At 39.7% G+C, this 288,358-nt stretch overlaps 1 protein-coding gene across 1 annotated transcript; it reads left to right on the plus strand.

Moving 5' to 3' along the window:
• The first annotated feature begins 7,011 nt into the window (after positions 1-7,011).
• On the plus strand, positions 7,012-179,945 carry TBL1XR1 (TBL1X/Y related 1). Its single transcript, XM_068970370.1, has 16 exons — positions 7,012-7,108; positions 96,910-96,984; positions 144,566-144,668; positions 153,573-153,718; positions 156,051-156,273; positions 156,996-157,128; positions 157,482-157,623; positions 160,305-160,368; positions 160,461-160,558; positions 161,739-161,799; positions 170,111-170,232; positions 170,372-170,446; positions 174,297-174,424; positions 174,998-175,163; positions 177,877-177,978; positions 178,945-179,945. Exons 3-16 carry the CDS (start codon positions 144,611-144,613, stop codon positions 178,969-178,971), a joined length of 1,545 nt encoding a protein of 514 aa, XP_068826471.1. The 5' UTR covers positions 7,012-7,108; positions 96,910-96,984; positions 144,566-144,610; the 3' UTR covers positions 178,972-179,945.
• Positions 179,946-288,358: the final 108,413 nt, after the last annotated feature.

Raw genomic sequence — 288,358 nt, forward strand, 5'->3', positions numbered from 1 at the left:
TCCTCATGAGTCAGAGTCAAACTGAGATAACAATATTATTTACCTCTCCAGGTTTTTTGAGAAAATTAGGGGCAGCAAAGATAAAAGTGCTTGGTAACAAGCAACAAGCTTTAATAACTGGTAGCCATTAATATGATCTGTGGTTTCTTTTCAACAATGTCCTTGTCCAAATAGAGTGTCACCTTACATCCACCCAGTGATGAAATACGTTTAGGCTTCTGAGCCCATCAAGAGCAGGGGAGATATTTGGGGCCAGAGACAGTATAAGATAATAGAGAGCTCTTTATTGCCTACCCTTACTCTCTAGCCAGTTGTATGCAGATCTATGATTTCAAATATCTTTACCTAACTGATGAGTCCCAATATGATGTTTTTCAGCTCTGATCCCTCCTCTGAACACTGGACTTGGGTCTCTGGCTGTCTATCTGATGTTTTCATGGGGATGTCTGATCAGCACATCAAAGTGTAATGCAAAACTCTTGATTTTTCCCTCATAAACTTTCTCGTCTCCCAGCCTTTTCCATCTTGATAAATGGCCATTCCATTCTTCTACTTATTTGGTCTATAATCTCAGAATCATCTTTGACTCTTGTGTTTCTCTGTCATGCCACAAGTATATTCCCTGATGCTTGTTTAAAATGTACACAGAGGGCTTCCCTGATGGCTCAGTGGTAAAGAATCCGTCTGTCAATACAGGAGATGTGAGTTAAATCTCTGACTTGGGAAGATCCCACATGCTCTAGAGCAACTAAGTCTGTGTACCACAACTACTGAGCCTGTATTCTAGAGCCTGGGGGCTGCAATTACTGAGCCCATGTGCTGCAACTGCTGAAGCCTGTGAGCCCTAGAGTCTGTGCTCTGCCACAGGAGAAAGCACTGCAATGAGAAGCCTGCACACCGCAATGAAGAGTAGCCCCTGCTTGCCACAACTAGAGAAAGTGCATGCAGCACTGAAGACCCAGCACAGCCAAAAATAAAACAAATTAAATATAAATAAAATTATTTTTAAAATTAAATAGAATATACACAGAGTGATGACCTAGAGGGGTGGGAGGGAGGCTTAAAAGGGAGGGGTATATGTATATGTATACTTATAATTCATGGACAGAGGAGCCTGGTGGGCTACAGTCCACGGGGTCACAAAGAGTCGGACACGACTGAGCGACTTCACTCACATACTTATAATTGATTCACGTTGTTGTACAGTAGAAACCAACACACCATTGTAAAGCAATTATCCTCCAATTAAAAATAAATAAAATGTACACAGAGTTTAGTATCTTTTAACCAGGTCTTGCCACCATCCCCCACGTGCCACCCTCTCGTTGGGATTTCTACATTAGTCCCTAACCAGCCATCCCCTTTCCACTGTTGTACAGCTGCACTTGACACTGCCCATAATAAAAGGGAAGTTGGAGCAAGTCATTTCTCCACTCAAAACCTTCTGATGGCTTTCCATCTCATGAAAAGAAAAAGACCTTCACATCTGGTTCCTGACTCTCTCTCTGGCCACTGCTTGGCTCACTGGCATCACTTTTACCCCTAAAATACAGCTTTTGCCTCTGTTCTTCTGTATTTGCTTCCCTGGTGACTCAGAAGGTAAAGAATCTGCTTGCAGTGCCGGAGACCTGAGTTTATTCCCGGGGTTGGGAAGATCCCCTGAACAAGGGAACAGCTACACACTCCAGTATTCTGGCCTGGAGAATTCCATGTACAGATGAGCCTGGCAGGCTACAGTCCATGGGGTCACAAAGATTCGCATGACTGAGAGACTTTTACCTTCTCACCCTCTTGTATTTGATATCCCCTCCTCCTTCTTCTGCTTTTGCTCACTCACCCCCCAATTTTGTTTCCTGCTCACAGGTCACCTTAACTGAGCAGCCTCCTCTAAAAGCCCTATCTAAACTAATATATGCTCCCAATCATCTTCCCATCTTCTTTAAGTTTGGTACCTGTCATTTACGTGACTTACTAGCACTTAGGTATGGTCATATGCCCAAGTTCTGGCCAAGTGAGTCTGAGTGGAAGTGATAAGCACAACTGCCAGGACAAGTCTTGAAAGAGCCCAATGACTGGCATTTGAATGTGATGGCAGGAGCCAGAAAGGCTAAGTTAGGCAACCAGTAAGAAGATACGTGTTGAGCTAGTAGAACAAGCTGGGTCCTTTTTACATTACCAGTTCTGTAATGCTTACATTGGAATGGCCACGTTAGAGAATAAATTTTTATCTTGTTTAAACAATTTTTTATATTGTCTTTGTTATGGAAGTCAAACTATAGCCTAATATGTGTGCCATGCTGTTGGTGGTGTCTGAGCCTTTGTGACCCCATGGACTGTAACCTGTCAGGTTCCTCGGTCCATGGGATTCTCCAGGCAAGAATACTGGAGTGGGTTGCCATTCCTTCTTCAGGGATCTTCCTGACTTAGGGGTCGAACCTGCGACTCCTATGTCTCCTGCATTGGCAGAAGGGTTCTTCACCACTAGCGCCACCTGGGAAGAGAGTATTTTTTGAAATCTGTCCTTCCAACCCCCTCCTGACTGGACTGGACCATAAATTCCACGTGGGTATAGGGGGTGTGTTTGGTTTACTGTAAACAACTTCTTGAACAATGCATGATACACTAAACAGTCAATAAAAGTTTGTCGAATGAATAGCAAAACCATCAACATAACGTGAGGCTTTGATCACTGCCCAAGGAAGCACATGGCTGGTCAGTATAAGTAAGCGATGGGTACAGCAGTACGCTCTGTGTGTGGCTGGTTTTCTATTCTGACTAATCACAAAGGCAGGATACGACCTGCTATTTCCATTATCTGAGAGGCCTAAATACTTGTAAGATGGTTGTGTGTCGCTTTTGTAATTTAAATGAAGACTCCCAAGTAAAGTTCATTGTTGTAATGAAATCGGGTCACAGAGTCACAGAAAACTGACAAGGAAAGGTCACACGTCGTGTGCTAAGCACAGATGGAGAAAAGGAGCTTGTATGGTGAGATCCTGAGATGCATGTCTGAGATGTGCATTGCTGTGGATGGCAAACCCTGAACACTGGAAGAGCCACAAAGAATTGCACAAACTGAGTCAGAATGAAACAGAAATATATCACAGGGTGCCAGAGAGACGCTTGAGGGTAAATGCTGCAGACACAAAGCCACTGCGTTCCCGGGTGAGTAAAAATACGAAAAAGAGTTACAGTGCCAGGATCACATTTTTGGTATCAGATGTCTTTTTCATGTTATTAAGTTTGTTTTGAATATTTACATAGATCAGCTCACGTAAACAACTTAAAACATCACGGTGGCTTTAAAAATATAGTAATGATATCCTATAGTTCTGGGATTAAGCCACCTTAATTTTAAAATGTTCTATTTCCTTTGTGATGAAAGTTGCAAAGGTGTAGGCTATCTTGCCATTGCACACCCCCTGGGTGTAATATTACTGAAATAAAACAAGTCAAGATTTGTTTAGTCATTTTACAACAAACATGTAACTTCTGGTAACAGTTACTGGCCCCAGGTTTTTCTTTGTTGAGAGTTAGCTAGAAAGTTCAAGAGAACTTCTTAATAATGTGCCTGTTTGTTAATGGAGGAGCCTGGTAGGCTGCAGTCCATGGGGTCGGGAATAGTGGACAGGACTCAGCCACTTCACTCACTTTGCTTTAAAATTTCTTAGTAACAATAATTTCTCTTTTTTAGAAACATATTAACATTTATATTCAAAGCATAAGGACAGCTTTTAGATTAGGACAAAGTATTGGAAATTGGTAACAATAGTTACTTCTTTGTTGCTGCTGCTCTCTTGCCTAACTATTGCATTTTGGTGAGGCCTCTGATCTGGTATACTCTAAGTGTTGGAATGATTAGTGGGTGGAGGTAACAATACATGTGACCTTTGTATGGTGCCTCATTTATCTGAGTATTTCATGTTGAAGCCACAATGTTTATCATATCAGATAGGTTCTGGAATATAGAAGTCAAAGGGATTGTTGTTGTTTAGTTGCTAAATGGGGTGTACTGAGGGACTGTAGCCTGCCAGGCTCCTCTGTCTATGGGATTCTCCAGGCAACAATACTGGAGTGGGTTGCCATTTCCTCCTCCAGAGGATCTTCCGGACCCAGGGATTGAACCAGTGTCTCCTGCATTGCAGGCAGACTCCTTTACCATTGAGCCACCAGGGAAGCCCCTAAGCCTCCCTTAAAACCCCTTCACAGGGAGAACCAAGGCTTTTCCACATTGGGTGCTTTTATTTGTCCAAAGGTCACTTCAAGTCTGTCTTCAGTAAGCACAGGGGAGGAAGTTCACTTTACTGGAACAAGTTTATGGCACAGGTCCCCACCTTTGGTGACTATTCTCATGATATTCAAATGAAGTCATTTATGCACAGAAATGCTTTATAAACTTCAAGGATGCAAACAAATTATTATTATTATCAATGTGATAACAGTTTAGGAATTTCTGTTAGGAAAGATAGCAGCTTGGTGTAGGGTCTAAGAATTTCAGGCTGGAAGCCCTGGACCCTAGGGACCTGAGGCAGGGTGGGCCCTCCCTTGTGAAGGGAGGGAGTGATGTCATTTCAAGGGACGGTAAGTCTGGGATCCCTGGTTTGGAGATAACCCTGTCAAGAAACAGTGTGAGGAGTCCTCATTCACTAGATGGGCGGTTTGATTTTCCAGTAGCTACTGCCTGAACAGGACCCACGCACGGTGGCACAATGTGTAACTTCAAAACAAGCTAGGCCCATAGATGTGTTTCACTGGGTGGCTCAGATAATGAACCCTAGTTGTACTGAGATAGCTTACTAATTGAACAGAAGGTGATGCTTAGTTACATTTATATGTATTTCACTACAAATATTGACAAAAAAGTAAAATATTATATTTTCATTACTTCTGAAAAGAGCCTTTGCAAAAGGTGTTAGTTCTGCAGTAAGTCATTCTGAGCTTCAGAATCTTTCTGATGCAAAACCAGCTCTCTTTGTGCTGTTTCCCTGTACACTCAATACAGTGTTTTGGAAACCTGCAGTTATCTAAATTCCCATCGGATGACATTGTTTAATCTAACATTCCCTCTTTCATATATGAAAATAGCTCTAAGGACAAACCACAGAGAGGCTTTGAACACTTTCTGGTGGTTGGGAGGGAGTTTCCAATCTCACTCCCTCTCTTCTGATGGTTTTCCTACCCGCTCCCCAACCTCCCCCAGCCAACATTCAAAGGTCTGTAAAGGCCTCCAGCAGTTCCTTCAAGAACTCAACAGGGGCAAGAGCCTTTGACTTTGGCCAAAAAAGGGCACCTGTCTCATCACTGAGCTTATTAGGCCACCCAGAGTCCAGATGTGTAAAAGTTAGTCTTAATGAACTTTTTTTTGGTGTGAGAATTTAGGTCTCTGATACTGAGAGGAAACTACCATTGCTTTACAATATTGACTACCCCAATTTCCAAATATGAAAGCACAAAAGTAGGAAAGCAGAACCCCTTAACCTTTTAAAAAGGCTGCAAATTATTTTACTTTGAAGACAGCAGTACCTGAAAATATTAACAAAAAAGGTTTCTTTCAGGCCAAATCTTAAAGGAGTAAGCTGCTTTTTTAATACCTTAGGCTTATACAAAGGTCCTAGAAAACCCCAAGCTCTGCTTTTTGAGGACCTTACACCAAACACATTTGTTTCAAACCTGTGAAGTGCCACCCTTTTTAAAAACAACCCGCTGCCCTCACCAATATTGTTACATGATCACTCATCTAAGTTATAATCTATAAATCGCCTTGATGAGCTACACACATGCAAAAAGTAGACAAAGTGAATAAACTTCTACTGTCGATGCTGCCGTAGAGGTATGTATGTTTAGCAAACATTTAGTTCATTATTTTATTTTTGTAAAACGAGAACTGATCGACAAAACCTTTCAAACAGACCCACCAGACGATAAATACCACCATATGTTTAATTCACAGTACATTTGGGCATAAACACTTCAATTACAGCTTTGTGTTTAGTATCAAAACCCTTTTCTTGTGTGCGCGTGTTTTCTCCACAGAGCCGGTGCTCTGGATCACATTTTGAAAATCGCTTATTACAGATAAAGCCCCTTTCCAGGTAGGCTTCCGAGAAACATATGTATTTATGCACACAAAGGTGCGAGCAGCTCTTTTCCCAAACAAATGTCCATATGATGCCTGCGCCGCGCTCTCCGCACATGCTCACCGCGTGCGTGTGGCCCGCCGGCCGCGCCGCGCTGCCCGGGTGCGCGCGGGGCCAGGCCGCCCCCGACCACGCCGGAGCCCGGCCGGCCTCCCCGGGAAAGTTAACCGGCGCCTCCCCGCCCCCACCCGGCCCGGAGGCGCCCCGCACCCGGCGGCGCGCGGCGGTGGGGGCGGGGCGGCCGGGGGCCCGGCGGCGCCTGGGAGCGCCCGCGGGTCTTGCTTTCTTTTTAAACGCCTGCGCCGCACCCGCCCAGCCCCCAGCGCCGCCGCGGCGGGCGGGAGGCAGAGGAGCTGGGCCGGCGGAGGCCCCCCCCGCCGCGCCGCCGCCGCCGCCGCCGCCGCCGCCGCCGCCTCCTCCCCGCGTCCGCCGCGCCCCTCCCCCGCCGGCCCCTCCCCCGCGCGCCCGCCCGGCGCAGGCCGCTCGGGTTTGTTTTGCTGCGCGGCCGCCGCCGCCGCCGCCGCCGCCGCGGGCCTCGCGAGCTCATTTGTGCCTGGCTGGTCCCCATTCCTCTCTCCCCAGTGTTGAGTGTCTGAGCCGTTGGCTGCTCCGAACCGTTTGGCTCTTTCCCTTAGTAACAGCTTTTACCTTCTGCCTCAATTCCTCTCCCCGCTCGCGCCCTTCCCCCGCGCGCCGCCTCCCCCCGCCGCCGGCCGCGTGCGCCCCCGCCCCTCCCCCCGCGGCGGGAGCACCTCCGCTCGCCACCTGGGGACCCGCGCCGCGCTCCCCGCCCCCGCCCGCCCGGCGCCCATCCCCCGCGCCCTCCGCTCGCCGGGGTTATAATTGCCTCTCACCCCCCGGAGGGGTTATTTTGGGGGTGGTTGGAGGTGGCGGCGGCGGCGAGGAGGGGAATTTCCTTGTGCCTCCATTCCCGGGAGGGGGGGAGCGGCGTCGGAGGCCACCGTTTCCAGGTAAGCGCCAGGGGCCGGACCCCGGGGCTGGGGCGGCCGCGGGCCGGGGCGGGGGGCGCGGGCCGCGGTGGTCTGGGGGGCGCCAGGCCGCGGCGGTGGTGGGGGGGATGGGCGCAAGTGGAACATGCATTTTTCAACTTGGCCCTTCGGGGAGCTAGGGGTTTGATGGGGGAGGGGAGGGAGGGACGGCATTTAGGGTGCCCCATCCCCCCTTTTTGCTCTCCCAGGCTTCTTTGAAATGCTCACGTGCCTGCCCACCCCCTACCCTTTCCTGGTCCCGGGGGATCCTCACCCTGATTATGTTGTTGTCCCCGAAAATGTGCACGTCGGCCTGCTCCCCCTCTTCCACCCTTCGTGCATTTACACCCCCTTTTTGTGTGTGGTGTGTGTGTATGTGTCTGTGGGGGAGGCTTTCAGGAGAGAATTTGCAGCAAATTGAATCAAGGAGCCATCATGAGGCCGACTCCTTTATAGCCTATTTTTAGCAGGGGAGAGGGCTTCGGTGCACGTTTTTTGGCGAAACCTCGGGCAGCGATGGAAGTCCGCGCCCCTCGCCCGGCGCGGCCCAGGCCCCGGCGCGGCGACCCCGGCCGGCGTGCGGGGGGCGGCTGTTGGGGCGCACGTCCCGGGCGGGGGTGCAGGGGGGGAGGGGCGCGCGGCCGCAGGGCCGCACTCCGGGACGTGTTTATTTGTAACTTAGAGCTTTTTAGCGTCTTGAGGAGGCATTTGATAGAGCCTTTTTGAAGTTGGGTTCAGAAGTGTAGAATTGGCAAAGTTATTGCTAGCTTCCTGGTAAGTTTTGGGTGGCTCAGAGTCACATTATTTTCTGACAGTGTAAAGGCCACGTTGTGAGGGTGGTTTCTCGGTAACTTCCTCTTTGCAACCGATGTCATTTTTTGAACAGCAGCAGACTTTTATTTCAGTGAAATATTAATCTGAAATGGCAGCTCGAGGGAAGCCATGCGTGTGTGAGCGTGTTCAGTATTTTTGGAAGTTCCTAATTTGCTGAAATAGGCATCACTTTGCAGGGGCAACCGAGAATAAATTTGGGTTGTGAAAATGGTGTGTTTCATGTAAAATTTGAGTTGTAATGGCTTTTAAAAAACGCTCCCGTTCTTAGCTTGTCTAATGATATTCTCGAAAATAATGCGGTGATTACGAATGACTAAAGTGTTGGAACCAAGTTAAAAACTAGATTTTTCTGTGTCTGGAGTTTGCTTAAAACGGTGGACTGTGCGGGCACCAAGGTGAAGAGTTTTAGTGCCTATATGATTTATAGTTGACTGAGGGAAGTTGACTGTTGGCTTTCTGGTTTTCCAAGGAAGACCCTTCTGTTGATCTAAACAACTTGCTCATAAAATATGGTGGGTGAAATGTAGGTTATTTTTAGTGTGAATGGTTTAATTCTCTCTCCCCCATATAATTAGGTAATCATTTTCCTCCCCCCTTTTTTCCTAAAGACTCCTTTATCTGGTCGGATAATATGAGGCCCTGGTGGTGTTTTCATTTACTTAAAAAAAAAAGTGATAAATATCCTGATTACACGCTGAAGATACAGTGAGTGACTTTTTGGTTTTCCCAGTGTGGTTTATTTTCATTTTTGTTAGATCAGACTCATGCTGCATTGGTGTATTTTAGTAATCTTGACTTCCTGGGACTGTATGTTCTCACTCGTTTAATAAGTTTATAGTCTGGCGAAATAGGGCAGCTTTGTCTCCATGAAAAGTGTGTATGTTGGGTTGTATCATGGGAGTTCATGGCAAGCAAGCTTCGGAATTATCATTGAGCGCCGTTCTGGAAATAGTTAGCGTTTACCTGTGGAGGAGGGGCAGCAGAAAATATGCCTGAGAGTGGTTAGGCTTGTGATTTGTGTTTATACTTTTTGCTCTTAAGTCGAGGTTTTCCTGCTGCTTTGGAATATATATTTTTTCACCCCAGTTCTGCTGTCTTGCACCATGTAATATATGTAATCACAACCGTTAAATCCATAAACGACTATTTTTCCTTTTTTTTTTTGCCATTTGAGTTGTTAGAATCAGACCTAGAGGGCAAGGCACTAAACCGAATGGGGTATGAAAACAATATGTACAAGGAAAAAGTTTTTCTTACTGTTAAGGAACTTAATTATTTGTTAATGACATAAAAATTGTTGCAAGGTTCACCATTAGTTTTATAAGAGGTTTTTTTTATTCCAACGTGTACCAGCTTTGGTTGTTAATATGGGGAACACCCGTGGTAAATGGAATGACCCCTTGTGAAGGTTATAGTTTTTCATTGGTTGTTTCAAAGAAGTATTGAATATTTTAATAACTTTCTGGCACATGTTCAGAGATCTTTGTTAGGTCTGTTCTCAACATAAGATTTCTCATGATTACCATGAGAACATGCCCAGGAGGAGAGTAAGAATAAGAAGTAACTACTTCCTGTGTACTGGGAGCCTTTCAGGCTAATATGCAGAAAGGGCAGAATTACTATAAACATAGGGGTTACTGATAAGAGATGAGACTAATGGACCTTTTGAATGACAACCTGTTGAACAAATATATCTGTTCATATATAGCAATGAAATATAAGCACAACCTTGTCAAATGAGTAGCTGATAAAGGATTCATCTCCAATTTACTACAGCAGTTATTACTACATAGAATTTCTGACTTGACACATTTTGAGGAAGACATAATTTGTTGGATTTATTCATTTTCTGTGTTATTTGTAGAAAACGAATTGAGAAGAATGGGAATAGTTGTAAGTCAGGGGAGAGAGATGGCAGAAATATTGGCACTGTCTGGGACTTTATAGTTTTCTAGTACATGGAATTTGACTCATTTCAAATGACATAGTGTAAGTCGCTAACATGCAAAAAAAAAAAAAAAAAAGCAGCCAACATCGAGTTATTTATACACCCTCATAGTACAGAAAGGCTAGGACCCCAGGGCTGTGTAGCAAACAACTGGTAAGAGTGTGGTCTGGTTTGGAGACCACATGTTGGTATATCCTGTTCTATTGCCAAGAGATACTTGAATTAAAAAACCTATGTGAGAGAGACTATGCTGGAGAAGTTTACTGTTCACCACCTCCGGGTTTGGACTCCTTAAGAGTACAGTTAATAGCCCTATTATCAAGAGTCCAAGGAAAGGAAGTCTGCTTGGGCTGTGCTCTAGGAAAGGTGTGAGGTGCTTTGCTATGTCATTCATACCCCAGTCTAATCCTGACCTGGGTAGTATTTGTGGATGGTAAACCAGTGAGGTGAAGATAAGTTAATTCACTTGTTCAAGGCCACAAAAGGATCAAATGATGCACTAGTATTCAGACCTCTGTTTGAGCCCTAGTCCATTTTCTTTCTAGATGACTTTAGCTGGGCCTAAGCTTTGTCAGTCTTATCTGCAGATATCCTTTGCAAAACTACTGTTTTTAATGAAGTTTATAATTCTATAGTTGGGGTTGCTACCAACTGGGTCAAGTCGTTGTGTAGATAAATGAAATTCATAAGGCACACGTATCATTGGCTTAACTCTAGAACTGTTTATTAGAAAGATGTAATCTTCTTGTCCACTGCTGTGTTTCCGACTTTGACTCACTGCAGTGATGTAGCCTCTCCATATACTGCCAGCAGAAATAAGGAAATGTGATTCCATACTTAAGAAGGAAAAGCAGATCCTCAGAGCACATATTTCTGAAAACTTGTAAGAAAAATCATAAACGTCATTTTGTGCAGCTGACAGATTCTGTCAGGCGTTCTCAAGGTGAACTCCCCAGCGTCAGACTCAGGCTTCATCCCTTACGAATTTTATCACCTTGTGGGAACAATTCCACTGTGTCTTAGTTTGCTCCTCTGTGTAGTGGGACAGTCAACTTCATAGAGTTGAGCAGATTAAGAGAATTATATATGTGATAGAACTAGAGATTATCATTCTAAGTGGAGTAAGTCAAAGAGAAAGAAAAGTACTGTATGATATGAGTGAAATCTAAAATATGGTACAAATGAATTATCTACAAAACAGAAACAGACTTACAGACACGGAGAACAGACTAGCGGCTGCCAAGAGGGAGGGAGAAGGAAACGGATGGGCGGGGAGTTTGGGGTTGGTAGTTGCAAACTACAACGTTTAGAATGGATACACAATGAATTACTGTATAGCACAGGGAACTATAGCCAGTCTCATGGAATAAATCATAGTGGAAAAGAATGTATGTATAAAAATGTGTATGTATGTATAATTGAGATGCTTGCTGTACAGTAGAAATTAGCACAACAATGTAAATCAGCTATTGCTGAATTTAGTTGCTAAGTCATGTCTGACTCTTTTGCGACCCCATGAACTGTAACCCGCCAGGCTCCTCTGTCTGTGGGATTCCCCAGGCAAGAATACATGGAAGGAAATGAGTTGCCATTTCCTCCTCCAGGGGATCTTCCCTGTTTCTCCTGCATTGGGAGGCAGATTCCTTACCTCCGAGCCACCAGGACACTTTGATTAAAAAAAAAAAAAAAAAAAGTATGTGTAAGTTGCTGAGAGCAGTTGCTGACAAATAAGCATTATGGAAATGTAAGGTGTTGAGGATGATGATGGCTTTGGATTTGAAGTTTGCTTCTTTGCATTACATTTTATTTACTTGTTATTTAAGTAGGGGCATAATGTCATAGAAAGTATTTAGCAGTTTTATTTCCTGAATTCTTGGGCAAAATAGTTGACATATGCTTAGCGTAATTTATCTACTCCTGAAGTTGTGACTTAAGTAAGGCTTACTGGAAGCATTAGGCTGGGTTGTAACGCTAAGTGGAAGCGATACCAAGTTCATGGTTGGTGTAGGCAGTGGTGGGTCTTCTGTGTGTCTTTGTTGCTGTCCTTCTGTTGCTTGGACTTGGACTTTTAAATTCTGCTTGAACCATTTGAAACCTTTTCTAACTCTTTAAATAAAGAGAGATTTTATTTTTCGAGGATGGATCCGCAGTGTCTAGGATCTGCTTTTTAAATTGGAGTGATTACTTTAAGTAGGTTATAAATGTTTTCTTCAGTCTCAACCTTTTATCTGTGTTAGTGTTCTACATTTTCAGCTGCTATCAAGACAGTTCCGCTTGGAGGTTCTGTTCCTTTGAAGTATCCTTGAGTCTTATTTTCCCTTTGCATTTTTTGTCACTCTTAATTCAGCAGTAGTGTTAACTACTACTAGAATTCCATGTGTCAGGACCACAAAGGTGCTTTGGCAGGTACTTGTGACAGAGACAGAGTGACTGCTCTTTTAATTACCAACTGCTTGGAAACAAAGGCTCAGGTAGCAAGGAAGGGGTGCTGAGAGGGACTTCCGCCCAGTGTGTCTGACTTTCTAGGCCACGTTCTTAACCAGCAGTCTCTTTTCTTGGTGAAGGAAGGAAGGAATGAATGGGTTTAGGTTTCTGGGTTATTGCTTTTTTTTTCTGGCCGGGTGCTTTGGGCAGCCTTTCTTCTATCTTCTCTAACTGCCGACAGTGTAGTTCATTTAAATATTGGTTCATCATGTCAGTTCCCCTGCTGAAGAACCTGTAATGGCTTCCCTTTGCCAACTGGATATAGTTCATATGCTTCAAGTCTGGCCTTTAAGGCTCCATTCTAACCTGTGCAGCTTTATTTCCCACTCTTCGCCAACTGGGCTTCTTGCTTGCCTATCAAATAAACACTGCAGTTTTGTCATACTCACTACTCTGCCTTTGCGTGTGCTCTTCTTCCCTTCGTCCTTTTTATAGCCTAATTTCAGTCCCACTTTCATGAGGCTTTTTCTGGCCATCCTGACTCAGGCTATTTTTTCTCTGAGATTGGATTGGATTTAATGAATGTCGCAGACTCCGTAATTATTTATTGTTTTGTGAGAATGTGTCACATTGCCTCAACTACCATTAGATTTCTTGAAGGAAAAGACCATTTTCCTTAGCTGCTCAATCATGTGCTACTCTTTGTGACCCCATGGACTGTAGCCCACCAGACTCTTATGTCCATGGGTTTCTCCAGGCAAGAATACTGGAATGGGTTGCCATTTCCTTCTCCAATTTTCCTTAGAGTATGTAGCAAAATTCTTGACTTTTGTATTATACTATCTTCATGATAAAATGGATTGTTTCTATGAGGGCCCATGTTTAAATAAGAACAGTGACAGTCCTGTTTCACTCTTGGTACTGTGTCAAGCTTCTTTTTGAATTAAGCCTTCAAAGTTTAGTTATACTATAGTCACATAACCATTAATTTGAATTTTGATGTCGCCAGTGTTGACAAGGAAGGGGAGAAAAAGAACCTAGTCATTATTTAGAGTGAAATGAAAATGGATAATTTTATTCTCTTAATCCTGGGATAGTAGCCACAGTCCTGGTGAAAAACCTAGTCTAGTTGGGAATCATGTCACGCTAAATTGTCTTTATCTGATTATATTTGTGTTAGTTGTTATGAAACTTAAAGATTTTTGGATTTTATTTTTTTAATTGTCAGTTTTTTTTGCTTATTGTTTTCTCAGTAGTATGTCTAAATAAGGTTATGTTTTTAGCTCTCACTATATGTGACAGCCTCTGACCACACTGGAATCCCATTTGAGCTGTTACTATGAATGTGTTAACTATCTATCATACAGCGTCGATGGGTCTCCCAGAGGAACGTCATTGTAACCATCTCTCTACAATAGTTTTCCTCCTTTTTTTTGGCCAGGTGACATGTGGGACCTTAGTGTCCCAGCTAGCGATTGAACCTGTGCCACCTCGGTGAAAGTACAGAGTCTTAACCACTGGACCACCAGCGAGTTCCCTCTTCAGTAGTTTTTTGTGGTAAAGAGGTACCAGTCCACCTGGGTAATTTATTCTAAAGGCAACTATGTTGGTATTATGTCCTTTTGAAATTTTTAACATTTAGAGTTTTAAGATAGAAGGTTTCAGTGTCAAAATAAGTTAAATGTTACCCTGCTTTGTGAGAGCTTAGAGTCACAGCTCAGAAATAGTACAGTCAGACCATAAGGGTCATGCTGGAAGATCAGAAGTTCCATTTCAGTAAATGGAGAGTTCCAGAGGATTAAGGAAGATATTTATGTGAAATGATCAACTTGAGGAATAAATGAGGAAGACTAAGTATTGAATGTTTAAACTGGGGAGTTTGCCACCTGTTTCCCTCTTTATTGAACATTTCTTTCAGGAGGTAGAATTTAAAATACAGAAGAAAACACGGCAGTCAGGGGTCAGAGATGGTCAGTCCAGTGACTTCTTTATGTTATTTTTATGTGAAATTGTACTCAGGACTCTCATACTTTTTTTTTTTTTAAACAAAGGTGAGGTTTTCTGTTTTTAAGTAATTTAAAACAAAGAATTTTTATTTGTTAAGGACTAGATATCTGTGTCTTTATTTTGTCTGAGATCAAAGTTGGTACTGTTGCTTTCCTCTTTTTCCCTCCCTCCCTTCCTTCCTTCCCTTCCCCCTTCCTTCCTTCTGCATTGTATCCTGAGTGATAGGCATCATAACAAGGTGACCAGTGCCTTGGTTGGTAGTGGATGTTTGTGTTTTTGTTCTTAACTGCTTATGTACCTGAATGGTGGATTCAATATTAAGTGAATTTTTGGCCTTTTTTTTTTTTTTTGGCAAAACCACAGTCATGTGGGTAAGTCATTTAGCTTCCAGAAAGGTATAAGAGGATAAGATGAAATGCTTCCTAAAGTTTGCTCTTTCATTCTACTGATACTTATACAATCAATTCCTATATTAAAATTCTGAGATTTTTGTCATTTAATGTTGTGATTTTTTTTTTTTTGAGAGAGCTAAATTTTCTTAGTATATTGGAGGACTGAAAAATCTGTATCTTACAAAGAATAATAAATAGGAAGTACTTGACATTAGTGTAAGCAAACACCTTGCCAGAGTTTCACAGTTAATAGCATATTTCAGTGGTTACCTTCAACTGCTAATGGAGCACAACTTAAGGGTTAGGGAGAGGTGTTTTATGCTTTCCCCTTAATTTGAGCAGGCTAATTGGGTAGAGTGTGTACTAATTTTGTTCCATTTCTATTTTGCGATTGTCAAAGGTCATTAACTGGCAGTGTAAGGCAATTGGGTCATCTACTTTGGGTTTGTGAAATAAGGTAATGGGAGTAGATAATGAATGAATTTCCTTAATATTTTTTTCATTTTCTGTATGATTATTGTTTTATAGGATAAAATTTATCATATGTGTGTGAATTTTTAGATGCTGTTTGTAGCTGTATCAATGTTTTTTATCATCTTTTATTTTAAAATGTATAATGCGGTATTCTGCTGCTGCTGCTAAGTCGCTTCAGTCGTGTCTGACTCTGTGCGACCCCATAGACAGAAGCCCACCAGGCTCCCCCGCCCCTGGGATTCTCCAGGCAAGAACACTGGAGTGGGTTGCCATTTCCTTCTCCAGTGCATGAAAGTGAAAAGTGAAAGTGAAGTCGCTCAGTCGTGTCTGACTCTTAGTGACCCCATGGACTGCAGCCCACCAGGTTCCTCCGCCCATGGGATTTTCCAGGCAAGAGTACTGGAGTGGGGTGCCATTGCCTTCTCCATAATGCAGTATACTTGAAAATTTTTCACCCACTTAAGTGATGGATTTTCCCTAAATCACCTTTGTCTGTTTTCCTTAGTAAGCAAATATATATTTGGAGATCTTAAACTGGGGTTGGGAGTGAAGCTTGTTGCTGTATCAGGGAAATACCAATAACTTCCCTATTCTTGTGCAAAAACTAACAGACCCTTTTTACTTCTTTGACCTTGGGCTTCTATATGTCCTGCCAGCAGAGGTCACCAGTTTTAACACCTGGTGAGAGATGTTTTGTGTGTACTGTTTCTATACAGATTTTGTTCAGATTTGATGTTTAAATTCTAGTACTTTTAAGATCTTCTCAGAGATACATTTAAATGAAAAAACATGGAGGCAGAAAAGGTCTTGTACAGCTTTCTGCCATTTTAGCATAACAGGGGGAGGAATGGGAAGGACACCCAGGATGGAGTGTGCGTGTGTGCTTGTGTGTGTTGCATGTATGCTTGTGTGTTCCATGTGACTCCAGCAGGATACACAGGAGACCAGTGACAGGGTTTGGGGAGTGGGGTTGAGGTGGGGAGATCATGTGGCCAGATGTGGGAAAGGTTTATGTTCATCTGTAGAACTGCTTGAATTTTGCTATGTTAGTATAACCATTTCAAAAAAAGTAGCAGTTGTGAAAGAGCAAGACAGCCAGTTAAGAATTCTTAATCTTCCTAGCTCTTTCAGTTTGAGCTGTCAAAAGAAGACAGAAAACTGTTCATTTCTTCCATGCATTCCAGTCAGTTCTTAAAGAGCTGGAACTGTATATATTTTTGCAAAAACTTATTTTTATTTTTCAGATTTGTTGGCAGAATTAGTCACTGAATATGATTAAAACGTGTTATTTCTGTGTCATGACTGGGTCATAGTGGAATTGTTTAGTGATAGCAAACTGATGATTTTCGAGTCATGTCCATGGTTGATAATTTGAAATTAACTCAATGCAAAGAGATGTTGGCTACAGCAGTGTTGCCTGATTTCAAAAGTGTTGTTTTGTCAGGGCTTAGGAAATTGGGTGAAAGTGGAAGTTCTCATAGTTTAGTAGTTAATTTCAGTAATTATGATAGTCTGTGGTATAATGGGATTTGTGGAATTGTGGATTGTGATATTGCATGGATTCTAACATTACTTGTGAGTTTGGATAAATGTGTTATTGACTCTAAGGAGATAGATACATTAGATCTTGATGCTATTTTGGGTTGCAATTGGTGTCACTTGTAATTGTGTCAGTTGTAGTTGTTCATTGGTTGTTTACCAGTAGAGGGTCTTGCCTTGTTTTGTGCTCATAGTTTTCAACTTAAGCTAGAACAACCTCTGAGAAGATAGCATCTGTTCATGTGCATCACGTTCTGCTCTGTGACCTGATTCCACCCTTTCCTGAGGGCCGGGCCTCTGTCTTCAGCAGTGAGAGGCCTAGGTAGGCTCTGTGTCTGATCTTTGGCAGTAAACTCTTTCTGCAGGGTGTTACTGTGGCAAAAAGCTCAGGCTCTGGAGCTCAGCATCCCTGATTTGAATCCTGTCACTCCAGCTTATCGACCCTGGCTGGCCATAGTCTGTAGGGTCGCAGAGAGTCAGACAGGACCGAAGCGACTCAGCACAGCAAACAGCACCCCAGCTTATCAGTTGTATGGCTTTGGAAAGTTATGTAACCACTCCAGTTGGTTTCCACTCTGACAAATGGGAATTTTTCTCTGTAGAGCAGTTGTGAGGATTGAAATGTGAAGGCAGTTGTCATGGGGCCAGCATATAGGATGTTCTCCAATGCTAGCTACTGCTTGGTGCTTTTGTTAGCTGCAACAGCAACAGCTGAGGAAAGAGACAGGAAAGTGACACTCTCCTGTAAACTATCATGGCTTTCTGTGGCAGCTGCAGGGAAGGGGATGGTTACCATTTCCAGTTCAGAGAGCTGTGACTGGATTTGGCGACTGAGCTTTTGTTGCTCCCTCTAAAATGAGGATGTGTGTTGTGGAGCTTTGTTGTGTCTCTAATACATATGTTGTTTTACAGTGATGATGTGATGTTTTGCATTGAAATTGGTCACTTCTTGATAAGATGCATCAAGAGAAAACAAAGTTACTGCCTTTTAAAAACAGTAAAATCTTCCTGCTTTTTTGGGGTGGAATCACTCTTCTTTTTCTCCAGTTTGGGAGATCCAGCGTGCTCTGGCTCTCAGTGGACACTGCTTGGATGATCAGTCATTTCCAATACTCGTGTTACACAGTCTGCAAACTTGGAATTGGACTTTCACTAAGAAATACATGAGCATTTTACACCCATACACACCCTGTGTTGTGTGTATCGGTATAAAAATAAGTAAGTTTTCAGGAAATTGTGCTTGCTTTAATATGTGGTACGCACTTGTTTTCTACACTGATTTTAAACATGCTTTTATAAACTGGTAAGCTGATTTTATTTTACAAGTAATAATTTCATTATTCACTGGCTTTAGAATCAGTACTCAAAAATCAGAAGCAAAGTATTGCTCTGAATGGTAGGGCATAGATAATTACAGTTATTGGTGCTCACGTCTTTAGGTAGTATTCTGAGGCTCTGTTAGGATTCTGAAGTTCTGATGCCCCAATTTTTGTAACGTATACATGCAAATCGTAAGGAATTTTGGTTGCTAATAAATGTGAATATAAAAGGCTTTTTTAGGGGTAATCTGTGAACAGCTCTGGATTAAGAACCCTGGGTGTGTCTCATAAGAGCGTTAATTATTAACAAGGGAGTAACCATCATACCAAATTTCTTACATCTCATCAGGAAGGAAATATGGGTAATTGTTTTGTACTATTTAAAACTAACATATCTTAACATATTGACCAGCTAAAATTACACGGTTTGATTGAAGATTAAGCTTCCTTCTATGACATCCTTCAATTAACATCCTGGCCTGTGCCCACTGATCATCTGTTTCTGGCACACATCTCTATTTGACTGAGTGTTAATTGTTGATTAACACTCTCTCAACGAGCATGGCCTTCCTTGAAGACAGTTGCATTTCACTCATCTTTACCTCAGCATCTGTCCAATTCCTTGCACAGGGTAGACGTTGCATTCATGTTGATCTGAATCCATGAAGCTCTCTGAGTGAGGTACAGGTTTTCTAGTATAAACCCTGACATCTGAGACAGTGATTCAGATATGCAGAAGTAGAAAAGGGATCTATCCATTTTCACAAATACATTGACTTTTGGATTTGTGTTCTTTCTCTAAGACTTGTGAGGGTCTGCTTGATGATCTAACATCCTGTTTTTGGTGTCTTATAGAGACAGTGAATATGATCAAAACCTGGATTAAAAGAAACAAAGACCCTGACCTGACATTAGCAGTTACACTTAATTTTGGGATGTTTTGTGGACTTGTCCACATGTTCGTGGTACTCGTGTACTTTTTCTTGGTCTCCCCTCCACCCCTTATTGGAACTTTTACCTGATACTGATAATGCCTTTCTTGCTTGACCTCCTGGTATGTGTGTTCAGTCGATACATCTACTGATGTGTCCCCTTTGACCGTGGCCTTCCCTTAGGGCTTAACACACTCCATGCCCCTTGTCTCTTTAAACCAGGCATTGCAGTGCAGGTGACTCTGTGGCCCAAATTGGGTCTTAATTCTGACCTCTTCTTCTGATCTACAGCTATCTATATTCTAACATGAGGTTACCCTATACTTTTTTCCTGAATTTCTGTTACTGAGTGTAGGCTGGCAGTGGCATTACATTCTCATTTGATGATGAGACAGAGATGGAAGATTGAGGAGGATCAGAGATGGAAGAAATAGGAGTGGGTATGGTAATATTCAGTTGTCAGGGTGAAGTGGGGCAACATCCTCTGCCTTTAGCTACTGTTGAAAATGTCCAGGATAATCTGAGACACTGGGTGTTGTAGTGGAGTTTAGAGATAAGCCATCTTGGTAGATGTGTCTGTTATCATTTGAAGCCTTCCAAAGAGGAGGTTGCCCCCCTGCACACCTCCAGCTTTACTGAGGTATAAAAGATGATTCTTTTGTCAGAGGGAGATAGTTGCTCTCTGGAAACCAGGGAAGGTAAGATTTTCAGTTTTGCGACAACATTTCAGTGATGTTTTAAGAAACACTTGTACTTAATAAATTAAAGTTTAAAATTCATCAGCAGATTTAAAAAATTCCTAAGGTTAGTGCATTTAAAAGATGAACATTTTCACTTGTAATGTTGTTAAAACTGGCAGAGTACTATTAAATGGAATGAACACAGGATTCATCCTAGAATAAGCTTTTGCGTTTTTTTACACTTTGTTTACTTGTCTGCCTGAGAGTACTTTTGTTTAAGTAGATAACTTAATCTTTCGTATCTGTAGGCTCTTTGCTTCTTGTATTAGATATGTTTTCTCATTTCTTCTCTACTTGCTTTGTTCCCTTTTTGGGGTCATATACTCTTGTGAATAGCTGGCTGCCTTATTTTTATCTAGTCTCACTTGTCTTGCATTTTCTTCATGTATGTTTTGGTAATAGATAGTATTGGTTGGTTCATTTGGTTTGACAAATCAATGTAGAAGTGACTTGATAACTGAGAACTGGTAGTAACAGGAAGAGTGGCTGCTTTTTTTTTTGAAATTGTGCATAACAGCATATCTTTTGATAAATACTAAGGTAATTACATATGGTATAACTTACATGAATGCATATATAGTTTTATAGAATGCATGGCAGAGGCATTTGTACATACTATTGTGTAGATACTATATAAAATGCTCAAAAAGTGTCAGTTTCCTTCTTTTTTCTCTGTGGGTTTTCCATCATACTTAACATAAAATTGAAATATTTTTCCTTAGCCTGTGAAGGTTCCACCAGCACATGATTTGCCCTTTGGCCACCTCACAAATTGTATCCTGTTTCATGGCACCCTTCCCCTTGTTCACTGTGTCCAGCCACACCAGCTCCACGCCCACAGAACAAGCTTGTTCCTGTCTCAACACCTTAATTGCTTTACTCTCTGCCTCAGGCTTTGCCCTGAGATTGTCATGGCAAATTTTTTTTTTTTTTTAATGTCATTCAGATTTCAGTTCCAATGCCCTCACCTCTGAGAGACCTTAGAAAGGTCACAATGAAGTAGCTGCCCACTCCCTAGCCATTTTCAGTCACATAGCACTTATCTCTCTCTCTGATAGCCTTAATTGTTGATTTATCTTTTTAAGTGCATTGCTATAATTTAAACTCCCTGAGAACAGGGATGGGCTCTGTCTTGTCACACCAGGACCTAAAACAGGACCTGATAGTTCAGTAAATATTTGAGTGAATTGTTTTCTCAGGAATGTTTTTGTGACCAGCTGATAGACTTAAACTGGTTTGTCCTTACAATAGAATAGTGGAAATAATTCATTAAAAGGTCAGCATTTAGGGGAGGGTTGGAAGAGAGTTTACTACCTTGGAATCTCCATTTGGGGAAGTCCAAGGACATATGTGAGTGCTGTCTGCTTTTCTTGGAGAAACATACTTACAGTGTTTGAAACAGGAAAAGAAAAACACAGATGGGTAATTGATAAACCAGTTTGAATATGTGCTTGTGTTAATCATAAATGTTAGATTTTAGTAGGTTAATACTTCATTTTAAGATGTGTATTTCATACACGAAAAATGACAAGGGCTGGTTACCCCCATTTAGGCTTTGTACAGGTTCAGGAGATTTTGAAATTTACCGTTAGTTATATTTACCTGTGATATTCTTTCTTGAGAGTCATGGTCAGCTTCCCAAAGTTGGTATATGACTCAGACCTTTCTCGGTTCAGATTGCTGCTACTGCTGCTGCTAAGTCGCTTCAGTCGTGTCCAACTCTGTGCGACCCCATAGATGGCAGCCCACCAGGCTCCCCTGTCCCTGGGATTCTCCAGGCAGGGACGCTGGAGTGGGTTGCCATTTCCTTCTCCAATGCATGAAAGTGAAAAGTGAAAGTGAAGTCGCTCAGTCATGTCCAGCGTCCCCATGGACTGCAGCCTACCAGGCTCCTCTGTCCATGGGATTTTCCAGGCAAGAGTACTTGGAGTGGGGTGCCATTGCCTTCTCCTCAGTTCAGACTAGCTTAAGCCAAAAAGGGAGTAGAATCAAAATGGATCAGGTAACTCATTTGTAAGAAAGAGCATTGAGCCAGCTGGGCTTTAGGAGACAGCTAGAAGCACACCGATTTGAAAGCTACTGGTCATCTTTGCTGATACTCTTGTCTCTTGTTTGTTTGTGGATGAGCTTCCCTTTCTCACAGTAGCTTTGCTTTCTTACAGGGAGGAGAATACTTGCCAGTGCCAGTTTTCATTCTCTGTTTTCTCCTGCTGTAGAGGAGTGCCTACCTCCTTCTGGTTTTCACTTAAAACTCTTGCCTGCGTGAGTGCTCAGTCGTGGCCAACTCTTTGGGACCCCATGGACTGAAGCCGGCCAGTCTCCTCTGTCCACAGAACTCTCCAGGCAAGAATACTGGAGGGGGTTGCCATTTCCTCCTCCAGGGCATCTTCCCGACCCAGGGGTCGAACCTGTGTCTCCTGCACTGGCAGGTTCTTTACCACTAGTGCCACCTGGCAAGTGTGATTTGGGACGGTGTCCACCATGGCCACAGGCCTTATCAAAACTACGGCTGCTTCCAGTCCCTGGTGGGAATGGCGGGGCGGGTGGGGGAGCCCTGGGAATGGGGACTGAGTGAGATCGGGGGCGGCTGGGAAGACAGCCTCTCCCCTCCTTCTCTCGCTGCCTGCGTCACCGCCTCACAAAATGGGACTCCGCTTATGGTTGGGGGATGGTGCCTTTAATCCACCATAGATTGTCAGATAAAATTCCTTTAACAATTCGGGAAATTATATTTTATTCCTCGATATAGTGTGTGAAAGATGACGAGATGGGTTTCACGGGGTAAAGGGCCTGGCTCTGAATTGAAGGGAGAAAGTTGACCTGAAGTGACATTTCTTTTTTTCTTTTTTTGCTCTGGGGTTCCCAGTCTTTTCAAACTCAGATCCGTTTTTTAAATGAACAATTGAGGTCTTTCATGTGGGTTCTCTTCGTTTCTGAGACAGTACAGAATATGCCTGCAGTGCAGGAGACCTGGGTTGGGAAGATCCATCCCCTGGAGAAGGAAGTAGCAACCCACTCCTGTATTCTTTCCTGGAGAAGTCCATGGACGGAGGAGACTGGCAGGCTACAGTTCATGGGGTTGCAAAGAGTTGGACACGACTGCCCGACTAACACACGTGTGTGTGGTAGCAATTGTAATTTTATGAACTCAGTCTCTGGCTAATATGAGTATTCAAATGAATGTCTTCTCAAAATGAGTTACACAGCAAATAATTTGATGCTATTTATGTTTGTTTTGTTTTTAACATTGCTTCTGGTAAACAGCTAATAGAAGGCAGTATTTGAGATCAGCTATTAGAAAGTTATCAGGAAGTTAATTATACATATTTAGGGAATATTTTAATCCCTGAGGAAGATAACGACCTTCATCCTAACTAGGTAGTTAAATAATTTTAGCATGTAATATTAACAAGTTTTATATTCCAAACAATTACTGTTTTGAGCAGTGTTTCAGCATTCACTAAAATAAAATGGTTAGCTGTGTACAAAAAGCCTTCTGCCACCCAAGTGATAGTCTTTCTGGACAGCAGTTGCTTCATCTTCAAAACACTGAACCAGGTCTCTGAGGTTGCTTTTGGAGTTAATGCTCTTTGACCCTGAGATTGCACATATAATTTAAAAATTAAGTCTGTGTTCAGCCAAATTAAATGGAAAATATACTATACTGGTCTCTTCAGGTTAATCAATACCTGGGCTGTTTTTTGCTAAAGAAAATGCTTGCATTTCTTTGACACTGTCTTAATTTTGAAAAAGCCATAAAGAAAATATTTTTTAGATGTCTGAAAAGACACTTCTTTTATTTAATCCAATAATCTTTGAGTTCGGAAACATTTGTTACATCTGATTTCACTGTAGAGAAAACTGAAAGAGATAGCATCAGACACACTTTTGAGAATGATTTTTCTTTAATGTCCTTAATTGTATGATTGCTGACTGTCAATGGCAATAATTTTTCAGCAGGTTTTATTAGAAGTTGTACCGAAAGTGTATCTCTTAAGTACTATGAGAAAATGCTGTTCACATTTGTAATTTTTTAAATACTAAAATAAATTTCAAGTGTCGCTCATATTAACTACTGCAAATCTGTGTGTATTAAAATAATTTACAATAAAAATAGCTATGTGAGTGATATAACAAAAGGAGAGGATATATGTTAGGGCATAGAGACGCCAAACAAGTTGGTCTTTTCTGGCAAACAGTTTGGTTTATGTGTAGCATAAGCTTCGAAAGTTGGAGAGTGATGAGAACAGGCAGGATAGGTAAGTAGGGATCATGCCACGGAATGACTGCTCTGTTGTGATAAAGAATTTGGACATTCTTCTGTGGCAGTAAACTAGTGAGGAACGTTTAGCCTAACTGCAGGATTGTATTTTATCCCTGGATATAGTGCATGAAGAATGACATGATGGTTTCAGGGGGAAAGGCCTAACTCTGGACTGAAGGGAGAAACTTGATCTGATAGTGTTATTGGTGAGAACGAGACCACGTATTTCTGAGAGTCTTGCATACTCATCCACATTTCTGAATTCTGGAGGTAAAAAAAAAGGCAGTTGGAAATTCAGGAGCGAATGGAGCAACCAGATTTTCTTCTCTGTGGCATGCTACTGCTTTTCTTTTTGTGGAGAACAGGGGTATGAAAACTGTGGATCTGTGAGGATGGGGAACTAATTTGTTGTCCAAATGGCTAATGGATAAAATCAGGGACCAAGGAAAGGAGCGGGAGATTGCCCGTGTCATCATGAATCTTAACTGAGGGGTAACTGAATTAGGTATTTACTGGAGAATAGTCACCAAAAAAGTGAATTGATACAGTTTTACTAGTTTATGAAGATTCTAGTGGGTATAATTTTTTCTAGGTTAGTCACATTTTCATATATCTTCAAAGCTTTTAAAAAGTTTTTATTAGCATAAAAGTCATTAGAATCTCAGTTTGATAACTAGGAAATTAATCTAAATTGAGTACTATTTAACATTATGTAATTAAAATTGCATAAATTTTGCTTTTTAAAAAGCTTGTTATTTTGAAATAATTTTAGACAGTACAGAAGAGTACGGGGCTGAGGTTATGGATACTCAGGGATGACTACCACAGAGGTGATGTGCCTGTCTTGTATCAAGTGCACATGTCTGTATTTACATGGTATCAATTGTTACTGGTGTTATTAACCCTGATCACTTGATAAGGACTGCTATTATCCTTTTATCTATTGGTAGAATTGTTTAGGGGCTTCCCAGGTGGCACTAGTGGTAAAGAACCTGCTTGTCAGTGCAGGAGACATAAGAGACGTGAGTTCAATCCCTGGGTCGGAAAGATCCTCTGGAGGAAGGCGTGGCAACCCAGTTCAGTGTTCCTGCCTAGATAACCCCATGGACAGAGGAACCTGACGGTCTATGGTCCATAGGATCACAAAGAGTTGTACGTGACTGAAACGACTTGGCACACAAACAGAATTGTTTAGACTGGAACTATCCAGTCATGTACTGAGTACCACACATGTAACTTGACGTTTTCTAGTAATCACACTGAAAGAAGTGATAAGTGAAATTAATTGTTAAACAACATGTTTTATTAATCCTAATGTGACCACAGTATTATCATTTCAGCAAGTTTCTTCATTATGAAGTTACTGTTTTCCTGCTTTCCATACACCATTCATTAGAAGTAAGTCATTAACTTCAGCCCTCATTTGAATGTGAAGGACGTTAAGTTCCACCTGCTAGAGAGAAAAGTATCAAAGAACTTGTAGATAATTGTTGAAGTTACTATAGTAATCAAGAAATATTTCGGGAAGGTGCTCTAAGAATGTGTAGGTAGCCTTTTTCTTTAAAGTTTTGCCCAGTAATTTGAGCATTTGTCAGTGGGGCATTGTTTGCACCAGTGATTGCGGGGGGATTCTAATGGTGACTTTAGTTCTCTCATACCTTCTACATATAGTAATTGGATTTTTCTGTACAAATGTGTTCTTTTTCACTCATTTATTTTTTCAGTTGTTTATGTGCATGTGGATTCATGGATTTTTATTTTGGTCTTTGGGTTATAAATTAATATCATTAATATTAATAACTCCTTGTTTTGTTGCTCAGATTCAAGCTTTGGCCACTGGGAACTCATTTAGGCTGCTTTCTGCACCCTTTCAGCATGACCCATCCTTTGTTTTTTTAATCTCTTTCTAACCAGCAAGTTGTGCCAGGTTCATCTTGTATTTTTCCTTTCCTAGCCCTAGAAATCAGCCATGTCTCCAAGAAACTCTGGCTCCCTTTTATTGGAATCACAGCAAAATTTTATTCTAATTCAGAAAGTAATGTCTTTATGTGGATTTTACAAAGTGTCATTATTGGCTTGTGTCAGATTTTTCTTACGGTTTCTGAACCACATTTATTCACTCAGCAAACTTTTAAAAAATATTCGTATGCCAGCATTTTTAGTAGGGATCCAGGGTCAAATAAGACATGGTCATTGATGCCAAGGGGTCTAGATGTGAAAAAGCAGATCTTTTTTCCGCCTCCAACATACACTGAGGGCCTGTTATGTGCCAGGTACTGTACTACAAGTGAACAGGAAGTAATAAGAGCTGGAGAAGGATAGCGTCGGTTGTTTTTAGGAACACATGGGAGGGGTACTTAAGCCTGAATTGGGCCAGATGGAATGTGGAACAAGTCTTGAAAATGACTAGATCTTAAGTGTGAAATTGAGTGGAGAGGAGGGGTAAGGGAGAGGAGCTATTCCAGGAGGAGGAATAGCATTGTCAAGACCACTGGGGATGATGAAGAGTGAGGTAGGTCTAGAGATCCATATGTGGGTGGTGGTGTTGGGGGAGAAGGGGGAAGTGGTGGCAGGATACAGATCGTGAAATTCCTGGGGGCAAGCCAAGCTCTGAAGAGTTGAAGGACATTTTAAAGGAGTTGGAGGGTAATGTGATCAGATCATCCTGTTGGCACCTTGGCGGATGTGTTGGCTTTCTTGAGGCTCTTGCCATGACAGAGGTGTGAAGTGCAAGTCTCAACCGAGAACTGTGTCAGTAGTTCTCAGACTCCAGTGTGGGTCACCTGGAGAAGTCGTTAAAACATGTTCTAACGTCACTCAGCCCCACCCCCAGAGTTTCTACTGTCTGTCTGGGATGGGGCTCAGAATCTGCATTTCCTTGGACAAAGTAGTGCTGAATATTTTCTGTTCAGTTGTAACAACTTCAGTTCAAACTATTGATAATTCTTAAAGATTAAAAGCAACAAAATTTTAATCCAGACTCAGATACTTTTTGGGGGGAGTCTATGATCATTATATCTTTTACATGTTTATAGAAATATGTCTGTATGGTAAGTGAAGCTGATGACTACTTTGGAAATGGTTTTATTGGGTAATTTATTCAAAATGTTCGAAATTCGGAAGTGTTCTTTCTCTTCCTGTTTTCCCAACCCCCCTAGCTACCAATTACTTTCCTGGAACCAAACAGGGATATCAGTTTCCTCCCTATCCTTCCAGAGGAATACCATGCATAAAAAATCCAGTGCATGTGTAATTTCCGCAGTATTGTTTTGGACCCAAATGATAGCATGCTAGGTCCCTCTGCTGTATCTCACTTCTCTCACTGGTGTATTTTAGATCTCATATCAACACCCGAAGAGCTCGCCTTCCCCTTTTTAGTGGTGGTGAGGTGTTTTATTGCATGAAGATACCGTAACATGTTCAACTTGTTTGCCTAGTTGATGGATGTTTAGGTTGCTTCAGTCTGCTGCTGTTACAGACAGTGTTGCAGTGAATAACCTTGTTGTGTGTCGCCTGTATGTGCAGGGGCATTCGTGTGATGAACTACTTGAATTGGAACTGCTGACTCACAGGTTGTGTGAATGCGAGTACACACTCTGTCATGTCTGACTCTTTGCGACCCCACGGACTGTGGCCTGCTGGGCTCCTCTGTCCATGGGATTTTCCCAGCAGGAATACTGGAGTGGGTTGCCATTTCCTCCTCCCAGGGGATCTTCCCAACCCAGGGATTGAAGCCCCATCTCCTACTTGGCAAGCGGATTCTTTACCACTGAGCCACGGGAAGCAAGTGGTGTAGTCACTGCTAGACTGACTCCAGAAGCTGCCACAGTTCATACCACTGATCCCAATGTGAGTAACTGCTCACACTCTTGCCAGCGTAGTGTTAACCAAATGAAACAGTTTTGCTTTTTGCTTACATGATAGTAAAGATGGTATTTAATGTTTTTAAGTGAGTTTGAGCATCTTTTTATATATTTTGGTCATTTCTTTCAGTGAGCTATCATTGTATTTTGGACTCTCTCACCATTTTTTTGTTGTTGTTCTTTGTGGTATAACTTGTATAAGGTACAGTACACACATTTTAAACTCCGTGAACTTTCTTTTATTGAGGTGTAATTTCCTGTAAAATGAACAGATCTTAAGTGTACAGTTTTGATGAGTTCTGACATTTTTATGTGACCATATAACCAAGCCCTCCAAGATCTAGAGCGTTTCCACTGCCCAGAAGTAAGTTCCTTCAGGCTTCCTTTCCATCCCCTTTTCCTTTCTCCTTACCTCAGGCAGTCACTTTCTGATTTCTTACCATCAATTAGTTGTGTGTGTTAATTTTTAACATATTATAAACTCATGTAACTACCACAGTCAAGACAGAGAACATTTCTTGCCTTGCAGTGGGTTCTCCTGTTCTCCCCCTGCAGTCTTGCCACCAAAGGTAACCACTACAATGTCCCGGGTCAACTGTAGATACATTTAGTAAGCTTGTAAGTCATCACCCTGTTGTGTTAGTGTTTTGTTTTTTCTCATTGCTGTGTATGGGAATATCACCATTGTTAATTTTATTGTGGATTGACAGGTACTTGGGTTTTTTCAGCTTTGGTCTCTTTGAATAAAACTGCAGCGAATATTCATATATCTGTATTTTGGCAGATCTAAGAACTTACATCTTTATAGTATGTTAGAAATGGACTAAGGGCTATATGTTAGTTATAGGTATATGTCTATTTAACTTTAGTAGATGCTGCCAAACAGCTACCCAATATTTCCACAGTGTTTGAGAGTTTGGTTACCCGTATCTTGGTCCTTTTAGTTTCAGCCTTTCCAGTGGAATCTCATTATGATTATAATCTGAATTTCTGTGCGAAAATGATGTTGAGTATCTTCATGTGTTCATTGTTGACTTGTTTTTTAACTGGGTGATGGATCTTGGAATGATTTGTGGGAGTTATTTTTAATAGTGTATGTTTATAAGCCCATTGTGATATGAGTTTACAAATATGTTTTTTACTGGTTTGTAGTATGTCTTTTACTTTTGATTACCTGGCAGAAATCACAGTGAGTAAACTTTAAATAAGTAAAGCAGACTTTATTTTGATTAAAATTTTAATTGTTTCAAAATTGCCTCCTAGTTTTGTGGTATACTTTAGAAAGTCTTGCTTCATTCTGAAGTCACCATATTTTAACAAACTTAATGTGTTCCCAAATGTATGATATTTTGTTATTTTGTGTGTGGGGTCACAAAGAGTTGGGCACGACTGAGTGAGTGAGTGCACACACACGTTTTCCCGTACGATAGGGAAAATGTTATTAAACTGACATGATTTTTTTTACCTCTTAGAATCTTTACCTTATACTTTTAGTTTTGTATGTACTACTCTTCCAGATAAATGAGAGGAAAATAGACATGGAATATATTGGTTAAAGTATTTCCCCTAATTTTTCACTTTTAGAGTAGGACTTCCGAGGTGCCTTTTGACTTACTATTGTGTTTCTCTATTGTCTTTTGTACCAGAGAGAGTGTTGGTGGGGAGATGGGAGGAGCATTTCTTTAAAGAATTAAGAAAACATAACAAAACAAACACCTAAAAGCCACTGAGGCTTTGCTCTTAAGCTGACTTTGCAATTAAGTAGACCTGACTTCACTTTCACTTTTCACTTTCATGCGTTGGAGAAGGAAATGGCAACCCACTCCAGTGTTCTTGCCTGGAGAACCCCAGGGACGGGGGAGCCTGGTGGTCTGCCTGCTGTCTTTGGTATCGCACAGAGTCGGACACGACTGAAGCGACTTAGCATGCATGCATGCATTGGAGAAGGAAATGGCAACCCACTCCAGTATTCTTGCCTGGAGAATCCCAGGGACCGGGCAGCCTGGTGGGCTGCCATCTATGGGGTCGCACAGAGTCGGACACGACTGAAGCGACTTAGCAGCAGCAGCAGCAGCAACTTCCAGGTGTCCCAGTGATAAAGAACCCGCCTGCCAGTGTGGGAGACACAAGAGACTTGAGTTGGATCCCCGGGTCAGGAAGATCCCCTGGAGGAGGAAATGGCTCCTCCAGTATATTTGCCTGGAAATTTCCATGGACCGAGGAGTCAGGGGTGGGGTGATGGGGGTGGGGGGTGTATGGCTGCTGTCCATGGGGTTGCAGAGCTGGATGTGAATGAGCACATCATGCAGATCTAGTTTATTTTTTTTTATTCTAGCTTTATGAACCTTGGTAAACTTTTCGTATTCTCCAGCTTCTGTACCTCTTTATCTTAATTCTGATTTGTAGGGTGTAAAAGAGTGGCCAGCTAATGTTTCAGCTTCCCAAGTTGCTAACCTCCATTCTGCAAATGTTGATGCTGGTTGTGTAATCACAAACAAGGACAGGTATGGTGTGATGTTAGCTTGCCAACACTAACTGTAAAAAAAACAAAACAAAACTCTATTTTATCTTACATTTAATACACAGTATAAAATCAGAGAAGTGCATTTTTCTCTACATTGATCAGTTTGAATTATTTCCTTCAGTTAAAGAAATCATAATGTCCTGATTCAGTAATTTTTTGTATGTATACATGAATATATAAACGTAATTCAGAAAAGGCTTAAAAACAAACAGAAAAACGAAACAACAAGCAACAATAGCAACAACAAAACCACTCTCCTGTATATGTTGCTGAGCTATTTACTGCCTTCTGAATATTCACAGCCTTGGCCAGTGCTGCTTGGGAGAATCAGTCTGGTGCTGGTGGCCGTTTTACAGTGATTATCTTTTATGTACACGTAGTGCTGAGGTCAGAGTCTCCGACTTGCATTTTACTAATTGAAAATGGAATTAACTTAAGAGGTTCATAAAGTACATAAAAATGTGAGGTAGATGCAGGGAATAATCTGTTTGCCTACTATTTGCAGAAATCTCTCTTTAATAAGGGTTTTGGGTAAAAGAAAACTTAAAGGGCACATAGACCAGCTAAAATAACCACATGAAAAGTGAGAAAGGCAGGAATTGGCTTGGGTGTCTGAGATAGTAGATGGGCAGAACTATTAGAAAAACAACTATTAGAAATGGAAAATTACAGTGTTAAACATTTATCAGATTTTTAAAACCAATGTGTTTGTGTACATTTGTGTTTGTGTTGTGTAGATTTGTTTGTATATAAAATTGTTGTTTAACTGGTTTTGACTGATAAGTACTTTATAATTTTTTGCATTTCTAGAGTGTCATAGACTTTAGGTGTGTCTTATGATTTCGGACTCTTGAGTTTAAAATTACAAAACCCAGTAACTGAGAGCTTGATGAAAAAGCTTGATTGGAAAGTGTCTTGTGAAATTTGGTGTGAGGATATGTTGTGAAATCGGGAGCATAGTGAGGACTCAGTGGAGACTGTTCTGGACATTATATGGTTCCTCTTTCTTTCTGCAAACTAGGTACTTTTACTCACTTCGTCCACAGATCAGCAGAACAAAGCCTGCAGCAGCTCTTTAATTTATGTTATTTGACCAAGCTCCTAGAGAAAAGCACTCTTACTTATGTATCTTCGCATTCCTCTTTTCTCTCTTCTCTTAGATTTGCACATGATTCACTTAATCTGATTTTCTAGCTATGCTCTTAACCACTGCTTAATGTTAGTAAATGAAACTAGATCTAAACTATGAGATTAGGTACATGAACATGGTGATATCAGTGACCTTGATGCATTTATTATGCTTTTGAAAAAATTTGTTTAAATTGAAGTGGTAAAGAATCTGCCTGCCACTGCAGGAGATGCAAGAGACAACAGGTTCGAGCCCTAAGCTGGGAAGATCCCCTGGAGTAGGAAATGGCAACCCACTCCAGTGTTCTTGGCTGGAAAATTCCATAGACAGAGGAGCCTGATGGGTTACAGTCCCTGGGGTTGCAGAGTCGGATATGACTGAGTGAGCACACGCACACATGGTTGGTTTACAGTGTTGTGCTAATTTTTGCTTTATAGCAGAGTGACTTAGTTGAAAAATTTAAACTTGCTAAATTTAGCATGTTAAAGTATGTGAAATCTTACTGAAACTTTGAGTCCTTATAAAGATGTAGTGTCTAGCTTGTCTTGAAAATGTGTAGGGTCATGATCAATCTTTGTCAAAGCCCCATGCACTAGGTGGCTGCAGTAGTGTTATTTGCTTAGAGAGGCCTTTCTTGGTGTCATAGGAAGTAGTACTCTTTTTTTAGGCTTTACTACTGATTATAATTATACATTTCTTTGGGTGACTTTTTCCCCTCTATTCTTTTTCCGCTAGAATATTAAGGGCTTATATACCTTTAATACCTGGAAGGGTTATTATAAATGTTTATTTGAAGAAAGAAGAGAGACTGGATATAAACTCATGCTACTAAAAAATGTGATGAGAATTTTACGTCTTTGTGTTTTCAAGTAATTTTGATCAGACTTGTTATTTATATGTGTGTAAATATATATTGACTTTTATTTGGTTTTTCTCTTTAATAAATCATGCAATTCTCATAACAGTGTTGAAAGTGCTCTGTTTTAAAATAGAGGGTCCTTATTTCAAAGTGATGCTTTAAATTGTGCTGTAAGTGGTAATTTACTTACCATTTTGGAGAGAATCTTTTTAGCATTAGAGAATTGATATAATTTCAAGAAGCTTGTTCATTCAGTTTTGGAAGTGAGCTATTTACTTTCCTTAGCAGCAAGAATCAGGCCCAGCATTTTAAACCCATGATGGAAAAGGATTTCTTCTCTTCTCCCATTGAGAAAATTTATCTGGTGCCACATAAGTAAAAAACAAACAAAACAAAAAAAACTCTTGTCACTCCAGGAATTTAAAAGGAATTCTTCCTGTTATTTTTACATTTTAGAACTGGAGCTCTAAAACTCTAAAAGGGTATTTTTACATTGAGGCCTTTTGAATGCTGATGGTTTTTTAATTTTCTTTATAGCTTTAGTTTTGGAGGTGAGGAGAGATGTCATCTTAGTGCTAGCCTCAGTAGTTTAAACGTGGCCTATAGGATGGGTATACCTGTTTTTTGAGTTATATTGTGTGTGTGTAGAAGAATACTTGTTTTGTATTACTGCAGGCAGGTGACTAATTTTCTGGGTTTATATAACCTTAAGGTTGTTAGTGGTTGTCCAGTGGTGCCGCAGGTGATTGCCCAGTCACAGCCACACCCCGGTAGATTGGCTTCTGAGCTCCTCTGAATTACTGCTTCTGAACTCTCTTCTGTCTAGAAGCAGTACCGTACTAACATGCAGCATTTTCATTTCTTACTAGAAAATATCAAATTTAGGGTTGTTACCACTGCCATTTTTTGTAGCCTTGTCCTAAATTCCTGTGTTTGAACTGGAATTTGCAGCAGTGTTTTCTTTAAAAACAGTATTACAAGAGTGTTTATTACTTCTTCAGTGGTAAATATTACTTTCTCCTTAGCCATATAGATCGTTTTACTGAAAACTGCCACAGCGGGAACTTACAGTATATGAGAAAGATAGGTTGGAGTACGGAGGTTAAGAACCAACTAAAACGATGCTTACTAAAGATAGTATTTATGACTTAAAATAAACGAGGCGTACTTTAGATATAATAAAAGGTACCCATTTGAAGTGTTTAATTCAATGAATTTTGACAAGTAAATATACATGTATAACCACCCAGTTCAGGCCAAGGCTCATGTTCATTATAGAAAAAGTTGTCTTGTTCCCAACTGTGGTCAGTCCTGCTCTTCACCTGATCTACTATCTAACCCTGCAGATTACTTTTGTTTCTTTTTAAGTTTCATATAAATTCCATTCTTTTCTATGGTAGGCATAATAAAGGCCCCTCTCCCAAGATGTCCATACCCTAATCTGCAGAACCTGTGTATTTTTTACCCTATGTTCAGTTCAGTTGCTCAGTCATGTCTGACTCTTTGCGACCCCATGGACTACAGCACGCCAGGCTTCCCTGTCCATCACCAACTCCCAGAGCTTGCTCAAACTCATGTCCATAGAGTCGGTGATGCCATCCAGCCATCTCATCCTCTGTCATCCCCTCCTCCTGCCTTCAGTCTTTCCCAGAATCAGAGTCTTTTCCAATGAGTCAGTTCTTGCCATCAGGTGGCCAAAGTATTAGAGTTTCGCCTTTGGCATGAGTCCTTCCAGTGAATATTCAGGACCGATTTCCTTTAGGATTGACTGGTTGGATCTCCTTACAGTCCAAGGGACTCTCAAGAGTCTTCTCCAACATCACAGTTCAAAAGCATCAGTTCTTCGGCACTCAGCTTTCTTTAGAGTCCAACTCTCACATCCATACATGACCACAGGAAAAACCATAGCTTTGACTATATGACTTTGTTGGCAAAGTAATGTCTCTGCGTTTTAATATGCTGTCTAGGTTGGTTGTAGCTTTTCTTCCAGGGAGCAAGCGTCTTTTAATTTCATGGCTGCAGTCACCATCTGCAGTGATTTTACAGCCCAAGAAAATAAAGTCTCTGTTTCCACTCTTTCTCCATCTATTTGCCATGAAATGATGGGACCAGATACCATGATCTTAGTTTTCCGAATGTTTAGTTTTAAGCCAACTTTTTCACTCTTCTCTTTCACTTTCATCAAGAGGCTGTTTAGTTCTTTGCTTTCTGCCATAGGGTGGTGTCATCTGCCTATCTTAGGTTATTCATGTTTCTCCCGGCAGTCTTGATTCCAGCTTGTGCTTCTTCCAGCCCAGCGTTTCTCATGATGTACTCTGCATATAAGTTAAATAAGCAGGGTGACAATATACAGCCTTGATGTACTCCTTTCCTGATTTGGAACCTGTCTGTTGTTTTATGTCCAGTTCTAACCGTTGCTTCTTGACCTGCATACAGATTTTTCAGGAGGCAGGTAAGGTGGTCTGGTATTTCCACCTCTTTAAGAATATTCCACAGTTTGTTGTGATCCACACAGAGGCTTTGGCGTAGTAAATAAGGCAGAAATAGATGTTTTTCTGGAACTCTTGTTTTTTCTGTGATCCAAAAGATGTTGGCAATTTGATCTCTGGTTCCTGTGTCTTTTCTAAATCCAGTTTGAACATCTGGAAGTTCACGGTTCACATACTGTTGAAGCCTGGCTTGGAGAATTTTGAGCATTACTTTGCTAGCGTGTGAGATGAGTGCAATTGTGCAGTAGTTTGAACATTCTTTAGCATTGCCTTTCTTTGGGATTGGAATGAAAACTGACCTTTTCCAGTCCTGTGGCCACTGCTGAGTTTTCCAAATTTGCTGGCATATTGAATGCAGCACTTTCACAGCATCATCTTTTAGAATTTGAAATAGCTCAACTGGAATTCCATCACCTCCACTAGCTTTGTTTGTAGTGATGCTTCCTAAGGCCCACTTGACTTCTCATTCCAAGATGTCTGCTCTAGATGAGTGATCACACCATTGTGATTATCTGGGTCATGAAGATTTTTTTGTACATTTCTTCTGTGTATTCTTGCCACCTCTTCTTAATATCTTCAGCTTAGGTTCATAACATTTCTGTCCTTTATTGAGCCCATCTTTGCATGAAATATTCTCTTGGTGTATCTAATTTTCTTGAAGAGATCTCTAGTCTTTCCTGTTCTATTGTTTTCCTCTATTTCTTTGTACTGATCACTGAGGAAGACTTTCTTATCTCCTTGCTATTCTTTGGAACTCTGCATTCAGATGGGTATATCTTTCCTTTTCTCCTTTGCCTTTCACTTCTCTTCTTTTCTCAGCTATCTGTAAGGCCTCCTCAGACATCCATTTTGCATTTCTTTTTCTTGGGGATGGTCTTGATCACTGCCTCCTGTACAGTGTCATAAACCTCTGTCCATAGTTCCTCAGGCACTCTGTCTATCAGATCTAATACCTTGAATCCCTTATGTAGCAGAAGGGATTTTGCAGATGTAATTAAATTTTGGGCCTTGAGAAGGGGAGACTATCCTGGATTATACAGGTGAGCATAATCTAATTGCTCAAGTCCTTTAAAGTTTTAGTCTGAGAGGGGACTACTGAAGGACGGTCAGAGATGGAGAAGTGGAGGGGCTTGAGCCGACGGATGTGGGCTGCCTCTGGAAGCTGTAAAGGTCAAAGAGATGGATCTCCCCATAAGCTATTGTAGAGGAATGTGGCTCTGCTCTTAGGTCTTCATTTGAGTGCAGAGGCCTGTTTCAGACTTCTCACCTGCAGAACTGTAAGGTAAGGCATTTGTATTGTTTTAAGCTGCTGGATTCCACTCCAGTGTTCTTACCTGGAGAATCCCAGGAACAGGGGAGCCTGGTGGGCTGCTGTCTGTGGGGTTGCACAGAGTCGGACACGCCTGAAGCGACTCAGCAGCAGCAAGCTGCTAGATCAGGGTAGTTTGTTATAATAGCAGTAGAAAGTGATACACTTCTCTTCTGTGCCCTCCTTCCTGCCATTTTAAGATTCATTATGTTGTTATCTCTGTCAATAGTTAGCTCCTTTTCACTCTTAGTCCCATTCCGTTATATGGATGTATCACAATTTTTTATCCATTCACCTGTTGATGAAACGTTTATATTGTTTTCAGTTTGGAATTATTAGAAGTAAAGCTACTGTGAATGAATATTTGTCTTTGTATGGATGTAATGTTTTTACTCTTTTCCACATAAGAGTGGGATTGCTAGGTCAAGTGATATGTGTATGTTTAATTTTACAAGAATTACTAAACTGTTTTCTAAAGTAGTTATTTCAGTCCACATTCTTGCCAACAGGAAGTTTTAGCCTTTTTAATCTTAGCCATTCTAGTAAATATTTCATAGTATCTCCTTGTGTTTTTATTTCATTGATGACATTCATGTGTCTTTTGTGAACTCTTTAAATATTTTACTGATTGTTGGGGTGTATGTTTTCATATAATTGCTATGGTTTTCTTTATATACTGTGGATGTAAGTCCTTTGTCAGGAGTACGTAGAATACTTTTTCCGGTAATATGGCTTGCTGTATCATTCATTTCACGTTCTTTTTAAGAATCAAAGTTTTACATTTTGTTTGTTTGCATGGTCACTAGTCGTGTCTGACTTTTTGTGACCCTGTGGACTGCAGCCCGCCAGGCTCCTCTGCCCATGGGATTTCCCAGGCAAGAACACTGGAGTGGGTTGCCATTGCCTTCTCTATTTGGTCGTTTCAGTTCAGTTGCTCAGTCGTGTCCGACTCTTTGCGACCCCATGAATCGCAGCACGCCAGGCTTCCCTGTCCATCACCAGCTCCCGGAGTTGACTTAAACTCATGTCCATTGAGTCGGTGACGCCATCCAGCCATCTCATCCTCTGTTGTCCCCTTCTCCTCCCACCTTCAATCTTTAGATGATAAATTTTTTGTTTTATGATTGTACTTTTTATATCCTAAGAAATTTTACCCTATGGTGTCTTTTAAAAGTTTTAGAGTTTTACGTGTAGGTCTGGGATCAAGCATTACATTACTTTGATTTAAGTTTTGTGTGTAGTATGAGGTAAACTCATCCCTCTCCCCCCCGCCCCCATGTGAATACCCAGTTTTTTCAGTACCGTTTGTTGAAAAAGACTATCCTTTGCCAAAAACCATCTTTGGGGAGGGTTGAGTTCTTAAAATTTTCTATGTGCCTGATCATACTGTCTGTGAATACAGATAATTTATTCTTTCTGATTGTAATTTTTTTCATTTCTTACTTTATTTCAACTGGCTAGGACCTCCATTACATATTACAGTTGGTGATATAGGACATTCTTGCCTTGTTCTCAAATGTGAGGGCAAAGCATTCTGTCCTTCTTTATTGAGTATGATGTTAGCTACAAGTTTTTCATCGAAACTCTATCAGACTGAGTATGTTTTCTTCTGTTCATAGCTTACTGAGTATTTATTGTGAGTGGGTGTTGAATTTTGTCACAGGCTTTTGCTGCATCTACTGAGACAATCGTATATGTTTTCTCCTTTGTTATTTAGCACTTTAAGTGATAAGTCATCTTTGCTTGCACCCAGAGTCATGATGTACTGTTCTTTTTTTTATATTGTTGATTTTATTTCCTGATACTGTGTGAAGACTTTTTTTTATCTGTGTTCACAAGGGGCATTGATTTATAGTTTTTGTTTATTTGCTTCTTTCTCTCTATGTCTGGTTTTGGTAATGTTGGTGTACAGCTAATTCCAGAAAATAAATTGAGAAAAGTTTGCCTTCTCTGTTTTTTTGAAGACTGTGTAGGTTTGGTATTGTCTCTGAACGTTTCATACATTTCACCGGAAAAGTCACCTGGGCCATTATCCATTTCTAGAGCTTCCTCATTATCCAAAACAGATGCTGTACTCATTAAATAATACCTCCTCATTCCTCTCTTCTCTCAGCACCTGGTAACCTTTGTTCTAGTATTTATTTCTAAGAATTTGCCTATTCTAGGTATCTCATGTAATTTTGATCCTTTTGTGTGTGGCTTATTTCATAGCATATATCAGAATTTCACTTCTTAAAAAATTCTCCCTGGTTTTATTGAAATACATTTGACAGTGATGGCGTGTATGCTGAGTCGCTCCAGTTGTGTTCCAACTCTTTGCAATCCTATGGATTGTGGTCTGCCAGGCCCCTTTGTCCATGGGCTTCTCTAGGGAAGAATACCAGAGTGGGTTGTCATGCCCTCTTTCAGGGATCTTGCTCACCCAGGGATCAAACCCACATCTCTTTATGTCTCCTGTATTGGCAGGCAGGTTCTTTAACACCTCTGGAGAAGGGAATGGCAACCTACTCCCGTATTCTTGCCTGCAGAATTCCATGGACAGAGGAGCCTGGTGGGCTGTATAGTTCATGGGGGTCACAAAAAGTCAGACACTACTGAACAAATAACACTATAATTGAACATTGTAAATTTAAGGTGTATAACATAATGATTTGCTATATGTTGGATGGCATCACCAACTCGATGGACATGAGTTTGAGCAAGCTCCAGGAGTTGGTGACGGACAGGGCAGCCTGGTGTGCAGCAGTCCATGGGGTCACAGAGAGTTGGACACGACTGAGAGACTGAACTGGTAATGTATATATTGTGAAATGATTACTGCAATAAGTTTAGTTAACATTTATCTCCTCACACAGTTTATTTTCTTTCTTGTGATGAAAACTTTTTAAGATTATCTTCTTAGCAGCTTTCAAATATACACTGTAGTGTTATTGACTATAATCATCATGTTCTATCCCCAGAACTTAGTTTATCTTATAACTGGAAGCCTGTACCTTTGACTACCAGTGAAAAAGGAATTTATTTCTTTATGACTGAATAATATTCTTTTGTGTATGTTTATACTACGTTTTGTTTATCCATTCATTTATTGATGAACACTTGGGTGGTTTCCTCCTGTTGGTTAATGTGGATATATATATAATTCTCTGAATATTGGTATATAAATATCTGAGCCACTGATTTCAGTTCTTTTTGAGTAGATATCCAATTACTGGATCGAGGGGCAATTCTGTCTTTTGAGGAACTCCATCTTGTTTCCTCATTGGTTGTACCTTTTTTTTTCCCGGCTACACCATGCAGCATTTAGGAGCCTGGTTCCCCGGCCAGGGATGAACCCATGCCCCTGCACGGGAAGTGCTGGGTCTTAACCACTAGACCATCAGAAACTCCTGACTGTACCATTTTGTATTCTTAGTGTTCAAGAGATTCACCTTATCCAAACCCTTTCCAACATTTGGTATTTTCTGGCTTAAAAAAAAACAGCAAAAAACATTATTTTTAATTGTGGCATGGTCAATACAACCAAGATTTTTTACCATCTTAACCATTTTATGTATACCTTTCAGTTGTGTTAAGTACGCTGTTCAGTCTCAAGAACACTTCTCATCTTTTGAAACTAATTCTCTAGCCATTAAACAACTCACTAACCTCTCCTTGTCCCACTTCCAGTCCCCAACATCCACCTGTTTTTGTGGATTTGAGGAGTCTAGATACCTCATGAGTGGCATCATGTGGCATTTGTCTTTTTGAGACTGGCTTCTTTCATTTAGCAGAAAGTTCCCCAAGGTTAATATGCATAATAGTATGTGTCAGAATTTCCTTCCTTTTTGAGATGAAAAGTACTTCGTTGTATGTAGACCACAATTTGTTTATCCATTTGTCCCTTGACGGACACTTGTGTTGTTTCCCTCTTTTGGTTATTGTGAATTGTGCTGTTAGGAATATGGATGTGCAAATATGTCATAGAGACCTTCCTTTCAGAGGGTATATGCCTAGAAGTGGAAATATAGGGTCATATAGTAATTAAATTTTAATTTTTTGAGAAACTGCCATACTGTTTTCCATAGAAGCTGCACCATTTTACATACTCCCCAGCAGTGTACCAGGTTTTCAATTTTTCCATCTCCTTGCCAACACACATTTTCTGTGGGTGTGGCTTTTTAAAAATTAATAATCATACTAAAGTATATTATTGTTTTGATGTACAATTCCCTAGTGATCAGTGATGTTGAACATCTTTTCATAAGTTTGTTCATTTGTGTATCTTATTTGCCATAATGTCTGTTAAATCCTTTGCTTACTTTAAAATGAGATGTTAAAAATTATTGTTGAAAGGTAGGAGTTCCTTATATATTACAGATACTAACGTCATATCAGATATATAACTTGCAGGATTTTTTTACGTTCCTTAGGTTGCCTTTGAACTGTTGGCTGTATACTCTGATGCACAGACTTGTTTTCTGTTTACTTGGTAGTAGCCATCCTAATGGGCCTGAGGTGGTATTTCACTATGGTATTTGACTTGGAATAGCCAAATACCTAATGATATTGAGCATCTTTTCATGTGCTTATTGGCCATTTGTATATCCTCTTTGACAAAGCTTAAGCTTTTAACAAATAAGTGTTTTTGTTCGGTAGCTTCATTACTACTTCCATTTCCTTTTCTGTTATTTGTATTACATATTAGTTTTGAATAAAAATTTTTCAACATTGTTCTTTTCATTCTTCTGTGCCCCTCTGATTATTTTTCAAGCAGTGTTTTATAATATTCTTAGTAAGGTGTATGCTTGGTTGGTGAAGAATTTCTCTATTAAATCTTGACCTGCAGTTCAGTTCAGTCGCTCAGTCGTGTCCAATTCTTTACGACCCCATGAATCGCAGCACGCCAGGCCTCCCTGTCCATCACCAACTCCCGGAGTTCACTCAGATTCACGTCCATCGAGTCCGTGATGCCATCCAGCCATCTCATCCTCAGTCGTCCCCTTCTCCTCCTGCCCCCAATCCCTCCCAACATCAAAGTCTTTCCCAATGAGTCAACTCTTCGCATGAGGAGGCCAAAGTACTGGAGTTTCAGCTTTAGCATCATCATTCCTTCCAAAGAAATCCCAGGGCTGATCTCCTTCAGAATGGACTGGTTAGATCTCCTTGCAGTCCAAGGAGCCCTCAAGAGTCTTCTCCAACACCACAGTTCAAAAGCATCAATTCTTCGGCGCTCAGCTTTCTTCACAGTCCAACTGTCACATCCATACATGACCACAGGAAAAACCATAGCCTTGACTAGACCTTACCATTATTCAAATATGCAGTACTCGGCAGATCAGTTTACCTTCTCTGGGTTCATAGATGGTAATAAGTTACATATGCTGGTTGCAAACCAGTCTTCAGGCAGGGTAGAATGTGAGAACAGGAATAAGAATGTGAGAACAGGAATTGTGAAGAACAAGAGATAAACAGACTTGGAGGAAAGCTGTATGGAAACCAGAAAAAGAACAAGGGGAGATGAAAGCAATATTAGTTCATTTAGGAAGCAAAGTAAATTGAATATTAGACTCGGAGGAGGCTTTATGAATGAGGAATAGAGAGATCTATGTAGAAAAAGATAGAAATACATAGAACTTGGGGCCAGCATTGCCTGAGTAGGTGAGAGAAATAAATATGGAGTAGAGTGGGTCTCAAATTAGTTAATCCTTTGGCTCTGGAGAAACAAGAGCAAGGATAGTGGTTTGGGAGTGAAAAGTAAGGTTCATAATTCACAGTCAGTATAGCAACTGATTCCCTGATAGCTCAGTTGGTAAAGAATCAGCCTGCAATGCAGGAGACCCCTGTTCAGTCCCTGGGTCAGGAAGATCTGCTGGAGAAGGGATAGGCTACCCACACCAGTATTTTTGGGCTTCCCTTATGGCTCAGCTGGTAAAGAATTGGTCTGCAGTGTGGGAGACATGGGTTCAGTCCCTGGGTTGGGAAGGTCCCCTGGAGAAGGGTAAGGCTACCCACTCTAGTATTCTGGCCTGGAGAATTCCATGGGCTGTATAGTCCATGGGGTCGCAAAGAGTCGGACACCACTGAGCGACTTTCACTTTCACACAGCAATTGAAGAGAAAAGTGTGACTGCTGGGAGCATTTGGAAGAAGTTTTGTAACACAGGCCAATTGAGTAATCTAACAAAATTTTTAATTTGCTGTAATTGTATTTAATTTATTTGTGTAAGTCCCTCACAGTTATCCATTTGAGTCAACTTGAAACCAATTGTGTTTAGCGATATATAGGACAAGACAGTATTTAGGACTGTATCTAGAGGGAGAACTCCCTTTACTCTTGATGGGTGAAAAATTATCCTGAGATTTCACCATAGGTCAGGGAATTGAAAACACCACAGGTGTTCTAGAGTGCAGCTGGTGTTCTCACTCAGCCTGTTTACTTTTATTATGTAAAACATCACCACCTAACACAATCTAAGGTGAGTGTTTTTAAAATATTTCTTTTGATACATACCAATAGAGTTACGCCATATTAGGATGTTTATACATAAAATATACTTGTTATGTAGAGATGGTGAAATCTGAAAATGTATGTCTGTACTGAGTCATGGATCTGGTTTTTTTGACCAGCTTTGAATTTTATATGGGCTTCCCTGGTGGGGCAGACAGTGAAAAAAGAATCTGCCTGGTTTCCCACCAGGGTTGGGAAGATCCCCTGGAGGAGGAAATGGCAACCCACTCCAGTAGTCTTGTCTGGAGAATCCCAAGGTCAGAGGAGCCTGGTGGGCTGCAGTCCGTAGGTCGCAAAGAGTCGGACACAGTTGAGCAACTAGCCCTTGATTTTATATACCATGGTGACACTGGGCAAGTGACCCAACTTTCTCTTCACCAGAGCCACATTATTTGTAAAATAAAGGAGTTGAATGTCAGCTTTAATCAGCATATCTGATTCTGTGATCATTCTTTTTTTAATTTTAGTTTATTATTAGTTTTTCTGAGCTGTCTATGAAACAAGTACATTATATATAACCTTATTCACTAGAGAGAATACATTTGAAGTTCTGAACAACACGCTCATGTTCCAGACCTTTTTATCAGTGGTAGATTTGTATTCTGTATTACATGGTGAGGTGAAATCTCAGATTCTCACAAGTTGTTCCAATTTGCATCCTAATTTTTTTTTTCCCATTGTTAAAAAAATATTGTTTTTTTTTTTGGTCCTGATTTTTAAATGAAGGTAAAGTATAAAACTTTGAGTGTTTCTCATTTATGAGTAATTTCCTCTACTTCATTCTGAGCCTGTTTGGATTTTGTTGCAGGATCTTTAGATAACTTAGTCGCTTTCTGCATGGCACTTGAGTAAAGGCTTAGACATTACTTACTCCTCACGGTCACTTCATTTTGGGGGCTGGAGATAGAGCAAGGACTACTACCAGTGGATAGGACATTTTTTTCTTTTTTCTGCACGCGTGCTCAGTTGTGTCTGACTCTTTTCGACCCCACAGACTGTAGCTCGCCAGGCTCCTCTGTCCATGGCTTCTCCAGGCAAGAATACTGGAGTGGATTGCCATTTCCTTCTCCAGGGGATCTTCCCCACCTAGGAATCAAACCTGTGTCTTTCATTAGCAGGTGAATTCTTTACTGGTGAGTCACTGGAAAGCCCTTCTTTTTTCTAAAAGGTTATTATATGAAAGGGGAAAATTTTTTTGAATCAGAGTACTTCAAAGAGACAAATAATATTCTTTAGATGCTGAAAGCAGAAGAAAGGATCAGGAATGGGTCGATTTTCGCTTTTTACTGATCTGGTGACTTCTGGGCTCTGGATTTTGGATGCAGAGAAGGCATCTTATTGTGAGCATTTCTTAGCAATTTGTATGTTCCAGTCATCTACCTGTGAGTTTCCTGTTTGGGCTCATTTTGTTTAAGGAATTGAGTACTCTTTATCTTCTGAAAAATGTCAACCCTTTGACACCATACTTATTTGCTCCTTTCCTATAATCTTTGAATCCTATTCCCCCTCCTCCCCAACAAAAACCTTAATACCGTTTATTTTTTTAAAAGGCTTCCTTACTGCTGGCTCTTTCAGTTTCTAGAGAAAATGAATAGTCAGTTACATTTGGCTCTTGGTGACTTGGTGTTATCCTGAAAATAACTTTTGACACAATATTTTAATTTGATGTGTTTGCCCTTGCTGTAGAAGCAGGAGAGTGACTGAAGAAAATTGGACTTTGTGGCTCACTTTTAACTGTGGGCTAAATTGTGCAGTGTTTCATGTCTTCTGTTCTCAAAGTAGGTAAGCAAGGATGATAGAAATACACATATACCTATAGTTTACATTGGCATTTCCTCAGTTATTTTAGAAGAATTTTAGAGCAGAGGTCAACATACTGTTTCTGTAAAGAGCCAGGTAGTAAATATTTTAGGCAGCTACTCAAGTCTGCTTGTTGTAGTGGAAAGGCAGCCACAGACAATATGTAAATGAATGGGCATGGCTGTATTCCAATAAAATTTTATTTATGATAGACATTGGAATTTGAAGTTCATGTTATTTTTAATATAATTCCTCTCCTCCATTTAAAAATGTGAAAACTATTCTTAATTTATGGATTGTGAAAAAGAACGTTGGATTTGGCCCATTCACCATATATTGCCAACTCATGCTTTAGAAGAATGTTGATAAATTTGTTTAAATCTCTGCCCTGTCCTATTTAAGTAATCAATTGTAGAATTTATGTGATATAACAGAACAAAGTCTAAGCTTTCAAATCTGAGAAATCCAGTCTAAACCTTTAGTTTTCTTCTGTGTAAAATTGGAATGCTACACATGTTGTAAATCATAGTTCTTTATACTAAACAATAACTCACCCTGGCTATTGTAAGCAGAGTAGGGAATTATTAAAGAATATTTGGTAGCTCTTAGAGTCTTTGGGGAGTGCTAGAGATTGGACTTTAGTCCAAGCCTCAGGGAACATTTCCCAAAACCATACTGCAGGACTCGGTCTGAGGAAGCTAATGTTGCTGAGCTCTAAATGCCAGATACTCAAGTTGATTGCAGATGCTACTGCTGTTGTGCTTTGTCAGTGGCAGGAACTCTATATTGTAACCACTGGAAAGTGACTAACATTGCTGCCACCACCATCAAAAGCCATATGTGGGGTTTGAGCAAAGATGGAAATTCTCCTTGTTACTTAATTCCAAATCAAAGTCTTTTGGAGATTTACATAATACAGAATACTATGCTATGTCCATAATTAGAAAGGAGACTGGAGATTTTAAATTCTAATTTCTGCATTAGAGATGACATGAGCTAATTAGAAATTACATTAATACATTAGGCACTGGATCATAAAATTTGTAGAAATATCCACAAATTAAAGTCTGTTGAAACTTCTAGTGGTGATGAGTATGATGGATAGCCACAATAGTAGATACTTAACTATTAGTATATATACCTCTTTTTGTACTTAGGCTTCAAACAACTATAATAAGCTCTCACCTAAAAACTATAACGTATGAAAGGTTTCTGTTCTAAGTTAGTATGTGAATTGGTTTGTTAGAACCTAGAATATATTCTGTGTTCAAAATTAAAAGGTTATAAATAATGGACTTGTTGCCAGGGTAGTAAGCATAAGATTGTGTACACCAGCCAAGTGTCTATTTCACAGAGATAAGTTCCTTCATGGTGGAAAGATCCTGAGTGTTATCAGCTTGCTACCAGGTGGCTGTTTGTCCACAGTGAAATATGGTACAGTTTGGTATGGAAACGAGAGGGAGTCAGTTGATGCTTATGGCAGATTATATTATTCTAAGCAGTTGGCTTCCTTCTTTATTGCGTTTCTCTCTACAGGGTCCCTACCTATGGGAGGAGTACTTCTTTTTATCATTGACATCAAGCTTGGCCTTGGGATTTGACCAAAGTCAGTGGAAGATGGGAAGTGATATATGTCATGTCTAAGAAGCTTTGGAAGCCATTGCATGAATTGACCTTGGCTCATTTTTCTTTGTCACGAGGAAAGCAGGTGCCAGATACAGGCTTTTCCTTTTTCCAGGATTCCAGAATGAAGATGATACCTGTAATCAACCCAAAGTCAACATAACAAAAATGAGAAATATGTTTTTGTGCTAATAAACTGTGTGTGCCCATGTGCTCAGTTGTGACCCCATAGACTGTAGCCCACCAGGCTCCTCTGTCCATGAAATTATCCAGGCAAGATACTGGAGTGGGTTGCCATGCCCTTCTCCAAGGGATCGTCCTGACCCATAGATTGAATTGGCAGGTGGATTCTTTACCAACTGTACTACCTCATAAAACAGTAGTTCTCAGAGTGTTGTCTGTTGAACCTAAGACCCTTTAAGGATCAAAGCTATTTTAATAATAATACCAAGTTCCTTTTTTATTATGTTGACAGTTGCACTATGGTTCATAAGCAGTGGTGGGGAGAAAACTGATGGTGCCTTAGCAAAAATCAGTGCACTGGCTGGCTTCAAGCTGTGCTCTATCTATGTCACCATATATTTATAGTAAACAAAAAATTATACTTGAGGATTAAACTTACTAATTAAAAAAAATCTTGATCTTAAATATGCATCTTTCTATAAGCCTTTTTGAATGAAGCAGAAAGTATTGATGAAGCACTTCTGATGCTGAAGTATGTGTTTGTCACAGGGAAAAGCACTTGTGTGATTATTTGAATTATGAGGCAGACTAGCCTCTATGGAATATAATTTTCATTTGAAACAGTTATTTATGAGGGTTATTTTGACATGAATGTTTGACAGACGTTTTGTCAATTGAAGTGACCCTTTACTTCAAGGAAAGCAACTGGCAATATTTGTTGCCAGTGATAAAATTTGATTTCAAGTGTAAATTAATGTTTTAGAAAATTATCAGGCAGTGTGAGCTTGATAGCTTCCCAGTACTTAGGTTTTTTCTGATGAGCTTGCTAGTAATAGTAGTGAAGGCAGTTTTTTAAAATAATTAATACTGTATTATGAAATGCCAACATTTGGGAGCTATACCAAACTCAGTGGACCAATATTTATAACTGACTGATGAATGATGTTACAAAATTATACGTAAGCAAAAGACTGACTCATGTTGCCAGACTGATGGATTAATGTAGCAGTATGAAAGTTAACTGATAAGATTGATTCTATACTTAAATGCACTGCTTTTTAAAAAAAGTTTTCTTGAAGTATAGTTGATTTATAATGTTTTAGGTTCTTCAGTGAACCTTTAAGACACTATTGTTGAGCTTTGAGATAGAATCAAAGAATGATACTCAAAGCTAGTCAAAAAAGCCATTAAATATTCCCCCCTTTTCTAAATACATATCTGTGAGTTATTTTTCTCATATATTTCAACCAAAATGGTATTACAACAGATACGTTAATCTGATATTTTATTAAGTCAGATCTTAAAGATTTTATTTTTTATTTAAATTTTTATTTTTTATTTTCTTTGGCTGTGCCATGTGGCATGTGGTACCAGATTCCTCAACTAGGGATCAAACCCATGTCCCCTGTGTTGGATGCTTGGAATCTTAACCACTGGACCACCAGAAAAGCCCAAAGAGATTTTAAAAATATAACTCTTCTTAAAATTTTACTGTTTTGTTTTTTGGAAGATATAGTTTATTTTAAAATAAAAAAGTTTTATTTGTGCAAACATGTAGTTGGTTTATTATTTTAAAAATGGATGAACAAATCTTTGAAGTCTCACCCACAGAGCATCAAGAACTGCCTGGGACCCTTTCTCACTTGGGATGTGCTGTGACACGGGACCACTTTGTCTGGATGTTGGTCAAAGCCCAGCTTGGTGATAATACTCTCTGCTCTTTCTTTTCCTTTTCTTTTAATGTTAGTATATTGAAAGTAAACTAGATAATTCTCTAATAAATGTCTGTATTATTTATTTGTTAAAAAAAAAGGATAATTTAATTTCAAATGTAATTAATATTGTTAGAGCCCATGTAAGCAGAAATTCTTTGAGAGTCTTGATTTTTAAGGGTATAAAGGAATTATCAGCCCAAAATATTTTAAGAATTACTGCTGTAACTATTAAGATTTTCAGAATTGTTTGCTGCTAAATCATAACCTAGTGAGACATGGTACATTGGCAGGGTAGCTGAGTCAACTTTGTTGTGAAGTACAAGTTCATACAATTTCTTGAGGCTCTGTGTTATGACTGTGGCTGATTTTTGTGAGGTCACTGATTAGGCATTGAAGTTGCTGGTGAAAGATATTGACCGACTTCCAAGGAATGGATTATCTTGCCGCACGATTCCATATGATTATGGAATCTTCCCCTACGGTTGGGACTTTTTGGTGAGCCTTTGCATGGAACAGAAATATTTTAACACTTGGTCATTTCTGACAGTTCCATCCATATATCTCATCCTTAAAATCACTGTCCATACCTGTCTCTTTTGAGAACCTGACCTGGAAATCTAGCCAAATTATTGCTTCCTCACTGTGTTTCCCATTATTGACAATGTGGATTGTGAGATGTACTGCCCAGTGGGAGAACTTCCCTTTCTGACCTTCCTTAGCAGCTATTCCCGATGGGACGGTAGGGTGGAAAGAGTTTTTGGGTGATACCAGCATGTTGTGCAGAGTCACTGGTAATCCAGGGTCAGATGTTTTCTTTCTTGGCCAGAATGGAGGATCCCCTGTGTAGCGGTAGGCCTCGTGTGAGGAGAATGACTGCAGTGCTTCAGGAATAGGCACACTGAAAACGTGAGCCACTGCTCATGCTTCCCAGCCAGCCTGAATCCTGCGCGGTGTATATCATGACCCTCGATGGAGCACTTCTGTCGCATCAGCTTTACTTGGTGGACCCCATGATGACAATTCCTGACAGGCAGCTCAGGTTTTATAGTTACCTGTGGCTAGGTGTTCATTCTCCAAAGTACAAAAGGTACAAGAATTATTTTCAAGAGAGTCTTAGTTTAATAAAGTATGACTTGGCCCCAAAACTCAGGGTGGTTGCTGTGATTCTCCTAAAGGATTTGCCAGTATCTCCTTATGGCGTTCATCTGTTGACCCTTGGAGCACCATTGCCATCAGAAGGTCATTATGGTCAAATGGCAGAGCTACTTGTACTGCAACCTGGATTGACTCAGGCATTTTCTGTTGCTCTGGGATAAACTTAAAGCTGCTGAATTTCAGGTTATTCAGTAAATAGAGCGGCACACACAAACTAGTATATCGTGTTCTCAATATCCAGAGGCCCAGCAAGCTTTCCGCTTCTTTTTTTGTTACAGTGGGTATTGACTTGCTTTTTATTTTGAAGGGAATATCCTGAATTGCCACACTCCACTTGCTTCTAGAACTTCATACTGGTGTCAGGACCCTGTATTTTCTTGTGACTTATTTTCTGTCTTCTGGCATACTTGTCTTTTTAAGGCATCTAGAACACTGCTGTTTCTTTTTCAAAAGGTTCTTTTGGCTTGAGTTTATCAGTATAGTGAGCCAGTGTGATGTCGAATGGTGTGATGAGATAACTACAGTCTAAGAAAGTAGAAACTTAGCGAGGCAATATAGTGAATATGTACCGCTATCCAAGTGAAATTAAAGCAGATTGTAGAGACAGAGACACCATTTGCCAGAAGTGTAGCTTTATACCAGGTGCTGCTGCACGGAAGAGATTTGATTTGAATTACCGACTTTGTTTGTAGTCATTAAGGTTGAAACACTTCTTCTCTAAGAACTTCTGTATGTTCTGCATTAGCCAGACAGTTGTACAAAGTGAATATCTGCTAGGGGTTGCAGCCCTTATTGCTTTTGATTCTTGGATAATCCCCCAGAAATGGCATTTTTGATTGGTGGGAGAGCTCCAGGGGTCTCTCTCTGGCCTTTCCTGGTATAATACTACCTCACTACTCCACCTGTCCTGGCATCAGTGTGGGCTTTTTTCAGTGGGTAGTCAGCCTGAGACTACCCCTTTTCAGCTGTATGTTCAATTCCTGAAGAAATAACTATAAGATGGAAAGATTATTCCACTCTGATAAATGGCCTTGGGTCTAAACTTCATATATTATTTGGCTTCATTCTAACACAGATGTCACAGTGGTGCTATCTGGGTCCTCAGGATTATTTTAAGAGTTAGATTTCATAGTCCTGAAGAGGTTGGAGTATTTTCCTTTGCCAAGTGCGTGGTTATTTTGATAAGTGGCTGTTGATCCTTTGTGGAAAGCCACGACAAAAATCACAGTGCTGGTGATGCAATCATAGAGCCATTTTTGAAGGTTCAGTTCAGTTCAGCTGCTCATTCGTGTCCGACTCTCTGCAACCCCATGAATCGCAGCACGCCAGGCATCCCTGTCCATCACCAACTCCCAGAGTTCACTCAGACTCACGTCCGTCGAGTCCGTGATGCCATTCAGCCATCTCATCCTCTGTCGTCCCCTTCTCCTCCTGTCCCCAATCCCTCCCAGCATCAGAGTCTTTTCCAATGAGTCAAGTCTTCGCATGAGGTGACCAAGGTACTGGAGTTTCAGCTTCAGCATCATTCCCTCCAAAGAAATCCCAGGGCTGATCTCCTTCAGAATGGACTGGTTAAATCTCCTTGCAGAAGATCTCTCAAGAGTCTTCTCCAACACCACAGTTCAAAAGCATCAATTCTTCGGCGCTCAGCCTTCTTCACAGTCCAACTATCACATCCATACATGACCACAGGAAAAACCATAGCCTTGACTAGACGGACCTTTGTTGGCAAAGTAATGTCTCTGCTTTTGAATATGCTATCTAGGTTGGTCATAACTTTTCTTCCAAGGAGTAAGTGTCTTTTAATATCATGGCTGCAGTCACCATCTGCAGTGATTTTGGAGCCCCCAAAAATAAGCTCCGACACTGTTTCCACTGTTTCCCCATCTATTTCTGATGAAGTGATGGGACCAGATGCCATGATCTTTGTTTTCTGAATGTTGAGCTTTAGGCCAACTTTTTCACTCTCCTTTCATCAAAGCCACTTTCATCAAGAGGCTTTTTAGTTCCTCTTCACTTTCTGCCATAAGGGTGGTGTCATCTGCATATCTGAGGTTATTGATATTTCTCTTGCAATCTTGATTCCAGCTTGTGTTTCTTCCAGTCCAGCGTTTCTCATGATGTACTCTGCATTTAAGTTAAATAAGCAGGGTGACAATATACAGCCTTGACGTACTCCTTTTCCTATTTGGAACCAGTCTGTTCCATGTCCAGTTCTAACTGTTGCTTCCTGACCCACATACAGATTTCTCAAGAGGCAGGTTAGGTGGTATGGTATTCCCATCTCTTAAAGAATTTTCCACAGTTTATTGTGATCCACATAGTCAAAGGCTTTGGCATAGTCAATCAAGCAGAAATAGATGTTTTTCTGGAACTCTCTTGCTTTTTCCATGATCCAGCGGATGTTGGCAATTTGATCTCTGGTTCCTCTGCCTTTTCTAAAACCAGCTTGAACATCAGGAAGTTCACGGTTCATGTATTGCTGAAGCCTGGCTTGGAGAATTTTGAGCATTACTTCACTAGCATGTGAGATGAGTGCAATTGTGCGGTAGTTTTGCTTTTCCCTTATTTGAGGGGCTCTGAGTCTGGGAACTTTGAGAGTCTGTGGCCTATGTTCCCTTAGTCAGGCTTAACTATATGCCATACCTGGAGTTGTTTGAGTAGATTAGGGGTAAGCGAACTTTTTCTGTAGAGGGCTACATAGTAAATATCTAAGGCTTTTCTGTGGAAAAAATTACCGAGTAGAGCTATTGTGGTGCAGAAGAATCTATGGATAATACATAAGTGAATGGGTGTGTCCGTGTTCCCAGAAAACTTTACTTATAAAAGCATAATGGATCAGATTTGAACTATAGCTTGTTGTTTCTGGATCTCTGTTAAAAATGACACAGGATTATAATGGGATTTCCCAGTGTGATCTTGGGGACTTTTAAGGAAGGATTCTTGCAGGTAAATCAGTTTGATAACTAGTATGTTCCTGTTTCTTTAACCTTGCTTAGTACTAGATGTTATAAGTAGGCAGTTAACAAAATCATTTTATGCATTTTGGTTTTGAGATCTAGAGTAGGGGTTGGCAAGCTACACTGTACAGGTCAGATGTGGCCTGCACTTGGTTTTAGATGATCCATAGCTAAAAATATGTTTCACATTTTAAAGTAATTGGGAAAAAAGTCAAAAGAATGATACTGTTTCATGGCAAGTGAAAATTATATGAAATTCAGAATTTCATATATAAGGGTTTATTGGAGCACAGCCACATTAATTTATGTATAATTTTGGCTGCTCTCAGTTTGGTAGTTGTGACAGAGACCTTCCATGGCCTTTAGAAAATCACTATTTGGCACATTATTGAAAATGTTTGCTGATTGCTGCTCTAGAATTTGGAGAAAAATTCTTTTAAGTCATACTTAGAAGCTGCCTTATTTTTTGTCAGTGCTTTGAGTCAAGAATTTACACTGTGAATATGTCACTATCTTTTTTTGAGCTCTTACACACTGTTACAAGCAGTAGTCCTACTTGGCTGTCCTTGTTTGGCTACCTCATTCCTTTCATAGTTTTGTACTACTGCTACCACTCGATCCCCAAAGACTTACTCATCACAGACGACCACATTTGATAATTTAATTTTGTCATAGCCTGAATGAATTGTCAGAGATCGTCTTCAATAGCTGTGTTTACACTGCATTCAAACCAGCCAGTTTAGATACATTCTCAGATTCCCATTACCTTGAAGGTTTGCTCATGTACCTACCTCACAAAGTGATTGTAGGAATTTAATGCTATAAATGAAATGCAAAAAAGCAAAATGGCTGTCTGGGGAGGCCTTACAAATAGCTGTGAAAAGAAGAGAGGGGAAAAGCAAAGGAGAAAAGGAAAGATATAAGCATCTGAATGCAGAGTTCCAAAGAATAGCAAGAAGAGATAAGAAAGCCTTCTTCAGCAATCAATGCAAAGAGATAGAGGAAAAGAACAGAATGGGAAAGACTAGCGATCTCTTCAAGAAAATTAGAGATAGCAACGGAACATTTCATGCAAAGATGGGCTCGATAAAGGACAGAAATGTTCTGGACCTAACAGAAGCAGGAGATATTAAGAAGAGGTGGCAAGAATACACAGAAGAACGGTACAAAGAAGAGCTTCACGACTCAGATAATCATGATGATGTGATCACTAATCTAGAGCCAGACATCTTGGAAGGTGAAGTCAAGTGGGCCTTAGAAAGCATCACTACGATCAAAGCTAGTGGAGGTGATGGAATTCCAGTTGAGCTGTTTCAAATCCTGAAAGATGATGCTATGAAAGTGCTGCACTCAATATGCCAGCAAGTTTGGAAAACTCAGCAGTGGCCACAGGACTGAAAAAGGTCAGTTTTCATTCCAATCTCAAAGAAAGGCAATGCCAAAGAATGCTCAGACTACTGCACAGTTACACTCATCTCACATGCTAGTAAAGTAATGCTCAAAATTCTCCAAGCCAGACTTCAGCAATACATGAACTGTGAACTCCCTGATGTTCAAGCTGGTTTTAGAAAAGGCAGAGGAACCAGAGATCAAATTGCCAACATCCGCTGGATCATGGAAAAAGCAAGAGAGTTCCAGAAAAACATCTATTTCTGCTTGATTGACTATGCCAAAGCCTTTGACTATGTGGATCACAATAAATTGTGGAAAATTCTTTAAGAGATGGGAATACCATACCAGCTAACCTGCCTCTTGAGAAATCTGTATGCAGGTCAGGAAGCAACAGTTAGAACTGGACATGGAACAACAGACTGGTTCCAAATAGGAAAAGGAGTCCGTCAAGGCTGTATATTGTCACCCTGCTTATTTAGCTTCTATGCAGAGTACATCATGAGAAACGCTGGACTGGAAGAAACACAAGCTGGAATCAAGATTGCCTGGAGAAATATCAATAACCTCAGATATGCAGATGACACCACCCTTATGGCAGAAAGTGAAGAGGAGCTAAAAAGCCTCTTGATGAAAGTGAAAGAGGAGAGAGAAAAAGTTGGCTTAAAGCTCAACATTCAGAAAATGAAGATCATGGCATCTGGTCCCATCACTTCATGGGAAATAGATGGGGAAACAGTGGAAACAATGTCAGACTTTATTTTTGGGGGCTCCAAAATCACTGCAGATGGTGACTGCAGCCATGAAATTAAAAGACGCTTACTCCTTGGAAGAAAAGTTATGACCAACCTAGATAGTATATTGAAAAGCAGAGACATTACTTTGCCATCAAAGGTCCGTCTAGTCAAGGCTATGGTTTTTCCTGTGGTCATGTATGGATGTGATAGTTGGACTGTGAAGAAGGCTGAGCAATGAAGAATTGATGCTTTTGAACTGTGGTGTTTGAGAGAACTCTTTTAAGATTTTATTGAAGTTTTACGGTGTGCAGGGTACTGAGCTAAGCACTTTTTTGTCCGTGAGTTGTAAAGTACTTATTTAAGTGCCTGTTACGTAAGTATTCAATAAAGATTAGCTGATATTTATTTTTAATTAGAAATAAATTACCCCTTCATACACCATGTACTATAAAAAACTTCATTACCCATTAAAGTATTAAAAATCTCATTAAGTTTAAATTGGAGTGATTGACGTAACTTAATTTTTTGGCCTATAATATTGCTCCTTAAAAAAAAAAACTTGTAGATAAATACAGTCAGTTCTCATTATTCACGGTAGTTAGTTTATAAAGTTGCTGTGAACACTGAATTAGAAAATATTGAACTGTTGCTCGGAAATACAGAGTTTCATTCCTGTGAGCCTCTGGTCACAACAGATTTGTCAATGGATCAGTGATAACTTTGTTTTCTGTGCTTCTGTTTAAAGACACTTTATTGAATATATAGTTGATTCATTGACATGGCACTCATGGCTCAACAGCATTATAAATCCTGCATGAAATAAGCCCATCTACCACGTTTTCTCCATAAGACACATCCACCTTCTTGTGCTTAGGAACAATAGACAGCTTTTCAGCCCTATGCTGAGTAGCAAAATCACCAATGAAAAGCACCAAAATACAAAAATGTGGCAATAAATTGACCTCACAGGGGATATTTTTTTACAGAACAAGAGCAGAAATAGTAAGGAAGAGAGCTAAACACACCCTCTCTAGGTAACTCACTCTTTGATCTTCTACACCTGTCTAAAGATTGGAGAAATGCCATAAGTATTACTTTAGGGATTACATATAACTTTTAGCAAGTAGGTAGATTGCACAAATATGAAATCAATGAACAGTAAGGATTGACTGTGTCTTCCCAGATGCCACAATTTATCATTTATGTTTTAATTTTTTTTTTCATTTGCTTTGAGCCTTATTTTTAATTGGGTTAGGCAAAAAGTTGTTTTGGTTTGTAAATAGAAATAGAAGATGTATTATTAATTTTCACCAAGGACTTTATTGAACAGTGTAGTCACTGTTTTTGTTCTACTGCCTTCTGCCATTTTTAGGCAACTTCATAATTTCATCTCCCTAAAACTTTTTATCTCTTTGAGCAAAAAAACTAACAATCTTCTAGGGAACTGAATTTTTTTCCATTAAGAGAATTTTATGAAGACTGTAATAAATGGATATCTGAAGGTGCAATGTCTGGTGAATACAGCTGATGAATCAGAACTTCCTAGCCAGGCTGTAACAGTTTTTGCCTGGTTATCAGTGAAACATGTTCTTGGATTAACTTGATGGAAGATTATGCATGTTCTGGTGACTAATTTTGGATACTTTTCATCTAGTACTGCTTTCAGTTGTTCTAATTGGGAGCAATACTTGTTGGAATTAATCGTTTGATTTTCCAGAAGGAACTCATAGTAGACGATGCCCTTCCAATCCTGCTGTATACACAACATCACCTTCTTTGGATGGAGACTGGCCTTTGGTTGTTGGTAATTCAGGTTGCTTGCCCCATGATCTCTTCTGTTACACTGTAACTGTACAATATCCACTTTCTATCAACTGTCAAAATTTGTTTTAAAAGTGGAACGTTTTTGTTAGTTTCAGTAGAGAATCACCTGTGGAAATACATTCGATCAAGAAGGTTTTTCTTCTGCTTAATTTTTGTGGAACACAAACATCAAAGCAATTAACATAACTGAGTTGGGGTAATGATTTTCAACGCTTGATCTGGATATTTTGAGTATGTTGGCTGTCTTTCACCTGGTATAACATTGATTGATCTCAGTTTATGTCTTAGTTTGATGTCTCAGTTAATGTCTCAGTTTGATCGCTATCTACTTCAGCTGATCCACCTAACTGGAACATCATCCAGTGAGAAATCTCCAGCAGGAAACTTTGCACACTGCTTGGACACATTCTATCAGTCACAGCACCTTCTCTATATACTGCGCAAGCCTTTTTTCTTTGCATTTCAGTTGTGTTTTTACCTTTCTGGAAATAATAAAGCATAATATGTTGAAAATGTGGTATTTCTTACATTGTCAATATTAAAATGGCTACACAAAAATTGACCAGTTTTGATAAATATTGTTTTAAATGCATGCTGATATGACAACTGTCACAATACAATCTAACAAAATTGTTTCAAATGAAGTAAAAGACAACCAAGTGCTACTAGAGCAATCTTACAGAAAAAAACCAAGTGAACTTTTTGGTCACCCCAGTAATTGTGGTAAAATAATGTCTGGAGGAGGGCATGGCAGCCCACTTGAATATTCTCACCTGGAGAATCCCATGTACAGGGAGCCTGGCGGGCTGCAGTCCATTGGGTTGCTAAGAGTTGTACACGATTAAAGCGACCTAGCGCACATAATGAAATCAAGTGCAGTCAGTCTCCAGCACTCTTTTCATATTTATACCCATTAAAGAACAGCTCCCTATTTCCCCTGCTCTTCAGCCTCTGGCAGCCACCCTTCTGCTTTCTGTTTCGGTGAATTTGATTACACTGTGGCCACTGTATGGTGTTTTGTCTTACTGCGATTGGCTTCTGTAACTCAGCATAATGTCCTCAAGGTTCATCCGTATAGTAGTAGCATGTCTCAGAATTTTCTTCCTTTTTAAGGCTGAGTAATATTCCATTGTATGTATATAGACCACGTTTCGATTACCCTTTAATTTGTCACCAGACACTTGGGTTGCTTTCATCTTTTGGCTGTTGTGAACGTGGGTGTGCATATATCTCTTCAAGACCCTGCTTTTAGAAGTAAGTTTATCTTTGATATATCATGTATACATAAGAAAATGAGTGACCCAACTAAACAGATGTATATTATAAAGTGACAGGTAAAAGTTCTCAGTTTGACCTCGTTCCATTCACTAGAGACAGCTGAAGAGTTTGGTGTATAGCCTTTCAAATGTGTTTTTGTGCAGCTAAGGAGTATGATATATATACATACACACAGATAAATAAGTATATACATTGATCTATGTGTCATCTATATGTACATATATTATTGATATGTATCAATGTGAAAATATTTAATGACTCATTTACATACAGTTTAGTAGCAATTGGGATTACATGCATACTGTTCTGTTGACTTGATAGCCTAACTTTTTTACAAAGTAAAGATTGGAGTTTAAAACTGCTTAGTTCTGTGCCTTAGTTTCCTATAGAATGATTTTAGAAATGAAGAGTTACTAATTGTTTAACTTTTTTTATTATGTAGTATTTTTGAAGAGGAAGATACAATACTGTCTTATTAAATGTTTACTGTAAGAGGAGAATTATCTACTGCTAGGGATAAGTGGATCCTCTTTTATTTTCTTATTCATACATTATTTTGATATAATTCAGCTGCCACTGTTTCTTCCATATCAAATTGTGTTTTATTGGATTCCTTTCTGTTTTGGTGGTGTATCTTTTCTTTGTTTTTTTTTTTTTTGGTAAGTAAAATTTTAGTTTTTCAAAATTTGAAAACATCTTTATTTTGACTCTTGATGGGAAATCTGACTTGTGAGAGCAGTGCTTTCCAGCCTTTTTCATGCCGTAATATCTGTATAGAAAGTGATAATGTGCGCATGGTGAGTGAAGTTGTTTGCAACACAGGCATCTGGCTCTTCAGGTTATCTGGTAAACCATTAATTTGTAACACACATGTTGGTGAAGGTCTGTAGAAATCTGGTTTCAAAATATTTTTCCCTTTGAATTTGGAGGAAACTGCTCTGTTATCTTTTAGTATCCTGTATTTTTGATGAGAAAATGAATGTTAGAGTGATTCTGGTATCTGGAACCTTTCTCAGTGTTCTGAAATTTTTCCAGCATCATCCTGGATATTTATTTATTTATTTTTTTAACTTGATTTTTGTTGCATTGCATGTCTTTCAGTTTGATGACTGAATCTTTGCTTAGCTCTTGGAAAGTTAAATGTGTCCCCTTGTTTGGATTAATTTCCCTCCACTTTTGGATATCTTATGTAAGTGGATGTTGGGCCCTTTAGATTTCAATTCACATTTTCTATTTTCTTACAGTTAACCACCTATGTGTGTGTTTTCCTTTACTTTGGAAGTAAGGTAAATTTCCCTTCCCTTTAAGGGAAAAATCTCTTCAGCCTTATGGTAGAGATAACTAACTTGGTGTTTAGTTTTGCCTGTCCGTGTATTACTACACCTCCCCCACCACCCCACCCCCGCCCCCACCCCGCCCCCACCCCGCCCCGGCCCCGCCCCCGCCCCCCAACACACATGCGTTTTTCTCCTCCCTGTTCGTCTTGCTCCCCTTTTATTCTGTTAAGTGTTCCTTAGATGTTTGGGGAATCATGGTTGATGCTGGCAGTTGAAGTGTGTCTGCCTCAGTAAGTAGTTATTTCTCCACCAGGCCTTTGTGTTGAGTGGTAGTTATGGTGATAGATTCTTAGATGTGGACCAGCAGACCAGACCTCCAAGAGAGAGTGGCTGAGGAGTGGGTAGGGCAGTGTGCCTCTCGCCTGGATAACTGTGGAGTCTTTAAGTAGTGCAGTGGGGTAGTACTTTTTTAGATTTCACTCAGATAGTATTGAGATTGCTGCATTGCCCCGCTTTTCTTTGCCTTTTCCCTCTTTCCCCTTTTATTTCCCTCTTAGTGTTGGAAGCTTGATGGTCCTTCCATCTTTCTGCTCTGCTTTTCCCTCAGATCTGGCTACTCATAAGAACGCTGATCCAGGCAGAAGTGCCTGCTTTGTGGAGATCAGCCCCCTGGCTCTATCTTAAAGGCAGAAGCTGCCACTCCTTGCATCTCAGTTCACAAAGAGAGGGGGGAGGGGATCATCTGTCCAGAGTAGGGTAATGCAGTACCCTGATGAAGTCCCCTAATTGTTTCCTCCTTCTGGGAGTTGTGATTAATTTGATTATAACGTAGAATTTCTCTTTTGTCCTGGAAAAGACTTTAGTGTCTTACATGTGATTTCATCCTTTTTCCCTCTTTTATTGCAGTCTCGCCATTATAATTTCTATATACCCAGAATTCTTTAAAATTTATGATTGTCCAGTGACGTCTTTTCTTGATCTGCAACAGTGCTATCATTTAAATTTAATTTTTTTCCCCTGTCATTTCAGTGGGACCTTGGGCTGGAGGAGAGAGAGATACATCTGTTTCAGTCCACTGCCTCCTACTGTAATTAACCAATTTGTGACTAATTTTTAAAAGGTAGATCCGTCTTTAAAAAGAAAGTGTTAGTTGCCCAGTCCTGTCTGACTCTTGTGCGACCCCATGGACTGTAGCCCATCATGCTCCTCTGTCCATGGGATTTCCCAGGCAAGAATACTGGAGTGGGTTGCCATTTCCTTCTCCAGGGGATCTTCCTGATGTTCTTAAACACATTCTTAAACAACATCTCTCTCTCAGTGTTCCTTAGAAGATTTACTAAATCATCCGGCCCTGTCCCCCTGTAGTAGAGAATATTTTAATTTTCGATCTAAGTCGTAATGCTCATTGCTGTTCTGTTGTAGAAGAAAACACGCATAACCATAGTGACCCTGCTGGCCATCACCTTCTGAATGCCCCTCCCACCCTTTTTTGGTATGTAGGGTTATACATGTGAGTGAAGTCATTTTCAATTGTAAAGTCTGTATTGAATTTGTTAGGATATGGAGTTGGTTTTCTGGTGGTCAGGCATGTGGGTCTTAGCTCCCCAACCAGGGACTGAATCTGCATTCTCTGCATTGGAAGGCAGTCTTAACATTGGACTACTAGGGAATACACATATTTTTCAAAGAGACAGTATAATCTTGGAGAATATCCAGTCACTCATGAAGATGGTCAGAAAACTGATAAAATTGTGTTGATATCTCTAGTGACGCACAGCAAAAAGTAAGGAAGTATTTTTGAAAACGATTTAGTAAAAACTTGGGGGGAAGGAATAAGAGAATAGCTAGAACGTTTTTGTTCTTTGAGTCCTGTATGGGTGTTCAGTGTAGTTTTAGCATACACTCTGCTGGAGGGGGAAGAATATGGTACTTAAGTCCCAAATACTGCCTTTTCACTTAAAACTTTGTAAACCCCATCCCATCCCCCTCCTTCTCTTTGGTAGTGTCTTTGATATTGGGTGAAGGATTTTATTGCCCAAATGTTTTTAACATGAGACTTTTGGTGAAAAATTGAGACGTGTCAGTGCATACAACTGCAATAATGACCATGAGTATATCCACGGCTTTCAGAATCTTTTGGTCTGTGGTCCACAGTAAGACATACATTTAACATTGCTGCCTTGTATAGTATGTAACATTGGAATTAAGAGTTTTGTGAAACAGTGTTTGCCTTTGATGTGATACACTCATGTTATCTATTTCATTAACAAAAAGTGTGACCCATTAACTTTATTTTATGATCTACTAATTGGTTATAACCTGCAGTTTGAAAAACTTCCTGGTTTAAATCCTGGTCTCTGGGAAAAGTGGGAAGATGGAGGGGTTTGGATTCTGAAAGACTGAGGGAATTCTAGCTTAATAGTTTTGGGTAATTTCCTTTGAGCCTGTTTTTGCAGCTGTAACTGGAAATAATAATATTTTGTTACCTTGATTGTGAGAATTGGAAATAAATGAAAAGTGCCCAGCAGTGCTAGGAATGATGTAGATATTTAATAATTGGAAGGTTTATTATTATCTTGGTTATTTTTTATTATATGCCATCTGTCCTATTAAGTAGGCACTGAGATTCAAATGTTCTTGCTTTTAGGGAAGTAGATAACATTTTATTAATACAGAGGTGTAACTGTCCTACAGGATGAAAAGGATGTTACTAGAGCATATTAGAGGTATAGTAACTTAAACTCTGCATTGGGAAATTACAGGTGTGCCCTCTCTTTCCCCAAGGAACAGGGTCTCTCAAATTAGCTCCAGTTAAATTTGATGCATAAAAGAGGAAAGGAAAAACAAGAATCATTTTAAAGCTGCAAAGCCAAGCATTTCAGAAAATTGCAATTGTGCTTTGACCATAACGAATTGTTTCCATTTTCTAACTTCATGAATAATTGGACATCTTGAAGAATATGACAGTCGTGGGGACTGAATTCTCATGTTTCCCTTCAATAGCAGCAACACAGGGTTTTGTCTCCCACTAGATACCAGCTTTTCCTCTACTGTTCTTTATGATTTCTGCTGCAGTGTGATTTCTGCTGACCTGTGTCACACTTGATTTTTTGACTTCTGGCTATTTTAGTTGTAAGCAACAGAAGTTGAAGCAAAGAAAGAGGAATGATATGTGGTGGCTGAATGAAGCAAAAACAAAACAAAAAACCCTGAAGAGCAAGAGATCTGGGTCATAGGAATCAATGAGCTGGTTTGGCAGAAGTTGCTAATCTGCAATTATTTTCCTATATAGTTTTTCTCTCTTCACATTCAGATACGTAGAAGAGAATCTGATTTGCCTAGCTTCAGTTGTTTTCATTCTTTGGCCAGGGGAGGAGAAGATAATGCTGAATGAAAATCCAACCAGGACTCGGTGCAGTAGGAGCTGTATTGTGTTTTAAAAGCAAAATTAGATGTTGTTCCAGAAGGAGACTGGATGCTTACAGCCAAAAACAACAGATGTCCAATACTGTGTGTGTTTGTGTGTGTGTATGTGTGTGTTTGTGGAGGGGTATATATGTATATATATTTCAAACTCTAGAGAGAAGATGTGTCTGGTTCTTAATCATTATCCTGCATAAAGTATGTATACTGGGCATGCTGTGTGGTTTAAAAAAGTGAACAGAATTCTGGGGAAATATGTGACTCAACCTTAGGGTATTTTGAAACTATGTGATATGAGAGGAGAGATAATAAGCAAATACAATGTCATTCCCAGGATTTCACATTCATTTATTTTAATATGCCACATTATATGATCATATTTACCTTTTATAAAGTTTACTCTGGAGGCATTGTAAAGGTTGGAGTGAGGGTGAAGGACTGTTCAAAAAGATAGAGGCAGCAGAACCAGTGAGAAAGTCGAAATGCACATTTATTAGGTCCTCTGATCTGATTTAATTTCCTACCATTTTCCCCTTACTTAACCACTGTCTAACCACACTTTTGCTCACATCCAGCTTGTTCTCATCCCAGAGTCTATGTACTTTATTGGAATTCTCCCAGCCTTGGTTAGCATTTGCTTGAATTTAACTCATATTTCCCTCCACACCCCCCCCTCCCCCGCCCCCACCTCCTGGCTGTAGTCTCTAATCTCAATGCCTCTTACGGCATTTCACTATCAGATCATTCTGTTTTATTTTTTTCATCACAGTTATTACAGTTTGTTATTTTTTCTTTTTCTTTTTTTTTTAATCTGTTCCCCTAATAGTGGTGGTTAGGCAGGGTTTGATTGCTAAAGAAGACTCAAGGGACCTGAAATGATGGTGCTGATTATGATGAGTCTGTGGTTTACTGCTGTAAAAGGGTGTAGCACAGCAGCTGCACTGGGGTAAGGCTGTGCTCCACAACCGCAGCTTGCCTCAAGCAGTGGGCCTGAAGAGGCTGAGCGTGAGCTGCAGTGGACCTGCCTCTGTAGATCGTACCAGCTATGCTTTCTCTCAGGTCAGGATCAGTGAGTGTGCACGAAGCACCCTGGAACCAGGGAACCGACAGTGGAGTCTCAGCTGGGACTTCTCATTATCCTGCTGGCAACAAAGGCGTATTTGTGCTGTGTAACCAGCCCCAGTGGCAGAGCTCTCTGGAGGTCTTACCAAAACCAGGTGCAAACCATCAATCACACTGTTAACAATGAACAATAAACATTGCTGGTACAAACAATTCAAAGCTTATTGCACCCATAGTTTCAAATCAACCTTACTAACCAGTATGTTTGTTTTTTTTGTGTATTTTTTTAAATTGGAGGATAATTGCTTTACAGTGTTGTGTTGTGTTGACTTCTTCCGTACAACAATGTGAATCAGCCACAAATATACATATTTATATGTTCCCTCCCTCTTAAACCTCCCTCCTGCCCGCCCAGTGCCATGGGGTTGAGCTCCCTGCATGGTATGGCAGCTTTCCACCACTAGCTATCTGGTTTGCATATGGTAATGAATATGTTCCAGTGCCACTTTCTCAATTTGTCCCACCCTCTCCTGACCCCTCTGTGCCCGTAAGTTGGTTCTCTATGTCTGCATCTCTGTATTTTGTGCTCCGACCATGGCTGCTATATAAGAAACTTGTTTTAGGAATATACGGTGGCTGGAATTAACCCTCAGAATGCTTTTTGCTTTTATGTTTCCTGCTTTCTCTTCCACTGGAATCTAAAGGCCTCTACAGCAGGAATTTGTATTGAAAGTTGTCAGTGATTTCCTTAAAGTGTTTAAGATTTGACAGTGGGTATTCGGAATGACCAAAGGTACCTTTTCATATTTAGGTTTTTTCTTTTTTCCTCCTTCTAAGTTTGGGACCTTCGTGTTTTGGGAAGGACCAGGCACTTCATGCAGTACTGAGGGCTGGAAGCAGTGATTAATGAGAAGGAATGGGTATAAAAGTGAGTGTGATTCTCTTCGCCTTCTTATTCCTTCATCATGAAGGGTCTTCATGTCTAGGCAAATAAAATAGTTTTCTTTTTTTGTTTGTTGTCATGTGTCCTAGACACAAAAAAATCAAACCATCTCCTATAAAAAGGTTCCTAGGTGGTGCTCGTGGTGAAGAACGTGCCTGCCAATGCAGGAGACACAAGAGATGTGGGTTCGATCCCTGGGTAGAGAAGATCCCCTGGAGTAGGGCATGGCGACCCATTTCAGTATTCTTTTCTTGCCTAGAGAATCAATCCCATGGACAGAGGAGCCTGGCAGGCTACTGTCCACAGTGTCACAAAGTGTCAGACATGACTGAAGTGACTTAGCACACACTGTAAAAAGAATTATAGTATTTTTACATGCAGAGGAGGCAATAATAAATACCCCTCCCCCCTTTTTGTGCCTTTTATTAACCAGGCATTGTGCTAAGGTTTGTTGTTACTCGATTTTTATTTTTAAACCCTTATGAGAATGTTACAAGGTGTGGGTGGTAATATCCTGATTTTAAACAAGTAGGAGCTGAGGCTCAGAAGTGCCATGCCCAGACTTGTTCTTAGTAATGACCGGGCAGGGGTAGATTTGGATCTAGGTCTTCGGGGCTCCCAAACCAGAGTTCTCATTGTACAAGGTAGTAGAAGTAGAAGACAGCAAGCACCTTAGCGTGAATGCTCATGACTATAACATTTTATGTGGTGTGAATATAAAAAAAATTCAATGCTCTGCCCTTTACAGTTCGCTGACTCCTTATTAAACATAGCTTCTGGGGCTCTGTCTAGTCTCTTTCTTTCTGTTTCCTTTCTACTTAAGTATTTAGAACTGTCTCTTCTCTCTTATTTGGATTCATGTCAAAAAGATATGTTGAGATTGAACATCCCTATTTTGCTAAATAAATTCTCTTTGTTCTCAGAAACATTGTTTCCTATTGCTCTTGTATTGGGACCTCGCAATAAGCTGCAGTAATTTAACTAATTTCACAGTATATCTAAATCCCAAATATTGTGGCCTTTTCCTTTTAAAACATTTCTAGATAGTCTTTCTCTGAGAAGTGATGAGCAATTATTTTAATCTAGGCTCTGATAATCTCTTTATGGATTCCTATTTTTGCTTCTCTTTCAAGTAATCATTTTTTAGTGTCATCATTTTGAAGATTTAAACATTTTACATGGCTCAAAGTTTAAATTTTGCCAAAGTATATACATGGAAAAATCTTCCTGCAACTACTTGGTTCCCCTCCTTGGAGGAACCAGTGTTCTCATTTTCTTATATGTCTTCCTTCCAGAGATGATGTTACATACAAATAATAATATATGTTCTCTCAACTTTTTCCCTCTAAAATATTGCATATTAGTACACTGTTTTACCTTTTTTGCCTCCTTCCTCTTTTTGGCCCCAGCCTATGGAAAGGTGAATGTCATCTCGACTTACAGTATCAATTCATTTTTTTCATACTTCATATCAATCATACAGTAAGTGTCCTTATTTATAACTTGCTCAGCATTATATCTGAGTTTTATCCAGGTTTTATCAGAAGTTCTTGGTGAACTCCTAATTACATTTCTCTTACAGGAAGACTGTCTTTTCATGTTTCAAACTTTAAATTTTTATAAGCATCCTTTCATGTTTCAGGCTTTAAAATTTTTGTTTTCTGTAAGCTGTTTGTTTCCTACATTCTGAATGGAGGGTCATTTCCTTAAAGATCTTGTTATATATGAAGGAAGTTAATTTTTTATGTGGGAAATGAATTGTAACTTTTTTTCAGTTACTCATATCTTTTAATTTTGCATATGATGGTTTTGGCATGTAGATTTTTAAAAAATTACATAACCTAATTAATTTTTATGGCCATTAAACATTTGCCTCCATAGTATTCCTTACTTGTTTTCCTCAGTAAATCTACTTACTGTCTTCTGAACATCACAGAACTTTTATTAAGCCACACCTTAATGTCAATAAAAATGAAAGTACAATAAGGAAATGAAAAGTGATAACTCTGAAAGTGATATTTGAATCAGATGTAAATGGAGTTATAGAAGAAAAGAATGTTGCCACTGTTCTAGAGACTCTGAATTTGCAGTCAGAGGAGCTTAATGAAGGCAGACTTATGAATAAATGAGGGAAAGTGGTTGTGCTGAAAAGGGCGATGTCCAGAGGAAGTGATGCTGGCAGAAATCTTCACACTAATGGGACTCTGCTAACATTGAAAGTGCAGGGGATAAGATGTTAGAAGCTGGTCGCAATTTAGACAATGCTATGGCAGTTTCCCAAGATGTGTAAAATGTAAAAGATGCTCTCCCTCTGTATTGTAAGTTATACCATTAGAGGAGGCAAGTGCTGTTCAGACTGCTGGATAAGTTTATTTATAAGCAAATAAAGCACTTTGGTTCACAGTTGTTCTCATTTTTTAAATTAGGGTGTACTAAGTGAGTAATAGTTCTCCTATATTTTATCCTCTCATACATATATAACTGACAGTTTTAAAAGGTCATCATCCAACAGTTCCCGCTGATTAAGGTTACTTGGCTTGATTTCATCTAACGAAGTCATTTTTATGGTCCCACACTACTGTACAAAACGAGGACTGTCTGCGTGTGTTTAAACAGCCCTTCCTCTCCCTCTTTATGTGTGTCTGCTCACTTGTGTCCAACTCTTTGCGACTCTGTGGACTGTAGCCCACCAGGCTCCTCTGTCCATGGGATTCTCCAGGCAAGAATACTGGAGCAGGTTGCCATTTCCTACTCCAGGAGATCTTTCCAACCCAGGGATTGAACCGGAGTCTTCCTGCATTGCAGGCCTCTTTACCACTGCACCATCTGGGAAAGCCTTCCTGTCCCTCTAAAACTGCTTAAATTGACCTGATATGTTTCAGAAAGTGATCCCTTTATTGTTCTGATCTTGAAGTTCATCATAGATTAGATAAGATTCCAAATATGCTATACTTTTCTTATATTTTGGACTTGAGTTGCTGGAGCTGCTTTGGATCTCATTTCTTCTCTAAATTGTTAGTGTAGATACTAAAAAATAGTCTTACACACTTATTTGAAAAAGAATATTTGAGATCATGAAAGACGCAGTACTTTTGTGTATTTCTTAAGCACCTGCTGTTCACTAGGTTCTGTGTTAGGCATTGGGGTATGAATAACACTTGGGTCCCCTTTTTCTCTTGAAGGAGCTCATAGTCTGCTAAAGTTGGGTAAACAGATGAAAGATAATACATTGGAGTTATGTGAAAATATAGAATTATAACTCATGCTGAAAATTCAGATAACTGAGAACATTTTAAAAGTGTTGCTAAATTCTTTGCTATGTTCTGTGATGTTCCCTGATGTTGGAGATACCATAGGAATGATTCTTGTTTTCAAGGAAATTGGTGGGAACTTCCCTTGTAGCTCAGTCAGTAAAGAATATGCCTGCAATACAGGAGACCCAGCTTCAATCCTGGGTCGGGAAGATCCCCTGGAGAAGGAAATGGCACTCCATTCCAGTGTTCTTGCCTGGAGAACCCCATGGACAGAGGAGCCCAGCAGGCTACAGTCTATGGGGCCTCAAGAGTTGGGCATGACTTAGTGACTAAACCACCATGTGTACAAGCAGAGTTTGTTTAGATAGGTCAGGTGACAGCATATCTAATAAATGCCATAAAAGATATTTTTAATATAAATAATATAATTGAACTTGGACAGCAGGTATATACTGATTTTAATCTGTCCTTGGCAGATTTCATGTTGAAAGCATATAGTCTGATTTTAGATTGTAAGTACATTTTATGAATACATTTTATGAGCAGGGTAGGTTAACTGACCAACTCAAGGGTTATATTGTTAAGTTTCTGTTGAAGCTAGGTTTTGAGCCTCTGGTCCAGTGTTCTTACTCCTAATCTTGTGCCTAAATTGTTAAGTATTATAATTTAGCATTATGTACAGTCATTTGAAAAGGATTTGGCTTTCAATTCATGTCTCTCTAAAAGCTTATGTACTACGCCTTCCTGTTTTCCAGAGATTAAATGAAAGATATTGATTCTGGTTATTTACTGAACATGTTTTTATTCAGTATTTTTGGAGAGCCTGTGCTGAGAACTCTTGAAGAGCTGTTGGCTACCATGAAACTTAGTTTAATAGACGATATAAGTCTTGAATATAAATAGCTAGACAAGTATACTAATTATTTGTCTAAATAAAGCTAAAACTAAATAAACCTGATAATCATTATTTTATGGATGGTGCAAGAAAGGACTTGGATTCAAAGGAGTAAGCAATTATTTCCCATCAGGAGAATCAAAGACTTCATGGATGCAGAACAGCTGAGCAAAGGCTTGAAAGATACTTCATGGGCATGTTAATGGAAGCATGTACTGATTGTTTGGTAAAATATGTTTGACAAATGATAATTGGATCATAAACATTACCAATCTTTGTTCTCAGCAGAATATTGTTAATATGATTCAGGATCATGTAGTAGGCCTCTGACAGCATCAGCATCTTTTGATAACTTGTAATAAATGCAAATCCCTGGTCTTGTCCCAAGCCTAGCAGTTGAATCACGAAGTTCAGGATGAGGAAGGGGTACCCAGCAATCTTTGCTTTATGAGTATTTTCTTGTTTTGAGAGAACCAGGCATTTACTATTCATAATTTGTGGGGGAAAATGCAGTATCTGTATCAGCTTTATTGGATAGAGCTTAAGTTCACTTGTTCAGTCGTGTCTGACTCTTTGCAACCCCATGGACTGCAGCACGCCAGGCTTCCCTGTCCATCACCAACTCCCGGAGCCCACTCAAACTCAATGTCCATTGTGTTGGTGATGCTGTCCAACCATCTCATCCTCTGTTGTCCCCTTCTCCTCCCACCTTCAGTCTTTTTCAGCATCAAGGTCTTTTCCAGTGAGTCAGTTCTTCGCATCAGGTGGCCAAAATATTGGAGTTTCAGCTTCAGCATCAGTCCTTCCAGTGAATATTCTGGACTGATTTCCTTTAGGATTGACTGGTTTGATCTCCTTGCAGTCCAAGGGACTCTCAAGAGTCTTCTCCAACACCACAGTTAAAAAGCATCAATTCTTTGGTGCTCAACTTTCTTTATAGTCCCACCTCTCATGTCCATACATGGCTACTGGAAAAACCATAGCTTTGACTAGACAGACCTTTTTTGGTAAAGTAATGTCTCTGCTTTTTAATATGCTGTCTAGGTTGGTCATAGCTTCTCATCCAAGGAGCAAGCGTTTTTTAATTTCATGGCTACAGTCACCATCTGTAGTGATTTTGGAGCCCAAAGAAATAGTCTCTCACTGTTTCCATTGTTCCCCATCTATTTTCCATGAAGTGATGGGACCAGATGCCATGATCTTAGTTTTCTGAATGTTGAATTTTAAGCCAACTTTTTCACTCTCCTCTTTCACTTTCATCAAGAGCCTCTTTAGTTCTTCTTTGCTTTCTGCCATTAGGGTGGTGGTGCATCTCTGAGGTTATTGATATGTCCCATGGCAATCTTGATTCCAGCTTGTGCTTCATCCAGCCCAGCGTTTTGCGTGATGTACTCTGCATATACTTTTTTGTAAATACATGATCTTCCTCTAGAAGCTATTATTTTTAATCACCCGTACTATAACTTTGATTACAAGTCATTGCTTTCCAACGTAACTATTTGATAATATAATCTCTTGTCAGTGTGAGGGATAATTTTTTTTTTCATCTTAAAAACTTGAAAATCTAGTAAGTGAAGACTTTAGTGAATTTTTTAAATTGTCAGGAATAAGTATAAAGACAATTGCAAATGGGTCGTTGTAGTCATTGGTAAGTACCGTATAGAAAGGAAACATATCCTGATAAAGTTTTTTATTTTTATGAAATCTTTTAATGACATGTCAATTTTACACTAAGTATCTTTTTGAAATTTTCATTTTTTAAAAAATTTTCTAATAATTCATTATTTCAAACGAAATGCTAATAATTGAGGAAATGCCAGCATTTTTCAAAGTGACTGCATTTTATATTCACACCAGCAGTGTGTGAGGTTTACTGTTTATACATATCCTCGATAACCATTATTACTGGGGCTTTTGTTGTTGTTGATAACTTTATTTTTTTAAAATTGTGTTTCTTTGAAGCAAAAAAGTTTCAAATTTTTTTGATGGCAGTTAACGTTCTTTTCTTTTGTTTCTTTTGCTTTAAGTATCATCTCTAAGAAACCATTGCTTAAATCTAATGTCACTTAGGTTTCTGATTGATTTTAAACTGATTTTTATGTGATAGGAAGTAGGGTTTTAGCCTCACTCTTTTGCATGTGTATATTCAGTTGTCTCAGCATCCATTTGTTACAATGACAGATTTTTGTGAATTTTTTTAAAAAATTATTTTTTATTGGAGTATAGTTGATTAACAGTGTTGTGTTCGTTTCAATTATACATGTATCTATTCTTTTCCAAATTTTTTTTCCCACTTAGGTTATTACAGACTATTGATTATTAATATTTTGTGAATTTTTATCTGTACTTCCTAGATCTTATTAGTGGTTGAAGAGATTGAGTTTTACTGACTGCTGTCATCCTGTTGTCTAAAATAAGAACAAATTCACTAAGTATTGAAGAAAAACTGCTGTAAATAAAAGTACTGTGTTTCATTGTAGGAGTCATATTTTTAGAAGGACACAAACTGGAGCAGCTTTTGTAATTGTTACATCACAATCTTTTAAAATGGGAAATAGAACACTTGGGAATGAGACTGAGAGAAAGTCCTTTCAGTACCTAAGGTTTTCATTTAGAGCAGGTTAAAAGCTTGTTTTATGTAGCTCTAGAGGCTTTTCACTTTTCATGCATTGGAGAAGGAAATGGCAACCCACTCCAGTGTTCTTGCCTGGAGAATCCCAGGGACGGGGGAGCCTGCTGGGCTGCTGTCTATGGGGTTGCAGAGTTGGACCCGACTGATGTGGCTTAGCTGCGCTGATGGGACTTAGCAGCAGTAGCAGCAGCAGGGGCCCTAAGTAGAAGTTACAGGTAGATACCTTTGAATGCTAGAGAGGAAAGAACTTTGTAACAGTTTGAGCTTACTTGAGTAAAATGGGCACCCTCACATGAAAGCACTCATCATTGAAGGAACTCAAGCAGAGATTGAGTTATTTTGTCCTTAAATTGACAGAATGGATTTCTGCATGGAACAAAGGTTGTTGAAGGATTTCCATTTTTCTCTTCTACTTTGCTTTCATATTTATGAAGGGTTGTTCTTTTCAGGGTTCATCCGTTTCCACATTTCTGTCAAATAGCAAAATGAGAGAGTGAAAATAGATTATTGCCCTGAAGGATTTGGTTAGCCGACATTATTATGCATTATCCTGAAAACGGATCACCTTCTTGAGCTAATTCTTTTCTTTTTCTGCTTAACTAAGCTTGTTGTAAAACACAATGAACAGTGGGAATGAGATACTATAGCAAGAGGGAAAAGTTGGTGAGAACTGAAAATTAAAGCGTTAGTCCATCACATTTGTCATAGTTGGGATTCATTGACTGCGGATTGAAGTTTGCAAGATTTCAGAAACCTGTAAACTGTGATAGTGTAAATGGAATTTCATTGTTATCCTTCCAGGAAAATCTAAAAGGTACATTTCCTGATTCAGGAATTTATGCTGTTACTTTGTAAAGGATCCATTAGAAGAGAGTATTCTTAGAGGAGAACATGCACTAGTACCTATTTGTACTTTTGTGATAGGTGTATTTAAATCATTTGTTTTAAGGTTTGAAAGAAACCTCTTAGTTATATAAGCTGATTGATGCAAATATATTTAAATACCTGGCTTTTAGGCAGAATGATTTAAGGACCTTTTAGTGATAAGACTCAAATTGAAAATAAGAATTAAGAACATGAAAAAAGCAGGTGTCTTTATTTCTTTGAAGTGAGATTTTTGGAGTGGCTTTTAAAATAGAAAAAACTGAGCTTAGCCTGTTTCATGTTTTAAACATTTATCTTGTTTGCTCATTTTACAGGCTTTTATTTTAAAGACTGTGCCAAAAGTCTCACTTTGAGAATAGCCTGGATTTTGGTTGGGAAACATTGGCTTAAAAATAAAAGCTTTCTTTCTGTGATGTTGGTATAGGTTTGCTTCAATGTGTAATTGGTACAAATCAATTAAAGTGAAGATTTTATGTAACTGTAACTTTTTAAGACTTAAATTTAGAAGTTTTTATTAATGTGTGTATTCTCTTATGCTTAAGAAAGTGAAAATACTGTTTTGAGAAAGAGACTCACAGACTTTGAAAGTGAACTTATGGTTGCCAGCAGGAAGGGATAGTTGAGGAATTTGGGAAGGTCATGTACACACTGCTATATTTAAAATGGATAACCAACAAAAACCTATTTTATGGCACATGGAACTCTGCTCAGTGTTATGTGCCAGCCTGGATGGGAGGGGAGCTTGGGGGAGAATGCAAACAAGTATATGTATGGCTGAGTACCTTCACTGTTCACCTAAAACTATCACAATGTTGTTAATTGGCTATATCCCAATACAAAATTATTTGGATGTTAAAAAATTGAAGTAAAAATACTGTTTTTCATGTACATGAATTTTTTTTCCTGAAACTACTTATACATTAATAAAAGACTTTTAAAATATGAGTTTGAGCAAGCTCTGGGAATTGGTGATGGACAGGGAAGCCTGATGTGCTGCAGTCCATGGGGTTGCAGAGTCAGACATGACTGAGCAACTGAACTGAACTGAATTAAAGTATACTGTCAAGATTTTCATTTCCGTTGCCTGCTTTTGAATGGCCCACTGTTCACAGGTTTCTGTGACTCTACAAGTTAATAAAAAAGACTTCACTTTTTCTCACTTTATAGGCAAAAGACATAAATGTGAAGTATGGGATAGTATGTGTAGGAAATAATCGTACAATCTGATGTTTTCCTATGGTTGACTTCTTGTAATGTTTAACAGCACTCTTAGCTTCATTTATCTTCCCTGGTGGCTCAGAGGGTAAAGCGTCTGCCTGCAATGTGGCAGACCTGGGTTCAGTCCCTGGGTTGGGAAGATCCCCTGGAGAAGGAAATGGCAACCCACTCCAGTACTCTTGCCTGGAGAATCCCATGGATGAAGGACCCTGGTGGGCTGCAGTCCACAGGGTTTCAAAGAGTCAGACACGACTGAGCGACTTCACTTTCACTTAGCTTAATTTATTAGAGAGGAATTCACTGTATTAAATAGTACCCTACACTCAAGTAGTGAAAGTGAAAGTGTTAGTCTCTCAGCCCTGTTCCACTCTTGGCAACCCCATGGACTGTAGCCCATCAGGCTCCTCAGTCTGGGGGATTCTCTAGGCAAGAATATTGGAGTGGGTTGCCATTCCCTTCTTGAGGGGATCTACCCAACCCAGGGATTGAACCTGGGTCTCCTGCATTGCAGGCAAATTCTTTACCATCTGAGCCACCAGGGAAGAGCTAGCTGTATTGCAATTTAAGAAATGCTATTGGAACTGGAAGGTGAGGATACGGATGCTAATTATTTGTTATTTGCAAAAGAGCTCGAAAAGATAGATACCCGACCACGAGTTTTTCCTGCACATATACGATGATCTGTGCTTTGATTCAGGCTACCACCACTTATTTAAAGAACCTGTTGCTCTTTGCAGCAACCTACTTAGCTCTGTTAGATTGGAGCCATTGATCCTAAAGCTCTGCTTTTCCTCAAACTTGACTGTAATAGCAATATGAAAGCTAGCCCTGCAAAATTGAATTTTCAACAGTGTGGCTTTACTATTGGTGGACTTGCAGTATGTTATAGTTCTAACATTTCAGGTCAGAGGTCTTGACTTCTTCAAGTGCATAAGAGTTCAAATTATAGTATATAGAGCCAAATTTGACGTCTGTGTTAGAGGCTGATCTCATGACAGTATTAAGGACTTTGGATTAGTACTTAGCAGTTTCCAGGGAATATGTTGAACTTTTTGATGTTCTCTCCATTCTGTCATCTCACTTCTTCCTTTACCCCTGCTTGGAGTGGTGTTCTTAACAGTTTTAGCAGCCTTGACACACAGGCTCATAGTGTTCACCACATGTGCCTTGTATAGCAGTTCATGTCTTCATGTATCTTATTTTAGACAAGGGGAAACATTTGAATTGTTGTATACCCTATATCACCTAATAGAATGTACTCTACTTAAGAGACAGTATTTTGGAATAAGTACATTTAACAGTAGTGCTTAGAAGCAGAATTTTGGATAATTTGTCAACATTGTACAGATATATTTCAAGTATGTCTTCTCTTAATAGAATAAAAGTTTGCTTATTAATATTGCTGTAGTTTTTCAACATGCTTCATGGTTTTGACTTCACATTTATTAATTAGAATGCTGGAATTACCCCCATTTCTTCCATCTGTGGGATGGGGAACAAGGATGGTTCTTTTAATTGCTTCAAACCCTGTGTTTTTCTAGGTTTCTAGTAATCTGAGGTTCTTAATTAGTTGCAGCTTCCACCAATTTTTTTTCTTTAGCAAGAAAAATCTTGTAAAATTGAAAAGTGTGTCCACTGTGCACAGTGGTAGCCTCTGTCAAGGCATCTACAGCTGCCAGTGTGCCCTGTAGCACAGCCAGGCTTGCCTTCCTTACACCTCACAGAAACAGTCTCCTTTCCCATGTGCCAAGCAGAGACTTGTGTTCAGAGCCAGAGATAAACGGTGCTCCATCATCCTGTTAGACCACCAAATTTATGTTAATCATCAGATTAGACCCTTTCATCAGGGAGTTTAGAATTTAAAGAGAAAATTAATACATCAATTGTGACTTTTCCTCTGCAAGAGGTAGGCTGTGGAAGGGAAGAAAGAGATTGACATACAGGAAGATTTCTTGGTGAAGGGCTTTGTTTTTAAATCTTCATTATGAAAAATGTCAAGACACGTAAGAGAAAACGCAGTGAATTTCGTGTTCCTGTTGCACAGCTCCCGACATTTACCACCACATGGCCAGTTTTTTGCATTTGTATCAAGGGTCAGCAAAACTGAGGCCTGCTTTTTTGTAAACAGTTTTGTTGGAACACACTAAGCCCGTTTGTTTATGTTGTTGTCTGTAGGCTGTCTTTGTGCTACAGTGACAGCACTGAGTAATTGTGACAGAGACTAGAAGGCCCCCCAAACATCTGGCCCTTCCCAGAAAATGTTGGATTATGCCCATCCATTCCTCTCTCAATAATATCTTTTTTTAACTTTTCTGTAAATTTGAACTCTTGTATACCTTTCAAATAGATTTACCAGTTTTGGACATTTTTGTACATTTGTTTTATATTATTATTCATTGTCTTTTTTATCATTATTTTTTATTAATCTCATTATTCTTACTTTAGCTGAACCATTTGAGAATAAGAGTTGCACATCATGATTTTTTATCTCTCAGGGCTTGTATGTATTTCTAAAGAACAAGTGCATTCTCCTGTTACAGTAACCATAGTGCGATGGTCTAATTTAGGGGTATTGATATTGATACAGTACTGTTCCTTAATGTGTTTCATGTTCAAATTTTGCTAATTGTCGAAATGATCTTTCTAACAATTGTTTTACTCTGATATAGGATCCAGTCCAAGATCACACACTGACTAATCTTTAGTCTGGCCTCAGACTTTCTTTGTGTCTTACTACATTGACATTGACAGTTTTGAAGAATATTCCTCAGTTTGGGTTTGCTTCCTCAGAAACGGGTTCAGATTATGTTAACTGTGGTTTTAAAGAAAAGGATGAAATCCTTTAACAAGCAAAAGCTGTCGGTTATAATTGAAAGAATTCTGGATCAAAAATTAAGAGTCTGAGTTCTAGTTACAAAGATAGAATTGCTTATCTGTCATCTCAGCATAATTTCTACTCTGTATGTGTGTGTGGTGAGAAGGAAAACAAAAAAGAATTGAAATACGTTGTATTTAAAGAGCATATACTTCGGAGGTGGTGACATAGTTCTAAATAGCAGCTGTTGGTGGAGGAGCTACTGTAATTGTTTGAATGTAAGCATCTTAACATCTTAGGGCCGTTTGTAAAGGTGACAAATATATTCCTGCCTTTTCAAATTGTTCTGGGGATTAAATGAGATAACATATGTGGCATAAAAAGTTGCTATATTGTGAGATACTGATTTAAATGTAGTAGATTTGGAAAAGAGGGAAATTAATATGAATTAGTGCTGTCAAACAGAAACATTAAAGAAGATTACACTTGACCTGTGATCTGTAGAGAATCCATGAGAAATTTTTAAGGGTGAAGCAATATGGTAAGATTAGTGTGGGAAGTAAGATTAGAGTGAGAAGATTGCAAGAACTAGTGATAAACCTTAGTTTTTTGAGTTTAAAGACCTGGCTTATATTCCAGCTTCTGTCTTTGACTAGTTGTTTAAATTGGGGCAGATCACTTCACCTGTCTGGGCTGTATTTTCCAGCACTGTGAAATGACTTGTATATCAGAGTTCTTCCGAGAGGAGGAACATCACTGATAGGTAGGAATATTAAGGAAAGACTTTGAGCAGGAAAGAATAGAGCTGGATCTTGAAAAATGGATAGGGTCTGGATGGGACAAGAAGGAAAGGGGAAGCTGTTAGAATCAGCATACTAAATTAAAGAGGGCACCATTGAGAATAAACCTATTCTATCACAGATTAAGAAGGGGTGCATGTTAGTAATGAGAAACTAAGGTGGTCTGTTCTAGGCTCTGTAAGTAGGATCTTCATAATTATGTGTGGCATTTAAGAGTTGTGGAGTAGGAAAATGGCCTTCTGTTATTTGAATAAAGTTTGGTGAGATATGTATTGGAATATAACTAGATTCACTTTATGCCGCATTTTGGTTTGTGGATTGTTTGCTTAGGGAGCCTAGGTGCTTTTTGTTGGAGAGGAGGGTCCTCAATCCTCTCCTTCCAGAAATTTGGTGTTAGAAATACCAAGACTTAATGGAAGGAAATGGCAAGGACAAAACACTGCAAATAAAATGACCTGGAAGAAAATGCGGGAAGTTGAAATACAGGCCCAAGGAGATTTTTGGAATGTTTGTGCATGTCAGTTGATTTTGGAGCTTCTGTTGATGTTGCAGGAACAATAAAAGTTCTGGAAGGAAACTAAAATAATCCTCAAAGTTGGTAGCCAGTGCTGTCGCCTGAACCGGGAGGTAAACCAGCAGCATATCACGACGCAGTGCGTGAGATTGTCTATTTGGAGCAGATTTCAACAGTCCCGTCCTGTGGCAGGAGAAATGGTATACAAATAATTGTTCTTTGTAGATCTCTCTGCCTCAGGATTGATAACCTTTCACCCTCCACTCATTTCTGTTTATTTACGTACCTATAAATAAAGTCAATGGGAGTCTTAATTATGTGTGAATCCAGTCATTCATTGGGAATAGAAGAGCCATGGGACCATATTTGACCACAAGTTGTTGAAACAGATTCCAGGAACAAACTTAATTGGGCTGAGTGGGACTATTCTTGATCCGTAAAACTGCTGTGGTTTCTTTATTTCAAAATCTGACTATCCAGGTTTTTCTGAGCTAATGATTTCAGTAAATCCTGTTTGCTGGAGTTTCTTTCTTGTATTTGCAGTCAGTGAACCTGAATGGTTACAGTGCTAAAACTAAGTATTTACTCTTGTTGTTAGAAACTGAGACAAGACAGTCCCCATATATTATAATGTACTCATAATTATTTGTTCTCTTCTTTTACTAAAATAAAAACTTAAGGGAATTTTCTTTACTGCTCTGTCTTTATCATTGGAAATGATCCTGACTTATAGTAGGCACTCAACTCATAGTAATCAAATGAGTGAAGAGATTCAGTATTTTACAGTGTAATGCATAATTAATCCCAGTAATAATTAATTATGAATTAAGCCCAATAAAAAGAGAAATCACAAATGGATTCTTCTAAAATTTCCCTAAAGTCTTTCTACTTACTCTCTTTCTCCTTCCCCTTTTGATTATGGGCTTTGCTTTGATCAGTGAAAGGGGAATATGACAAATCATATTTTGATTTTGTCTAGGACTCTATTCATGACTTTGGAAAAAGATGCCATGACCAGGTTTTTAGTTTTAATTGGAAAGGACATTTAACAGCCTTTAATAAAAACCATCAAATTTATAAGTTACTTTGTACTAGTGGTTAAATTTTAAAACATTGGTAAATACTTAAAAATTTTCTACATAAAATTTATATTAAATCTTATTAAATTATCAAATTAATGGGGGTGTACAAAAGGCATGTGTATAGTTAATATTTGTTATTTGCATGACAGAAGTTTAATTTTCTGGCTTTGGATGACTTAGAAAATCAGAAATTTCAGTGCTTTTAAAAAAAAATATCTTGGAAGTAGTGAATTCATGGGGCTTCCCAGGTGGCTCAGTGGTGGAATCTGCTTGCCAAGTAGGAGATGGGGGTTTAATTCCTGGGTTGGGAAGATCCTCTGGAGAAGGAAATGACGACCCACTCCATTATTCTTGCCTGGGAAGTCACATGGGCAGAGGAGCCTGGCAGGCTGCAAGTCCATGGGGTCACAGAGAGTTGGACACAGCTTGGCAACGCAGCAACGACAACGATGGATGCACATAATAAAGTGAGGAAAAGGCGGGGGGACTTCTTTAGTATCCCTGTCCTTGGGAGGCAGTAATGTTAAGAACTTGTGTTTTGGTTCTTTTGATGGTTGCTGCTACTGCTGCTAAGTCACTTCAGTCGTGTCCGACTCTGTGTGACCCCAGAGACGGCAGCCCACCAGGCTCCCCTGTCCCTGGGATTCTCCCAGGCAAGAACACTGGAGTGGGTTGCCATTTCCTTCTCCAGTGCATGAAAGTGAAAAGTGAAAGTGAAGTCACTCAGTCGTGTCTGACTCCTAGCGACCCCATGGACTGCAGCCTACCAGGCTCCTCCATCCATGGGATTTTCCAGGCAAGAGTGCTGGAGTAGGGTGCCATTGCCTTCTCCGTTTGATGGTTCCCATTATATATTTATTTTTGTCTTTCTTTGTCTGTGAGCTTTGTATACCACATTTATTGTCTTCCACTTTTGAGTGAAATGTCCATGATAATGTCTTTGTGAAATATATGTTCTTTGAATAATGCTTGGGGAGAGAAAATCGTTGTAGATTGACAGAAAGAAAACATGAAAAGGTAATAAGAAAACATGACATAAAACATGAGAAGGTAATGAAAATGTGTCCTACAGTTCATTTCAATTCTGACACTGTCTGCCTGGAGTTAGCATCATCTCACAAGTAAAGGGATCAGTCCCACAAGACTACCCCCATTTCAGATTCCAGACACAGGTTCTAGGTTGTCGCTTCTGACCAACTGTCTATAAATTGGAGTTCCTGTGACTTGATAATTTGGGCTTGATAATTTGCTAGAATGGCTCATAGAACTTAGGGAGTCACTTATTTATGTTTACCAGTTTATTGTAAAAGGAAGGGTTTAGCAGAGGATGCAGATGAACAGACAAATGGAAGAGATGCGTGAGGCAAGAGTGTGGGGGAAGAGGTGCAGAGCCATGCTTGCTAGTGCATTTATGGATTCAGTGAAGCTCTGTGAATCCCATCCTTTTGAGGCTTATATGGAGGCTTCATCATGCAGCATGGTCAGACCTTAACCCAGTCACCACTCTCTCTCTTTCCTGGAGGGTGACAATGCTGGAGTTCTTTTTTGTGACCAGCTCCATCCTGAAGTTGTTTAGTAGCTCACCGAGAGTTTCCTCATTACAACTAAAGTCATTTCTATCATCCAGCAAATTCCAAGGAATTTAAGACCTCTGTGAAAAACCAAGATCTAACATCAAATATTAGAACGAAAAACATTCCCAGTGTTAGTATCATTAGGAAGTTACAAGGATTTTAAGAGCTCTGTGCCAGGAACTGGAGACTGATGTGTGTGTGTGTGTGTGTGTGTGTGTGTGTGTGTGTGTGTGTGTGTGTGTGTATTACTTCTCAGTATCAGATGGATCAAATTAGCAGTAAGGTTATACTTTGAACAAAAGTCTGGTATTTCTCTGTGTTCTCCTTGTATACTTAATGTCAGTGTAGGAATACATATCTGGGTAGAATTGAACTTCAGGGAGATCCATAATCTGCCAAGTCATCCTCCATTCAGAGACTTCTGTGGGGACTTAAAGTTTGAAGCAGTTCTAAAAGTTTATTTTTGCACGTGTAGTATGGTTTTAACTAGATTGTTCTTTCACCCTTTACAATGTAAAATCTGTGGTCCTTAAAATAGGCTTTGAATAAATGAATGAATGTTCAAGGATATTTGAGAGTTTGAAGAGAGAAGTGATTTTGAAAGAATAGATGTTTTACATTGACTTAGAATGAAAAAAGTTTCTTAGTATGTGGCTCACGGCAGTCATAGCTTGAGCATTTGGTGTGTCCTGAATTTCTGTCTAGGAACAATGGATTTAAAAAGTGAGGAAAAGAAAAAAAAAAGAGTCACTTTATATATCGTTAGGAAATGTATTAAAGGCCATTGACCTTAGACTTTTTACAAAAATTTATTTTATTGATGTATAGTTGATTTACGAGGTTGTGTTAATTTCTGTTGCATAGCAAAGTAGACTTTGTTTTTGCCTGTTGACTGCTTACCCCGCATGGTAGGAAAAGGCAAACTGACGGGGTCAGAATGAATGTTCAGTGGTTCTCGGCTGACATTCACCTTATGCTGCTGCTCCTATTCTGCTCTCCAGTACTGCTTTTCTGCCCTTTGAACGAAATAGCCCGTTTTATTTTGTTTCTTCCAATCACTGACACAGAAGTCAAGCAGAATTGACTAAAACTCCAGGTGGGATCTGCTGACTTCTTTCAAATTAGTAAAATTAGTCTTTTACTAGTGACACTGTTAGACTGAATCATACTGTTAACATCTTTATTACTATACTAGAGAAGACGCATATTAATGGAATTTACAGAGACATTAAATTGTCCAGCGTAGCAGACATCAGGGAGAACTGAGAGCTTATGCTGCCTATAAGGAACTTTCTGGAATAGGAGATTACAATTTACATGTTTGTAATTTATTTTTGATGTTTCTAAAATATTTTTGATGTTTTATCTAGAAAAAAATGATTAAAAACTACACAGATAGTAATCTATATGATGTTCAAAAATAAAATAAAGGTAATATTTAAAGATACTGTCTCATTGTGAAGAAGGCTTAATTGAAGCCTTACTAAACTTACCCATCATTTGCTATCACTGAAAGTTGTGATTCCCAGAAATTAAGTGTTGCTGTGTTACGTGGTAGTCTCGTTGCTTCTCAGCTACTGGTTGGAAGCCAGGGAACAGGAATAAAAATGTTAGACTTATATTTCTTTAAGATACGGACATTTGATTAATCCAATACTGAATACAGATGATTGATTGTGATGCTTATTAAAAATGGATATTATTTTGCAGCAGCCAAAGTCTTGACCCACTTCTGCTTTCCTATTGGATAACTTTTTTCTTTTATTTATATCTAATATTTATCCAAAAATGATACCCCATTTTCAGAAGGCCAATGAACACTACTGCTACTAATTACTTTTTATATCTCAGTTGCTATTAAATGCTTGTTATGCATTCTCTCTTTTAGTTATCATAGCAGCACTTCTATATAGTTTTACAGATGAGAAAACAGATTTAGAGAAATAAAATAACCAGCCTGATGTATCATCTCAGTAAGTGGTGGAGTCACAGTATTGTTTCAGTTCTAGTTCTGTGTGTAGTTTCTTCTGCCTTAAATGCTTGAATTTGGTGAAGAATGGGCAAAACTGAAATAGAAGGCAATGTGAATATTTATTGAACGAATGCACTAATACAATTGAATAATGGTAAAGAACTAGCACCCCCCCCCCCCTTTTAAACAGTTGTGTATTGTAAAGAAATGGCTTGGCATAGGATTATTAGATGCGTGTCAGAAGGAGTAGGGAATTTGGTGTGGCTAGAAGAGAACAAGGACATAAAATATTCAAATTATTTTGAGAGGGGAAAGCAAGAAGTAAAAATGATGTGTATGAGATAGTGATATGGTTTCATAGTGGCACAAATAAACCTAGAAGATTTGAAAATGCACAGACAGCTTCATTATAGTAAACACGTAAGGCACATCTGTATTCTTTTGGATTTTATTTCCTCCAGTGTTAGAATGCCAGTAGAGCGAGTTAATCTACCTTCCTTGTCTATCTTTCCAGGATTTTGGGGTTAGAAACTGTTGATGAAAGGAGTCCCTGCCTGTTGTAAGCCTTCCAGTTTCTTTGATTAGTCTATCCAGTTTTTGTCTGTAGCACAAGTAAGGGAAAAAAATAGCAAATCTTAGACCTATCTCAGTGATTCACTTGCAGCTGTTGATAATTCTTTTTATGTAGTTCTCCTTTGTATTACCAGTTTCTCTAATCTGGTCTGCAGTGATCAACAGGATCAATCAAACTATAGACCCTAAAAGGGCAAAACTAGGAAATGCCTTTTAAGAGCAGCCTTTATATTTTAAAATTTGCGTCTTTATTTGTAACAGAGTGGTATTGTATTGAAATAGTTTTCAATGGCTTACTACAGTGTTATAGTTCACTAGTGTGGGTGATACAGTATTTCAGAGCAAAGTGTGGTTGTTTAATAAGTGGTCATAGTTCTTGTTTTTACCCTTGAAACAAAAATTATACTTCCAGGATTCTTAATTTCACATATGGTTTGCATTAGACTAACATTTGTCTTCGTTCTTCATGAAGTTGATTTTGTGGATGAGTAAATAACATGTCAGTGATGTTATCGTCATAGTTTTTTGGTACCTGTGCAGGTGAAGTCTTTAATCACTAGCACTCCTTTGTGAGAAGGGTATGTTTGATCATATTTGTTATGCTTTGTTCTAGGGCATTTTTCAAGCTTGTATTGTCTATTGAAAGGAGATAGACATATGAAGCAAGTCTCCACAATGGTGGTAGAACTTAGGTGGGTGATCTAAAGTTTAGTTGGAGGATATACCTCGTCCAAAGTCATGAGGATGTGGGAGGTTTGGGGAACTGAAAACACGTTTGTGAAATAACACCCTAGGGATAGAAAGTAATGGTGTTTGCTGATTGGATGAGCTATAGGAGGAGGAGAAGGAGCCATATTTCTTGCTTGAGTGACTGGAGGATAGAGCCATACTAGAGAATATGAGAAGAGGAACAAGTTTGGGCTGGGAGATGAATGAAGTTTATATAGTGGCTCAGACTGTAAGGAGTCCACCTGTTGTAATGCAGGAAACCCAGGTTTGATCCCTGAGTCAGGAAGGCCCCCCGGATAAGGGAACGGCTATCCAACTGCAGTATTCTTGCCTGGAGAATTCCATGGACAGAGGAGCCTGGCGGGCTACAGTCCATTGAGTTACATAGAGTTGGACACGACTGAACGGCTAACACTTTCACTTCTTTCTCGTAGTTAAGTTTGCAATGCTTTGGGGACATCTAGGAGAGAATGATGTCCAGTTGGCTTTAAGTAACTGAAAGTACTATTTTAAACAAATTCAAAAAAAAAAGGAAAGAAGTTGCTTTCTTATTTTTTATCCCATTGTCCCCAGTGAAAGGAATTCCATCAGACTCACTGGCTCAGTGAAGAATGGCTACTGCTTCAGGAGGCACCCTGTTAAATAATACGGCAGAAGGAGATGCTGCATCTGTTGTTTGTTTTCGGGAAAGCGGCGCTTCCCTAGCCGCCTCCCTTGCCTTGCTTGATGGCTGCCCTCCCCAACCCCTGTTTTTTTTACATGGCATTTGAAGAACTAGTTAGTTGCACAAAATACTCTAGGTCAGAAGTATTTGGAAAATCGGGTAGGTGTGACTGGCAAAAAAGTTATATTTATTCGTGAGTGTACTTATACTGTCCCCTGGTGGGGGTACCCAAGATGCATATTGTATTGATTCCATCCTGCCTACAGCAGTAAGAGTATGGATATAGATTTCTTCCCCTTAAGTAAAGTGATACTCTCATTACAAATTCTTTGTTATGTTGGAATAAGAAAACTCGTTGGAAGCAAAGGCTTTGAAAAAGGACTTGAGAGACCTAGAGAGGAAGCTGATAAGAGACCCAGCACCTGATGTACCTTATTCTTCCTCTTATTGGTGGTCTTGGTGTGATAATTCCTTTGAGCCCCAGTTAGCTTGTTTCTTAAACAGAGATAGTAATACCTACTGTACAAGCTTGTTTTGAGATTTAAATGATACTGAGTATGTAAACAATGCAGAATTTAATATTTATTTTGTTACTTCTAGTAAGAAATACTGAACCTCTGGACCTCAAGTTTGTGAACTATATAACTACATTGCCTTGCTTTAACCTTCATATCATCAAAACAAGCATTCTGTGCTATTAATAAGATATTTTTTAATTTAAAATTTTAAATTAAAAAAGAAATTGGGAGGCTGCATCTCGTGGGCAGCATATGGAATCTTAGTTCCCTGTCTGGGCCCATGGCAGTGAAAGTGCTGAGTCCTAACCACTGGACTGCCAGGGAATTCCCTATAAGACTTTTTTTTAGCTGGTTAGTTTTTTATATCTGTGTTGCCTTTATTTCTTAGAACTCAGAAGGTATTTCCTTCTTTCCTTTGAGAGTCTATATTTCAGTGAGCCTAGTTTATTTTATTTTTTTAAAGACTCCAGACAGTTTCACAGTTCAACCCAGTCATTGCTTGTATAGAAGGTGAATTAGTCCCATAGAAGTTTAAGTTACAGGCCCAAGACCATTGGCATCCTAGAGGCAGAGTAGGGATAAGGACCCAAGTGTGTTGTGACGAAAAGGTTCACCAAACCTTTCTCTTTCTGTGGATAAATGACCTTGGTTTAATTTTCAGCTGTGTTTCATGGGGCACATAAAGGCGGTATTACCAGTGTGGGGCCTGGCAAAATGGTCCCTGATTTGTGAGTTGCATCTGGAGTGGGAGTGACTACCTGGTAGGAGGAAGCGGTACATTCTTCTGAGTGTGCCCCTTGACGGGTTGGGTCCCGTGGAAGCTATACCCATGAAACCCTTAAAAGAAGATGTTGGTTTCAGCTTAAGGTTTCCAAGCCAGGGTGGCCTCCACAGCCTCCTGTGAGTCTTGTACCCTTGCACCTGAGCAGTCATGTGGTGGTGGTTAGGAGGAAGTGCACAGACAGCGGCTCCTGGAGTGCGCGTTCTGCTGACACATCTGGCCTGCTGCTACCCTGCTGGGCTTTCCGGCCCTGCAGCCTTTGCGTGAACAGGTTACAGCTGTGGTCTGCTTAGGTCTAGGATTTCCTCTAGTCTGAATCATCAGGGTAGTTCTTTTCATCTGATTGGTTAGCCTTGACTTGAGATCAAAAGGCCATAGAACAATCACACACAAAAGATTCTCATCCTCTTTGGTTTTCCTCAAAATATTCTTTAAACAATTTCTGGCTTATTTCCCATCTTCTGAGGAAGAGGTGAGATTTTGTTGCCATGGTCTGACCTCCACAAATCTTGCCACCACTGCCACCCCCATCCTTGAGATCTAGAATTATGTTTTAGAATTGACAGTAGGTACAAGTTATAGAGATAACTCTGATTTTTTCCAGGATTTTATAGCTGAGTTTCTTGTTGCACTAATAAAGAATATGGAACACAGTGGGAGGAAGGCTAACAAGACCAGAGACCCTTAGTCATTTGAGTACATGTTGGTCTATATCCATAGTTGTGTTTAGTTCTTTTTAACTAAAATATTTTAAGGTGATGATGGGTAGTTAAGTATGTGTAGGGCTAGGCACAATATAAGCATTTGGTGGATATTAAAAAATTGAGTCTATTATCTAGACTGTAGTAGGATTTAAGTGATCAGGCATTCCATTTCAGTGGCCTTTTTCCGTTTTTTAGTATCCGGTGTCTTGAGAAAGTTTGAAGTTCCTTGATATTAACTTTGTAAGAATGCTTGTATGAAAAATAATTTAAATGAACAGACCCTGGGCAACAATTAAGAAGTTTCTCTTTTGCATTTGATGACTTCTGTGACGGCTTTCATAATATTATATATAATGCTAAATATTTACGTAAACCTGTCATTTGTGACACCTAGTATCTATCCTAGGAATTAGAGCTTCATAATACATAGTAAATGTAGGTAAGAACGGATATTTCAGACAGAGGAAAAAATTAGACTCATTGAAACATGAAGGTCATTTATAGTTTGTAGATATGAGGTTCTCTTTCTAACACTAAGCTGACAACATCAAGACAAGACACATCTTCGTACATGATTTTCCGAATACAGAACAAACGTAAGAGCAGCTTCCTGAGTATCTCACCGGCTCTCAGTTGAAATACAAACCAGTTCTGACCGTCCTACTTCTGCTGCATTGTGGGCGTCAGCACCTCCCTTCCCTGTGAAAAGTCCTGATTTTTCTTAGCCTACTTGCATTTTTCTTTTCAATTTTCTTAAAAAAAATTTTTTTTGTTGTGGTTTGCTTGCTTTTAAATTTATTTTATTTGCTTTTTATTTGCCGCACTATGGCATGCGAGATCTTAGTTTCCCAACTGAGGATTGAACATGTGCCTGAAGTGGGAGGGCAGATTTCTAACCCCTGGACCACCAAGGAATTCCCTTTTTCATTTTTTGTAGCATTTATCACCTTTTACATAACACTTGATTTTAAATTCTGCTGGAATTTGAACTTTGTGAGGGCAAGGATTTTTATTTACTAATGTACGTTAGTGAGTTTTGTTCCAATGTTGGTCAAAGGCTAACTTGTAACATAAACAATACGTAGTAGAGAGATTAATAAAACTTGTCTTCCCCTTCTTTCTCCCGTCGTCCCCCCGTCATCTTTTCACAGTTCTGTTGTGTGTTGCAGGATACATCTCATCTTAACAACCAGTTGAAAGCAAGCAAACAAAAATCCCAGAAAGCAAACTGCCATTTAACTTGGGTTCAGGGATGAACATGGACTTTAAATCACATTGCATCCTGGTCTCCTGAAAGAGCATCATCAGGCTTTCATCTTAATTTGCATTTTCTTGGGTGATTAATGTTTCACTGATGGAGAGAGTCCATTTATTGCATTCAGGTCCTTTGCTGTTGATGGAGTTTTTAGTTGCTTTGATATTAGAGAAGTGGGAGAAGATAAGAAAATTGATATTTGTTTTAAATATTATTCTGTTTGTGGATAGTTTTATGAACTTGTTTTTCAAAAGATAATTGCAGTTTACTCCCCCCCCCTCAGATTTATATGTGAATTGTGATTTAAGATTGTTAGAAAATGTAAAAACATCCTTTGCAGTAACTGTGTAATTCACATTATAGAAGTGATTTTTGGTGTTCAGGTGTCACTAACCATGTCAGAAAACTAAAATACAGTATCATTTTCTCTTAATTAAAAATATGCAAAATAACTCTCATTTCTCCTCACCCACTACTTGGTGAACATGAGCTAGTATTGGCGAAACTTATGGTCAAGATGTTTTCTTGCTCCATTGGCTCAGGCCAAGAGAGTTCATTTCCGGGACCACTTTGCTATTTCTATGCCTTCATTGTTCCTTCTTGTTTGACTTTTTTTTTTTTTTTTTTAAAAATACTTCCCATTGCTGTTTTTGTAATCTCATGGTAAGTCATAATAGTCATCAACAGGTTTTGTTTTTTTTTTAAAGTTAGAACCTAAGTTTTTAATCTTTCAATACTAGACTGTTCTTGCTCAGCATTCAGATGATCTTTTGATGAATTTGTGGGGGAGAAAGTGGTCTCCCCGTCCTAATCCTCTGCCATCTTAGGACCGCCCCTCTAGACTGTTCTTAACTTTAAATACTAACTATTCTTTTGAACTCTATAAGCAGTTACAAGTAGCTGATATTTATTAGTATTATTTCTTTGTGAAATCATAAACATCTTTAAGGGTTTAATAGGATTGATTGTTTTTAAATCATAGTGTTATTTTTTTTTCCTTATAGTAACCCAAGCTCTGTGTTCATACTTGGTGTAAAGCTATCCATCTCTGCAGACTGTAGCCTTGTAGAATAACCCCATTCTGCAGATGAGGACACTGAAGATTTGCTCACAGTTGTTTTGGGTATGATGTGAAAGACTTGTGTTTTTAAGAAGCAAGGGTAGATATCTTGTGTTCTTGCCTTTCTGCCTCCACTGCCTTTTAGGTTTGAAGATGTCAGAGAAATACTGGAGTTTTAGTACTCTTCCTTTCTAATTGAATTTCATTACTATGTATAGTTTCATATAAGATAGGTTTGACTGCCTTGGAAAATTTCCTTCCTGTAGAATGGTTACATAATTTTCGTGGAGAATACTTGAATAATTTATTTTTGCTTGATCTGTTACTTTTTTATTACAAAGTGTTTAAAAAATTTTGTTTAACCTACAAGTGTTATGTTCTGTCCTCAGTTGGTAGAAGTTTGGCTGGTCTTGGGCATTACTTCAGGGCCCAAAAGTGTTCCCTGTAGCCTTTTTTTTTTTTGAGTAAAGTTTTAGTGTAAACAGAAATATAGTCATTCATTTCTGTATTGTCTGTGGCAGCTTTGCACTATAATAGCAGAGTTGAGTGGTTGTGATAGAGACTATGTGGCCTGCAAAACCAAAAATACTTACTTTCTGGCTATAGTGTCAACCTCTGTATCATTGCATGACAGCAATTGAAAAGTCAGATGGAGCTGCTGTATTCATATAGTCTCCACTGGTGCTGAATTGTAATTTGGATGGTGGGTAGGGAGAGGAGTACTGTTTTGTATTGAACTAAATATATTGAATTACAAAAGTTAGGTGCTCTTCTTTCTTTTCATGATCCTTCCATTGAGAGTGAGTGTGGAAGAGTATGTCTTTGTGTCCCTCTTCCTATGTCTGTGTGTCCAGAGTGGAATAGGCAGATAACACAGTGTGTTTGCTGATTTAAATGTTTTTAAGTTTGGTGAAGTTGAAAGCAGCTTGGCAAACCAACATCAGATGAGAATTAGGCATTTTTTGGAATTATGAATATGTAATTTATAATATTCAAGAGTCGGACACGACTTAGCAACTGACTAAACCACCACCAATTTATAATATACTCAGAATGAATTATATTGAAAAGACAGGACAACCTTGAATTCTTAAAGAGGTGTATTTGTGACTGCCATTCTAATAGAAACATGGTAGTTGAATGAGCAATTTGTTTTAGCTTACTGAAAACAAAACATTTGTTGGCCCTGTCTAGATTATACCAATTTTAAAAATTGGTATAAAAAGTCAAGCAATGAGTTCTTAAGCTTTTCCGTATGTGAGGAAATAAATACTCTTAAGACACAAGAGTGACTCTTCTGAATCTTTGTGACAGAAATGTAATATTTTAAATTTCTGAACCTAACATCTAATTAAATGTAAATATATTTTTTCTTTTTGTGTCTAGAGTACTTCAGAATGACTATTTTCATTTTAGTAATTATCTGCTGGCATGTTCTTAATTTTTTAAAAAGTTAAGCATTTTCCTTTCTATTACAAACTGAAAGTTAAAGACTTAGTTTTGGAGTGTGATTGAGAGGCTCTGCTTCACTGTGTATCCATTATCACTGTGTGTGGTCACATTGGTCAAGATAAATGTCATGTTCATGTGAACTTTTATCCACGATTACTCTCTTTTGTGTGTGCATATATATAAAGCTCTTGTATCAGCTCACAGAAGACAAAGCTGGACTCTACAGCCTATAGCACACAGCACAGCAGAGTATGAATGGGCAGTTGCTGTCCTGCACAGAAGTTCACAGCCAAGGGGACAAGCAGGTGCTGACATTCAGGCCACGCTCAGCCAAGCCATTTCCCTAGTATCGGGACTGTCTTCTTCTCAGAGGAAAGGCCTCCTTTTTACTTACATGTATTCTTTTAAATGATTTGAATTCTGTGCCAGGCACTCTTTAGCAGTTTGTAAATATTAAGGTACTCAACTCTCATTACAGTTTATATTACAGGTGATGAGGAAACTGAGGCACTGAGAGGTTAAGTACCTTGTCTTGGGCCGTCTGGCTGTAGTTTCAGAGCCGTGTGGTTCCATAGTTCAGGCTCGTAACCCTTGGTACTGTCATAAGGCTTCTCTTTTTATCTAATTTGTCGTGCTGGAGTCTAATTTGTGCAAAGATGCCACAGAGGTTATTGGTGGTCCTGATAGGATACTTGAAGGCTGAGTTGGAAGGAATTCGGCAGGACACACTTGAAACACCTTATCATATTCCATTGTAGTAATTTCCGTGTCGAGTGATAATCCACATTTTGTTTAAAAGGTATGAATGTACCTCCTTAAAACAGTAACTCCTGTTTTGTGGTCTATGTCTTTTTTCCCTCTGAGATGTCCTCATTATTATTGTCCTTGCTTTTCTAATTCATTTTTGGGGAGAAGAATTGAGTTTATCATTCATCTTTTGTTTACTTTGTTAATCTTAAAATCAAATTAATAAAACTTTTACTCAATATGGTATGTTTCCCACTCTTGTTCTTAGAATGAGAGAAGGACTCATTTTGCAGTGCTGATATTATTGAAAGATGTGATCCCTCTGTGCCTGCCCCCTCCCCCTCCCTGCATAGAGGAATAATTTGGCTAGTAAAGTTCCCTATCCTGCCCTTTCCTGCCATCTAGTCCAGTGGTCCTCAGCGCCCATTGGAATCACCTGTAGGACCTTTTAAATTCAACAGATGTGCAGATTCTATCCTAGACCAATTAAATCCAAATGAAAGACCCTCTGTGTCACAAGTTAGAATCTGGAAAGGTATTTCTGTGGACAGAGTTAAGCCAAGACCCAGCATTCCTGGCAAAGCTGTTTCATTTCTGCTGGGAATGAATCGTTCAGCAGAATGATTTTTGTGTTGTCTAGCTTAATTACCTATTCAGATTCTTTGGCATCTTGAATCAAATATTCACCCCATGGGAAGAGTAAGAAATCTAATAAGATCTAGGAATTATGTCAGTTTTTTACTTCTAACTCATTCTGTGTCACATACCTACTTGTGTGGTCTTAGGCAAATAGGGAAAGCTTAATTTTTTTTTTTCAGTCTTACTGTTTCTTAGATCCTTATACTATTTTATTGTCTCTATTTACCTTTTACTTGTTTCTTCCTCTTAAACTATTTTTTAAAAAATGATTTAGCTGCTATCAGCTCTTTTAAAGAAAACAATGTCAAATCTGTCATATTTCTAAGGCATCTTAAGTTACAGTTGCACCATTAATTTAGTGACCTTTTTCTTTTTAAGGAAAAGAAATTAGTTACAGTTACATAAGGTTGATATACTCAGTTTTTAAAAAAGTAATGGGCAGTAATACATTTTTGCATCACCCCTCTAGCATCGGAGCTTAAATTTGGTTCTGAGCCTTTTCTCATATTCAGATTCTCTACGTTGAAAGTTAGTGGACTGAAAGCTTTTGATGAGTGGATGTTAGTGCCTAAAAATAAACTTTACTTTTAATAACACTTGGAACTGCCCAAACCAAACTTTAATTTAAAAATCTCTGTGGCTTAATATGGATCTGTTGTTTTTATTGTCTTTAAATGGATTGCTTACTTCCTGACAGGCACATTTTGGGGCCCTTGAGTTTTTTTGTTTTACACCCAATAGTGGGTTTTTAAAAAATATAAATTTAATATAAAATTGAACCACATGTGATAACTGCCAGTGAAACTAACCTAACTGAAGTAATAGTTGAATGGCTAGACACCAGTGCATGTTTATATTTTTCTTTGCGTTTGTGGTCCTGCATATTTCTTATTTTTAGAAAACTTGGGGTCATAATAAAATTCATTTCCCTTAAATCCCTTAACTAACAAAGCGAAGTGGAAGTCAGAGGCAGTGATGGGTGCACTGCGTTTGGCCTAACTGCTCTGCCTTTGGGCCTGATCTCAGGGTCAGTTTTCTTAAGATAATCCTCTATCACAGCTCCTTCCCCCTTTTCACTAACTTCCTCTTTTGGCTGCCCAGCTTATATCTGTGTGTCATTCCCTGAGAAATGAGAATAGGGAGGAGACTGAGGGACATAATGCTTTAGAGCTCTGATGAATGTATAGTGTGTTAGTTGAGATTGCCATGTTGAAGAAAGCAGCTAACAAAGTCATTTTGTGTGAAGTGGATCAATGTAATTGAGAAGATTAAGTTGAAACTCTTTGATTTACAAATATATTCCTTTCTTAAATTTCTGGTTGGAGGTAATCACCATTATTTATTGTGCTTTCAGTCTTGTGCTAAGCAGTTTAATTTGAACTTTATCTGTGACTTTTCTGTTGTCCAGAAGTTCATTTAACAAAAATCTTTCTAAGAAGATTGATTATGGTAGGATTGATATATTTTTCTCTTAATTCTTGAGATAATTTCCCTGCAGTCCTCCAAATTTAAAAAATTCATTTGTAACTTTTATTTCTTAAAGATACCAGTGACTCATTCTTGCCTTTGTTACTAGTTACTGGTTTCTAGAGTAGATTATGTCACTGCTATGAATTATAAGCAAAAAAAAAAATTTTTTTTAACTTTTTCTAGGGAGAAGGTTCATAATCCATTAGCTTTTAAAAGAGATTTTTAGATCAAAGAAATTTGCCTCTGGAGAGATTGCAGGGTAGTATGTTTGAAGATCAGTCAACATATACTGTTATGCTGTTTTTTATAGAATTTTTCATCTTAAAAAAATACTGATTATGTATAGTGATGTCTGCTGAATTAGTAGTGTCTGTTTCTATACTGAAAGCTTATTCTAAGATTAATACTTCATTTATTTTAGGTAAAATGTTCTGAAATTCAGATTCTAAAAGCACAGCTTTGTGTTTATAGATGAAATTAAAGCCTGCCAACATTTATTTCATCACAAGAAGTGAAGCACATGGGTTTAGTTTATGTAGTACACTAAGTAGTTGATAGTTTTACAGATTTTATGATGTGGCTTATCATAGTTTTTTTTATTTTAATGGCAAAAGATCAACCTTTATTGGCTTTCTTGGAAGTGATACTAAAATTATTGGTATAGCCAGGCTCTCCTAAGTATTAAAAACAAAGCAAAACTCACTGTTGAATTCTTCCTTGCCATTGTGATTTGTGTTGTAATTCAGTTTGACTGTGTTTTATTTTCAAATATGTATGTACCTATCCCTGCATGTATAGATACTATGTAACTTTATCATCATGTGTATCCCACAAACTGAATGTTCAAGGCATTGTTCTTAGTTCTGTGGTGGGATAGCGACATGAGCAGAGCAGGCCCTGGCCTGGGGAAGCCTGATAGGGGAGGCATGAGGAGAGCATGAGGCAATTCAGAGTTGTGGTAAGGGAGACACGCATTTCTCTCAAGTAGTAAGTGAGTAATCCAGGGAGGAAACTGATTTGGGCTGAAACTTGAAAGAAGAGATGGGCTAGGTTTGTGGGCAAAAACCACAGTAGAGGGACATTTCTGACAAAGTACTGGGCAGTGCCGAGGCAGCCAGAGTACGGAGCAGCGAGGGTGGGCTGCTGCGGTGAGAGCAGAGGAGTTTGAGCACGTGAGATTATAAAGGCAGGTGTTCAGGATACATAATAATGGTTTTGGTTTTTTTGGCCAATTGAATTGCTTTAGTACAGGTGGTTTTAATATATATTTATCCTATTGGATTATCTTAAGTCACCTTTGTTGTTGTTCAGTTCCTCAGTCGTGTCCAACTCTTTTCAACCCATGGACTGCACCACACCAGGCTTCCCTATCCGTCACTGTCTCCTGGAGCTTGCTCAAACTCATGTCTATTGAGTCGATGATGCCATCCAACCATCTCATCCTCTTGTCACCCCCTTCTCCTCCTGCCTTCAATCTTTCCCAGCATCGGATTCTTTTCCAGTGAGTTGGCTCTTCACATCAGATGGCCAAAGTATTGGAGCTTCAAGCATCAGTCCTTCCAATGAATATTCAGTGTTGATTTCCCTCAGGATTGACTGGGTTTATCTCCAAGGGACTCCAAAGAATCTTGGTCAACACCACAGTTTGAAAGCATCAATGAAAAGATGCTTGCTGCTCAGAAGGAAAGCTATGACAAACCTAGACAATTTATTAAAAAGCAGAGACATCACTTTGCCGACAAAGGCCCATATAGCCAAGCTATGTAGTCATGTACAAATGTGAGAGTTGGACCATAAAGAAGACTGAACACTGGAGAATTGATGCTTTCAAAATGAATCAACCAGGAAAATATTAATGCAGAAACCAAAATATAGCCCTATGTATAATTTTTTAAAGTTTCTGGGAATTCCCTGGTGGTCCAGTGGTTAGGACTCTGTGGCTTCCACTGCAAGGGGCATAGGTTGGACCCCTGGTAGAAGAACTAAGATACCTGTTTTAATATACCATTTTCCATAGATTTATTTACCCTTCAACTCCTAGAATCAGATATTTAACCCCTTCAATATTAAATCACTCTTGTGGGCTTTTCCCATGAGGAGCTGTCACCTGATAAGAGCTAAATGAATGGACGAATGAAAAGAAGGGAAGAGAAAATATCAGAGGAAACTGAGATTAGAGACCTCTGTGAGAGTAATGAGAGGACTCACCACAAGAAAATTAAAGGGGAGAGACCAGGGAGGGGGGAGTCAAGACTAGCAACAGGAATAACCTGATTTAGTATTTCCCAAAGGTACATGTTTGTAAGTTTGTGTGCGTTGGGTGTGTACACATCCTCGTAGTAAAAGCTCTCCATTGAAGTACAGTGCTCAGTTACTCCATATATGCTCATTTTAGATTTTAAAAATTAAATGTTTTTAATATTTGATACTGCAGTTCACTTGGCTGTGGTGTCAGAGAGTCATGTGTAACATATGGTCCATAATGGTGTTCAAAGGGTTGGGAGTTCTGCAGAGCAGCAGTGGCACGCCCATTCACTCATTCCATTTCTGAAAATTGCCATGTAATTTGGGCTTATTACTGTAAGTTTTGTCTGCCTACAATGCGGGGGACCTGGGTTCAATCCCTGGGTCGGGAAGATTTCCTGGAGAAGGCAATGGCAACCCACTCCAGTACTCTTGCCTGGAAAATCCCATGGATGGAGGAGCCTGGTAGGCTACAGTCCATGGGGTCGCCAAGAGTTGGACACGACTGAGCAACTTCACTCACTATAAGTTTACTTGTGTTTGATTATATAGGTTTGTGGGTTATATTATTCAGTTTTAACCAAACCCCATAAAATAGACTAATAATGTGAAGATTCCTGCAAAGAAACAGAACATCAGAAACATGAACAAGAATAGGAAACAAGAAAATGGTAGGGCAGGCACTTTAACAGTTAGAATAAGCTTTCCACCTTCCCTGATGTAATCATTTTAGAAGGTGGATGAAAAAATTAGAGATTCTCAAGAAACACATTCGACATGTAGTACTGCTTTCACTGTTAGTACTGATGAAGCTTACTGTTAAGGATCTAGAATGTTGTATGAAGGTCAGTAGCATATATTAGTTATTTATAAATAACTAGAATAACTGTGGAGAAGGCAATGGCAACCCACTCCAGTACTCTTGCCTGGAAAATCCCATGGGCGGAGGAGCCTGGTGGGCTGCAGTCCATGGGGTCGTTAGGAGTCAGACACGACTAAGCGACTTCACTTTCACTTTTCATTTTCATGCACTGGAGAAGGAAATGGCAGCTCACTCCAGTGTTCTTGCCTGGAGGATCCAAGGGACGGGGGAGCCTGGTGGACTGGCATCTGTGGGGTCGCACAGAGTCAAACTTGACTGAAGTGACTTAGCAGAATAAATGTATGCCAGTCTACATAGCTTAGAGCTCGAAAATTCATGAAAACTTGCATAGTAAAATAATTGATGTCCATAACAAATAACCCTGAGGTAGACAGAACCTAGCAATAATCTAGTCTTTGTTTGGATTCAGTCACGATGGCTATAGAACATTTTCCCAATAGGTGTTAGTAAGGATCTACCGAGTAGCTCAGTGTTTTGTGCCAGAAAGCCTTGGGGCTCACTTACCTGTCTTGAAGCACAGGAAGCCGGTGAAATCTCATATGTTGATATAACGTCTGTAGTTTCACTTGCGAATGTGTGGTGTGTTTAAGATTATTTTAATTCCTAGAACTTCTTACAGCTCAGCTACTTGAAAGTTGTGTAATAGCACTGAAGTTATTTAGTGTGGCCTTGGTAATCAGCAGAGTGGGGGTTTCAGTCAGTTGAAGTTAAAATCAAGAGAGGAGCACATTTCAAGGGATAGCATTTTTTCCTGCACATATTTTGTGTATTTGCCAGGTTATCTGTTTAGTGTTACTGACTTCACACTTTTTGGTGTATGAAGAAAATCGCTTGCATACCTTCATGTGGCATCATCAGGTTGTACTCTGAACGGTGCGCTCTGCTTGGCCATGGTGGGAGCTGCACTGGTCGGCGTCCCACCCGAAAGCCGCCACTCTGAAAGGGTGTGTGAAAAACCACTGTGTATTTGCAGAAAATGGTCTTGAAAAGTAGTAATGTGCTGTGCCCCAGCAATTGAGAAGACTGGGTAAACTGTAGAATAGAAAGTCTGAAGAGAGTTCCAGTTTAGTACATTTTGATTGAAATTGCTTCAAAACCAGTCATATTTTCTCTCAGTCATTAAACAGACTATGTAATATATAAGTGTATACTGTTTTTCATGGCTCATGATGGTAGATTATGAACCTGCCATACTGGGCCCAGTAGTGGTAATATTTGCGTGAGTTGAGTTGAATGGCGGTGAGTGCCTCCTTTACGCAGATTCATCTCTTGAGCCTCATTTTGTTCATTGTGTCAACTTTTTAGAAATGTTGTAACGATTCAGTGCCTCTGTGTACTACATGCTCAAAAGTTGCTGCTGTTTATGACAACAGTTGCTTAGGGAGAGACAGATACTCTCTGGTGGGGGCCTTAAAGACATAGAGATAGTATTTCCTTCCTGTAAAATTTGGAATGAGAAATCTTTTCAGCAGAATGTGTTTTAGGATGCACTGAATATTTTACTTTCATTTTTCCTCAGCATCAGCAACAGCAACTTGTGATTGGCGGTACCAGATACTGAGTTGTACATCCCCACATCAATGCACTGCCAATGGTAAGAATTTCTCCTTTTTCTTTTGTCAGAGATTGTCTTAATTGCTCTTTTTATTATTCTCTTATTTTTAAGAACCTGTTAAAAATTTTTAAGTTTTCCACAATTTGACAAAATTCATATGTTCCCAAACTGAAGAACTGTTTTTAAAAATATGTAATTCAAGGTACTTAGAAAATAATGGTTGATTATTCATTTATGTTTTAAGGCAGAACACTCAATCTGAAGATTTCCATTGTCTTTGCTGTGGCTATCAGAATGGAGAGTACTAAACTCAGGCTACAGTGGCAGTAATAGCTCTTGTGTTTTTGTCCATCATCTTCCTGAAATAGTCATATCGCATTTCTCATAATATTTATAGTTAATGGGCAGTTAAATGGCTAAAATTCTACCTGTCTTTAGTAAGTGGACAATTATTAGGAGAACTATTCTTTATTTATTTAACAAGATTGTTTAGAATCTCTTCTCTGTGGAATGAAGATCTGTCCACTGTGTGATACAGCAAAGACTACTAGACTGTGGGACTTGGGATCTGCTCTCTGCTGCATATGTCTTGTGTGACTTTTCGGCAGAAGCACTCTTAAAAAATTAGGCGATAGCACTGGACTAAATTTCTAACGTTCATTCTAGCTAGGCTAAGTGGTCTCATCACTGTTGCCTAGAAATCAGAGTGATTTTTACCTTACAAAAAGTAATTCCTAACATAAGTGGTATGGCTCTGTATTTGGGGGATCAGGAAATAGATGAATTATGAATTTTTATTTATTTTCTTAAGAATTAATGTCTTACAACAGTGTTTTCTATAGTGCATTATCAAAATTTTGAATTATTTTTAATCAAATTTTGATTTTAAATATTAAATTGGGGAGCTATAGAAACTGATTAAGTTTTATAGAACTTGGTGGGAAATTATAGATGCATCTGTCTGAAATAAAAAGTACTAAAAATTAACTAGAACCAGAATGAGCGAGAGCGATACGAAAGTTATCTGTGAAAATATTTCTAGGAAATGATTCATTTTCAAGGTGGACTTGTCAGTGTGTTAGATTTCCTCTGCCTAAACTATCTTCTATATTCTTACTGCTGATGAGAAAATACCTCTGCCTATCTCCAATCTCCCATTCTCCTTCCCCTCAGTAGGTAATGCGGAATGTTGGGGAAAAAAAGGATTTTTGTTCTGTCTCTCCCTAGCATGAAGGATGACATGGTCCTTCATTCATATATGAAATATTTAAGGGTTCTTTATGGTACTTGGGTGATTCATAAACCATCATTAAATCTGCTGTTTCCTCTGGAGCACTACAGTTTCTCACATAAGCAGCTCATCAAGGATTTTGAGTAACTAACTGTTTTGTTTGAAGTTCACTTTTGAAACCTGTGCGTTTTTCTTGGTTGTTGGAGTCTTAGCTACTTGTGGTGTGTCTCCCCCAAGAAATAAGGTGCACAGACCTGTTGGATGTCTGAGAGCCAATTGTGATGCTCCTGGTTCTCTCTTCTAAGTGCCTACCTTCAAGTGACTTTGTAATGTACCTCTCACATAGCCTGTGTGTTGTTTTGTTTGGGAAACAGCTTGTATTTTAAATTCAGTTATCTCAAGCACATTTGCCAATTTTTTGAAAAATCCTTGAAGTCATTTTTAAGTCATTTTTATGTATGGCTTATGCTTTACCTCTTTTTATCCTTCTAATACGTTTGTCTTGATTGCATCCTTATGCCTTTCTTTCCCTTGATTTTTAAAAGAAAATAAATCAGTAGTTAGACGTAAAAGATTAATCTAATTCAGGTTTTTCTGCATTATTTGGAAATGGGGGTGAGGTGACAGAAGCCGTACATAGTGAAGCATAAGCTCTAAGTAGGAGAAGGCAATGGCACCCCACTCCAGTACTCTTGCCTAGAAAATCCCACGGACAGAGGAGCCTGGAAGGCTGCAGTCCATAGGGTCGATGAGGGTTGGACACGACTGAGTGACTTCACATTCACTTTCATGCATTGGAGAAGGAAATGGCAACCCACTCCAGTGTTCTTGCCTGGAGAATCCCAGGGAGGGGGGAGCCTAGTGGGCTGCCGTCTCTGGGGTCGCACAGAGTCGGACATGACTGAAGCGACTTAGCAGCAGCAGCAGCGGTAGCAGCAGCAGCAACCAAATGTAATATATGATTTTGTTGTCAATCTGTAAAAGTTCAAATTAAAAGGATATATGGTGATATTAAGAAATTACTGTCATCACCTTCAGTTCAGTTCAGTTCAGTCGCTCAGTTGTGTTCGACTCTTTGTGACCCCATGAATCACAGCACGTCAGGCCTCCCTGTCCATCACCAACTCCCTGAGTTCACTCAGACTCACGTCCATCGAGTCAGTGATGCCATCCAGCCATCTCATCCTCTGTCGTCCCCTTCTCCTCCTGCCCCCAATCCCTCCCAGCATCAAGAGTCTTTTCCAATGAGTCAACTCCTTGCATGAGGTGGCCAGAGTACTGGAGTTTCAGCTTCAGCATCATTCCTTCCAAAGAAATCCCAGGGCTGATCTCCTTCAGAACGGACTGGTTGGATCTCCTTGCAGTCCAAGGGACTCTCAAGAGTCATCAGCTTACACTGCCCCAAAACCAAATAAACCAACCCCCTAACCCTCACAACAGCCAAAAACTGTCACAGGAAAGAAAGTAACAAGTACAGCAAGAGTGCAAGGAGATCAAACCAGTCAATCCTAAAGGAAATCAGTGCTGAGTATTCATTAGAAGGACTGATGCTGAAGCTGAAGCTCTTCATATTTTGGCCACCTGACGCGAAGAGCTGACTCATTAGAAAAGACCCTGATGCTGGGAGGGATTGGGGGCAGGAGCAGAAGGGGACGGCAGAGGATGAGATGGCTGGATGGCATCACTGACTTGAGGGACATGAGTTGGACCAAGTTCTGGGAGCTGGTGATGGACAGGGAACCCTGGCGTGCTGCAATCCATGGAGTCGCAAAGTGTTGGACATGACTGAGCGACTGAACTGAGGGTGACAGAACATATTGTAGGGGGTACTAAGGAATTTAAGGAGAGGCATATAATATTGATTGGTCTCTGTTTGTGACCATTGATGGTCATTACCTAGATCATCTCTTGTTATTTATTATCAGTAACATTTCTATAAAAAGAAACTTCCCTCATTAGGTATTTGGTTACTCTGTGGCACAGTTTGCACAGAAACGGCATACCAAATTCTTGATTCTTCCCTTTATTTACCAGTTTTCTATATCTAGCTCTGTTCTTGTTTTGTACATAAGTTTATCTGCCTGTATTTAAAGTGCTAAGTTGTTTCCTAGAATGCTGGGAAAAGTAGACCAGAAAGAACTTTTAAAAGAGTGTCTCTCTGAGCTTGTGAATTTAAATAATTTGATTTTTTACTGCATTGTAGTTTTTATCCTTTAGGATACTCAGATTGTCTTAGCCTAGGGAGCCTCTTTAAGTTGACTTCTGAGCGTTTTTGATGGGACTCTGGTCTCTGATAGCTTCCCTGCTTTGTTACATGACAGGGTGTTCCTGAGCTCATCTTCTCCATGCAGTCCTTAACTCAGCTGTGTCTCCAGAAAGTCCAGTTCCTTTTAGTGAGAAGCAGTATGTAGAGCCATAGTTTTGTGCTGAGGGCATTTGTTGTATTCTGGATATCTATCTGGTGTGTCTGTGCTGCATCTGATAAAAATTTTCGATTTTAATTTTTCAAGCTTAAATTCTTTGATTTCAATGTTTCCATCCTTTCTCACGCTGAATAATGTCTTTTTCTAATGGTATTTACATAAACTTGTTTCTTTTGTATATTTATATTACATTTTAGTATAATGCTATATATGTATTTAACATGGATAAAACATTAAACTATAAAATAAAGTGTAAGATATAAATATGTAAATACAAAAATATTGTACATAGTATAATTTTTATATTTATAAATATATGTTTATATATTTAAACCATTACCACCAATATGATTACTGAAAACTGCAGTTTTAATTTTTTTTTCTTTTGCCCATGCCCCACTGGGGTTTACATTCAAAGTAAATCCACTTATATGATTTTTCTACTAACTTGGTCAGAATCAGGTCTGTTTGTTTCATTTTATTTTTAATTCTTAGGGTTTGAAAATACTGATTTAATCTTGCTTATAATTTTATGTAAAACAGTGATATTACTTCAAAATGAAGTATATACTTAGTTTCTTCTTATAGGTAACCAAGTTTAGCTTAGGTTGCTGTTTTTAAAAATATAAATAAACATGTGTGAGTCTGTGTATGTGAGAGTGTATGTGGGTCTGTAGACACTCACACACACACACACATATATGTACGTTTTGTTTTGTATGTACAAGCAGAAGACGAGCTCAGTAACACCCTGTCATGTCACAAAACAGGGAAACTATCAGAGAGCAGAGTCCTATCAACGCTCAGAAGTCAACTTAAATGTTTTGTATAGTTTTGTATAGAAGTCAGCAGAACGTTTTGGAGACCACCTTATAGTAGTGTATAGGGTTAGTTCTCTGTTTTTATAATAGCTGAGTAGAAGTTCATTACCTAGATGTAGCTTGGCTGTCTCATGAATGAGACTTTTAGGTATGAGCATAAATGTTCATGTAATTTTGAGGCAGCTTGCCAAATTCTCTTCCTTAGGCTTTATGCCATTCTCTTTTTTTTCCAGTAATGTGTGAGGGTGCCTGTTTTCCCACTTGTAAACAGTATATAGTCAGAACCTTTTGGATATATACATATTTTATCTCATAGTTGAAAAATGGTGTCTCAGTTTAGTTCTCATTTGCATCTCACATGCTTTAGAGCAGTTTGTGTGTTTTTTCCTTTGAACTCTTCCAAAGATAAATTCTCATTTTCAATAAAAGACTACCCATTTTGTCGACCAGTCCCTTTGGGCCTTCTCTTTTCTCCTTTTTTCTAATTCTCCAGTCATCCCACAGCTTCTAAAACTTAATTTGATTTAACAAGATTTTCCTACTAAGAATAGAACCTCACTGACCAGTTGTCAGGTTTGATTTCTGTAGAATCAGACCCTTGATTATAACCATTTTATGTGAAATCTGAACCCGGAAAGTTCTTGTGAGGAAATAAGGAAGATAAGGAGACCAGAATAGGATACAGGTTAATATTTTAGGCAGTTGGGACCATTTCTTTTTGGGACCTTTGGAAGCCAGTGTAGAACATGCCCCTTAGTTCTTCCACTCGATAGTCAGGAAAGGGGCAATTTGTCCAACAACTCCATTCCTTATTGGTGGAGTTACGCTTTAGAAAGGTCAAGACATCAGCTGCTTAGTACTCTCCCCTGACCTCACTGTGGCCAGATGACTTTTCAGGTGTTTGCAGTAAGAAGGTGCCTACTTGCTCAGGAAAACAGTGATCGGGGCTTGTGGCCTGGGCACTGCCAGTGCCCACTCACTGTTGTGTCAGTGGGTATTCTAGTCTGCCTGCAACTACGTTTCTCAGTGTGAGTTAGTTACTCTCATTTGTAAATTGCCCTACTGTATTTTGTTAACATCTCTTCTCCTAGAACTTGATTATCTTAAGAGAATTGATAAAAGTAAACCATGACTTGCTCAACTGAGGAGAAGACCCCAGAGTTGTAACCCTTTTGAGAGCTAACTCCCCAAGAGCAGTGTGGTACGTACTGAGGAGCTAATGATCTGTTCCTTTTCATTCTCCACTTTCCCAGAACATCATCTATGAAATAATTTGTTCTGTTCACTGTAGAAAAGTTCATTATTATATTCATCTACTATCATGATTTTGAAGTGGTATTACTAAATGTGAAGAATAAATGGTACTGCCATATAGACAGGATTGTGTGTAGTATTCATTTTATTTTGGTGGAGAATTTATGTCTCCTGAAGAACTAATTTTCAAATCAATACTAAGAGAGTTACAGTGAAAAACTCTCTTAGTTTTGTGGATTTTTTTTCCCCTCCCCCTTGGAATGGATGGAACTGAAAATAATAGCTACAGGCTGAATTTCTTTCAGAAGTGTCTGTGCTTTTGCATATGTCTGAGCAGGTATCCCTTTGAAAAATGTATGGTTTATTTTCTGTAAAAGCAAAATAAATGGTAAACTCAGAAAAGCAGAGCACATGCACATTGGAGTTGTGTTTTTTAAATAAGATTCTTTTTGATATGGACCATCTTAAAACTCTTTATTGAATTTGTTATACTTTTGTTACACTATTCTGTTTTATATTTGGGGTTTTTGACCGGAAGGTATGTGGGGTCTTATCTCCCTGACCAGGGATGCACCCCCTGCATTGAAAGGCAAAATCTTAACCACTGGACCACCAGGGAAGTCCCTGGAGTTGGGTTTAACCTCATCTTTACCATTAGATGTTTGTTGTGTGACGTGAGGCTGATATGACTGACCAAAATGAAACCTGAGTGATTGTGGTATCACTCCGAAGGCAAAGAAAGTGTAGATTCTTACATGGATTTAATCCTTGTATTAAATGTAATAGTTGACTTGTTATGGTGGAATAGTTAAACTTGTTATGGTGAATAGCGATATGGTGTAATAATTAACTTGTTATGGTGAGTAGCAGTTGAAAAATTGATCTTCATATGTCATGTAATCTTGGCCTCTGTTCTACAATTTCTTAGTATGAGGCACCATGCAACCAAAAATAAAATATGGCTCTTTATGTCTCAGGGAGCCCCAAATAAAGTTTTTCCAACTTCTCACACTGACTGTACTATGTTAGATTCAGTCCTAACAGGATCAGACACATTTAGGATTGTGCCGTGCTGTGCTTTGCTTTCTCAGTCTTGTCTGACTTTTTGTGACCCTTTGGACAGTAGCCCACTAGGCTCCTCTGTCTATGGATTCTCCGGGCAAGAATATGGGAGTGGACTGCCAATTTCTTCTCCCAGAGATCTTCCCTATCCAGAGATCAAACCTGCATCTCCTGATTAGAATTAGGCTCTTGGTCTAATACTAGCAATATAGCCAAATTTGAAACTACAAACCATATTTTATAGATGTATTAAAGCCATTTGGAATCTTCTTTTCCTTGCTTTCTTTCATCAATCCATCCACCTTTCTAGGAGATAATACTGCTTTTTAAAAACATTTACATTTTAGTTTTTTGTTCCAAAGAAAAACTAACATACTGAAGTTTGAGAGGTAAAAGACAGAAACTGCCGAATTTAACAGATACTGTTTGTTTTCTTCTCACGTTCTGTCCTTTTCTGCAAGCTAGTTAATTTCAGTCATATCTTTTGATTTTTCTCCCGATTCTTTTAAACGGAATTTCTTCACAATGTCTATTTTTTGTCCTATGCTATGATTACTATTTCCTCCTGTCAGGAGGATCTGTTTTTTAAAAAGATGCTAGTGTTCTTATTTTTCTACCTACTTTCTCTATATAAAAGACCATCTCACTTGACATTCATTTCCAGTTAAATTTTAGTGGAATCATATAAGTTCATTGTAATCTGATATTTTAAAAAAATAGCTCAATGTAGGGGTTTATGAGTTTACAACAAATCACAGAGATATATTTTAAATATGTAAGAGACACCAAGACATTTTGATTAGCTTACAGTTTTTTGACACACAAGAAAATGTAAATTAAAATCAGACCAACAATGGAACGATGAGTGAGTGTTCTGAAAGAGAGTAGATAGATATTTAAATATCTGTGTAACTGTGAGTCTGTTACCATCTCTGTTTTATAGGTGAGAAAACCATTTTTCCTGTTCATAATGGCTTAGATAATAAATTTAAAGTCTGAAGTCTGAACCAAGTCTTTTCCCACAGTTTTTTCCTCTCTTTAGAAAACATGTCTTTATTTCTTTTCTGAGATGGAAATGATAAGGGATGGAATTGGAGTGGAACTCTGGGTTCTCACAGAGATTGTGTGTTGCCTTTTATATTACATGAGGGACAGTTAAGGAATGAAATTGTTGTAGAGGCCTTTAAAAAAAATTATATTTGCATTCGCAAATTTTCTTAAGCTTTCTGTTATTTTCTGGCTTCACTTGTGGCTCAGCTGGTAAAGAATCCGCCTGCATTGCTGGAGACCTGGGTTCAATCCTTGGGTTAGGATGATCCCCTGGAGGAGGGAAAGGCTACCCGCCCCAGTATTCTGGCCTGGAGAATTCCTAGGACTGTACAGTCCATGGCGTCGCAAAGAGTCAGACAGGACTGAGCGACTTTCGCTTGTTTCTGGCAGACAGGGCAAATTGTTGTTTTCATTGGAAGGGGGGATTTGATATTTTGCCTGAAATTTCAGAAGCCAAGTATCACAGTGAAACATCTGAATTAAATATTGTGTACTTTTTAAACACATTTTGTGTTTCCTTCACCAATCTTTTAATTCATTTGATGGAGGAATGTTTTTGTTTCATAAAGTCTTTTAATGTATTCCTTGTACACTTTCTCCCCTCAGTTGCAAGTAGGATAGAATCAGCAGTGGTTTTTTCGTAGAGTGAATAGTTAATTCATTTATCTTGAAATGATTCATAAGTCATTTGTCTCCTTTTTTCCTCCTTTTATTGAAGTTTCTACTTATAAGTAGGGATGGAAATTTATTTCAAAACCAGGCTTTCTCTGATTTGTCCTTCTGCCTGTAACAGAACAGGTCCCGTAACCATCAGTGGGATACTCTGTGTGTATGTGTGTGTGTGTGTGTGTGTGATACTCTGTGTGTGGGATATTCTGTGTGTGTGTGTGTGTGTGTGTGTGTGTGACAGATGACCCATCGCGACACCTTGGCCTTGTCTGCTGTCATCTCACCTCTCCCCGCCAGTGAGATACTGTGTGTGTGTGTCTGTCTGTCTGTCTGTCTGGCAGACAGATGACCCATCACGGCACCTTGGCTTTGTCTGCTGTCATCTCACGTGTGTGTGTGTGTGTGTGTGTGTGTGTGTGTGTGTGTCTGTCTGTCTGTCTGTCTGTCTAGCAGACAGATGACCCATCGCAGCACCTTGGCCTTGTCTGCTGTCATCTCACCTCTCCTCACCAGTGGGATAGAGTGTGTGTGTGTGTGTGTGTCTGTCACCTCTCCCCGCCAGTAGGATAGTGTGTGTCTGTGTGTATCTTACCTCTCCCTGCCAGTGGGATAGTCTGTGTCTGTGTCTGTGTCTGTGTCTGTGTCTGTGTCTGTGTCTGTGTCTGTCTGGCAGACAGATGACCCATCACGGCACCTTGGCCTTGTCTGCTGTCATCTCACGTGTGTGTGTGTGTGTGTGTGTGTGTGTCTGGCAGACAGATGACCCATTGCGGCACCTTGGCCTTGTCTGCTGTCATCTCACGTGTGTGTGTGTGTGTGTGTGTGTGTGTGTGTGTGTGTGTGTGTGTTTGGCAGACAGATGACCCATCGCGGCACCTTGGCCTTGTCTGCTGTCATCTCACGTGTGTGTGTGTGTGTGTGTGTCTGCTGCCATCTCACCTCTTCTCGCCCTCCCGCCCCCACGTCCGCACCTGCGCCGGGTGGTGTGGGGGCCACTAGTGATGTGTAACTGTTGAGCACTTGAGAAAATGACTAGTTGTAGTTCACATACGCTGTAAATATAAAATGTGCGCTGGGTTTTGAAGAGTTGTTTTTTTGTTGTTTTTTTAAGTGAAATCTTAGTTTTGCTTGAATTTCAGGAGATGATATTGTTTGGATATATTGGATTAAATAAAAATAGACTATTAGAGTCAATTGCCACCTTAAAGACTTTTTTTTTTTTTTGAGTCTACTAGAAACTGACACACCTTTGGTTAGCATTGTATGTCTGTTGACAGTGTTCTATACCTTGCTGATCACAGCTACCTGATTTAAAGGTTCTCCTTGTCTGCCAGAAACAAGTAATTAGAGAAACTTGAGGGCCTCTGCGAGCCTGGCGCTGGAAGAGGTGCAGAGCATGTGGGCTGCTATCTGCAGCTGTGTGCCGTCACAGCACCCAAAGCGCCTTCCCCTGGGGCCGCGGCTGGGCGCTGCACACCCGCCCAGCTCTGCTGTCGCTGCGGAAATTCTCAGAAATGAATGGATAACAGAAAGCGGTGTTGGAACAGTAGGAAAGAACAATTTTGCATGGGAAGCTTTTGGGAGATATTGTTTCCTGTAATCAACCTGAAGTTGGGGCAAACTTGAACAGACAAGAAGTCTGGTGCTTTGGACAGTGTGAAAGCTGCTAGTGAACTCTATTCTCCTCTGTCAGGAAAAGTAACTGAAGTTAATAAAGCTCCAGCAGAAAATCCAGGACTTGTCAACAAATCTTATTATGAAGGTGGTTAGCTAATCAGTAACCCTTCAGAACTAGATGAGTGAGTGAAGAAGCATATGAGAAATACATACAGTCTATTGAGGAGTGAAAATGGAACGCCTAAGTAAACTAGTTTGAAACAACTTTAAAAAAATTTTAGATCTGGGAAAACTGGAATGACCCTCAGAAAGTTCCTAAAATTAGATCATGGGTCTACATTACAAAGCTTAAGTTGTCGTTATTCATTTGTAAAATGAGGACCTAAATGTTAGAGAAGGGATGCTAATCACTTAGTTTTGGTAGAGCCTATAACTTGAACCAAATCCCCTCATTTGTAGTTGAGTTTTCTTTTAATGTGTCATACAAATTTTATAGAATTTGAATATTCTTCAGAGGTGAATCATGAGTGCTTTCACAGGACCTCAAGAGGAGATAGAAAAATTGTCTTTATCAGTTTCCCTGGTGGCTCCGAATCCACCTGCCAATGCAGGAGACTCGAGTTGGATCCCTGGGTCAGGAAGATCGCCTGGAGAAGGAAATGGCAACCCACTCCAGTATTCTTGCCTGGAGAATCCCATAGACAAGAGGAGCATGGTGGGCTACAGGCCATGGAGTCACAGGGAGTTGGGCACAAATGAGCGACTGACACTTTGAAAGCATCTTTACTACAGATTTCTAGGTTTTTTCCCCCTCCACTACAGTTAAGAGCTAAAGATACAGACTGTCAGGAGAATTTTCTTTTATTAAAATTAGATTTTTATTCTCATCTATTTATGTTATTCTCTTATTCAGTATTTGCTCTCTTTTGTGTACACTTACTTCCTTGTCAGATCACTTTTCCCTTGATTTTTCAGTTATAAATTTTTCATTTGGTTCTTTTTATATTTTCTACTTATGAGTTTTTACCATCATTTCAAGTGCCTACCCTTACTTTATGGAGAATGGACTATTAAAATAGCTACCTTATTTTTGATAATTCTCACATCTAGATCATCTTGAGATTGACATCTGTTACTGCCTTTTTCTTTGAGAATTAGATTTTCTTGATTCTTGTATGTGCTCAGACAGTAAGGCACCTGTCTACAATGCGGGAGACCCAGGTTCGATCCCTGGGTTAGGAAGATCCCCTGGAGAAGGAAATGGCAATCCACTCCAGTACTATTGCCTGGAAAATCCCACAGACAGAGGAGCCTGGTAGGCTACAGTCCGTGGAGTCCCAAAGAGTCGGACACAACTGAGTGATTTCACTTTCTTTCAGGAGATTATTATTTTTCTGTTTGAAACCAGACAGGTCCAGACTGAACTTTCTGTGTCATGGACAATGGTTCCACTGTGAGTTCAGTATTTCAAAGCCTTTATTCTGCTGCTTTGGATCTCCTCATGTGCACACCTCAGGCTTAGTGTGGGACCCTGACAATAGCTCCTAGCTTCAGTTCTCAAAACTTCTGCCTATTTGAGTATGTTTTGCATATACGTCTTGGGATGAACTTGGGACTTGTGTTGGTTCATATACAGAATTACAGGATCCAGCTCCCAGAGGCCTCTCTTTCTGATTTAGTTGAGCTCCTTTGGTTCAAAGGGACTGGCTCAGTCGGGGTCTTGAGAGAGATAAACGTGGGAAAGGGGGTTATGTCAATTGCAGTTTTGAATATGTGTGCTTTTAAGAATAGTAGGGGGTTAGAATCACCAAAAATGGAGTGGTGGCTCCTGTCGGACAAATCGTCCCGTGAGTAGTGACAACCATCTCTGGACAACATATGACAAAAAGTATGAGGACATTGTAGAGCAAACAAATGGAGATAGAAACTGGTTTGGAGTGGCCTGAGGTGAGCTTCCCAAGTTGATGGTGTTCTGCCTGAGAGCAGGCTCCTCTTGGGTGGTTTGCAGTTTTAAACTGGCTTGAGGAATCAGATAGTTGAGAATTACCACAGCAGCTCAGAGTAGTGGAGCCGAGCAGGAGGAAGAGGGAGGAAGTCCAAGAAAGGAAAGAACCTCAGAGGTCGAGTACCAAATTCTGGGTATAAACTCTGTCAAATAAACTGGGGCCGACCCCGAAACTTGGAAACAATTCGGGTATCAGCAAGAGAATAGGTAAACTGTGGTTTATTTGTATCACAGAGTATTACTAACAGTTAAAGGAGAAAACTATTGGTACCTGAAGCAATTTGTACTAAACTCTGAAACATGCTGAGTGAACGTAGTCTTGTGTGAAACAAGACATAATGTATGATTCCTTATACAGTGTGCTAAAAACAGGCAAATATCTGTTGTGTATTGGGGCTGGGGTGGGACGAAGATAATTATTGTTGGGGAATAAATGATTGACAAGGCTTAGAAATGGAAGCATGGCTGCTGGGGACAAGAATTAAGTAAGAAAAGGCATGTGGGAACTTTCTAGGGTGAGGGTAGTGTCCTGTTAGGGATTTGAGTTACTTGAGTTTGTGCATTCGTCAAAACTCATTGAATAGTGCACCCGTACATATCTATTGTAGTTTGCATGAATTTTTTCTTTACAAGAAAAATTGTACTAAATTCTTTATTATAGTTAATAATAGGCAGTTTGAAGTATATATGGGTATATATGAGCTGTAACTTTTTTTTGAAGTGCTTCAGAAATTAAGATTAGTTAATAGATGTGGGTAAAACAAATAGAAGAAAGCATTAATTTTAAAGTCTTAGTGATGGTTATGTGAATGTTCTTTGTACACTTTGAGTTTTTCTGAAGGTTTGAAATTTTCATCATGAAATGCTATGAAAGATACTAGTAGGAAGTATATCTCTGCTGTTTGTTTTTGGTGGCTTTCATAAAAACTGGTAGTTCTTTAAATTTGGAAATATTTTAAAGAATTTATCAGTTACATTTTTCTGCCTATGCACTGAGCTCTGAACTGTTTGGGATGTGGAAAGATAGACGTAGAAATAAACAATGTAAGTGGAAAGACAAAACATATACACACAATAATTTGAAGACTTCAGTGATAGGGCAAAATCTCACGAAGATCATTTATAATAGTATGATCAGAGTCAAATGTGAATGGTGGGAAACGGAGTCCCTGGAGTTGCGTATTTTGAACAAGTTTTGAAAGTGCTCATAGAAGAAACTTTTGGATTCTCTTTCTGTTCTTTTAATTGGCCAATTGTTGATTGCAAAGTATGACTTAGGGGACATTTTTTAGTGTGTTGTATTCATTCTTTAGCAGAGGAATGCTGTGTGATTTTAATGCTAGAATTGTTAGCCAGCTTGAATGATGAGAATTTATTTTAAAAAATCTGTATTTTAGGAAAATGGTAATTGTATGTTAATAAGTTCTATTAAAAAACAGATGATCATAGTTGCTGAATTTTGTAATTCTTCTATAAAGTTTTGAGAGATGAGTATAGTGATATTAAAAATATTAATATACTATCCAGTATTAAGTATAAGCATTCTAAACTACTCATTCATTCTTTATCCTCATCTTACTCTTAGGAAATGTATTCTGATAGACTGAATTTTTTAAGGTATATATTGGAATAAATTATAAGTGGATAAAAATGAGAGAAAAATGAAATACTGAAATAGAATCGTGAGATTTTTTTCGCTATTAGTTTGATCATCTCTGTTTCTTTCTAATGACAGTTTTTCTTCCCTTAACCTGAAATGAGAAGTTTGAATAAGATTAAGCACTTATTAAATACATTTAATTTTTAGAAAATAAAAAGTTATATATAATTAATTGTGTTTTATGTATATATATATATGGCTTGTTAATTTCTAGAGAGCAGAAATAGATTTGGACTCATTTTTGGTCTTTCGACTTTTTAAGCTTTCCAATTGTATTGCAATAAAAAAGGGACCATTTCTATAACTTTCTCAAAGCAAATATGCTGCAAAAATACAAACAGACAAAAAGCAAACGTGCTGCTGTTTTGTATGTATCTTTAGCAATTTATAATTGTTCCTAGAATTTTGTATTATTGATATCTAAATGAAGCATTTTGGTCTTTGAGAAAATTGTACTGTATACCGACTTACACAAATGTTAGGAAGAATAACAAATGTGTTTCTGTTCTACAGATAGAAATTTAGTGAGGAACAATCCAGTGGACTTCTTGCCACATACCAACTAGTTATTGAAACATCAAATTTTCATTTAACTCCTGATCTTGGTACCAAGAGAATAATGTTTTCTGCAGTACATTGAGTTCTGAATTTTTGAGGAGCTGGTTTATATCTGTATGATAGTGGCTAAAAATAATGCTGCTTATAGTATCCTATCGCTAGTAATTATAATAAAACTAGTAGTTTTATTAGTAGTAAATAAGCTTAATGTTTAAGTGTCTCTGAAAAAAGTCATGGAGGAGGGGGGAAATAAGGTAGTTTGAGTAAATTGCTGAAAATAGCTTATGTGCAGAACAGTGCACTACAGTATGCTTTCCATATCCATCCTGATATCTGCTGTGTGCAGTTAAAGTGAAGTCGCTCAGTCATGTACGACTCTTTGCGACCCCGTGGACTGTAGCCCACCAGGCTCCTCCGTCCATGGGATTCTCCAGGGAAGAATACTGGAGTGGGTTGCCATTTCCTTTTCCAGGGGATCTTTCCAACCCAGGGATCGAACCCAGGCCTCCTGCATTGCAGGCAGATGCTTTAATCTCTGAGCCACCAGGGAAGCCTTAAGTGTAAGTTTATTTTAATCAGCTCATTAGGATTATAAGTCAAAACACCCACATTAAAGTAGAAAATATTTTTAATGTGAAGGAAAGTTTGTTTCACAGGTCACTTGTCTCAGGGGCACATGGATATCACAACTATTTTAAGACTAGCCAAGAACAGATTTCATCACTATCAAGGCTGCTTTATTTTTGCCTTTGTTTCTACCAGCCAGAGAAAAATTTTATTAGTGATTCTGAATAACATATTAGGTACTGTATTGCCAGTGTGAAATGTTCAAGTGAATGATTAATGGAATTATGTGTATGCCAAGTTATTTTATAATCACTAGGTGATTTGCATAAAGTAAGTTTTAAAAACAAAATTTTCATAGACTGTTTCATTATATCTTTATATATTTTAAAAGATATATATTATCTCCTTTAAAAGGATAGATTTTTGATATTAATAGATTCCTGATTGTAGAGATAACGTTTATTGGTCCTCATATAGCTAGAGTTTTAAGTCTGTCAGGTGAGATTCATAGTATTAACATAAATGAAAAGTAAATGCAAACAGTAGTGTCAGAGGATCTATGAGCTTAAAAAATTTATCAGACCGTAGACCAATCAGTTAATTACCTGTAATTTAGGAAATTGCCATTAGGAAACCACAAGTTTTTGAGGCACCAGAGCCTTTCCGTTATTTGTTACTGATATATAGAAGCTTGATTTCTTTCAGGGTAGAAAATGTAAAGAAAAAATACTGTTCTCTTTATATTTCTGTTGTCACTAGTGGTAAAAAAAATGTCATTTATTTCAGTTAACCTTGTTGTCAGAAGCAGTCAGGTTCTGTTTTGAGAGCTAACAAGAAAAATGTTATGCATAGGGAAGGTACACTCATTAACAAAGAAGGGTATCATAAATATAATTATTGTTTTGTTACAAGTAAAAGTAATTGTCTAATTTACTCTAATCATTTTTTGTGTCATTTTACACTTTGTTCAGTTACTTAATTGAGAATTGAGATCAGTTATGAGGCATTTTATTACCTAAAGTAATTACTAGCCCAAAGGTATTCCTGTACTGTTTTTAAGATTCACTTGGGCAGTCTCATTGGCTAAATAAAGGTGAATTGCTTTTTTGAGGTCATAATTTGGTCACTCACACCTAATCTGGTTTAGATGTTAAGGTTACTTACTAAGGCAGGTATATTGTAAACATTTTAAGAGTTACAAAATCTTAAAAGTTATGATTTTATATCCTAAAAATCTACTTAAAAGTTATGAAAAGATTGCTTACAGCAGTTCAAAATTTTTGAGAATTGTTTTCATCCCTGTTCCACCTGCTGTTTGCAGTGTTAACTTCCCTGTTAACAGAAGTCCTACATTTTACTGCTTCTGCCTGAACTCATCTATAGACTCTCAGTGTTAAAGCCAGAAGAGCCCTTTCAGATTATCTAATTCAGCACCCTCATTTTACAGATGAGGAAACTGAGGCCTTGGACTAGAACAGAAGTCTCCTGACTGAGTCCAGGACTCTTTGTGTTGCGTCATGCTGCCTGATGTTTGTTTATGGAACTCAGCAACATCACATACAGGGTGAGCTTTTTTTTTTTTAAACGAACACACAAAGTGGCTTGCTACTCTCATCAGGTGGTGTCATCGTTCTTAAGTTTCATCTTTCTTTTTTTTTACCCATACCTATTTTAATCCACAGTATAGCCCAATTACCCATGAATTTATTTTGCTGCTACTACTTCTTGGCATTTGACCATTGTTTTTGAGAGTTAAACTCTTAGTAATATGTTTTCTTATCCATAACCATGGTAGCCTTACCAGGCATTATAGCAACAGTAGATTAAAATTCTTACAAGGATGACTTAGGGAGTCTTAAATTTAGATTTAAAGTGAGTTATAAGTAGATAAGTACAAGAGTGTGTATATGAGATCTAAGAGCAGATGTGCTACCAAATATGAGAGCAATTTTTTTGTGAAATAACAAAATCCCAAGAAATATTAACCAACAGTGTGACATGGTTGCTGTAAAATGCCTTATCCTGTGAACTCATGGATTTAAACTCATTTGTGTTTTAGATTATCATTTGCATTTTAGATATCATTAGATTATCATAGCATCTGCTCCTGATGTCCTAATTTTGGCTAGTGAGAGCCTCTTCAGGTTGGTTCCTGTGTCCTTTGGATAAGACCTTAGAAGTTTTAAGTAGCTGTCTTGCTTTTTGGTTTGACACGGTGTTAATAGATTTGTGTGGTTTTCTAAGGTAACTCAAGGACTTTTAAGTTCTTGTAGTAAGTTCAAGATTTATAAGTTTCTGTAGGACCAAAATATCATTTCCACTAACTCGTTCATTAATAAACACGGTCCATCATTAATTTTGCTTTTTGTAAAAGTAGGAGAAAACAAGATCTTTCAGCTTAAACAAAATTAGCGTGCTTTTCTTGTATTCTCTTGTATTTTAAAATCTCTTGTTTCATATTACTGAAATAACCATGTGTCAGCCTCTAGAATTTTGGGTAAACGAAAGCACTAATGCTCAGCTATGAATGTTGGATAAATTTGGATTGGACACTTTACATCACTTACATATGTATAATATGTATATGTCATTGGAACATATACATGTATGTTACTAGAACACACACACACACACACATATATGTTACTAGAATTCTTTGCCTGTTTAACTGTTTCTCAGCAGCCTTAAAGGGCCCCTGTCCAGTTAACTAACTGCGTTTCAGGTGAACTAAGTCAGAGGTCCAGAAATGCTATGTGATGGTAGTTTTCCTGAAAAGATTATATCTGTGGGGAGGATTGTGGATGTTTTATTTTGACAAGGACGTAGTATATAAATTGCTCCTTGATTAGGTTTCTTATGCATGAGGGCTGGCTTTTATGACTTCTGGAGTGTGTGTGTGTGTATTGTTGTTATTCAGTTGCTCACTCTTATCCAACTCTGTGTGACCCCGTGGACTGCAGCACACCAGGTTCCTCTATCTTCCACTATCTGCTGGAATTTGCTCAAATTCTTGTCCATTGAGTCAGGAATGCTAATCTAGCTATTTTATCCTCTGCTGCCCCCTCTCCTCTTGCCTTCAGTCTTTCTAAGCATCAGGATCTTTTCCAGTGAGTCAGCTCGTCACATCAGTTGGTCAGAGTATTGGAGCTTCATTTTCAATGCTTCTAGTGAATATTCAGAGTTGGTTTTCTTTAGGATTGACTGGTTTGATCTTCTTGTTTATAGCTATTATGTGCTAGAATGTAAACTACAGACTGCCTTTTAAATGCTTGCAATTTGATAGTGACTGAAAAATATGCACAATATAAAATGACAGAATAAATTGGTTTTCATGCATGTCTACTACCTGTGAGATTCTTAGAGTAGGTTTTATTTCTATTTTACAGAATAGGAAACTGGGGCTTAGCGTAGTTAAATGACTTGATTTAATGCTTTACTGTCAAAAACAATAACATTTGAAAGAAAATACAAATACTCTAATTTCTAACCTAAATTTTTTTTTTTTTTACTACTGCCCAACTTTAAAAAGAGTTTTTCTAAAACTATGCTTCCAGGGGTACAGGAGGAAAGGAGGAAACACCTTTAATGTTGACATTTGAATAGTCTTCATAAGGAGATGACATTTGAAGAATAGAAAAAATTTTAACACTTGTAGTTGGAACAAAGAGCTTAAAAAGCATAAATGTGGGAATTAGGGATTTGTTAGAATATTTTTTACTCACTTGAATGTAGAGTACATTCAAAGAAGATGCTGTACAGTCAGATAGATACTTTAAGACCATACATTGGAGAAGGAGAACTTAAATGGTTCTGTAAACAATTTAGAGTGAATGTGGAAGCTAATAGGTAGTCATGAATACATATGACATAATCAGCATTATATTTTGTGTGTAGATGTCAGAAGATAGTATGAAGAGACCTAGAAGTCATTGAGGGTATTGCAGTAGTAGAGGTGATAGGTACTGCGAAAAAGAAGACATGACTGAAAGGGGTGTTTTAAAGGTAAGAGATAGCAGGTAGAAGCCGAGATAGAAAACTGAATGCAAAAAAAAAAAACCTAAAATTTAAATTGTAGTGAATTACAGAATTAGTAATAGTTATGGGCAAGAGGAGAAACATTTTGGGAAGTAGAGGGCATAAGTTGACTCCAGTAATGCTGAGTGATGATAACTGAAAGGACATAGATATCTGTGCTTTAGTCAGCTGGAATTGGGATTCCTAGGTGGCTTGAGGTAAAGAATCTGCCTGCCAATGTAGGAGATGTGGGTTTGATCCCTGGGTCGGAAAGATCCCCTGGAGGAGGAAATGGCAACCCATTCCAGGTATTCTTGCTGGGAAAATCCCAGAATCCCATGGACTGTGGAGGAGTATAGTCCATTGGGTCCCAAAGAGTCAGCTGGACATGACTGAGTGACTGAGCAGGCTCATATGCAGCTAGAATTGGAATGTTTAGAATGGGAAAGATGGGTGTGTGTGTTTAGCATGTAGCAGGACAGATGGTGATTTTATAATTCTTCAGAGTGGAAGAGATCCTTAGTTGGAGGAGTGGAGTGAAGATCAAACGGCTAAAAAGAAGTCCGCTATATACTGTAGAGCAGGAAGAAAAATCAGTGAAGTGGACAGAATCAGAAAGTCACATGTTGGAAGTTTAAAGTTTTGTTGTTTTTTTTTTAATCTTAAGTTCTGGAAATGGCAAGTAGTATGAAATAATGAAGGCATATGATGACCTGTTGAATTTGGGATGGATTAGTAACAAAGTTCTTTAGAGTCCATAAAATTTTAACAATAACAAAAACATTTTCTTCTTTATATGCTTAAACATATTCTTTTACTTAAATGCATTAGATATACATTTTGTCACGTACTCTTTCTTTTGCTTCCTCCCCCATCAGTTCAGTTCAGTTGCTCAGTTGTGTCCAGCTCTTTGCGACCCCATGGACTGCAGCATGCCAGGTTTCCCTGTCTATCACCAACTCCCAGAACCTGCTCAGACGCATGTCCATCCAGTTGGTGATGCCATCCAGCCATCTCATCCTTTCTCGTCCCCTTCTCTTCCTGCCTCAGTCTTTCCCAGCATCAGAGTCTTTTCTAACAAGTCAGCGCTTCATATCAAGTGGCCAAAGTATTGGAGCTTCAGCTCCATGAGTTTATTGTCTTTAATGACTTTACAATCCATGAATATCATGAATATACCACAGTCTTGTTTTGATTCTTCCCCTTAATGGGCATTCACTATACTAACCTTTTTGCCATTAAAACCCAGTCTTCTTATATAAACATCCTTAGGAATTTGTGTTTTTATCTCTCTGTATTGCAGAGTATACATCTTAGTTGAACTCTGTGACATTGCAACTGTGTGACCACATTTTAACAAAAAACAAAAAAGGCAAATGCTTATTTTTCCAGTCTAATATTTTTACTTTTAATAAGAATTGCCAGATTGTTTTCCAAGGATTTTTTTCTTTTTTACATTTCCATTTGCACTACGTGGGGATAACGTTGTATTTTTCAGTTGAATATAATGTTTGGTCATTTGATTCTGTGCCTCTTTTGTTCATTTCTTTTGTAAATATTTATAAACTTTTGGTCTTTTAAGTACAGTGTTTTCTCATCTCTATTTATAGGTGCGTATTACTGGAGCAGAGAAAAGCTGTTGTTTTTTTATTGGCCTCTACCATATTAAATTCCTTTATGAAGGGCTGGTGATATTTGCTAATAATATATCTAGAAGACCCAACAGCTTCTGTGATGGAGACTACTTTTTCTCTTTTGTATCTTTTTCTACTACTTCTTCAGTCAGCACAGAACAATAGGGTGAATAAAAATAAAGGTTTTTGAAGTGAGCAAAAAATCAGAACGTCCTAATAACTTTTACCAAAGAAGTAAAGCCACCTGAAATTAAGGGGCTTTGAGTGAGATAGAATCTTTATAAAGCTTTTGAAAATCCGTAACGGCAAATTTGAGAAGGAAGTTAAAAATGTAGTAAAACGATTGCCAGATAACTCAGAGGAACAAAGTTGTTTTAGACACCAAAATAGTTAAATGTCATGATGATAGCATTTGTGTTGAAATGTCTGATCTGCATGAAAATGGAGGGAATGGAGATACAGTTCAGGTGAATGATGCGAGATTGGAGGATACTGAGAAACTGGAGTAATGTGAGATGATCTTGAAAACCTGTTCAGTTATAGAAACGGAGTAGATCAAAGATAGAAGGAGTTTACAGTGAAAAACTGCCACCACTGGTGGCTTAGTGTTAAAGAACCCACCTGCCAGTGCAGGTAGATGAAAGAAACAGGTTCAATTCCTGGGCTGGGAACATCTGGAGAAGGAAATGGCAACCTACTCCAGTATTCTTACCTGGAGAATCCCATGGACAGAGGAGCCTGGCGGGCTACAGTCCATGGGGTTGCATAGAGTTGGACACACTGAAGTGACTTAGTACGTACACACAGTGAAAAAGAGGGTGTGTGTATTTTGTTTTGTTTACAGTTACAGGATTTAAAGATAGAGACATTTTTGAAGTATGTAGTGTGATGCAAGCATGGTTTGTATGCTGTGGGAAACTTGTTAAGATAGACATGCCTGGGCTGTACGTCTGACTTGCTGAAACTTAATTAAGACTTTTCCTGGTTGGCACAAAATTTATAACATTACTTTGAAGAAGCTGCACAGGTGATTTTGATACATCACGCTAAGTAAGACTATTAAGCTAGAAATTGGAACGTGGCCTTTTTCCCCTACATACATAGCGTCATGGTCCCCCTCCACCTCACCCCACCCCAAAGAAATGGAGATACAAGTTACTGAAATTGAGAGAGTAGTAGAGATCAACACTGGAGTGGATGAGAGGGAACACTGAATTTTAATCATCATTGGAGATTATTTTTTGGTCTTTTTAAAACATCACTGACCTAGTGGGAAACATTTATTCATTTGGTCAACAATCATTGAGTGCCTTTTATGAATCGAACTGTTATTTCAGGCACAGTAGTAGTGAATGATAAGGATTAAGTGTCTGCTCTCACATAGCTTGCATTTTTTTAATGAACACAAATAAACTGTCATTCCTAGAGTACAGTATTTGTTAACTGAATCCTCATAGTGTTTGAAAAATCTAACGTACCCCATGGATCATCCTATTATATGATCCAGTATTGTTTCTGTAGAGTAGTGGTCTATACAAATAAAAAATTAATTTTGAAATGAACATTTTCATTTGCTGCTGTTACCTCTTGCTGCCTTTTTTTTTTTTTTTTTTTTTTTTACTATTCTTTTAAGTATCACTCTGAAAGCTTCCTTTTCCACTAATGTAAGGGAAGACAAAAAGAGGTAAACCCATTTCCATCACATAATGGAAATGAGGAACATTCTTTCAGTTCTGGCAGTCTTGAGTTTCAACACAATATGCTTCTTCAATATAGAACAGTCCAAAGGGAAATAATTCCAGACTCCTACCTACTGGATGTGAATAGATTGAAAACCTTTCCAAAGTTAGATAACCCTGTGATAACTGATTGAGTACCCAGAAACTCAGAAAGGGGATGAAATTCTTCTTTGTTTGATCATCTTGTTCTTCCTCTCCAATGTGACGTGTGCTCATATCTCTGTATAAGTTTTGGAAATAGCAGATGCTTTGTTTTCATCTCCATTTTGCAGTCACTGTTTTCATGGGTTCAGTTTTGCATACTACTCACACCTAGTACTAGAGCCATCCCTCTTAGTTTTTTTTTTTTTTTCTTAACCAGTTTTTTAAAGAGAAAATGATTGTATATTTACACGTAAATAAGTTTTGAGGTTTTAATTAATATTCAGTTTAGTTCAGTCGCTCAGTCGTGTCCGACTCTTTGCGACCCCATGAATCGCAGCACGCCAGGCCTCCCTGTCCATCACCAACTCCCGGAGTTCACTCAGACTTGCGTCCATCGGGTCAGTGGTGCCATCCAGCCATCTCATCCTCTGTCGTCCCCTTCTCTTCCTGCCCCCAATCCCTCCCAGCATCAGAGTCTTTTCCAGTGAGTCAACTCTTCACATGAGGTGGCCAAAGTACTGGAGTTTCGGCTTTAGCATCATTCCTTCCAAAGAAATCCCAGGGCTGATCTCCTTCAGAATGGACTGGTTGGATCTCCTTGCAGTCCAAGGGACTCTCAAGAGTCTTCTCCAACACCACAGTTCAAAAGCATCAATTCTTCGGCGCTCAGCCTTCTTCACAGTCCAACTCTCACATCCATACATGACCACTGGAAAAACCATAGCCTTGACTAGATGGACCTTAGTCGGCAGAGTAATGTCTCTGCTTTTCAATATGGTATCTAGGTTGGTCATAACTTTTCTTCCAAGGAGTAAGCGTCTTTTAATTTCATGGCTGCAATCACCATCTGCAGTGATTTTGGAGCCCAAAAAAATAGTCTGACACTGTTTCCGCTGTTTCTCCATCTATTTCCCATGGAGTGATAGGATCGGATGCCATGATCTTCGTTTTCTGATGTTGAGCTTTAAGCCACCGTTTTCACTCTCCTTTTTTACTTTCATCAAGAAGCTTTTTAGTTCCCCTTCACTTTCTGCCATAAGGGTGGTGTCATCTGCATATCTGAGGTTATTGATATTTCTCCAGGCAATCTTGATTCCAGCTTGTGCTTTTTCCAGTCCAGCGTTTCTCATGATGTACTCTGCATATAAGTTAAATAAGCAGGGTGACAATATACAGCCTTGATGGACTCCTTTTCCTATTTGGAACCAGTCTGTTGTTCCATGTCCAGTTCTAACTATTGCTTCCTGACCCGCATACAGATTTCTCAAGAGGCAGGTCAGGTGGTCTGATATTCCCATCTCTCTCAGAATTTTCCACAGTTTATTGTGATCCACACAGTCAAAGGCTTTGGCATAGTCAAAAAAACAGAAATAGATGTTTTTCTGGAACTCTCTTGCTTTTTCCATGATCCAGCGGATGTTGGCAATTTGATCTCCAGTTGCTCTGCCTTTTCTAAAACCAGCTTGAACATCAGGAATTTCACGGTTCACGTATTGCTGAAGCCTGGCTTGGAGAATTTTGAGCATTACTTTACTAACCAGGAGGGGAAAACTCTTTTATTTCCTTCAGCTCTAAAGCCTATGATTCGTAATATTTTATATATTATAGATTGTATCAATTAACAGTTACTTTGTATCAGCAGGCCCAAAGAAAATTCTGCTCTAAAAAGTAAGTTTAGTTATATATTTGAGGTTAAAAATAAAGATTTTTTTCCCCTGATTTGTGTTTTATTTATTATAATTTATATTTTGAGCTTCTAGGTCATTTGTTGTGTAGCCACTAAGTTTTGTTTGACTCTCTTGTGACCCCATAGACTGTAGCTTGACAGGCTCCTCTGCCCATGGAATTTGCCAGGCAAGCATACTGGAGTGGGTTGCTGTTTCTTTCTCCAGGGGATCTTCCCAACCCAGGGATCAGACTCATGTCTCCTGCATTGTCTGGTGGATTCTTTACCACTGAGTCACCAGGGAATCCCTTTAGGTCAGTAGGGTACCTATAAAATGCTAAAAACCTTGCAGTAGAATGAAAATAGGTATGATTTGTGGGAACAGTTTTAGTCTTAAAAACTTACATGACTTGGTTCAAATGCTCATTGTTTCTAACATATGTATTCATTTTCATATAACTGTTATTTGTAACATTTTTTTCATAATGATTACTCTTATAACTTATAGGTATTTTAATTGAAGTTGAGTGGTTTTGACGTGTGCCCTGAAAAACTTTTTTTTTTTTCAAGAATGTTTCTTTTTTCCTTTAGTTCAGAGAATTGTATAAGAAAATTCTGCTCTGAAGAGTATTAGTTGTATAATTGTAGTTAAAAACAAAGATTAAATATCTGTTTACCGTATGGTAATCAAGGTTTTTTTTTTTTTTTTTTTTAACTATACTAATAATTGGGGATTCCCTGTGGCTCAGAGGTTGAAGTGTCTGCCTGCAATGCGGGAGACCTGAGTTCGATCCCTGGGTCGGGAAGATCCCCTGGAGAAGGAAATGGTAACCCACTCCAGTATTCTTGCCTGGAGAATCCCATGGACGGAGAAGCCTGGTAGGCTACAGTCCACGGGGTCGCAGAGTTGGACACGACTGAGCGACTTCACTTTCACTTTCAATAAAGCTTACTGCCAACTCCTTAATATTTTCAGAGGAGATCAAAGTGATTCTGAAGTTGATGTCTCTGGGTAAAGACAGTATTTTATTTTCCCTAAATGTAATTCCTTCTTCTCCAAGAAAGAGATGAAGTTGGGAGCAATGAGAAGAAAAGCACTCTTACCCTCTAATTTGTGCCTTAGGGGTGGGTGGGTGTGTGTGTGAGCTATTTATTGTGAGGGTGGGGGGTGTTAGCTATTTATTGAGGCTTTGTGTGTGTGTGTGTTTTAGCTATTTATTGAGTAGCTAGCATGCCTTTGCATCATATTGAGGGAAGCAGGCTGTTCTAATACCTGTACTTGAGAAGCAGGAAATTGATCAGCAATTTGATAGTCGGTCTGCTGAAGTGGAGTGTGTCTAGATAAATTTATACCAACTTATCTTCTCTGTAGTTGTTTGCTTTTCAGAGAAAGGAGAGTCAGGCCCAGGACTTCATATTCAAATCAGGGTCAGAAAACTAGGATGCATGTTGAGTGTGAAATAGTCATTGTTTTGTCCCTGCACTCACTGCCCTCGTTCTTATAGATTTCCCTGTCCTTCACATTCATTAATATGGAGAAAACACTAGGCTTTAACTGTTACAGTGGTCTGGAAAAGATGAAAGCCTGATGAGAAACTGGAAGAGCTAAAGAGAGTTAAAACTGTTATTTTTTTCTCCCCAGTGACATTTTCAGATGGTTACTTTTAAACAGAATCCAAACAAGATTTGCACACTGCTTTTGGTTGCTAAATTCCAATCTCTTCCACCTATTGGTAGAAATAAATTTGTCTTGTCAAATTCCCCACATTCTCGATTTGGCTAGTCGTATGGCTTTGCTGGTGGCTCAGATGGTAAAGAATCTGCCTGCCTTGCAGGAGACCTGGGTTTGATCCCTGGGTTGGGAAGATCTCCTGGAGGAGGGCATGGCAACCCACTCCAGTACTCTTGCCCGGAGAATCCCCATGGACAGAGGAGCCTGGAGGGCTACGGTCCATGGGGTCACAAAGAGTTGGACACGACTGAACAGCTAAGCCCAGCACATCCTTGTGGAATTACTGATACATTCTGCTGTCCCCCTGTAACTTCTGTAAAGTGATGGTTAAGAGGTGTGATTAAATTCACTTGTCTTTGATCATGAAGTCTCCTTTTTTCTTCCTTCTGCCTCACCTTGAGGCATAGACCATCTGGTTGTGTCACTTTTTGTGGCGTTGATGTTGATAAGTGAATTCAGTTGTTGTTAGTCTAATATATCCGTTATAAAATTCCACATTGGCGTTCCCCCTGGTGGTCATAGTGCCCATTACTGATTGTTGCCTAGATTTTAATTTTCTTAGGGATAGAAAATTGTTGTTTTTAAAATCCTATCATTGTTTTTGCATTGATTAGATGGAATTCTGTAAAGAAGGGCTCTTCCTAGTCAAGTACTAGGATATTCTGAGATAGAACTTGAACAACAAAAGCAGGGTATGTGCTTGAGTTGTTTTAGTTACCAGTTTTTAGACTGATGAGTTGGTGATGCCCTCTCAAGATGACCAGTGATGTGAAATTTATTTTTAATTTTTATAATCTCATGGATTAATAACTATTTTTGAGGTGTTTTAATTCATTGTGGTTCCTGTCTCCTTTTGACATGACGCACGTGGCCTTTGGTCGTGTCCTTGCTTTCTTGCATGGCAAGATGTTCCAGGTTTTCTGCTTCAGTGCTGGAATTGGTCATTCCTCCGAAGCGGTTTTATTTCTATTTAGAGACTGCAATCAAAGCATGGAGTGCTGTTTACTACTAGGTTATCATTAGTTGCTGTAGGCCTTTTTAGAATAAGGAAATAAATGTGTATGTTTAGTAGGAGAAATAAATCACAAATTCTTGCTTGTATTTCAGTTCAAATTTAAGGTTACTCTAAGGTTTTAAAGCTTGATTTGTATTGTATGATTTTATTAAAAATATATCTGTATTATAAACATTAAAATAATTTTTTTTACTAAATTCCATCAGATAAGAGATTTTTTAATAAAACTAAAATGACCGCACTTATTTATTATTTTTAAAAAAGTGTTCCCTGGGATAATGTGACGTTTATCCTGTCTTCTCATACTCCGTAGCATCCTGCAGTGTATCCTTCAGGGGTAGCCCGCTTGAGGTACAGAGAGTAGTATAGCATGAAGAGAAGATGAGAAGATTTTTACTGCTGCCCTACTTGTGTATATTTTTTCTTTTGGAAAATTTTGGTTTGTAATGGGTTTAACATAATGTCTTATTTGTTATATATTTATAAAAATATTCAAATTAATAATACTAATAGAATGACTATAATAAGACTACAGAAAGCAATTTAAACTTTTTTTTGTGATTTTTTTTTTTTTTTTTTTTTGGTCTCTAGGTTACATCCCTTAGGGATATGTGCAATCAAAATACTACTTCAAAGTATATTAGTTTTCTTTTAAGATTATAAATAATTTCACCAGTTTACAAAAATAAAGATTTATTTCCCAGTCTCTTGCGTGTAGATAATATGGGTTGACTGTGGCTCTGTTTTGTGTCTTCTTATTTGGGGATCCAAGCTTTTGGAACAGACCCCATGTAGGACATGTTCATTCTTGCGCCAGAAGAAAAGAGTAAGAGCACTGGCAGATACTTCTAATACCGCTTAAAGCTGTGATTGATAGCTCATCCACTCAATTTATGTCATACAACCAAGGTCCAAGTTGTTGGAGTGGGGATGAATTAGCTATTGCAGGAAAGGAGAAGAGTGATTAATTTTTTTAATTAATTTTTTATTTATTTTCGGCTGTGCTGGGTCTTCTTCTGACTTCTTCAGCTAGGTCTCTTTAGTTGGGATGAGCAGGGCTTCCTGTTTGCTGCAGTATGCAGGCTTCTCATTGTGGTGGCTTCTCTTGTTGCGGAGCATAGACTCTAGGGCGCGTGGGCTTCACTAGTCGCGGCTCCTGGGTTTGAGAGCCCAGGCTCGATAGTTGTGGCATATGGGCTTAGCTGCTCCTGGCATGTGGGACCTTCCTAGACCAGGGATCGAACCTGTGTCTCCTGCATTGGCAGACAGATTTTTTTTTTTTTTTTTACCACCACACCACCTGGGAATGTCCTTATGAAAATAGGAAGTTTGGACACAGACATAGAGGAGGAACAGTGTGAAGAGCCACATGGATCTATGGCATGGTGGCTTGAGTAATGCCTCCAGGAGCCCAGGAAACTAGGAGAGAGGCTTCCTTAGCACTTTTAGAAGGAGCATTGCCCTGCCAACACCTTGATGCTTGGACTTCTGACTTCCAAAACTGTAAGGCAGTCAGTTTCTGCTGTAATCCACCTTGCGTGTGGCACCTGTTATGGCAGGCCCAGGAAACTAGTCCACTGCCATGGACTGACAGTGCTGTCCAGTTCCTCTTCATTGTAAGGGCATAAGATGGAATATAAGCTCTGCCTGTAGGTTGGCATATCAGAAGGGACTTGATTGTTGGGGTAGAGAATTTTGGACTTTGGTAAAGGTGTGTCTTAAAATAGAAGTTCCACAGTCAGGGCTAGAAGAAACTAGCTTGAGGGCACTTTATTCTTTTAACCTTTATTGTTTAATAATAGAGTAGTCTTATTGCTGGGGAGATGGAGATGGATGGATGCTCTGTTTAAAGTACCTTCAGATTTGTTGTTCTTTTAAGCTCTGACAAGCTGCCACATAGTTGAGTTCTGTCTAAGCTGGAGTTCTGCATTAAACCACTCACCACGAAATTTTATGGTTGATTTGTTAGGGGAGTTTTGAAAGTTAGGTGTTGTGGGTTGAATTATGTTCCTTCAAAGATGTGTGGAAGTTGTAACGCCTGATACTGGTGGATGTGATCTTACTTGGAAATAAAGTCCTTGCAGATGTAATTAAAATGAGGTCTTTAGGGTGAGTCATTCTCCCACTGTGACAGATGTCCTTGAAAAAGTGGGGAATTTAAACACAGATTCATGGACATAGGAGAACGGCATGTGGTCTGTGAAGACATGGACCCAGTGGGAAGATGGCCATGTGAATGAAGATGGAGACACAAGTCAAGAAATGCCTGGGGCCACTACCCAAAACTGGAAGAGGCAAGGGAACATCTTCCTGGAGAACCAAGGAGAGTACGTGACCCTGCCAAAAACGTGATTTCAGACTTTCAGCCTCCATAACTGAGACAATACATTTGTGTTGTTTTCAGCTACTCAGTTTGTGGCACCTTGTTATAGCCGCCCTAGGAAACTGATACGGAAGGACACATGGATTTTGCAAGTGTTGTCTCTGTGATCTGAAGAGCTGCTTTTCAGTCATCACATTTTGCACAGACTGTCAGATTGCTTTCAGTAGGGTGAACAAGGGCTTCCCAAACTTTGCTGTGTATTGTATTCACCTGGAAATCTTTCATAAATACTGCTGTCTGGCTCCCACCTCCAGAGATTCTGGTTTAATTAGTATAGGATGCTACATAGTCAGCAGGCTTTTTCAGGGTTCCCCAGATGACATAATGTACAGCAGATTTTGAAAAACCGTGGGGCTAAACCTTCTACCTTAGTCAGACATTCTCCCAGCTCGCCCTGAACATATAGTTTTGTGTTCATTTAGTTTTTATTAGCCTCTAAGTAATTCCAATCCCAAAGAAAGGCAATGCCAAAGAATGCTCAAACAACCGCACAATTGCACTCATCTCACGCTAGTAAAGTAATTCTCCAAGCCAGGCTTTAGCAGTGCGTGAACCGTGAACTTCCAGATGTTCAAGCTGGTTTTAGAAGAGGCAGAGGAACCAGAGATCAAATTGCCAACATCCGCTGGATCATGGAAAAAGCAAGAGAGTTCCAGAAAAACATCTATTTCTGCTTTATTGACTATGCCTTTGACTGTGTGGATCACAATAAACTGTGGAAAATTCTGAAAGAGATGGGAATACCAGACCACCTGACCTGCCTCTTGAGAAACCTATATGCAGGTCAGGAAGCAACACTTAGAACTGGACATGGAACAACAGACTGGTTCCAAATCGGAAAAGGAGTCCGTCAAGGCTGTATATTGTCACCCTGCTTATTTAACTTATATGCAGAGTACATCATGAGAAACGCTGGACTGGAAGAAGCACAAACTGGAATCAAGATTGCCAGGAGAAATATCAATAACCTCAGATATGCAGATGACACCACCTTTATGGCAGAAAGTGAAGAGGAACTAAAAAGCCTCTTGATGAAAGTGAAAGAGGAGAGTGAAAAAGTTGACCTAAAGTTCAACCTAGAGGAAACACTCAGAAAAGATCATGGCATCAGGTCCCATCACGTCATGGGAAATAGAAGGGGAAAAAGTGGAAACACTGTCAGACTTTATATTTTTGGGCTCCAAAATCACTGCAGATGGTGATTGCAGCCATGAAATTAAAAGACGCTTACTCCTTGGAAGGAAAGTTATGACCAACCTAGATAGCATATTGAAAAGCAGAGACATTACTTTGCCAACAAAGGTCCGTCTAGTCAAGGGTATGGTTTTTCCTGTGGTCATGTATGGATGTGAGAGGTGGACTGTGAAGAAAGCTGAGTGGCGAAGGATTGATGCTTATGAACTGTGGTGTTGGAGAAGACTCTTGAGAGTCCCTTGGACTGCAAGGAGATCCAACCAGTCCATTCTAAAGGAGATCAGCCCTGGGTGTTCTCTGAAAGGAATGATGCTAAAGCTGAAACTCCAATACTTTGGCCACCTCATGTGAAGAGTTGACTCATTGAAAAAGACTCTGACGCTGGGAGGGATTGGGGGCAGGAGGAGAAGGGGACGACAGAGGATGAGATGGCTGGATGGCATCACGGACTCAATGGACGTGAGTTTGAGTGAACTCCGGGAGTTGGTGATGGACAGGGAGGCCTGGCGTGCTGCGATTCATGGGGTTGCAAAGAGTCACACGACTGACCCACCTAAGTGAACTGAATACACTACTCCTTTATTAACCTCTAGTTGACACACTACACGTCCCCCAAGTTCCTTTGTGTCTTGGCCTATGTTTTAGTTTTTTAATGTAGTGTTCCGTTGTGTTCTTGCCAGCTCATTCAGCATGTGATTATATTTATCTTTATATATGAATTATTTATAAAGTCTAAGATCTATATTCTTTATAGTTATTTACAAAGCCCATTATTTATAAAGTGTAAGATGTCTATTTTCATTAAAACGCCAATTAGATTTTAAAAGTTTCTGAGACATATGTGCATATATGTTTTTGAAGGTTGAATTATATGTTACATAAGTTGCCAGTAAATGAAAAACAAATTTACATTTGTGTTGAAATAGACTTGCATTTTATTAATCATACAAGTAGTATAATTACTCATATCATTATTGACCATTTCTTAAAAGATTATGTTAGGAATGATAAATTGAAGGCCTGAGAGCAGCCACCTTCTCAAACATTTCTTCTGGTCGTCAGGTCTCCCACTTTATATCACTTTTTCACGTTGTTAGATGACAAAGTGTGTAAGGTCCACCATCTGTAAATATATTCTGGGTTAGTAATTTCTCCATAAGAAATTTGAAGAATTTTTGTCCATGTGATAGTCTTTAGATTATCTGGGTGGCCACTTTTAAGACCTTACTTTAATCCTGCCATAGACATTGTACATGTAGTACCTTGGTATTGATAGGTAATTTTTTTTTTCAAGTTTTAGTTGGAAGTGCTATCAGTTAAGGACTATGAATAGTGTTTTAATTTATATTTTGGCAATACAATAAAAGCCAACTCTTGGGACTAATGTGTTACTTTGTTTTCTTGTAGAAGGTACTTGATAACTACTCAAATTTGAGAAATTCTGAGTTAGACAGTGTATTTATGCATTTGTTATAAGTTCTTGGAAAGCAGGACATCAAGCCATTGTTATTTATTAGCATTTTGTTATATAAAGACTGAAAGACAGAGGCTAGCTTCATGTTTCAGTTGGTGGGGAAGAGATTTCTCTTTAACATAAATGATGAGGTTGGGCAGACGTGGAGGATGGTGGGAGTCCACACCATTAGAGGAGGAAGCGTGTCATGGTGGCATTGCTCCCTTACCACAGCCTCCACACCTTTTGAACAGCTTTTCATGAAAGAATTTGGTAAAAAATGGGACGCGACCTAGAGTTTGTCTGTGAAGACTGTTCTGTCCAATATAATTCTTTGTATTAATAGATTTCTGTACTGTTACTGCATTCAATACCTAGAACAGTGCCAGACTTATATTAGCACTCAGTAAATGTTGAATGAGGGAAGAACTGAATTTCAGTAAAATTATTGAATCAAGTGTCTGTGTCTGGAAAGAAATTCATTTAGAGGTACAGTCTCAGGAAATGTGTAATTTTCACCCCCTCATACTTTTGCTCGTAGATTTCATGTGTTATCAAAACTAGAACTTTTGCATGAAGAACTTTTTGCATGAAGGGTACTACTGTTAAGTACCCTTTTTTGTTGATTAGATATAAATTTACTGGCTACCTAATGTAATATAAACATAACAGATCAAACTGATCATGATTTATGTCATGTTTCAATATGAACAATATTGTGGCTTAAGAGGTCTATATCCCCAGGGAAACTCTTGAATTTTTCCAGAGGAGGTTAGCACCAATATTGCCATGAAGGGATAAATTTTTATGCTAGGAGGTCTCAAGCATTTTAGACATAGTATCTCATTACATTCTTAATTTATTAATGACTCCAGAAAATTTTTCTTTAATTGGGCTATAGCTATCAATATATGCTGCATCAGAAATGAAAACTGTGAAGTTTTATAGTACTAATGCACCTAAATGTAACAATAACAAACCCATCTATAACATGTTAACACACATAGTATGCCTTATAAAAATAATTTTCCAAGACAAACATTTTCCGTGCATTGTTTTAAATGTTTGAAAATCTTTCTGTTAATCTCTGACTTAGTAGAAGACAGCTGGATTCTCACATCTGCTTCTGCATTCACAAGTTGAAATACGTTGTTACAGTTGGAATTTAGGAAAAAATGGTTTTTAAAGATAGAGTTGTAAATTTTTAAAATCAAAATAAGACTCATTTTTCAAATAAATTTGGATATTCTCCTGTGATACTATTCCACATCTCAGCAACTGGGCACTTTAAGGGTTAGTTGCACTGCAAGATCTGAAGTTGTGTCAATGAACTTTTTGTATTCTGTCATATTAAAATCCATTAGTTTCTCTTGAACTTTGGATTGTTTTCTCATGCATAATTTTATGCTAGTCATTGGGAAAATATTTGTTCACTGAGTTATACAGATCTTCCAAATGTTCATTATACAATATAAAAAACTAGTCATTAACACCTCCACTGATCTCATCACAGAAGTTCTGGAGTAGTATTGGGAAGCTCATGGTGGCTGATAGATTTTCCAAATCCTAATTATCTCTTAAAAGCTTAAGTTTTATTCTTGCCAACAAATATTGTTAGTTGTTTTCTTAAAAGTGACAGTTTCACTTTGTTTGTTTGCAAGAAAATGTCTGCCAGATTCTCAGTCTGAAAAACCATACTTTGTCAGTTGTTTTAAGTAAAAATGGTATTCCGTGAAAAAAGTAACTGAACGTTTGTAATTCAGACATTTTCATAGTGCTTTTTGAAACAACCATCGTTTTAGTATGCAGCAGAAGTACTATGTGTGTATTTTTTTGTTACAGAGGATATTGCAAAGATGTATTTTGAGGTTAAAATTTTAATAAAATTGTTTTTCTTGCTTCATCAAGGAGCCTCTTCAGTGAAGAATTTTTTTTGTGTGTGTGTGTGTTTTTTTAAGTGTAGAGTAGTGAATAGTATCGGAGAAGGCAGTGGCACCCCACTCCAGTACTCTTGCCTGGAGAATCCCATGGACAGAGGAGCCTGGTAGGCTGCAGTCCATGGGGTCGCAAACAGTGGGACAGGACAGAGCAACTTCACTTTCAGTTTTCACTTTCACCCATTGGAGAAGGAAATGGCAACCCACTCCAGTGTTCTTCCCTGGAGAATCCCAGGGATGGGGGAGCCCGGTGGGCTGCCGTCTATGGGGTCGCACAGAGTCGGACACAACTGAAGCGACTTAGCAGCAGCAGTGAATAGTATGGGGGCTTCCCAGGTGGCTCAGTGGTAAAGAATCTGCCTGCCAGTGCAGGAAATGCAAGAGATGCAAGAAATGCATGTTCAATCCAGGAGCTTGGCAGGCTGCAGTTCATGGTTTGCAGAGAGTCAAACACGACTGAGCTACTGAGCACACCTCCTTAGAAGCAGGAGATGTGGTTTTGATCTCTTGGTTGGGAAGGTCCCCTGGAAAAGGAAATGGCAACCCACTTCAGTATTCTTGCTTGGGAAATCCCATGGACAGAGGATCCTGGTGGGCTATAGTCCATGGGGTTGCAAAAGAGTCAGACAGGACTTAGCACCTAAACTGGAGAAGTCAATGGCACCCCACTCCAGTATTCTCACCTGGAAAATCCCATGGGCGGAGGAGCCTGGTAGGCTGCAGCCCATGGGGTCGCACAGAGTCGGACACAACTGAGGTGACTTAGCAGCAGCAGCAGCAGCATCACCTAAACAACAACAGTGAATAGTATGATACTACTAACGCAATGAAGTGTTAGTACCTTGATTTTTACTAAGATGTGAGCCATTTTACCAACTATTGGTTTGTAATAGCAGTATAAATATCAATTCAGTGGAAAAGACATTATTTTATAACAGTATTTTATAATACTAAAAGGAATACTTTTGATCTCTAGGATCCCTTAAAGATCAACCTAGGGGTCTGTACACCTCACTTTGACACGTAATTTTAAATTAAATAAAGTAATTGAGCTTTGTCATGGATATGACAAATATAACGAATCTTGTTTTTGGTTTTGAGCACTTTGAATGGTGTTAGCAAGGAAGTACATGTACTGTAAAACAGAAGTTTCTTCTAATAAGAGACTATTAAAAGTCCATGTTTGCCATTAGAGAGAGTCTATACAGCCTGACCAGCTAAGAGTACTTCTACAGGATGGACAAAGTTTGGTTATGGAGTGATGTTCTTATTTGTTTCTACATGGTGTTTTTGTCTGTTTTTAAATAGAAACTCTTACAGGCTTGTACTACTGTCCATTTTCTCTTAACCTGTGAAATTGACCTATGAGATTTTCATGATGAAATCTGTTCTTACTCAATAAAACTGGAACGCCTGCCTCAGTTCATACATATCAGCAATACCTACTCCATTTTCTTTTGACTTTTGTCTTCAAGATTTACTAATACCTATGTTGTATTTGTGTGTGTTGAGGGTGTATGTGTGTTATCAGTTTGCTGAGTTTTAAACCTGGTTTTAAAGCCGTCTTCACTCGAGTTGAACAAGCACATATTGCCCAGTGGGATTAATGTTAACCTGTTTACAGTTTTTCCCTCTACTTGGGCTCTTGATCTGTATCAGTCATACATCTCTGCTACCAGAACAGTCTTCCTCACATTTTTACTACTGTTCTTCCAAAGAATTTACTGAGTATAACCAATCTGTGGACACTTGTTTTGATTCACTTAGGGCTTAGCTGTCTTGGTTTTTCCGACTTAGTCTTTTTTTTTTTTTTCCAGAAACTAAAGGATATTTCTTATCCAATAAATTGTTTCATAAATAATGTTATATGTAGTATTTGTTTAAATAACTCAATGAGTTTGTTACACCTGGTACCTTATTCTCTTTATTTTACCTGTGATATCTCAGGTTTAAGCCAAGTTTTCATTCATTTAGGTAACTGTAGTTTTAGTTTTAGTTGTGTTCCAGTCTTATGGGTCCTTACACCATTTCTGTTCCAAGATCAGAATAGTAAGGTTTTGAAGAAACTGCTTTTATCTTTCTGATGTTGGTTCCCGTTCTAATAAACTCAGAGCTTTTCTTGCTAGTGGGAGGGAACTAGGTTCTTAATTTTTATTTTCTTCAGTTCAGTTTAGTTCAGTCGCTCAATTGTGTCTGACTCTTCGTTACCCCATGAATCATAGCATGCCAGACCTTCCTGTCCATCACCAACTCCTGGAGTTCACTCAGACTCACGTCCATCGAGTCAGTGATGCCATCCAGCCATCTCATCCTCTGTCGTCCCCTTCTCCTCCTGCCCTCAATCCCTCCCAGCATCAGAGTCTTTTCCAATGAGTCAACTCTTCACATGAGGGGCCAAAGTACTGGAGTTTCAGCTTTAGCAGCATTCCTTCCAAAGAAATCCCAGGGCTGATCTCCTTCAGAATGGACTGGTTGGATCTCCTTGCAGTCCAAGGGACTCTCAAGAGTCTTCTCCAACACCACAGTTCAAAAGCATCAATTCTTCATTGCTCAGCCTTCTTCACAGTCCAACTCTCACATCCATACATGACCACAGGAAAAACCATAGCCTTGACTAGACGGACCTTAGTCGGCAAAGTAATGTCTCTGTTTTTGAATATGCTATCTGGGTTACCTTACTTTAATTTCCAGACTTCCTTCACAGACTGACTGGAATGACCAGTTATTGCTCAGTAGGTGAAATAGACAAAACACAACTATGGTCTGTCTTCTGTTAACTGTGTGCTTCTCTGGTGGCTCACACGGTAAAGCATCTGTCTACAATGTGGGAGACCCGGGTTCGATTCCTGGCTTGGGAAGATCTCCTGGAGAAGGCAGTGGCACCTCACTCCAGTACTCTTGCCTGGAAAGTCCCATGGACAGAGGAGCCTGGTAGGCTAAAGTCCATGGGGTTGCAAAGAGTCAGACACGACTGAGCGATTTCACTTTCACTTTCTGTTGTTAGTGTTTTAATTTCTTATCTTTGCTCACCCCCCTGTCAGTGTACCTTGACTATGTTTAGTCAGTCATTTAACACATATTTATTGAGCCCATCCTTGATTCATATTGAACAGCCACTTTTTTATGTTTGGGAAGTTGAAGTCCACAAGGAAATGAAAGTTGACTCATCACATGATACATGCTAGTTGCTAGTTTACTCAGCCTGGAGAGCTGTGCTGAGATTCTTAAAATTGCTTAATTGGGATTCAAAGTTAGTGTTCCCTGTCATCAAGTCAACTACAAATATTCTGTACAAACAGTTCCTTGTTTTGGAAAACCACAAGGTATTGTGAGCTGAACAAAAATGGGTAATGGGTTGGGATTTACATACAGGCCAGAGTTTGTAAACACTCCTGGTATAGATCAAGTTGAAACAATTGACAGACATTAGAAGGCTCAGTTTCTGATGAAAAGATGGTTACCATTTGCCTAATAAGCACCATGTGTAGTTAAGTACTCAAACATTCGTAATGAGGTGGACTCATTACTTCCCCTTTTCCTGATTCCTGGAGATGTCCACCTGAGGTATGACAGTTTTTAAAACCTCATAATCCACTCATAAGCCTGTTATAAAATGATTTATTAAAAACCACTGTCTTCGGGTCCTGTGAGCCTGCAGGATTTTTATGTGATATTCTGTACTGTAATACTCAAATCATTGAGGGTTAGCAGGAAGAGACTATGCACTTCACTTCCCTCATTTTCTCGAAGGAACAGAGGCCCAGAAGAGTCACATTGTCTAAGATCATACAGGATACCTGCGATTTGACTTCGCTTTCATGTTGTTTTTAATTTTCATGAGAGCTCTGGATTCCAGTGGAAAACGCAAGGACAAGAAAAGTAGTTTACAAGTTTATCCCTTCTAAGTTATACTTTAAATTCTTAAGATTCACTACTTTGTTGACCATAAATATAACAAAACAAAGCAAGAACAGCTGAAAGGAAAAAAAAACATAAAAATTGCCTATAGTTACACATATTCTTCAGAGATATTGCAGTTTTGGTTCCAGACCATCACAATAAAAGGAGTCATACAAATTTTTTTGCTTTCCTAGTGCATATAAAAGTTATGTTTACACAGTAGTGTAAAAATAGTGTCTGTAATAAGAGCATTATGTCTTAAAAATAACATAACCTTAATTTAAAAAATACTTTCAGTGATAATAAATATTAACCATCATTTGACAGTGCAGGGTTGCCACAAACCTTTGATTTGTTTAGGGAAAAAAAAGTTAGCGTTTCTGTAAAATATACATATTGCTAGGCACATCCTTAGGAAAATTATCTGAAAGATGCTCATGTGCTGTAATTGGAAGGTAAAAGTCAATGCCAGTACCTGCTAATTTCCCTTCAAAAACTATCTTGTCTGCCTATTTTTTAAAAATTGTATTTGTTTCTCTTGGGGAGGGGGCTGGGAGTAGATACTATAAACTTTTCACTAGAACATTATATTCAAATTATTAAAGATACCCTTAAAATGCTTACATGAAAATGAGATACAGAACTAATTAGCTTAAAAGGATATTTTCTCTTTTTTAATAGTGTGAATAAAAATTATCTCATGAGATTGTATCTTTAAAAATATAGTTTAAATTTAGCATTTATCTTACTGTCAAGAGTGGTAGAATGTTTGTTTTAAGAAAATTCTCTGCTTCTCTTTGGACTTAGTATTATAGGCATACATGAAAAGACGTCTTCAAAATGTTGGGCAAATAAACCATGGTTGTAGTCCAGGGCTAAGGCTCTATAAAAAGAACATGTGCTGCTGTTTGTCATTAATATTTAAGAAATTAGCCAAATAATTTGGTTTTATTGTGTAGGGTTTTATATTTTAAGTTTGGTTAGTGCTGAAGTAAGCTTAGATACACATTGCAATTAGAGCTTAATGTTTTTTCTTGAGATTATCTCTCTCTGAATCCTGATTTGTTGCATTTTACAGTTTTTCAAGAGTAAGTTTTGTAAATATGATTTCATTTAGTCTAATAAAATTTTGTGAAATCTTTTAAGCTTTAGCATCGTAAACGTTTATACACATTTTAAGCTGTTTGTCAAAGACTTCAGAGCTAAGTCTTAAAGTACACCTCTTCATTGTACCATATTTTATGTACACAAATGTGTTATTACCTTAGTAGGATTTTAATTATTTTTAAAGAAGTGGGAAATGAAGAGTAATGCATTTTGTGTGTGTGTATGTGTGTGTGCTGTTTGTGAGAGTGTTTCTTAGGGAGTAGGGAGAACAAAGGGGCATTGCGGGGCAGAAGATTATGAAGTGCTAATGTATCCTGTTAATGTCATCAACTTTGACAAATTACAGGACATGTAACTGTTTTTGGCAATTACAGGACAGGATAGATTCCTAAAAATAGAGGCAAATTTTTGAAAGGATAGACCCTGGCAGTCGTGAACATCAGTAATTTAAAAGTCTCCAGTGAATGATCTGGAGAAGGAAATGGCAATGCACTCCAGGACTCTTGCCTGGAAAATCCCATGGATGGAGGAGCCTGATAGGCTACAGTCCATGGGGTTGCAAAGAGTCGAGCATGACTGAGCGACTTCACTTCACTAGTGAATGATCAGAGTTTTACAGAATTTGTGATGTTGGGTGTTTATCAGTTTGCTAGGGCCGCTATAACAAAATGCTGCAGACTGAGTGGCTTATAAAAACAACAGAAGTTTATTTCCTCACAGTTCTGGAATGAAAGTCCAGGATGAAAGTGCTGGCAGGTTTGGTTTCTCCCGAGGCCTCTCCTTGACTTGCAGGTGGTTGCCTTCTTGCCTCTTCACATGGTCTTTCCTCTGTGCACATGCATTCCCGGTGTCTCTTCCTCCTCGTAAAAGGACACTCATCGTGTTGGGTTATATTCATACTATGAGAGATTCACTCTAATGACTTCACTTTAATGTAATCACCTCTTTAAAGACCCCCTCTTCAAATAAAGTCACTTTCTAAAATCCTGCAAGTTGGGCCTCAGCATAAATTCTAGAGGCACCAATGACTTCACTAATCGGTAAACTAATTTAATTTCTCTCCTCACTCTATTTCATTTCCCCTCCACACACTTTGTGTTGTTAGTTGTCATAGTTTGGTATTTTTTGCAGCTTGTCATGGTTTTAACAAGACAGTTTGACAGTTTCCTATGGGCTTCCCAGGTGGTGCTAGTGGTAAAGAACCACCTGCGAAAGCAGGGACAAAAGAGATGCAGGTTGGATCCCTGGGTTGGGAAGATCCCCTGGAGGAGGCCATGGCAACCCACTCCAGTATTCTTGCCTGGAGAATCCCCGTGGACAGAGGAGCCTGGTGGGCTGCAGTCCATAGGGTTGCAGAGTTAGACACGACTACAGCGACCTTGCATGCATGCATGCACGTGGTTTTAATAAGACAGTTTGCCAGTTTCCTGTGATAACCCATTGAGGCAGGGTGGCAGTGGATGAACTGTTACTTTACTCCACAGACAGATTGAGAACTTATACCCAACAAGTTTTGATGCATGATTCTTTATGAGTTTAGAAGCTGTTATTTATATAGCAAAATATTACAGTTCGTTTGCTTGTGACTGCAGTGGCTGACTATTTAGGACTGCCACTGATATCAAGGTCTGTGTAAGCTGTGTAGTGATACCCTGTGGTGTCCATGGGTCCTTGGCAACATATGTCATGCCTTGGAGTTAGCAATTTTGTAGAACCTCATGGTGCTAAGAATTTGGTTTCTTTTTATAGTTATTACATTCTTTTACATTATTGATTCTATACTTTTTTTTTCCTTCTCTGAAGAAGGTGTAGTATTTGAATGGCATTTCTAAATACATAGATCTGTATATTAAAATTTGTAGTTGGAATTGTTCTTTTTCTTCCCAGCAACTTGTAAAGTCACACAATCTGGCCATGGTTTACATTGTTTAGCCATGTCTCCAGCATCTGTCATAGTGCCTTACACATTGAAAGTGCTCATTTTCCTTTAACTGAGTGAATAAAATAAATGTCAGAAAAATAGTGCTTTAGCGCGTTTTACCCCTACAGGCTTTAGCATGGCCATTGTTGCGTTTACTTTTCACTTGTCATTACCTCACCTCCACAAATGCATGTAGTCAGCATTTGTTTGGATTGGTTTATCACCCCAAAGTAATATAAGTAGCTGAGAATGTGACCTTCCTGTATGAAGAGATCAGAACCAGAGGTACCACTTTCCATGAACAGCGAATTGTAATACTATATTCTGGAGCATTTCTGCTGGGATGTCTTCTGTTTTACCTCTAGTTTAACACATACGAAGTGGAACTCCCCAGAGGGCTGTGCTCTCTAGGCAGCCCATTCCTGTAAGGTAAGTCTGTCCTCTTTCCAATGTGGAAACAACAGGGATTTCAAACACCCACCTTCCCTCCACACCCACTCCTCTACCCTCCGCTTATTTCTCTAAATATAATCCATCACTAACTTCAGGCACTTTCTTGTTGTAAAACATTTCTTGGTTGTCTGCCCTCTTTTGGTTGCAACTGACAAATCTTATAGATTAGACAATAAAATACATTTTTTACTTCTTTAACCAAAATACAGTGGTAAATTGACTTAGATGGTACTTGATCTAATTGAAAGATAGACATTTAATGTCATCAAGGACAGTTTCTCTTGTTTCTGCGTTGCCCCGTTCTCCGCCTCTGATATCTCTATTCTGACCTCAGTGATACACATTCATCCCAAGCTTCACATTGTGCCCTTGTTGCCTGCCCACTCCTCTCTGAAAGGAGCTTGACTTTATAGAAATCAACACGTCTTCTACTAGTGTTTCACTTACTGGGAGTGATTGAGTTGAGACACATGGGATATGGTGTGTGTCTCTGGAGGAGAGGTGTCAACCCTGAACCAAAGATATGATTTGCTCGTTGGCTTAAGCAAATTAAGTACCTTCCTTTGGATCAGGATGTCTGTCCATTTAAACCACAGGGCTGAGAATGGAATAATTCTCCAAATGGAAAGCAGTTGCTGTGTTGTCTTTTCTTAGACAGTGGCTGTGGATTCTACAAGAGGCAAGCTACAGTTTTCATCTTGCTAATTACAGTCGCACCATGTCTCAGCTGCTGAGTTCCAGAGAATCCTGAATCTCACTTTCTGCTAGATGGACTCCCAGTATATCAGTCACTTGGGCCTCTCTGTGTTATTAACATTTATTTGGAAGGGTATCCTGAAGGTGTCCAAGGTCACACTGTTTGACAGTTATTTGTTATTTTAACATCAGAGTTCTTGTAGCAGCTTTTAATATTGTTGCTCTTTTTTCTACTATTAAACAGCTATGAGCAGTAGTTGTAGATATTGTGTATAGTTTCTGTTTTGTCACAGTCTCCATAATGTTGAGGATTATTTTAAAATGTTTCTAATGTTATGGCTGGCCGGCATGTTTTTGTTGCTGTTGTTTATAATTGGTTACCTTGAATATTTTACTAACGTTTCAGCTGGAGGTATCTTGAATTGGTTCAGTCTTCTGAGTGGATCTAATTTGTTGGTATTCATTAAGAATCAAAATAGCTATTTATCTTTTCCCTTTGGTCCAGTAATTTACTTTTAGGGACTTTTCCTGATCTTGAGGACTATTCTTAAATGCACAGCTACCAAAAGAAATGGACAAAGAAACAACTTGAAGCATAAATATTGTTATAGGAGTCTTAGAATAATTTAAAATCATCTAAATGTTGAGCAAAGCAAAAATGAAACTAATGTGTCTGCCATGGGATAATATGCCACCACTGTACATTTTGGTTTTTGATTTTTTTCTCCTAATATCTATTCTTATTTGTTTGTTTGGCTGTGGCACTCAATCTTTGTTGCGGGATCTTTAGTTGTGGCATATGTGATCTAGTTCCCCAACCAGGAATTAAACTGATCCCTTGCATCAGGAGTGCAGAGTCTTAGCCACTGGACCTCCAAGAAAGTTCTACCACTACATTTTGAACTAAATTATTTTTCTAAGATTAGGACATTTTGATTGTGCATTTGAATTTAGAGCCTGCAAGAAGTTTTCAGACCTCTAAATAATGTGCTCTAAGTATGAGATTCCAGAGAAGCTTTTAATTTTTTTTCTTTGTCCATATCTTTCATTATTTTTTCAGTCTTGTAGATTTAAAATAGTGTGATTTAGGATCATAGTTGGACTCTAATATGCTCTAGATATGGTATCAGAAAAGAGTATCATGTCTGTTCTGTTTGAGGCCAAAGGCAGAAATGTGGTACCAGATAGGTGGAAGAACAAATGAGACAGTTAAATATTTGGAGCAGTTGCTGTCCAGTGTGTGAATGCTGAACTCAGTTTTGTGATGCTGAAAATACCATGTATATTCGGTTGAAGCAATTATACCTGACTTAGATCAACAGTCCTGTTTCTGTAATACTTGCTAGATTTTTGTCTGTGAAGCCTTAAAGTAAAATAGTTCATACTAAACATTAGAGTATTTAGTGTAGTTTTACATATAAATACTCAGCTAAATGTTGGTTAAGATTGTAGTTTTTGTTTTTACTCTTGCTGCCTTAATATAGCTGTGGGTTTGAATTAAGTAATTTCATTGCCCATAACTGATGGGGGTTTGAGTAAAAGCTTTTATGATCTTACAGGCTGTTTCTGAGAGTTAAAAAGTACAGAGATATTTAATATATGTTTTTAGAACTAGGTCATTTACTTTTGAGGGCTGAATAAGTATGATCAGGCAGAATATACAAATAGGTGTTTTGTGATTTTAGCAAGTGCTTATTTTGGATGTCTCATTTAATAGTCTCTCAGCTCCTTGAGGCAGAACTTCTTTTATACGTGGTAACCTCTGCCAGACTTGATATCAAGGCCCATGCCTGTTTGGTACAGGGTAGATTGGATGAGCGTCTTACTGTTATCTTGTGACCTTGCTTAAAGATAGATGTTCTGAAAGATACCACAGTGGAAGAGGTATGGCAGGAAGGTTTTTGTGTGCCTTCTGAAGATCGGTTGTGGCTAGTCTCTGTGTATCTATCTGGTCTTCACTTGGGGCAGGTGAAGACTACATCATAGAAGTGTAAACAAACAAATCAAAATGGACCTGTTCTGTAGACTGCAGTGAGTCCACTGCTGAAGTAGTGGCATTTTCTCCAAGCTTTGTTCTCTGGCATCCAGGTCTTTTAGGTATTTTGAAAGTGAAAACTGAAGCTTTCAATCAGGAAACGTCTTAACGTTGTCTTGTTTGTTTTTAACGTCTAGTATTTCCTGTTCTTTTCAGGTGTCCTTTTGATGTTAGAATTTAAACAGACTAATTTCATACTGAACCTTATTCTAGAATTGAGTGTCTTTATAAGAGGATAAACTCAGGTCTTTAAATAAAGAGCCTGTGTAGTTTTATTGCCACTATGACTAAAACTTTTAATACAGAGTTTTATTAACTTCACTATTTTTTTTTAAGGCCACATTTGTTTGTATGTTTCTCTTAACTGAAAAACTGTCAGTTCTGCACGGCTTGGGACAGCTTTATTTCATGTGTCAGTTCCTAGCTCTTTGTTGTTCAGTCGCTCAGCCATGTCTGACTCTGCGACCCCATGGACTGCAGCACTCCAGGCTTCCCCACCCTTCACCAACTCCCGGAGCTTGCTCAAACCTGTCCGTTGAGTCAGTGATGCCATCCAACCATCTCATCCTCTCTCGTCCCCTTCTGCTGTACTCTTGCCCAGAAAATCCCATGGACGGAGTAGCAGTAGCCTGGTATAGGCTACTCCGTCCATGGGGTTGCAGAGTCGGACACGACTGAGCGACTTCACTTCACTTCACTTGTCTGCCCTAGGGGTATGTTTGGTATAAGTGAAAACAGTGATCTTTCTCTCTGAAAGTATGAGCTAGCTGAAGTAGAACTAAAGCTAGAGGAACCCTTTTAACATTTGAAAAGTTTACCCCTTTCTCTTAAAAAATTTACTTTTGGTTACAGAAACTAGTATAGTACTATGATCAGTATAATAAACCTATTCACAGCAATTTGAACAGACAAGAGCTCTCCTGCTCTTCATGCTTGGTATTTCTTGTTGACTTTACAAAAAGTATGCCACCAACATGTATTTATTATGAGAGTTTTTACAGACAATAATTTATATCATTTTGACTTGTGTTTTTCTTTGCCCCAAGATACATTAAATGATACAGAAGCACTACTGGTAACTGCTTTAATTTGAGACATTTTGGTGACCTTTGTGTATCAGAATCAGGCATTTTAAGAAATGTGTACATCTTAGGTACTTCAGTTCCATTATTCATTATTTGAATATTAGACTGAATGATATTTTAGAGGAAAAGAATACTCTTATTTTCTTCATTAGTTGTTTCACTAGGATTCCACCTGACTGAACTCATTTTGGGAGATCCTCTTCATCAATAGTGACTCAGTGTTTCCCTGACAGATATCCATGGTTGGCCAAGTTGTGACTTAATGCCTGCCATATAATGGGTGTTATATGTAATCATATAATGGGTGTGGTGGTTTTATTTTTTAAATCATTCAATCACCAGGCTTTCAGAATTGACTCTTGTGTTATACCTACTGTGTGTGCCAAGCACATTGTTACCATTCCTGTGGGTCAGGGTAGAGTTGACCAGGATCTCCTCCAGAGCTCAGATCCTCCTGTGTGCCACAGGGGCCTCTGGATGAGGTGTCCTGAGCCAGTCATCAGAGGAGTTCACCTGTATCATTCTGTTCAGTGTGGCGTGTATAGATTATCACATTCAATTGCACTATTTGAAATTAAATGGGAGGAGGTGCCGCCTTCTTCACACGAGGATGGTATTTACTTTTCTCCCATGGCTTCTCCTTTCAGTAAATGTCCTAAAAGACACCTTTGATTCTTCTCCTTTCCTGAGCTCTGTGTCAAGTCACCCACCCTGAGTCTGCTTCTTACTGAGTGTCTCTGGAATCCTGGTGTCCTAGGGACGCATCTCAGCTCCAGGGCCTCAGTCCGGTTTCAGGCTTCTTCTCTTAGGTGACTGCAGCACCTTCCTAACTTGGCCCCTCTCCTCAGCCCAGTTTCCTTCTAGTTTTCATAAATCGTACCACTTCCCTGCGTTTCCTGCTTTTTCTTCCCTGTTTTCTTGTGATTCCTTCAAGGCTCCTCTCAAGCCTCACTTCATTTTGTTTCTTTTTCTTCACGCAGACCTTCCAGTGACTGTTAACTGCTCACTGAATTGCTTCAGTTCTTTTCCTTCCTCCCCAGATATTCGTGTTCTCACTCTCCTGTCTGTCCTTGAGGTCTGAACACTGAAGACACTTCCTCTGAGACGTATTCCCAGACCACTGAATTTGGTCAGGGCTTCCGGTGTGTGTGTTCACTGGGGGAATTGTTATCGCCCCCTTGTTTGTCTTCCTTTGTTTCTGAGATAAGCTTGGTGAGTGTTCAGTCACCAGGCTTTCCAGATCTACAGCAGTAGCAGTTCCTGTCATATAGAAGCCTGCTCAGTCCTTGCTGATCTTGAGAGGTGTGAATATATTGTTGCCCTGCATTATAAGAGATCCGTGACGTGGCAGGACACTCAGCACAGGCCCGGGGATAGATGCCCCTTTATACAGAGTGGACTTCCCTGGTGGCTCAGACAGAGCGTCTGCCTGCAATGCCAGAGACCTGGGTGCAGTCCCTGGGTTGGGAAGATCCCCTGGAGAAGGAAATGGCACCCCACTCCAGTACTCTTGCCTGGAAAATTCCATGGACTGAGGGAGGAGCCTGGTAGGCTACAGTCCATGGGGTCGCAAAGAGTCGGACACAACTGAGTGACTTCACTTTCTTTCTTTTTTATACTGAATAGATGTCAGCGTAACCTTTTTTAAACAAGGAATGGAGAAGCTGGTCTGTGGGCCATGTCCAGCCCATTGACTTTTTATAAGAACCACAAACTAAGACAAGGTTTTAATTTGTTGAGTGCTGAAGAAGAAATCAAAAGAAAAATATTTTATGACACAAGAGTATCATATGCAGTTCAAATGTCAGTGTTGATAAGCTGTCTTATTGGAACCTGGCCACCATCAGTCATTCGTGCGCCGTCGCTGCTCTTGCACTGCAACTGCGGAGGAGTAGTTGTGACTATATGACTGGCAAAGCCTAACGCATTGACTGTTGGGCACCGAGCAGAAGAGTTTGCTTTAAATCCTTTCTGTGACATGAGAACAGCTATGTATAATCAGGATATATTTAAGCTATATGTCAGTTTCCTTCTTTCCCTCCTTCTGGGAATATCATTTGAGTTTTCAGAACTGTACTCCAACCTCTCTGCCTTATGCATACCTAGAGCCTTTTGAAACTTGAACATTGCAGATTAGATGTTGAGAAAATAGAGACTTCAAATCCTAGTAAATTTTGTAAACAAAACCAGCATGGATGGCTGGTCCCTGTTCCTGTAGTCTGAAGTCAGTCTTTTCCTATGTAAATAATTTTCTGATCCTTAAAATAAACTCTTTTTTACATTTAAGGAGAAAAGAGGAACAACTTTTTATGCTATTTAATATAATTATTAAAATATGATACTGGAGGCCCTTTTGTAAATTTTTAATCCTTTTTACCAATATGTTGCAGAAAAAGAGACCCAGCTGTGTTTTGGTTGTATAATCTACTACTAACTATTGGAAGTATCTTTATTTGTTAGGATTTATTATTAGGCAATATCAAATCTTCATTTTACATTATTTAATAAAATCAAATGGTTTTTACAACATTGTTTACATTTTGTTTAAAAATATTTTATTGAGAAAATACTTAATTAACTTTGTTTTATTTTTAGGGTTATATCCTGTGTTGTGACCTCATGGTTTAAGTGGGAATAAAGATGAGTATAAGCAGTGATGAGGTCAACTTCTTGGTATATAGATACTTGCAAGAGTCAGGTGAGTACATTCATAAAGTAAATAGGCCTCAAATTATTTTAATATCTTCAAAATAACCTTTTATGCATTTGAAATTTGTACCAGTCCAAACTGTTGAACTTTGTATGTTTCCTTAATGTCTGGACTGCCATTTTAAAGCTATGTGTTACTGCATGGTTTAACTCTCTGACTCTTTCAAATATGTTAGAATCATCTCAGGCAAATATTTGTAACAAGTGGTTTGGCTTTCACTGTTCAAAGATCATTTTTATAGTTCGTAATGAAGTGAGATTACTGCAAATGGTTGGTAGGAACATATAAATTCTCAGATATCATCAGTTTGATAATGTATATTCATAGTTCTCAGCTTAATGTTACTGGTCCTAGTTGCAATAAGCATTTCAAAAGCTAAATTTGCTTTTTCATAATGCTTTTGTCTCATCCCAGTTGATTAAGTGTATCTTTGACCTGAATCTTAATAATGTATTTCATCGGGAGCTGATTAGTAAATATAAATCATTGAAAGATATTTGTTTTAAATATTAAGTTTTTCAGTGATCTCCCAAGTTTTCTAGACAGATTAAGAGGTGTTATCCTAAAAAAGAAGGATTATTACAAGGGAAAATGTAGGCTGGATTAAGGGGAAAAAGTAAAAACTAGAAGAGGGGAAAAGAGGTTGGATGGAACATAAGATGGTGGAAAAGACTGACTGCAATGGAAAGTTAGATTGTTAACATGAGATTGAATCATTTGGTGATTGAAAATGTCTGCGTGTGAATTTTAGGAATTATAACTTAAAGTTATTGGGATGTTAGTTAAGATAAAGCTTGGTATAAAAAGATAATTTTGGTAGCCACTTTTCGGGGAGGGGTGAAAGGAATAGATAGGATATTGAGCCTTCAATTTTGATTTGAAACTCCAGTTATTCTTCTTCCAGGGCTTTGTTAGTTGTCCTTTCTTAGGCAGATAATTTAGACAAGGCCTTAGATTTTAGATCATCTTCTTATTGAGATACTCCCAGCTGCACTCCAGTTCTGAGCTTTTCTCTTGGGTGGGAATATTCTATTCCCAGGCAACATCACTACTCCTCTCTGGCTTGGAACAGCTGAGAAAATTATATCCAACAAGGGCCGGGAGGGAAAAAGAAGAAAATAAAGTAACCAAGAATGCAGGATAACTTGTTATGAAGCTTTGAAACTGATAGATCTTGTTTTATTTTGTTTTCAGTTAATAAACTGGCAGATCCAAAGAGAAAATCTGTAGAATATTTTGCATAAGATACAATGATTATTAATAAAGCGGAAAAGGTAGTGACCCATGGACTGTAGCACAGACACTCACATTTGGATATTGTTATATAGTACTTTAGACAATAGCAGAAAGAAGTTACTGGGGCAGAACAAACTCTGGTTTTTCTGCCTTTGAATTCAACCACCAGTTAAGTCAGAGCTTTGAGGCATTAGACACTAAAGTGAAAAATAGTGCGAAGGATCGGTGGATGAGAAATACAGATGATGTTTTATATCACTGCAGGAAAATATAGCAAGTAAAAGGGATGGTAAAATAATAATCTGGGTTAATTTATGAAAGTGTCCAGTGATTTTATCAAAAGTCTTAAAATTGCTTATGTTCTCAGAAAAAATGCTTCTAAATTTTATGTTTTAAGGTATTTTATGTTGCAGTAAACATAAAGCAAGAATGATATTTTTTTAAATACCTTGTATGGTAGACTAATATTTATCATATTAAATCCTATGTAATTGTTAACTATGTTCTTAGTTGTGCTTTGTGTATTCTTTACAGAACTATATATGGTGTACTGGTGATGAAGTATGATGTTAAGCCACATGTCTAAAATGTGAACACCGGTCCCTTTATAAAATTGGCAACTTCCTATTTACATTATGAATTTATAGGGGAAAATCAGACTACACTGATGACATTTTGACTTAACAGCAGTTTTTCTAGGAAGGCAGCTTGCAATAAATTTAAGAACCACCTATAACCAGCATTCTGATCCTTTGACCACCTGCATCACAATCACTTAGAGAGCTAGGAGTGGGCCCCAGAATTTGCATTTTACAGATGTTCCAAGTGGTTCTTAGGCGCAATTAATGATGGATCTGTACTAGTCGTGGGATAATTAGAACTTGACAGGAAGGTGTTGTATATTCACAGTATCTTGGGATCCATCTCCTGAGGGAATAAAATCACTTAACTTGTTTTAATCTTTAAATACTCCATATACTATGTGGTAAATTTATTACGACTATTATGAATACTAGAAAATGTTACCTGTAAAAGTCCCCCCCTACCCCCAGTTACATAACTTCTCAGAGCTCCCATTTTCTCATTTATAAAATTTGTTAGTAATACTTGCTGAAAAGGAACTACTGCATGGTATTCAGCCTCAAATGTTTTATAAACTTCTGTCTGAAATAAGCCATCCTTCCCTATTTGTTAAAACTAATTAAGAGAAAAATTTATTGTAGTATGGTTTTATTGTGCTGGAACCTTTTATCTTTCTCATTTATATCTCTGGAAAATTCACTCTGAGCATATTACTTTGATCATTATCATTTTGCACTGTTATGAACTAGACTCTTCATATTTAACAAATATTTCCTCGGGAATAAAATTTTTTTTTTTGTTTTTTTTTCTTTTGGGATTTGACATGTAGTGCTACAATTAATGGATTTGATTCATTGTGTTCCCTTTAATTAGCATTTACCCAAGGGCATTAATAACTTGATCACCCTAATAACTTATATTTATCAATGATAGGTAGAATAAATACTAATATTATAGTTGGTTGTATACAAGAGAAACTGATGCAGGGTTAATTTTAGAGGAGCTAAACTGGTTTGGATCTTTTAAATTTTCTCCCCCTCCCCTCACTCCTTCCCCCTTTGTGTCACGTGACTCTCCTGTAGTTGTTTATTTTTTTCTAAGGAAATTGTTCCAGGCAATTATTTGTGAACTTTGTGGCACCCATTTTTCTTGTTGCTTTGTGTAAGATGAAATTTTGCTTAAATTGTGAATTTGGTTTAGGGGAGAATTCTTGGTTCTAGATTTTTTGTCATTTATTACGTGTGTAGGAGCTCATGGATGAACCTGTGTTGAACACTGGGAAACAGTTGCATTTTATGATTGAAAACTAACTGGAAAATGCAGAAACAACATGTCCTTGTTACTGAAAAATTTTGTAGATCATGATTTTGAATACTGTTATTTTTAAAAATCCTCATGTTTTTAGAACTGAGATTCATCTTGCCACGTAGTCTCCATTTATGAGGTGATATATATAGGCTTAAAGCATTCACTTCATGAAAGATCTTCTTGTCTCTCCTGCACCTCACTTCACTTTTCTACTCTTTTCAAAAGGATATTGCTTCTCCCAGGAAATAGGCCTTGCACCACACCACTTCTTACATGATGCTTACTTAAAATGTTATGTTTGTTTATAAGGTCACACATCAAACATACACTTAATTTGGAAATCTAAACATGATCATAATGATCATAGTGGGCACAAAGTAGCCAGAATGTTTGTGTATAACTTTATGGTTCTGACCTGTAATACCCAACAGCCCATTCATTTGTCTTTTTCATTTATTGGTTTTTGTATTAACCTCTCCAATGGCCAGTAGAGTATCAACAGTTAAATGATAGTGTAGTTTCTCTTGACTCAGATTAAGGTAACTGGGCTAGATAAACATTGCTTCTTACATATCCTCCACTGGTATCGTTTATAAACAGATTTTAACAGCAGGCTGGAAGGAGTTTAGATTAAATGGCTATCAGTAATGTGCCTTTCACCATGAAGAAATGGAGAGGAGAGGTCAGCATCTGATATTTCCACCATGAGTCTTTTCTTTCAGTTTTTGTGAGTACATGGTCAGTTCAAAACTGCAAATAGGTACATAGTTTTGTTTTATAATAAAATAAGCAGTGGCATTAATTTGATACATACAGTTGTTGTACACATGACTAATGAACAATAAATAGCAAGCAGTTGTCATAAATTCTGATAATTATACTTTTATCCAAATCACTTTTTCTCCTCTTTTTGTAAACTGAATGACTATTTTTTTTTTTTTTTTTTGCTGATAGAGGAAATTCCTGTTACACATTCTGACTGACATACTTGTTAAAAAACAAAGGTCCTTTAATGGTTGCCAAACAGAGAACTTGTTCAATCTTAATAGTAATCTTTTTGTTTTTTTAGGAATAACCAGCATTGTAAGCATATAAGGAAATGTATAAATTGCTGATGGCTTCATAAACTTGTACAGTTCTTTTGAAAGGCAATTTGGCAGTCATGAACTTCCTTTGAAGTGCTGATGTCCCCTTCAACTTTTGAGGGACTCCATCCTAAAGAAAAAAACATATATATACATGGCAAAAGCCTATACACATAGATATTTGAAGTAAGAGTCTTTTTAAATAGTGAACATTGGAAAATCCAAATGTCCAGCCATGGGGTGAATAATTTACTAGCTGGTACATTTATTGGATGAATATTATAATAAAATTATTTCAGAAAATACAATTCATATAATATATTCAGATATATATATATATATATAAAGGGCAAGATTAGGGCACAAAACTGCATAGCCAGCGTATTGTGCTGGACAAAAGGAAATAAAATATGTTAACAGTTGTATTCGGGTTTTGGTATTGTAATTTTTTTTCTTCACTCCTTTCTTCCTTTCCTTTGTAAATTTTCTTAAATAAGTGTTAGGTCTATCCAACTTTTCAACATACAAGGTCCCATGTAGCATTTTTTTCTTTACTTCTTTTTACCTTTTCTAAAACCTTCACACATTTAAGTATGGAACTTTTTGTACTAAACAAAATTCTGGGTCTATAGGATAGAATTGGAAACAGATTTGGGGTCAAGAGAGTATGTGGTGATGGAAGCAGGGGTATGATTTTCTGGGCTTTTCTGACCTGAGGCTAAGAAAAGGACCTTGTGTAGATCAGATTTTACTTCCATATAGGGCACTGTGTTGTGTTAGTAGTTAAGCTTTGCCTCCCCCCTTCCCACTGCCCCCCCGGCCCTGTTCAGATACCCTATACCATAACCGTGTTCAGAGCCCCTTTTCATGTTCTTATACCCTCCATTTGCAAAGTAGAGTTGACAGGATCTGAAAGACTTGACTTCCCCTTTGAGGAAACCATCCCTGTCATCCCAAGAGAGGTCACTCCTGAAACAAGCCATATGTAGAAAATGGTTGTCTTGTGACCTCATTTCTTACATGGGAACAGTGCATGGCCTCAAAAGTAACTGCACATAGACGACCCCCCCCCCCCCCCCCCCCCCGCCAATACCCCTGCCGGTCCTGATCTCTGAATATCCTTGAATTACTGTATACTGAACTTTGTGGTTTTCAGCCTTACTCCACTCTGGATTTCCTTTTCTATCTCCCAGATTTTAATCACTCTAGTGAATGTGTAGAATACTTGATTGTAGAGTATTTATACAAAGTATTATTTATATCAGCTTTGCTTTTACTCCTGGAAAGAAGGGATGCTATATTAGGCAAGCAGGCTAGACTTAAGCATTTCACAGACTGTAAGTTGATGCCTTTTGCCTTTTACTATGTAGATCAAAAGCTGTCCCTGAAAAAGTATTGCCTGCATATATATTTACAGATAAATGCAAATATATTTTGGCATAACCCTGGTTCAAGTTTTAGTTTTCAAGGGAGATTTAAGCCATATGTTTTCTCTGGATTTATAGATTTCCTGATGTGCCAGGATAAATTATAGTAGAATTGCATTCTGATTTAACAAATGGTTATTGAACACTAGTAAAATTAGGTGACATCTAGTTTCCTAAAATTGAAAGATGACTAGACATTAACCCCATCTTCAGACATCCTAGTTGTATTAATCATACACATAAACACAAACTGTAGAATGCTACACACCCACAAATTAGAGGATTATTATAGAAGAGAAGTATCAACCCTGGAGCAGCAGAAGGAAGGACTTCACCTCCATTCACACAGGTGAAAAGTGCATGGGAACACATGAAGCCCAAAGGCATGAGATAGCTCAGTATGTTCTAGGTCTTGGTTGTATTTAATGTGCATTGAGAAGAAATGGGGAGATAAGCCTGGAAAGATGAGTAGGGTAAAGATTGCAAAAGTTCCTGTGTGTCACACTTAGAGAGTTTGACCTTGATTATGAAGGCCAAAAGGATTGTTGAAGGTACTCAAGTAAGGAGTGGTATGATCATTTTTTGTTTTACAAGTAGTCTTCTAGCTATAGTGTTGGAAGTGTACTTGACTGGGGAAGAGAGGAAAGGAACTTATGACAGCAGTGGTCCAGGTAAAGGATGATGGGGGACTACAATCCAGGTTTGGACACAAAAGGAAAGCTGATGGCAGAGACCGGAGATGGAGAATTGATAGGGTCTGGCAAATGGTGGAATGCCAGGGGCTGAGGGAAGTTAGGAGGACCTTCCGCTGTAGCATGGCAAGGTGAAACATTTCTAAGGAAGAAGTTGTTTTAGGAACGGGAAGAAGAGTAGTTTCAAACATAATTTTAAGCTGCTTTGTAATGCTGTAACTAGAAATTTAAAAAAAGTTATTGTTCAATTCAGCATGTGTTTAAGAAGAGCATTTTAAGTGTGGACCTCCTTTAGGGCAAATATATATTAACGATAAGTGCAGAAACACTATTAAAGATGACTTCAGGGTTGTTTTCTTGCTGTTTGAGAAGATTGTAAGTGCATATGTAATACCTTAGGATGGCACAGAGCACCTGGTCTCACAAAAAAAATTCAGAACATAGGCAACATTCCAGTTAAAAATTGACATTGTTCTACGTGCAGCTCAGGATATTCTTGGACATAATCTTGAACTTTGTCATCTAATTAAACAGAGTCTAAATGTAATTAATAATTATTTAAATTGTACTCAGAAATTGGAGTACAGAAGTCATAGACTTTCTACAGTTTAGAAGGCTTTGGAAAATCAAAGTATCCTGCTTATTAATAAAATGTCTTAATGTCTCATGTGCTACTGATGACACTTTCTAATACCTTGGAATGAAATAAGAATAATGATGCAGTCTTTTATTTTTTGTTGATATGCAGGAGCTCACTCTGCCTTAGCTTTATCCTCGACCCTATTCTAACTGCTCAGTAGGATGGGGGGAATGCAGTGGTTATGGCCATGGTCCCTGAATAAATCTTTATTTTCTTTGTGTTTTCTCATCTGCTGAGAAAGCTGAGAAGTTAATAAGATTATATATGTGTGCATGATACAGGCCCTCTGTAAGTGATATCGTCTGTCTTGAAGTCTTCTACTCCAAGCCACTTGGTTATTTAGCTTTTTTCCCCCCTTTCTGTTTATGATTTACTGCAGAATTTATTTCGGGAGGGATATGAAATTGAGAACAGAAGTCTCCAACCTCAGTGCTTCTGGATTTCACTGCCATGATCTCATAACATTTCTCCCCAATCCTTCCTAGTCTTTTTTTTCTCAGTTTCCTATCCTGGTGATCTGGGATCTGCTCATACTCAAGTAGTTCTGGGTTTCCTGATAGGGACGGAGCAAAACGGTGCTTTTTTCATTTGTGTTTTTTGTGCCTTCTTGTGAGCTCAGATTAAGTTGCAGATTATAAATACATTTTTAATAATGATCTTGTTTGTCTATGGGTGAAATCAAGAAGTCAAAATTCAAGCATCTTCTTACTTCTCACTATGGGTAGTTACAGAAATGGTTAGGTATCCCAAAGAGGTAAGGAAGGGACAGCCCTAAGGAAAATCAGCTTAGGTGTACTGTGACTCTCTGTTAACCATTTAAAATAGCCTCTAGCCCCATGCTGTTTGAGAGCGCACAGTATTTTATGATAGACTGTTCATAAGTGCCACAAGGAGTCTGAGAGTGCAAGCACAAAACAAAAAAGCATGGGCTAAGCACGAAACATGTAAGGATAGACGGGCTCGACAGCATGTTGCATGGATTAGATCAGTTTAACCACGACCCAAATCGTGTTCATTTACCTTATTTAACGTTCTGTACAGATGTATAATTTAATTGAATTGTTTAACATTAATGATAGTTAACACTAGTTAAGCTCTGACGGATATGTTGGTAAAGAGAATAACCACCCTCGGTCTGTCAATTTACTAGAATTTGACTTTTGGATTTGGACTTGACTTTCATAAAAAGCAAGAGTGACTTAAATTGATTTAAAATTAGACTTTTGTTATGTGAATATTTTGGTTTGAGTATTTCAAATTAAAATCAAAGAGTTGAAAAAAAAAATAAAATCAAAGAGTTGTTGATGGACATACAAATTGGATTTTCGCTTGTCAGCTGTTCTTTTTCTAAAGCTTCCATTTAGATGGATTATTACTAAGTAGCAAAAAATTAGTAACTTTTTCTTAGTACTTAATCATATATACAATCAAAGTTAAGCATGAAAATTATTTTTCATTATTAAATTACAGTTTTCATTCCTTATGTTTTAGTTTGCTTTTTATTTCCTAGTAGATTTTTAAAATAGCCTACAAAATATAGAATTTCAAGATGTATGATGATTTATATACAGAAATTTTAATATATTACAGAAATATTAAATGTCATTTAATTTATCTTGAGTGAAGCAGTTGAGTCACATGACTTAAGGCTTTTCCCCAACTCTAAAGTTTAATACTATTTGTTGAGGAAAATTATGTGCTACGGTTATATAATTAAAGTGAAGAGGAAAATACATGAAGGTTAGTGTGTTTGGATTTTGATATACTTCTTTTGTTTAAAAACATATTTGACCTTAGCTAACAGTCTGGGATTTCAGATGGGTGTAATGTGGATTTGAAAGATTACAGAAGTCTTTCCTTTGTGTTACATTGCATATTGCCATTTGGAGAATAAATTGTTACATCTTTTCTTTTGCTTTCAGGATTTTCTCATTCAGCGTTCACCTTCGGTATAGAAAGCCATATCAGTCAGTCTAACATAAATGGTGCCCTCGTCCCGCCTGCTGCATTGATTTCTATCATCCAGAAAGGTCTACAGTATGTAGAGGCAGAAGTTAGTATTAATGAGGTAAGGAAGATTTAGTTCAAGTACTAATTCTAACTCCTAAATGCTTCCTTAAATATCTCGTATCTTGCTTGCTCATTCATTATCTGACTTCAGCTTCACCAGGTAAACAAAACTGAAGGACATTATTCCTAATGTGGTGTCAGGGTGCACAGGCAAGGCTGATGGCTCTCAACTATAAGGACTACTATCTTATTGCTTTTTACATGGTTTAATAAGTAAACAGTAAGAACTCCGGGAGATGGTGATGGTGATGGACAGGGAGGCCTGGCGTGCTGTGATTCATGGGGTTGCAAAGAGTTGGACATGACTGAGCGACTGAACTGAACTGAAGAAATAATTTTCTTTGAAATAAGAAAATTGTGCTGTGGAATACTGAGACCATAATTGATTGTGAAATTAGAAGATCTTAGGTTATTTGGTTGTAAGTGATTTTGGAAGGCACCTGTCTACAGTTTGTATGATATAGGTAGTTTAACTCGTGTCAATCAATTACGGCCTGTGAGCCAGAGTCTGCCTATTGCTTGTTTCTGTAAAGTTTGCTGGGGGCATAGTCACACTCCTTAATTTTCATATTATCTAGCTTTTGTGCTACATGGCAGCATTGAGTGGTTGTGACAGAGACCTTAGGTCTGCAAAGCCCAAAATATACAGAAAGACTCTGCAAACCCTGGTATAGCTGAAAATTTTTATACATGGTCAGGATTTGTGATATATGGAGCTTTTCACCTTATTTTCATTTCAGAGATTAACATATTCCCCTTTCCTTTTGCAGGTATTTTAAAAACTAAAGCTCCATGGTTTCTACATCAGTATTCATTTACTATAATTATAATGTACTAAATTGATTATTTTTTTAATTTCCTCATGTCTATACTGAAAAATCTACTGATTCTAAATTAAATGTGTCCTCATTGTCTTTTAGCACTTTGCCTCCCAAAGTATACTTATTGGAGAGAATGATAAAACAATTTCTCCCAGTGGCCAGAGTTGAAGTCTCAGTTTTTCTGAAAAAATTATTTCTAGGTTTAATATAGTACTCCACAATATATCTATATTGGCTTTAATCTTTTTTTAAGTTTAAATACTTGCTCCAGCTCCTCAAATGCTCTATTATAATTGACAGTTCAGAGAAATGTTCAGTGTTTTGTAACTTGGAGCATCCCATCATAACACTTAGTGCGTGTTCACTAGCTTAAGTGAGCCAGGCTTCATTTATGCATGTTTCTAGCTAATATGCACTGTTTCTGTTTCTGACTTGCTCTGTGCCTGTGTCTCTTCTCCTGCTTGCTTTAGAACTTATTTATTGTGAACTTCCCAATACTAGTGAGAGGAGCTTTGGAAAATATAGCAACTTGATAAAATTAAAGAACACTAGCCTGTGAGTTGTAGCTGTACTTCTCTAATGTTACTGTGCATATAAGACTTTCCCCAAAAGCTTGTTAAAACAGAGATTCCTGAGCCCTGTAGAGATTTTGGTTTTATAGCTTTGAGTCTCATTTCTAACAAGTTTCCAGATGTTGGGGGGACTGTTGGTCTTTGGATTGCACTTTGGATAGCACCAGTTAACAGATTCCAGCTGCCATAGACTACCTGTGGAAGTCTTTAAATCTTCCTGTGCTCATAAAGTAAAATGAGGGACTTCCCTGGCATTCCAGTGATGAAGACTGCCTTCCAGTGGAGCGGCATGGGTTCAATCCCTGGTCAGGGAGCTAAGACCTACCTGCTTTCGGGCCAAAAAAACAACACATAAAACAGAAGCAGTATCGTAACAAATGCAACAAGGACTTAAAAAAACAATAACAGTAGTGAAATGAGGTGATTGTATATATTAATGTCTATTGATATTGATGTCTATTTCTGCCTTAATGTTTTAATTAAATCACAAGAAACTTTTGCATTCAGCAAAACTATTTAAAAAGTTTTTAGTTTTAAAGAAGTATTTACCAAAATGTGGCACCAAATCTCATCATTTTATTAACTATCCCACATTACTTTTGACCAACAGAACTTGGGAATATAATTGAAAGCCTTTTTACCCTCTAGGCCTGCTTTTTTTAAAAAAAAATTCCTTTCAGTATTTCAGCTTTGATCTGTGCAACACTTAACAGAAAGAACTGGGTGAGGAAGACAATTGGAACAGCTGTTTACAGGGCTTCCTTTAGTTTCCTTCTTCCCTCCCGATTCCTTCCTTCCTTTCTTACATGCACTCAGGAAATTACCGAAAAGTGTTTTTTTTCTTGGAATGATTATTTTCTGCTGTTAACTTGTATGAATACAAATTACTCCAAATGTGTTACCTTTGATTTTTCTTCTCACAATTTTTCAAATCCAGGATGGTACCTTGTTTGATGGTCGACCAATAGAGTCTCTGTCACTGATAGATGCCGTAATGCCTGATGTAGTACAAACAAGACAACAAGCTTATAGAGATAAACTTGCACAGCAACAAGCAGCAGCTGCTGCAGCTGCTGCAGCTGCGACAAACCAACAAGGATCTGCAAAAAATGGAGAAAACACAGCAAATGGGGAGGAGAATGGAGCACATACTATAGCAAGTGAGCTGAAAGAAGAATTTTTTTTAAGTTCCATTAAAAAAGAAACTTGCTTTATGGGGATGCCTCATTTTAGCTGAACTAACACTGTCTATTTAATTTTTGCCAACTTGTTCCCCTAACTTATATCACACAATTCAGATTTTTATGCCTAAAGTTCCATAAAGCTAGATTTACTTTCATGGACCTTATTATTTTCATTCTTTTTAAAAAAATATTTAGAAACCATTTTTTTTTACTGTTAGGTGAACTTTGTATCTGCATTTGAGTTCTAAATATAATTTATAACAGTAGTCATTAACAGATACAATAAAGCTTTGGCATGGAGATTTAAAGGCAACTCGATGTTATATGAATGATATCAGCAACCCCTACTGGCAGAAATTCAGAATAGTGTTGGCATGGATTATATTTTATTCAAACTATTTTATCATTTTCAACTGTGTTTGGGCCTAACCTTTCACAGTTTTCCTCTAGTCCTGCTCCCCCATCTCTGAACACACACTTAGGTGCACATCTCTTTTTAAAAAATTATATTCATGTTTAACTAAAGGTTGGAATTTATTTTTCACGTGATAAATTCTGTATAGTCATTTTCAACATTACCTGACATAGTGGAATAAGAAAGTTACACTCTATCTGCTGGTTAAGAATTCCTTTTTTCCTCCAATATGCTGTGATATTATTACCTAACTGGAATTTTCCATCTATTTCTCATGATGCAGATAATCATACTGATATGATGGAAGTGGATGGGGATGTTGAAATCCCTCCTAATAAAGCAGTTGTGTTACGGGGCCATGAATCTGAAGTTTTCATCTGTGCCTGGAACCCTGTTAGTGATCTCTTGGCATCAGGGTATGTTTCTCAAAGTAAAATTAAAGCGGATTTCTAAAAGTATCTTACTGAAATATTGCGTGTTCTACAAATACATTGCTTACACTTTCCGGGTTTTGTTGTTGCTTGTTTGTGGTCATTTTGCCCTGTAAATCTTTATTTCTTCATGAAGTAATGTTAGAGTTTTAAAATTACTCCCTCGGGAGTGATTTCGGCATCCCCAAAATGGAGACTGAGAAAAATACTGGAAATGGAAATGCCTGATAGTCTAATTTGTGTTTGCCTCATTAATAATAGGATGTAAATCTGTTGCCTTGATTTCTGTAATGCTTGAGAATATCATGAAAATTTAAAATATGTTGCATTCCTTATAGGTCTGGAGACTCAACAGCAAGAATATGGAACCTTAGTGAAAACAGCACGAGTGGCTCCACACAGTTAGTACTTAGACATTGTATACGAGAAGGAGGGCAAGATGTCCCAAGCAACAAGGATGTAACATCACTAGATTGGAATGTGAGTATCGCTGTGCTGTCCATGGTGGATGTAGTTAGTAACATGCTTAACCTCCCTGAGCCTCAAACTAGAGGCAGGGCATGTCTGTTTGTTCAGGTATTTTTGAATTTCACTAGTAAGAACAGCAGACTAGGAGTCCCTAACCCAAAATGTGTTAAAAGCAAAGACAGTCAGGGCAAGGTTCATCTTCCAGCCTCTCAGTTTATCTAGATATAGAATCTTTGCATAGCTGGTGGTCCATCACTCTGTACTTCATTCTCATCACATATAAAGTAGGAGTGTATTAATGGTCTTACATAAATCAAATAGTAAATGAAAACCAATAATAGACATGTACTAAGTTCTCAGTGGGCTTCCCTGATAGCTCAGTTGGTAAAGCCTGAAATGCAGGAGACCCCAGTTCGATTCCTGGGTCAGGAAGATGCCCTGGAGAAGGGAAAGGCTACTACCTAATTCCAGTATTAATTAAGTTCTTAACTACTAAGTCCTTTGTTAGGGGTACAAGAGAAATCTATGTAATAGAAACATAGTCTTGTTTCTCTCATTTTGCTGTTAATTGATGAAAACTTCATTGCCAGCTCTTTTTAGGAACCGTTGGTCTAGATTACAAGCTTTATTCTAGCTGTAGGACTCTTGAGAATTCTCTTATTCTACATATGATTCAATATCTTTGATTACTTTTACTTACTAGAAAATTTGATTTCACTGTTGATAAAGCTTCATCCTTTCAGTTTCAAATATATAATTAACAGCTTTCTTTGCTACCATTCCCACAAGTAATTTGCGGAAAATTAGCATTTTAAAAGTTTCTGTATCTTTTCCTTTATTCCATGTTGTCTTTTTTCTTCCTTGTAACTTTACGTTCATTTTTTTAATACCCTCCCACTCCCCCAACTCTGGTTCTAGTAACTTCTTAGACTGTATCAGTGTTACAAAGAATTTTAGAGGTCAGCTGTCCTTTCCTTAGCAAGTGGACATCCTTTCCTTCTCTGGCCTCTGTTTTAACAACATTTTGTGGGGCTTTTCAAAGTATCTTCTAAATCTCTTTCCAAGAAATAAGATCTGTCTTTCAAAGTGATTACACTATCTGGAGTTCTTAGTTTCTATGAAATTCTTCCAGAACTCATGGTAAGGCTTATTAGTGTTCTTTTCTAAATTTCCAACAATGTATTTACCCTTTCCCACCTATAAAGTTGAGAATTCTAAACAGTGCTATTTGATTGTAGGGTCAAAACTAAGAATTCCGTTCTTAAAATGGGACCTTACTATATCATAGGCCAAAGGCCTTATACCCTTCTTAGGCTGTTTGGCTCAGAGACCATGTTAACTTGATGAAATTTATAGTTTACACTGAAAAGGATGGTTAACAAATGATTTGTTGAGTTCGGTGTTTCTGAACTGCAAGTTAAAGCTTTTAAAAGTATAGACTTTTGAAAGATTTATTACTTGCTATGAACTTAAGTCTTCCCCTAGAAAGAGAAAATGTTATTGTTGTTTAATGGCTCATTTCCATGGCTAAAGCAGCAGCCTGTGAGATAGCTGCTCCTTATTATTCTCCTACTTTACTAGTGGTCCATGTTCTAAAACCATTAGTTTAAAGGAAACTTTGCATTGTGCAGTTTGGAAATAAACTTGTGCTATTAGCTTCAACATTGCTCCTTCTTCCTTAGAACTATAGGGGATTTCCAAATCCTAGCAGAACTGAATCTGCATCGCCTACAACCAGCATTTGTTTGTCACTTAACTGTACAGCTAGATGACTGGAGAGGTCTGAAAAGGTGATCTTGTTTTCAATTCTCTTACCAAAAAAAGCATCAGCAAGGCAGGATTTCATTCTGTCTCTCCTGTAATGTTTACTCATCTCAGCAATAGTCTGTGTAATGTACTCTGAAACTTGGATTTCCACAGAATAAGTTGGATCTTAGCAAGTCCTGCCGTTGGACCATTATTCAAGGCAAGGCACCATAGGAAATTTTAAGGTTAGAGAAAACGTTAAGGATTCCTCCTCAGAGTAGAGTAGTTCTGGACAGTTGTACTCACTTCGTTAGCTATAAAGTCAGCCTACACTCTTTTCTAACTTGTGTTTTTGTGTGTGCGTTGCTATTTTTTTGGTACAGGAAAAAAATTAAAAGAAAGAAATGTTTAATGTAGTGATCTTTAAGAATCTGATCATCTGAAACAATATTATTGGGAACACACACAGTTTAGACAGTAAAAGATTTAGAGGGAGGACAATATGAGAACTTCTAATCTTAATGAAACATTTTGGAAGATTTTGATTTTGATTGAATACCTTTATTAAATCATAAGATTAAGATTTTGATGTCCTTTCTAATCCCCCGCCTGACCCCCACCTTTAGTCCTAGGCCTTTGTGAGAGTACAGTAAGTAGACCTTAGCCCCTGTAAGAGCGGTGATAATCTTGCTCCCAAGCAGTTACTGCCCTTCCAGGACTGGGGTGTGAGGCCTGCACCCTGACTGAATGCTGCCAAAATACTAGCTTCACAGCATGAAGGGTGTTCTGGAGGCCTTTTCTCACACTTGCAAATAAGCAAAGCTGAAGATCTTGAAGCAAAGAATGTCACAGACCTGCTGTACTTGGGATTAAACATAATATATTCTAATAAAATTTAAATACCCTTTCTGGGTTATATAATTGAAAGAAATGTGTTTCTCCAACAGAGTGAAGGTACACTTCTAGCAACTGGTTCTTATGATGGGTTTGCCAGAATATGGACTAAAGATGGTAAATAAAGCATTTTTTCCCCACTTGTTTTTACTGTTGATCCAAATTATAAAGCTTAAAGTAATTTTAATGTTTTTCCTTTTGAATTTTAGGTAACCTTGCTAGCACTTTGGGGCAGCATAAAGGCCCCATATTTGCATTAAAATGGAATAAGAAAGGAAATTTCATCCTAAGTGCTGGAGTAGACAAGGTAATTAGCTTCTATAAAAGTTAATTTGTTAAAGAGTATACTTGAGAGTAATATTCTCCTCTGCTAATCACATAAATAATAAAACATTCATATTTGGGAAATTCACATGTGAATTTATGTTAAGAATAGAAATGCTTTCTTAGATTTTCTGTCAGCTCATTCTTAAATCTGTGCAGATGCCCTTTATTCTTATCTGTGTGACTGCTCTTCATTGTTTTGGAGTTTGAGCCATAGTGAAGTCATATATCCAATACTCTTCATCTCTTTTCTGTAGTTTTTAGTTAATCGCATCAGTGAGTATGGCTCTGGAGTGATTTCATGGGAAATCTTAGAGTCAGTCTGTTAGCTGAACTCCTAATGTTTAATTGAAAATGCAAGAAATGCAGGGTCTTTCCAGCTTTCACCTAACATGGCTGGTAAACTTGGGTAGGTTGAAATCATTTGTTATTTCTCCTTCATTTTCTTAAAGTTATTTCCTTTACCACACATCACAGAAAAGATTGTTTTATAATACAGGAAAGTACATGCCCATAGTTACCAGTGTATTGTCAAAAAGGGAAGTAGGCAAAAAGGAAGAATATGAAGGTGGCCAGGAATGGGAGGGGAAAGCCTTCTTAATAGTTACTGCCAATCTACAATATTTAATGACTCCAAAGTTATAAAATTAGTGATGGGAGGGTATTAGTGAAATTGTGAATATATCCATTCAGATGTGTATGTTATACTTTGATGTAATATAAAAAACATTGTTTTAATTATTGTCAGAATTAAAGCTGCCTTTATTTATCAATGTGAGCTTTAAAAATCTTAATATTGAGAATTAGCTGATTAGGATATTAACCAAAAATTTGCCTCCTCAAGCTACATAGCAATAAAAATCTGACATTAAATACACTACTACAATGGAGTTTCTTAATCTGATATAATGTTTGGTACTTTGTAGACAACCAGTAATTGTTATTTGAAGTAAGTTGACTGATGAAAAGTCACCAGGGTAGAATTAAACTGCTTAACAGTTTAATTTAAACATCCTTTCCCTGCTCCCAGTGGAATATAGCCTCATTGTACTAAAATGTTAAATGCACTCTGACATTTTATATTGCTTTAATATGATGAGGCATTTAATTTATGTATATATGATAAACTTTTCTTAGCAATATATTTTTCTTTTCTATCTTAGACTACAATTATTTGGGATGCACATACTGGTGAAGCCAAGCAACAATTTCCTTTTCATTCAGGTAAATCTTCACAGTTTACATGAGAACTGTTAGAACTGTCTTCTGTTTTCCTAATTAAACTTTTAATAGCATATAATTCATCTAAAATCTTGAACTATCAAATGTAAGCTTTATTCCTAGTCCTTTGAGGAGTTGATGTTCAATGGCTTTCAGATAATTAATCATCAGAGGATCATCAAATGTTTTCCGTGAAATGTACCTAAAAAAGCGTTTTCAACCTGGTGCCATTAGAGTTGGTAATATTTAATGGTAAGAACATAGATTTTTGATCCAGGATGTCTAGGTGTGCTTGTGAATCCCACTCCACTTAACAAGCTTCAAGACTGAGAGAGTCATTGAACCTTTCTGAGCCGTATTTTCTCTATCTGTAAATGAGGGATAAAAATAATACTGTTTGAGTAAGTGCGTAAGACTAATACATATATATTAAAATACTGCATAAACTCCTACAGATTTAGGTATTGTCATGTTTTATTTTAATTTATGTATCTAAAACAGTCCTCTTGCTTACCTAAAATAAAAATTATAAGGCTTTCCCGATACTGCTGGAACTTTGGCACTTCATATATTTTCTTTTAGGAAATAATTTGATACTTAAATCAGATAAATCTGATCTCCAAAATAGTGTGCTTCTTTCTCCATGATATATAGCTGTGCACCAGGGCTTATATCCTGATGTGTAGAGACACCTTGATTTTAGTACCAACACTCTTGTGCATCCTAGAACTTTGTTTCTGCTTTCAGGGGGGTTTCTGAGAACAGAAACTGATGTTAAACTGGAACAAGATCCCTAATAATGTTTATAACAGTAGTTTTAGTACTGCCTGATTTAATTGCATCATGCAAGATTGTGTTGTGGTTGGAAAGAGTTTTAACTTGGAGGCTGAGTTAAGTAATTCTGGTTGTTTTCAAGGCTTTGGTAGTATCCTTTTTATAGTCAGTGGCACAGTGTTACCTTTAAAATTGAAATGCAAAGCTTTTGGCATTTTGCTTTTTTGTATTTTTTTATTTAGTGTGATTCAATAAGTCAAATAAGGCACAAAATGATTTTTCAGTAGTATCTCAGTGGCATAATTTTGCAAGTTTGTGTTAAACAATTCAACCTGATTAAAGCCTACCACATTAATAAGTATTTATTTACACATCAGTATCTGTTTACCTGTTTTAATCCCTTTCCGCCTTTGCTTCTAGTCCTCAACCAGATAGAATTCTCTTAGACCTCTGACCATTCTGCCTAAAGATTTTTCCTACATCCTAGGAGTGATGGAAAATTGAAATAAGTGGGTGTGGCATTGTTATGAGTTGCTTTATAATGTGTGCCACCTTTGTGTTGGAGGTAATGTTCTTTATACACAATCCCATTTAGTCTTGGCTGCAACCCAGGGGTACATGATGTAGAAGTCACTTTACAGATAAAAAGCCATTTTACCTGTGATATTCTTTCCTGCCATGCTTTTTTTTATTTTTTAAATGGCTTTATTGAGGGGTGTGTATGTGTGTCCAGTCCCTCCATATCCTTGCCAGCACTTGGTATATGATCAGTCTTTTTAATTGTATCCCCTGTAATGAGTGTGTAGTGGTGTCTCACTGTGGTTTTATTTGTAGTTCCTAATGATTAATGATGTTGAGCATCTTGTCACGTGTTAATTTATCATCTGTATGTCTTCTTTGGTGACGTATCTTTTTCTTTTGCTTGATATAGAAGTTGAGGTCACTGATTTGAAACCTTTCTACTTTTCTAATGGGGATCTGACATTCAGTGCTATAAATTTACCTCTAACTACTACTTAGTGACATCTCACAATTTTTCAGATATTGTGATTTCATTCAGTTCAGAATATTTTCTGAAGTAATTTTGATTCAGCATATTAATTTATGAATAATTGGAAAGTTTTTCGAGGTCTTTGTAGCATTGCTTTCTAATTTTTAATAAAAATATTCATTTTAGTTTTGACTGCACTAGGTCTTCGTTCCTGTGTGCAGACTTTTTCTAGTTGTGGAGATTGGGGGTACTCTAGTTACGGGGCCTAGGCTTCTTGTCGCAGAATGTGAGCTCTGTAGTGCGTGGGCTTCAGTATTTGAGGCTTGCAGGCTCCAGAGCACAGGCTTTTACTAGTTGTGGCACATGAGCTTTTTACCCTGCAGTATGTGGGATCTTCACGGGCCAGGAATCGAACGAACCCAGTGACCCCTACATTGTAAGGTGGATTCTTAACCACTGGGCCGCCAGCGAAGCCCGCTTTCTAATATAATTCCATTGTTCCTACAAATGTCATGAGGGTCAAGTTGTTTCATAAGGCTGTTCAAATCTTTTATAGCCCTAACTGGTTGTTGTGTCTACTTATACCACCTGTTACTGAGAGAAGGGTATTGAAATCATCAATAATAATTGAAAAACACAGTTTCTAATTTCTTCCATCAATTTTTGCTTTATGTATTTTGAAACAGTGCTAATAAGGACATTAACATTTAGGAATGTTGCATCCTCATGTTGAATTGATCCATTTATAATTTTGTTAATGATCCTCTTTTTTCCATGCTCTGTAATCTACATAATCTGATGTTAATGTAGCCCTTCAAGTTTCTTTTGGTTAGTATTGGCATGGTATATATACCTCCATACTTTTACATTTGAAGTGTAATTTATATAGGCATTATTTATTGCTTGTTTACTGAATATCAACCGCTGCCTTTTAATGGTAATTTTTAGGCTCTTTACATTTAATGTGATTATTGATATGATTGCATTTAAATTAATCAAATTTCTATTTATCTCTTCTTTTCCTGTTTTTCTACTTTCATTTGGATTATATGAATATTTTTATGATTACAGTTTTCTTCCTTTGGTGGGTTATTAACTATAAATCTTTTATTATAGTGGTTGCATCAGGATTTATAGTACACATCTTTAACTTAGCACTATATACTTCCAAGTGATATTTAAAGAGATTAAATAGTAATAATTTTTACTCATAGTTACCATTTCCAGCTGTTTGTTTCTTTGTGTAGATGCATACACATCTAGTTCATCTAGTTTCATTTATTTTCTGCCCAGACGGCTTTAACATTCCTTATAGTGCAAATCTAATGCTGATGAATTCTTTCTATATATATGAACAAGTCTGTATTTCACTTTCATTATTGAAAGATTTTGTTGTTGTTGAGTATAGAGTTCTAGGGTTGACAGGATATTTTTCTTGCAGTACTTTAAAAAAATATTGCTGTGTTCTCTTATTTACACTTGAACTTATTCCAGTTTTCATCCTTATTGCTCTGTAGTAATTTGTCTTGTTTTATCTGGCTGCTTTTAAGATTTTTCTGCTTATAAATGATTTTGTACAATTTGAATAGTTTTCTTTGTTTCTTGACCTTGAAGCTTCTTGGATGTCTTCATACATAGTTTCCTTCAAGTGAAAAAAAATCTTGACCATTATTTTTAAAGAATATTCTACTTCCTCCCCACATTTTTTTTAACTTGAAGTTTTGAGTGTGTTTATTAGTCTGCTTGACTTCCCATAATACTCTTCATTTTTTTATCCAGTATTTTTTTCGGGTGTGCTCAGTCATGTCCAACTCTCTGTGACCCCATGGACTGTATAGCCCACCAGGCTTCGAAAGGGCAAGGGTACTGGAATGGGTTGCCGTTTTGAACCCACATCTCTTTTACGTCTCCTGCAGCGGCAGGTGGATTCTTAACCACTAGCGCCACCTGAGAAGTGGGATGATTTCTATGCTGTTTTTCAAGTTTACACTCCTTTTCTTCTAGTTATTTGTGAACTTTGTTCTGGCACATTGTTAAATTACCTGGAAATAGTCTGATCCTTTGGGTCACGCTTATAAAACTTGTTAAATGTCAGGGAAACAGTGCTCAGTGTAGAGCTAATTATTTCCTGGTACTGAGGCAAGAACCTAGATGTACTCAAACCAGTGTTCCCTGAATCAAAAGGTTTTCTAGCCTGCTGCACGTTTCCAGTCTTGTTTCTTCTAATCCTTTTCAGTGCTTCTTTCCCAAGGCTCAGCTAGTACTTATGCTGATTAGTACAGCTAACTATATGAGTTGGGCCCGCTGCAGGTCTTTAGAATTCTGTCTGCCTAGCTCTCTCCTTTCTTGTGCTATGAATTCTAGCTGCCTGTGGTTCTCTAGATTCTGAGCTTTATCTCTTCCCCTCAGGAATTTCATTAATCTCTTCCTTAGGGAAATTCCTCTTCCATGGGCCAAGATCTGGACATTTTTCCAAATCATATATGAGCAGTTAAAGGCACATTGTTGGTTGATTTCCTTCTCTGAAGAACCACTGTCCTTTGTTGTCTCGTACCCAGAGTCTTCCCTGGTGGCTCAGATGGTAAAAAAATCCTTTTGCAATGCAGGAGACCCAGGTTTGATCCCTGGGTCAGGAAGATGCTCTGGAAAAGGCAATGGTCACCCACTCTAGTCTTGTCTGGAGAATTCCATGGATAGAGGAGCCTGGCAGGCTGTGGTCTGTGGAATCTCAAATAGTCGGACGCAACTGAGCAACTAACGCTAGCACTAACCCAGAGTCTTGTACTGTTATTTCATACATTTTGTAAGTGTTTGGCTATTTTGGGCAGGAGGTAAATTTGTTTCCCGTTACCCCATCTTGACCAGGAATAGAAGTCTACCATGCTTTTAAAATTACCATATTCTAATTCCTATACTGTATTTTCATCCATATACTCTTACATAAAGCATAAATCATGATTATAGATGATTAACCATTTCATATTCATTAGGATAGCTGTAAAAAATAACAGTGTTCATAATGATGTGGAGAAATTAGAATCCTTATGCTTTGTTAGTAGGTATGTAAAATGGTACATTTGTGGAAAAGAATATGACAATTCCTCAAAAAGCTAAACATAGAATTACCATATGACCCAGCAGTTCTCCTCCTAGGTAACTGAATTGAAGTCAGGAACTTGAATGAATTCATAGCAGTATTTATAGCATTGTTCACAGTAGCCAAAGGGTGAGAACAACACACTGTCCATGAGCAGATGAGTGGATGAACAGAATGAGGTCTCTATATACATGGATTATTATTCAGCCATTTAAAAAATGGATTTCTGGTACATGCTGCAACACCAGAGAACTTGTATACCTTATGCTGAGTGAAGTAAGTCAGACATAACTTTGAAAGTAAAGATTCAAGATTACAGAGGCTGGGAGGAGGGCGAAATGGAGAGTTGTTGCTTAATGGTTACAGAATTTCTGTTTGGGGTGATGCAGAACTTTTGAAAATAGTGGTGATGATTGTACAATATTGTGAATGTAATTGATACAGCTGAATTGTGCACTTAATTAAATGACAAATTTCCTGTTATGTATGACCACAATATTTTAAAACTAATGTAATATGGTAAAAGCCATTGAATTGCACACTTTTAAATGGATGAAATGTATGATACATGAATTATATCTCAGTGAAGCTGTTTTTTTAAAAAGGCAAATAAATATTAAATGCCTTTTCCCCTTCCCTCATAGGTTTATTTATTACCTTTCTGGATTATGAAAGATACATGGGTTAACAAAAAATAAATCAGAATTGGAGGGCACAGAGACTGAATCTTAGTTCCAGGGCTCTTTTTTTTTTTTTTTGCTGCACCTTGCAACTTGCAGGATATTTGTTCCTCAACCAAGGATCAGACTCATGCCCCCTGCAGTGAAAGAGCAGAGTGCTAACCACTGGACCGCCAGGGAATTCCAGCTCCAGGAATTTAGAAGATTGTGTACCCTCGGCCAATTAACTTTTCTTAGCCTTTTTCATCATATGAAAAATGAAACCAGTAATAGTAAATATACCTCTCACATATTACCTACATAAAAATATATTTTATGTTAAAGATGTGTCTCTATCCTGAAGGACTTATATTACCTAGAGTTATTTTTAAGTTTTAGGAATAAAATATAAAGTAAGGAGGTATGGGTTCTTAGATCACACCAATCTATAATCATTGTATCTTATGAGCCAAGCATATCACAGAACATCAATCATACAACTCATGTCTTAACATTCTCCAGCTTCCTTCAGTTATCTTTACCTGGTTATACACTTGGTTTTTGTTTTGGTTTGGACCTAATAGTGTATTTGTTTAAATACTGTTTCTGATTTTCTCAGCCACCTATCTAACATTTTCAGATGATGCACTATCAGATTGATACCCTGGTGGAGCACAACAGATACTTGGCCTTCTTCATAGCGTTTTAATATATAACTTTTAATTGTTCTTTAAATTATTTACATTTTTGGCACACACACCCCCATACACACACACACACACACACAATTATTTTTTGGGGGGGGGGTTGGCACTGGGTCTTCGTTGCTACACCAGGCATTCTCTGGTCACAGCGAATAGGAGCCACTCCTCGTTGTGGTGTGTGAGCTTCTCATTGCAGTGGCTTCTCTTCTTTGCAGAGAACAGCCTCAGTAGTTGTGGTACAAGGGCCTGGTTGCACCACAGCCTGTGAAATTTGCCCAAACCAGGAATCGAACTCGTGTCCCCTCCTTTGGCAGGAAAACCCTTATCTACTGTGCCACCAGGGAAGTCCTTTCCCCCACTTCTTAACACTATAATAAATTATCATATAAGCATTTTGTTAAAATTATTTTTCAAAATTGTATCTTAATAATATTTAATGTCAAAATGAAGGTGTAGTTACTGATTCCAATTCCAAATCACAAAGACAAAATCTAAACCAGGTAATTCAAGAAAGGGAACATAATATAAGGAAACTCTAGCAGAAGTCTTACAAGAGTGAAGAATAGAGAAGTAGGAGGTAACTCAGAGTTTAACAACTGCAGTAAACCTAAGACTGTAGAGAAAATGATAGGATCCAACTACCCAGTGGAAATGGTGTCTTTAGAGAATAGGCTGCCTGGCGAGAGCAGGCACCGTGGAGCAATCAGAGTCACTGCCAAAGACCCAGTCTTAAAAAGAGAGGACCACAGAGTTGCCTGTCTGCCCTCTTTCTCCTGACCTTGGACTTCTGACAGTTTCTTCCACTTAATGAGCCCATCTAGGGTACTGCAGGCATGGGGACCTGCAATATGTCATGTCCTGGTGGCAAAGAAGGGCAGGGCAGAGCGAGGTGAGGAGTGGGCTGAAGATAAGCTCACAGAGGAACGGTTGTCTACATTGCTCTAAGAGGTTGTGGTGCACATGAACAACAGCATACCAGACATCGTGCTGATCAAAGTGGGCCAGTGTTTTTATTCACTGACTTAGTTGGATTCTCCCAGAAGCAGGATGGGAAAGAGGAAAGGAGCCAAGGAAGGGAACAGTTCTGGTGACAAAGGTCTAGGGTCAACCTAATTCATGCAGGGCTCTGAAGTGTTTGTTATATATCGGGATTTTCCTTGTCTTGCCAAGCAAGCTTCATTTTTGATTCTCACCTTTTCCCCCAACCACCTACTGCCTGCTCTAAATGCAGTGTTTGCTATGCTTCTATTGCTTAACCCAGTTACTTGCTATCATTACCTTAATCTGCATTGCTAATTATAGAGAAGCTTTGCACTTTGCAACAGGGGAAAATGAGAAAGGAAAGAATCTTTAATCATATCCGAGCTAAAGTATTAAATGCCAGCCAGCTTTTGAACTTCTGAGGCTTTAAATTCAGTGATGTAGAATTTAAAATAGATTTGACAAGAATCAGTTAGAAGCAAAATGTATTTGCCAATCATGTAATACTCCCATTTATCAGTTAAGTAGATAGTGGAAATGGTACTTACTCAGTGTAACATTTGTCTCACTTGTAATTTACAAAGTACTTTCATACACATTATCTAACTTGATGTTCACAATATCCTTGAGTACTAAGTGTAAAGGTTTTTATCCCCATTTTTTAGCAGAGAAAAATAGCGTGAGAGCTGACTTGCTTATAAGGGCCCATTAGTTAGGGAATAGCAAAACAAGGCTTCTTATCCATTGAACACTCACAGAATTTTAGAAACAAAAGGAAATGTAGCATCACATTTAATTTTATTCTTTTAGAAATGAGGTACCAAGAGTCCATTGCTAGTAATTTACAGAGCAAACTCTCAGGAACCCTCATCTCCTGGTTACCAGGCCAGTATACTTCCTATTAGGCTGTGTCTCGCATAGAGACAACCAAACTGAAATGTATTAATATTTGCAATATTTAAGTACCATAATCTTAAAAATTCTATTAATATAAAAAGAATAAAGCAAATCGTTTAAGTTCTTAATGTTCAGCAATGTTTTAAAACTAAAGCACCTAGATTTCAGTACGTGTGGAATGAATACAAACCTGGCCTTTTTTCCTTTGCAGCACCAGCATTGGATGTTGACTGGCAGAGCAACAACACTTTTGCTTCTTGTAGTACAGATATGTGCATTCATGTCTGTAAATTAGGACAAGACAGACCTATTAAAACATTCCAGGGACACACGGTGAGAAACTTTTTTCTCCCTCCTTTAAAGCAATTATGATGAATAAGTAATGTTTCAGTGGTTTTGAAGTATGTGTTTAATACCCAAAGAACAACCAAGTCTATGAAATGAAAATGTGAATGTTTACTGTTATTTATAGAATGAAGTAAATGCTATCAAATGGGACCCAACTGGCAATCTCCTGGCATCCTGTTCTGATGACATGACCTTGAAGGTAATTCAGATAGGAGGGAGGAAGGGGGCTGAGGAGTTATACAGTGTGGCTGCTCTGGCCATTCTCAGAATGTGTCTCTTGTAGTTGGGAATTATGATACTAAGATTTGTGCTATTATAAATTGCCTTTGCTAGTAATGAGTCATATATTGGTACAATGAAAGGTTATTTGCTCATGTAAAGATCTGACTCACAGGTAATTAATGAAGATCTTTGTAGGATTCATGGATTTGACTGATATTCTGAGCAGTGTATTAATTGGATTTTTGCTGTGGTGTGGATATATATCACCTTTGCTCGGAAACTGATGTGTAGTGGATATATAGCTTAATCGGTGAATGAGCATAGTTGACATGTCAGAATTCACATCTCAGTATGAGTTTACATTTTTCTTGTTTTATAACCAAAAGCAAAAACTAACACCTAGCTCCTGTGTATATCACATACCAGAATTAAGGGGTGAGAAAAGCTTTTTGAGATAAAGAAAAATATAATAATCTTCAAAATTAATGAAGCTTGAGCTGTATACTTCATCAAATTAGCTCTACTAAAAATAATTTACCTTTGACTTTATAATGCCACTGCCTACAAACGTGATAACCTTTATAGATAGGATAATCATGAAGGAAAACTGCTTTTCCTCTTCCCATGAACAGATTAAATGTAACCTTGGTAACCTGGTGGGGTTTTTTTCCTTAAATACCAGCTACGTTTTTAGTTAGGTTTTCTCAAGTCTGGACTCCTTTGTAAGCATTGCTGATAAAAATGCTTTTCTTCACACTTGTATTTGTGAGATTACTTTGCAAGTGTGTGCGTGCATGCATGTGCACACACCTGCTCACTCAGTCATGTGTGAGGACCATAGCCCACCAGCCTCCTCTGTGGAATTTTCCAGGCAAGAATACTGGAGTGAGTTACCATTGCCTACTCCAGGGATTGAACCCGCATCTCTGAATCTCCTGCATGGGCAGGCAGATTATTTACCACTGTGCCACCTGGCACCCTTGCATGCACATACATTATGCTTATAAAATGAATAAAGAGCAAAAAACTTCTTTGGGAGCAGAGTGTGGTACATACAAGGAAATGAAAGAAGACCAGTGGCTACTCTCAGCTACTGATTTGCAGTTCAAGAGATATGTTTGAATTAGAAAGTGTTAGAGAGTTTTGTTGTTGTTATTCTAAGAATAATAAAAGGTCATAGAATTTTAAAGCAGAAGCTATAAGGATGGATAATGTCTAGTGAAGCCATACTTTGAGAAGAAGGAACAGCAGATGAATGAGAAGATTATGCTTAGCTTGGATAATGCCTTTGAGTCATGCAAGTGGAAGTGCCAGGCTGGTCTGAGGCTCAGAGAAGAACTCAAAGTGTGACGTAATCATTCGGGAATCCTCAATAGACGGATGGTCATTCAAAGCCATGGCGTGGACAAAATTGTGTAGGTAAATAGTATCAAGTAAAAGAAGAAGAAAGCTTTAAAAGTCTTAAACTCTGTAACATTTACCTGCTTTAAGAAGAATCAGGTTCCAAGAGAAAACCTAGCAGGAATGACTTCAGTGGAAATAGTATGTATGTGTAGAGAAGAATATTTCAAGGGAGGTGTTGAAGAGAATGGTCAGTAGTGTCAGTGCTATTGAAAGCTGGCATGAAATACGTTTTGGAAACTTATCTTTTGCGCGTATTTACATGGAGTTATGTATACCTAGGATACAAAACCGGAGAAGGCAATGGCACCCCACTCCAGTACTCTTGCCTGGAAAATCCCATGGGCAGAGGAGCCTGGTAGGCTTCAGTCCATGGGGTTGCTAAGAGTCGGACATGACTGAGCGACTTCACTTTCATCTTTCACTTCCATGTATTGGAGAAGGAAATGGCAACCCACTCCAGTGTTCTTGCCTGGAGAATCCCAGGGACGGGGGAACCTGGTGGGCTGCCGTCTGTGGGCTTGCACAGAGTCAGACACGACTGAAGTGACTTAGCAGAATATAAAACATTATGATACTGTTTCGTTATCTCAGTTTCATTGCAGAAGTGTGAGATCCCAGCTGATTTTTGTTTCTTTGTTGGCACTTGTGTTTGGTGTATGTTTGTTTTGGGCAAGATTTTCCGTCTTGTCTTTATTGAGTGATTTTGTCAGAAATACTGTTGATACAGGTTTCTCTTAACTTTTGCTCAAAAACAGTATGAGTTTTTAATCTGTATTGCATAATAAACATGTTTTCAACTTGAGAAAAGTGTGTTTTCTGCTTACCATTTTAACTTTAATTATTGCTTTTGTAATGGTTTTCTTCTATATGGATCATTTAAAATTTCTAAATCTTATTATGGTGAGAACAGATGAGATCTACTTTTTAACACACTTTTAAATGTACTATACAGTACTGTTATCTAAACACAGTGTTGTATGGCAGATCTCCTCTAGGGTTGAAATTTTATACTTTTTGAATAGCAGCCCACCTCCACCACAACTCCTTACCACCACCATTCTTTTTTTCTTCTTTTCCATTATTGTTTATTATAGGATATTGAGTATGATTTCTGTGCTATATACTATAGGACCTTACTGTTTATCCCCACCATTCTTTTTTCTTTCTTTTGCTTTTATGAGTTTGATTCTTAGATACCTCATGTAAATGGAATCATGCAGTGTTTGTTTTTAAAATGTATCCATGTTGTCTTGTTGAATACTGCAGGATTTCCTTATATGTTCAGTCTGAATGCGCTCCACTGTGTGCACGCGCATCTTCTTCTTTTCGCATTCACCCATTGTTGGACTCTTAGGCTGTTTCCATATTTTGGCTTTTCTGAAGAATGCTGCAGTGAACATGGGAGTACAGATACCACCTCAAGAGCCTAGTTTCATTTTATATGTTTTATATATATGTAGCCAGATGTGGAATTGCTGGTTCATATGGGGATAGTTGCTAAAATTTGAGGGAGAACCTCCATACTGGTTTTCATAGTGGCAGCAGTTTATAAGGGTTCCAAGTTCTCTATATTCTTGACAAAATTTTTAAAATTTATGGTAGCCATCTAACAGTTGTGAAGTGATATCTCATTGTAGTTTTGATTTGCTTTTCCCTGATTATCCGTGCCATTGAGCATCTCTTCATATGACCTGTTGGCCATTTGTATGTCGATTTGGAAGGAATGTCAAGTCCTTTGTCCATTTTAAAATTAGTATTTTGCTTTTGAGTTGTAGGATTTCCTTACATATTTTGAAAGTTATTGGATATATGGGTTGCAGTATTTCCTCTCATTCCATAGGTTGTTGCCTTTTTACTTTATTGATTGTTTTCTTTGCTGTGTAGAAACGTTTTAATTGTATGTAGTCCCTCTTGCCTTTTTTCTTCGTGCTTTTATTGCCTATCCTTTGGTGTCAACATGAGTCATACTGCCTTATCTGTGTATTCCTTATCTACTTTCCCTTCCCCATTGCCATGTAGTTCCTAATTCTGAATTCTAAGAGGAACTTATAATGTACATCTTTATTTTTAAAGGATAGCATAAAAACTAATGCCTTAAATATTGTAGCATCATTACCAAGGAAATTACTGAATGTTTATATTTGTACCATCTGAAGCTTTCAAAAATAATCTTAGAACTACAATTTATTGAATCCTGAAGCCTCACAATACTGATTATTAGAATGAACTTGAAGCTAATTTGTCATTTTTAAAAAACAAATATTAAATATATTCTACTACATTTTAATTTCTTTGCATATATTCTCTTGATCTCTATAATTATTGTTATGGTTATGCCACATATTTTGGACTGGCTAGATCATATTATAAACGTATCCTTTGTATGGAAAGCTAATTTACACACACTTTTCCTTTTCGTTTAGATATGGAGTATGAAACAAGACAACTGTGTCCATGATTTGCAAGCACATAATAAAGAAATTTATACTATCAAATGGAGTCCAACAGGGCCAGGGACAAGCAATCCAAATGCCAACCTTATGTTAGCAAGGTAACATTTCTGTTTTGCTTTTCCTTTATGAGTCTTTTACAAAAAGAAAATTCTTACATTATGGCAGAAAATTAGGAGAATTCAGTAAATTGGGAATGTGTCCTGCAAGGAGTATTTTTTAAATGGGAACATTTAGACATTTTATTATTTCAGCTCATAATGGATTTTGTTTATGGAGATGTCAAATATTTACTGATAATATCAAATATTGATTAAAACCTATGTAACTGAGGCATGACGCAGTAAAGTTTTTTCAGCATCAAAATAAATAATAAGTGTATATTCAAAGTAGTGTTTCACGAATCAATATAAAGGAGTTATTCAGAGAATAAAGAAATATAGTAAATTAGCTTATTTATGTTTTCCACTTTACAGACGTGGAGATGCCCTTAATGGAAGCTGCCTCTTCTCCTCTTAGCTTTGTTTCCAGAGCACTTTCTTCCTAACAGCACAGTCTACTTCTCATAAGGAATTTGTGGCTAGCTATAAGGAAAGATGGTCGTTGTAGTTTGGGGGTAGGGTTGGGAATTTCATTACTTATAAAATCTTTTTTTTTTTTCCCTCCTTTGTCAGTGCATCCTTTGATTCTACTGTTAGATTATGGGATGTAGACCGAGGAATTTGCATCCATACTTTGACAAAACACCAAGAGCCTGTGTACAGTGTAGCTTTCAGTCCTGATGGCAGGTATCTGGCGAGTGGTTCTTTTGACAAGTGTGTGCACATCTGGAACACACAGGTATGTCTGGGTTATTTGAAGAGTCACATATCTTTATATGAGTAAGAGGTGCTTGTCTAAACAAATTTTTTTTTTCCCCAATTTTGATTGTCATTCCTTTTGTGTTATTCATTCAGTTCTTAGTTTTTAAGTGAGTATTTTTTGGTGGCATTTTTTATAGCTTAGTAAAGATCAAAACCATCTGAAGTGAGATTTTCATAATATTGACCAAAATTTAGAAATAAATTTAAATTCTTTATTTTTTCAACAGTGTTGCAGACATAAAGTATGAGAATTTAAGATGCATTTATTTAGATAAATGATGTAATTTCTTTATTTTCTAAAAGAATTATCTTTGAAGAGGGTATATATAAGCAGTTAAAAAAATGTTCTAAAGGACAGGATTTTATGATTCAATACAAAATTTATCAGAGAGAAACTTAAAACTATATACTACATTTCTAGGGACAGTGCTACAGAGATCTTTTCTTAAAAATGGAGAAAACAGTTCTGTTGCTTTCATTCCTTTTCGTCTTTTCAGTGTTTTAGTTTTTACGTGCCATATACTGTTCTTTTCAGTAACAGTTATGTGACTCTACCTGTCCCTGCAGTATCGGTTTAATTTTAATGAGTGTTACTTTGGAAGTCTCCCTATTAAGGCTCTCTTTCTCCCCTTAGTAGAGCTTTGTAATTTCTTCATAAAGATCTTCTTTTATTAAAAATTTATTCTGAGGTGCCTTACATATTTTATTGTTACTATGTATAGCATCTTTTTGGAGAAGGCAATGGCACCCCACTCCAGTACTCTTGCCTGGAAAATCCCATGGACAGAGGAGCCTGGTAGGCTGCAGTCCATGGGGTCACTGAGAGTCGGACATGACTGAGCGACTTCACTTTTACTTTTCACCTTCATGCATTGGAGAAGGAAATGGCAACCCACTCCAGTGTTCTTCCCTGGAGAATCCCAGGGACGGGGTAGCCTAGTGGGCTGCTGTGTATGGGGTCGCACAGAGTTGGACGCGACTGAAGCGACTTAGCAGCAGCATAGCATCTTTTAAAACGTGTTCATTTTACTTACTGATGGTTACTCATGTTTGGAACATTACAGATTTTGGCATGTTAATGTTGACTTTGTTGACTTCATCAACCCTGCTGAGCTCTCTAATCTTCATTATTTCCCGGCTTGGCGGGATCTTAGTTCCCTGACCAGGGATCAAACCTGTTGCCCCCTGAAATGGAAGGAAGTACTGAGTCCTAACCATTGAACTACCAGAAAAGTCCCAGTCTTTCTGTTTTGACTGAATAGCAGAGACTTTATAGATAATCTGCCTATTGTATTATTTTCTGTCACTCATTTACTCCATTTTGAGTAAATTAACTTAAAATAAAATTTGGGTAGAGAACAGTAGAATTCTAAGGGAAGATGCTGTTAGACTTTTAAAGACATTTGAACAGCTATCCATACTGTTTTGTTGTTTCACTGTTGTGCATCAAAATGTCATTTTTTTTTCAAGTTTGAAAATAATAAAATGCATCTTGTGAGATTTCAGTGCAGGAAAAAGTCATTATTTTTTTGTCATATACATATGTGATATATATGTATGTGTGTAGTTTGTTGTGTTTTTTTTTTTCCCCTTCCCATTACTTGGTTGATATGTTACCTAATCATTTGACAGATAAATTCTTATAGTCTGGTCTGATCACAGATTTGAGTAAATGCTAAGAATTCTTTGGCAGTTTTAATGTAGATAGCTCTTGCTTATTGACCATGCTGCTTGGGTTCAATTATAGCCTAAGTTAAGCTTAGAAATTGGTAAGTACTATTGAAGGAAAGTGTTGGTTCTTTTTTAAAGCCCACAGTTGACTCTCTATAGATTTACTCTGTACGTGAGCTTATTTTAGATTTTGTTGATGCCACTCCTTTCCCTCCTAATTAATTGTAGATATATTTAAGGCCTGCTATACTCATACTTTTTCATTAATCTCTTAAATTGTGAGAAATTTTAGATAAGAGGGAAAAAACAGTAGAGCTCTCCCAATGTGATCAACTGTATCCATGCATCTGTGGTTTCTGCAGTATTTCCAGACTGACTTTGAACAGGAAAACAAGGAAAAATGGTCTCCCAGCTTAGTGATTAACTTAGGGCTTGCTCTGTCAGACAGTGTTTACAAGATATGTGTCTTGCTGCCATGTCGTTTTTAGGTAGTTCTGATGCTTGTAGTTTGAATTTTGTAGGTCACCATGAAGCTGAGACATACTTTCCTTGTTTGTCAGGACAGAACACCAAAAGCATGTTTTCCAGTTTCTCATACAGAACCTCTTACCTTTGACCTGTTTAATGACTTGTTTCCTAAGAGAATATATTTTTGTACTGAGTTTTAATTATTGAATGGCAGCTGAATGATTTTGATTACCATTACCAAAGGAATAAAGTAATTGAGCCGTAAACTGTGTGTGTGTGAATGATCTGTTAACAGAGAGCAGGCGTGTGTGTGTGTGTGTGTGTGTGTGTGTGTGTGTGTGTGTGTGTGTGTGTATGATCTGTTGAGAGCAGGCTAGTGCTACCATTTTGTGAAAGGATTATCATATTACATTTCTGGTATTTTAGAACTTGTGTTTGAAGCTAAATCTTGCATTGGATTGCTGGAAATAAAGCCGTATGATATTTTGACCTCAGCATTTGAACATAATAATACTTTATCACTTTTAAGATTCTGCTTCTCATTATTTTAGACAGGTGCTCTAGTTCACAGCTATAGGGGAACAGGTGGGATTTTTGAAGTTTGTTGGAATGCGGCAGGAGACAAGGTTGGAGCCAGTGCATCAGATGGTTCAGTAAGTACAATGAAGCTTTCCAGAGGGGTAGATGTGTGTGTGTGTGAGAGGGCGCAGTGGAGTACAATGAAGCCTTCCAGAGGGGTAGATGTGTGTGTGAGAGGGCGCAGTGGAGTACAATGAAGCCTTCCAGAGGGGTAGATGTGTGTGTGAGAGGGCACAGTGGATAAACACGGCTTGTGCTGGTGGTGACTGCCAAAGTGCTCTTTATAAAATAAATTTTATGATATGGGTATTGATCTATTTTACTGAAGACTCTATACTTTTCATACTCGTTTCATTCAAATAATGTAAATATAATTTAGGGTATCTTTGCCAGAGTGCCTTCAAGATCAAGAAATGGACTGTAGAACTTCATCAGTGAAATTAAGTATAGCACGATATCTCTATGAGAGAGATTTGAATTTTTAATGCCTATTTTTAAGCTTCTTTTCTTGTAGAAGATTGCTGGTAGCCCAGGGAAGGGGGGAATAGAGGCACTGAGGGGTCTACATTGAGGAATGTGTGATACCAAGAGGCTTTCAGGGCGAGGCTGCAATGTCTTTACAGAAATACTCATTGTGGCTTCCAAAGTTCTGAAAGCAAAGGGAAGATGGAAAGAGTATAGCCATTAGCTGTTTACTGAAGTGATACCTTAATATAATCTGTAGTATCTTTCATTAAAATTGAAGGCATATCATAGAAAACAGTCTATTTTGAATGTATTTATTTCTACTTTTTAATTAACAGAAAGCAAATCTTAAAAATTTTAGCCATGGTTCTTCTGTAGTGCGAGCCCGTGATTATTTCCTCCATCTTCTTTCATGTAGTTTATCTGGTTGTTTATATCCATTGCTATGATTACTTTTGTTTTATCAGTTTCATGAACTTGGAACTAAGAAATAGATTCCAAACTGTACTATAAAAAAGTTAAAAATGTACAATGAGATTCTTTACACACTGGTTGATTATTTTAATTTCTTACAGGTTTGTGTATTAGACCTTCGGAAATAGCGCTACTAGTTGGAAGCCATGGACCGACTATGAATGTGTATATAGCCAAAATGACTGTCCCCGACCCAAGTACTGCTATAGTCCCACTTGAACCATGGCCAGTCCACTACAGCCAAATCTAAGAGAAATATATACAAACAGTGTATATAAACAAAATTGCACCCTGAAGATGACAGAATTTTGTCACAGCTTGTGAATTCTGTTCACCAAGTGCTGGAATCAAATCTGCTGTGCCCCTAAAATAGCATTTAGAAGTTTTGGATATGAAAAACAGAAGAGAGAAAAAATATGCGTTATAAAAGCAGCCCATACATGTACCAGTTTTTGGATACTAATGACAGCCTTGTTTATCCCCTTTGAATCAGCAGACACCATGGATTATATTCTTTTTTCCCTTCAGTAGTTTAGCAGTTTGTATGTACAGAGAAAACGGACTTACAAAAACTTGCAGCAGTAGTTTGTTCTTGCTTTTAAACTTTTTTTGGTTTAGTTTATGGATGCATGAAGTAAGGGAGTGAATCAGTTTCTTGTTTATATTTTTTTTCACCTTTTAAACAAAAAAATTCTTAAAAATATTTTAATGCATTCTTTTGAAGAGATAGATGTTTGGTACATTTATGGCTCCCAGAGCATATATTCAATTGGTGCATGTTGTAGACGGGGAAATTGGAAATTAAATGGAACTATATGACTTTGGTCATGTCAATCTGTAAGACACATCAGTAAAAGGGTATTATGCTCTGTTTTTTGTTTTTGCTTTTGCTTTGTTTTTCTGTTGTGGGGTTTTTCTGTTTTGTTTGTTTTTTTGGTGATGTGGCTTAAATGCAATAGTTTCTTTTTTTGGGACATATTTCTGCCAATTAAAGACTAGAAGGGCACAAAAATTTTTTAATACCATAGAGAAGATGCATAAAAATATCTTCTGATGTTTTGTAGCCATAACTAAATTATGGTTAAAAATGTGCACTATTGTGAAAAGGAGCAAAGTAGGTTTGGGTTTTTTTGTTGTTTGTTTGTTTCTTTTACTTTGTTTTTTAAGAGATTAAAATGTTTCTGGATAAGGAGTAGCTTCTCCAAAGTGTCCATCATTCTGTTGTAGAAGCTTAAATATGTAATGTAACCAAACTCCAGTATTAAAAATCTCTCATGTTATTTTTCTTTATACAAAGCAAGATAACGGCATATAACACTGCCATTACATGGCAAAATGTTTGCTACCTTAGTTTAAAAACAATCTTTAAAACAAAAGACTTGCTTCAAGGTGTTCTTAAATAGCAGTGATTCAAAAATTTTAAAAAAAGGTATAATTGCACTAACCTCCCGGCTGCTCTGATTCTGCGTTTGTGGTACTTGTGACTACATTTTCTCAAATATAGATAGATTTAAGCTGCTATGTTTTGTTTTTTTAGTAATCACTACTATATCATGTCTTTTACTCTGTTTATAATATCATGTATTTTCTTAAAGGTATAGGTATCAGATCAAACCTCCTCTTGTGCTCATGCAACTAAAAGCTAAAATATACAGAATTTACAAATGATAGCATGGGGCTATGTTTATATGTGTGATTAACAGGGTTTGTCATGATTAATGTAATAATTCAGAAGTGTCAGTTTTGAAGAGAATAGTTGTCAAATTTAATATCGCAAAAATTTTAATTAAGGAATATCATTTATTATCAAGCTTAGCAAATTTATAACACTATTTCTGTCACTAATTATTTGAAGCTTTTACTGCTAAAATTTTAACCTATGTTTTAAGTAGAAACTGATTTAACCCTAGTAATGCAGCTTTGATTTTCAGCATTTGTTGTTTTGCTATTTTTACAAAACAGCATTGATTGAAGCAAGTCTTGGTTTTACTAAGGTAGGATAGCATTTGCTATTGGTAAAGAGAATAAATACACTTAATTTCACAATACATTGTTACATGTACCCCAGTTATTGCTAGTGGGGTCTAAGATACTGTAATAATATTTTTTAAAATTTACATCCAGAGAGGCAGTCATTCATGATGGTTTTGTGCCAGCTGTTTTTAGGGTTTTGGATCACATTATAGTTATTTAGAACTATTACCCTGTGACTTACGTAGGAAACCTAATATGCTGAGTATCTGGCACTTGAAATCCTGCTTTTATCGCTGGAGGTCCACATCTGTGGTTGACCTCTGTTGTTGTTTTAAAAAAAATAAATAAAAATTTTAAAATCTGTGCAATAATTTTTAAATGTGCTCCCAGGAATAGACACAAATGTTTTGAGTATGTTTAAGCTGCATTTTCCTTTAGTGATGCATTTGTCAATTGCACTGAATTTAAATCTGAAAGTCAGAGGTGGTTATTGATAGTACTTTTTGTATTTTGATATGGACAATTTATTCATTTGCATACAGTTATTGACCTTTTTTCCCCAGCTGATTAAAGATAGTCACGAAGTTCTGCAGTATAGCTGCCAAAATCGACAGCTACATGTTTATGGTGTTGTCTTCGTCTCTGTGTTTTTTGTTTGTTTGTTTGTTTGATCTTTAGGTATTTTACTTAAGCATAATAGCCACAGTAGGGCATATAAAAGATTATAAATACAGAGCTTTATTATCCTGAAGTCTTGGGTCTTTTAAGTATAAACTGTCAGAAAGGTATCCATTTTGTAGGCTTGGGTTCTTTGTGAGCATACAGTTATTTCTTTTTTGCTGCTGTTCTCGACATCATCATTGCCTGCTGATGTGCCACGATGCTGCTCCAGTAGACAAAAGTAAGATTGCCTCTAATTTGAGCAGTAACATGATTATAAGAGACCAAGTTTCACAGCCTGTAAAGTTCTATATTTGAAGTTCTTGCTTATTTTTTCCTTCCTTTTTTTTTTTTCTTTTTGCCCCCTCTAAGAACTTATCTGAAGATCTATTGATTCCAGTAGATTTTCTGTGGTGTTCATTATATGTCATTGTTGTATAGGCTACTGTAAGACACTTTCAAGGAAAAACAGAAAGGAAAACTTAAATGAATAGAATACTTACTGATTAAAATAGAGTAAAGAAAGAGCAGCTGTCATTCTTGAACATCATAAAGGAATATCTTTTTTCTTCTTCATGTAGGATATCCCGTAAATTCTTATCTTTGTTCCATTCCCGGTTTACTGTCATTGATCGGGTACCATCATTAACTTTGACGTGACTTTTAGAAGTGATAACTTTTAATTTCCTAATAGGTCTTAGGGTGTACTGAATTCTGTTTTAATTAATTATTCTCTAGGTAAGTATGCTTTAGGATTAAACACCTTTTACAGATACTGAAAGTGCCTCCTTTTGTGGTGTAAAAAACAAATTATGGTGCAAAAAGTAATCATTAGATTGAATTACATGAAGGTTTTTTGCTTTTTGACATATAGAAATGTCAAGAGAAAGGCCAAAGATTTGTACTTTTTCACTTAACTTATAAAGCACTCCTTTTTTCCTTAAACTTCTGTCAAATTAGATTTAATGAGAGAGTACTATTTTTAAGGAGCTATCTGTTTATGTAGAATGATTTTGTTAAGAGTTATGTAAACTATTACTGAATAGAGGCCTGAAGAGGAGTATGCATTTTTGCTGTTTAAAGGAATCAGAAATGACTATTCTTATGTCAGCAAAGATGTTAAGTTTTACTAGATAAGCAGAAAAAATAAATCTCAAATGCAGTGCTATTTACTCTTTTCAAAACAGTTTTCATTTTCTTAAGCACATTGTACATTTCTGTAGAACCTGCATTTTTTTCTCACATGCTAAAAACGGTACTTGCATTTGGTGAATTACTGTTGACAGTTTCCACAGAAATCCTGTTTCAGTGGACCAACATTGTGGCATGGCAGCAAATGCCAGCATTTTGGGGAATAGCAGCAAATCTACAAGAGACCCTGGTTGTTTTTTTTTTGTTGTTTTGTTTTGTTTTCTTCTGAATCAGCAGGGATGGAAGGGGAGTAGGGAAGTTATGAGTTACTCCTTCCGGTAATAGCTCTGACGTGTCACATTCAATATCAATTTAAAAAAAAAACACATGAATCTAGTTAAGTGTAGAAGAGAGAGCGAAAAAAGAGGAAGTGTTCACTTTTTTAATACACTGATTTAGAAATTTGATGTCTTATATCAGTAGTTCTGAAGTATTAATAGCATTCTTTATTTCTGCCTTTATGTTGACAGTGTTGAAGCAGGGTGAATAACTCGGGCATATGGTTTTTTTTTTTAATTTTCTCGTAATCTGTTTCATGATATTTTCTTTGGAGTTTATGGATAAGTTCAAGAAAACATTCTGCATGTTGTATCTAGTCTAATGTACTTATCCATCTCATCAAAAACAAAAACACGCAGACTGCATTTCATAGCTCTGTAATCCCTAAATACAGAAGTAATTTTCTTCTTTCCTGACTTTGACATTGTAGCTATAATGTTCTAATTTTTGATTTCTACAAATCCTTTGGGTCTAATTCTGTGAGCCTACTTATAGCACTGGATTAAAATGTCTGCATCATTTCTTTAGTTATCCAGTTAACTTTAAAACTGTTGTAAAAGTGTAAACCAGCCCATGACAGTCTTTTGTACATGTTGAAGAACTTTGTTGTTCAGTTTTCATGACTGTTGTGTAAGGAAGACTGATACAGATACTCTATGCTGTCCTGGACCATGTTAATTACACTTGCGATGTATTTTGGTTCCACATCACAATGATTTGTCCCCAATGACCCTTTTATCCTTTCTAGGCACATTTTTTGTTGTTGTTGTTGCAGTTTCCCTTTGCATTGTATTGCTTTGACAACTGTAATTTGAATCAGATCTGAAAGAGGTCCAGAATAAAATATATTTTGATATTATGTTGGCTGTGTACATATATAAAACCTTTGATACCTATGTAGTTTGTATGGACTATTTCCTAGTCAAGTAAAGGGAAAGGGATGCTCTTGTTTACAATTTCTTGTTTACATTTTATTGCAATTACTCCTCTGATGTTCTTTTGTAGAATAAAGTTTTTTGCTCTGAGTTAGCCTTCATAACATAGAACATCATGTTGCTTCTCCCATGCTGGTGTTACCAATCATAACAACTGCCATCAGAACCCAAACCACTGTATTTCATAAATTTACTGTTTTACAAGATACACATAAAGTAAGCCCATAGATAAAAGTGCAAATTTTACTATTTTATTACTTCTCGTAGGAGATAAGATTTTTTAAATGAAGGGTAATTTACTATTTTTATTAAAGAATAATAGAGCATTTAATCAGCTAAGGAATAGCAATTTTGAATTATTTTAAAAAATAGATATTGTACTTTAAAAGACATTGTTTCACATAATCAAACAGACAGATTCATTTGATTAGTGTGCATTTATTTGAGCACAAAACAATGTGTATAAGTTGTTGAAGATTTTTAGGACAGGGTGCTCAACTTCCTTAATGCTCTTTTTTTCTTCATAGATACCTACTATAATTTAATAATTTTCTTCCTTAGCTAGTGGTATATGTTGCTAACAAATCTTATAATCTGTGAGGAAAGATACTAGGCATCTTCCAATTTTAATTAATCCCAACTCCTTTAGAATTACTGAGAGGTAATGATTTTTAAAGAATCATTGAGCATATTTTTTGTCTTTTTTTTTAAACCTTGTATCCTCCATGTATTCTACCTTTCCCTTCGATTTCCTGAAGCATACACTTACAGGCATATAAAGCGTGCCTGAAGCATACTTACAGGCATAGCCTTGTCATGTTTTATTAAATGATAACCTACTACAGTTACTAGAACTTTCTGACAGCCTTTCATTTTCAAAGGGTTAACTTTTATTGCATGGCATAGATTGTTAATGTTCTGCATTTTACACTTTTTTCAAAAGTGTTGGACAACTAAGGATTATAATCTGTATCAGCTTGTGGTAAAACAAATCAATTTGAATAGTTACAGAAGGGGTTATTTGAAACTTCCTAGTTCTTACACTTTACTATAGATCAGATTTCTTACCTATTATAATACATAGCAGATAAAAAAAGTTGACTGTTTCCCTAGCATATTCATTTGAAAATGCAGTGGAGGAAAAGACACTATGGACAGTAGTTTTATGGTGCTTTTCTCTGCTGTACCAGAGCTCTCTGTCAACAATGAAATGTTAACCCTCTGCTACTTTTTCTGCATGTTTCTTCTCTTCAAATGTCATATCTCAATGCTTACTTGTCCTAACTTGTAATATTTTTGTATTAAATTTTTTTAGGAGTTCCTTGTAATTTCTTTATAATTTAAAATATATTAAACACAAAGTGTTTAGTAAAGTACAGAAAGACAATTATCACTGTTTCTTGGTTGTTGGGTTTGTATGATCGATTGTGCAAACGACTCACATTTTAAGAACGATAACCAGTGGAGTGTAATCTACACAGAAAAATACACCATGATTCTATTAAGAAAGCAAGCCATCTTAGAAAGTGATACAATCCAGTGTCAGAACAGGCTGCTTTAAGAGATACTGCACCACCAGAAATATCAAAATCATTGGTCGCAGGGCTCCCTGGTAGGGCTGCTGAGCAGGAATTTAAGCAGTGAATGGATACCTCAAGCAGTCAACTCTTACAAAATTCCAGTCACACTGAACTCGGTCTGAGATCATTTATCTGAAAACATCGGCTCCAAGAATCTCACACATTTCTTATTATGGGATTTTGAGAAGTCTTCATGTTGTCAGGTCCTTCTCCTCCACATAAGCTTTTACTGACTTAATTTACATACACTACTTGACCCAGGTAATTATCTGGTTTTCCTACTCTGGCACTTGAGCAGAATACCTTAGGGCAAGGAATAGTGAAATTCCTAAGAGGAATGGCAAGCTGCACGTCTGGTGTGGGTGGTATCTTAATGAAGGCCCACAGTCATCAGATAACTCAGGTTGTTTTTAATACGACATAAATCTGTAGCTATGCAGTATGTTTTTAAATATACCCTGTGAAGTGGTTGAGATAAACTTCAGTTTGAAGTTGGACCAATGTGTTGAAATCAAGGAAGACTAGAGTGACTTGACTTTACCATAATCAAGACTAGAGGTAAGTACATTTCACTTCTTAAACAATGTTGATTGACTTAATTCCATTGAAGCTCTTTTTAAGGTAAAATGCCTGGCCCTACCATAACCTTTCACTAATATGATATCACTAGATATGTGTGCTTTTTTTAGTTTGTGTGCTATAGATGATATTAGTAAGTACATGCTTATAAAGATATTAAAAGATTCCCATTTCTAAATTCCCAACCAGTTCCTCTGTGGTTACACAGTTCAGTTCAGTCACTCAGTTGTGTCCAACTGTGCAACATCATGGACTGCAGCATGCCAAGCTTCCCTGTTCATCACGAATTCCCGAAGCTTGCTCAAACTCATGTCCATTGAGTCGATGATGCCATCCAACCATCTCATTCTCTGTCGTCTGCTTCTCCCACCTTCAATCTTTCCCAGCATAAGGGTCTTTTCAAATAAATCAGTCCTTCACATTAGGTGACCTAAGTATTGGAGTTTCAGCTTCAGCATCAGTCCTTCCAGTGAATATTCAGGACTGATTTTCTTAGGATGGACTGGTTGGATCTCCTTGCAGCTCAAGAGTCTCTCAAGGGACTCTTGAGTCTTTTCCAGCACCACAGTTTAAAACCATCAATTGTTTGTCACTCAGCTTTCTTTATAGTCCAACTGTCACATCCTTACATGACTACTGGAAAAGCCACAGCTTTGACTAGACGGATCTTTGTTGGCAAAGTAAATGTCTCTGCTTTTTAACATGCTGTCTAGATTGGTCATAACTTTTCTTCCAAGGAGCAAGTGTCTTCTAATTTCACCATCTGCAGTGATTTTGGAGCCCAAGAAAATAAATTCTGTCACTGTTTCCATTGTTTCATCTATTTGCCATAAAGTGATGGGGTCAGATGCCATGATCTTAGTTTTCTGAATGTTGAGTTTTAAGCCAACTTTTTCACTCTCCACTTTCACTTTCATCAAGAGGCTCTTTAGGTCTTCTTCGCTTTCTGCCACAAGGGGTGGTGTCATCTGTATATCTGAGGTTATTGATATTTCTCCCATCAGTCTTAATTCCAGCTTGTGCTTCATCCAGCCCAGCATTTCTCTTGATGTACTCTACATGTATGTTAACTAAGCGCGGTGACGATATACAGCCATGACATACTCCTTTCCCGATTTGGAACCAGTCTCTTGTTCCATGTCTATTTCTAACTGTTCCTTCCTGACCTGCATACAGGTTTCTCAGGAGACAGGTCAGGTGATCTGGTATTCCCATCTCTTTCAGAATTTTCCACAGTTTGTGGTGATTACACAGTCAAAGGCTTTGGCATAGTAAATTAGGCAGAAGTAGGTGTTTTTCTGGAACTCTCTTGCTTTTTCGATGATCCAGTGGATGTTGGCAATTTGACCTCTGGTTCCTCTGCCTTTTCTAAATCCATCTTGAACATCTGGAAGTTCACGGTTCACATATTGTTGAAGCCTGGCTTGGAGAATTTTGAGCATTATTTTGCTAGTGTGTGAGATGAGTGCAATTGTGCGGTAGTTTGAGCATTCTTTGGCATTGCCTTTCTTTGGGATCAGAATGAAACCTGACTTTTTCCAGTCCTGTGGCCACTGCTGAGTTTTCCAAATTTGCTGGCATATTGAGTGCAGCACTTTCACAGCATCATCTTTTAGGATTTGAAATAGTTCAACTGGAATTCCATCACCTCCACTAGCTTTCGTAGTGATGCTTCCTAAGGCCCTCTTGACTTCACATTCCAGGATGTCTGGTTCTAGGTGAGTTACACAGTTAACGCTTTGGTATGTGTCCTTCCAAACATTTTGAATACTTGTTTTAAAGGAAAAAGGGATTGTAATATTCACTGATTTGAGAGACTAGCTTTTTCGCTAATATTATCAGGACCTTCTGTGCCATCACCGTAGGTACTTTATACTGTAGATATGGAGTCTACCATAGAGATTAGAGCATGGATTCTGCCTGACTGTCTCGATTAAATCCCAGTTCCACTCCTGTTTGACCTAAGGAGTTACTGTCCTGGCTTTCCCATGTGTAAAATGAAGCTAGCAATAGTACCTGCCTCATACATTAGTTATGTAAACATATAGACATATAACATAAAATTGTTAACATATATGAAGCCCTTGGAAAATCATGCCTGCTTGTATAGAGCATGCTATAAATTATTGTTATTTTGACTTTTAATGGTTGCATCATATACTATAATTAGGCCCCTATAATGTATATTTACTCTTTCACTGTTTCCTATTATAAACAGTCGTGCTGGAACAAGGAAATAAATATTTGTATATCAGTAGGGCAGACTCAACAGTTCATTCTGATGTGCACCTCTGGTTAATAGGCATTTTTAGAGAATCTATAAAACTTGCCACCCACCCATTTTCTGACACTAATGGTTATTTCAAAAGGAGTCACTTAGTAATTTGTGGAAGGGAGATTTCTTGGGGGAAAAATGCCTTGAATATTTTTTTAATGTACATAGAGGAGCAAGAGAGAAAATAGACCAATAAATGACCCTAATGTGGCAGGAGTCGGCAGAAAACCCCAAATATGTTGAGCTTATGTTATTAGTGATTAAATGTTAAAGATATGAGGAAGATTTTTTTTAAACATGGAAGAATATTTCTGCCACAGAGCACGATATTTAGGTTAAATGCAGTTATAAACGTATGGAACTACCAGAGTATTTACACTAATGATGGGAGCCAAATTCCTGGTCCATGTGCTAGAATGGTATCCTGTGGTTCTTTTTTTCAAGGACTTCAAAATTTTTTCCAGTTTTGGACATTTTACTTTCTTGATCCCTGGGGTCGTCTTCTGTTACTTTTTCAGCACATACTTACTTTTAAAAAATCTAGAATGTCCCGGGAAGTGCCTTTTGCACTACAATGGTAGTGGAATAGAGCAACATGGGAACAGGTGGTATTCCACCCAGGACCTGCTAAATCATGTTGTATGTATGTGGAGCAAGGATCTTCAACCCATATTTTATGCCAGGCTTCCAGAGTTTCTAACGCACAGGAAACCTAGAGAACCACTCCATTGTATTCTGGCCATCACTGCTGCTGTGCTCAGGTTTTTTTACTCCTGGACTCCTAAGGATTCCTTGTCCCTGAAATTCTGATTTCTCAGGATATGGCTAGGTGTTATGCCCTTCTGAATCAGTCTTTGAACACTGCACATCATACAGTAAGCACACAATTGCCTTCTTTCAAACAAACATTATTAAAACTTTGAGTATGTTTTCCCTTTCCGTGATATCTTGAACTTGGCTCAGGCCCAGCGGTAGTGCTCCCAAGTGCTCAACAGGCCTGGGGTGGAGAGGGCGATGTCTTAGGTGGTGATGGAGATTGGCAAGGTCCAGGAGCACTGAACCATCCACACTGCCAGAGGATTGGCACTCCCAAGTACTTGCAGGACACGGGCCCCTCTAGGCAGGATATACCTGGGATCGTGTGGGTAACCTCTGTGGGAAAGTTCAGGTCTCTGGAGTCTGGAAAGTTTTCCATGCATCTAGAAGAAACCATCATGACCCAGATTAAAGACACGGGCAGTAACTGACTTAAGTATACCTGGTCTTCAAATTTCCCGGGAAGATGGAAGCTCTGCCACAGTGAGAGGACCTGTCAAATGGCTGGAGGTTATGGTTGCTTCAAGTTTTTGATGAAAATATATGGCAACAACTGGGAAGGGGCCCCTGGAATAGAGGCTAAGAGTGGGAGCAGGCAGGGGAGCAGGGTCAGGTTAGTCATGTGAATGTACGTGGCTGAGGAATCTTTCTTACATTCAGTCACATTCTTAACTAGCCACACTGAAAGAGATGCACCTCCTGTAAGCTTTCTTCCTCATATTCATGTAATTGGACCCAGAATGCCTTCTCCCTTCCTTTGTTTGCCTAATTCTTAAATTGTCAGGTTCAGCTAAGCAAAGTGCTTCTCAGAAAACTGGCCGCTCCCTACTCACTGCCCACTGCCTGCCTCCAGCCTCTGCCTCTCTGGAGGGGGTGCCTCGGCTGCTCTCAGCACCCTGTCAATAACTCTGGTGATAACTTGGCTTCTTGGGCTGCTACTGCTCAAGTTCCTGAGTTCCTGCAGCGCAAAGTCTATCATACACTATTCTCTCTAGATTCTAAGAACCTAGGACAGTGCCTGGAGAAAATAACGGATTAATAAGGGATGGAAGGCACGCATAGGGAGTAAATAGTGAAGATAAGAAGGTCACATACTGTTGTGAAAAAAAGCACCACGTTTTTCTTCTGGATGTGAGCTGGAACAAATTGCTTTATATTTGAGCATCAATTTCTTGCATTTAAGAAATACCTATATAAGATATCTTGATTTCAAGGTAGTTTGAAGGATTAGTGTTCAAATAACTTGTTTAGTACACTGGCTGGCGTAAATTAGGCTTTCATATGTGGCATGATTATTACTGTTGCTATTTTTCCTGTTATGAACATGCCAGAGAAAACATTTCATTTGACAGAATAATTTGTTGAAAATAATCGGTTGTAATTAGTTTACAAAGCACTGCTATTATAAAGTGTGAATGTGGCAGGACTTATTGAACAAGCTGTTATTTATAGTTGCATTTTGCTGTGGTTGAGCATCTTAAAATATGATTTTTTTTTTGTGTGTGTGTGTGTGTGGTATGGAACTTATTTGGATGGTGGTGATGGGTGTATCTCTGGGTGATCACTTCCTTTGTGTTTCTTTATTTGTAATTCTTTCTGTCTTATTCTTAGTCCCCACTAATTTTTTGGCATTGTCAAGAATCGGAGAATGAACTTTTAAAAGCAACTCTGTGCCAGACATCCATTTTGTAATCTATTATTTATAGGAGAACATCAGAAACTGCATCAATATTAAGAACCAAGTTTCTAAAGGAGTAGCATTTCACATTTCACTTTCTTTTGTCTTGATTTCATTTATCTCACTTAGACTTCAATTTTGAAACATTAATCGATGTCAAAATCGCACTCTGCTTTTGTGTGTTGGGTCACCTTTGTTTTTTAGCCTTAGACCTTTTGTTCTATATAATTTTTTTTTCCTTATGGTAGTAATACATGCTCATTTTAGAAAAATTTTAAGAAAAAATGTTGAGGTGTATGTGTTAGTAAAAAAGTCACAAGAATAAGTTTTATCTAGCTTTGAGCAGGATGCTTTGGTACTGCTAAATATAGGCCTTTCAGCCATTTCTATGAAAATAGCATCCTGGTGACCACCTTGGGATGTGTAACATGAGTAAAAAAAAATGGTTATTTCAGGTCACTGAGATCTTGTTATGATAGTATACTCACTCTTCACCCCTACCTCTGACTCACTTGGGCATTCTCTCCTATAATAGTCTCTGTTAGCTACCTAATATTCTAGACACTTTTATGTGTTTGTAAACATAAATCAATGTTTTGCTTTAACATAAAGGGGATTATGGTATACTTGTTTTTGTCTGGCTTGATTTTATTTCATTTAGTATATTAAGACATCTTTCCATGTCACTCTTTTTCAAAACAGCTTTATTGAGTTCTGATTGACATCAAGTATGTATGTAAATTGTACAAGTTTATGTGTTTTTACCTATGTAAATAACCCGTGAAATAATCACACTTACCAAATGAACTTATCTATCCCCTTCAAAGTTTGCTCTGGCCCCTTGAAAATCCTTCTCTTTTAGCCATCCTTGTCGTGCCCCTACCATTCTCAGCAAAGGTGTGTGGCAACAAGCGTGGAGTATTGCCAACCAAGAAGCCTTGTCCAAGCCTTGATGTTGATGCTGTAAACTCAGCCTTTGTGAACCAGTGCTGAATTGAATCTCAGAGACAGAATTTGGGGTGAAGGAGAAAAGAATTGCTTTAATGCTTTGCCAGGGAAAGGGGGACACAGGGGACTCATGCCCTCAACTGTGTGTTCCCAACCCAGGAGAATTTGGTGGAGAGTTTTATACAAGTAGTTCAAGGCCAGAGGTGCTGGTATGTGTCAGGGTGTGTGTGCAGGGCAGGCAGTCTCCTAATGAGCTTCTCTAGAATGAAGAATGCTAGCATTTCTATTTTGGGAGGTTTTATTTCTACAGAAGAGCTCAAAGATAATAGGTTGGTACAAAAGTAATTGCAGTTTCAGATTGAATTTTAAATCATTATATCTAGGCTCAAACACATCTTTATTCATCAAAATAGGAACCATTAGAAGCAACACATTTTTGCCAATGAAAAATAAGCTTGTTTATTCCCATTATGCTCCTTTTTAGTGTAAAAATCTGTGCTTTGGATTTGATGAACTCCTGGAAAGCATTTTCTATCTCCTGCTGGCTGTGGAAGCATTTTCCCTGCAAAAAGTTGTTGACATGCTTGAAGAAGTGTTAGTCTGTTGGCAAGAATTCAGGTGAATATGGTGAATGAGGTAAAACTTGATAGCCCAATTCGTTCAGCTTTTGGGGTGTTGGTTGTGGACACGTGGTGTGCTGGGTGTTGTTGTGTGACACGTGGTGTGCTGGGTGTTGTGGACATGTGGTGTGCTGGGCGTTGTTGTGGACACGTGGTGTGCTGGGCGTTGTGGACACGTGGTGTGCTGGGCGTTGTGGACACGTGGTGTGCTGGGCATTGTGGACACGCAGTGTGCTGGGCGTTGTGTGACACACTGTGTGCTGGGCGTTGTGTGACACACTGTGTGCTGGGCGTTCTGTGACACGCTTTGTGCTGGGCATTGCTGTGGACATGCTGTGTGCTGGGCATTGTTGTGGACACGTGGTGTGTTGGGTGTTGTGGACATGCGGTGTGCTGGGCGTTGTCATGGACATGTGGTGTGCTGGGCGTTGTGGACACGCGGTGTGCTGGGTGTTGTGGACACGTGGTGTGCTGGGCATTGTGGACATGCGGTGTGCTGGGCGTTGTTGTGGACACATGGTGTGCTGGGCGTTGTTGTGGACACGCGGTGTGCTGGGTGTTGTGGACATGCGGTGTGCTGGGCGTTGTTGTGGACACGCGGTGTGCTGGGCGTTGTGGACACGTGGTGTGCTGGGTGTTGTGGACACGCGGTGTGCTGGGCGTTGTGGAAACATGGTGTACTGGGCGTTGTGGACACGTGGTGTGCTGGGCGTTGCTGTGGACATGCCGTGTGCTGGGCGTTGTTGTGGACACGCGGTGTGCTGGGTGTTGTGGACATGCGGTGTGCTGGGTGTTGTTGTGGACATGTGGTGTACTGGGCGTTGTGTGACATGTGGTGTGCTGGGCATTGTTGTAGAGAGGAATTGGGCCCATCCTCTGGACCGGTGCTGGTTACACGTGCTGCAGTTTTCAGTGCATCTCGGATTTGCTAAGCACACTTCTCAGATGTAACGGTTTCGCCAGGATTCAGAAAGCTGTAGTGGTTCAAACGGACAGCAGACCACCAAACAGTGACCGTGACTGGTTTTTTTTTTTTTTTGGTGAAAGTTTGGTTTTGGGAAGTGCTCTGGAGTTGCTTCTTGGTCCAGCCACTGAGCTGGTTGTTGCTGGTGGTTGTATAAAATCCACTTTTTGTCACACATCACAATCTGATTGAGAAATGGTTTCTTGTATAGAATAAGAGAAGAAACTTCAAAATGATGATTTTTTTGATTTGCAGTCAGCTCATGCGGCACCATAGCTCAGTTGGTGAAGAATTCACCTGCAATACAGGAGACGATCCAATTCCTGGGTTCGATTTCCAGAATTCCTGGGTTCAATTTCCCGTTTCGATTGCTGGGTTGGGAAGATCCCCTGGAGAAAGGAAAGGGTACCCACTCCAGTATTTTGGCCTGGAGAATTCCATGGACTGTACAGTCCGTGGGGTCATAAAGAGTCAGACACAACTGAGTGACTTTCACTTTCATGAGGCACCCACTTATCGAGCTTTTTCACTTTCCCATTTGTTTCTGAATGATCGTAGAATGGTCAGCGTTGAGTTCTTTGGCAACTTCTAGTGTAGTTGGAAGAGGATCAGCTTCAATGCTGGCTCTCGGTCGTTGTCAACTTCCGATGGCCTGCCGCTACACTTCTCATTCTCAAGGCTCTCGCCTCCTTCGCAAAATTTCTTGAACCACCCCTGCACTCCTGTTAGTGGATCCTGGGCCAAACGCGTTGTTGATGTTTCAAGTTGTCTCTGCTGCTTTTGGACCCATTTTGAACTCAAATTTAAAAATCGCTCAAATTTGCTTTTAACATCATTTCTGTAATCTAAATATAAAATACACACAAGCAATGTCATTAGCATAAAAACACAAACTGAGACATGGACATTAAAGTGATATGTAACATAACCACATTTGTTTAGGAATCTATTCCAGTGTCAAATGGCAAAGTTCAACAGTGCAAAACCGCAATTACTTTTGCACCAGCCTAGTACGTGAGACGGAAACTGTATCCTGTCCCAAGGATCCTGTCCCAAGGATCCTGTCCCCGTTATTCCTTGATTGCTCTTCGCTAGTCACTGAGTACCCTTCCTTCCCTGATAAGCAACTGCTTGAACCTGCATTTGGAACTCGTGGAGGCTCAAGCCTGTTCCCTATAAACAAGAAAACAAGACAGAAATGTGTTCATGCCCAGGAAACCCACAGGGCCCAACTCAGTTTCAGTGTCCAGATTTTACTGGGGCTGGGTCACGTCTTTGCAGGTTGAGCTGATAACTGTCTGGCCCATGCACACCCCACCTCCATGGTATATTTTTCTCAATCCATTTACTTTTAATCTATATGTCTTCATCATTAAAATGTATTTCTTGTAGAATACATAGAATTGGGTCTTGTTTTTTTGTCTATTCTGACAATATCTTTTCTCCAGTTTTATGGAGGTGTTACTGACAAAAATTATGTATATTTAAGGTATTCAAGATGTTTTGATATGTGTATACCTTGTGAAATGTTTACCATAATCAAGCTAAATTAATATATCCATTACCTGACAGTGACCTTTTTTTAATGTTTAATGAAAATACTTTAAATTGACTCTCTTAACAAATTTCAAATATAATACATTATTATTAACTATAATCACCATACTTCACATTAAATCTCCAGAATGTATTCATTTTATAACTGGAGTTTTGTACCCTTTGACCAGCGTTTCCCCTTTTCCCCATCCCCCAGTCCCTGGTAAATATCATTCTACTCTCTCTTACTATGAGTTTAGCTTTATTATTTTGTAAATTCCATGTATAAATGAGATCACATAAATATATGTCACATTTTTTGTTCATCCATTAACACACTTTTTTCTGTATCTTAGCTACTTTGAATAATGTGCCATGAATATGGGAGTGCAAATATCTCTTTGAGTAGTGATTTTGTTTCCTTTGGATATATATCTAGAAGTGGAATTGCTGGATCATATGGTGCCCAATTTTTAATTTTTTGACTTTGTGATAATAGCCATCCTAATGGGTGTAAAATGTTGCCTCATTATGATTTTGATATGCAATTCCTTGATAGTTTGTGATGTTGAATATTTTTTCATACACCATTGGCCATTGGTACATCTTCTTTGGTGAAACGTCTATTCAACTCCTTTGCCCATTTTAAAATTATTTGCCTTTGTACTAGTGATGTATGAATTCTGTATATATTTGGTATTTAATCCCTTGTTGAATATATGGTTTGCAAATATGTTCTCCCATTCCAAAACTGCCTTTTCATTTTGTCATTGTTTCATTTACTGTGCAAAAATTTTTAGTTTGATGTAGCACCACTTGTTTATTTTTACTTTTGTTGCTTATGTAAAATCTTTTCATTGATACATTTAGACAGTTAGCATTCAAAGCGATTACTAATATGCTGCTAATCAGGGCTTCCCTGGTGGCTCAGTCAGTGAAGAATCTGCCTGCAATGCAGGAGACCTGGGTTCAATCTCTGGGTCAGGAAGATCCCCTGGAGTAGGGAATGGCAACCCACTCTAGTATTCTTGCCTGGAGAGTTCCAGGGACAGAGGAAGGAGCCTAGCGGGCTACAGTCCATGGGGTCACAAAGAGTTGGACACGACTGAGCGACTTAGCACATAGCACATAGCACAGTACAATATGCTGCATTTACTAAGTTGCACCTGACTCTGAGACCCCATGGACAGTATCCAGGCTCCTCTGTCCATGGGATTTCCCAGGTAAGAAACCTGAAGTAGGTTGCCATTTCCATCTACAGGGGGTCTTCCCCTCGCAGGGAATCGAACCAGTGTCTCCTGCTTGACAGGTGGTTTCTTTACCACTGAGCCACCTGGGAAACCTGATTACTGAGATAGTTGGACTGCTATCTACCATATTCATTATCACTTTCTATTGTTTGTCCCTGTTCTATGTTCCTACTTTTGTCTTCCACTCCTATTTTGCCTTTTGTGGTTTTAATTAGCATATCAGTTATACAGTCAATTTTCCTTATCCAAGGTTTGCACATTCAAGGATTCAACCAACTGCAGGCAAAAATTATTCAAAGATAGAAGGCATATAGCAGGGTAGAAAACAGAAATATTCTCCAAGTCTTTCTGAGTTATTTTACTCAGAAGCTCAAGTTCTTAAGAGAACTGATTGGATTTGGGCCATAGTAGGAATATTACAGGGCTTCCCAGATGGTACTAGTGGTAAAGAATCCGCCTGCTAATACGGGATATGCAAGAGGCACAGGTTCCATCCTTGGGTCAGGAAGATCCCCTGGAGGAGGAAATGGCAATCGACTCCAATATTCTTGCCTGGAGAATTCCATGGACAGGGGAGCCTGTCGGGCTACAGTCTATGGGGTCGCAAGACTGAGCAACTAAGCACAGAAAGTATGACGAGGAAACATGAAGAAAGATTTTCTTCAGACTTCATGGCTAATGGCAGGGGCTTGGGGAGGATGTGGAGAGAGAAAGAATGAAAGGTCCGTGGGCAGAGAAGACCATTCCCTGCTCCTAGACAAGACTACTTTGTGGTCCACATTATGCTCAGAGGAATGACACTAAGCTGTGTCCAGGCAGATGGGACCTATGTGGCCAAGCAGACTTCCATCTTCTGTCCAAGAAGAACTTTAGGAGGAGCAGAGAATCTCCAATTCTAGAGAGACTGTAAGCTTAGGGAGAAGTGCTCATCTTTTGCCCTAATAAAGGATAATTGAAAAAACACCTCTCTCCCCATGCTTTGTCATGTCCTAGGGGGTCTAGAACTATCATACCACCCAAGGGAGGAGGGTGGTGAAACTTCATAAAATATTAGTTGTTGTTAAGTCGCTCAGTTGTGACCTATTCTTTGTGACCCTGTGGACTGCAGCATGCTGGGCTTTTCTGTCCTTCACTATCTATCTGAGTCTGCTCAAATTTATGTGCATTGAGTCAGTGATGCTATGTAACCATCTTATCCTCTATCACCCACTTCTCCTTTTGCCTTCAATCTTTCCCAGCATCAGGGTCCTTTCCAATGAACTGGCTCTTCGCATCAGGTGGCCAAAATATTGGAGCTTCAGCTTCAGCATCAATCCTTCCAGTGAATATTCAGGGTTGATTTCCTTTAGGATTGACTGGTTTGATCTCCTTGCTGTCCAAGAGACTGTCAAGAGGAGCCTTCTCCAGCATCACAGTTCAAAGCCTCCTCAGATAACCAGTTTGCCACCCAGTGTTTCTTTTTCTTTGGGACAGCTTGGATCACTGTGTCGTGTACAGTGTTATGAATCTATGTCCATCGTTCTTCAGGCATCCTGTCTATCAGAAATAGTCCCTTGAATCTATTTGTCACCTCCACTATATAATCATAAGGGATTTGATTTAAGTCATACCTGAATGGCCACGCTTCTGCGCAGTCTGTAGCAGCTGGTGTGCTTCTGCGCGGTCCGGTAGTTGTTGCGAGAGGGCATCAGAGGGCAGACACACTCAAACCATAATCACAGAAAACTAGCCAATCTGATCACATGGACCACAGCCTTGTCTAACTCAGTGAAACTAAGCCATGCCCTGTGGGGCCACCCAAGAGAGACGGGTCCTGGTGGAGAGGTCTGACAGTATTTGGTCCACTGAAGGGAATGGCAAACCACTTCAGTATTGCCTTGAAAACCCCATGAACAGTATGAAAAGGCAAAATGATAGGATACAGAAAAAGCAACTCCCCAGGTCCGTAAGTGCCCAATATGCTACTAGAGATCAGTGGAGAAATAACTCCAGAAAGAATGAAGGGATGGAGCGAAAACAAAAACAATACCCAGTTGTGGATGTGACTGGTGATAGAAGCAAGGTCCGATGCTGTAAAGAGCAATATTGCATAGGAACCTGGAATGTTAGGTCCATGAATCAAGGCAAATTGGAAGTGGTCAAAAGAAGATGGCAAGAGTGAACGTTGACATTCTAGGAATCGGTGAACTAAAATGGACTGGAATGGGTGAATTTAACTCAGATGACCATTATATCCACTACTGCGGGCAGGAATCCCTTAGAAGAAATGGAGTAGCCATCATGGTCAACAAAAGAGTCCAAAATGAAGTACTTGGATGCAATCTCAAAAGTGACAGAATGATCTCTGTTCATTTCCAAGGCAAACCATTCAATATCACAGTAATCCAAGTCTATACCCCAACCAGTAACGCTTAAGAAGCTGAAGTTGAACAGTTCTATGAAGACCTACAAGACCTTCTAGAACTAACACCCAAAAAAGATGTCCTTTTCATTATAGGGGACTGGAATGCAAAAGTAGGAAGTCAAGAAACACCTGGAGTAACAGGCAAATTTGGCCTTGGAGCACACAATGAAGCAGGGCAAAGGCTAATAGAGTTTTGCCAAGAAAATGCACTGGTGATAGCAACACCCTCTTCCAACAACACAAGAGAAGACTCTACACATGCACATCACCAGATGGTCAACACCAAAATCAGATTGATTATATTCTTTGCAGCCAAAGGTAGAGAAGCTCTATACAGTTATCAAAATCAAGACTGGGAGGTGACTGTGGCTCAGATCATAAGCTCCTTATTGCCAAATTCAGACTTAAATTGAAGAAAGTAGGGAAAACCACTAGACCATTTGGGTATGACCTAAATCAAATCCCTTATGATTACACAGTGGAAGTGAGAAATAGGTTTAAGGGGCTATATCTGATAGACAGCATGCCTGATGAACTATGGACATTGTTCATGACATTGTACAGGAGACAGGTATCAAGACCATCCCCAAGAAAAAGAAATGCACAAAAGTGAAATGGCTGTCTGGGGAGGCCTTACAAATAGCTGTGAAAAGAAGAGAAGCGAAAAGCAAAGGAGAAAAGGAAAGATATACCCATTTGAATACAGAGTTCCAAAGAATAACAAGGAGAGATAAGAAAGCCTTCTTCAGCTATCAATGCAAAGAAATAGAGGAAAACAATAGAATGGAAAAGACTAGAGATCTCTTCAAGAAAAGTAGAGCAAGGGAACATTTCATGCAAAGATGGGCTCAATAAAGGACAGAAATGGTATGAACCTAACAGAAGCAAAGATATTAAGAAGAGGTAGCAAGAATACATGGAAGAAGTATACAGAAAAGCACTTCACTACCCAGATAATCACGATGGTCTGATCACTCGTATCAAGCCAGACATCCTGGAATGTGATATCAAGTGGGCCTTAGAAAGCATCACTACAAACAAAGCTAGTGCAGGTGATGAAACTCCACTTGAGCTATTTCAAATCCTGAAAGATGATGCTGTGAAAGTGCTGCACTCAATATGCCAGCAAATTTGGAAAACTCAGCAGTGGCCACAGGACTGGAAAAGGTCAGTTTTCATCCCCATCCCAAAGAAAGGCAATGCCAAAGAATGCTCAAACTACCTCACAATTGCACTCATACACTAGTAAAGTAATGCTCAAAATTCTCCAAGGCAGGCTTCAGCAATATGTGAACCACGAACTTCCAGATGTTCAAGATGGGTTTAGAAAAGACAGAGGAACTAGAGATCAAATCACCAAAATTCGCTGGATCATGGAAAAAGCAAGAGAGTTCCAGAAAAACATCTATTTCTGCTTTATTGACTATGCCAAAGCCTTTGACTGTGTGGATCACAATAAACTGTGGAAAATTCTGAAAGAGATGGGAATACCAGACCACCTGACCTGCCTCTTAAGAAACCTGTATGCTGGTCAGGAAGCAACAGTTAGAACTGGACATGGAACAGCAGACTGGTTCCAAATAGGAAAAGGAGTCCATCAAGGCTGTATATTGTCACCCTGCTTATTTAACTTATACACAGAGTACATCATGAGAAACGCTGGACTGGAAGAAGCACAAGCTGGAATCAAGATTGCCGGGAGAAATATCAGTAACCTCAGATATGCAGATGACACCACCCTTATGGCAGAAAGTGAAGAGGAACTAAAGAGCCTCTTGATGAAAGTGAAAGAGGAGAGTGAAAAAGTTGGCTTAAAGTTCGACATTCAGAAAACGAAGATCATGGCATCAGGTCCCATCACTTCATGGGAAATAGATGGGGAAACAGTGGAAACAGTGTCAGACTTTATTTTGGGGGGCTCTAAAATCACTGCAGATGGTGATTGCAGCCATGAAATTAAAAGACACTTACTCCTTGGGAGGAAAGTTATGACCGACCTAGATAGCACATTCAAAAGCAGAGACATTACTTTGCCAACAAAGTTCCGTCTAGTCAAGGCTATAGTTTTTCCAGTGGTCATGTATGGATGTGAGAGTTGGATTGTGAAGAAGGCTGAGCGCCAAAGAATTGATGCTTTTGAACTGTGGTGTTGGAGAAGACTCTTGAGAGTCCCTGGGGCTGCAAGGAGATCCAACCAGTCCATCCTAAAGGAGATCAGTCCTGGGTGTTCGTGGGAAGGACTGATGTTGATGCTGAAACTCCAATACTTTGGCCACCTCATGTGAAGTGTTGACTCATTGGAAAAGACCCTAATGTTGGGAGGGATTGGGGGCAAGAGGAGAAGGGGATGACAGAGGATGAGATGCTGGATGGTATCACCGACTCGATGGACATGAGTTTGAGTGAACTCTGGGAGTTGGTGATGGACAGGGAGGCCTGGTGTGCTGCGATTCATGGGGTCGCAAAGAGTCAGACATGACTGAGCGACTGAACTGAACTGAATGACCTAATGGTTTTCCCTACTTTCTTCAATTTAAGCCTGAATTTTGCAATAAGGAGCTGATGGTCTGGGCTACTGTCAGCTGTAGGTCATGTGTTTCCTGACTGTGTAGAGCATCTCCGTCTTTGACTTCATAGAATGTAATCAATCTGACTTTGGTATTTACCACTTAGTGATATCGAAGTGTAGAATCTCCTTTTGTGTTGTTGGAAAAGAGTGTTTGGTATGACCAATGTGTTCTCTTGACAAACTGTGTTAGCCTTTGCCCTGCTTTATTTTGTACTCCAAGGCTAAACTCACCTGTTATTCCAGGTAACTCCTGACTTCCTACTTTTCATTCCAGTCCCCTATGATGAAAAGGATGTCTTTTTTTGGTGCTAGTTCTAGAAACTTCTGTAGGTCTTCATAGAACCCGTCAACTGCAGCCTCTTTGGCATTAGTGGTTGGGGCATAGACTTGGATTACTATGATATTGAATGATTTGCCTTGGAAATGAACTGAGATCATTCTGTCATTTCTGAGATTGCACCCAAGTACAGCATTTCAGACTCTTGTTGACTATGAGGGCTACTCTATTTCTTCTAAGGGATTGTTGCCCCCAGTAGTAGATACAATGTTCATCTGAGTTAAATTCCCCCATTACCTTCCATTTTAGTTCATTGATTCCTAAGATTTTGATGTTCATTCTTGCTATTGCTTGTTTGACCACATCCAACTTAGGTTGATTCATGGACCTAACATGCTGGGATCCTATGCAATACTGTTCACAACTGAGCATCATTTCCACTTTGGCCCAGCCTCTTCATTCTTTCAAGAGTAATTGTGCTCCACTCTTCCCCAGTAGCACATTGGAGACCTTCTGACCTGGGGGGCTCATCTTCCAGTGTGATATCTTTTTGCCTTTTCATACTGTTCTTGGGGTTCTCATGACAAGAATACTGGAATAGTTTGCCATTCCTTCCTCCAGTGGACCACATTTTGTCAGAACTCTCCACTATGACCTGTCCATCTTGAGTGGCCCTGCACAGCATGGCTCATAGCTTCATTGAGTTATGCAGGCCCCTTCTCCACAACAAGGCTATGATCCATGAAGGGGAAAGTATTAATACCAGGGTACCTTTTTCTTTGATTCTGTTAAATGGGGTAGACTGGAGGGTGGCTCATAGTCAGAAATTAAGTTTTATTTTTTAAAAGTCTACTTTTTTTTTTTATTGCTTTGTCAAATGGCATTCCTGCCCATGGTTAATTTACCTGAAAGTCATTTCTGTGCCTGAATTTACAAAGTTAACTGTCTCTGTGTTCAGCTGTGCTGAGAAAGGGTAAAAATTTTTTTATGTGTATCTCACTTAGCAGTTCTATGACAAATGAAACTTACTTTAAAATCTTCAACTGCAGAATATAATAAAAGTCCAAGTGTAAATTATACTGTGGCCATCAGTCAGTTTTGACACATTTTAGGTAAATAGTTGTAGTCAGAAAGATCCAGCGAGGTTTTAATCTCAACCAGCTTAAAAATTTCTGCTCTAAAGTCTATTGAAACTTGATAACATTTTTACAGATTCCTTTCTTTCCCTTTAGAAAAGTTCTTTAAAATTGCTTCTTGACAGTTAATGACAGCACTTTAGACAAGTAGCCTCAAATGATGTTGCTTCACTTTCAACACTGTGTTCCCAAATGAAATTAGAGTTCTTTAGTGTGAAGATTGCTTCTTGAATGCTCAGATTTAACCGAGGGAAAATAGAAAACATCTCAGTAAGTCTGAACAGAATGATCTGAGCATCCTTGCATCATCATGACTCCTTAGGAAGTAAGTTCATGAAGGAGGTGCTCCCTGGAGCCACGTACTTCTCAATAAAACATTTGAATGCCAACTCATTACACACAGTAAACTGATGACTGTGGAAGCAGCTGTTATAAAAACTGCAAACTCCTACCAAAGACAATTTTTGTTTTTTTCGTTTTATATTTCCAGAGCCTACCACTTGTTTTAAATGAGTGAATGACTGAATGAATAAATCAGTTGAACTAACTTGTATCACTTACATATAGGAAGGAACCTGGCACATGGCTGATATGCTAAACTTTTTCTAGTTGAATGCAGGAAAGAACAAATGAAGTAAACATGGCAACTCATGATTAGTCACTGGTAAGATCTAATGTTTGCTGTTCTCACATGGGTCAAGACTTAATGTCTGGTCAATCAGTTGTTCATACCTGCACTAATGGGGGGCCTAGGCTGGACCAGTTACAGGGCCGTGGTCTTTGAATGGAACAGAAAGAAAGAAGAGTCTGGATTTGAGTGAGTGGAGCATTCTACATTTCACCTCTCAGAAACTGCTCATTCATTTGCAACTTGAAAGCCGCAGTGCAGATTTAACAGGGTTGCTCTGAGGATTAATCAAATAGTTACACAAAGTTGTGACACACTCTCCAGATGTTAAATAGTTGTCAGGGGAAGACCAAGGTCCTGGGGTTATGGCAGTGCTTTACCTTTTTAGAAAAAAAAATGTGGAAGGACTGATGTTGAAGCTGAAACTCCAATACTTTGGCCACCTGATGCAAAGAACTGACTCACTGGACAAGACCCTGATGCTGGGAAAGATTGAAGGCAGGAGGAGAAGGGGATGACAGAGGATGAAATGGTTGGATGGGATCACCGATTCAATGGACATGAGTTTGAGAAAACTCCAGGAGTTGGTGATGGACAGGGAGGCCTGGCGTGCTGCAGTCCATGGGGGTCACAAAGAGTTGGACACAACTGAGTGACTGAACTGAACTGAGGCAGGTACCTAATGGTTTTGTTTGTGAAACGTTTAATTAATGTAGATTAGTTGACTTCATATACTAGGTTTTATTTTCTAGGGGTTGAAAAAGTGAAAGTGGCAATTGCTCATTCGTGTGTGACTCTTTTGTGGCCTCATGGACTGTAGCCCACCAGTCTCCTCTGACCGTGGAATTCTCTGGGCAAGAATACTGGAGTGGGTAGCCATTTCCTTCTCCAAGGGATCTTCCTGATCTAGGGATCGAACCTAGATATCCTTCATTGCAGTCAGATTCTTTACTCTCTGCCAATTCAGTAGAATTTTGTGATTCTATCAAACTTTCCTATTGTCAGTCTTCCTTTATTACCCTTAACTATCACTTATTCAAAGTCATTTAGCCAACTTCTTAAAAACTCTGATAATGGGAAAAAATGAATCATGATTATCATCAAGATAGGTTAACCTAATTACTTCTGGGACTTCAAACCAGTCTCCATGAGGAGCTTCTCTGTGCATTTACTAAGACAATGAGAACAGTAAATTACAAAATAATGACAATACATTAAGGATGAAATTAACATTACATTTTGCATAAATATTTGAACCTACATGGAATGTCAAGATTGAGTTTAAAAACCTAGAAAGAGTTAATGTTAAAAAATGATAAGTGTTTTGTTGAGAACATTAAGATGACAGGTTATATTTGATCTTGAGACAGGAATTTTAGAATTCAGAATATAATCTTTTTTTTTGTCTGTGCCTCTGTGTCCTGTGGGATCTTAGTTCCTCAGCTGGGAATTGAATCCATGTCCCCTGCTGTCTTAACCACTGGACCACCAGAGGAGTCTCAGAGATAAGCTTTGAACTTGGCTGCTATGGTGTGTGTGTGTGTGCATGTTTTAACAGATGGGGAGATGAGGCCAGGAGAGTGTAAGTGACCTATCCAAAGTTGAATAGGGGAAAGTATTAAATTAGTAAACATCAAGGCAATGATACAAGATAGGAAATGAGTTCTAGAAAGCAGAGGTTAGACCTGTAGTATATATACAAATGTTTTGTTGTTTCATAAGTTGAGTCAGTGAAAAAAAGCCACAAGGTAATATTTGGTCCTAGTTAATATTTTCTCCAATTGATTATTCTCTGAGACTGGTGGTGGTATATAAATTTGGTTCTGAAAGTAATGATTTGAATAACCTCAGGAAACTCTTATGGTCTTTAAAAAATTTTTTTTCTTTTAATCTATGTGGTGGAAGTAACCTGCATCACCTAACTGGTTATCACAAGGTACGTTCAGAATCACTTGGAAAAGAATTGACTTATGTCCAAATGTAATTTTTCCACTGACAACACCCTGCTTATAAGGGTACTCAGGTGTTGGGCCTGGGGACCATGACCTTAATGAACTGACACACGTTTAGAGGCATCTTAAATTTGGGGCTTTTGTTAAGTTAATGTGGTGTGGTTGTGGCAGTGACAGGGGACAGCTGTCTGGGGTCCTTCCCCTCATACCCTATAGCTCCCATTGTTGGAGCTCCCACTATTAGCATTTCCCCTCAGTGGACTCACCCCCAAAAGCCTGCATAATGATGGTTAATTCACAGTGACAGTGTCCACGGAGATGGAGGTCGTCAGTGTCAGTCGAATGATTGTAAGGAAGATCTCCTTAAAAACACAGATTTGGATACCTGAGCAGCAATCAACTCAGAATCCCTTTCTCTGTGTCCTTTTCATTTTTCCTGGAGTGGTTTTCAAGAGGAGGAGCTCTTGTACTGTCCTCTGGAGCATTGGGGAAAGGTAGGGTGTTGTCACAGAGGCGGAGTGACACTGTCTGTGTGGTACTTGGTACTGACATCCTGTAACGTGCTGGACAGTCTTACGGGGGGTGGGGGGGGGGAGACGGCCCCTCCCACAGTGAGGGGACAGCTGCACCTTTCCTGAAGAAGAGCCATCATCACGGTCCTGAACCGAAAGCCCAGGGCCCTTCTCAGTTCTGCTCTCTGGCGACAGTACACTTCTCCTTAAGAGCATGTCTGCATCTTGCTTTCACGTTAGACCTGCTGGCCGACTTCAGCAAGTCACTTCATTCATCCAGTGCCCCCTTTGGTCCCATTTATAGCGTGAGGGTAGTGATAGTTGACCTTTCAGGGCTGTGGTGAGGATTCAGCGGCATGGCATATATATGAAGTGCCTAATGCTCATAGGCGGGGAAGGAAATGGCAACCCACTCCAGTGTTCTTGCCTGGAGAATCCTGTGGACAGAGGAGCCTGGGGGGGCTGTCCTCTATGGGGTCGCACAGAGTCGGACACGACTGAAGCGACTTAGCAGCAGCAATGCCCCTAGGAGCAGCTCAATAAATGGTTTTCTCCTTCTTTCCATGAATGGGATGCCCACTTTAGAAAAAGATGGAGAAATGAATCAAGTGTTTCTTCAAGACTGCAGAGATGCTATTAAGTTCCTGCCTGCCCCTTCCACAGCAGACTGGCTGAAATTCCACTGGCTCTTTTTAGGAAAGAAGGGCAGGATGGAGCCTTCCTAAAGTGAGGTGGTTCCCCTTGGTGTGTACAACACGTGGGCCACAAGTGTTGTATGTGCAGTTCCTGGGCTTTCCTCTTTTGGGGTGCCAGTGTCTACCCAAGGGTTAGAGAGGTTAGAGAGCAGAGCAAGTAGAAAGTGCCCTCAGCTGGTATGGGGTTGGGAGAGAGGGGCAGGGGTGGGCAGTGGGAGGGGAGGGAGTGCCAGGGCTGTGATCTCAGGCCAAGCTGGAAGCCATGAGGTCAGAGTCAAGCTATAGGTTACCCCTCGTCCCAGCCCAGGTGAGGATGGGGCCCATGTTCTGAAAGGCCCCTGAAACCTGGGTTAACAGAGGTTTAGCACAGGAGCAGAGCTCACTGCTGGTCTCAGAATAATATCTATATTCTTTCAAGTGGCTTTTAATTGCCTTATGGGGATCTGGCCAGAGTTCACCTCTTGTATCACCCCCTTATAGATTATGCTTCAGGCACAGTGAAAGAATTTCTGTCCTTTTATCTCAAGGCTTGTTCTTCAGTCCTTCGTTTTTTCTCCTTTGGATGCTATCTTCACCCTGCCCTTCTGCCTTCAACAGCCTTTCAGAACACCCCTTGACACTGATTTCTAGGGAAGCCACACTCCTCTCTGGATGTCTCTCCTATGTGTTTTCACTGTCCTAATTAAATTGTTGTTATTCGGTCACTCAGTCACATTCGACTCTTTGTGACCCCATGGACTGCAGTACACCAGGCTTCCTTGTGTTTCACTGTCTTTTGGAGCTTGCTCAAACTCATGTACATTGAGTCAGTGATGCTATCCAACCATCTCTTCCTCTATCATCCCCTTCTCTGCCTGCCCTCAATCTTTCTCAGCATCAGGGTCTTCTCCAACAAGTTGGCTCTTCACATCAGGTGGTCAAAGTATTGGAGCTTTAGCATCAGTCCTTCCAATTAATATTCAGGGTTGACTTCCTTTAGGATTGACTGGTTTGATCTCTTAATTATATAATTAATCTAATAACAGTTTAGGTCACATTATGAAGTGTGAGTGAAGAGTATGAATATTGTACCCCAACTAAGATACACAAAGACTTTATTTTCCAATACTCAACTTCATTTCTGGCTTCAAGCTCCATATCCACCAAGCTAGAGAAAACATTTAACCTCAGAACTTGCCTCCAGACCTTGTCCTCTCCCCTACCCATGGTTGAGCTATGGTTCCAGGATCCCAAGCAAGAGGAGGACCCTGCAGTCCTTGATTCTTGGTGCTTACAGCTTGTCCGTGAGGAGCTCACTGCACCTGCCTCTCTGGCCTCTCCCAGTCCAGCTTCTCCTTGCTCCTCACATGCTCCCCAGGAACATAGGAACCTTGCCAGGCTGATGGGGTCTTCCTGGCCTTGAAATTCCATACCATTGAGTCTGCTTACATCACTGAGGAACAGGGCAAGGATTTCTGCTCCCACCACCAAGGAACTTCCTTCCTGGAGGCTTCACCTCCAGCACAAGGTGCTCTCCAGCCGATCTGGAGGGAGCTGTCCTGACCCTCCCTCCTCTCTCTTTCTTCCAACACAAACTACTTAAGCTTGGACTTTCTGTTCTGCTTTTTACTCCCTAGCAAACTCTGGGAATTCTCCAACAGGTTTAAGTATTTTGGAAAACAAAGGATCCTCCTCTGAGGCCATGAGTACATACCTGACTTTCTATTTGAAGGTTGAATGCAGAGGAGAGAAGCAGAGGGGAGAAAAAGCCCTTTAATATCCCAAAACATTACGCAGCCACAGGTGTCTGCCATTCACTGCTGAGCATAGAGACATAGGCTAAGTCAGTATACAATGAAAACATAACCTGTTCTCACCCAAATTCTAGAATTTATCACACACTCTCAGAATTCTTTCACTACATTTACTCCAGCATTTGTTTTGGGGCTGCTCATGTCCCTTGTTACCTCCACTAATATCCTTTAAATGTCTCCACACCAGCCTAATCTGTTTCAACAAAACATGATGTCCAATTTAGAGTATTAAAAATAATGGAGGGACTTCCTTTGTGGGCCAGTGATTAATAGTTCACCTTCCAATGCAGGGGGCAAGGGTTCGATCCCTAGCTGGGGAGCTAAGATCCCACCTGCCTCATGTCCAAAAATCCAGAACATAAACAACAGAAGTAATATGGTAACAAATTAAAAATAATACAAATAATGGAAAGAAGGAAACCAAATCAAAACTCTGTTGCTAAAGACTGTGCATATATTGACTTATCTTTTCTGTAAAAGAAAAAAAAAGTCCCCATTGCAGATCAAGATATGGAAAATTTCAATTTGTATTAAGGGAAAAGGAAACTTTTTCCACACATTCTTTTTTTTTTTTTTTTGGTATCATTATTTTACTATCTTCCAGAAAGGAGAAAATAAACAGCAATAAATACATGAATTTAAAAGTTTTTATTTCTTCTTAAATTATGGGTTTTGTTGTTTTTAATTATCAAATTCAATAAAAGTTCTTTTTTTTTTTAGAACGTGTAATGATCACTTAATGTCACTCATTTGTGTGTTCACACATGCAGTCTCTCTGGCAGCTGTCGGTGGCACCGCGCTTCCTGGGAGGCGCTTGCAGTGTGTTTATGTGCATATTAATGAAACTCTACGACTCTCCTCTTTTAACTTAAATGCTTTGCTGCCACTTCAGCTGATTATGGCTTTGGATAATTGCCACAGTGAATCTTGTATTTAGTAGAAACAAAATATATTGATGACAAACATGTTTCCTATCCAAAGCCAGAAAGATGGATCTGAATTCAGATTGTGCGGTAAAAACAAATATGTAAACTCATTAGAGAGGCAAGATGCAAATTTACAAAGCCTGAGGAAAATAATGAGGACAGCTTCAAATCTGAGGGAAGAGGCAGCATCAGGCCTTGTTATTGTGAAACCTGGCTTGAGCGTAGAATTTTCAGGGCCTGCTTGTGTGAAGGTGAATATTAAATTGTTGAGTCCCCTGGGAGGTGACAGTGTAGGTGCCCAGTGACTGCAGTGGAGCAGCTAATGGGCTGGAATCACTGTGATCATGATTGTCATTCGTTGCTCTGTTTGCTTTGCACTCCTGCCTAAGCAGAGAACCAATACTTAAGGCCATGGGTTTCCTTTTATACTGGCTAGGTGACTGTCTTAGTCTGCTCCAGCCACTGTGACAAAGCCACAACTCTCCCTAGACAGGGTGACTCAAACAATAAACATTTAGTTTTCACAGTTTTGGAGGCTGAGATATCCAAGGTCACGATATAGGCAGACCCAGTATCTTGTGAGGGCCTGCTTCCTGGTTCATAGATGGCCATCTTCTTGCTGTGTCCACCTATGTGTGGAAGCTGCAAGGGAGCTCTCTGGGGTTTCTTTTGTAAGGGCACTAATCCCATTAATGAGGATTCTATTTTCATGATCTAATCAATTCCCAAAGTTCTCATGTACCATCACTTTGGGGATTAAGTTTCAACATATTTATTTTTGCAGAGACACATTCAGTTTAAAGCAGTGGATTTACAGTTTTTTTAAAAAATAGTTCATTTTTCACATACTATGAATCCTAAAGGAAATCAGTTTTGAATATTCATTGGAAGGACTGATGTTGAAGCTGAAACTCCAATACTTTGGCCACCTCATGCGAAGAACTGACTCACTGGAAAAGACCCTGATGCTGGGAAAGATTGAAGGTGGGAGGAGAAGGGGATGACAGAGGATGAGATGATTGGATGGCATCACTGATGTAATGGACATGAATTTGAGTAGGCTCTGGGAGTTGGACAGGGAGGCCTGGTGTGCTGCAGTCCATGGGGTTGCAAAGAGTCAGACACGACTGAGCGACTGAACTGAACTGATGCACCTGCTGCTGCTGCTGCTAAGTCGCTTCGGTCGTGTCCGACTCTGTGCGACCCCATAGACGGCAGCCCACCAGGCTCCCCCATCCCTGGGATTCTCCAGGCAAGAACACTGGAGTGGGTTGCCATTTCCTTCTCCAATGTATGAAAGTGAAAAGTGAAAGTGAAGTCACTCAGTCGTGTCCGACTCCTAGCGACCTCATGGACTGCAGCCTACCAGACTCCGCCCATGGGATTTCCCAGGCAAGCGTACTGGAGTGGGGTGCCATTGCCTTCTCTGAGCTGATGTACCTAAGCTCAGTTAAATGTTCTGCAAATGCAGGTATCTCAAACCAAGCCTCCAGGACTACAATGAGAGAGGGAAAGAGACAGGGAGAGAGCGAGAGAGGCTAACTTCTAATTATAGGCCAGCTTCTAATTATCTTTATCATAGGCTAACTTCTAATTATCTCTGAAGCCCTACCGGAAAAGTGACTTATGTGGTAGGCCAAATAATGACTTCCCAAAAGACTTCCATGTCCTAACCCTTGGTACCTGTGAGTATTACCTTATATGACAAGAACCTAGAACTCTGCAGATATAACCAAGGATACTGAGGTGGGAAGATGATCCTGGATCATCCAAGTGGGTGCAAAATGCCATCATATGTACCTTTAAAAGAGGGAGGCAGACAGGACATGGAAGAGGGGAGAGCCGTGTGACTATGGAACGGGAAGTGGAGGGGTCTCTTCTCATGCTGCCTGTCCTGTCCTGTCTCTACAGGGGTAGAGTTCAAACTTGACAGAGCTGTGATCATTCCAGAGCCTGGCCGGGCCTGCTTTCCAGCCTCATCTCCTCCTGCTCACTGACACGTAACTTCATTGTGGACCAAAATCGTGCCTGTCCCAGGGGCATGGCATGGTGTCTTGGTTTGTTTCGTTCTGCTGCTCCTGATCCTCTTTACAAGTTACTTTCTCTGCATTTGAAGCTGTTTTCTCTCATCTCCGCTTCCCCAAACCCCTTATCCTTCTAGAATCTGATCAAATGTCACTTCTCTCAAGCATCCCACCACTGTGTTGAATAACTTATCAGAAATCTGCTTTCCCTTGTATTTTTATTTCAGTAAATGGCATGACTCTTTTCCTGTGTGGATTCTGTGTCTTTTCATCTGGCCTTGAAATGGAAGCAGAAAATGTTCTGTTAAGAAAGGCATTCAACAAATACGATGCAATAAGCAAATAACACCCAGCGACGACTGAATAAACTCAAATTATTTACTGAGAGCTCAATAGCCAAACAAGCATGTTTTGCAGTAGTATCGTTTTGCGGGTGGGAACATGCCACAGGGCTTGTGGAATCTTTGCTCCCTGACCAGGGATTGAATCTGTGCCCGCGGAAGAAAAGACATGGAGTCCTAACCACTGGAGCTCCAGGGAACTCACAGTAATATCCCAGCGTGAGTGAAACATCGAGCAGTTGATCTCATAAGATGCAGCATTCACATCCTAGTCAATGAAACCTCTTAACGATTTCCCCCTCTCCTTGCTTGAGTCTGGCATTGGGCTGACTTAACAAAATGGTCAAATACACAGTAAAATAGCTCAGAGTTTGGAAAGGTACCAAGGGTCAGGCTATGGTTTCACCTTTATCGTGTCATGGCTCTGGGGTTGAGACTGTACCCATTGGTGACAACTGGCTGGATGTTGTCACTCTTGGTCATTGTGGGAAGAGGTAAATCCTGAGACAGTGAGACATTGGCACCAGTGAGGGGAGGACTTCTTACCCACCAGGACTGGCAGTAAACTGGATCCACCCTGCCAGGCAAGAAGCCTAGATGGTTTTAGGAGGGGGACCGAGCTGCTGCTGGCCATCTGGAGGTGAGCTGAGGAATATAGGCAGAGCCAGTCTCTGCTTTCTCGTGGCACTGACATTATGGACCCGACACATGCCTGTTAGCTTCTGAGAGCAAGGTTAGTCATCAGTCAGATCCACTTATACCTGAAACCTACCTGCCCCACATTGATCAAGCTCCCTTTCACTGCCTTTATAAAAATGTGCGTTTTCTACAAGCCTCAAGTAGCCTAGTTAATAAGATATTTGCCCTAGCTGTGTTGTAGGAGCTTGGCGTCAGCTGTGTCCAGTTGGATCTCCAGCCAATTAAGACTGATTAAGACCACCGGCCCTCTGAATAGGCATGGGCAATGACTGCTGGGTGATCTTTTGACGTTAGAGGCTGAAGCTCCACCTTCTGCTCGAGTTAACTGCTATTTTTTCAGAGCTCGTGTCTCATGGAGGAGCCAGGAGCTTGGTTGCATCTGCACAAGATGGGATGACCACACCTTTTCCCTCTCTCCAATTACCTCTCCCAGAGCTTGCCGTACCTGGGCTTTCTTCCACAAGCCCTGTGTACGCGGCAGGCGGAGCTCCACGCTAGGCTGCAAACTTTGGCATCTCAGGGTTTGGATTGCTGCGCATTGGCCACCAAAACTGGTTTGTTATCTCTTTGAACATAGCCAGGGCCTGGGGAGATGCTGGTGAAGTCTTCCGGTCGTCTGAAGATGTGCGGTTTTTGGCTTCATCGGTGACGGTAAGAGTAACTTGGGTTGTAAATGAACAGCCCTGGGGATATTTGAACATGGGAGCAGGGAGTTTGGGAATGACAAAACATTCTGCTAATCTGGGTGTATGAGGTCTTCTATTTGGCACACTTTGTGAACAGATTTGTTTATCCTAAGCTAGCAAAGGTGGATCTTTGGACAAATACAATTGGTCGGGTTGTTCAGCTTTCCAAGGGGGTTTCATCAGATTTGCAAATTTCTTCCCATGGTACCAAAAACTGCCAGATGATACTCCCTGGTATTTTCTCCTCCTATCCCAACATTTATTTCCTGGTCACATGGTGAAATTTGAGCCAGTGGACCCCTAAGTAGGACTAATATGTGTATATTCCAAGTACTGTTTGTAAAATAGAAGCAGCTAAGCTTGGACTTTGGTGTTTTTTTTTCCTCTCCATAAGCTGTTTCATTGATGTAATGTTGACCCAGCTTCAACAGGAAGGGTAATGCCCTCCAATGATGCTGAACAACACAGTAGAAAGAACCTGAGCTCCTGGAGAAGTCTTGCTTCGATCTCCCCAGCTGTTTCATGAGAGAGAAATAGAAGTCAGTCTTGGTGAAGTTACTTATTTTTGGCATCTTGTTTTTGCAGTGTCATTCTAGTTAATACAGATATCAGTACTTACCATTATAAAACATTAAATATGTGGTATGGCCCTAGATATTAGAGAGTCAGTTCAGTTTAGTCGCTCAGTCGTGTCCGACTCTTTGCGACTCCATGAATTGCAGCCCGCCAGGCCTCCCTGTCCATCACCAACTCCCAGAGTTCACTCAAACTCATGTCCATTGAGTCGGTGATGTCATCCAGCCATCTCATCCTCGGTCTTCCCCTTCTCCTCCTGCCCCCAGTCTGTCCCAGCAGCACAGCATTTTCCAGTGAGTCAAGTCTTGGCATGAGGGGGCCAAAGTATTGGATGTTAGAGAGTAGGCAGTGGGAAAAACAGAAATTTCAGATATTGGGAAGCTGATGAACTTTGTACTGTCGAGGTAACGTTTGGTAAGATTGTCTTCAACATTTAGAAGACAGACCCCATGTCTATATAATCATTAGCTCTACAGAAAGCAGTTGGAAGGAGCCAGGTTATTTACATGTTGGCTGTTCTTTGCTGCTTGCCACAGGTGATTATTAGAAATTAACCCAGGCAAGAATTGGCTAATTAAAAGCAGAAAGATAATAGAACCCATGTGTTGGAAAAGTCAACTGTTATTGATCCCACAAAGGCAAAAAATGGTTACCGGGTGTGCTCTTGAAAGTACTCCCATTAAAAGATTCTCAACCAAACAAGGGAAATTAGTCCTAGCAATAAAGATCAGATTAAGTCTATTGTGTCAGATGGCCGCAAGGGAGTGGCCTTTTTTTTTCTTCTTTGATTTCTACTTTATTTGGTTGCGCCAGGTCTTATTTGTGGAATGTTGGATCTGTGATTTTTGTTGCAACAGGCAGACTCTTAGTTGCAGCAGATGGGAGCTAGTTCCCTGAACAGGAATCCAACCTGGGCCCCCTGCATTGAAAGCATGGAATCCCAGCCCCTGGACCACCGGGGAAGTCCCAGGAGTTGCCTTTCAAGTGAGGAAGAGTGATGGCTAAGCTCAGAAGCCAGGAAATACGGTGGGCTTAAGAAATCATGGCCAGTACAGAACTCTGGGTGTTACGGATACATTAATCAAACCAGAATAAAAAGATCAGAACTCTGTCTTTTATTCAAGCAAACTTTATTGCCAAACAAACCATGGACTTGTGATTGTTCAATCCTAATATAATCCTCAGGCACCTAAAACTTCAATAGGAAGCAGTCTAAAAGAAAGTGAGCATTCCTGAGGAGGGCTCACAAAAGAAACGCCTCCAATCCCCACTGTGGCTGCGAGGGGCAAGGGACAAGGAAGAAACACCGAGGCAAAGACACCAGTTCAGGGCAGAGTGGGCAAGGGGATGCCTCCCAGAAAACAAAACCAAGGTCTAACCATGAAAATACTCCACTGTGTTTGGTACATCCAAAACACTTCCCTTTGGTACAGGCCTCCCTTATAAACAGGCCTTTTACTATATTCTTTTAGGCAGTTAAGGGTAACAAGGAAAACTGAGTATTCAGTTTGTTAAAAATCATGAGCCTATTCTTTTCTATTGTGGCTTATCACAGAATATTGAATATAATTCCCTGTGCTTACAGTAAAATATAAAATATATATGTGTAATTGAATCACTTTGCTGTATGGGAGAAATTAATACAACATTGAAAGTCAACTATATTTCAATAAAAAAGAATAATTTTTAAAAATTAGCCTAAATTAATCCCCATGCCAAAGAGATATTTTGGGGTGGCAAATTTTGCTCCTCTGAGTTTCATCGGTAAATGTCTATTGAATGAACACATGAAAACTATTCTGGATTATGCGTGACTGGTTTCTTTCCCTTAAATTTAGTTTATTTATTATTATTACTTTTCACCTGCACCGGGTCTTCATTGCTGTGAGCGCTTGTTCTAGTTGCGGTGAGTGGGGACCTCTAACACTGCTCTCATCATGGCGTACAGGCTTCTCGCTGCGGTGGCGTCGCTAGTCGTGGAGCGAAGGCTCTAGGTGTCGGCTTCTGTAGTTGCGGCCACGGGATCAGTAGTTCTGGAGTGCAGGCTTAGTTGCTCTATGGCATGTGGGATCTTCCTAGACCAGGGATTGAACCCGTGTTCCATACATTGGAAACATCGAGTCTTACACACTGGGGAAGTCCACGTGGCTGGTTTCTAAAGTGAGATGTGTATGTTGCTTAAGACCTGGAGCTTTCCTCATAGTGTTACCTGAGTGACCGTTGCCCCAGATGAGAAAAACTAGGTGTCAGTCTGTTCAGGCTGCTGGAGCCAAATAACCACAGAATAAGTAGCTCCCTGGAGAAGGGACTGCCAAACCATTTCAGTATTCCTGCCTCAAGAACCCCATGAACAGTGTGAAAAGGCAAAAAGATACGACACTGAAAGATGAACTCCCGAGGTCAGTAGGTCCCCAATATGCTACAGGAGATCAGTGGAGAAATAACTCCAGAAAGAATGAAAGGATGGAGCCAAAGCAAAAACAACACCCAGTTGTGGATGTGACTGGTGATAGAAGCAAGGTTCGATGCTGTAAAGAGCAATATTGCATAGGAACCTGGAATGTTAGGTCCATGAATCAAGGCAAATTGGAAGTGGTCAAACAGGGGATGGCAAAAGTGAACATCAACATTCTAGGAATCAGCGAACTAAGATGAACTGGAATCGGTGAATTTAACTCAGATGACCATTATATCTACTACCGTGGGCAGGAATTCCTTAGAAGAAGGGGAGTAGCCATCATAGTCAACAAAAGAGACCGAAATGCGGTACTTGGATGCAATCTCAAAAATGACAGAATGATCTCTCTTTATCACCAAGGCAAACCATTCAATATCATGGTAATGCAAGTCTATGCCCCGACTGAATGCTGAAGAAGCTGAAGTTGAATGGTTTTATGAAGACCTACAAGACTTTCTATAATTAACACCCCAAAAAAGATGTCCTTTTCAATCTAGGGAACTGGAATGCAAAAGTAGGAAGTCAAGAAACACCTGGAGTAACAGGCAAATTTGGCCTTGGAGTACAAAATGAAGCAGGGCAAAGGCTAATAGAGTTTTGCCAAGAGAATGCACTGGTCATAGCAAATACCCTCTTCCAACAACCCAAGAGAAGACTCTACACATGGAAATCACCAGATGGTGAATACTGAAGTCAGATTGATTATATTCTTTGCAGCCAAAGATGTAGAAGCTCTATACAGTCAGCAAAAATAAGACTGGGAGCTGACTGTGGCTCAGATCATGAACTCCTTATTGCCAAATTCAGACTTAAATTGAAGAAAGTAGGGAAAACCACTAGACTATTCAGATATGACCTAAATCGAATCTCTAAAGATTATACAGTGGAAGTGGGAAATAGATTTAAGGGGCTAGATCTGATAGACAGAGTGCCTGATGAACTATGGACGGAGGTTTGTGACATTTTACAGTAGACAGAGATCAAGACCATCTCCAAGAAAAAGAAATGCAAAAAGGCAAAATGGTTGTCTGAGGAGGCCTTACAAATAGCTGTGAAAAGAAGAGAAGCCAAAAGCAAAGGAGAAAAGGAAAGATATACCCATTTGAATGCAGAGTTCCAAAGAATAGCAAGGAGAGATATGAAAGCCTTCCTCAGCGATCAATGCAAAGAAATAGAGGAAAACAATAGAATGGGAAAGACTAGAGATCTCTTCAAGAAAATCAGAGATACCAAGAGAACATTTCATGCAAAGAGGGGCTCAATAAAGGAGAGAAATGGTATGGACCTAACAGAGGCAGAAGATATTAAAAAGAGGTGGCAAGAATACACAGAAGAACTATACAAAAAGATCTTCATGACCCAGATAGTCATGATGATGTGATTACTCACATCAAGCCAGACATGCTGGAATGCGAAGTCAAGTGGGCCTTAGAAAGCATCTCTACGAACAAAGCTAGTGGAGGTGATGAAATTCCAGTTGAGATATTTCAAATCCTGAAAGATGATGCTGTGAAAGTGCTGCACTCAATATGCCAGCAAATTTGGAAAACTCAGCAGTGGCCATAGGACTGGAAAAGCTCAGTTTTCATTCTAATCCCTAAGAAGGCAATGCCAAAGAATGTTCAAACTACCACACAATTGTACTCATCTCATACTCTAGCAAAGTAATGCTCAAAATTCTCCAAGCCAGGCTTCAACAATATGTGAACCGTGAACTTCCAGATGTTCAAGATGGATTTAGAAAAGGCAGAGGAACAAGAGATCAAATTGCCAACATCCATTGGATTGTAGAAAAAGCAAGAGAGTTCCAGAAAAACATCAATTTCTGCTTTATTGATTATGCCAAAGCCTTTGTGTGGATCACAATAAACTGTGGAAAATTCTGAAAGAGATGGGAATACCAGACTACCTGACCTGCCTCTTGAGAAACCTGTATGCAGGTCAGGAAGCTACAGTTAGAACTGGACATGGAACAACAGACTGGTTCCAAACAGGAAAAGGAGTATGTCAAGGCTGTATATTGTCACCCAGCTTATTTAACTTATATGCAGAGTACATCATGAGAAATTCTGGGCTGGAGGGAGCACAAGCTGGAATCAAGATTGCTGAGGGAAATATCAATAACCTCAGATAGGCAGCTGACACCACCGTTATGGCAGAAAGTGACGAAGAACTAAAGAGCCTCTTGATGAAAGTGAAAGAGGAGAGTGAAAAAGTTGGCCTAAAGCTCAACATTCAGAAAACGAAGATCATGGCATCCAGTCCCATCACTTCATGGGAAACAGATGGAGAAGCAGTGGAAACAGTGGCAAAACTATTATTTTGGGGCTCCAAAATCACTGCAGATGGTGATTGCAGCCATGAAATTAAAAGACACTTACTCCTTGGAAGAAAAACTATGACCAACCTAGACAGCATATTAAAAAGCAGAGACATTACTTTGACAACAAAAGTCCATCTAGTCAAGGCTATGGTTTTTCCAGTAGACATGTATGGATGTGAGAGTTGGACTACAAAGAGAGCTGAGCACTGAATTAATGCTTTTAAACTGTGGTGTTGGAGAAGACTCTTGAGAGTCCCTTGGACTGCAAGGAGATCCAACCAGTCCATCCTAAAGGAAATCAATCCTGAATGTTCATTGGAAGGACTATTGTTGAAGCCGAAACTCCAATACTCTGGCCACCTGATGCAAAGAGCTGACTCATTTGAAAAGACCCTGATGCTGGGAAAGATTGAGGGCAGGAGGAGGAGGAGACAACAGAGGATGAGATGGTTGGATGGCATCACTGACTCAGTGGACATGAGTTTGAGTAAACTCCGGGAGTTGGTGATGGACAGGGAGGCCTGACGTTGCAGTCCATGGGGTGGCAAAAAGTCAGACAGGACTGAGCGACTGATCTGAACTGAAAGAATAGATATTTATTCCTCATAGTTCTGGAAGCTGAAAGTCCAAGATGAAGGCTGCCAGCCAGCAAGTGGAGGTGAGAGCCCTCTGCCAGCTTGCAGATGACATGGTGTCCTCACATGGCAGAACGGCCCAGGGGGCTGTGTGCTCCTTTTTTATGATTGCCTGAGTCCCATTCATGAGGGCAGAGGCATCACCTCCTATTGCCGTCACCTTGAAAAATGGGTTTTTGACATGAATTTAGGGGGACACAAGTATTAAGCCCACAGAAATAGACATGATTCTGAAAGGCCATGTGCAAGCTAAGTCACTTAAGTTATGTCTGACTCTGTGTAACCCCATGGACTGTAGCCCACAAGACTCCTCTGTCCATGGGATTCTCCAGGCAAGAAAACTGGAGTGGGTTGCCTTTTCCTTCTCCAGGGGATATTCCCAACCCAGGGATTGAATCTGAGTTTCTTATGTCTCCTGCAATGGCAGACAAGTTCTCTACCACTAGTGCCACTTGAGAAGCCCCGAAAATCTTTGGGGGGAATGTTAAGCTAAAATAGAATGCTGAGTAGGTAAAATCTTCTGTAGTTCTTCTGGTCACTGTTCTCATGCACTGCCACACCTGCAGCATTTACAGTCTTGACTGTTTCCTTTCAGAGATCTTAATTTAGTCTGCAGGACTTCTTCCAGCACATCTAAGTAATTTCCAAGCATAATGGAACAAATCAATGTGAGATCCCCTGTAGGTCCCAAACCCTCCAAAATGTACCAGACGTTAGTAAGAAGACATCTCTTAAAGTCATGCTTAGACTGGCTCCCTCTGGTTGAAATCTCACACCAATGTCTTCCCACGGGAGCTGCACACGTTGCAGTATGGTGATATCCATAAACCCAATTACTGACAGAGACAGAGGTAGGTTACAGTCTGCTGCTAAGTCGCTTCAGTCGTGTCCGACTCTGTGTGACCCCGTAGACGGCAGCCCACTAGGCTTCTCTGACCCTGGGATTCTCCAGGGAAGAACACTGGAGTGGGTTGCTATTTCCTTCTCCAATGCATGAAAGTGAAAAGTGAAAGTGAAGTCGCTCAGTCCTGTCCTACTCTTAGCGACCCATGGACTGCAGCCTACCAGGCTCCTCCATCCATGGGATTTTCTAGGCAACAGTACTGGAGTGGGCTGCCACTGCCTTCACTGAGATTACAGTCTACAAATATTTATTTAGGGACTCTTATGTGACCCAGCGGCTAATACAGATAGCTAGATCCCACATGCCATAAACAAGAGTCCACCTGCCACAGCTAACGATGACACATGGTGCAACTAAGACCCAGTGCAGCCAAAGAGATAAAAATAAATATTAAAAAAATGCTTATAATTCTGTCCTCATTTGTATTACCCTTATTTTACAAGGAGGTTTCCTGATGATGGAAGTCTTGGGGAATAGGTGGGCTTCCTGTGTGGGATCTATCGGAACCCCTCCAAGTTCACTTCTTCCCCCCAACAGTGCCTCTAACACTTTCTTGCCTTTACTCCTAAGTGTGGGATGGTGACCTTCGTTAGTCTCCATCGACCGTCCTCAGATGTGTGGTGATGGTGACACAGAATGAACACCAGACCCAGTTGCCCTTCTGTTGGCAACTAGCACTGAATCTTGCCCTGAGTGTGAAAGGAAATCACTCAGTACCTGAAATCGTCTCATTGTGCTTCAGGTGTTCTAGGTTTATAACAGCCTCTTGTGATCTTAAAGCCTTCTCAAGTAGACTCCAGTGATCAGATTCTGAAAGAATTGAAATTTAGAATATTCCTATCACCTTGGATTCCACCCCCACCCCCTGCCCACAGTACACTGTTAGGATGAGGCTGTCTAGTTTCAAATTAGCCCAGACTCCCTTTCTTTTCCATGCGTTGGGTTTACTCGTGTTCTTGCAACATTTGACAGCTTGTCCACCCCTGCTCTTTTTTCATCACTCCTGTTCTGGAGACGAGAATTTGTAGAGGTCTCAACTCATGTGTTCAAGTGAACATCCCCCTCTGACTTCGCTTTTTTTCCTTTGCGAATAAATGCATGGCCTGTATGATTTGGTATTGTGTTCCATGGCTTTGGGTGACATAATTTAATTTTTTATGCTCACATGCAAATAAGCATCATCCAATAATAAAAAGTGGTAGACATACTTGAATGGAAAGCTTTGATAATTATACAATCTTTAAATTAATTAATGAGCCAAAGGCAGCTAAACATTCGCATTTAGAAAGATCTCTACAGCATTAGCTACTAATGAGTTCATTTAGATCCATCATGCAACTCGTTTTGGAAAGCACAGACCATATTTAATCATATTCAATCATATCTAATATTGAAATTATGAACACAAGGCATTGTTGAGTGTGAAATTACCATAGAATTTTTATTGTTAAATATATTTCTTGTTGGTACTCCTAGATGAATGATAATTTGACAAAGTAGGTAATCTGCATACAGTGGGCCATTTATGGAATAATAAGGAATTCTAGGCTCTCTTGATTTGTGTTGATCATTCACATACAGATTCTAAATTCATTTCCCCCAGCTGCTTCAGAGGTTCTCCTGACTTCAGGCAAGAAGGATGCCCTTTTGGACTTCTTTTTCCTTTGAGTCTACAGTTTCTTTTTCTTTTCTTTTAAGAGGACAGAAAATTTTAGAAATGTATTTCAGCAATCGGCTAATATCATTAAAAATTAAAAAATTAAAATGTAATAATAATACAAAACCAGCCTTCCTACACCACTTGATGAAATTATATGTAGCTGTGGTCACAGGATATTCAAAGATTCAGCTTTAGTAGATTTCGCCAAACAGTTTTTCACAGTAGTTGTACTAATTTGCATTCTCACCAGACATATGTGAGCTAGGTACCTCTTAATACAATTAAATTGTTTCTTCTAGCTATGTACACTACAACAGTGGCCAGCTGCCAGATATAGGATTGTACTGTTTATCTTCCCTTTTAAAACTCATGCTATTAGTTATGCTAACACTGGCTTCTGCAGTAGCTTCAGTTTATTTCTCACTCACTAAACAGTTCAGTGTGGGAGAATACCCGGCAAGGCAATCTCCTCTTCTCTGAGCAGTGATTCAGGGATTCAGAATTATTGCATTTAGTGGCTCCACCATATTTGACATGTGTCTTCCCATGTGAGCCTGAGTTTAGACATCCAGAGGAGTATGGAGAAGGCACACTGTCTTTTAACTATCTCAGCCACAAAGTGACACATTTTTTTCTGTTCACATACCCTTAGTAGGAAAAAGTCACATGCTACATCTTTGCATCTCCTCCCTCCTGGGGAGGGGGCAAGCAGGAGAGGAAAAGTTCTGGGCTAGGCAGCTGATTCTATTAATAATTCTACACTTAGACAAAGGGGCACAAATACCTGCTGTGCAGCTGTGTTTGCCATGCGTGGCTTGGTGTTCTTGTATTTCCCTCTCTCAGAAACTGTCCTCAGGAGCCCTGGCTGAAAGCAGTGATGACAGATCAATTGAAGAATCTTAGAAAACGTGATGGAAGGATTTGTCATGGAAAAACATAACCCACTGAGACCCAGATCATAGAAGAAATACTGTATAAATGCTTGTAGCCTGTGAGCCTCTGTCTGCATGGTAACATCTTAAATACTCCTCTCACTGTTTGACAGCTTCCTCATAACTCTGAACCAGAACTCAGTAAGGAGGAGGCAGAGAATGATTTGCAGGGAAATCACTGCAAATTGATTTGAAATCACCACCAAGTGAGGCTGCAGAATGGCACATTCGTTTTCTGTGATCTCATCCAGTGTGCTGATAGATCCTCAGTAAGCAACGGGCATTCAATACTGGAGAGTCCTGATCAAAGGAAGGTCTTGGATTTGGACCTGGAGAAAGCTTCAGGTCAGGCTGGACTTGGTCATATCCAACATCTATGTCTTAAGCATAAGACAAAAGTACAGATCACGTGCATCTGAGGTAGCAAATGGGAGAAAGGTGGAGGGCCCAGCATCCATCATCTATTCTGAGGTCATGATGATTTTGTTCTACAAGATAAAAGGGTATGAGGTTTATGACTGAAAGCATTAGCATAGGAAGGGAAAGTAGCAGTTTCTGTCCCAGGTAACAGACAGAGCTATCTGGCTAAGACCTACGTATCTCCCATTTCTCTGAATCATAACCGGAGCCACCTGTGTACGTTAATAGGCTCGCTTCCTTTTCATCTGCTTCCTGAAATGTCTCTTATGTTATGAGGATGTTTTTGGTTGAATGAATTTTGAGGTTTTAAAAATGAGTAAGTTGCCATGTGGTGCTGAAATCTGTATGCATAAGAGGTGGTTTGAGGGGAATGGTGGGGGAGGGTGGAGAAGTTTCCAGAAACAACAGCTACATATATGGAATACTATGCAGTGTGCAGTTACTATGCTCTACACACTTTATCTGCAGTATTCCCTTTAATCCTCATGTGAAGAAGGAAAATGAGATTCAGGGAGGTGACTGCTTGTGACCACTCAACTGATAGAAGGAGTCACAATATGAGTTGATTCTGCCTCCCGGTCACAGGAGCTTCCCAGGTGGCACTAGTGGTCAAGAGTCTGCCTGCCAATGTAGGAGATGCAAGAAATGAGGGTTCGCTCCCTGGGTCAGGAAGATCCCCTGGAGAAGGGATAGGCTATGCACTCCAGTAGTCTTGGGCTTCCCTGGTTGCTCAGCTGGTAAAGAATCCGCCTGCAACACAGGGGACCTGGGTTCGATCCCTGGGTTGGGAAGACCCCCCTGGAGAAGGGAAAGGCTACCCACTCCAGTATTCTGGCCTGGAGAATTCCATGGACTGTATAGTTCATGGGGTCACAAAGAGAGGGACACAACTGAGCGACTTTCACTTTCTACACGCGCTAGTAAGAAAGTAAGCAGTGGATCAAAATCCTCTCCAGCTTTCACAATTAAAAGGTTAGCCAGCCGAGGGTGTCTGTTCCAAGTTTTTCTGCCACACCACTGGAAAGATAAAAGCTTGTTTTCTAGAACTGTAGCATACAGCCATCCATAAAGCGGGGCGCCGGTCACAGTAACTGTCTTTCAAGTGATGGATGGTAGTGGTGTTTGGGAGCTACTCTGGCGTTATTTGTTTTGAAAGTGCACGGACCAGCCATTAGGAGTATTGGGTTGTTACAATAAGTATCAATAAAAAATACAACGGCTCCAAGGAACCAGTGGATTTTAGAAAAGGTGGCTTTAATGCCTGCACACTGTATGTCAGGTTGCCTCAAAATGATAAATTATTTACCAGTGAGAGAGGCAAATTAATTCTGTAGTAAAAGAGACTTTAATTTGTTACCCAGGCTGAAGGAAACTGGAAATATCAAACTGTAACTCTATCAGGAGTTTGTTTCTTTTAGATACCTTATATTGCTCACCAAAATATTGGCCAGTATTTGACCTCTGCCAGACAGTTGTACCAATTTAGGGAACATTTATGTTTTTCAGTTCCTTTCCATCTGTTTTCAATCTCAGTGTGTTGAATTCCACAACAAACTTAATTAGAATTGCTTTATTAGAGGCATTAGACCCTGTTAAAAATTTAAGCCTGCAGTTGTACTAAACATATATTGCATATTTATTTAGGGCTAGTGGATACCCTATGAAACAATGCAGATGTGGGATACATCCATTATTTCAGAAAGTTCATTGGACAGCCTTGTCTTCATCCTGTCCAAAGGCATAAGCAAATGTGCAGGAGGAAGGCTTTCTTTTAAAAAGTCTTGGCCTGGGAGACTCCCCTGGTGATCCATGTTAAGACTCCATGTTTCCAATACAGGAGGCCATGGTCAGGGAACTAGGATCCCACAAGCTACAGCCAGAAAAAGACGAAAAGAAAACTGTCTCGGCCTGGACATGGCACACATCACTTCTGCTCACTTTTGTTGGTAGAAATGTGTCTTTTGAGCTTCCATGTGATGGGGCCTGGTGTCCTAGTCCATTTGCGCTGCTGTAACAAAAATACCAGGGACTGGGTGGCTTATATGACAGATGCTCATTTTGCGCGGTTCTGGGGTCTGAGAACTTCAAGATGAAGGGGCCAACAGGCTGCATGTCTGGTGAGGACGTGCTTCTGGATTCAGAGGTGCTGTCTTCTCACTGCGTCATGTGGTGGAGGGAGTGAGAGAGCTCTCTGGGGTCGCTTTTATAAGGACATTAATGCAGCTCATGAGACTTCCCCATGACCTAATCGCCTCCCAAAGGCCCCATCTCCAGATACCATCACATTAGGGTGTAGGTTTCAACATCTGAATTCTGGGGGAGGGGACACCAGCCTGATTTTGGGGCTGCAGCACCTGAGTAGCTACAGTCCTATATCATGGACTGAATTTTATGGGGCCATAACCATTACCACTAAGCAAGTTTAATAACGCAGACATGGTCAGAGGAAAAGCCTCTGGAGTCAGGCTTGGATTCAAGTCCTTCTTCTGCCACTTCCAAACTGACATTGAGCAAGTAGGATGTACGGACTCAGCTTTGTCATTCTTAAAAGGCAACAGTGATGATACCTAATTCCTAGGACATTTGCCACGATTAAGTATTAAAATGTATATCCTATAGAAGTGCAAATGTGCTTTGAAGTTCAAATGTGTGCACACATGTGACATTGTCTCACGGATCACAGCTCTTCATCGGTCCCTGCAGCCTTGCTTTTTGCTGTGTGACTTTGCAGTCTCATTTCCTGCCCCTTGACTCTGGAGTGACCCCGTGACTTGTTCTGGCCAGTGGGATGAGGTGAGGATGTCACTGTGCCAGTCCTGAGCCTAGGTTATAAGAAACCTTGTGGGTTTCTGCCATCATGAGAAATCTGCTTAGGGTAGCTTGTTGATCCCAGGAAGAGGTTGGTGGCTACATGGAAAAATGGTACTAGTTGGACAGGCAGCTTAGACCACCTCAACCTTGAGCAGAGGCATGATCTAAGTAAATGCCTATTATTGTATAGTAGAGAGGTATTGTTGCTTGCTGACTGTTGTTCTAGTGAAAGTAAACAGCGACAACTAGTTTGTTCATCTATGTCTATTCACTTGAACAACTTGTGACAATTAATAGAATCTAAAATACTAAACAGCAGTAAAGGAAAAGTTTGGCTTGAGTTTTAAAAATATTTCTAAAATATTTCTTCTTACATTGTCTGGTACTTTTCATATGGTGACTCAAAGAAATAGTAAATAGTGATAACAAATGAGACAAGATAAAACAAGAGAGGAATAATTAAGTGATCATTGCTTTTTTCCCCCTTAATTTTTTAAAATTGAACTCTGGTTGAATTAGAATATTGTGTTTCAGGTATACAGCACTTGGAGAATTTTTTCCTAGATAATTTTCCCTCATAGGTTGTTAAAAGGTAATGGTTATAATGCCATGTGCTACACAGTGAAACCTTGTTGCCTGTCTGTTAGATACATAGTAGTTTGTATCTGTTAATCCCATACTCCTAATTTGCCCCTCCCCAGCTCCTTCCCTCTCTGGGACCGTAAGTTTGTTTTCTATGTCTGTGAGTCCATTCCTGTTTTGCATGTAGACGCACTGGTATCATTTTTTAGATTCCACATGTAAGAGATATCATAAAATAGTCTTCTCTCTCTTAGTGACGTTTCACTAAGCCTAATATTCTTTAGGTCCATCCGTGTTGCTGTAAATGGCATTATTTCATTCTCTTTTGTGACTGAGTGATACTCCGTTGTATATATATACCATATCTTTAAGTCAGTCATCTGTGGATGGGCAGTTGGATTGTTTCCTTGTTTTCGCTATTATAAATAGTGCTATTATGAACATCGAGGGTGTGTCTTTTCAAGTTTGAGTTTTCCTTTTCTCCCAGATACATATTGAGGAGTGAAATTGCTGGATCGTACCATAGTTCTGTTTTTAGTTTTTTAAGGAACTTCCATACTGTTTTACATACGGGCTGCACCAGTTTATATTTTCAAAAGTGTAAGAGAGTTCCCTTTTCTCCATACCCAGCATTTATTATTTGTAGACTTTTTGATAATAGCCATTCTCACTGCTGTAAGGCGATGCCTCATTGTGGCTTTGATTTACATTTCCCTAATAATTAGCGATGTTGAGCATTTTTTCACGTGCCTGTTGGCCTTCTGTATATCTTCTTTGGAGAAATGTCTTTTTAGGCCTTCTGCCCATTTTTTTGATAAGGTTGTTTGTTTATTTTTTTATATTGATTGTATGAGCTGTTTGTATATTTTGGATATCAACCCTTTGTCAGTTACATCATTTGCAAATATTTTCTTCCAGTCTATAAGCTGTCTTTTTGTTAATAGTTTCTTTTCTGTTGTGCTTTTAAGTTTGATTAGGTCCCATTTATTTTCACTTTTATTTCATTTGGCTTGGGAGACTGTGTGACCAGGGTTTTTAGGTTAAGTGCTAGATTGTAAATATTTTCAAGTTTGCAACTTCTCAGCTCTGCCTTTGTAGTGTGAAAGTAGCCACAGACAATATGTAAGCAGATGAGTGTAACTCTGCTTTGTTGCTGATGTTTAGTCCCTAAATCATGTCCAACTCTTTGCAACTCCATAGACTGTAGTCCACCAAGCTTTTCTGTCCGTGGGATTTTCCCAGACAAGAGTACTGGAGTGAATTGCCATTTCCTCCTCCAGAGGATCTTCTCAAACCAGGGATCGCACCTGTGTCTCCTAGCAACCATTGCTCCTGCGTTGGCAGGTGGATTTCTTTACCACTGAGCCACCTGGAAAACCCAAATGAGCCCACAGAGGTAGGTGGTGGGACTTATGCATACTAACCATTGGTACTGAAATAAATATGCTTAGATCCATGCCTCAGTACACATACTGTAAACAGAAAAGTGTGAACTTACAGAAAGAATACAAAATTATAAGACATGAGAAAGGATTATTATTCTGGCTGTAAAGGGCAACAAATTAAGAGCTATTGTTGAGTTGAATAAGATCATCTAATTTAAATCTTCAGCCTAATACTCAGCACACATACTCAGGGCATGTTCTAGGACTGGGAATTATATTAATATAAGAGCAATATAAAAATAGTATAAATAAGCTAAGTTTAATTATATAAATATAAAATCCTTTATATCTGCTCAGTAAAAATCAGTTAAGATAAAAGGGAAAATCATATAAAAACATACATAAGCTCTGTAAGTGTAGCATAGTACTGCTTCATCAGCCTGAGGTACTAATGAGGCCATATCTCACTATCAGGAAATTGTTTTTTCATCCCATGGAGTCCCTTCATCCATAGGTTTACTCAGCCCGAGATATTAGTCTACGGTATGTTGACTTCTTTGAAAGAGAACTGAAAAATCTAACTAGTCTCCAGTAAGCCTGATGCTCCTGTAGGGAGTCTTGTGAAGCTCTGGGAATCTTGCTGTTAGCTTTATAATACATGGTGTCTGATATGTTGAGCTATTCTAGGGTTGATGGCTCTAGAGCTTAGATGAGCTCCCTTTATACTGGCTAACACCTATGCTGCCACAGAGCTGCTGCCAACACTGTTATGGGGAGGGGCACACAGGGTAGCGTAGTGTGGGATATCTGGGAGCCCTGCCCTCTTCCATCTTCCTCCTAAGGCCATACTGTTTCCATTGTCTTATCATTCCCAAAGTCTGTCTGAAGTAAGCTCCACCTTCACTGCTTCTCTTGACATCTTTCTGGTGCTGTAGTTTGCTACTCAAGGCTCCTTACAAACATTTCTGAACAGTCTGGCATAGGTGGTTTCCCCAAGCTCTGGGCTGATCAGAGTTACCCCAGGTCACTGTGATGGTTAATTTTACATGTCACCTTGGCTAAAGGGTGCCCAGATGGCTGGAACCAACACTGTTTCTGGGTGTGTCTGGGAGGATGGTTCTGGAAGAGATGAGTTTGATTCTGTAGACTGAGTAAAGACAGCTGGTTGAGGCCCAGCTGTGATGGGAACCTGATGAGGGCCCGGTCAGAGCAAAAAGGGTGGAGGAGGGCGATGTCTCTTTCACTGTGAGCTGGGTCACCCATCTTCTGCCCTTGGACATTGGTGCTGCTGGCTCTTGGGCCTTCAGACTCTGGGGTTTACCCCCCACTCCTCCCCTAGACTGGGAGTTACACCGTTGGCTCCCCTTGCTTCTCAGGTCTATTGACTTGGACTGACTTCCCTGGCGCCTCAGTTGGTAAAGAATCTGCCCACAGTGTTAGGAACCAGATTCGATCTCGGGTTGGGAAGATCCTCTGGAAAAGGGAATGGCTACCCACTCCAGTATTCTGGCCTGGAGAATTTCACAGACAGAGGAACCCAGAGGGCTACAGTCCTTGAGGTCATGAGTCGGACATGACTGAACAATTAACACTTTCTTAGTTCTGCAGTTTGTCAGCCACCGATTGTGCAGGTTGTGGGATTCTTGGCTTCTGTAACTGTATGAGCCAATTCTTATAATGACTTTCCTCTTAAACATATCTCTCTATATATCCTACTGGTTCTATTTCTTTAGAGAACTCTAATAGAGAAGTTTAATTACTACATAAATATTATGAATAAAGCATTAATAACATAAAGTGAATAGAAACCTATACAGACAATACTTAAAAACAAATGATTAAATACAAATTCTGAATCTTTCCTGTCCCCTGTGGGATAGAATGCAGTTTCTGGCCTTTCCTTTTTAGCTCAATTTTTTTTGTGGCCCTCCAATGTTGAGGCACTTAGGGGAGAGAGGTGAGTTGGTATTTTTGCCAAAAAAGGAACTTTGAAAACAAATGCCACAGGCTTCTAGCCAGAGATTTGTTGTTATTCAATCGCTAAGTCATCTCCGATTCTTTGTGACCCCATGAACTGCAGCACGCCAGGCTTCTCTGCCATCACTATCTCCCTGAGTTTGCTCAAGCTCATGTCCAGTAATGCCATCCAACCATCTCCTTCCCTGTCGCTCCCTTCTCCTCTTGCCTTCAATTTCCCCAGAATCAGAGATTGGCCAGTGGTTAAAAATCTTTGACCAAAATGTTCACTTTCTAAAAGAAATTTAAGTGTCAGTTCTAATAAAACCCCAGAGAAATAAGCTTTGCTAGGTGATATTTATCAAATGGACCCTAAACTTATTGGGGAATATGACCTTGAAAAGCTGTACAAGCTGATAGTCATACTCACTGGTTTTTCAAAATAATCCTGTTTTCTCCTTTATATCACTAGTAATAAATTTTCTTTGTATGAAACGAAGCAAATACAAATAAATGCTAAGTTAAGAGCCTGAGCTCTGAAGACAGTCAGTCAAGTTAAATCCCAGCCCTGCCACTTACCAGGGTGACCTTGGGTAAGTGTTTTACCCTTTCTAAACCTCAGGTTCTTCTTTTGAAAAGGAGCAAGTAATAGTCTCTCTCTCAGGGGGTTTCTGTGAATACTCGATGAGGTTGTGCCTGCAGAGTGCTTTGCAAGCACTGTGAGTGCTGTCAGTTATCATTTTTATTACTCATAATCACACCACTTAGGGATCGCTGCTGCAAACATTTTGATGTTTAGGGGATCCTGATTATCTGAATATTTATTTTTTGAGTTTCAGCAGTTACAAAATTTTTCAAACACAGTTGCATAAAAATATTCACTAATAAACTGACCAGTTAGAAAATGTCTGCTCTTAGACATTTCCTGCTTAACCCTTGTGTCCAGCTACCCAGACTACTCACGCCTGATGTTTCAGTGCAAAACCAAGGCAAATTGAAATTTCAAATTTTACAGGGGATAGGGGGTTTCAAGTAAGTGATGTTGGGGGACTTAATATTGAGAAATGAGGGTCTGGCAGAGTTAGACCAGTTAACAATTGAAGAGTGGAAAATAAACCTTGATAGTGGCCTGAGAGGCCCTTTGAAAGGGAATGATTTGAATATCAAAGGACTCAGAGAAACCCTTAGGAGAATTGAAGCCCTGAAATGTTTCTATAAAATAGACTCTTTAATCTTGCTTTTTAGACAGGAACTAATTTTGCTAGATAGTTTTTCTAGATGGACGCCATTTCTTCACTGCCTGGGGCCATCAAAGTGTGACTTGGAGTGGACGCTCCAACATAAGCTCTGTAAATACTGATTTTGAAGAAATTGAGGTCTACAGTGATACTTTTTGTCCTCACCTTTTCCCAGACAGGGACCTTACATGACAAAAAGGATTGTGACTGTGCGGAAACATAACCTATTTTTTTAAAAAGATCAAATCTCTTTGCTTTTTGAGGGCAATCTGTAGAGTTGTTGGTAGCAGAGCTCTATGTTTTTAGTAGTAGAGCCCATTGAGAAGCTGATGATAACTATGCTTAGCCCAGAAAAATGAGCATAATTGTCATCAGTTCCCTGGTGGCTAAGATGGCAAAGAATCCACTTGCAATTCAGGAGACCCGGTTTGATCCCTGGCTCGGTAAGATCCTTTGGAGAAGGCAATGACAACCCATTCTGGTATTCTTGCCTGGAGAATTCCATGGACAGAGGAGCCTGGGGGGCTGCAGTCCATGGGGTCGCAGAGTCAGGCACGACTGAGTGACATTCACTTTCTTCACTTTCAGAAAAATGAACATTTGTACCCACTGTGAAAATTTTCATACAGTTTGAAGGGAGGCCCCATGAAATCCGTTTACAAATTACAGGTTAAGAAACCACATATTGTTATATTTCAATATCTGAAAGAATTTGCTTTCTTAAATTTTCAGACTTGCGTGAGCTTTTTTTTTAAATGAATTACTTTTGATTGGAGAATAATTACTTTACAATATTGTGATGGTTTTTGCCTTACATCGACATGATTCAGCCACAGGTGTATATGCGTCCAGTCCTAAACACCTCTCGCACCTCCCTCCCCACCCCATCCCTCTGGTTTGCTCCAGAGCACCAGCTTCGAGTGTCCTATTTCATTGCATGGGCTTTAATTTGATATATATGTTAATAAACATTTGCTCTTTGCCTGTGTCAGTGGGAGATAAAGGAGAAGTAATGGACATAGCTCCTGAGTTTCTGCTAGACCAAGAGAATGCCCAGAAGGTACAGACAGGGTATTGTGAAGCGGGAAGACATTGTCAATCTATCTAGGCAAGGAGTTACCCCAAAGATGTCATCTACAGAAGGTATTAATATTAGGATCTAGCCTATAGTGAGGCAAGGCAGTGGTAGGGGCCCAGCTAAAGCCTCTATCCAGAACAGGATACAAAAAGTGAGCAGCCTGCTCAGTCGAGGCACCTGTATGGTGATGGCAACCATCATAGGCTTCTCTCGTAGTAAACATACCTGCGAAAGCTCTTGACTTTGTACTGAAAGTCAAAACCCAAAGTGAATGAATATATATGATCCAAAAAAGCCCAAGTTGTTCAGTTAAACATCACACCCATACCTGTATACATACATACAGGATTTAAAAATAATTTACGCATATAGTTCTCCTGGCTGATGCTAGTGTTCCTCATGAATTCCTTCTCTTTAGGATATTGCCAAAGCCATCAGCCAGGCAGCATGACTTATTTCTGCACAAATTCTGGAAGGTGCAGCTCTCCTTACTATAAATTCACTGTGCAAAATGCAATAAAATGAATTCTCCCTCCTACTGTTGCTAATCTCACAGGCTTCCGGCTTCTAGCAGGAAAGGATTGACTTTACTTAGAAGAACCCTTTTCTGTGGCTTTGTGTCTCCTTCTTCTCTTTTACTATCTACTTTTTCTACTGGTAGTAGCAAGTGTTAAATGGATTCGGCTTGTTGCCTTGCCAAAATGGTGCTGTTGAGCTGTTTAATCTTCAGTACAGCTGTAGCCCACCTGCAGATTAGCAGACACTTTTGGCTTTGTTGATGTGAGGAAGAGTGAAAGGAACTGAAGACAAGACCAACATACAAGAGAAGCCAGTATAAGACAGTGCATGGCCCAATGCTTGATTATGTGATAACAGAATATGAGCAGAATCATGTGAGAAGGCTTTGCAATGCAGGGAGACATGAGTGTGGTGTTGAAGTCTAGGTGATGATCACGCAAATTTCGACAGGCTGGATGTGGAAGGAGGATGGAGGAGTCATATGTTTCCTAGGAAGGCAATGTGATGCAGAGCAAAGAGCAGGAAGCTACACCCTTTCTTCACGCACATATTTAGTGAGAGCCTGTTATGTGCAGGCACTGTGCTGGGTCTAGGCCCATGGGTAGTGAACTCAAGTCCCTACTCCGTAGAGGATTCATGAGCTAGGATAAGACTTCTGTTTAAACCGGACTCTACAAATTATCTTGTTCACGCGGAGGTAATTTCTCAACCTCTTTGAGCCTCAGTCTCCTTGTTTATAACCTGAATTATACTAATTCCTTGAGTTTGGTTTGAAGTAGAATAATGTAATGGAATCACTTAATAAGCTCTAAAATTCAATGCCAATTTTAGTTACTATTCCAACTAGCACGTGATAGGATGTATTGTTTTTTGAATCCTGGATTTTAAAATATGAATTCTTGGAAGAAGAGAAAGTTGTCATCTGGCTGGAGAAGGATCCAGTAAGATGCTGGCACTGGGCTTCCCTGTCCTTCCTCTACCTGAGGTCTAGATCTGGGATGACAGCCTTGGCTCTGGGCAGAATTAGAGGGGAGTGAGCAGAGTGAAAGGAGAAGAATAGCTCAACATAGAATGAATAGCCAGAGACGGTGAACGAAACACTATGGAAGAAATGGCAGTTCCTACCAGGTTGTATGGTGGGGGGAGGGGACACAGGTCTCAGGAAGGGTGTCACTCACCTTGTGTTCCAGAATTTGGTGTGCTATGAGCTCTTGGATGAGGTTGAAACAGTGTAGTTTTAGAAAGTTCGTCATTAGTAGTGCTGTTTCCCAAAGCCCACAGTGTTTAAGATCAGCTACAGATATTATATTTCTTTCTGAGAGCTTAGGTTTGAAAGCTATGGCTTTCTTTCCTTTATGTCTTTAGAATTTTCTATATGGTTTATTGGTTCTAGTGACCAAAGTACCTTCATCAAGCTGCAATTAAGTCCTTGGGGCTGAGCCATGTGCCTCTGTGGGAGGTAATTATAAAAGCTGGATTAATTTGCCATTGAATTATTTATGTAAACATAAATTTTGCAGAGGCAATTAAACCTCAGGTATTTCTTAAGGCATAGATAAATCAATTTACATTGTGTTTGTGCAGTTCATTTCAGAGGAAATGTTTGACAGGAAATAGAAATCTTTGTCAAAAGGCAAAATACCCTAAGAATCCATCCCTCCATTAATTTTCTTTGCTTTCTAAACATACCCTGTAAAGTAATTTTGTATTTTATTGTAATTCCTTCCAACTGCCAGAGATAATAAGTCAAAAGACATTGAGAGTTTTCTCTTGTCAATACCAGGAAGTCAATCTTCTGTCTATTTTGGTATAATTTAGCGCAGTGAGAATCAACTGATTTCACAGATATTAACTTTATCGAATATACAAACGGAAGTGTTATAGGGAAAATAATTTCTCAGTGAACAATGGAGATCACTTAGCAATCAGAAAATGCAATCTCCTTTTGGTCTCAAAACTTACTCAAAGGCTGGAGCATGCCTGAAATCTAGCCCCCCCTTCTCCCCCACAAAGCAGTGATTTACAGAAATGAAACCTGCGGGATACACATTATGCAAACATTCTGGGGAAGTGAATCATAGCACAACCAAACTAAAATTGATGGAGCTGCACTGGAAATAAAGTTATTAAATTTGTGGTAAAGGGGAAAATGCAAAAGGTACCACTCTAATGGTATCTCATGTATAAAACCCATCCGCTGCTTCTGAAGAAGCTGTTGCTTGCAGCCATCACGTCCTCTGCCCTTCTTCTCTCATCACATACTTCTAGCTCTATTTTAATTTTTGGCCTTCCCTCATCAAGGCAGTCAAGATTTCAGATCTTTATTTTTACCCCAGCTCCAGTTTCAGCAGGGCATCATATGTATTTTTTCCTTATATACAGAGCCACCAAAGTCAGCTCACAGCCCTCATTCAAAGTCACTCTGACTCAACTCAGGTGATATTTTCCAGAGCAACTGAATTTTTCATAAATCTAAGTCATCTTTATCTAGATCTTTCCTGGGGTAGACGCATTGAAGTAGCCTAAGCAGAGAAGTCGAAGACTTCAAAGATGCTAATTGAAATGAACAGATTTACAGCATGTTAAAATAGAAGCTACAGGAAGGTAAGGACATCTCATTATTGACTGAACAGTGAGAATCACTTTTGGTTCAAATTCGTGCTTTGCATATTATTGATAATACATGACACATGACAGATTTCAAGAGACTGGGCTGCCTTATGTGGCGGCTACAAGAGGAGTTAGAAGTGGAAGAGACAAACTCAAGAGTTTACCATACTTTCAGCTTCTATTGGAAGCTGGAACACAAGGTCTTAACCCCATTCTAGTCTATCCTCTCTCACATACGAGAGTGGCTTTGTTGGAATGCAAATCTCATCATAGCATTCCTTGACTTAAGACAAATCTTTGGCTTTCTGCTGCTCTTGGTCTAAGGGACCAAATCTTTACTATGAACTGACAAGGCCCTGCATGGCCGGGTCCTTGTCTGCCTGTCCAGATTTATCCTGCTCTGGGTGCTATAGCCATACAGCCACTTCCTTGCAAACCCTGTACTTTTTCTGGCACTGGGCCCTGCACATGCAGCTTCATCCGCCTGGATACCCCTTCTCTCTCCCTGCCCTAATCCACTGCCTCTTACCCATTTTTCAGATCTCAACACAAACTTCTTATCTTTAGGAAGAACTCAGATCTTTGCAATGGGCGGAGACTGTTCTCCATAAATTTCCTTCCTTCCTCATTGGTCCAAGTTTTCTGAGCAAAAGACATGCTGGAATAGCAAACAGCCTTGGAGGCTTCCCAGGTGGCTCAGCGGTAAAGAAACTGCCTGCCAATGTAGGAGACCTGGGTTCGATCCCTGGATTAGGAAGATCCCCTAGAGAAGGAAATGACAACCCACTCCAGTATTATTGGACTTCCCTGGTGGCTCAGATGGTTAAGAATCTGCCTGCCGTAGAGGAGACCTGGGTTCAATCTCTGGATCAGGATGATCCCCTGGAGAAGGGAATGGCAACCCACTCTAGCATTCTTGCCTGGAGAATTCCATGGACAGAGGAGCCTGGTGGGCTACAGTCCATGGGGTCACAAAGAGTCAGACATGACTGAGCGATTGACACTAATAGTTTGGAAGCTAGAGCTAGTGTTTGCCTCGATGGAGTTTGGAAACATACCTGCCGGAGACGCCTGAGAGTAAATCTCTCCCCTTCCCTCTCCATTCCAGAGTAGTAATGATTTGTCCCCTTCTCCTGTGGAGGAGATAGATTTATATTAATTTCAGTTTCTTTCCTGAGGCATGGATAGGTGGGCGACAGCCTTCGAAGAGCCAGTCTCCTAGAATCTGAGGCTTGTCTCCTATGGTCTACCTTACTGCAGAAGTCGGTAACATCCAGCAAATCCTGTTTCTCTGTGGCAGTTGGGGAACAGGGAAGCGAAACAAAATACTGCCCTGGATGCTGTTTTGTTATGAGTAACAAATGATCACTGTTTCTTATCCAGGAGTCTTATCTTGCATTTTCTGCCATTATACGTATGTAAACCTGGCAGACTCTCTTGTTAGCTCGCAAGCTGGATAAAATTTGCGACCCTTCATGGTTTCCGATTTAACACACCGCTGGTCAGACTCCGCCTGTCCCAGCATCGTGTGCCACTCATTCACGGTGTGTGTCGCAGCCAATTCATCCGCTGTTGATTTGAGAAATGTTTCTCTCTCCAAGTAGGAGGGCAGTATGTTGTATTTTCCCCCCTGTTGAATATCTTGCCCCTAAAACAGTGCCCAGTGCCAGCTTTATTTGTTAAATGTGGAAAGAGCTTAATTCTAACTTAGAAGAGGAGGACAGGCTTCATAGAGGAGACACGTGAAGGCGGCAGGAAATAGTGGGAAGAGAGGAGTCAGCGTTGGATGGAGCATTGTGGGCTGTGGGACCAGTTCCTTGTGGCTTGGGTGTGGACCAGTGTGTTTAGGGGGTAATACTGACAGGAAAGTAGTTTTCTTGGCACATGTCACTCTGTTTCTGAATGTAATAAAGCATAGAAAATTCCAAAGGCTAGTGGGAATGAGAGATGGATGTGTTTATAGGGATTTCATTTCAGAAGGCTAAATAGAATCAGGAAAGGAAGGATTTAAAGGTGCCTAAGGATTTGGGGTCTTTTGTTTTTTGTTTTTCTTAACGTTGCAAGTGAGGAAAATGATTTATATCTTACTTTTTGTTTTCTTTTTCTATGTGGTTGATGGGACGAGGATGTTAGCTGAAGTATGCTTTATTCTTGAATTTAGTGATGGTTAATCCCAAGGCATTTTAGGACTAGGAGAAATAAGAAAAATATTGGGACAGAAAGCAAAATAACTAACTCTGGAAGACGACAGTAACTCTAGTTTGTAAATGAGAAGGTAGGGGCTGGGGTGATGCCATAGACTGTTGATATCTGTAGTCACAGCCCCAGTTCCACGGCTTGAGAAGGGATGTCGGTGTGCTCCTTGAGAAGTGAGGAGGCAGCTTTGAAGTAACTCCTCCAGGTACCAAATTGAGCTTAATTTGAACATTCCTGACAGAGTTAAAAATGCTTTTGTGTTTTCTCTATTTGTTACTTAACTTAATTCAAAAATAGAATTGGGAATTAAGTGAGCTCTCTGGCAGTCTCCTAAGGAAAAAGTGTAAGAATATAAAATCATTTCTCAAAAACCTACAAGGAAATCTTTTCTCAGAAATCATCTTCAGCAATTCTATGTACAAAAAAATTATCTTTAATGGGACTGTCATGAATAAGCCTCTATCCTTTTTAATATTTTAGGGCCCTCATTAATTCTTGTTCTTTTGAACTTGGTAAAAATCTCTAGGGTTTTTGATTCATATAAAGCTGCTTGTCTTTTTTAGTAAATGGCCATAGATAGCTATGCCTCTTGAAAGTAATAGGGTTGGCTTTTTATGGCTCTCCAGTTTCTTACCTCAGTTTCTGTTGCTGTGGGTATACCTAGTTTGATTCTAACAGCATTTCCCCCTTTCTATGCTGTGCTCATTAATCTTCTTTGAAAGGAGAGTCCAGATGAAGCAAGCTGGTTGGAGGTATGTATAAAGTAAATGTAGATCAGATAGGAGTGATGGCTTAGGGAGCCAGATCAGTTAGGATCAGGTTGGGCTGCACATAATAGAAAAATCCATAATAACATTATTAAACAAGATATATTTGTTTCTCACATAACATAAATCAGGAAGTAGGTAATTCAGGGCTAGTATGGTGCTATGGCAGATTTTATTTTCTGAAGATGGCCATAACGATACCTTCTGCTTTTCTTAAATTATGATCTTTCCATCCCCTGTCCTTTTCCTTCAGAGGTAAATCTGAGACCCCTCTCCTTGTGTCTGGGATTGCCTCAGCCAGTAGAGTGAGTGCAGCAGTGTGACTCCATGTATCTTCTGAGGCTTGGGCACAAAGGCTATACAGTGACTGCTCGTTTCTGCTGCCATGCTGTGAGGACGCCCAGGCCACACTGGGAAGCCTTGAGTAGGACACTGGGCCAGGAGTAAACATGAACTTCACATACGAGAGTGAGGAAGCCACCAGGATGACTCCCGCCCCACGTGAGCAGCCCTGAGCAAGAGCTGCCTCACTGAGCTGAGTCAACCCCTGGAACCGTAAGACATAATGATAGTATATAACTGCTGTTTTATGTGACTAAATTTTGGCTGGTTTGTTACTCAGAAATATAAGATTGGAAGAGGGAATCAAGAAAGGCATTAATGACATGGACTCCTTCCAGCTCTCTGCTCTGTTATCTCTAGCACAGCACTATCATCCTCATACATCAAGATGCTGCTGGAATTCCAGTTATCACATCTGCATTCCCAGCAACAGGATGGAGGCATAGAAGTTACCCTTTCAGGGTAACTGTTTGGAATTCCACACAATCCCATTTGTGGCCAGAAATTTAGTCACACGGTCACTCTGAGCAGCAGAAACAAAGTATGTCAATGGCTCAGTCACTTCCGCCTCTTTGCCACCCCGTGGACGGTAGCCCGCCAGGCTCCTCTGTCCATGGGATTCTCCAGGCGAGAGTACTGGAGTGGGTTGCCATGCCCTCCTCCAGGGGATCTTCCCACCCCAGAGATTGAACCTTGGTGTCCTGCATTGCAGGTGGGTTCTTTACCATGTGAGCCACTAGGGAAGCCCTTTAGCAGCAGGGAAGGCTGAAAAAGGAATCCTTTGTTTTTGATTGTAATATACCCAGCTAAAATTTGGGCTTTTGGAGAATGAGCAGAATGGCTGTTGGATTAGACAGTTGGTAGATTTCAGATCTTTTCATGAGCCAAGTGTATGAGTTTTAATGTGTGGAAACTGGCACTGTACTCACAGTATTTGCGGTTGATGGATAGACGACTTCTATCTACAACTTTCCATATAACTGGAATGTCAGGATGCTTATTCTGTTATTTCTGTGTTTCTGTGGTAGTTGATAAGCAATGCCTGATAAAACTCCATCAGATCTCCTCTTGAAACACCCACAGATAACCACCAAAAAATTGGTACCAAAGGCGTAAACTTAGGGAAAAACAAACGTAGTTGAGACCAAGAAGGTAGTACTTTTACTACGACATGGTTGGGTTTTGGTTTTGAAAAACATTGCATGCCTTCACATACTCCATCCTCGGAGCCAGAACAGTGGAGAGAGGGGAAGACTTGGATGAAGACAAATGTTCTTCCTTAATTTTGGGACTCGAGTCCTCCACGATAGATGCATCAGGGAATTGGCTATCACTGGCCTAGGAATCATCTTCTGAACAATCCACATCTGTTCTGTGTTCCTTGAATCTTCTCCCTACCATGATTCTTCCCTTCTGACTTTCATTACGGGGTTGATTCAAGGAAGACAGCTTCCAGGATTCAATATAGCTGATAGGATATCTTGCAGGATGGATTATGAGGACCTGTGTCATTGAAGATTCCATCACTTGAGAAAGGCCCTTATAAAGGCAGAACCAGGAAAAAAGGGAGAGAGGCCAGAGCGGACCATGCTGGGGTAGGGTGGTCTGGCTCCTCATGGTGAGCTCTTCACTGAAAGACTCAGAAAACGTGTAGGAGAAGAGTTCCCTTGATGAATGCTGGAGGGCAAGAGACTAATGTTCTCTCTGGGTTTAGATCAGAGAGAGGAAAGTGTCTAGTTCCCAAGTGGCCCCGGAGGCGCTGAGTGAGCCTCTCACCCTCCTCCCCTCTGTGTAAAGAGAGAGAGAGAGTACTCATATCATTCAGAGGGCAGCAAACGAATTTCCCTTAGATTCAGTCACATGGAGAAAATTCACAAACATAAACCTTACCAAACCAATATCACATATTTATTTATTTATTTTTAAAGAACATAGACAAAAAACCTTATGGGAGTTTCTCAGGGCCATTAAAGATTCTGTCTAATGTGTTTGCTGTCCCACAAGCATACCCACAGGCTTGTGTGATGAGAACTGATGTTCAGCATGAGAGCCCACAGACACTGCAAGATTTTCCGTCATCAAATATTCAATTATGTTCTCTATGTTCTATTTACTAAAGCGGAGAAGCAGACATTTAAAAAAGGATTTCTGTAATAAGAATTTGTTTTAGTTTCGCAGACAGTGTACTCTCCTGGTTGCATTTGTTTGCTAGTGTAATTTAAAGTCCCACCAGAAAGCAACCCAGACGATGCCACGAACAAGTAGAAAATGTTGTACATTTGCTTTGGGATGACCTCGAAACAGAAAAACAAAAAATTTAACCACTCCAGAGTCTCCAGTCATAGCATTCCAATCCTCTATTCATCTATCCTTTTATCGTTGGGTGCACTTCCTTTTAACGTGGGTCAGTGGAGATAAATGGTTATAGAATTTACTTCGTTACTGCTCATTTTAGTTTGCCGTTCAAACGTTTTGGTATGAACTGAATGCTTGGGTCCTTTCAAAATTTGCGTATTGAGGTCCTAATCACCAAAGTAATAGTATTTGGAGGTGGGAAGCCTTTAGGAGGTAATTAGGGTTAGAATCATTCAAGCTGGTGGGGCCTCAGGATAGATCTGTGGCCTTGTAACAAAAGGAGAAATCATTCTTTCCTTGCCGTGTGAACATACAGTGAGAAAGCAGCCATTGGCAAGAAAGGCAGACATTTCTCACCAGAAACTGAATTGGCTGGCATCTCAGTCTTGGATTTTCCAGCCTCTAGAACTGTGAGAGGGCTTCCCAGGCAGCTTCAGTGGTAAAGATTCCACCTGCCAATGCAGGAGACCCAGGTTTAATCCCTGAGTTGGGAAGATCCCCTCGAGAAGGAAATGGCAACCCATTCCAATATTTTTGCCTGGGGAAATCCCATGGACAGAAGAGCCTGGAGGGCTACAGTCCACGGGGTTGCAAAAGAGTCAGACAGGACTCAGCGACTAAATGATAACAGCACTGTGAGAATTTATATTTCTGTCATTAAGCTGCCCAATTTACAATCCTTAGTTATGGCAGCCCAAGTTAATACAGATTTCTATATAATAAAGATGCTGATGCTGATGGTAGCTAACATGTGGATTCTAGCCATTTGCTGTGAAAGTGACTCAGTCATGTCCGCCTCTGCCAGGCTCCTCTGTCCATGGGATTCTCCAGGTCAGATTACTGGAGTGGGTAGCCGTTCCCTCCTCCAGGGGGTCTAACTGACCCAGGGATTGAAGCCTTGTCTCCTCCATTGAAGGCAGATTCTTTACCATCTGAGCCACTAGGGAAGACCAGCCAATTGCTAGGCATGGTCTCTGATGGCTTATGTGCAGAAATACTTTTAATCGCCAGGTCAGCATGATGGGTCAGGTATTAGTCATTGGTCCTATTTGATAGAGAAGCAGAGGTTAAGTTACTGAACCGAGGCCCTTTGGTCAGTAAGTGGTAGAGCTGGGACTCGAACCCAAGACTGTGATTGGAAGGACTCTGTACTTTTCCAGTACTAGGTCCAGTACTTCAGTTCTGAAAGCCAGCAGTTAATAACTGTAGTTGGCATGCATATTACGCTTTGTTCTGTAAAGCGTGTATCTGTTTGCATTTGCCTCTCTCGGCCACCCCAGAAAAGGCTGTTAATTGAACTTGCCTCAAGCGTGGGCATCCCTGGGTCACATGGAGTGCTTTTTCCTCACCCACCCTTTCCCCACCTTCCAGACACTCCTGGAGCCCACCCTCTCCTTTCAGGCCTCGCCATGTCTTTGCAGGTTGGCTGTGCTCAACGCCAGGACACATCATGCTTGCTGTGGGCTTTTCTGGCTCCCGGAGCCCACATGCCCATCAGGCCCTGTTGATATCCTCCTGCTTCTCTCAACCAATGGCTGCTGGCAGTATAAATTCCTTGGCCCCCTTGCCCTGGGAGGCATGCTTCTGAGGATGTTCCTCACAGGCTTGTAAGTTCTCCTCCTGGGTGGTGTGACACTCTGATTGCTTGTAGGGGTAACTTGCTTGAGTATACAAACTTTAGAGCCTGCCTTCTCTTCCCTTGTCCCCCACCCCTGAATAAAGTACCTGCGCTTGAATTCCTTGTCTCGCATTCTGCTTGAAGTGAAGTGTTAGTCATTCAGGGCTGTCTGACTCTTTGCCACCCTATAGACTGTAGCCCACCAGGCTCCTCTGTTCATGAAAATTTCCAGGCAAGAATACTGAAGTGGGTAACCATTCCCTTCTCCAGGCGATCTTCCTGACCCAGGGATCGAACCTACGTCTCCCGCATTGCGGACGGACTCTTTACATTTAGTCACCAGGGAAGCCTAGGGAAGAACAGATCAAGGTGGCCCTGTGTCCGTGGGTAACCACGATGATGTAGTTTATCTGGCACTTTGCTGCTGCTGCTGCTAAGTCACTTCAGTTATGTCTGACTCTGTGCGATCCCAGAGACGGCAGCCCATCAGGCTCCCCCATCCCTGGGATTCTCCAGGTGAGAACACTGGAGTGGGTTGCCATTTCCTTCTCCAATGCATGAAAGTGAAAAGTGAAAGTGAAGTTGCTCAGTCGTGTCCGACTCCTAGCAACCCCATGGACTGCAGGCAACCAGGCTCTTCCGTCGCATACTGCTATTCTAACTTCTCTCCCCAGTCATGTTGTGAGAGTATATCTCCCTCTTCCTGACACCTAGACTGTCATGTGTGTGTGTTTCTATATATTCATTCACACCAAGTGGCTTGTGAGATCTTAGTTCCCCAACCAGGGATTGAACTTGTATCCCCTGCCTTGGAAGCACAGAGTCTTCATGACTGGACCACCAGGGAAGTCCCTGAGTCTTGTGTGTTTTGAATTCAAGAGGGATGTTAAGGAGGTGGTCCAGCCTATTCATTGGAGCCTCGGGGGACAGGGCTGGGTGCATGCCAACACACTGGGCTCTTTCAGTGACTCACATAGCCCTTGCTGTGTATCACTCATTCTCACTCTTAATCACATGCTCTCTTGAGATGCTTGATGAACTCTTGAGTGTAGGTTTGGTCACTCATTTGAAGCATCGGTTATCTTGATAGCAGCAGCTCTCTCACCCTGATTTTGAATTTCCCCTGGAACTGAGTGCTTCATAGATGCATCTCAGATGCTTGAGTTTGGATACTGTTTTTGATTTTGTAAGTTATTCCACATGTGCTGTGTGCTTTCCCTTGAATATCTATCATAACTGGGGTTGTTATTTATCAAAAGTTATTATTAAAGTTATTTATCTAAAGTTCATTCAAAATTCTTTAATTCCAAGTTTGTGTTAGGGCCAAATGAAGGCTAGAGTTTATCTTTTGCAGAAGAAAAAGGAAAAGAAGGCCTGTTGAATCTGGCATAAACAGGTTTGTCTGGGAAATACTTATGTAAGAGAACATCTTCTTTCATTGTTTAAGCTGCTAGTTCATATACACTCATAAGGAAAGCAGAAGCAAATGGAAATTTGGCTTCATTACAGTTTTTACAAACTGTTCTTATTTACTAATGCAGAATGTTTACCAGGTGACACTGGTGTTTAAATGAATAAATACAGGAGGATTGATTCATGGCCAGGGTTCATGACACATCTCTGCACTCATGATGGTGTCATCCTGGGATCCCTGACTGGAATCTGGATTCTATGGTGCTGTGTTGTCTGTGTGTGTGCTTACTGAAGAAGGGAGAATTGGTTGAGCATGAACCTTACCTCAGGGGTTGCTGTAGTGTACACTTTTTGGGTGGCTGCCTGGCTCAGTGCTCCAGCCTGTTCTGATCCATAGTCAAGGACTCCCAGCTGCCATCTGCAGTTTTTGGTCTCATATGATCTTGCTTTCTTGACAATGGCTAATTTTTTTTCAGTGATATCCTGTGACTATAAACTGAACCATCTAAATTCTCTGTCCTAGGAATTTTATAATTTGACCTAAAAGCAGTGAACCCACGAGTTATTAATGGGATATTAATTCCAACACTCCAGACATTGTCCACTGTGGCTATACAGTAAGATCAACTGGGGAGCTTTGGAAAATACTTAGTTGTGGGCCCCACCCCCAGAGATTTTGATGTAATTTGTCATAGTAAAGCCAGTACATTGCTTGTGTTTCACATTTACCCATGTGATTCTATTACGTAGTCGAGGTTACATAATAAGAAATAAGAAGTTACCAATGAAGTCCCTGGAGCATCACAAAGTCCTACTAGTGTCCTTTTAATAAATTCTTTCTCTCTCTCCTTCAATGTCTCTGCATTTAGTCAGAGTCAGTGTTTATTTCTCACCACTCAAAGACTCTTAATGTAGGTAATATCAGTCTCAGAATTACCACCTTTGAAATATTTTTTTAATGGAAATAGTTAGCCACATGCCTTCCTATTTTGCTGTTATGCATCTGAGTTTTAAAAAATAGCTATTTAAAAATTTTCTAATATATTTTTAAAGGGTCATGCATATTCCTTTAAGATATGACTATTTTGTTTCCTTAAGGTTTTCAGGAACTAATTCTATTTAATTATTTTAGCTTCCTTCCTGTTTTTATCTCTGCATAATTCTTATCACACTGGCCTCACTAGAACACTTCGGACTGAACAGTGAATATGGACAGCTAGGATGTGAGAGTGTGTGTGTATTTTAGTAGAAATGCAGTGCCAGTCCTCACCTTAATATGTTGTCAAATGCCTCATTTACCTTCCTTTCCTGGCTTTTCTCCTTATTTGCTCTACATGATTTCAAAGGTAGAAACTCTGAGCATTTTCTTGCTTATTATCCGTCTGAAAAGCCATTGCTGATAGGCTATGCTGGTTTGTATCATCAGACATACATAGACTCACACATGCACATGGTCGAGTTTTAGTGCAGCCAAGTGGCCCAGTGTCTTTGGCATGGTTGCCAGGGACCAGCTGAGACTTCTGATACTGGACTCAGTATGTGTGTGTCCCCAGCTGTACTGACCAGCTGGCATATGGCACCATGCTGGCACAGGGGTCCTATCCATCAGCCCCACAAACATCCAATTCCACCCCGGATAGAACCAGAGGGCCAGTTTGTCCCTCTGCACTATCAACAGAAATGTCCTTTCACAATGGCTTGCAATAATTTTGTCAGTGTGAAGGAGATCCATTTAATAGCATAACTTACTTTAGAGCCTTAAGGTTCAGAGGACCCAATGATTTTTTAAGTTGAAATATAGTTGAGGTACAATATTATATCAGTTTTGGTATATTATTATTACATAGTGACTTGAAATTTGCATACAATATAAAATGATCACCATGAGTCTAATACCATCTATCCCTATATAAAACTATTATATTCCTTATCCGACCATATTCCTTATCCTGTGTATTACATCCCCATGGCTTACTTATTTTCTTCTGTACCTCTTAATTCCCTTCACCTATTTCACTCACCCTCCACCCACCTCCCATCTAGCAAACCACCCATTTGTTTTCTGTATCTGAGTCTGTTTTTGTTTATTAGGTTTCACATATAAGTGAGATCATATGGTATTTGTCTTTCTCTGACTTATTTCCCTGAGCGTAATACTATTGATGTCCATTCATGTTGTCACAAAAGGCAAGATTTTTTTTTTAGTGGCCAAGTAATACTCCCTTGTGTGTATAGAGACAACAGCTTCTTTGTCCACTCATCTACTGTTGGACACAGGCTGCTTCAATATCTTAGCTATTATAAATAATGCTGCAATGAACATGCAATGAACACAATGATGCATGTGTATCTTGTTGAATTAGTGTGTTTGTTTTATTCAGGTAAATACACAGAAGTAAAATTGCTGGATCCTATGGCTGTTCTAGTTTTAGTTTTTTGAGAAACTGTCATACTGTTTCCATAGTGGCTGTACCAATTTACATTCCCACCAACAGTGTAGGAGGGTTGGGAGGAGTCAGTGATTTTTCACTGAAAATATTGGTCACAAATGAGGTTTAATAATGTTATTCCTATCTTGAAATTCCATTACCTAGGACTGCAGTGAAGAGCTTTGTGAGTCAGTTGGATTCACCGGCTACGCTTTTTGATTTTGAATTACTGTGCTGCCTTGGATCAGAGAAGATGCCCATTATTCTTCTCATCTTTAGTGGGTGACACCCTTTCTAGTTTGTTTTAAAGTGAAAGGTGGTAAACTGGGTTGGGAATCAAGAGGTAACCAAAAGATATATAATTAAGAGTCAAATATCTGCATTCATTTCTATCACAAGGGTTGAGTGACCTTTGATTTAAGTAGGCTACAATCTGATGGTGAAAGTGAAAGTCACTCGGTGGTGTCTGACTCTTTGAGACCCCATGGACTGCATAGTCCATGGAATTCTCCAGGTCAGAATACTGGAGTAGTAGCCATTCCCTTCTCCAGGGGATCTTCCCAACCCAGGGATTGAACCGAGGACTCCCACACTGTGGGCAGAATCTTTACCAGCTGAGCCACCAGGGAAGCCTAAGAATACTGGAGTGGGTAGCCTATCCCTTCTCCAGCGGATCTTCCCGACCTAGAAATCGATCTGGGGTCTCCTGTATTGTAGGTGGATTCTTTACCAGCTGAGCCACCAGGGAAGACCTCAAATCTGTTGGTAATTCACTAAAAAATTGCCATAGCATTCATTACTGTGTCACTGAAAGACATCCAGCCATCAGGAGTTATCATTCCTTTGATACTCATAAGCAAACAGAGCAAAATATACTCAAGGCCTATCTCATGTATAGTTGGGAATCACAGTATCTCTGGGAGGTGGGGGGTGGGGAACTAAACTGTTCTAGCATGTCTGTCTGTGTTTTTTTCTTGCTTATGCTAAATTGCCTGCTGCCCTTCATCTGGCCTCCTGGTCTGTTTCTTCCCTTCTGTCCTTTCATCAATTCCATATATGGAAGACAATTTTGCCCTTAGTTTTCTACCACATTTCTAAGACATCTAAGACATCTCAGACCGTGCCTTTACTGAAAATCCAGAGGTAAAGCATGTGGGTGGGGGTGCATGCGTGTTATCGGCTGAATTGTACTCCGCCAATTTCAGATACTGAAGCTGTAACCTCCAGTACCTCAAGTTGCTGTTGTTGTTCAGTGGCTAAGTCATGTCTGACTTTTTGTGACCCCATGGACTGCAGCACGCCACACTTCCTTGGCCTTTACCATCTCAGATTTTTGTCCATTGAGTCGGTGATGCCATCTAACCATCTCATCCTCTGGCACCCTCTTCTCTTGCCTTCAGTCTTTCCCAGCATCAGGGTCTTTTCCAGCTCTTCACATCAGGTGGCCAGAATATTGGAGCTTCGACTTTGGCATCAGTCCTTGCATTGAGTATTCAGGGTTGATTTCCTTTAGGATTGACTGGTTTAATCTCCTTGTAGTCCAGGGGGCTCTCAAGAGTCTTCTCTAGTATCACAATTCAAAGGCATCAATTCTACAGTGGTCACCCTCCTTTACTGTCCAACTCTCACATGCATACGTGACTCTGGAAAAACCACAGTTTTCAGTATTCAGATCTTTGTTAAATTAGGGTTTTAAAAGAGATGATTAAGTTTAAGTGAAGTCAAAGGAGTGGGTCCTAATTCAACATGACTGATGTCCTTATAAGAAGAGAAGATTAGACTCAGGTACAGACCGAGGAGAGGCTCACATGAGGACACAGGGAGAAGGCGGCCATCTACCAGCCCCGGAGAGAGTCCTCAGAAGAAATCAACCCTGTCGACACTTTCATCTCAGACTTTTAGCTTCCAGCATTGTGAGAAAATTGTTTAAGCCACCCAGTCTGGGATAACTTGTTCTGGTGGCCCTTGAAAAATGACTGCTGGGGGCTATTTCAGAGCAGAGAGCTACACAGGACATGATTTACAATTGAATAGCAGCCATCTTTATTTCACAAGTCTTGGCTTCCTTCACACTGAAAATTTCTCCCAGCCGTCTTTTCTTCTTAAGATCTGGTCTTGCTTTCCCCGCATCTGTCAGTGCCTTTCTTTCTCCTTCGACCTCCTTATCTTTCCCCGATTCTGCCTCTAAAGAGGAGGAATGCTGACCTTTGTCAAGAAGAGATGGACTTCTTAGAAAGCACATGGCTAGGGGAGTTCTTGGTAGCAGACACAGAGGCCTGTCCGTTCCTATTAGATTCGACCGGTTCTAAGCCCTAGGTTTGGTGTCGGTTACTGAACCTCTTCATTCATCAGTGTTCTTACCTGTATGTTGGGGGTAGTGTTGGCACTTATTTTCTGCAGTTGTTTTGATGATTAAATAAAACAGCACGTGTAAAGCACTTAGCAGAATGCTGAGCTCAACAAATACAAGCTGTTATGATGTCACCGTCCCACCAAAGTGGTGCATTAGTGGATGTAGCAAAAGGATGATAAATTGATGCAGGTGCCCAACCAGCCTGTGTATAAAGACTAAACAAGGTCACATTTACTCTGATGTACAAATGGAGCTGGCAGGCCCTACTCTTTGCGTTAGTGCATCTCTTTTTTTATGAGCTCTGCTGTCTTGATTCCTCGGGGCTCTGGTTCAGGCTCTTTGAAGGCCAGACAGCAGCAGAGTGGGCCTGGATAAGGGAGCCACTGAGCAGGTGCTTGCCTGTGTATAGCTCAAGATTTTCTGGCTCTCAGAGGTCTAGCCCAGGTCACAGCATGGGAGGATAGAGTTTGGAGTGGAAGTCTTAGTTAATAATAATGTCTGTGTGTATGTGGGCATATGTCTTGGGGACCTGATGTTGCTATAAATTTGCAGGATAGGATTCAAGCATACAGAGAATTCACCTTGATCAGTGTCACCACAACCAGTATGATTTTGTCATTGTTGAGGCATAAGTAGAAACAGCCTACATCAACCTGCTGGCATCAGCTCATTGTGAGATGGATCAGCCTAAGCCCTTGCATCTCCATGGCTGCGGACGAGCTCCATTTATAACTCAGAAGTAAAGAGTGCAGCTATCTGTAAGGAGCCAGCAGTCAGAGCACCCCACAAAGATGTGCAGTCCCAGGGAGATGGCACTTCAGGCTCCTGGGGCGAGGACAGTCCCAAGCGACACTAGTCTTCGGCCATCAGGGCTATAAGTGGAGCAAAAGTGTCAGTGCATTCTGGCGTTGAGTCTCGACTTCATCTCCTCGGAACGCTTTCGCTTGTATGTGTAGTTAATAAAAGGCATTGAGGAGAAGGTACTCTTCAGGGCTTGACGTTTTATCTATTGTGAATCCTTACAATTTCTCATATAGAGCTTTTAGTGGGTAGTTATTAATTATACACGGTATGGATTATACAATCAATATGCCTGAATTCCTCTAAATTATCCCACAATTTGATCACAGAGTCATCCAGTTAACAAGACAGAAATATCTTTTAAATGATGTCTAATTACCACCCTAACAGCCAGATGTCAGTTTTTAAAAGCAGGTCACAGATCAAAAGGCATTTTTCACGACTGTCGAGGAGAGGACGGCAGCTGGTGAAGGAAGTTCAGCATCCACCATTTCCTGGGGACTAGAGCAGGGTAGGGGAACTTCATTTCCACTTGAACAATGATGCCTAGCGATGGAGTTTGTCTGGGTCCTGCATGTCATCATCAGACTATGGGGTGACCCTGCCCAGCATATGCCCAGGCTGCAGAAGCTATTGGAAGAGCTTCAGATATGTGCTGAGTTGGGAGTCTGGCGGCAGTGCTCTTTTGTAGGTGACGGAAGTGGGCACATGGTGACTGGGGGGTGGGAGGTCAGAGAGGCAGCCCCCCTGTTGTCTCTCGCCAAGTGAGACCCTCACACACAGAGCAGGAGGCAACGCAGGCACCGACTCACTTTTCAGTGTGTGTGCACGCTCAGTCGTATCCCACTCTGCGACCCCATGGACTGTAGCCCACCAGGCTTCTCTGTCCATGGGATTCTCCAGGCAAGAATGCAGGAGTGGGTTGCCATGTCCTCCTCCAGGAGCTCTTCCTGACCCAGGGAACAAACTCGCATCTCTTGAATCTCCTGCGTTGGTGGGCAGGTTCTTTCCAGAGCACCAGGCAGCCTAGGCAATGCATCAATTTTCAATAGAGCCCCTCAGTCCAGTGTCAAGAGAAAAGCCTCAAAGCTGCCTTAGTTTTTTTTTTTCTCTCATCTGTGTCCGGACATGAACATGTCAGTGGCTGATGAGCAGTGCCATTTTGTTCATTGTCATAATTCTATTTAATAATTAGGTAATGTAAAATGTGAAGCTCTGCATCTTCTTGCAGAGGGATGGTCTCTCTATGGGATCAGAGAAGCTGTTTCATTTGTGTGAAAGATGTAGCCTTGTCATAGACACTCCTGTGTTTCTGAACTGGCTGTTGTGCATACGCAGGCATACAGCTGGACTGGCAGGCTCAGGGGGTGATGTGAGCTCCTGAGCTTCAAAGAGGCAGAGAAGTGCAGTAAAGGCGAAGGCAAGTGGCCTCTGAGGTTGTAGGGACGTGTGTTCTAACCACAGATTCACTACTTTTTTGTATACTTTGGGCAGGAAAAGTTGAGGATAAAATGAACTTTATTATGACACCTCTTTCCAGTATTCTTGTGAGCATTATACGAAATACTGTAGCTGAAGTGTGGCACTTGGTAGGTCACAGAAGCCTGGGGCTGTCACCGCCATCAAGCATCATCAGTGTTGTCCATCATCATAACCATCTTGTGGTCATAAACATAAATCAGTTCCTGCTTTCCCATTCTGGTCAATATTTTAAATCAGACCTGGCTTGACTCTAACCGCCTCCCGTCACCTCACTCTTCCTGCCTCCGCTGTTCCACTCTGGCCTAACTTTGCTACTGGTTGCTGCCCTGTCTTCTGTATCTGCCTTTTCTCCCGAGTGAGGGTTCTGGAAAGCTGGAACTTGCCGTACCCTTGTGTTTGTCTTAGCAGTTCCATACCAAGTAGAATTCATACAATAAGAGGTCAGTACTTACTTAAAGGAGGAATAAAAATGTGTGCAAACTTATTAAGTATATTCACTTGGTGAAGTGAGTGGATCAGGATTCAGCTGCACAGAATGAAGTTGGGAAAGACCTCTGAACTCATCTAGCCCATCTTTTATTTAATAGGTGGGGAAATGGAGACCCAGAGGAGCAATAGACACTCGTATTCAGAGCTTTAAGTGTGTTTCTTTGCTTGAACTGTATCATGTTCAGTAAAAGTTCGCAGAACATTTATGTCCTAGTAGACCTAAAGATGAACATTTGCCATTGAAGCATTTTGGGTTCTTGGTATGTGGACTGCCAGAAAACATCCCCTTAAAATTATCTCAAGGATTTAAAAAAAAATGATGAACAATTCATCATATTGATCATTGTTTTCATAGCCCAGACCACTGTGTCTCTGTGTGTTCTCACAAGAGTGGGGACTTGAAGCTGTGTGCCCTGCCCCCACCGTTTCCCTTTTCCTTTTTAATGGACCTGATGGCAGGTCTACTCCCCTCCTTTATGCAGCCCATGGAACTCAGCGGAAGCTGACCCCATTCTGCCCCACAGACAGATCATGACTGAGCCAAGACTTCAAGTCAATCAGATTAATCTTACAGGCAGCCAGTTCCAAGAATGGATACATTTTAGTATTTTGACCAATAAGCCAAGAGAAATGACTTGTCAGGGCTCTTTGGGAAAAATCCTTCACCCTCCCTAGGGTGCACCTGGGAACCATTCTTTTTCCCACTGAATGTGAATAGCATGCCATATGGCCCAGATTTCTACTGGAAACACTCTAAGGCCACAAGAGTAATCAGCTTCAGGATAAAGTAGCATACTGGACAGCAGAATATAGCATGAAAAGGACACGGGTTCTTCATAATGACTGTCCAGCTGCAAATCATCAACAATGCTGCGCCTGGACTTCCTGTTGCGAGCAACAATAAAGTCCCTTGAGGTTTAAGTCCATTTCAGTGGGTGTTCTGTTCCATGCCTAGCGTTCTAACAGAAGCCTTCACGGGAAGGTGCGTGCCTGCAAGTACAGAATGGTTTCCTGGCAGGTAACAAAGTATTATATCAGCTGTAAGGCAAATTAAAACTTTGTAAAACTTGCAAAATTGAAAACTTGCAAAACCCTCCAGAGAGTTCTGAACTATTTAAGTGCTTCAGTACCGTCTAGAGATTTCCAGAACAGTGATTTCTTAAATATCACACTGCAACTCCTCTAACAATTCTAAAGATCTATGACTATCTGAAAGCTTACTGGACACTGGTTTGGAACTAGTATTTGATGAAAGTGGAGAATTTTGTAGGCTGAATTTTAATAGCAAGGATTATGGTGAAGGAAGAACTCTTAATGCTTAAGGCCTTTATTAAATTGCTGCCACCCCTCATTTGAGCTATAGAACTTACTAATAATGGATCATAATATTAATTATTATGCACTTGCTCTGTGCCAAGTACTTTATAAACATTTATTTGCCCATTTAGTTGTTCTAACACCTTGGTGTTATTATCTTTACTAGATCAGCAAATTGAGGTTCAGCAGAAGATATAGAGACAACCACAGTTTCAGCTTATGTTCATTTGTTTTTAGAACTTAGGCTATTAGCTGGTACATTGTATTGTCTTAAAACATTAGTATTTTGCTCATTTATTCATAGTAAACAATGAATATTCACTAAGTGCCAGACACTGTTCTAGGCCCAGTAGAATACATTAGTGAATAAAATATTGCTGCTGTTGTTGAGATTATGTTCTTGTAAAAGGTGACAGACTGAAAAAACAAGTGCACAAGAACACACATGTATGTGTATGTATGTATTATGTAAAATGCTTGCACATGTAAAATGTAATGGCAAAAGTGGAACTTGTTGTGTGACTTCATTACAGAAATATTAACATCTAGTGAGGAAAACTATACACCTAACCAAACTGGTGCATTTTGGCTCTAGGGAAAAATCCTGTCCTGGTTAGATTGCAAAAATGAAGTCCCTGGCTCTTGGTCGGATGGTGCAATCTCTAATGTCTGCCAGTAGGTGGCAGTCATGCCCTACAAACATTTCAGACAGGACCCTGATTGGCACGCACAGCTTACAATGAGACTTAAATTCTTTGATTTTATAATGCTAGAGCTTCCTATGCTATCTAATTATCTCTGTTGAATGGGTTGGGTATATGAAAGTCTTAATCAGTGCAATTTGAAATACAGGTAATGTGGTTGTGTAATTTTCAGTGACAATTCATACAACTTTTATTTTAAGGTCGTCCTAAAAATGTTGAACACATTTTGTTGAAGCCTATGGATTATATTTATGTTCATGATAAACAATCAGACTGCATGATGAAAATAGGATTATTGAAGTGCAGCATTTTGCTAAATTATATAGTCAGAACACACTTAGAGTTGAAAATCTAATAAAGGTTTTCACAGAGGAAAATGCAACTGAAAAATAAAAAAACATTTCTGGAAATTGATATGCCTTTTAATCAAGCTTGCAAAGTTGCTCTGAGAATCTTTGCTATTTTAAAGGAGGGAGAACTTTGCAATCTGCTGGATTTAGAAAGAAAAGGTGTGTACAGTTTGAGTTTTGATGCAAGACCTTTTGGTATTATCCTCACCATCATCCTCGTCATTTTTCTTTCGAAATTAGGTTGAGGGGTTAGAAGAGGTAAATTTGTAGCACAGGGGCATCATTTGGTCTTTTCAAACCACACTGATTTTTTGCAGTAAGTGACTGAGCCCCAGTGTTGGATGAAACCCGAGATGGGGAAGTGAAGGGAAGTTTAAAGGAGGTGTCTGTCCTGCTGCTTTGCTAGTGTTGTTTGAAGGTGCAGCCGCTGCCCTGGAAAGCTTCCTTCTTAAAAGTGCTGTTATATTTGCGAGTTTGTAGCCTTATGCATTTGCTGAGAGTGTTATTTGCTTTCTGTCAGATTTACTGTTTGAATGCAAGGCAATATCTTATTTTAAAAGCCTCAAATCCCTTTTGTTGCATTGTTAAGAAGCTATCCATCAATTAGTATTCACAAAAGACATCTTGCTGGTGTCTGCAGCAACCAGTGAATGTGTGACTTGGTTCCTTTTGTGTTGAAGACCTGAGGATTCTAGTGCTTTCTCTTCTATATGTAAGCTGAAAATAATTGTGTTTCAGGAAGTTACTGGATTTTTGTAAAGGAAATGACAAACTCACATGTGTTTCAGTCACTAGCCTAGCATTATGTTATTATATTACTCTGAAATAACTGTTGGATACATTTATTTTTGTTTATTTTCTTTCTCTCTTGGGGTATGTGTGCCTATTAATCTCAGTAATAACAAAATGCCATTTTCTTGAATTAAATTTCATTTAGGAAGTTGAAACCTGTCCTTTACCTTTTTTTCTTGAAGGGTGGCAGAAGAGTGTAAGGAGCTTTTCAATTCTCAGAAGAACTCTGAGTCTCTTTTCTCAGATCCTTTCTGGAAAGTTCAGCCACTCATCTGACTGTGGTCCCTGGTTTTTTCTTAAGTTGGATTTACTCCAGTTTCTAACTATGCTGAATTGATCTCAAAAAGTCATGTCTAATGCCTTCCACTTATATCCTAACTAAATCTTAGAATTAAAAAATAAAGATTAATACATAATAATAAAGATTAATAAAGAATAATAAATCCAAGATTGGTACCCAATAGACCTTTTAAAACCCCACAATTTGTTTCTCTTTTGCTGCAAGACCAAAGGAAAAAAAACCCATAAACTAGTAATAACAACCAGTCTTGAGCTGGGATAAGATGGAATATGAACTAAAATTGGTCAAAATGTCTATAGTGAGTTGTGAATAGTGAAGTTGCTCAGTCGTGTCCGACTCTTTGCAACCCCGTGGACTGTCGGCTACCAGGCTCCTCAGTCCATAGGATTTTCCAGGCAATAGTACTGGAGTGGGTTGCCATTTCCTTCTCCAGGGGATCTTCCCAACCCAGGGCTCGAACCCAGGTCTCCCACATTGTAGACAGACGCTTTACCATCTGAGCCACCAGGGAAGCCCAAAATGTCTATAGCAAAATAAAAGAATCTTTCTTTGATTTTGGTTTAGTGATTGTCCTGAAGATGTTAACCTAATGCTACTTGGGTAAGAAATCACAGAGCATATGAGGACTGCCAATTTAGAAATCTTTGCAAAAGTCCATTCAGTGCTGATCCTGGGACTCTGTTTGCAAGTACCAGGGAGAGTTTTCTTCAAAATGTCTCAGTAAAAACTGAATCAGGGTGGGAGAGCCTTTAATAGAGCAAAGCCGCGAGATTAAAGGGAAGTCACTTGTGCAATGTGGCATTTCAACAGAGTGACAGCCAAAGAGCATGCTTTCTACTCCCGGCCTTGACTAAATGTATCTTTCTTGGAATGTTAAGGTGGAGGAAAAAAAAAAAAAACATTATTTAGAGCTAGAAAGAAAATCTTTTGCGAAGCCATAGAAATGTGGGGACCCAGTGCAGCTTTCTGAAGTGTCTGAAGAAAGACAGCATGGCTCACTGCTTCTAAATTAGATCACAAATTTTCTGGCTGATGGCAGCATCTTAGTGCTCACCCTAAAGGCAAAGATCTGAACAAATTACATTTTAATATCTTAGGTTCATTTATCCCTGCTGAGATCACACAGAAGCAAAGAAATACACACACATGGAAATCCAATAGGCCCAAGGGACGTGGCAGCAGTGCTGTCCATGGAGAGGGTAGCAGTGAGAGTGAAATGGAGCTCTCTGCGTCTGCAGCAGGTGATACTCTCTGTTTTGCACATGCCATTGCTCTGGTGGAGCACAACCCTCTGATGGACCACACCCATCTTTGATAAAAAGGGGCACAATGGATTTGAGAGCTAGACCTTGTTGAAATGTTCATGGAGTTACAGACTTAAACCCTCACTTGTCCCCTTCCCCCATCCCATACCAGGAAAGATGCTAATGTTGACCTAAAACTCAAATAACATGTTTTTGTGAGAGAGATATGCAGATGACACTACCCTTATGGCAGAAAGTGAAGAAGAACTAAAAAGCCTCTTGATGAAAGTGAAAGTCGAGAGTGAAAAAGTTGGCTTAAAGCTCAAGATTCAGAAAACTAACATCATGGCATCTGGTCTCATCACTTCATGGGAAATAGATGGGGAAACAGTGGAAACAGTGTCAGACTTTATTTTTGGGGGCTTCAAAATCACTGCAGATGGTTGACTGCAGCCATGAAATTAAAAGATGTTTACTCCTTGGAAGGAAAGTTATGACCAACCTAGATAGCATATTCAAAAGCAGAGACATTACTTTGCCAACAAAGGTCCATCTAGTTAAGGCTATGGTTTTTCCAGTAGTCATGTATGGATGTGAGAGTTGGACTGTGAAGAAAGCTGAGTGCCAAAGAATTAATGCTTTTGAACTGTGGTGTTGGAGAAGACTCTTGAGAGTCCCTTGGACTTCAGGGACATCCAACCAGTCCATCCTAAAGGAGATGAGTCCTAGATGTTCATTGGAAGAACTGATGCTGAGGCTGAAACTCCAGTACTTTGGCCACCTCATGTGAAGAGTTGACTCATTGGAAAAGACTCTGATTCTGGGAGGGATTGGGGCAGGAGGAGAAGGGGACGACAGAGGATGAGATGGCTGGATGGCATCACTGACTCAATGAATATGAGTTTGGGTAAACTCCAGGAGTTGGTGATGGACAGGGTGGCCTGCTGTGGTGTGATTCATGGGTTCGCAAAGAGTTGGACACGACTGAGCGACTGAACTAAACTGAATGGCTTTGGAGGATAAAAGCAGGAAAAGGTAACAGAAGGTGTGACCAGAGAGGGGAGGATACTTTGGGCTGGGCTAAGACATTCCATCTTTATTAAACAGAGGTGGTTCTTGGGAACAACAGGACATTTCTGAGAGTGGAAATGATTATTGTGGAAGAGGCATGTGGATGGTAAAGAGGCAGATCATTTAGGAGACTTGTAATGCTTGCAGTAAAGAGAAGTAGGGGCTAAAAGAAGGAAAATGAAGGGAGGAACGGAGATAAGAAAACTGAAGAAAGGACAGGGATGAATTGGCAGGCCTAGGGAGGCTTAGCAGTGGCTTGGTCACAGCAACCAGAGAGAATGAGAGGGGAATTCCAGTCCTATGAGCTCTTGGGCCTGGGTCACTCTCCAGCTGGTGCTGCTGCCTACAAAACAGGATGCCTGGGGATGGAATCAGGCTTGGGGTGAGACAGCAATTCCATTTTCAGGGCAGAGTGTGATGGATTTCTGGGGGAACTATGTAGAATTGTCCATGAAAATAGTGAAAATGTGGAACTAGAGTGTGTGAAGGTCTGACCTGGAGGTGTTTGGGGAGGGAGGCATTAGGGCATAAGAAGCAAATTTCCTTGGAAACTTTATGCTTCATCTAAAAATTTATTTTGCCTTTTATTCTTCAAAATGTATGTTTTCTTCTTAACATTGTTTTACAGCTGAGCTTGACAAATAGTTAAATGAAGACAAATCAAGTGTATAAATTGATATTTATATTTGTTTTAACATGAGAATAATTTGATATTACTTAGAGTCAAGAAGCAGCAATACTTCTGAGTACTATGGCCTATACTCTAGCATGGACCCCAGGGTGTCTGTAGCTGAGCATTTGACTTCAGTGGTCACTTTTAGTGATGGAAGGGGTTGTCGAAGGAGAGAATACAGAAAGGTGGCTAAAGGGCTCTATTGACACATGGGGGACAAGCCTATAATTAAGAGGAAAAGGAAGATAAATCCAAGATATGAGAAAATTCAGGGAATTTGTGTTGCTGGTACCATGGGGAGGAGGAGATTAAAACATAGATGGTCAGCTCAGTCAACTGTTCCCAAGAAAGCTTCAAGAATGAAGAAAGATTTTCAGATCAGAAATGAAGGTTGAGGGAAGAGATTCCTGCAGAGTAAAGACGGTGGAAATCAGATGCCAAAGTTACGGAGTAAAGCTGATTAGTGAAGAAGTACCGGAAGGTGAGTTTCTAATGAAAAGACTTGCGTGTTTAAAGGCTGATAGGAACAAAGTAGTGGGTTGGCCGAAAAGTCTGTTTGGGTTTTTCCATTACATATTATGGAAAACCCGAACAAACTTTTAGGTCAACCCCATACTTTCAAAGGCAGGATAGAAAATACAAGTAAGACAGAGGAGAACTTCATTTGGGGGAGGTAGGAAGGCTAGGTGGGTAGAAGCAAAAACTTCAACCCAGGTAAATCCACAGATGCTAGATACTGTTTCTCTCCTCTATGTCTGCAGAATTACAAGGAATTTAGTGGTTTAAAAAAATTATTTTGTAAAGTCGTGGCAGATCTGAGAGATACTAAAGGCAGCATTTATTCTTGTTGGGAAATGAGTTGTGGGGAACCTGGTCTGCTTCGATGGGCTTGTTGCATGCTGATATGGTATAGAAGTGCCCTCCTTGCCAAGCTGGGGTTACAGGAATGTGTCTGCCGTAATACAGTGACCAGCTCTGCCTCCTTTCTCTCATCCAGTGGATTATTCCAGGCCATAGAAGCATGCTAGTTTAAATACTACCACCCTTGCTGGGAGATAGTCTCTAACATTCTTGGGCTGGAGAACTATGGTGAAAAGCATGGCTTAGGTTGGCATTTGACTCTGCTGAGATGCCAGGATTGCAGGATTCACATCCCGTTCCTGGAGAAAACTAAAACCTATTTGCCAAGTGTGCTAACCGTGCACAGAACATCCTTGAATCCATTAGAGGTTGAGCATATACTTCTTTTGCCAATTTGGCCAGCATAGTATATATACTTCCTTTCCAAGTTGAGGAAAATGAGCCGACTTTCCCCAGTTCCCTAGAGGGATGTCAGCTTGCTACTCTTACTTGTACCTCTCATCAAACATCAGTGCTAATTATGACTGATTAGCATGAGCTGGATTTGTTGACAGAATATCTAATGTAGCTAATCAACTCCATTTTTTTTTTCGTTAATTTTGTAAATGTATTCCAACTGAAGCACCATGGGGTAAGAACTTTTCTTGTTACAGCTCTTGATCTATCAAAAAATAGAAAAATGAGATAAACTATTGTATTACACCTCCCTTAAGTTACTTAGGTTTGTGCCTGAGAAAAGCAAAGAAAGGGATTCCTAGGGGAATAGACCTATCTTCACAAGCTGTGTGTGCTATCAATGAGCCCAGTGGTTCTCAGATGCCATCTATCTTGTGATTGATTACTCAAGAATTCCTCATTTGTAACAGTGGATTTTATTGAAGTTTACTTAATGTCATGTCTGAAAATGTAAACTCAAATCCATTTCACTTGGGTACATTAGCAACATTTCCTTGTGTTGAGTGGAGGTATGTCAAAACGCTGCAATACTGATGCTGAGACTTCTGACCTAACATTTCAGTATCCATGAAACCAGAGCTACAAATGTCAGCACTAAGTAGCTTCTCTTAGCCAATGTAAATATTCTGAAAATATTCTGATCTGACTGAGTAATAGAAAATTAGTTTAAATCTAACCTCTAAAACATTCTCCCCCAAATCACTTAATACTTTCCTTAGAGATGGGTTTTTCATTCTCACAGTTCTGTCTCCCCACCCAAGGTGCTGTGAGTATGCTCTCCATTGGCCATTCTGGGATTTCGGTGTTAAGTTTTTGTGTGTGTTTAAGGTTTTATTCTTCTTTTGGTCAGCTTAAATGCCATACCTCAGTTTTCAATGGCAGGAGATTTGATTTATATTAAATATATGGACTGTATAGTCCATGGGATCACAAAGAAATGGACAGGACTGAGTGACTTTCACTTTCAAGGAACACTCAAGGCATTGTTTACATGGTAGTTCATATTTCCAAATTAAACTTCCAAATTTTAAGCACTTAAAATTCCTGTTGATTCCTATTGTATGTATACATTTTTGGGTAAGTGGTCTCATGTACAGAAACCCAACCTCATGGTCTCAGAGGTTATCATTAAAATGCTTCTTTCATATATGCCTATACACAGGGGATATAGAAAGACCAAGGATTTCCATAGTTAAACTTCCGAGGTTTGACTGAAGTTGGTAAGAAGGCTATGAAATATGTGATTTTAACCTTTGCCTATTACCATGTAAATCATTTAGTTTCAGAATGTTTGCCCTGGAATGAGTGAAGGTTTGTATTTTCTTCTTGTCAAAATGCCTGTGAACTGGGACTGAAACAATGATATTTGCAAATGTCAACTGTAATGCCTGTCTGCTGGATCCCAGGCAGCTGCTTTCATATATTTAAAAAATTTGAAACCTTGGATGTAGTTTAAGTATGAGTGCTATGTAAAGGTGGTTTTTCAAAAACGCTGAGTGTATAGTGACCAGAGAAAGAAAGTATGAAAATCCATGTCATTCCTGCTTCACTTACCACTAAAAAGCAGGTAAAATCAGAAAATTATACCTTTTATTTTGCCATAAAACCATTTCAAAATAGGCATTGTTGTTGAGGTATTTTTTTCCAGCACTGTCTTATGTCTTTTTTCCCATTCCTATGTTTACAGCAGGGCATTTGAGATGTAATTTCTTCCAGGAAACTTAGAAGCTTTGGGTTATGGTTGTGATCTCATTAGGAACACATTCTACCCAGTAATTGCTATTGGTTTCACATGGTAAAAGTAAGTTATTGCTCTCAAAACAGCAGATGACAGAGGAATGGTTACAGTTCTTGCCACAATACTGCCTTGTTCTCCCAAGAAAGAATTCTAATATGCTTTGCATATAGTTGACTTCACTAAAACTGTCATTAGGGGGATGGATATATTTTATAAGTGTGGGAGAAATACAATGATTAGATTCAATTTTCATGTAGTAAAAATAAACTTTTGAGTGTTACTCTCTGCTAGAAACTGTTCTCGGTATTTTCTGAGTGTTATCTCATTTAGTCCTCAGAAAAGCTCAACACAGTAGCTGTCTTTGTTTTTTCCCCTTTTACAGATGACTCCACTGAGGTATTCCTTCTGAAAGTTTGAATTTATAGAGTGAAGACAAATGAATTGAAAGATATTCTGAAAGTTGGCTGAGTCAGAGATTATACTTAAGCTTAATCTTTCCTCATAGCTGTGTAGGGATTCATTTTGCCTGGTTTCCAGCTTCCCTGAAGAAAATAGATAGCCTGTCCCATCACTAGCAGGGGGAGAATAAGGACGATGTGGCTGATGGTTCTTGCCTTTCAAGAGGCAGGAGGCTGGTGTGTTCTCTGGTGGTGGGTTAATTTGCTGGCAGTCTCTTCAGGGAGGATGATAAGGTGTTATAACACCTTTCTGGGCTTCCCTGATGTTTCAGCAGGAAAAGAATCTGCCTGCAATGCAGGAGATGCAGGTTCGATTCCTGAGTCAGGAAGAACCCCCGAGGAGGAAATGGCAACCCAGTATTCTTGCCTGGAGAATTTCATGGACAGAGGAGCCTGTGGGTTACACTCCATGGATCACAAAGAGTTGGACACGACTGAGCATGCATGCATATTAGCTATTAGTTCTCATCCTTTGAGAGCTTCTACCTGGGGCAATTTCAGCTTCAAGTTCATAGCAGTTTAGCATATTTAAGCTCCTCTGTTATAAAATTTTGCATCCCCCTTCTGCCTGGGTGTCTTGAGAGAAGAGGCATTCAGCCTTTGGGTGGATGTGGACAGCATGTGTAGTAAGTGTGAGCTGATGGGAACCGGCGGAGCAGAATGGTAGCCAGGGTCAAGGATGCTGCACGAGGGCTACAGCTGTGACAGGTGCAGGATGGAGAGGAGGAAGGATAAGAGACAGCAAGGATTTTCCACCAGGGTAACAAACAACAAAGCCCAGATGGAGTAAATTCAGGAAGTGGGAGACGCCAACTTTTCAGCAGTGTACAAAAAATAACTAAAAGCCAAATAGAAACCCTGACTGACCTATCCCTGTTCATAAAGGGTTGATCTTTCTGTCTGAGAAGAGATCAGTGGTCAAAGCTAAAATCATACTTGTTTTATTTAACTGAAGAGCTCTGTTTTTTAGAATAGTTCAGTTAATAATTCAGCAATCACAGTACATTTTCTTAAATCTTTTTTTAGGTTGTGATTAAAAACCATAGCTATCATTTTTAATCACTTTAGATTTACCTGAATCTGACTGATGACTTCTTGGATCACTGAACAGATGCCTGACCTGAGAAGAACTTTTCCCCATGCCATGTCCCTGATCTTTGACCTTTCTGGAAAAGAGGAAGGAAGGCCCTGAAAAGATAGTAAAACAAAACCAGAGGCTTGGGTTATTCTCTAATATTGAATGTGGAGAGCTGCGAGTTACTGTTGAAACAAGATTATATTACATTTGCCTGAGTTGGGGCAGAGGAATTTGCTGGAGGTATGTTTGTTAACGGACCTGTTGGAGTCTTAGCTTACAGTGCTTAATTTCAAGCTGTCACTTTGTCTCATGGGAATGTGGTATTTCTAGTCATTTGCAAGAATATGTGGGCTAAGTTTTGCCACATCTTGTGGCTGGGATGAAATTAACGTATATGATCATAGTCTTCCTCCTGAGGCCCTTAACTCATTAGGACCAGAATACCAAATAACCTGTTTAAATATGCTCTGTTGGCTCTCAGTTTATTTTACAAGCTACTTTAAAATTTCGGCAGATATATCTATACCTATATATCTACAGATACACATATATACATGCACACACAATCTAAAATAATACACATCTAAAATATATATTTTAAAGATACAAGATGCCAAAGAATTAAAAGCAGAAAAACATAAATGCAAACTCTAAGTCTTCTGTTTAAAGCTAAGCTTTGGCAGAAGTATTTTTCCCTTCTCCTTCTATTTACATTCTGTTTTCTACTTGATTACCCCAGATATTCATGAGTTTAAAGCACTAGGTGTCCCTTATACAGTTTCTTGTAAAGTGCATTTGATATGCAAATTGTTATAGTGAGCCATCATTCGTAAGCTATTTATGTTCATTTTAATAGGGAAAGAAGTACTGCGTCTTATTCCATATAAATTTCTCTTTACAGCCTATCAAGTACAGAAAGATGCTTGAGATTAAATAAATGTGCTACTCATGTTAGTGAATGTCTGATACTTGATATATTTCAGAGATTTTTGGACATTTATAATTACATTCCCCTAATTGCTCTGGGAACTGGTGACAAAAATGAGTGATGGGTAGAGCTTCAGAGAGGGGTCTCCATAGTCCCTCGTCCCACTCCTAGAGTTGACTTACTTCGTAAGGAGACCACAGGTCAGTAAGTGGAAAAGAGAAGCATTAAAAAGGTGACTATCCCAGAAAGAATGAAGCAAGCCTTCATCCCTTCATTCACTGAATGTTTATTAATGGTCACCTCTTCTGCTGGCGTACACGAAGAAGGCATAACTCCGACCCTCAAGACTCTGAGAATCTGGTGGGGAGTCAGGCAGGCGACTCAGTGAGTGCTTCTTGCTATCTCTCCTTAACCTTAACTCTTGCCACAAAGAGCATGTTCCTTGCTTTCCCAATCTATTTAAGGCTGCATCTTGGCATTGTCACCTAGTTTCTAGGATATACAGCTTCCCTGCATCCCTTCCTTTAGGACTTGCTCCTCTCTGGAAGGACCATCCGGCCCAGAGCTTAGCATCTGTACATGCTGCTGGTTACACTTTCTGTCCATTTTGGGTCACTTAGAAGAGCGGCAGCGCTGCTTCCTAGGAGAAGGGAGGACACCTTTCCTGAATGCTGAAACCCTCCCCAACCCTGGTCCCGTCAGTTGATGGTGGCGACAGCATTTTAAGTGTGACAAGTCCCCTGGGCTTGCTTACGGCAGCTCTCACTGGCCTTACAAATGGATTTTTACATCCTCTTGCGCTTACAAACAAGAAGCAATTTTTTTCACTTTAATAAATCAGGCTGATGGTTGGTTGCTGTGAAGCTTATGGCTATAGTTTACACAAAACAAGACAAGTTTGTGCTGCACCCCCCAGGCATAGGCATCGTGCCCCTAGGCAAAGAACTGGTTTCATCCTGTGTTTTCCATTTTATGTTTTATAATACTCCTTTTTTCATTATGAGAGATTTCTCTGGGGATATATTTAAGTGTTGGAGATTCAGTTGGATAACTAGTTAACTGTTAATAGTAACTTGTAATTAGTAACATGTCTTTTGAGATGAGGAGTCTCACTTTTGGGGAATTCATCAGGGTTGTTGTACAGGTTGTGACACAGCATGGGAGTTTGTGAAGCTGTTTGTAGAGAGAGTAATTCTGTTTTATAGGTGACTGTCTATCTGGCAACACATACCATATTTATGATAAAAATAAGTTACAACAATATGAACTCTAAACAGTTGGTGGGATACTTAATATTTCTAGGTCAAATTATGACGTTGGCTTTGTTTTAAAGACAACTACATTCCAAACTTATGAAGATATTAATTAGGAAATTGGTAATGATGGGAAAGCCATGTTCATAGATTTGTTTTAAAGTTTATTTTCCCTAATGATAACACATGTAGAAAGCTTACTCTTTGAGTAGCATTAAGATAAAAAAAAACACCAAAAAAACCCAAACAAACAGGTTTTTAAGTCAAACATACCTGGGATTAAATCTGAGCTTTGTCAGTTACTGGCTGTGTGACCTAGGTTAGATAAAGTGGCCTGGAGTGTCAGTTTATGTACCTGTAAAACTGGAGTGAACATACACTTCTTTAAGGTTGGCCATGAGTTTACATTAAACCATGTATGTTGGGTATTCCTCCCAGGCATTGGTATTCTTGTCACAGGCAGGTCATCAGTCACTGTTGGTGGATGAAGGGGTGCAACCTTAATTGAGCTAAGATGCTACACTAGTGACAGACAGCCTTTTGGACATTGCATTACTGTTCGCCAAGCACCTTTCAGATGTGTTGGGCTCTGGGCTAAGCACTGGGCTGTGGAAATGTTGAGCCCCAGGCCTTCCGCTCAGGGAGGTCTCGGTCTGCTGAGGAGGTCAAGCCTGCACACCTGCGTCGCAGTGTCGCGCAGCAGGAACCAGGCCGCAGACATCCTGGCAGTGTGAAGAGGGTCATCTCATTCAGCGGGAGAGGCCCATCTGCGAGAACTTCCTGGAGGGAGTGACCCTTGAGCTGATTCTGGAAGGACGAGTATGACTCACTTTAATTTATTCAATAAGGGAGTAAGAAAGGAGGAAAGAACAGGAAAAAGTCCACGGGGGCCTGGGTCATACCCGACTTCTCATTTTGGGCTAGAAGTTTATGGGTTAAAACATCATCTTCTTTTTTGTGGGGTTCATGTGTTTTCCCTTCTCTCCCTCCGTCAGCACAAGAAGGTCTGAGGAGGAGGGGAGACCGCAGGGCTCTCCTCTGTAGGCCTCTGACTCCAAGGTTTCCATTCCGAATGGTGCCACTGGGGAGGCCGTGGGGTACAGGGTGCTTCTCACGCCTGGGGAAGCCTTGCTGTCTGTTTCCCAGGGGGTGGCGAGTGAGAGGCAGGGCAGCCCGGCAGCGGTGACCCTGCTTCACGTGTATGGTGGCTGCATCACTGAGTAATTACGGCACCGACACCATGCGCTTCGCTCCCTCAGGTCAGGGAGGGAGCATTTTGATGGGAGGATGGCAGCCACGCTGGAGGATGAAGCCTGTTCTGGGCCATGTTCTGTTTCTGAGATTCCCACCTGTCTCCAGACCACCCTCGCCCAGTATCCCATGGCACTTGCTCTTTCTTCTGGGAAACACACTTGCACCTAAACACACTTGCACACTGTTACTTTCGTCGCCAGAATGTAAATCACTCCTTTGAGTTCCTGGGTAGGTGGAATCTCTGAGGCTTGCAATTACCCAAGTTATGCAAACAGCCTCTTTTTAAGACTTCCTTAGAGTGAGTGCTGCACAGGAAGAAGATGCTTTGTGGAAATTGGGCATTAAAATTGCCTAGAAAATACATTCATAATTGCATATAAAACAAAACGTGTATGTGAGCTGTGTGGTTTTATTTTTAATTATCTGTTTTTTAGTAAACATTACACTCAGATTTCAAGAAATAAAATCCCAAGGCCTTATAAATGAATAAATAAAATATGAGGCATAATAAAATCAGATGATATAATGCACATGAAAAATGGGACAAGAGGAATATAAATAGAAAATATATATAGTCTTGTAAGACTAACATTGTGCTCCTTTATGAGATATCTCTAGAACATTATAAGCAAACAAGTTTTAAAATTTAGAAATGCACTCTATTATTTTATCTTGAGTTTTATATCTAAACATTAATGTATTTATATTTCTTTTTGTTTTTATTAATCCACTGAAGCAGCCTTTAGCTAATTCCCACAACCCAAGTGTAGTTCACAGATGCTATCTTTTCATAAAGAAAAGAAATAAATTTGTATTTCGTGATGTGGCTTTATTATTTTCAATGAGAGGAGTTTTATTATATTAGATTTTTCCATTCCTCTGTAACATAACAGTCTCAAAATCGATAAAACAGCAGCACAAACAATAAATACTATGTAGAAAAGTAGGTCGCTCTGCATTAATTCATAGTGAAAATAGGTCTGCTTGATGGCTGGTCGGAGAGGCATAATTAGTATTAGTCTCTGCTTTAATGCTGGAAGTTGTTACCAGTTCCTGGCTTCCTTCCCTCCCCCACTTCCCAGCGCCTTGTGTCAGCAGGCACTGAAAAGGCAAATAAAAGAGTTGTTACATTGGATCTGAGCGAGGCGGCTGAGTGAAGGTCTGGGGTTAATGTGACTGTGTTTGGAGTCACATCAGATGTTGACTGCCCAGCCGTGGAGGTGGTGAGGGAGCTGCTTTCCTCACCTGGAGCTGCACAGACATTGCTGCTCATTCGTCCCTTGAGGAAACTTAATTCCAAATACAGCAGTAGGAGGGTCATCTGACAATCACGTCTCTTGCTGATGCTTATGTTTCCTGGGGCTGGTATAACTGCTGCCTGTGGATGTCGTTAGAATACTTGTCCACTAAGCTGTCCTTTGGTCCTTAAAGAGTCACCCTGGCCATCTATGTGGGGAGTGGTGAAATATTTTTATTAATGGAAAATTCTCTTGTATAAATCAGCGTATCTAGGGCACCGGTGGCAAACTCCTTGTTCCAAGATGTACTTTGTTTAGGAGGCACAGTATTCTGAATTACTTTTCAGCACTTAAAATTCAGGGTATTTGGTGTTAAAAATATCCAGATTTCTGTGTAGTCTTACCAAATCAGAAAATCTGACAGCCACTGGCTCCTGTTCCTTCATGGTGACATCTGTCTGGGGCTAATCCCCTAGAGAAGGAAATGGCACCCACTCCAGTATTCTTGCCTGGAGAATCCCATGGAGAGAGGAGCCTGGGGGGATACCGTCCATGGGGTTGCAAAGAGTCAGACACAACTGAGTGCCCACACTACTGCTAGGCATCAACGGTACTTATTAAATACACATCCTCATGTGTGGTTTCTGGCTCCCCGGGGTGCCCATGACTGCTGAATTAACACACCCTGCCTATGTCCCTCATTGCTGCCTACCTTTTTGTTTTTAGACCAGTGAGTCACAAAACTAGTGGCATAAACTCACCCGGGGAACTCGGGCGTTGGTGGAACTCAGGCGTTGGCTTCGCCCCCAGAGATTTGACGGTGTTGGTCTAGGGTGGGGCAGCTTCAGCAGCACTTCAGGAGATGCTAATAAACACTCAAGGTTGAGGAAACGTGGACCCAGGGGACCAGAAGGTAGACACTGGCCACCTTCTCGTGAGGTTCCAGCGGAACCATTGCTTGACCTTGGGATGTCCCTTAAGGAAATCTCACATTTCTTTGTTCTTCCAAAGAGAATTGACCTAATTTTCTTTGCCTTTTAAAGTTCCAGGTGTTGATGGGATTCCTTGAGGTTCATGAGATTCACAGTTCAGAGCCACTCACTGGGGATGGTTTAAGGATCTTATCTGTTAAGCAGTCACAGATACTGAGCCTCAGGCTCTGGGTTTTCCTGTCTTACTGAGCACCACGTGGGGAGCTGTAGCTTGCTCCCCGTTATCTTTTCCTTCCTCCCTTTCCTGCCATTGCTCCAGTTCTGTTCAAGGTGGGGACTTTCTGGAGGAGTGAAGGGGGATGCGTCTGTGAAGCATGTCATGAGACCAACCTTTTCAATGCCCATAAAAAGACAGGATGTCAATTTAAAGCCTCATCTGTCACAAGCGTTTTCAATCTTGTGGTGATTTATAAAATACTGCAAATTGCAATCCCATTGGCCCATAACAACCTGGCAGCTACTTCAATAGCAAAACTTTCATCCAAAAATATGATCTATAAGTGGAATAAAGGTATCAGAAATGGAGTGTCATTTCATAGGCAGGCGCTATAATCATGAACTTACTGACAAGGGAAAGTTTTCTCAGTAAGAAATGTTCTTTCCCACCCACACAACACCCTGCACAAAGCATGGTGAAGGGGAATTCTGCCTTGCAGTTTTGTGCATCTCACGAGCCAGGAAGAGTTCAAGGAGGATATGTCAGAAAAGGCAAGAGGAGAGTTGAAGCTTTCATTTGAAATCAACTATCCAAGGTTCTCTTCACTGTTCTCTGTATTTTCGCCTGCAGACAGATTTCCCCTGGAGTCTTGTGGGATAAGGTGGGAAGCTGTGCAGAAGAGTCAGGATGGGCCAGTTTGATGTGTAATGGATTGGCAGATTTAAGATAAAAAATGCATCTCTGTGTGTGTGGTGTGGGGGAAGGGAGATCAGCTGTGGCTGTGTTCCAACTGGTTCTTGTACAAAAAGTTTCATATTAAAGTAGAGTGACTTCTTCAGAGTTTGTTGACAGAGAACCATACTCTTGGCTTCTCAGAAGAAACAACATTGAGGATTCCTAAACTGCTCTTTGGACATGGATTTGCCATCAGTGAAGATTCAGATGTTACTGGGTTGTAGAGAATTTAAACTCATCAGGGATCTGGTGATGGTGGGGGAAAGCACAGACTTAGAATGTTGAAACCAGGAGTTGCTGCCTAGAGGACCTGCACTACAGAAAGGAAAGAGGGGGCTTTACCAGTCAGGGGCTGGGAATTGCCTCATCCCAGTTTTTTTAAACACATCAAAGTGACAGGCTTTCTTTCATATTCAGTCTACCCTTCAAGCATTGCCTTGTGGTCAGCTGGGGAGAAGAGGCTTCATAACACTCAGGTAAGAAAAAGGAGACAAAGGGACACTTAACAGGGAAGGGAAGATGAACGTATAAGTTGTCAGGCTTCCAAATCTCTATTTGAAAGGGGTATATTTTAAAGGAGTACTGATAACGTACTTGAAAGGATGTCAAATATACATTTGAAAAGAGGTCAAATACACTTTTGAAAACAAAGGAAGGCACAATATTTGTTCTGGAGAACAAGGAAGATTATGATATGGAAATTCTACAAAGGGGTCATGTTTGTACAACGGAGTAAAATATAAAGGATATTTTTGGATGTGGACTTTTTGATGAGAAAAGAAATTCTCTAGATTGGGAAGGCTGATTTTCCCTCATATTCTATCTTTTTTATTTTTAGCTTTATAAAAATTTATTGCTATTTATTTATACATCTTTATGTGACAGAATGGATTTGAAGCAGCTGTCAATTTATTATTTCCTGACACCATACAAGGGTGGACAATAGAACTAAGTTAGGTCAAGATGATAATAAGTATTGCTTTTATTTATTTTATCTTAAAATGTTTATACTGTATGCTGTATCCTATATCCTATCCTGATCATCTTGATATTCCTTTCAAGTAGTCTGACCCAGACTAGGTGCTCAAAAAATACATTTTGATAAATGATGTCCCCTATGGGCAGAAAGAAGCTAGACTTAATCAAAATTTTGAAAGCACTTAATTATTTGTTGTAAACCACTGTGCAAGATCAATTTTGTTATATCTTCTGACAGTGTTCAACTTTATAGTAGGTCTGTGCTTCCAGAAAGCAGGGACAGTTAAGAAATCCCATCACAGGTTTGTGATTTAGAAATGGCTTGTCAAGAAAAAATCGCACTGGATGGAGTTAAACAGTCAAGGAAAACTTTATTGAAGACTATAGCAATCAGGGAGAGACTGAACTTGTCTCCAACATTGAAGGCAGTTGTGGATTTATAGACAGATGCAAAGTAAGAAAGTCAGTGGGTGAAAACTAAGAGGAACTCGGTTAGCTATCAAGGGTAGGGAGATTCTTGCTAAACTGGTGTGTCAGGGTTCTGGTTACACTGGGTCAGCAGGCCGTACACAGGCCTAGCTGAGAAGAGGGCTCAGAGAAGCCTGACTAAAGAGCAGCTGAGGTGACAAGGTCCTTTTTGTCACCACAAAGGACCATCTCGCTTTTGTTTATTTGGAGGGAAAGCTCACCCTTCCTTCTTCATGACTCCTCTAAGACTGGAAATGCCTCTGTGAAACCCCAGACTCTTTTTCTTCTTCTTTCTTGCTTTTTTTGGCATTCTCATCAATGAATCATCTCCTTCTGGCAATAGCCTAAATAAAATGACTGGTGCAGATTGTCCTTCCCAGTTTTGGTGCTGTGTCTTGGGGAGGAGTGGAACCCTTGCCCTGAGAAACTGATTCATTCCACCCAGGTAAAATGGCCTCTCAGAGTGCTTTGGGCTCAGTTTCTGACTGACAATGAATAGGGTGGATTTAGTGTGTGTCAGACGGTTGCCTTTCCAGAACTGAATCCCAGAAGACATCTTTTGCATGTCAACTATCTTTGATATTTCCTTGGGGTGCTGGAACATCACAAAGAATCTGTTTTAGCCCTTGTAAACAGAGATGCTAGAAAGAATTAGGCTTATTTGTTGTTACTGTTGATGAACTGGACAGAAAGAGATGTCAAATCAGAAGAGCTACTCTGCCTTCTCTAGGTTACATTTTTTTTCTGGGTAAAATGTTAATAATACAGATACTTCAGAAATTGTAAGCTGTTGGAGAAGTTCTCAGGGAATTGTCAGTGTCCTTGCTGTTCTTATCTATCCTTATGCTGTTGCTACTTACCAGAGACTTGGGATAATTTGCTTTATAATTGACAACAATGGGATAGCGCAATCAGCCATAATTTCAGTTATTTTTTTCAGTGTTAACTGAAGAATGAAAGTTGGTTGCAACCTACATTGTGGGCAGTTAGGATATATATTCCTCTGATGAGATATAATATTCATCCCCAACCCCCCAAACCCACTAGATCACTTAAACTACAAGCATTCACACGTACATACAAACTCTCAATAAATGCCAAAAGACAACTACATATCAAGCACTGTGCTAGGCACTACTGGCCAATTAGATTTTTTTATATTGTCAGGTTTATTGGTAAAGACAGAGAATAGATGAGTGATCAAAAAGTAAGAGTTACAGATGCTTTTTATAAAGGAAAAGTATGATGTGTTGAAGATGAGAGGAAAGGCAAGGGTGATCCTGGAAGGCTTCCTAGGGAGGTGGCACAGGCTGAAACTGGTAGGCTGTTGCAGAGCCAGCTAATGAAGACTGCTGGGAGAAGGGCCTTTCCACTGTTCTGTGATTTCTGCTTAGGCTACATGCTGGGCTAAACAATGTTTTCCATTTGCTCAGTAAAATTTTTTTTGCCTGGTGTGACTAGTAGGCTACTTTCAAGAATGCATTTACGTGCCCATCAATTTTATCTCCTGAACAAGAGTCAGTTGTACTTTTTTCCCCAAATTTGTTTACTCTGGCTATGTTGTTTCGATTATGTAAACTGATGAAATATGCTTTTGAAAAGAGTAATTTCTATGGAAATTAACTTCATTGATACGGAAAATGTTTTCAAAAGGTGACTTTCAAAATTTTTGCTATCAGATTAGTTGTGTGGGCAAGACAATTGTCAGTTGGAGAAAAATTATAAAAATGTGGAAGCATTTTGGACTTTGACTGCTTCACAGGAGTCTTTGTTTTCTCACCAATTAAAGAAATTGAAACTAGAAATAGTTGACAGTGTAGTACATAAAGACAAATGATGCAGAAGTATAAAAAGTGGACTCACAACCAAAAACCTTTAATCTTGGCCCTTTATGAAACAATTGCAGGAGTGTGCATTTATGTTTAGGTTAAAACAAAATATTTAAGCTATGTATGTATATTTATAGATTTAACATTAAACATTTTAACATACAGTGCCGATCTATCATCCTTCTTTCATTTTATTTCTTGTGTTTTACCACTTTAATCTATTTTTTTTCTTTTAACTGGCCAATCCCCTGACCTGAAAAGGTAAGGAAAAAAAAATAAAAAACCACTCCCCACTAAAAAACCTACAGTATCGTTCTCACAAAAACAAGATCATCCTATTCATATTGTTTTGTAACATTTTTTCCTATTTACCATACTATGAACATCTCTCAGTGTCAGTAAGTATATTTCTATAATATAATTTTGGATGCTATCATATTCATTACAAAATGGATCATAGTTTTTTTTTTTTTTAAGCTATTTATAATAGTTAGCTATTTAAGGGGCTCAAACTCGTCACTACAGTGATCAGCCTTATATACACATATTTGCACATATCCTTAATAGTTTTCTTAAGATGAATTTCCAGGAGGTGCATTTCTGCCTCAAAGACAGTCACCTTTTAAGAACTTTGATATATACAATTAAATTTTCCTCCAGTAAAGTGAACACATGTCTTTTTGGAGTGAAATGTTTCTGAGATTCTCTGAATATTTCTGAGGCAATGAGGCAATCAGACAGTAGGGTCTGCTCTTAAAGGTTATGTGCACATATAGGAACACTGAATTCAGGCCACTCAAAGAACAGAATGAATAAAACATAGCACTAAAATAAAACACCATAGCACAGCACCAGTACAGGCCCAGCAAATTCATCATCATCTGGTCAGAAGCTGCCAGTTAAAACCTTTATTTCGAATGACGAATAACATGGCATAGACTGTGAACTATTTCTGCCCTAGTGGCCCTCCCACTCTTTCCTCTGTGAAGCCCTTGCTCGCTCACCTGCACCTTTCAGTTGGAAGGTTGCCCAGCAGAGAATAGCTACAACCTTGCTTGAAGGAGCCATCTCCTTTGTCAGCACACCTGGCTTTCTTTTTGATGATGTCAGTATAAAATTTGCTACTTCCTTTTCTTTAATCTACCATGTGGTCACTTTAAATGTCATTCTTTAAAATGTCTCTTAGTGACAGCCCTAGAGAAAAATAATTGCATTAGTTACAAACACCGAGATGCAGCACGGCCCCAGAGTGAAACACTAGTCAGATTTCACACCTTTTCCTGACATAGCTGTCCCTGGATATCTTTTGAGCTGATAATTAGGTTTCCAGGGTTTTCTTTCTCATTAATGGCCTGGTACTGTCAAAACCCCCACTGAGAGCGAGATTTATTTAAGGTAGAAATTAAATTCCAGTGCAGAGGGGAGAGCCAAGAATTCCCGCCACATCATGCAGTGATAACGCTGCCTCTTGGCACTTTGTGTTTTAAGACGATTTAATAAGGGCCTCTTTCTTGTTCCAGACGCAAATAATGACTTCCATATGTAAAATTCTGTCAGTTGTAATTAAATTTGTCTTTATTTACTCGGTAGCTTTGGATATAAATGCTGGCTCACCTTCTGGAGCAGAACCTCTTAAGGATCCTGGAGAAGGAAGACATTGACACTTGTGAAGAAGCTTTGTCCTCTCGGGTGTAGGGAAGCAGCCCCTTGGTGGCTTTGAGGGATGTGACAGAGGCCAGTGGAAAAGGTGGCTGTGAGCTTCTGTAGAAACACAGAGAAAGCATGACCTGAGTCCTTCTCAAGGTGGCATAGCGGACTCTACAGAGGAGGAGGCCCTTGACTGGGACCTTGAAGGATAGGTAAAAATTACGCAGAGAAGGGTTCTGTTCCTGGGTGGGGAAGATTCCCTGGAGTAGGAAATGGCAACCCACTCCGGTACTCTTGACTGGGAAATCCCATGGACAGAGGGCTAGCAGACTACAGTCTATGGGCTGCAAAGAGTTGACAGGACTGAGCACACGTACGTGCAGCAGAAAAGGCAGGTAGAAATGGCCCTGCAGGTGGAGAAGACGGGGAATGTTTGAGGAAGCACCACAGGGGCAACCAGAGGGCAGGGCTGTTTGCGGAGCCAGAGTAGGTGTTTGTGAGATGGCCCAAGTGACCAGGCAGAATGCTGTCTCCAAACTTTTGCCCTTTACAGCCTCTGTCACCTGAGTCACCGGCATTAAAGAGTTGTTTGAGAGATGGCCAAGTCTTTCTTGTTTTCAAGAATCTACAAAAAGGGGAACAATAGTGGGAGCTTTACACGTGCTGTCCCACCTAGTCCTCCCAACAAGCCGTAGGCTTTTCGGTTAAGGAAAGAGAAGGCTTTTTTGGTAAGTGGTTGTCAAGGCCACATCCCCTGGCAACTCATGGAAGAATAGAACCTTGAAACGTTGTGGTGGAGGCATCAGCAGAGAGCAGGACACCTTGCTGGCGGGGGCACAGTCAGACATGGGGACCCTGGGGTGCTTCTGATGGCAGTGCTGGTGAGGCATTCGGCAGAGGGGCGTTGACTTATCTCCTACTCATTTAAAGAGAGTTTGTTGAACATCCAGGAGGTAGGCAGTGAGCAGGATCGGGGGTCAAGCATGTGCTGAGGAGGAGTGTTCCTCCTGTGGCACACACAGCCTTGTGAGAACGTGAGCATAGATGTATCACAGGCCACCAGAGAACTGCTCACGTGGAGGGTGCACCCAGCGTGTCAAGGTGGGAGCTCTGCTTGAGGCTGGGGATAACATTGAGATGGACCCTAAAGAATTCCCAGGAAGTTTTCTGAGGAAGGCAGGTCAAGAAAGACATTTGAGGCAGAAGCAATGAGGATAAAGGTGTCAACTTGTGAGAGGAAAACGTGTATGTGGTGTTTTCAGCAGAAAGAGGATGAGGAAGTGCAGTAGGGATGAAGACGGGGCTCTGGGCAGGTTAAGGGCTTTAGAAGTCATTCTGAGGAGGGAACTTAATCCTGTTCAGTTTGGGTTTTAAGGAGGGAGCAATAGGGTAGTAACCCTGGAGGGGAGAGCCCAGGGAGGGAGAGACTGGAGGCAAAGAAATACAACAGGAGAATGGTGCAATGGCCAAGGGAGAAGTGATGAAGGTCAATAGCAGCTGAAAACCAGAAAGGTATGAAATTCCTTTACATTTCTATATATTCTAGAAAATTATAAAAGTGTCCATACTTACTGTAGAAAATGCAAATGAACGCACACATGTAAAATAAATGGAAGTCCACACTTTCCGTAAACTTACCCCAGCAAACCTGTATGAATCCTTTCCAGACAGTGTTGTGTTTTTTTCTACACATACACACACACACAGGACCATTGACATATGCACGTTTATAACCTGCCTTCTTTGTGAGTCCAGAATTGATCCTTTCCTTCCGGAGCTCACAGGTGTTCACTAGACTCCCAGTCATATGAATCTGAAACCTAAAGCGGGGATTTGACATTATGGATGAAAACTGAATTATATCCACTCACCCCCACCCCCGCCTCCATAGGAGACAGACGAATCTTTGAATTCTTGTCTGTTCACTGCTACTCACTGTGTGAAAGAAATAATTGTTCATACCTAAGCCTCCTCAGCTATCTACAAGGAGAATCAGAGATAATAGATTTAATGAGTTTCTCTTCCAAGTAAAATGTTTGGCTTTTTAAAGACTGGTGAATTAAAGGCCCCTTCTGTTACCTACTTGGCAGTCTTTACCTATGAGGTGGTGCAGTAGGTAATCTAACACCGTCGTTATTATATCTCTGTTCACAGGTTTGATAAGAACCTCTCAGTCTCACAGGAGGGGCACCTTAAAAAGCAACTCCGTGATGAAGAGGGATTAACTGTTCTTTTAATAGCACTAGGACATGGTTTAATAGCAATAGAGTATGGTTTCCTGAAGAGTGTGTGTGTGTATTCTCATTTGTTATTTTCACTTTTTAGTTTTGCACTTCACATTTTTAACAGCTCTAATAAGGTATAATTAACATACAGTATGTCTTAGTCTGTTCAGGCTGCTATAACAGATGTACCCTAGACTAGGTGGCTTATACACTTCAAAGGTTTATTTCTCCCAGTTCTGGAGGCTGGAAGTCTAAGATCAGGGTCCAGCAGATTTGATGTCTGGTGAGATGGCAATCTATTCACTGGGTCCTCACATGGCAAAAGGGGGCAGGAAGCTCTCTGGGGTCTGTTTTATGAAGGCACTAATCTCATTCGTGAGGAATCCACCTCATAAAGGCCCCACCTCCATAAACCATCACACTGGGGATTAGGTTTTTCAACATATGAATTTAAGGAGACACAAACATGTGGCATCGTGCATTCTCTATGCGTGTACTTGATGGATGTAGAACGGCGAAACACTGTCACGATCAAGATAGTGAACATGTCCATCATCCCTTCAAGAATGCCTCATGCCCCTCTGTAGTTCCCCTTCCTACACCTTGTTCCTGTCTCCAGGCAACCACCAATCTGTTTTCTCTTACTACACAGTCACATGTTAGGTTTTGTAAACACGGGAGAAAAAACTGAACCAGTCAGGGAAAGGTAGTTACTTACTCAAACATCCATTCCCACTTTTAAGTGAATTTTAAATGTTCCTTTTCAATGAATCCTGATTCAAAGCATAGAGAGCAATGATCACTCTAGAAGAATTTGTCCCCAGCCTTCCTTGCCTCTAGGTATTGCCATACAACTGAGATCTCGCCCGTGAGATGCAAGCAGAAGTGTTCATGAGACTTCCGGAAAGAGAGCTCAAAGGGAGCTGACTTGGCTGGGGGCAAGAACTTTTCACCTTTTCTCTCATTTCTCGTCCTGTTGTGTGGAATGCGTCTGTAATGGCTGAAGCTCCACTGGCAATCTTGAACTATGAGATGACCTTGGAAATGAAAGCCGTTTACTGAGTTGGTGGAGCAGAGAGATGAACTTGCCTTTCTTATGTCACCATGATGCTTTCATACCAACCTTACACTGTCTGTATTTGGATTTCTTCTACATGAAGGTATCATAAACTTGTAATTTTCTTGAGCAACTCTTATTTTGCTTTCATTTTCGTATGCAACTGACCTTATCCTAACAGAAACTTCATACTTCTATGAATGTTTCTCGTTAGTTTTCTTAGAACAGTTCCAACAAGTCCATTTGATTTTATTTCCTTTCAAATTATATACCTGATTTAGATCCTCTTCTAAACTATTATATTTCACTTAACTTTGACAGGGAATGAGTCACTTCACTGGGGTCAACCTGATTGCCTCAAAAACCTTAGCAAGCAAGTTGTTCTAGCAACTTGATTCCCTAGGCTCTGACACACAAGCTCCTCAGTCAGAATAAACTGCTCTATAGTGAAACACCTTTTTACCTTAAGGGAATTTGAAAATGCATGGTGCCTTTCACAGGGGGCTGGGGAGAATCCTTCTGACATTCTTTGTGAATGTTAAGGGAAAGAAAGAACACAGAAGCTACAAACCTAGGTGGTGAAGAAGTGTCATTAAGGTTAAATAAGAATTTCCTAGAAACATTATTCCTTTCCTGACATGGACGTAGGATATGTTCATCACTTCCCTGGCTTAGTGTACAGTATCAGTTATCTTAACGTGTGTGAAAAAGAGTCCTCCTTGTTGCATTAACCACCAGGGGGTTTCCCTGGTAGCTCAGTTAATAAGGAATCTGCCTGCAATGCAGGAGACCTGGCTTTGATCCCCGGGTGGGCAAGATCCCCTGGAGAAGGAAATGACAGCCCACTCCTATTCTTGCCTGGGAAATCCCGTGGACAGAGGGCAGAGGAGCCTGGTGGGCCACAATCCACGGGGTTGTGAGAGTTGGACACAACTTAGTGACTAAACCACCACCACTACACGGCTCCGAGGAAGACTGTGGTGGGCTTCACATGCTTTTCTATGGGCTGGCTCCTAGGATACATCCTCTTCATTTTCCTCTAACAAGCTTTCCTTTGTAAGGCCATGTGACTTGTGCTGTAAAATATAAACTTAATTAAGCTCTGTTAGGTGCTGGCTTCCTTGTGAACAAGAGAAAATGGATGAACTATAATAAAGAAGATTTGGCCTAGGCAAACATTTGGGTTGTTTTTCACTGGCATTTCTGGAAATTAAGCTATTAAATCAGGAGAACGGGTCAGAGCAGTTTGATATTTATTTTTCATTCCTGACTGCAAAGTAAAAGGCTTAACTTATAATGACATAAAATCAACACCTACTGTGTTCCATTAATTAATTCTGGCATCCTATCAAAAACATCTCCCAAATTTGTCTCATCTGACTTTTTTCCCTTCATAAAAGCCTAAAGCATATTAGTCATGATGCCATTATATTCTAGATGCTTTAAAAAGATTTCTGTAATTCCTGTCATCCCCTGCCTACTACTTTTTAGTGAGAAAACCAAGCTGGATAAATGAGAAAGTTTGTGGCTTGTAGAGATGTCTTGGCATTTTCTCATAGCCGTTGGTGGACTCCTTCCAGTTTTTAGTATTTTAAGAATATTGTAAGCACTTTATTGAAAGCATGAACAATTTGAATACTCTGTGGCATACTTAACTCAGAGCTTCTTATTTATTCCAGCCTAAACTTTACAGAGGTTTATTTCAAAATAATATTTTTCCAAATCTTCATTATTTTCCAACTGAACACATTTGGTTTTTCCATTAAAATTTTTTTATGTGTAATGGATTTGCCTTGTTCTCATAACATTTCTACCCTAGAAGATAGAGATATTTCAACTTGCTTTCCTTTCCTTAATTTTAATGCAAAAATTCCTCTCATTTCCTTTACTCAGATCATCATTTCAGTTCAGTTGCTCAGTCGTGTCCGACTCTTTGCAGTCCCATGAACCGCAGCATGCCAGGCCTCCCTGTCCATCATCAACTCCCAGAGTCCACCCAAACCATGTCCATTGAGTCAGTGATGCCATCCAACCATCTCATCCTCTGTCGGCCTCTTCTCCTCCTGCCCTCAATCTTTCCCAGCATCAGGGTCTTTTCAAATGAGTCAGCTCTTCGCATCAAGTGGCCAAAGTGTTGGAGTTTTAGTTGCAACATCAGTCCTTCCAATGAACACCCAGGACTGGTCTTTAGGATGGACTGGTTGGATCTCTTTGCAGTCCAAGTAACTCTCAAGAGTCTTCTCCAACACCACAGTTCAAAAGCATCAATTCTTCGGTGCTCAGCTTTCTTTTTAGTCCAACTCTCACATCCATACATGACTACTGGAAAAATAATAGCCTTGACTAGATGGACCTTTGTTGGCAAAGTAACGTCTCTGCTTTTTAATATGCTGTCTAGTTAGGTCATAACTTTTCTTCCAAGGAGCAAGCATCTTTTAATTTCATAGCTGCAGTCACCATCTGCACTGATTTTAGAGCCCCCCAAAATAAAGTCAGCCACTGTTTCCACTGTTTTCACATCTATTTGCCATGATTTTAGTTTTCTGAATGCTGAGCTTTAAGCCAACTTTTTCACTCTCCTCTTTCACTTTCATCAAGAGGCTCTTTAGTTCTTCTTCGCTTTCTGCCATAAGGGTGGTGTCATCTGCATATCTGAGGTTATTGATATTTCTCCCGGCAATCTTGATTCCAGCTTGTACTTCCTCCAGCCCAGTGTTTCTCCTGATGTACTCTGCATATAAGTTAAATAAGCTGGGTGACAATATACAGCCTTGACGTACTCCTTTTCCTATTTGGAACCAGTCTTTTGTTCCATGTCCAGTTCTAACTGTTGCTTCCTGACCTGCATACAGGTTTCTCAAGAGGCAGGTCAGGTGGTCTGGTATTCCCATCTCCTTCAGAATTTTCCAGAGTTTAATGTGATCAGCACACTCAAAGGCTTGGCGTAGTCAACAAAGCAGAAGTAGATGTTTTTTTGGAACTCTTGCTTTTTTGATGATCCAGCAGATGTTGGCAATTTGATCTTTGGGTCCTCTACCTTTTCTAAATCCATCTTGAACATCTGGAAGTTCACAGTTCACGTATTGCTGAAGCCTGGCTTGGAGAATTTTGAGCATTACTTTACTAGTGTGTGAGATGAGTGCAATTGTGCGGTAGTTTGAGCATTCTTTGGCATTGCCTTTCTTAGGGATTGGAATGAAAACTGACCTTTTCCAGTCCTGTGGTCACTGCTGAGTTTTCCAAATTTGTTTGCACATTGAGTGCAGCACTTTCACAGCATCATCTTTTAGGATTTGAAATAGCTCAACTGAAATTCCATCACCTCCACTAGCTTTGTTCTTAGTGATGCTTCCTAAGGCCCACTTGACTTCACATTCCAGGATGTCTGGCTCTAGATGAGTGATCACACCATCGTGATTATCTGGGACATGAAGATCTTTTTTGTACAATTCTTCTGTGTATTCTTGCCACCTCTTCTTAATATCTTCTGCTTCTGTTAGGTCCATACCATTTCTGTCCTTTATTGAGCCCATCTTTGTATGAAACATTCCCTTGGTGTCTCTAATTTTCTGGAAGAGGTCTCTAGTCGTTCCCATTCTATTGTTTTCCTCTATTTCTTTGCATTGATTGCTGAGGAAGACTTTCTTATCTCTCCTTGCTATTCTTTGGAACTCTGCATTCAAATGGGTATATCTTTCCTTTTCTCCTTTGCTTTTCACTTCTCTTCTTTTCCCATCTGTTTGTAAGGCCTCCTCAGACAGCCATTTTGCTTTTTTGCATTTCTTTTTCTTGGGGATGATCTTGATTCCCGTCTCCTTTACAGTGTCACGAACCTCCATCCATCAGGCACTCTGTCTATCAGATCTAGTCCGTTAAATCTATTTCTCACTTCCACTGTATAGTCATAAGGGATTTCATAGGTCATACCTGAATGATCTAGTAGTTTTCCCTACTTTCTTCAATTTAAGTCTGAATTTGGCAGTGAGAAGCTCATGATCTGAGCCACAGTCAGCTCCCAGTCTTGTTTTTGCTGACAGTATAGAGCTTCTCTATCTTTGGCTGCAAAGAATATAATCAGTTTGATTTCAGTGTTGACCATCTGGTGATGTCCACGTGTAGAGTCTTCTCTTGTGTTGTTGGAAGAGGGTGTTTGCTATGACCAGTGCATTCTCTTGTCAGAACCCTATTAACCTTTGCTCTGCTTCATTCTGTATTCCAAGGCCAAATTTGCCTGTTACTCCAGGTGTTTCTTGACTTCCTACTTTTGCATTCCAGTCCCCTATAATGAAAAGGACATCTTTTTTGGGGTGTTAAGTATAGAAAGTCTTGTAGGTCTTCATAGTACTGTTCAACTTCAGCTTCTTCAGAGTTACTGATTGGGGCATAGACTTGGATTACCATGATATTGAATGGTTTGCCTTGGAGATGAACAGAGATCATTCTGTTGTTTTTGAGATTGCATCCAAGTACTGCATTTCGGACTCTTTTGTTGAGTATGATAGCTACTCCATTTCTTCTAAGGGATTCCTGCCCACAGTAGTAGATATAATGGTCATCTGAGTTAAATTCACCCATTCCTGTCCATCTTAGTTCGCTGATTTCTAGAATGTCAATGTTCACTCTTGCCATCTCCTGTTTGACTACTTCCAATTTGCCTTGATTCGTGGACCTAATATTCCAGATTTATATTCAATATTGCTCTTTTCAGCATTGGACCTTGCTTTGTCACCAGTCACATCCACAACAGGTTGTTGTTTTTTCTTTGGCTCCATCCCTTCATTCTTTCTGGAGTTATTTCTCCACTGATCTCCAGCAGTACCTACTGACCCAGGGAGCTCCTCTTTCAGTATCCTATCTTTTTGCCTTTTCATACTGTTGATGCGGTTCTCAAAGCAAGCATACTGAAGTGGTTTGCCATTCCCTTCTCCAGTGGATCCCATTCTGTCAGACCTTTCCACCATGACCTGTCATATACCCATCTTAAAGAGAAGAGCACTGTAGTGAAATGTGGGCACAGTGGTGTAGTAGTCCATTTCCCTGCTGGATTTAAAGCCTCTTAGGGTACAAGGTGTGTGTTTATCTCCTTTAGCCCATTTCCTGCATTCAGAGAATTCTCCATATACATTTGTTGAATTGATTAGTAATGGTACCGGAACAGAACTTCTTGACTTGTGCTCACCAAGGTTGTACTTACATACAACAACTGACCTAATAATTTTTTAAAAAATGACTTGACTAAATATCTATTTCCCTTTAAGCCACATGTTATGCTTGCCTAGATACAAGTTCATGAGTTGATTTTACTATCTACTCTTGAATTTTTCATGTGAAGGTTTTAGAGCCAAGCATAAGAAGCCTTTTGTTGATTATTTGGTTATCTACTCATCACTCTACAAATGCCTCCACTTCTTAATTGTGAAGTCCCTGAGATAAGAGAAAGACATATTGATACTTTCCCTGTAGCCTGTGTCTCAAATAGGATAAAACTGAGCAATTAACATTGAGAAATAAGTGATTGATACACAGGGATTAAACTAAACAAATGGAGAAAATAATGTTGAAGAAGTATGAAACTATATATTTATTTTGACTTAAAAGCATTCTTTTTATTTATAATCTCTGAAGACCACACATCACCTTTTCCCAGTTCTTTGTGCCCTTTTCTAATGTAAGGAAGAGTTGAATCCCGCAGACCAAAGGCTAGGGACGGAAGCAGTGGGAAAGGAAGCAACCTTCTAATAACTGGTGACAGTCAGAAGCAGTCTACTCCATCGCTCATCTGTGATGAATGTTTCAAACAGACTCAGACCACTGACATCTCAGAAAAGACTTATTCCAAAATCTTCGGAAAGAGAAAATGCTGGATAACCCAAGGCTATGTGGAGCTTGACCACTACTGGAGGTGGATAGGAGGGTAGCTGTTTCCAGCTCCAAATACACTGAGTGAGTCACCCATCAACTGGGGAAAGATAATCCTTTTCCTCCAATCCTATCAGAATGACTAGTAATTATCTATATTGATTGGAAGATGCCTATCTTATATTTTGAGCTTCCTTGGTTGGCTCAGTGGTAAAGGACCTGCCTGTTAATGCAGGGAATTTAAGAGATGGGGAAGAGATTGATCCCTGGGTCAGGAAAATCCCCTGGAGGAGGAAATGGCGACCCACTCCAGTATTCTTGCCGGGAAAAGCCCATGGACAGTCCATGGGTTGCAAAGAGTCAGACATCACTTAGCTACTAAACAACAACCACATCTTGAGTGAAATTTTTGAGGTAAATGTACTGCATAGATGAGTGAATTGAAGCTAATTTATAATAAAAACTCAGTTATGAAATATACAAAAAGCAACTTCACTGACGATAATGTTGCTGCAGCTGCTGCTAAGTCGCTTCAGTCATGTCCAACTCTGTGTGACCCCACAGATGGCAGCCCACCAAGCTCCCCTGTCCCTGGGATTCTCCAGGCAAGAATACTGGAGTGGGTTGCCATTTCCTTCTCCAAGGCATGAAAGTTATAAGTGAAAGTGAAGTTGCTCAGTTGTGTCTGACTCTTCACGACCCCCTGGACTGCAGCCTAGCAGGCTTCTCCATCCATGGGACTTTCAAGGCAAGAATACTGGATTGGTTTGCCATTGTCTTCTCTGACTGACCGTAATAGTACCCCCCCCCCAAAAAAAATTTCTTTATGATTGAAGTATCTTTTAAAAGCACCTGTAGATGAAATTACTTTCCAAATAACTGATGGCACTCAATAACACACAACACTTATGGTTTTAGACTGCTGTGACTCCTTCTGGAAAACAGAGGTGTCTATTGCTATTAAGCTTATTGAGAAATGAGCTGGTGCCATACTTAGCCATTTCAACTCTGTGGGCTCCCAGAGGCCTCTGGACTGACCTGGTCACCTACAGATGGGCACCTGGGATATGGTGTTTGCCAAGCTGACTGCAGCAGCTTCCTCACTCCCAGTGCTCACACTCCTTTCCAGTGTGATCTGGATGCTCCTCCTGTCAAGAGGTGTCTCTACCCCCTTAAGTTTCGGCTGGCCTCAGGATTCACTCTGACCAGGAGAAGGTGGTGAAAATAATGTGACAATTCCAAGCACGCCTGAAGCTTCATTCCTCACACTGCTGGAATGTTGCCCTATAAGTGCCATATGGCAAAACCATGATCTTAACCATCATGAAGATGAGAGGTCATATAAAGCAGAGATAGACCAGCCCAGCTAAGTCTCCACAGACCAACTAGCCGTGGCCAGCCACAGCTACCAGGCATGTGAATGGGGCCGTCTTACACTACCCAGCCCCACTCAGCTGCTAGGTGGCTTCAGCTCTAGGAGTTCAGTTCAGTTCAGTCACTCAGTCGTGTCCGACTCTTTGTGACCTCATGAATCGCAGCACACCAGGCCTCCCTGTCCATCACCAACTCCCAGAGTTCACTCAAACTCATATCCATCGAGTCAGTGATGCCATCCAGCCATCTCGTCCTCTGTCATCCCCTTCTCCTCATGCCCCCAACCCCTCCCAGCATCAGAGTCTTTTCCAATGAGTCAACTCTTCGCATAAGGTGGCCAAAGTATTGGAGTTTCAGCTTTAGCATCAGTTCTTCCAATGAACACCCAGGACTGATCTCCTTTAGAATGGACTTGTTGGATCTTCTTGCAGTCCAAGGGACTCTCAAGAGTCTTCTCCAACACCACAGTTCAAAAGCATCAATTCTTTGGCACTCAGCCTTCTTCACAGTCCAACTCTCACATCCATACATGACCACTGGAAAAACCATAGCCTTGACTAGACGGACCTTTGTTGGCAAAGTACTGTCTCTGCTTTTGAATATGCTATCTAGGTTGGTGATAACTTTCCTTCCAAGGAGTAAGCATCTTTTAATTTCATGGCTGCAATCATCATCTGTGGCCACAGACAAAATCCACAGAAGAGTTGCCCACTGAGCCTAGGTCAAGTTACTGTCCCCCAGAATCATGAGCAAATGTATTAATTGGGGTGATTTGTGACATGGCAATAGACAGCTACTATGGCACCCTGTGAGAAGGATCCTTTTCTTCATTTTGGCAGTTCGTGGTGTCTCTTCAGACTGTTTCTTGTCAGTTCCAGGGCCCCTGCTGGCTGCACCCCTTGTCACGCCCTTTGACTCACACTCAGTGTGTATCACTCAGTCTCTGGCCTCTTTAGACTCTTGTTTTGCTTTGGAGTGTCTGTTTTGATTCCTGACTCCAGCCTCACCCGGGAACACTGGACCTTTGGCTCCATGCCAGTTAGCCTGAAGGCCAGACCAGTTATGCTCGTGTTGACCAGCAGCCTGGCAGGATGTGGTGTCCAGAGTCCCAAGTTGGTCAGGAGGGAGCTCAGAAGCAAGAGTTGGTTGAGTAAAGGCTGTCTTACAGAGTTATGGGGCCTACAGGAGAACTCTACTTGGGTTTACTGCAGCCTATTTATACCTAGAGTGAAAAAGTTGGCTTAAAGCTCAACATTTAGAAAACAAAGATCATGGCATCCGGTCCCATCACTTCATGGGAAGTAGATGGGGAAACAGTGGAAACAGTGTCAGACTTTATTTTTTGGGGCTCCAAAATCACTGCAGATGGTGACTGCAGCCATGAAATTAAAAGATGCTTACTCCTTGGAAGAAAAGTTATGACCAACCTAGATAGCATATTCAAAAGCAGAGGCATTACTTTGCTGACTATGGTCTGTCTAGTCAAGGCTATGGTTTTTCCAGTAGTCATGTATGGATGTGAGAGTTGGACTGTGAAGAAAGCTGAGTGCCAAAGAATTGATGCTTTTGAACTGTGGTGTTGGAGAAGACTCTTGAGAGTCCCTTGGACTGCAAGGAGATCCAACCAGTCCATTCTGAAGGAGATCAGTCCTGGGTTTTCTTTGGAAGGAATGATGCTAAAGCTGAAACTCCAATACTTTGGCCACCTCATGCAGAGTTTACTCATTGGAAAAGACTTTGATGCTGGGAGGGATTAGGGGCAGGAGGAGAAGGGGATGACAGAGGATGGGATGGCTGGATGGCATCACTGACTCGATGGACATGAATCTGAGTGGACTCCGGGAGTTGGTGATGGACAGGGAGGCCTGGCGTGCTGCGATTCATGGGGTCTCAAAGAGTCGGACACGACTGAGCGACTGAACTGAACTGATTTATACCCAGAACATACACTCACGCTTACAGATTTAGTGATTGTTTAGAGGCAAATCTGATTACTTTTCCAACCCCCTTTAAAAAGGCTTCTCTGAAGATAAATTCAAAGTCTCTTTTTATGGCTCACAAAGCTCTGCATGTTTTATTTGCTGCCAAACTCCATCATCTCATCTCTTGGCATGAGTAGTCCCTGCACTTATTCCTTCTTCCTGTTGGCCTGAACTTTCTTCATATTCTTGAATGCACCTTGCTAACTAGCCCTGATGTTAAAGCCACCTACTTTGTGCTTTGTTATGATCTCCTGAGGAAACTAATACAGTCTACTATTTGCCACATAGTGTTCAGATGCTTGGAATATGTCAGTTAGCAAAACAAAGGTCTCTGCCCATGAAGAACTTACATTCTAGTGGAGAGTGATGGACCATGAGCCACAGATATATTTTGGAATGCAGTATATGCTGTGAAAAATAGAGAAAGCGTAGAAGAGTAAGGGGGATTGGAAGTGTGGAGGAGTGGGTTAGTGGAGGTCTCATTGAGAAAGTGACATTTGAGCAAAGACTTTTGAAGAAGTTATCCAGGGGTTTTGTAGAGGAACAGTGTTCCAGGTGAGGGAAGAGCAAAGCCAGGTCCTGGAGGCAGCATGTGCCTGGCATGATGGAGGAGAGCTAAGGAAGTCAGCGAGAGGAGTCACAGGTAAGTCCTAGCAGTGTGGTGGGATGGGATGATGTGGATAGGTTCACATTATATGGGCTCCTTAAGCTCGCATTGAGATCAGCCCTGGGGTTTCTTTGGAAGGAATGATGCTAAAGCTGAAACTCCAGTACTTTGACCACCTCATGCGAAGAGATGACTCATTGGAAAAGACTCTGATGTTGGGAGGTATTAGGGGCAGGAGGAGAAGGGGATGACAGAGGATGAGATGGCTGGATGGCATCACTGGCTCGATGGACGTGAGTCTGAGTGAACTCTGGGAGTTGGTGATGGACAGGGAAGCCTGGTGTGCTGCAATTCATGGGGTTGCAAAGAGTCAGACACGACTGAGTGACTGAACTGAACTGAAGCTCTCATTGACTTTTTTTTTTTTTTCTGACTTTTAATTTTTTTCCCCATTGACTTTTACTTTGAAAGCAGAAGCTGGTGTGGGTTTTGGATGAGAAGAAATATGATCTAATTTATGTTTAAAGAAGATGGCTCTGGCTGCTGCACATTAGGACAAGAGTAGAAGCAAGGAGAACCTATAGCAATAATCCAGGCGAGAAAGGAGCCTCACTTGGCAGTGGCAGCGAGAGAAAGAGAAGACTCGGGTCAAATTCTGTGTGGGTTTGGAAGGTAGAGAAAGACTGGATACAGGAGTGAGTGTGTGGGAAAGGGAGGAGTCAAGGGTGACTCCAAAGATTTTGGCTTGAGCAACCGAAGAGATGGTGTTCTCTTATTTTGCTGAGGATTTTAAAACCTTTTTAGCAAAGTTGATTCCTTCTCTCTTTGCAACCTCTGTTTTTTCTAGTTTGATTTGTTTGCTTTAGAATAGATATCTGCTTTCCATTTTAGGTGATCTCCTGCAGTGTCCAGTAACTCTTGACTGTTCACATTTAAGAGTAGAGCACAGAAGATATTTTCAGAAGCTCTGTGTGTGTGGGTGTGATGAGGAATGCCTGTTGACTGTGGTCTTCACCATAGGGTGACTTCTCATGCTGCTTGAACGGGGAACCCCTGTGATAGACATTATCTTTCCTTCAGTTGTTGAGATTCTTTAGAAAAGAATCTCCCAGTTGTAGAGATTTACTTGTAAATATGTGCTTAGGATGCTAAATGGTTCAAGAAGGGTGGGTCTCCCAGTAATGAGTAGGAGTCCTGTTTCCAGTAATATGTCTTTGCTGTGGGCTGTAACAAATGTTTTTAATCTAGAGATCTGTTTTACTCTTTCCAAAGGAAAAATCTTGGGTATCTTGTTAGGGCAAGTGATGGGCAGGTGCCAGGCTAGGCAGAAGAGGAGGAGACCAAAGCCACTTGTAGCAGAGTTTGAATGAGTGCCGTTGTTGTAAGGCCATGTACAGTCCTACTTCCCCAGATGCCAAGCACCACAGATTTAGGAGCCTTTGAGAGGCTCAGCAGCATCTGTGATGTTGCTTTTTGGTTTTACCCTCTTGTGTTTGAGAATCAGTTTACCCCATTCAGCCAAGTCATTTTCCACTTGTCAATCTGCTTTCCAAATTCCAAAATTTCTTATGGGTGTTTTATTTCCATTATCTTTGCTCTCATAGGTTTATGTGTTTATATTTTTTATTTA

Source organism: Capricornis sumatraensis, chromosome 1, assembly GCF_032405125.1.
Source record: "Capricornis sumatraensis isolate serow.1 chromosome 1, serow.2, whole genome shotgun sequence".
NCBI classification, from domain to species: domain Eukaryota; kingdom Metazoa; phylum Chordata; class Mammalia; order Artiodactyla; family Bovidae; genus Capricornis; species Capricornis sumatraensis.

Bases quoted from the DNA above. Each gene is read 5' to 3' on its own strand.
- TBL1XR1 (XM_068970370.1), top strand. From the start codon at position 144,611: ATGAGTATAAGCAGTGATGAGGTCAACTTCTTGGTATATAGATACTTG. The intron at 144,669-153,572 runs GTGAGTACATTC...TTTTGCTTTCAG, and splicing joins TAGATACTTGCAAGAGTCAG to GATTTTCTCATTCAGCGTTC. The intron at 156,274-156,995 runs GTGAGCTGAAAG...CTCATGATGCAG, and splicing joins TGGAGCACATACTATAGCAA to ATAATCATACTGATATGATG.